The following is a 249,121-nucleotide window of genomic DNA, read 5'->3' as shown; positions in this document are numbered from 1 at the left end:
CTCTACCTTGCATCTACCTTGCATCATGATTATTACAACTTATTTGCATCTCAAAATTATGATGTAATATTAAAGGTTAAGGTTACCAGCATAATATTAAGAAGTTAAAAGTAGTGCCATGACCAGCTGCCATATTGGTGATGCTAAACCCATTAATTAATCCAAAATTATGATGAACATCATTCTGAAATTGGTAATTCTGGACAGAATTACACAGGCAAATTGAGTGACATAGCAATTTGTCATTTCGAAATTTGACTACTTACAGTACATCTTCCTTTTTGTTTTTTAAATGTTCTACTTGGCAAAGGTTAAGAGGTAAAAAATAGGGTCAGCCAGAAAGTTGTAATAAATTGTAAGCAGATGACTGCAAAGATATGTTTGAGGTAGTTTAAAAAAGATCTTTGGCTAGTTTGTTTACCTGAAAACAACCAGTTTTTGTACCACTCAGTATCACTGAATTAAATTATTGTAGTTTAGGTTAAAGTCCGTCGTTATTGTATGGTTTGGTCTCAATACTTAGAAAGTAATTTCCAGCAGCAACAGGCAGCCATTAGTTGACGTTAACGCGCATGCGCAGCACCAAACTGCTGACAAAGTTAGCGTTTGATGTTAGCTACTGTATCTGTTGACGAAAACGATATTTAGCTAGCTGAAGACTTTGCCATGGGTTTATTGGAGACTAATACGCTAACAGGAGTGTGAATATTGGACTTACATTCATCAGGAGACGAGAAATACGACGTCCCTGTCAAAGTACTGTTGGTCAAGTGACGTTAAACAACGATGCACTACCATGCTAGCATAACAACCTTCAAGGCAATATGGCAAGACTACCCCTAGTGGCCAGAAAATATTGATTAAGCTTTGGTTTATTTAAGCAGTAAGACTGTATGCAGTTTGGTATAAGTTACAATGCGAAAATAACTTCCACCAACTCCAAAATTGTCTTGTTAGCTAGCCAGCAAACAGCCCCAACTGAAGTGCCACTACAGTTGGGGCTGTTATGCTAGCTGGAAATACCTCTCATGGGTAAGTAACTAACTGCTACCTGCTAACTTTTTAATCTCTACACTTATGAAATTAAATTCACCATGCACGTGTAAAGTATAGCCGTTGGACTTTATGAAATTGTTAGCTGTCTCTTAAAGTTAGCTAACTGCTAAGCTAGGCAAAATATGTACCAGACCTAATGTATCAATGTCACATTTCATTCCTATGAATCGTCGTTCAACTGCAGGTAGCTGTGGTTGCATTGAAGTACATTGCCTCAAACCATTACAGTTGCCTCATTATTTTTATTTACAGCTTTACCCCCCCCAATATTTGTAACAATGTATAGGGTAAAGTTGGTGACATTTACCCGTCCTCAGCAGGTACAATATAACTTTTTTTAATTTATCATTTTGCAGCCACAGTTTTTAGACAATTTGTTCTTCTGTTTTGCTTTTCTGATTACCTAACGTGCTGACAGAGTTGTGATCGGGCCTGTCTACCTGTACCAGAGGAATCTAAAGTGTGTCCTACTCTTTAAGACACACTTTATGTTGTCCCACTCTTTTGCTGTGTTTACGGTCATGGAAATACAGAATTTATATCTCATTTTGTGAAGGTATGACCATTGCTTCTTTTATGACTAGTACTCTTTGCTGAGCTGAACTAGTTCCCTCATCCAGTACATTTAATTGTATCGCTGGCCCTGAAAACGGAAATGAACTTCTAGTAATCTACACTAGGAGAAAGCTCTAGAATGAGAGATGTCGGCTATTTTTAAAAGATGTAAAACCAAGCTAACTTTGTGCCATCTTCATTCGTAACCCCACTTGTTTCTCCAGTATCTGCTCAGTCCCCTGACTGTCTAAGCCTCCCTTAACAATACTTATTTTCTCAGCATTCCCTCTGTTGTCCTCTTAAGTAGGCAGGTTGTTCATCTTACACCTGCGTTAAAGGAAAGCACATTTTATCCAACCTTGTTTTTTGCACTGTCTTTGATCAAGCCCAATACCCCACCATCATCTTGGTCATGCAGAGACTTATCAATCAATCATGCTGTATTGAATAAGACTTGAAACTAACAATTGAGTCAATAAAATCTTTAGTAATATCTTTACCGAGGTAATAAGTCAAGTGAACGCTGAGTCATTTTTTCACCAGGATTTGTACAATCCAACTTTTATTTTGCAACCAGTGCAGTCTCCCCCTGCTGGCCATTAGAAATAATAAAGGTACTTTGGCACTGGCTTCACTTCCCGAAACAAAGAGGCTACATCCACTTCTCACATGCAAACTATGGTTATGTGTAAAACTGGACTTACACTTCTGAGAAAGATGTAAACAGTCTCTTGGGGTGTAAAGCTTACTGCATATAGACTATTATCTGGTTTTGGAAGTTATGCTTTTCTGCTGTAACCTCTTACAATTTGTAACACTTTCACACGTTCAATGGAGCCTTACTACCTGTCACATAATGTAGGCATACCATATTTGATTTAGTTTAGACACTGACAATAAATCAGTGGATATTTCTTAGAAACCAGACCCTGTAGTGAACATGGTTCAATTCCTAAAATTCGAACTGTGTTAAACGATTCTGATTTAAACTTTCTGTATCTAGATTTTTAATATGCATCAATGTTATAATGTTATATATTGGCCTCACACGGTTAAAAACTCTACTCTGTAAAGCTGACTTTGCCCTCCTCTACATCACTGTGTTTTTTTTTTCTTCTGGGAGCATGCTAGAGATCACAGCTGGTGGTTTGACCGGCCGGGCTCTCCGCAGACACGGCTTCACCTCTAGAGGGAGCGCCGAGTTACTAAAAGTGGGAATGAGAGAGCGGTGTGAGCAACGGCGCGCCTGGGCTGAAGAGAGCTGCGTCAAACCACCCAAAGTTAAACACCATTACACCGGAACTGAGTGGAATTCGATTTCAAAATAAAAAGGAGATTTTGATGAACAGCTTTACAGGCATTGAATTGAAACAAGGGGGATAAAAAAGTGTTGTATTAAATACAACGATGTATCCCTATAATGCTTTTGAATGATATGAATTTGTAGAGTATACCTATGCACTCACTTTAGTCTCATATCTGTGAATTAACATTAAAGACAGATCATCTTTTAAGTAGAATAAACAAATAAATGAATAATTTCAAGAAAACAAAATTGTACAGCTATAAAAGCAGTCTAGTCTAAAATGTATTGTAAATAAACTGGCATGTATGACACCTGTCAAAGGATACCCAAAGTGTTCAAATGAAATTAATAGTACAAAAATAAGTAGAAAAAACAAAAACATGGCTCATTATTTTCAAATGTTTTTTTATCCAGCTTGATTTTTCTAATTGTATCAGGTCATTTATATGGAATTCAAGCACTTTTTATTCCAAAAGTCCCTTTTCCAAAGACTATCCATACCTTATCAAAAAAAGCCGGAAATTTTGTTTTTTACATCTGTTTCAAGTAAACAAAAAATCACAATCTATTTCAGCTTTACACTGTTTTTTGGCTGCCTGTCTTCCCATGATTCAAGACTGTGTGCAAAGCTAAGCTGAGAAATGGTTACCTTATATTTGACCGACAGACATAAAAGTATTAAAGTAGCCCAACACATAGCTTTCTTTCATTTTAGTTTTCATGCTTTGGTTTTGACTAGCTGTCCTTCTCAGTGTTCAGTCTTTGTACGAAGCTAAGGTAATCGGCTGCTGGCTCTAGCCTTGTATTTATCAGCAGATATGAATGTATTGAAATACCCTGATGCATAGTCTCCCATATAACAGTAAATGTCCTGTTTTCACTCTTAAGATTTTGGCCAGCTTTTTCCACCTGTTGCAAGTCTTTGTGCTAAGCAAAGCTAACTAACTGGAGGCGGTAGCGATAACCAAAATATAATGTACTTTCAAAAATTTCTGTAGGTAGCATTTTCAATGCAGAACTTTTCATCAAGTATTTTATAATGCATGGTAATACTTCTACTGCTGGTTGCAATGGCTTTAATTTGAAAACGAGTACCGGAAGTGCAGTTTTCGTATATCCCCCGGCTTGACAGTGGTGCTTGGAGCCGAGAGGGTCAGGGGGAGGAGAGGAAAGGGAGTGGAGCGAGAAGACGACAGGAGGAGATCCACCACAGGGTGACCAATTTAACCGGACCATCCTTAGACAGCTGGGCTACTAATGGTCCTCCACCCTGGCCGCTCCGAGCGACCACCTCGCCGAATCGGATTGTCAGCTGCGGTCCTGTCGGGAAACAGAAACAGAAGATGATCACGGTGAGTCCGTCTCTCTGACCGTCACTGCTGCTGCACACTGCAGGCCGACATATATAATATATGTTCTCCTGTCACACAAACGTGTCAAACGCTGTTGCATTCAGCCGTGGACGCCTCTGCCACTTCTCTGTCAGTACACCATTTCTGCAGGAGTGAATGACATAGCTGGCGACAGTTGCTGTTCAGGCCTCCGCTTCACACTGGTGGTGTTAGTGGCAAAGGATACACGGTCAGTTCATGTTTCCATTGGCGGCCAATAACATATATGTGTGGGAAAAAGCAAAGGATGGGATGCATAACAGTGCGTTTATGTTTCTTATTACAGCCCACTGTCCTGAGGAGTGTTAATTGACTAGCCTACATTCAGAGTCTGCATCTGATGCTCATAATGATTGAAATCTGCCGCAAATCATTTCTGATAACATAACTTTGAATTTAAACACCAGCATGTATACGGTATTTTCCTTATAGGCACACATGGAGTATTTAAATAATGGTTTTGCAGTATTATTCGCCGCTATAGTCCTCCATCCACTGACTGATGCTGAGGAATGTGCAGCAGCAATAACGTGTTTATATCTGTTTATTTACCCAACACTCGTGTTTGTCAATACACTAATCCTGCGAGCTATTGCTTTGACTGCAGGCTGAATGACATTTGCATAGAAATCCCTGACAGAGGCGTGTTTGTGTCTTAACTTGGACAGTCGGACGCAACGGAATGGTTTTATGGTCCCCGCTATGGTTGTCACATAGGCCATGGTGTTATGTAACAAGAAGCCTACGCTGTTTGAATGCGGGCCCTCACACACGGCCTGCCTGCCCGTGCATGGCATTCATACACCGGATGGCTAACATATCCGCACATGATAGAAACAGGGCTGCAGAAAATGCAAAAATGCCCATTCAACCTCCTTATCTTTGATTTCTCCTGATTTCTTGGTGTATTTTTGCATGTGAATGACAACACTGACACACAGAGGAATAGAGGGAGAGACATGCATGCCAAGCTTCGTACTTGTCTAACTGGACCAAGCCCACAAATACATGACTCTATGCTCGCTGTTTGTGACTGTAACGCCAGTGTAGCGGCTGTCCGGTTGAAAATGTCCCCTAGGAATAGTCAGTCACCCCCGCCTTCCCTTCCCCGCTTCCCCTCCCCTCTTTCCCTCTTCCCCTCCCCTCTTCTAACGCTAGTGGGGGAAACCGGAGAGTACAGCCAAGCACCATGCAAACACACATACACACAAAGCGACTGGCAACACCGCGACGTTTGCAAATGGGTACAAGCTGGTCGACCTTGTGCAGGGGAGTGAGGGACGCAGCCGGGGAGGAGGAGGTGGTGGTGGAGGTGGGAGGAGAGGAGAGGGGAGGTGTGTGTGTGAGGGAGAGAGGGTGGGCTGGTTCTCCTTGAATCTTGTCGATTCGCTTGCCAGAGAGAGGAGGGATACGACTTGGACGGATACGTGCCAGAGAAGGCGCATGCAGGCAAGATATAGCGAGGAAATGCTATTTTTGCTTCAACAACACAGCGTGCCTCTGTGGTGAGAATGCCGGTCGAGGAGGCGGCGGCGGCGGCGGCCGCAGAAGCGGCTGCGTTGCGTTTGCGCGTCTCCCTGCACTGTGTAGGGCTCAGGGCGTCTGGAGGCCTGGTAAGATCAGCTTGTAGAGGCATATGTGGACGTTTTATAATTAAATCAGGACTGAAACTATGAATACACCACTATACTATTATTAAATTAACTACAATTATCACATTTCACAGGGTTATAATAGTAACATTGGAGACAGAGATAGCCCACTATAAAATGTGACCAGGTTACAACAAACCTACAATTAGATATCAAAGAAAAGCCCAGTTTCAGTTTCTAGAAACCACAAGGGGAGTATCTATGATCTATCTAATCAGGATATAAACCACAATGTAGCCTCGTAAAAGGGATGCACAGATCTGACTGTTCTGTCCAGAGCTCAACTCAGGTCATCTGGTAAATAATTCAACTTCTTTACTAAAGTAAGAGTTACCTGGTTCAGAAATGTACACACAGTAAAGATGTGCTAACTGAACCTCAAGTCATATTTGGGAAATGACTGAGCTTAAATCATTTAATCTAACTATCAAATAAATATCAAACTAAGAATACTGAATGTTAACTTTTCCCATGTGTGCAAGTCAGTTGGATGGGGGATGTTGCTCCTCCGAATTTGCTCTGACATCGTCAGCAATGTCAGCTGGTTCACTTTCACCCATGTTGCTGCAAGTTCTTCATGATGGTCTAAGACATCACGTTCACTAGATATCCCTCAAGTAAAGCTAAAGTAAGAGCCTGTTTTGAACATGTAGGGAGAAGAATGTACATATAGTAAAAAGTTGTCCGAAAAATGAATACTTAAGTAAAGTACAGACACGTAAAAACTCTTCCTTAGTAGAGTAGCAAAGTAGTTTCACTTGGTTATTTTCCATCTTTGCTTGTTTTCCAGAATTTAAAATCTTTACACCACACTTATTTTGTAACATACCATTGTGGCAGCCATTGCTATGGCCCAACATGACTGAATAAATATAACTGATAACAGAAGTATAGACTCCAAGGTGCGTGAATGAATGTCATAAACCGAGACGTGCCCAGTCTACATGTGCCTTTAAGAGTATACTTAGATTACACATTAGGTAAACAGAGGCAAGAGATGACAAGCACACGTCTCAAACACAGCGTATCGGATATATAATGAACAAATTGAACACACGACACTTTCAGACAATGATTGTGCGCCTTAGTCACTTTCTGTCCTACTCTGGCACTAACACACGTCTTTCATTACATGCATGTCTGTAAAATACAGTATATGGTAACGCCAACAGGAAAGAAGCTTGATTTTCTAGTAATTTCTAAACAACTTTTGATCCAGTGCCTCAGGACTCACAGATCCTGTCATGCTATGTCTCTCGTTTCTGTCTTTATATTTGTCTTGACAGTGTCCTGTTGTCCACTGGCATTTATCTGTATTTATTACTCATCTTTATCTTTGATTGGCATAATAAACAGAGCCCTGAGGAGTTGTTCTGTTTCCTCAGCCCAGCTGACTCCAAAATGCTGCTGTGTGTTTATACCAGAGGATGTGTTTTTGCACTGGGGTCAAAGGGAGCAAGTTCTGGTTCACCTTAAAAAACCGAGCCTTCGAGCTATTTTGGGTCATTTTGTCCCTCCTCCTCCTCCTCCTCCTCCTCCTCCTCCCCTCACAGTTTTGGAAGCAGCTTCTTCCTCTCCTATGAATCTCTATGTTTTAGACATGAGATGAAATCTCAAGTGTTTCTGGTTATCCAGGAAATGAGGTTCATGTGCTTCACGTGGACGATGGTGAATTTTATTTCCTGTCACATTCAAGGTGAAGAATATCTTTTTCAAAATAGCATTTTGAGAGCTAAATTTAAGCCGGGCTGTTCTTCAAAGCTCATTATCTTTTTCAATGTATGCCCTGACACCATCACAGATAAGATTGTTAACTGTTTATGTGTTTATATTGTGTTTATGTTTTTTTCCCCCCTTAGACCCAGCAGAAGCCGTGGAGATAGTCCTCACAGCAAAGACTGGTCTTCTCAATAACCTTGGTGTCTGATCACTGGTTCTGGCACAATCATCTGGAGATTTGCGAAGCGACTGGTGACACCATCCAGTCGACCCCATCCGGTGGCCCTGCAGCGCGGCCTTTACAAACCCCTCCGCACTTCTTCAAAATTTTGTCCACGGGGATAAATGAGTGAACCGGCTGCAAGAAAAAGGGCTGGGACATGTACCAGAACCCCAACAGGTAAATATGGAAGGAAGATTTGTTTCCTTCTCATGATATCTTTCCTTTAGTTTGTATTGTCTTTATACTTTACGTTCCTCTCTCTGCTCACTCAGAATGTCCTGGTTCAGTGGTTTCCTAGTCGCTAGAGTGGACGACCGCAAGACTGCGTGGGGGGAGCGCAATGGCAAGAAGTCCAAACGGAAGGGAGGCTCATCTCTCTGCAACCCGCGTTACATGAGCTGTCTGCGGGACCCAGATGCTATGGAGCCCCCCTCTGGAGCCCCCCTCCATCAGCACCACCGCGGAGGGGTGGCTGGGGCTGTGGGAGGCGGGGGACAGTTTGGCGTCCGTTGCGGATGGCAGGAGGACCACTACGGAAAAAGGGGAGGGGAAGGCGTGGGGCTGAAATCGGTCGACTTGGGCTTTGAGGACGGCGAGTTGAAAGGGAGGAAAGGGGGATGTAACGGAGGAAGCGGGGACATTGGCGATGAGGGTCCCAACGGCGCAGCAGGGGTGGTGACAGCTGCGGACTGCTGGCTCAGGGTGGTGCGGGTGTTCCAGTCGAAAAAATTCCAGTCCCGCAAACTGGAGCGCCTTTACCAGCGTTACTTCTTTAGGCTGAACCAGAGCTCCTTGACCATGCTCATGGGGGTACTTGTGATCGTGTGCGGCATCATGCTGACCTTCCACTGTGTCCACGCCCCCCCTCAAGTGGCCTATTCGTCGGCCCTGTCGGTGGCAATGGCGCTATTCATGGCTCTTATGGTAGTGTGCAACCGCAATGGCTTCCACCAGGACTACATGTGGATGGTCAGTTACCTGGTGATCGGAGTCTTAGTGTCGGTGCAGGTGTTCGGGGTGCTCATGGTGGCACCCAGGAGCGCTTCAGAAGGCATCTGGTGGTCCGTGTTCTTCATCTACATCATCTACACTCTGCTGCCTGTAAGGATGAGAGCGGCGGTGCTGAGTGGAGCCGTGTTGTCTATCATACATGTGGTCACCACCTGGCAGATCAACCAGGAAGACAAGTTCCTCTGGAAACAGGTAAGTGAGGCCTGACGTGTGCCGGTTCGACTCTTTGCTTTGTAATGCTTGACATGAAGAGAAACTGAAAACAATTTTAAATGTTTAACATTCATTCTTTCCGTTAGTTATTTCTCAGACCAAACATTTTATTCTGCAGTTCATGATTGAATAATTATACTGTAAACATGTTATATTTTTCACTTCCTTTAACTCTTTGCCCTTTGCTGGGTCCGTTGACAAAAGATGCTGAAAGAGGCTAAACCATCCTCTCAGCTGAGAGGACCTTAGGTCACATGATAAATCTGTGAGTGCATTACTGTAAGCGATACCTTACATGTTGTCCTTTAATCCCAATGATAATTTTAAATTATTGAGTAGTGCTCCTTTAAAGGCATAATCAGTAGAATCCTACAAAACAATGAACACTCATCCCTCTTAATCATCCATTATCACCAAATAGAGGAGTGTGATAGTGTCTTTATCTGTGGAAACATGCGCCTGTATTTTGTCATGTTGCTATGTTAAGGCAATATTGGGCCTAACACGGTAGTGGGTCTAAGGAAGGGGCTGTATATTTGCCAGATCGTAAGCATGCATCCAAGAGGAAGATACAGGTGTCAGTGAGCCAGGGAGGAGTGGCCAACATTGAATGTTGTGTTTACAAAATGCAGCTTACAAATCCAACTCATTCTGATTTTAAATTCCTACCAAACAAAATGTCGACATTTTCTCAGATACTAATATTATAGAAAATTCTACACAGACGACACTTTCGGTGGAAAACCTTTAACAAAAGGCATCTTGAATATTTGAGTTTGGTGCGTTGTAGTCTCTAGACTAACAGATGCAATACATCAAGTTTTAAATTGTGTTATAGTTACAATGGGGTTGCAACAGTTTGGAGCTGAAATTTTTATTCAATTAATAAATAGTCCATAGAACAGACATTTAATTTAATAGATTTGCTGCTGGGTCAGACAAAACAAGACACTTGAAGATGATATTTTGGGCTCTAGAAAATTGTAACTGGCTTTTTCACTATTGAGCCGCTTTCCCACTGGTCAAAAACCCGCTAACACCTGGCTTTTTTGCTTAAAGGGGAAAGGTTACTATCGGCATTCAGACCTGGGTCACATGACTCTGCAGTAGACCCGGGTAATTATCGCCTCCGATTGGCATTGATGGGAACACAAAACCCGTGTTGACACACTAATCTCCGGCCCCCCTTTCCGGCGCGATGCTATGCTCCATCGGTAACTTCTGCGACTCCTCGTCATCTCAGCTACAAATTCCACCCGTCTCCGTCCGAGCAGCGCTCGAACATCGTTCCCAATCTGTCGTGCTGAGTTTGATACATAGACCGAATGAGTAATAGTTACAATAAAGACCTAACCACCGTAACATCTTCACTGTTTACTAACCCTGTTTCTGGTGCGTTTGTGACGTCAGACAGTGACGCAGCAGAAGAGAGACCGACAGGAGTGTACTGTACTTCAATGGCAATGGGAACAGAGACAATCGGCATCTATAAGCGGGTCTTCCCGGGTCTAAAAAACCCATGTCAACACGCTAAATTTAGGTGGGAAAGGGGTGCATGTCTCAAAGTGAAGTGTTCATCTAAGTAGTGGATAACTGATTAAATACATCAGACAACTGCTAAAAGCTGTGATCTATAGCGATGAGTTACGTGTGTAATTTCACTGAATTGACAGACTGTTACGTTGCTGCATGTTTGGCTGCTTTTAAAATGTCTCCTCTGTTATGATGTTTATGATGGGGCGGTGTTATTGCTGTGTGAACTCGCAGCAAAGCCGCTGTAGAGAATTAGTAAATGTACTTTGGCGCTCGTGGGTGCTCGTGGGTCTCGCTGTACAGTGTGTTGTTTGTGTGTCATGTGCGGAGCACCGAGGGGGCTCGCTGAAGGTCAGTGGGCTGAGTGAACCGCCCGGGCTGGACGGCGCTATGTGTGCGTGTGACAGATGGGAGAATACCATGATATAAAGCAGTATCACTCAGGTCTCTGTGCTCTCACACAAGGGACGCTTTGTACTTTTCTCCAAGGGTGGGGTGACAGGGGTGAGGACGAAGAAGGGGGGGGGGGACACACACACTCACACAGTATGGTGGCTGCTTGCTTTCTGTATGGCCATAGCTGTTTCACAACTGTCTCCTCCTTGGGGAGAAGTTATGGAATACACAGGGAAGGTCATTACATGAACACAATAGGGGGATGTATGACTTAATTATGACTCACTGATTATGTGTCATGACTTTAAGGTATGCATTCACTAACTTTTCCTTTCACACGTAAAGAAATCACAGTATATAGAAGAAACGACAACCTACAAAGTCTCATAAACACAGATCAGTTTGTTGTGATATCCGTGGGAACTAAAGTGCTCTGTACTCTGTAACATCATGCGTGATATACCATAGCACAATCCATCACAGGCTCCAACATTGTTTGCCGTCGTTAAGTGAGTGGATGTCATGAGATCGCTTCGGCCCGGCATCGCTGTTTATCCCTGAGCTCGTCTTGTGTACTATGTGACACGGTGAAACGGCTTCATCAATCACTGCTTCGCGCTTGTGTGCGAGTATTTCCTCTTTCTCCAATAACTCATTAACCTCTCCGGGGTTTTTCTGCTGGTGTTAATGGGTGCAGAGAGTGATAAAGTTGTGTATGTTGATTGCTGCAGATCCTCTTTTTTTGTGCTGCTGATTTAAAGGGATGTGAGAAGGAATCAGTGCAAATGAGCTGATTGTGACTGTAAGATTCTGGGTGTTTGTTTTCTCTTGGGCGCCTCCTCTATGAGAGCGCAGATAGTGTGTTGATATCTGAAAAAATATAAGCTCTATCTATGAAGTGAATGATGTTCTTGTATGTTTCATGACTTCTATGAGTTATATTAGTGATCAGCTATGCCCTTTCACAAAAATCTTGGAGTTTCCCATGTATTTAAAACTCACAGATCATAAACGGTGTGTGTTTAATGGAGATATTGGGATCAAAGTCTTTATAAACAGCAGGTGCATAAACATCTATGCAAATATGTGGACAGTTTGTACTGAAAGCATGGACAGGGCCTCAAGCTGCTAAACTTTCGAGGCTGTAGCCTCTTAACTTTGGACTTAAGATCTGTGTATATTCTACTTTTCCATCCATCCTTCATCTATACCGCTTATCCTGTTCAGGGTCGCGGGGGGCTGGAGCCTATCCCAGCTGTCATTGGGCGAAGGGCGGGGTACACCCTGGACTGGTCGCCAGTCAATCACAGGGCTGACACAAAGAGACAGACAACCTTTCACACTCACACCCACACCTATGGGCAATTTAGAGTCACAAGCATGTCTTTGGGCTATAGGAGGAAGCCGGAGATCCCGGAGGGGACCCACACATGCACGAGGAGAACATCCAAACTCCACACAGAAAGGCCCACCTTGCACAAACCGGGGTTTGAACCGGTGACCTTCTAGCTGTGAGGCAACAGCGCTAACCACTGCACCACCGTGCAGCCTATTCTACTTTTATTAATTAATATTTAAATTTATAATGATTTTATAAGTTAAGTGTTTTATTTATAAGTCTTTATAAGTCCAAGTTTGTAATTTACCTAAAACATCTGACAGTATCCCCCAGATATGATGTTCAGGCTGTGCGTAACATTGTCTTACTTTTAATAGAATACCTCATAAATGCTTTTGAACCTGTTGAAAGATTGAAAAATGTTTCTCACCACACGCTGCCATCATCACTTCCATCCTTTTTCTTGGATGAAGCTCTCCTGGTGGATTTGAGCTCAAACAGGAGCATCTCGGTCCGCAGAGTCCCCTTTCCACCTTTAAGAAGAAGCTAAAGACCTCATGAACACATCTGCACTTAATGATACTGATGCCATTGATGATGATGACATTGAGGATGTTGATTAGGATATTCATGATGATGATGACTATATTGACCTTGTTGATGCTGCTGCGGATTATTATGAAAAAAAAAAGGAAAGAAGAAGAAAAACGCTCTGTGCTCTTCCTGTCCGGTCGCACTTGAAGCCGTTTGTTGGCACTTACTGACTTTGTTCCCTCGTGTCTTGATCATTGCTTGTGTTGTATTAACTCTCAGATGTACGTAACTTTGGACAAAAGCTAAATGAAAGTGTAACATTGTAAAAAAAAATGCTGTCAAAATTGTATTTTATAATTGCCAAGGCAGACTCCATGAAAACAAAATGACGACCTCAAATCACAGAGATGCTGGTTCAAGTGGGACAAATAATAGAAAAATAATCTCTGTTTTGTGGAATATAGTTGGACATTTGCACTGGAACATTTACTTATATGGCTGATCAAAGATGACCTCAGCAATTATTTCAAATTACTAGAGGTCCCCAGGTAATAGAAGTTCCCTGGAAATAACACTTTACTTCTTAAACCTGAAATACCTTCATCAGCAACATGTAGCAAAGGGTCAGGGGTCAATGTCTCAGTTGTCTACGATCGTCATCAGCACATCTGGTTCAGCAGCTCTGTTAGATAACCTCAAACACCACTGAGGAGCTGCTTTTTAAGAGTCTCTGACCCTGAAAACAAAGTTACAAAATGATGGCTATTAACATGAAAGATTTTCTGTGTATCTTTTAGTTTTGAGCTCTTTGAAACGGTTTAACACGTGCTCTCTTGGAAAAAGATGATGTCCCTTCATACATCCATGCTGCGTACAGTTTGGCAACATATGTGATGACAGTCGGCCTTTGTAGCCAGACCACGCTCGCACTGTGTTCTGATGTTCATTTATTACTTTAATTTTAATTGCTGTTGATGTAGTCATAAAAAATGATTTATTACAAAGTTGACCGGGCTTTAAAAATGACTGGCGTCCACATTATGTAGTTACTTTTGAATGAAATCTGTTCAATTCTGTTTAAAATAGGATAACTTGCTTGAGGTTATAGTCACACACAGTCATTAAGCAAATTTAGATTATCTCATCTACATGAACGGACATTTTCACTGTAAAATATGCTTATATATATATATGATACTAGGATGCACGATATTATCGGCACGTTATCGGTATCGGCCGATACTGGCTTAAAAATGAACTGTCGGATATCGGCCAACACGCCGATATACGCCGATATAATTAACCGATAAAATAATGGGCTGCTGCATACTTGATTAAATGCCCGACCTCGGCGCAATGTCCCCGGCGCGAAGAAGACCTGTGTGGCGCAGCGTGATGACGTCACGTGTGTCTACCTGCAGCATGAGAGAGAAAGAAGCCAAAATGTCCGCTGTGTGGAAGTTTTTCAAAGTGTCCCAAATAGATAGCAAAACTGCTATTTGCAATGACTGCTCAGCTTCGGTGATGCGAGGAGGAGCCAAGGCAAAGTCTTTCAACACTACAAACTTGATTAACCATCTCAAGACCCGTCACCCCGACCGTTGTAACAAATGTGATAAGAGTATCACCATTATACTGTACGCTAATTCCAATACAGAAGAGAGTTGAGAGTTGCGGGAAAAAAATATCGGTAATCGGCTTAATGAGTTGTAAAAAATCGGCATATCGGATATCGGCAAAAAATCCAATATCGTGCATCCCTAAAAGATACTAAAGATCTCCACAGAATAACTTTACATCATTTAGGAGCTTATTCAAAACACTACAGAGGAGACAAAAATATAGGCTGAAAACAGTAAAATATTTACATTTATCATCTTCACAAAAATATGTCTTAATATAACCTCAATTTGTAATTTGATTACTGTATTTTGTACATAAAAGTCAGTATTAGTATATGTAATATAAATCCTTTCAGTTTCTTTCTCTTGTTGCTAACAGGATCTGTCACCGGGCCAGAGTAAAAGGAGGCTCTTGCTGACATCTCGATGAAGTATGTCATGATTGACTCTTGAAATTCATGGCCCTTAATCGCTTCGAACCTTTCACAACACATGCGATCCATCTGCTTGTGTCTTACACTTTATTGCTCTTGGCGTTGGTCTGCATGTGTGTTTTAACAGCTGCGTACAGTAAACTTGACTGTCTGTTCTCGAGCTTCACTTTGAGTGTCTTATTGCACTGATCCCACCATAAACAGTCTAAAGCAGCTTAACCCGCATTGTTACACGCAGGACTGCTTTCAAAGCAAACACCAACCTGTCGAAGCGTTGACATGCAAAGGTGCTCGTCGTGGAGACGTCCTGTTACATGTGAGCTCCGCTTTTGCTCTTGCATCTCTTGCCTTTTTTTCTTGGCGCCACGTCTGTGAGCCTCAGACTTCTCGGCAGAAATCAATGAGCCGTAGCGGTACAGCACATACACATGCGCGTGTCCCACCCAGGCACACATCAACACACACACACACACACACACCATCCCATGCTTTGTTAAGGCTGTCACCTTCCCTTCTAGTCTCTATTGAATGTTTGTCAGAATTGCTGCTGTTTGTTTTTCTTTGGGAGGAAACATCCCAAAAGTATTGTGCTGGTGTTTGTGTGGGTGTCTGTATGAGTGTGAATACTGACATGTGCTGTTGTGCAGGACTTAATACAAAGAAGAAGCACCCGTAGAGCCAGAGCACGTTTATACACGCCGCTCTGCTCCATGCTTTTTGATTAAATTGTGTCATAAAACTTGTAACACTTGAACATTATTAACCCCATGGCTGTTTGCGTTTCGCCCCTCCTGACAATGTAGCATTGTTGTGTGTGAATGTTATTGACAGTGCTGTGGGAGGTCAAAGACTGGTTCCTAAAAATACCCAGCCCTTGGTGTTTCTGCTAACTGTTGCGTCACATGGAACAGTCTTATCAGACCCTGCGTCAGAGCAACAGGCAGGTCACTCTAACCCCATTTTCTCTGCATACACACGGGGCTGCGATTTCATACCCTGAAACACTACACTGGTGTTGAGGCTAATACTGTATAATCACAGATACTGTTGCAGTTTATTCATCTTTGTTTGTTGTTAATGAAGCGTGATGCATTTTTGGGATGGATGTTTGATCTCTGACCACAGCAGAGATAATGGGTTAAGCCCCTAAAAGCCCATTAATTCAACACAGAGGGCAAATCAGGCCTCTCCGTGTACTCTGGACCGATGCGTTTCGCTGCTTCAACCATGTCTTTCTGTGTATTTTACTCAGCAGATTAAATAAGAGACAGGACTTTAAATATGTCAACTGTTCTCTCACATCAAACTTTCTAAATGGCTGTTGCTCAATTTCAAATTGTCCAGGATGTTTTACAACGAATAAATGCATCTTAATCAGTGTTAATCTCACGCTGTATCAAGTGCATCAGCTGTTCACAGTTTCACAGCAGCTTCCCGGTGCTGGAATAACCTTGTGTGTGCATCACGCATCGAGACGGGAGACTTGGATCCCAGTGGAGGAAGTGTCAACCTGTGACGATCACCTGTGCGAGGCTGCAGCTATAGAATAAGACACCCTGTATGAGGAGGAGGAGGAGGAGGAGGAGGCGGCAGGCGTGATCGGAGGGATAATCCGATATTCTCCCCACGCAGTCCTTCCACAGCCTCCTTGATAAATAATTTGTGTGTTTAACGCGGCAGCAGCATTTTAACTAGGATACCTGTCACATGTACACGTTGCTCACGACCTGAATGAGTGCTGACTTATGCGATCCCCCACACACACACACACACACACACACACACACACACGCAGAAAACACCTCAGCTTTACTCAAAGGATCCATGTAGGTTGCAGTGTGTGAAAATTGAAGCATTGTTACACCTTAGTGATGTGATCATTGCGTAAATTCTTCTATGTGTTAATACAGTTCCCTGGTTTGTAACTGTCTGTTTGTGCTCGTGTGAGGATAACATGGATGCAGACACACATAAATACTCACACACACACACATGCCACCACCGCCAATCAGCCAATCTGTGCACCAATAAGAGCGCTGGGGGAAATGAGTTATCAGTTTAGCATCACTTCTGAGAATGATGGGGAATAAACAGCATCGCTAAGTGTCTCCCCTCAGTGCTTGTGTTCAAGTCGGTCCAGCGGTTGCCATGGAAACAACTACGACTCAAGCTAGCGAGACCCAGTTCAGCCTGCTGGTGTGTGTGCGTGTGTGTGTGTGTGTACAGTTTGGTAACCGTTGCTTCAAGTGAAGAGAGGAGAGAAAAAATCAGGTCAGAATTGATTTCTGCTGTTCACTTCTCCTTCTGAGAATGTGAAAGCTCAGGAGGTGGGGGGGGCAGATGTTTGAGGGGTCCGAGCTTTCTAGAAACGCTGCTGTTTGGCCTGCGAGGATGGATTTTGTGCTTTGTTTTCGTCCCCCCTGCTGTCGAAATGAGACGGTCCATAATTAAACACGGCGGTGACAGAGGAGAGGTCATGCGAGTGGAGGTGGTGGGGAGTCGAGAGGGAGGGATGCACACAGGATGTTGTTTGCCAGTTGTCTGGTTCAGGGAAGCTTATCTGCGGTCGGCTCGCTGTGACTGTGCATGTTTGTGGCCCCTGTCATCTGGAGATACTGCAGGGTGGGTTTTAAGGCCCTTGAAGATGTCTCATTCTTTAATAACTGCCCTTTAGTAAGTTATGTGGGCACAGATGATTGCTTTATAAGTCCTTTACATTCCTCTAATGTTGACGTAGCTCATCCGACAGGCTTTTACTTAATCACAGCAGTAATCCTTGAACCTGTTGTCCGTCCTTGCAGGGGTCCCGTGCCTTCCAGGAAAAATCGCGGAAGTTTATTCCTGAAAATCCCTTCTTTTCACGCAGATTTTGTTGTTCTTGACATAAGAAACACTTTTCTCCAATGCCAGAATACTTTAATAGTCACACTCTCCACAGTAGTCACACCCGCATGGTTGGCAAGAAATGTGTGTGCTGTGTCGTTTTTCAATGTTAGGGCCCCCAGCATGTCACTGTCCGTGTTTACAGAAACAAGACGGAGGGAAAAGAAGTTTGAACGTGTTCGGTGTGAATCAGGATAACTGGCTTTGCATTACAAGTCAGGACAAGGCTGTGCATTATTTATGGGATGTGTATGGTCTTGTGTTTCAGTGCACAGCCTCAACGATGCCTAAAAAGAAGCTGAAGCCAACAAAGAATTATTTATAGAAATCTCTGTGTCACCAGTTATGTCGATAGATAACAAAAGTTAGTGACAGGAGACGAGAGTTGGAGAGTATTGAGGGAGCTTCATTTTGAAAAATACATTTGTTGTTATAAAATATTTTCTGACTGGCTTTCTGAATAAATTACACTTTCGGAAACTAAAACAAATTGTCACACATTTCCTGTTTTGAATGATATAATATCGGCTTCCCACACTCTGTTCTTTTGTGATTTATCTAATGCATAACAAGACTCATATTTTCTACCTCGAACCACAAAAAAATACATCACTTCCTGTGCAAAATGCTACAGTCCAGCTGCTGATGTATTCCAAAGTAAACTACATTTAGATTTTTTATTATCAACTAATGGGGCAAATCTCCTGTATAAATTATTTCTGCATTTACTATAAGAGTCGGACTAAAGCTATGTGTACAAAATCACTCTCTATTTCCTGTTAACTATATTTACTGTCTGTGTGAGCGTGATGTTTGTGTTACATATAGTTTCTTTAACAATTCACATGATTGAATTAAAAATGACGCACTCACCTTCTGTGCAAATGAAGCATTTTGCGTAAGCGAGTAGAAGTAACTGGTTCTGGTAAAAGAAAGACAAAACTCTTAATGTAAATATCCATGATGGGACTCCACAGACTGTCTCCATTCACAGTTTAATAGTAAATAAAATCCTAATCGAAAGGCTTTAAACGGCTTTGAGAATGAGAAAATTTGTGATTTATATAAAAAAAACTTTAACTATAAAATTCAAATGTGTTTGAGCTATATTATTAAACTGTATGCCCTTACATCACAATAATTGGTTTTGTTTAAATGATGCTGCTTCATGTGAGAAGCTCTTTTGATAGATTTAAAGATTTCATTTTGGGAAAACAGTTTATGTAACAAACAAAAAGATCAAGAGTAAAGCATTTTTATTTATTTATTTATTTTACTTTGAGAACTTTGAATATTCAGGGCGGCTGTGGCTCGGTGGTAGCGCTGGTCGTCTTCTAATTGGAAGGTTGGCGCTACAAATTCCGGCACCTGCAGTCTACATGTCTAATACCCCTTTCCCACCCAAATTTAGCGTGTTGACGCAGGTTTTTCAGACCCAGGAAGACCTGCTTATAGTTGCAGATTGTCTCTGTTCCCATTGCCAGTGAAGTATCCTCCTTTCGGTCTCTTTTCTGCTGCGTCACAGTCTTACGTCACAAACGCACCCGGAGCAGGGTTAGTACACAGTGAAGATGTTACGGTGATTCGACGAACTATGTCCAAGCGCTGCTTGGACGGAGACAGGCGGAATTTGTAGCTGAGATGACAAGGAGTTGACAAGTTAGCGACGGAGCATAGCATCAAGCCGAAAAGCGGGCGGAGATTAGCGGTTGACACAGGTTTTGTGTTCCCATCAATGCTGGTCGGAGCCGAGGTGATAATTACCCGGGTCTACTGCAGAGTCATTTCACCCGGGTCAGAATGCCAATTGTAGCCTTTCCCATTAAGCAAAAAAGCCGGGTGTTAGCGTGTTTTTTGACCAGCGGGAAAGCGGCTTAAGCGTCCTCTGGCTAGCCGCCTCTGCCATAACTGTATGAATGCGTGTTAAAGGGTGAACGCTGACATGTAGTGTAAAGTGCCTTGAGTGGTTGGCAGACTAGAAAAGCGCTTTAAAAGTAGGAAGTAACCAGCACATAGTTAGAGCTTTTTTTACAAGCGTGTATCAAAATACAGTTCTCGAGGATGCCCTGCCAGAAATCCCCTAAAAATAATTGGGTAAAAAGAAAGGACAGATGACTGTTAAACTTTGCTTTTATTGCTCTGTGTAACTCGGCTCAGAAAGGTCTGATCTCTGGAGAAACTAAGAATACCTTTTAACAGTTTGATTGATGTTGTCCTGGAAATGTCCTGTAAAATCATTTCCTGAGAAAGGACACAACTCTGCCCTGCTGTTCATCACAAATTACAGAAATGACAAGACTGTGCAGGTGATTGTGCGCCAAAATACTTTTTTTCGCTCCGGCTTAAAATATTAATTTAGTGAAGTGTTTTTCCACTGTAAGACTCAAAGGTCTTCGAGTAGTGTGTCTCAGTTAGCTACAGAGTGTGGACCACCGGGGTCGAGTGAGCAGGCGGGGCTTTGACTCTTTATCTGTTGATGTGGTTCTGGTCATTTCAGATAAGGGCAGTGTGAGCTGTGTGTAGACATGAGGCTCAGGCTGAGTACACAAACCCAGCAGCTGCCTGGCACCGCACACACACACACACACAGACTCTTTCACAAAGGCTCAAAGTGACAGCGAGCACGAGTCGGAGCGGGGGGAGGCCGAAGACAAATAAATGAAAGAAAGAAAATACATAAGTGACGCTCTTTAGGAAAGATTAGGGACAACCTACGGCGGAGACTCTCATGTGTAAAGCACTAAGTCATTGTGTTTGGGGTGTTAGAGAGTGTTTTACAGAGCCTGATCTAAAACAGATGCTCTAAAGAGTTCCAGATGTTTCTCAAAGGCCGATGAGCTCTGACTTGCACTCTCTCTGGCTCCGGTTCAACAACAATATCCCATCAGTCATTGCTCCCTCTGGGAAAAGGTCTTATAAATTCAGCGTCTTGTTCTCCAGTTTTCTGTGGCTGTTCTGTCGGCCTACATGTTTATTTCCATGTTCGCATAAGATATTGTTCTTCAGTGACTTCAGTAGTCAGAGACAGCCCTAAAACATTTCCAGTGGTGAAGCTCAACAGTTTGCTGAAACCCTCCCTGACACGGCGATTGTCCAATCATAGCTTAGCAACGGTAAGCCTGGGAAGCCTGAAAAGTTTTTGATTTCTCTACTTGTGGTTTGACTCAGGAGGTCATGTTTTCAGTCCCATTTGTCTAGAATCTGACAAAAAAAACGAGCAATAATATCTCAAAGGTCATTTTTTTGGCTTTTGCCTTTAATGGATAGGACAGCTGATGAGAGACAGGAAATGTGGAGAGGAGAGAACGGGGGGATGACATGCACCAAATGATCGGCAGACTGGGAGTCAAACCTGCAATCATTGCGTCGAGGACTGTAGCCTCTATATATGGGACGCCTGCTTAGACTTAGACTTAGACTTAGACTCAACTTTATTGATCCCTTTGGGATGACTCCCTCTGGGAAATTCTACCAACTGAGCTAAACCAGCGCCCCAGAATGAGCAATAATATTGACTACATTGTTAGTTACGTTTGCCCTATCAACCAGTTTATTCTCATCCTTAAATGCTTTTCTCTTATATGTTTTCTTTTCATACATACAGTACCAGAACTCAAAACTAGCTGCTAGCTGCAACACAAGAACAATGGTTGCACTTTTGGCAAAACAATCTTACAGCACCATCGTATCATAAAGCCATAAAAGGCAGCTTTACATGCCCTCTCTCGTAGTACTTTTCAAGTTTGGTGGAAACATTTAAAAGTCAGCTAGATTGTATTTTCGTCTAACTCTAGAAGCTAATGCTTAAAAAGCTAGCTAGCTACAGCTAATCGAATCTGTCATTTCAGTCAGCCAAATGTATTTAACAGCTAGAAAATATACGTTTTATTTTCTGTCTGAGATAAAAGACTTGTTGTGTCAAAAATATATCTATATCGGCCATCATTTTATTTGTAAACTGTAACTTTGTAAATGTTTTATGCAAGAGTGCAACTTTTGACAGGCTTAGCAACAGTAGCAACAGCTTAGTAAATTGATTGGTTTGCATTTGGGCTCTGTTAACCTCAACATTTTATACTTCCGGCTATTAATTGATTAAGTAAATAAATAGATTTATTGATAGAGAAAGCAAGAAGTTAATGAGGGGAACTGACTGTAATATGTTAATGAGCTTGTAACACAAAGTCATCTGCCCACCCCTTACGCCCACTCCTTGTCAGCTGGTCCCCATGCTGCACCCTCCCTGAACCTGGGTGGGGGACTGCTGCAGGTCTTATGGAGGGAGGCTGAGGAATGTGGGTGATAGTTGCTAAGTGAAAGCTGTGCTGCCATCTCTGATAATTCACAGTCTCCGTGGGTGTGAGTCTCGGGCCAACACTAAGCAGAACCTTTCACAAGACTGAGAAAGAGAGAGAGAGACTCTTCAGCAACACCGAGTTATATATATATATATATATATATATATATAAAAACACCACGATCATCACGGCTCCATCTTCCACGCATAAGAGGTGTATAATGACTGCTGGCTTCAAAATGAGCTCTTTAACAGCAATATAAAGTCAGGAGAGTGAACATCATACCTGCAGAAGCATCATAGCAAAACTTGTTTTTGCAACAACTTTTCAACTGACTGATTGGACTGAAGAGACAAATCAGATCGACTCCAGCTAAACTAAGGATCTATCTAATCAGTGTTGAGTTGAGTTTTGGTAGAGAGCATGATGGGGGATCAGAAAAGGGATCTGGTCACCTACTTATCTGCACTAAGGAAAAAGAAGAACGAGAGATGTTGGGTCTGACATTTGCAAGAAAGACTAGAAAATCTCAGACTGTTTGGTTCAAATAGAAATTGGCTTAAAGTGCTGACTTCTTGCAACACCCTGCTCTCTCTTTTGTGGAGGATTGTTTAGTTTCTTTTGCTTCCTACAAGCTCAATTTTCTGTTGATCAGATTTCCTTTATGTGACACATTACCATGTTTTTGGATGTATTTTGTGTTAGTTGAAAAGTAGCTTATTCAGATGTCCTCAACAGAGCGATATAAGCATTTGTAGTCATTTAGCTATTTGGCGAATGTAAGTCCAATATTCACTCTTGTTGGTCTGTTTTTACTCTCTACCAACTGCAGGGGGCACTTCTTATCTATATTTATTTTTTATTTTGTCTTTTTACAATTGTAGATAGACATATCCACCCGTCCGTGTTTTTTTTGTTTGTTTTTTGTACATTTGGCTTTTTAAAACACATAAAGTGCAAAGAGAGGCGTGAAGTCGTGGGCAAACTAATAAGTTCTATAAAGCTCTGAAGGGCTGAAGAGTCAAGTGGATCATTACAACATCTCTTATATACAGGGAGCTATGTGATCCATTTTAATATACAAATATTAATGAAAGCTGCCTTAAATAATTTCCCCTGGTACATTACATTTGTACCCTTATCGTAGAATGCTGGTTATTGTCCCATTTTGCTCCCATATTGCTCTCATTCTAAAACAACTCTTCCCCAGTCTGAAATGAGGCCTCATGGCCTTAAAAGTCAATGTTTATAGACTCACTGTCAGGACCACAGACGTCCCGCTGAAGTAAATGGCTCCTGTGGTAAATCCATCATAAAGGAGGAGACAAATATAAATAAAGTTCCATTAGTATTATAAGTCAAGTTCCATTCGCCCCCATTTCATTCTCGCCTGCTAGGCCAACCTGCAGACAGTAACATCAGAGGGGTTTCATCAGGTGTGGAGTGGTGATGGGTGTGTAGATGTGGAGGGAGGGTGTGGTGTTGCTGCTGCGGCATTTCGCATAATAAAAGAGTAATGGCGCAGAATCAAAAAGGGGCTTATAAATATTCACTGTCTTACTGTTCTGTATAAAATGCACAAAGACTGAATTGGATGCACTGTTGTTTTGGCATTAATCAAGCATTAAAGGTAGTATCAGAGTCAACTCAACATCTGTGTGAATTAAATTTGCCCAGTTCTTTAAATTATGACCCACACCTGCAAAGCTATTGCACACACAGTTAAAGGTATGATAAGTGTGTGTGTCAACAACACATTCAAACTGGGCCCCTCCTCCTGGGCTCCTCACCAGAAGCTCACTCTCTCATGTGAGAACACGCCCACCCCACTGAGCTAATACCGACAGCATCATGGTAACCTTTGCGCTAGAATGCTAACCGTTGGCTACTGTTGCGCTAGCATGCTATCCGCCGGTTAGCTTGTCCAACCCGGTTTGAGGCGCCTACCTGTCCAACAGAAAGAAGGCCAGCTCTGCATCGCTCTTTTGCCATGTTCGCCGGTCTGAATGGGGCCCAGTTGCTAATTTGAACCACTCCCACACTCACCTATACGCTGTGATTGGCTCAGGGAACCACAACAGCGCCCCTCCTGAAAACGTAATAATCATAACGACGACATTCTTCATTTTTGAAATACCAAACCTCTTTAGATTACTGTGAGTTTTTGGGGGTTTATTTTGGAAAAGACTTTAAAATAAATCTTAGGTTTCCTTGTGGAGATTTTGCACCTACATAACAGAGAGGTGAAAGCTGTTCTTAAACAGAGGTCATCATTTATGCAGCAATGCTTCCATACAGCCATGTTGATCATTTATTGATTAAGCCTGCATATCCTCCCTAAGCTGTGGGGGGCTTTTTGTGGCAAAATACATTTTAATCTATGTTGGGCTGAATAGCCAGTATTAGTGCTGTTGTGCCCGTCCTGTCTAGATCAGAGCAGCTCTTACATAATGCCATTTTGATATCCAGGGATTAGGCCGAGGTCCTCTTCACAGACTGGCTGGCTGCGTCCATCGTGTCACCCCGGGGGAAATGATGACTGATTTTATGGCTAAACAAAAGTGATTTTCAAGTGACGTGATGTTCAATTACTGTTGTTTTTGTCATTGCAAACTGCATGTAACCCTTTTATAGCAGGGCATAATCGTATTGGTAACTCAAACAAGACAAAGAGTAAGTAATGAATATTATAATACATAGTAGTATGATTATAAAGCATCAAAGAACAGCGGCACAGAACAGAACAGGCTGTCAGGAAAGGTAATGAGTGGTGACTTTAGATAAATGAGTGTGTTGTTGAGCACTGAGGACATGAGCAGGTGCAGCGGCCTCGCACTGGGAGCGTGTCAGTGAGTGCAGGACAGGTAGCAGGTAAAGAGCTCCTACAGAGGTGGAGAACTGTTGCGTAAACACGGGACCTTACTGTGTACTGTGTAAACCCACTGGCCCTTGCCCTCTTGAGAAAAGCAAGCAATTAGTTTGAGGCTGCGAGCTCAGACACATGGAGTGTGAATCCAGACAGATGAATGCGCACGGTAGCCGAAGCTCATCGCATGTGGAGAGATAAAAGTCTTTGAATGCACACGGACAGACCGACAGGAAGCATCCACCTGCGAATCATGCTGCAGGTTTCACTTTTGTCTCGTGGCTGTTTTTTGCTTGATCAGTGAGAGTAATGTAAACAGAGCCGAGCGCTCTGAGCCATCTGCCTAATGTCACTGTGGCCCATATCTGTCTCTCTCTCTCTTCTCTGCAGATCTCACTCGCTCGCTCACTCGCGCCCTTACTCTTCCTGTCATCGTCACATTGTCTTTTTCCTTCCTCATCCCGCTCCTCACCACTCATTTCCTTCCTACCCTCAACATCTGTCAGTCTTCCATCTTATCAGTGTTGTCCATTATGCCGCTGTTCTATTTTTAACCCCACCCCTTGTTTGCTTTCTTGTAAAACTCATCCGTCCACTACCCATCTGTTTTCTATTGCTGTGTCTGATACTCCGTCAACTATGTCACCTTGGGTCACCTTTACCCTCCAATGCATCTCTCATTATTCTCTTCTAGCAACCATATATATTTATATATTATGTATTACATATAAAATACTATTAATATAGTACATAATTCATTCATGCTTTTCTGTTAACATGCATGTTCCTTTAAAATGTGTTTCTTTTGATTAATGTTAAGACAGCAGAAGGGCTCTTTTTTTTTAAAGTAAAAGCAAGTTTAAATGGTCAGTACTTCTTTAAATGTATCATCACTTTTCACTTTTGTTCTTCCATATACCCATAGACGGATTTTCATGACCACAGGCCCTGGACACAAACTCGCCACGGGCCCCTGCCTACACACGCAAACAGTGCGCGCGCAAAGGCGGTCTTCCCATTACGCACATAACAACACCGGGCAACACACAACCACACAAAATTACTGTCAATTTAGGTCTGTTTTGTTTGGAACCTGCCATGTACAGGACAATATACATATTATGGGAGAGACAGCAAGCTCAAATAGCCAGCCCTTGCAGTATTATAGAGTAAAACACACCTTAATTAAAATATAACCACCTAATACAAATCGTGAAAGTAATAAAGGCAACATGAATGAACATCAGTAAAGAGCCACAGGTACGACCACACAAAACCACAGTGGAACTACTCAACTTAACCACCTGCATGAGTACCATCATCATGCCTCACTTTTTCGGTGAAAAATGTTGAGATGGATGGAATTTGCTGCACCAAGGCGACATCTTTGGCTTCTTTTTCTTTCCTTTGTTTTCGTTTAGCTGATCCACTGAGCGCCCGCTTCTCCATTTTGAAAACGCGCTGTATGTTTGACCCCCAGCATAGGTACTTACCTCATTGTGTCACACATTACTGATTTAATCTTATAATTTCTAAAACATTCAAATGATTTTATTAGCATACTACATTTTCAAAACAACATTCATTCCATTTTTTTTTTAATTGTACCAAAAAAAACAACAACTCTGAAGGCCAAGGGCCCCTATTGGCTCTGGGGCCCTGAGCACACGCCCACTTTGCCCATGCGGTAATCCGTCTATGCCTATGGTCTATGCATATACCCTTTACAAACAGTTTAAGAGATGCGAATCAGAAGCGTTTGTGAACACAATTAATTTTAAGACATATAACATTATGACTGGATTTCCTGTGGATTCACTTTCGAGTGAAAAAAGAAACATTTTATGAAGTATTGTGAAGTATTAATAACAGTGACAATTTTTAATGGAAGAACAATGGAATGAAAAGGTCCTTAAAGACCCCCTCCAGTGAAAATCCAGCTCATTTTGTAGGCTGTAAAACGCAAGGCGCACTGCGCTTCCTTTTTTTGTTGAAGCCTACAGTTAAAAGAAGAGCATAAGCTGTCATTTAGCTAACCTTTATAATTGTAAACTGAGAGAAGTCCCGCCTCTCCTTTCATCCAATTGGAAAATGGGAAATAAACGGCAATGAAATCGGGCGCTTTTCTGCTTAGAGTCGAAGTTTTTTCAACTCGAGGGTCTCCGAGCCTGAATCACACAGCAGACTCTTATCTCACTGGTTGATGATAAATTAAAATAAACAGATAAATGTACATGATAAAAACAGCTGATCTGTGGTAACCTGTAGACAGAGTGCAGGAGAATGTTTGGGTTGCTTGGCAACAACAGTCCAGTTGTGGAGCTAGTTGAGTTGGTGGAGGAAAAAAATTATTATCTGTTGTAGATTAATACTTTTTACTACTGTTTGCAGCTTGTATAACTACGCTTGTATTATCTGCGGCCTCGTGCCTACGACCGAATCACAGCAGTGATGATATTCAGTAACATCACTCCCTCTCGTGTGATATTTCTTAAATGTCTTCTATATCCACCCAGATTACATAATTCTCTCCAGTCTGTTTGTCTCTATCATTTGGATTTGTAAGCAAGGCAGCTACAGTTCTCTCTGGTATTCATCATTATGATGTAAAAATATTGATTTGCCTCGATAAATAGGCATCAAGAAGCCCATCAAAAAGTATTTCAGATATAAAGATACTGTTATAATACGCTGTTGAAAAATTAAAGAATTACAAAAGCCCATGAAAGTATTGTGTTGCATTTCTGCAAGAAAATTATCCTTTAAAACAAATGGCAAAGAAACGATCATTTTTACAGCGAGGATTTTTGATGATTTTAGCCTTTGTCTCAAACAGCGGGCAAATATTTAATGAACTCTCAACATATTATATTTGCAAAGGAGGTAAAGATCTCTTTAGACTATTGAGAAATTAAGTTATAGGATTACTAGAATAAGATGACTTGTCCTTACTCCTCCTAAATGTATGTGCTTTTATGTAAGTGTTAGAGCGACTTAAACAGAACCTCTTGGCCTTTGTGTATTTCCATTTTTACCCAGGAGATGTCAGTATGTAAAATCTTCCGTCCACACAACCAAATACTGAAGTATTGATCATAATTACTCGAGAAAGAGCAAAAGGAGAAATATTCAAAAGAAGACTTTCTTTGAAAACTGACCACATCCAATAACTAAATAGTAAAATAGTAAAACACTGTTTAAAATGAAGGCCTCAAATTAGATCAGAACTGTTGATTAGATCAGATCCTTTGCTCCTGTTGGTGTTTGACATGGTGTATCGGAGGGTTGTAGACAGGGGTTGTAGCAGCAGTCACATTATGGTAACTTGGACATAGTGTCATGTAGGGCTGAACAATTAATCGAAATCGTATATGGCTGGCTACAATTTTCAAATCACAGGAGGCCCAATATTTATGAAAGGTGATGTGTGTTTACCACTGTTCTCACACAATTGTACACTTTTGTCTCAGAAAATGCAAAAAGTCCTCGCGTAAAGGCAGCACAAAGTAAAAAATAAGAATTCAAAAATCAGTTTTTCTCTGGTTCTACTATTTAAAATGTTGTGTTTGTGTAAAATAAACTCTTGGTTTATTGAATACAACATTTCTCGTTACTTGAAAATATAATTGTTTGCAGAAAATGTCAACTAGTTACGATAACAAAAAGGTATTTTTCAGACCTCGAATGATGCAAAGAAAACTAGTTCATATTCATTTTTAAACAACAGAACACGAATGTTTTAACTTAGGAAGAGTTCAGAAATCAATATTCGGTGGAATAACCTGGTTTTTGATTACAGCGATCATGCAGCTGTTGGGTGACGTGAATTCAAGCAGCTCTGCTTTGTTCGATGGCTTGTAAACATCCATCTTCCACTTGATCACATTCAGGAGGTTTTCAGTGGGGTTCAGATCTGGATTGAGCTGGCCGTGACATGTAGAGAGAGGTGCTGATTTAAGGAAAATGTCTCTTGAGAAAGAGAGGAAACATAAACGTTGAAAAAAAGAGGTAACGGGGGGATGGAATTCATACCAGTGTCATAACTTAACCCAGACAATAACTGCAGTAAACACCTGTTACCAGTAAATGCGTTTCTTTTTATGTAAGAATTTTCCGGAACAGTCATCCTCCTGAGATGTACTGTATGCTTATATCCATCTGTCTCCATCTCTGTCAGCGTCACTGTCACTTCAACCAGTAAACCAGACATTCAGTTCCAAATGTGTTCGTCTTACCCTGTATGATCATGTTTTTTTATTTGATTCATGAAGCTACTATCCCTGAAACAATACCAAAAACGCTGGCATAAGAGAAATGAATCATTGCTCTGCTGTGTGGTGAAAGCACTATCAGTGATCTTTTTCATACCTGCTTACATTTATGCTTCAATCATTCAGAGATTCTCCCACTGGTATCCTCTGGATCAGCAGTGTACTCCTTCCTCCCTTGTGTCTTTATGCTTAACGACCTCTTTATCCCCCCCCTTCTCTATTCCCTCCAGGTGAGCGCTAATGTCCTGATCTTCCTGTGCACTAACATCATTGGAATCTGTACCCACTACCCCGCTGAGGTTTCCCAGAGACAAGCCTTCCAGGAGACCAGAGGATACATCCAGGCCAGACTACATCTGCAGAGGGAGAATCAACAACAGGTTGGCCTGCACACAGACACATATATATACACGTCTGTAAGAATTTAAGACAGCTGCCTCATTTTCATAGCTTGTTCCTGGAAAGACCGTTCCTTTTTTTAGCAGACTAACATCCTTGAAGCATTTTCTCTTCTAAAAATGAAACTTCTTCCATTAAAGCTCAACATAAATCCCACATTTGTCCAAATATGTCTTCAAGTGCAGCTTATTCTTCACATCTGTTTTATACTCGCACAGACCGTCCTGTCAGGCTCCTTTTCTGGGCAGTTAGCTCTGTTTGAGCTCTTCATTGTGACATCCAGTGATAATTTTGGATATTGGACAGATACTTCAGTCCCTGGTCTGTTTCTGCAGTGCAGAAATCAGGAGATGCTTTCAAACTCTTCTTTAATTGTCAGGAAATAGTCCCCTTCCTGGCAGCAACACTTACAACACTTTACACAAGCCGTCCAAATTTCCAGAAGTTCAACAGGATTAAGACTCAAAAACACACTATAATTGGACTTGAATTAACTAGCTAGCCTAGCAACATTTTGGATTCAAACAACCCATAATGCAACACAGAAAATATCTGATGTTGTGAATAAATCAAATTCATATATCATTAGTCCCTCAAGCTTTTCCTGAACAAATTTTATATTCTTCCAAAAACTGTTCTCTCCTAAAACTCAGCATCATTCACTGACTTCTGATTCCAGGTGTCCCTTTTTTTCTCCACGTTTAATATCTCTTAACTTCACTGACCAGCACTTATGTGAACGTCTTTGCCACACACTGTTTTTCAGGAATAGAACAGGGAAGATCCTACAGATGTTGATGCAATTCGACGTGTTTGATTTACAATTTTGACAAGTGTGTATAAAAAACATTCTTTATGGGCGCTGGTTAAGCTCAGTTGGTAGAGCAGGCACCCCGTGTACAGAGGCTACAGCCCTCGTCACACTGATCGCAGGTTTGACTCCCGGTCTGCCGATCATTTGGTGCATGTCATCCCCCACTCTCTCCTCCCAACATTTCCTGTCTCTCTTCAGCTGTCCTATCAAGTAAAGGCAAAACCCCCCAAAAATAATCTTTAAATAAAAAAAAAAAAGGTTCTTTATTTAGAAATGTGTTTGATTATTTTTCTACCTTGCCTGAACCTTTGTGGCACCTTAATAAATTAATGCTGATCATCGGATGTTTCACCGCTTCATTCTTTCCCTGTAGTGGATCAATAGCTCAACCCAGTGGCCACATATTGCTAATTTAGACGTCTATACATACTTGATAGAATATCTCCTCACAGTCCGTTAGCTGCAGTGGCTCTGTCTCTGTCGTCCTCTAACATTATATCGATAAAAAATTGTTTCTTCTATTCAGGCTAACTTATCCTTTGGTAGTATCAGAAGTTTCCCCAAGTGCTTGTTACTAGTTAGTTGTAGGAGGCCTCCGTGAATTAGGGGGGCGGATCTTTTAAAGAAGCAGTGAAGGGGTGAATGTACTTGTTTGAGTGTTGAGTTAGAATAGCTACAAAATACTAGATTAAAATGTTTTTCAAAGTCAAAGTGCGATTCTTCCACAAAAGGGGGCTCGGCCTTGGCAATTTATGCACGATGAAGCGTTGCCATGTTAATGTATTGTAATGGGACGGATCAACTTAGAATTAACGACAGAACATTATCATCTTCAGCAGGGACATCAGCAAGTGCAACAGTTTGTCTCACTCAACAAGATACAGTAGATAAGGCTTCAGATGAAGAGACAATGGCTGTAAGAATCAATTCATTGTTGTGTTTTTGTCTTTTTTGAATGGGATTTGTCAGAATAAAGAAAAAATAAAACTAGTCCTAATTCTAAGCATAACACAAAGCCTCTTAAAGGAAAAAGAACTGGTACAAAATCAAGTCTAAACCCCCAAACTGATGTCACGTGACACTTGACACACTGCACATGAACAGCAACATTGTGAGTGACATGATCTGCATTTTGTTTCTTTTTTTTCTGTGTTTTCCAGGAGCGTCTGTTGCTTTCAGTGTTGCCAAGGCATGTTGCCATGGAGATGAAGGCTGACATCAATGCCAAGAAGGAAGACATGATGTTCCATAAGATCTACATCCAGAAACACGACAATGTCAGGTCAGTCGGGACTCTGGGCCTCAGTGCTTTATTTCATGTTCCGCCCATTAATACGAATATCACTCACCTTATCAACCTTGTTTTCTGTGGACACACACACACACACACACACACACACACATAAGTGCGCTCACAGAGTCAGAAAAGGGTAGAGTGGTTTGGCAGAGTGGAGGCTAATTAACACTAGTGAGGGAATACTTAATCACCAGCAGCCAAGATAAGATAATCCCCAAAGATGGAGAGCTTCGGCACACATTCAATTACAGCACTGAGCAAACACACCATGCACAGTCCCTCCGTCCCTCACACACACACAAACACACACACACACACATATTACGCAGATCTCCTTCAAAAGGCATTAAGGTCAAACTTCCTGCCTCCCTCAAGGTCAGCAGCTAGACTATAGCACTGCTGCTAATGCTAATGCTAAATCTTCAACAGGGAAATCTTAATGAGGATGTTTGATTGTTGAGGGTTAATATTTCTTTGTCTTTCTTCCTCTGGATTGCGTCCTCAGTATACTGTTCGCAGACATCGAGGGTTTCACCAGCCTGGCCTCTCAGTGCACGGCTCAGGAGCTCGTCATGACTCTCAACGAACTCTTCGCCCGCTTCGACAAGCTGGCATCGGTGAGGAACTGCGGTGTCCTTTCCCACTGTCTTATGTTTACTTAAATGAATGAATGAAAGCAAATATTTCCTTAAATGTTCCTGTTTTTTCTGTTCTGATAACTTAAAGACGCCTCCCTTCTCTTTTCCTCTCTTTACCAGGAGAATCACTGTCTACGTATTAAAATTTTGGGTGATTGTTACTACTGTGTATCCGGGCTGCCTGAACCCCGAGCTGACCACGCCCACTGCTGTGTGGAGATGGGTGTCGACATGATAGAGGCCATCTCGTGAGTACTTCAAGTGTTTGCATAAGTTGGAGTTGAAGTTTTTCCCCTCCTGAAGTGTGCAGCAAAAGACACTGATCCTCCGTCCTGTGTGTCTGCAGGCTGGTGCGAGAGGTCACAGGGGTCAACGTTAACATGCGAGTTGGCATTCACAGTGGGCGTGTGCACTGCGGCGTGCTGGGACTCAGGAAGTGGCAGTTTGATGTGTGGTCAAACGATGTCACACTGGCAAATCACATGGAGGCGGGAGGCAAAGCAGGGTGAGGGGATTTATTGTTTTAATTGGTGGTCAGCAGAATTACCGTTTGTTTTTAACAACATTTATCAGTGTATTTCCATCAGTTAATAAATGATTGTTTACTGTAGTTGAATAGCACAAAAACTGCTACTTTTCTATCCAAATCTTTTTTTTGTTTTTGCTGTTTTTCTTGCTTTTTTTAATTTAATATTTTATTATTGCTTTAAATATTTATTCTTTTGGTTTTTATTATCTATCTCGATAGTCTTTTATTCTGCTTTTATTATGATGTAATTCATGTCTTTGTCCCAGACCACCATCTATAGTAATTCTAGATCTGGCTTGTATGTTTACACATGTTTCAAGCATTCCCAAGTTTTTCAAATACCAATTAAGTATTAAAAAAAAATTACAGACACACATAATTGAGAAAGATTGCAGATTTGATCTAATGTTCCTTGTGCTTCTGCTTCCACAGGAGGATTCACATCACTAAAGCCACCTTGCAGTATCTTAATGGAGACTATGAGGTGGAGCCGGGTTTTGGGGGTGAGAGAAACGCATATCTGAAGGAGAACAGCATCGAGACCTTTCTAGTCCTCGGCTGCAGCCAGAAGCGGGTCAGTGCACGAAACACACACACACACACACGAACACACACAGCTAAATAGGGATACGTTTGTTATGCTGGTTAGAAAAAAAACTAAACTTTTTTTTAGGGATGCACGATATTGGATTTTTTGCCGATATCCGATATGCGTACCGATATTTTTTTCCCGCACACCTAATTGCAGAGATCATCAACTCTCTTCTGTATTGGATTGTATCTATTTCGGACACTTTCGGAAAAACTTCCACACCACGGACATTTTGGCTTCTAACTCTCTCATGCTGCAGGTAGACACACGTGACGTCATCGCGCTGCGCCGCGCAGGTCTTCTTCGCTCTGGGGACATTGCGCTGAGGACGGGCATTTAATCAAATGTGCAGCAGCCCATTATTTTATCTGTTAATTATATCGGCGGATATCGGCGTGTTGGCCGATAATATCGTGCAGCCCTACTTTTTTTGTTATCTTTTAAATGTTGTCCTTTTTAGTTCACTTTTCTTGTCCTTATATTTGCTCATTATTTAGATTTCTGTTTTTCCACATTAGCCTTTCAGCACATTCCCCACATTTTACAGCACATATATATGTGACAGATAAATCTTTGAATTAAAAAAAAGCCTGAGAATAAATATTGAAATGTGTTGGTATCAATCCACTGATGACACCAAAGTTGATGTAATGTAAAGCGTACCACACAGGTCATGTGGTATCCATAAACATAATCAGAAAATGCTCTCATTGAATGAACTTTTTCCACTAAAGCTGCTTAAAGCCGGTGAAGGTGACGTGCAGGTCAACAGTGAGAAGCAGAACTGTCACGTGAATAGCAGCAGAGGCATAATGATAACAGATGAGTGCGGACAGATTTGTGAATGAAGTTCCTGATCCTGAACTGACTGTACGCGTCCCTCGTGGGCGTAAGAAAGAAGCCAGAAGGAACAAAGACCTCTTCTAGTGTATTTAGACACTTATATTGTCTTTGACTGTGTTGTTTGAGAACAGTTGGTCAAGCTTTCATGTGCTTCCCTCTGAGCAGAAGGAGGAGAAGGCGATGATGGCTAAGATGCAGCGGACGAGAGCCAACTCTAACGAGGGGCTGATGCCACGCTGGGTCCCCGACAGAACCTTCTCCAGGACCAAAGACTCCAAAGTCTTCAGACAAATGGTGAGACTCCACATCAAACACTCAAGGTGACGGAGCACAGTGCACAAGCTTTTCTGTGAGAGTCATATTCTTTCTCTTCTTTCTCTTCTTCTTCAGGGGATTGATGAGACCTCCAGTAAAGACAAGTGAGTGCTGACTCTTGATGCACCCGTGAAAACTCCTGCACTGCTAAACTGGATTTATTTAACATCCTTAATCTTGATTGTTTTGCAGCCGTGGTGTTCAGGAGGCCATGAACCCTGAGGATGAGGTGGATGAGTTTCTGGGGCGAGCCATCGATGCTCGCAGTATCGATCAGCTAAGAAAAGACCACGTTAAGAAGTTTCTGCTCACCTTCCAGACCTCAAGCCTGGAGAAAAAGGTTCAAACTAAGATCCCTGATCATCATCTGTTCTTCTTAAAGATAATTCACATCTAGAGGAGAGAACCAGCTGCTTTTCATATACAATTTCTCTCTGCTTTTTCCTGCTATAGTATTCCAAAAAAGTGGACGATCGTTTTGGAGGCTATGTCGCCTGTACTCTGCTAGTATTCTGCTTCATATCGTTCATACAGATTGTTGTCTTTCCACAGTGAGTACCGTATACCTTTACATACTGTAGATTCTCCAATATGCACTGTCTAAGGTTGCTTTGACACCTGTAGTTTGGTTCATTTGATCGAGACTGAGTAAAAAGTAAAAGAGTAAAGTCCGTTTGTTTGATCCGAATCAAAGACCAAACTGTTACAATGTTGCGGCAGCTTTTACCAGCGGACCCAAAAAGTTTGATGCGCGAGGAAACTGCTTTCTGATTGGTCAGAACTTCCATGTGGGAAAACTGCCTGAAGTAAACAAAGAGAGAGAGACCACACTCCTTAATCACACTCAACACGATCGTGGACTTCAATGTTTTGTTGTCAGTTTTTTTTTTTTTACGGCATCGTTGCACAGTTCAATCAGTTCCAGTCTCCTTTAGTTTCTCCCTGCGCAGTTTGAATACCTCCCTATTCTTGTGTGTTTCCACAAGCATTTGTGAAATTGTTTTGTCAGCCCATATTTCTATTTCCTTGTCGCTCCATCTTGCTGCCTGTCTCTGCAAGTGTAAGCACCCGTTAACAACCCACAATGCACAGTTTTTTTGGTTTGCTTCCTATATTAGGTCCTACTTTCAGTCTGTTTATGTTGTCACTGCAATCGGACCACACTAGGGTTCGCTTATTTTGGTCCGCACCAGAATTACTGCTTTCGCAACTGCCCAACCAAACCACACCAGGGGCCGGTTACACAAAGATAGACTTTGACTCTGGTTTAGATATAAGAAATACTCAGACGTCAGATAGACCGTCAGAAATTCATCTGTTTCACAAAGCTGTTTAGTTCTTGACTAACTTAAGCAGGACTATGGTGCATTGAATTCTGGGTAAATTAAGACTTTATTCAAAACAAAAAATGGCCGACCGAGTAACCGCATCTAACTGCTGATTTACCCCAGCAGAAAATGTTTGTCTATTGGAGGAATTCAACAGTTTTAAGGGCATTTTACTTGGAAAATTCAGCGACGAGTGTAACAACAACAAAAAACCTGATATGGAAAAAAAATTGCAGCAACAGTAAACAGTGTTGATCTGCCTGTTGAAAGGACCATCAAAGACGTTAAAAATTTGGTGCTTCTGGTCAGCAGGTGTCACTGATTGTAACCATGGTAACATGGGGGTAAGGTGTCTAATTTTTTTGGCTTAAAATTAGTCAACAGTCAATCAGTTAACAATTAGTCTTTATTTTTGTGAAACGGTCAAATTTGGAATAGACTAATCTAGCTGATGAGTGAGGAAATGTGGGGAGTAGAGGGTGGGGGATGACATGCACCAAATGATCAGCAGACCGGAGTCGAACTTGCCATCAGTGCGTCGAGGACTGTAGCCTCTGCATCTGGGTCGCCTGCTCTAACAACTGAGCTAAACCAGCGCCCCTAGTGGTGATATTGTTACAAGAGTCTTTGATTGACAGCTTTTACAGCAGCCCAAATGAACCGAACCGAACAGGTTTGTCGTAAAAGCATCCTAAAGGTTCTCTATAACTGCACTTCTTTATTCTCTCTTACAGCACCCCGGTCATGCTGGGAATCTACATCAGTATCTTCATCATACTTGCCAACATCCTTTTCATCTGTGCCATTTATTCATGTATCAAGGTATCAGAGCTACACACAAACAGATATTTATGCACATACATCCATGCATTTACTGCATTTTAAATGTTTTAATCACTTTTATTTCCTCTTGAAGCTCTTTCCGGCTGCAATGCAGACTGTTTCAAAGAAGATTGTCCAGTCTCGCACCAACAGCACACTGGTTGGAGTATTTACCATCATTCTTGTTTTCATCTCTGCCTTTGTTAATATGGTGAGTGATGGCTTCCCCAAACAAAGAGGCAGTGTATCCACACAGTAAACCAACCATACATGTTGTAAATCATGCTTAACACACGCCCGTGTTTGTATGTGCAGTTTGCCTGTGACACCAAGAGCTTGGCGCAATGCGTTGCCGAGAAGCTGAACACGTCTGCAGGCCTGGTGACGCCCTGTCTGATCCGCAGCTTGAATGTGTCTGTTGAAGGGGGTCTAGAGATCTGTCCGAGCCAAGGCCCCTCCTGCCCCTTTCCTGAGGTGAGTTCATTGTTGTGTCACCACTTCACTGTTTGTGTTCCCTACGCATCTGGTCGAACCATTTCAAAGAGGAAATGTCACATTTGCATTTGTGTTTCTCTGAGATCTATTGTTGATAAATACCTCTTTGTGACACCGCTCTCCTGTTCGTGTCAGTATTTCAGCTACAGTGTGCTGCTGACGCTGCTGGCCTGCTCGGTGTTCCTGCAGATCAGCAGCATAGGGAAGCTGGCCCTCATGCTGCTCATCCAGCTCACCTTCCTGCTGCTGGTGGAGTGGCCACAAGTAGCACTATTCGACAACGCAGACCTCTTTGTCACCTCAAATGCCATGTAAGTGCCACAGGCTGGATGGGATGACACAGGATAATAGTGTATGTGTTACAGAACAAAATATATGTGCAGCTCTGTCTTTCAATTGGTTTGAAGGGAAACAAAAGTTTGCATTGATTGCTTGATCTTGTGTCATTTATATTTATTCTTCGATCAGATGTTTTCTAATCTCAAACCGGAAACTTTCAAACTTTAAACTGTATTTTATTCAGGCAGATTTTATCAGCTCAAATGCATTATACATTGGCATTTTTTTATATGAAAACAAAACATTCTTATATTCCCCCAAACAAAGGAGTGAAAACATAAAAATAATAATAAATGTATTTATAAAGCACATTTAAAAACAGTTACAGCTAACCAAAGTGCTGTACAAAGCCAAAAACCAAGCGCAGAAAAACATCAACACAGGGAATAAACAAAACATAGAAAACCCAAACAAGATAAAGCAGCCTATTCAGAACAGGAAGGCTCAAAAGCTAGTATGTAAAAGTGTGTTTTGAGCCGGGACTTGAAGGAGTCGACAGAGGGATGAGATCTGATTGAAAGGAGCAGGCTGTTCCACAGTCTGGGGGGTGTGACTGCGAAAGCGCGATCACCTCTCTGTTTAAGTCTGGAGCGAGGGACGGTCAGGAGGCCCATGTGGGACGATCTGAGGGGCCTGGAGATAGTATAAGGGCTTAAGAGGTCTGTGATATAGGAGGGGGCACGTCCATTCAGTGCAACTTAAAATCAATTCTGAGGCGTACTGGAAGCCAGAATAGAAGTAATATGTTCCCTCTTCCTGGGACCAGTCAGACGCCTGGCAGCAGCATTTTGTAGCAGCTGCAGGCGGGACAAGGACGACTGGCTGATCCCAGTATACAGGGAATTACAGTTATCGAGCCGGGAGGACTTTTTCTAGATCACAGAAAGACAGGAATGGTTTTATTTGGGAAATGGTCCGAAGCTTGAAGAAACTGGATTTTACTACTGCTTTTACCTGGTTGTTAAAAGTGAAAGCAGAGTCAAAGATCACGCCAAGGCTCTTTGCAAATGGCTTGAGGAAGGTGGACAGTTGACAGTTTACATGTGCCAGGAATTAAAACATAAAGACTTTAAAAGAGACGATTAATATTAGTATTTCTTTGTGTATTTCACTGTTTATTCTAACTGTATTTTTTCCCCTTTTCTAGTGATTTAAATGAAACTAGTGCTCAATGGTAAGAAGTTATTTGTATATAGATTTTTAAAAAACACCTTATACATCAATTTAACAATATTATTTGCTTCACTATTGATCAGAATCTTATTTTTATGTTTGCACTTTTAGGTCCAGTTCCAATGAAACTACAAACCAGTGGTAAGATTACATTCAGTGTAACCCACATTTGTCATCAATTTAAAGCTTCATCTGCCGTCCATTAATCTGACCATGTGTCACTTTGCAGCCCGTTTGTTGTGACCAAAGTGTCCCTGAGGGTCATGACTCCAGTGATCCTCACTGTCTTTGTCCTGGCACTCTACCTGCATGCCCAGCAGGTTGAATCTACCGCACGCCTCGACTTCCTGTGGAAATTACAGGTATAAACAGTGTCCACTAGAGGGCGCCATCTGATCAGTTACATACAGCACTGAATCTCTTCACATTTCTGCAAAAAGCCTCCGAAACCAAATGACTGATCTACTATGTTAAAATACAATATATGCAGTCTTGTCTTAACAATAGTCAGAATGTCAAAACAATCTCATTCATAAAAAAAAGCTGAATATATCTAACAAAGAGCCTCCACCCACAGGCCACAGAGGAGAAGGAGGAGATGGAGGAACTGCAAGCCTACAATCGTCGCCTCCTCCATAATATTCTGCCGAAGGACGTAGCTGCTCACTTCTTAGCGCGGGAGCGGCGTAACGACGAGTTGTACTACCAGTCCTGTGAGTGTGTGGCCGTCATGTTCGCCTCCATCAGCAACTTCTCTGAGTTCTACGTGGAGCTGGAGGCCAACAACGAGGGAGTGGAGTGTCTTCGGCTGCTCAATGAAATCATTGCTGACTTTGATGAGGTAAAGTTAGTTGCCGCGTGGTGGTAAAGCTCAGAGTGTCTGCACGCGTCTCTCTCTCTGTGTTCGCTTAGAATTAATTTTAAAGAGAAAGTTTGCAAATCGCACAAATGTCATTACCATCTGTTCTCAGATCATCAGTGAGGAGAAATATAGGCAGCTAGAGAAGATCAAGACCATTGGCTCCACCTACATGGCGGCCTCTGGTCTCAATGATTCCACCTACGACAGAGAGGGCCGTTCTCATATTACTGCCCTGGCTGACTACGCCATGAGACTGCGGGAGCAGATGAAATACATCAACGAGCATTCCTTCAACAACTTCCAGATGAAGATTGGTAAGCGAATGTTGAGTTATAGAAATTATTCGGCCTATGATTCTGTATTTTCTAATAAAGGTAGCAGGTAACAGGAGCCACTTTGTTGATCCACTGAAATATTTTTGTCTCCAATTCCAAGGTCTGAACATCGGACCAGTGGTAGCTGGGGTTATTGGTGCACGAAAACCGCAGTATGATATTTGGGGAAATACAGTCAATGTGGCCAGTCGTATGGACAGCACAGGGGTACCTGACTGCATACAGGTAGGTTTTATGCGACTACTATTGATATATCAAATCAGCCTAAACAACTTGTTTAAATTATATAATCTAGAAGATTTTGCTTTAAATGAAGTCTGCTAAGTCACTATCTATCACCGAATGAGCTAACAATGGTGACTGAGCCTATGGCCCACTGATGAAAGCCTTTGCATTTGCAGTATATAGTATTATTATGGAGTATCTGTGGCGAAACTCGCGGAAAAAAGTCACAAGCACCGCCCAGTTAGTGACGCATTTTCCATCAGCCAGCAGTGGTTGGTCTGCCAGAGAGGGTAGGTGGAGCTAAGCGGTGTTGCGAGTGCAGTAATCTACTATGGCTGAACAAACAAAGAAAAGATCGATGACTACAGATACAACTTCAAAAATAAGTGAAAATCCAAAGAAAAAGAAACAAATTCGACGCTCAGATGAAGGAAAACAGTCTGAAAAGGAAAGCATCAGTGAGAAACATCAAGATTTTCACGCTCAAGTTTTAAACAGTAGACTCCTATAAACTGCATTAACTTAAGTTTTAGTAAATTGGGGTCAGTGCACCAAACTGTAAACATAACACTGTCTTCTATCAACTGCAAGTCATAAGTAGGTGTGAACTAAAAGTATGAGCTGAAAGACATTTAAACACTGCTGAGCTGAGGAACACTGAACACTAAAATGAAAAGAGTTGCCTTAGGACACCTTGGTCATTGGTCCTGATTCCTCCCAATAACTGAAATGTTTTGATCAGATCTGGTTTAAATTGAGATTTTTATTATGAATTACTTATTTAAAGGGCCAGTTCGCCAATTTTCAACCTCATTCCCATCATGTTATTATGGGGATCTAATGGCATTATGGTAGAAAAAAATGCAGTTTCACTCTGTGCCTTTGGAGGACGCTATCTGCTTTTCCAATCCGCTAGACTACGTAAAACGCGTCATCTGGCGGAAGCCAGGGAGCTTGCTAAACTAAACTTCCTCAATCTAGGACACCCGCCTCCGGTGTTGCGTCACGTTCAAAATCGTCAGGTTTGAAATGTAGACTGCAGACCTGCAGAAGTTTTTTTTGACGATCCACCGGTATATTCTCATCGTATTTCGAATTCTGTACCGCTCTGAGCCATTGCCTGCAGTGAAATGGTAGTATTTCCCTCCTTCAGCGTGTCTCGCTGGGCCGTTCCTTTCAGAGGGAGGGGCGCAATGCATGCTGGGTGTTGTAGGAATGTAGAATGGGCAAAACCATGAGCTGTTTGTACGACTTTCTCCACAGCTGTGGCGCCAATTTCATATATTATTGCTTCTATCGATTACAGAGAACACCAGCTTTGACTTACAGTGGCTTTTTCTAGTGGAAAATTGCTCCTTTAAAAGCTTGGAATTAATGTTACTTTACTTCTGTAACCAATAGGAGAACCTATAGCGTCTTTAGACCTGATACGCATAACATCATGATTACAACTTGAAATGCACAATTATTTTGTCAGCTCAGTATTTGTACAGCTTCATATAAACCTGCATTTTCTGTTCTCCTTTCTGCTTACAGGTGACTACAGACCTCTACCAGGTGCTTGCAAGCAAAGGGTACGTGATGGAGTGTCGTGGGGTCGTAAAGGTCAAAGGTAAAGGGGAAATGACGACTTACTTCCTGAACGATGCACCGCCTAACAGTTAGCAGCCATGGCAGCAGCGGATGTCTGGGTGATCCCCACTGCAAGGACACAGCACCACTGAGCGAGGACTCACAGTGCGAGCGAATGGCTAAAAACTAGAGACGCCATCACTTGAATCCCAAGCAAAGAGGAAAAAACTTTAAAGACTTCAAAAGGAAAGTGTTCTTGATGAGAGGAAAATGTTCTCGTTCGACCGCCATTTTGGCCCACATACATGTTGAAGGACAAGTGTTTTTCTCACGTCTAGCCTCTCTCTCAGGCTTCTTGAAAGATGCAAAGTCTGTTTATTTAAAACAAACGCCTTTTAGCCTGTGTCAAAAGAAGATTAACGCTGTACATAAGGCTACTTTTTTATTTTACTTTGTGTTTTTGTTTTCGGTAATTTTTATTTCACATGAATTATGAACAGGTACTCATATTTTGTTTCTGGATTACTTATTTATTTTGATGTCAATGTTTTGTGCAAAAGGTCCTTTATGAAAAAGTGTGAATACATACGTGCACAAATATCCAGTTTATTACACGTTTATAAGTGTGTATGTACATGCATATTTGTGTGTGTATGAATATCTGTATAAACTGAGGAGGAATATATTGACCAAAGACTAAAGTATTTACTAAAAGCAAGGCAAGACATGTTTGATATGTTCTCGCTAAAGTCAGCAATGATCACCACGTCTGTTTTTTTCCACAGAAGGCCTGAACCCTGTCGTTTTGCCCAACTGCTGGCAGCAAAGGCTGCTTTATTGTTTTCATAGAATATGTAAGATTTATTTATTTTGTCTGTCATTCAGGCAGCAAGGGGCTGATTGCTTTTACTCCAAATATGGTATTGCCCTCAACCTCTAAACACAATTACTAAAGACGACTAAGGATGTTATTAGAAGATGATATCTGAAATCTATATTTTTATCTCTGAGGAGTAGAAGTAGCTCCAGCGGGGATCATCCTCATTTCAAGTCAGATTGGTTCCTTAGAGCTTGAGCAGCCAGTGGACAGTTGGTTTCAGCCGTAATAGTATCATCGAATGCTCCTTCCCTTTCACAGAAGTATTTTTTTGGTGCAAATGGAAATGAAGGAACTTAATATCAGCTAGTTGTTCCAGAGCCATCGGGGGGGAAACCTCGGATTTCAGCGCAGCGGTACCACGCAGCTTGATTCTTCTATGAAGAAGAAATAGATGAAGGAAAGAAAAGTATATTGATTTTGACTGAATACTGTGCTTTGTAATCCTGAAGGGGCATAACTATTTTCACTGTGAGGTTTTTATGAGACAACAAAAACTGCTTTCTTGCCAAACATAACCGCTTTGAAGCATGTCTGATTGTGGTATCTTGTTTTCATTTTTGTTTGTTTTAACGTAGGGTATTTTGTATCACTTCTGTATCCATCATTTGTATATTCTTAATGTTGTTATTATTATTATTATTATTATTATTATTATTATGAAGACTCTGATTAATTATTATGCTTATGATGATGATTCCATTCCAATGAAAAGGATCAAAGACCAGCACGCTTTCTTGTAAAATGCCAGTCGTAAAGCTCAAGCTCATTGGTACCAACTGATCAACTGCAGCCAATGAATCCTGCTGTTCAGTCCTAATGTACAATACAGTATTTTCCACTGGTGATAGGTGTGATCATGTATAGTAAGTAATAACCAATGGCTGCCTTTGCAGCAGAAACTGGGTGGTGTATGCTCACATAAGCATCGCAGTAAACACACACATATACAGAAGATTCACTGTGCTTTTTTTTGTTTTTATTTATGCCACTACTGCAGTATTGTAAATCTCAGTCAGACTTTAAAGGTGACCTCCTTTCCACACATTAACTTCTCAGCACTAACAAATGACATCCCTGGTATTGAAACGATGTGAAGAGGACAAGGCAGAATGAGCAAACATGCTTATATTTCTTGTATATCTTGTATCCTATTCCCCCACACTCAGTATTTCAGTGCTATAGCTGAGTTTGATTGCCTTAAGTTATTAAAAACAAATCATAATATAACACTGAACAGGAACTGTGCCTGCTTGCCCTGCCCGGACTTCTCATGTTTGGTCAGTGAAGGAAACGGATAAGGGCTTGTCGATAATAATCTTCAGTTAACATTCTCATCATTGCAGTTATCTCCAGCTTCAACTTTTATAATTGGGAGAAATCAGCACAGATTTTAGCTCTTCCGCCACACTCAACAATGGCAACCAACAGTTGATCATGTTTGTACCAAAGCCAGCTCACACAGCCTTGTGCTATTGGTCCCTCCTGTGCAATGATATTTGGCCTCGGGTGTGATGGGAGCTCCGAGGACAGTAATGTAATGGAGATCACCAACTATGAAGCGAGCTGTGACCAATGAAGAGTGATTCATATAAGCAGTTTATAGAATGGACTTGAGTTTATAAAATGTGCATTGTATGTATTCTATTTCTATTGGCTGTCCATAGACTTGTGTTGATTGTTAACTCTTGGGATGTTTTGGGGGGAACACGAGAGGGGAGGAAGGTTGTCCCCCATACTACTGAAACATTGTTTTGCTCAGGCCTGATGAAACCTTCCGTATTTGTTTTTGTTTTATTTGTATTATCCCTGAGTTGGATGAGTTGAAAGGGGAGTGTTCTGCAAAGTGGAAAGACAAGAAGAGTTGAGGACTACGACAAAGAGAAAAATACCATTTCCCCTTGAAGAAAAAATAAAAAAAAATTAATGGCTATTATGTGTGTTCATTTATTTACAGATGTTGTCAATTTATAAAATGGTTTAATATCTACAGTTTAATTCTTTGAAATTGAAAAGCTTTCATAAGTATTATTTGTGTACTATATGTGTGCACAAAGTTTCACTTATTTTACAAGAGCAGACCTTATAGCTCCCCTATAACATATTTTATGCAACACAAGCCTTCAAACAACGACATGTCAGTTATTGAAAGAACCAAAGTCACCAAAGCCAAATTTGTGTTGTGGTTATTGTTATTTCCTCCAGAGGGCAGTGCAGTCTCACTATTACTGTGGACCACAGCAACAAGGTCCCCTGAAAGGTGGCAACACGGCTTTGTATGATGTGTGTCGACATGACTTGTACAATATAAATGCATCATTTACTTCTAAAGAATACAGATAGACAAATATTACCTTTTAAAATCTATATATAATTTCAATAGACACCCTGAAGTGTCCTGTATATTTACAACTCCAGACTCCTATATAAAAGTTCTAAGCTATCAAAATAAAGAAGTATGGTTCTAAAAAATCGGGGTGAAAAACTGAAGTCAGAAATCGACGTGAAATCTGAATTTGAGAACCACCCCGGCACTGTCGTGAAAAATTGGGGTCCAAAGACTGAAGTCAGAAAAATTACCAAAAATCGACCTGAAATCTGTATTTGAGAACCACCCCGGCACTGTCGTGAAAAATTGGGGTCCAAAGACTGAAGTCAGAAAATTACCAAAAATCGACCTGCAATCTGAATTTGAGAAACCACCCCGGCCCTGTCGTGAAAAATCAGGGTCAAAACTGAAGTCAGAAAAATTACCAAAAATCAACCTGAAATCTGTATTTGAGAACCACTGTCGTGAAAAATCGGGGTGAAAAACTGAAGTCAGAAATCGACCTGAAATCTGAATTTGAGAAACCACCCCCCTGTCGTCAAAAAACAGGGTCAAAAACTGAAGTCAGAAATCGACCAAAAATCGACCTGAAATCTGTATTTGAGAACCACTGTCATGAATAATCGGGGTCAAAAACTGAAGTCAGAAAATTACCAAAAATCGACCTGAAATCTGTATTTGAGAACCACCCCGGCCCTGTCGTGAAAAATCGGGGTCAAAAACTGAAGTCAGAAATCGACCTGAAATCTGAATTTGAGAAACCACCCCCCCGTCGTCAAAAAACAGGGTCAAAAACTGAAGTCAGAAAATTACCAAAAATCAACCTGAAATCTGAATTTGAGAACCACCCCGGCCCTGTCGTGAAAAATCGAGGTCAAAAACTGAAGTCAGAAAAATTACCAAAAATCGACCTGCAATCTGTATTTGAGAACCACCCCGGCCCTGTCGTGAAAAATCGGGGTCAAAAACTGAAGTCAGAAATCGACCTGAAATCTGTATTTGAGAAACCCCCCGCCCTGTCGTCAAATAACAGGGTCAAAAACTGAAGTCAGAAAATTACCAAAAATCAACATGAAATCTGTATTTGATACGCACCCCGGCCCTGTCGTGAAAAATTGGGGTCCAAAGACTGAAGTCAGAAAATTACCAAAAATCGACCTGCAATCTGAATTTGAGAACCACTGTCATGAATAATCGGGGTCAAAAACTGAAGTCAGTAATCGACCTGAAATCTGAATTTGAGAAACCACCCCCCTGTTGTCAAAAAACAGGGTCAAAAACTGAAGTCAGAAAATTACCAAAAATCGACCTGCAATCTGTATTTGAGAACCACCCCGGCCCTGTCGTGAAAAATCGGGGTGAAAAACTGAAGTCAGAAAAATTACCAAAAATCGACCTGCAATCTGTATTTGAGAACCACCCCGGCCCTGTCGTGAAAAATCGGGGTCAAAAACTGAAGTCAGAAATCGACCTGAAATCTGAATTTGAGAAACCACCCCCCTGTTGTCAAAAAACAGGGTCAAAAACTGAAGTCAGAAAATTACCAAAAATTGACCTGCAATCTGTATTTGAGAACCACCCCGGCCCTGTCGTGAAAAATCGGGGTGAAAAACTGAAGTCAGAAAAATCACCAAAAATCGACCTGCAATCTGTATTTGAGAACCACCCCGGCCCTGTCGTGAAAAATCGGGGTCAAAAACTGAAGTCAGAAATCGACCTGAAATCTGTATTTGAGAAACCCCCCGCCCTGTCGTCAAATAACAGGGTCAAAAACTGAAGTCAGAAAATTACCAAAAAATCAACATGAAATCTGTATTTGATACGCACCCCGGCCCTGTCGTGAAAAATCAGGGTCAAAAACTGAAGTCAGTAATCGACCTGAAATCTGAATTTGAGAAACCACCCTCCCTGTCGTCAAAAAACAGGGTCAAAAACTGAAGTCAGAAAATTACCCAAAATCGACCTGAAATCTGTATTTGAGAACCACCCCGGCCCTGTCGTGAAAAATCAGGGTCAAAAACTGAAGTCAGAAAAATTACCAAAAATCGACCTGAAATCTTCATTTGAGAACCACCCCGGCACTGTCGTGAAAAATCGGGGTCCAAAGACTGAAGTCAGAAATCGACCTGAAATCTGAATTTGAGAAACCACCCCCCCTGTCGTGAAAAATCAGGGTCAAAAACTGAAGTCAGTCTGTATTTGAGAACCACCCCGGCCCTGTCATGAAAAATCGGGGTCAAAAACTGAAGTCAGAAAATTACCAAAAATCGACGTGCAATCTGTATATGAGAACCACCCCGGCCCTGTCATGAAAAATCGGGGTCAAAAACTGAAGTCAGAAAATTACCAAAAATCGACGTGCAATCTGTATATGAGAACCACCCCGGCCCTGTCGTGAAAAATCGGGGTCAAAAACTGAAGTCAGGAATCGACCTGAAATCTGAATTTGAGAAACCCCCCCCCCCTGTCATCAAAAAACAGGGTCAAAAACTGAAGTCAGAAAACTACCAAAAATCGACCTGCAATCTGTATTTGAGAACCACCCCGGCCCTGTTGTGAAAAATCGGGGTCAAAAACTGAAGTCAGAAAATTACCAAAAATCGACCTGAAATCTGTATTTGAGAACCACCCCGGCCCTGTCGTGAAACATCGGGGTCAAAAACTGAAGTCAGAAATCGACCTGAAATCTGAATTTGAGAAACCACCCCCCCGTCGTCAAAAAACAGGGTCAAAAACTGAAGTCAGAAAATTACCAAAAATCAACCTGAAATCTGAATTTGAGAAACCACCCCTCTGTCTTCAAAAAACAGGGTCAAAAACTGAAGTCAGAAATCAACCTGCAATCTGTATTTGAGAACCACCCCCCCGTCGTCAAAAATCGGGGTCAAAAACTGAAGTCAGAAATCGACCTGAAATCTGAATTTGAGAAACCACCCCCCCGTCGTCAAAAATCAGGGTCAAAAACTGAAGTCAGAAATCGACCTGAAATCTGAATTTGAGAAACCACCCCCCCTGTCGTCAAAAAACAGGGTCAAAAACTGAAGTCAGAAAATTGCTAAAAATCAACATGAAATCTGTATTTGAGAACCACCCCGGCCCTGTCGTGAAAAATCGGGGTCAAAAACTGAAGTCAGTAATCGACCTGAAATCTGAATTTGAGAAACCACCCCCCCTGTTGTCAAAAAACAGGGTCAAAAACTGAAGTCAGAAAATTACCAAAAATCAACATGAAATCTGTATTTGAGAACCACCCCGGCCCTGTCGTGAAAAATCGGGGTCAAAAACTGAAGTCAGTAATCGACCTGCAATCTGTATTTGAGAACCACCCCGGCCCTGTCGTGAAAAATCGGGGTGAAAAACTGAAGTCAGAAAAATTACCAAAAATCGACCTGCAATCTGTATTTGAGAACCACCCCCCCGTCGTCAAAAATCGGGGTCAAAAACTGAAGTCAGAAATCAACCTGCAATCTGTATTTGAGAACCACCCCCCCGTCGTCAAAAATCGGGGTCAAAAACTGAAGTCAGAAATCGACCTGAAATCTGAATTTGAGAAACCACCCCCCCTGTCGTCAAAAAACAGGGTCAAAAACTGAAGTCAGAAAATTGCTAAAAATCAACATGAAATCTGTATTTGAGAACCACCCCGGCCCTGTCGTGAAAAATCGGGGTCAAAAACTGAAGTCAGTAATCGACCTGAAATCTGAATTTGAGAAACCACCCCCCCTGTTGTCAAAAAACAGGGTCAAAAACTGAAGTCAGAAAATTACCAAAAATCGACCTGAAATCTGTATTTGAGAACCACCCCGGCCCTGTCGTGAAAAATCGGGGTGAAAAACTGAAGTCAGAAAAATTACCAAAAATCGACCTGCAATCTGTATTTGAGAACCACCCCGGCCCTGTCGTGAAAAATTGGGGTCAAAAACTGAAGTCAGAAAATTAGCAAAAATTGACCTGCAATCTGTATTTGAGAACCACCACGGCCCTGTTGTGAAAAATCGGGGTCAAAAACTGAAGTCAGAAATCGACCTGAAATCTGAATTTGAGAAACCACCCCCCCGTCGTCAAAAAACAGGGTCAAAAACTGAAGTCAGAAAATTACCAAAAATCGACCTGAAATCTTCATTTGAGAACCACCCCGGCACTGTCGTGAAAAATCGGGGTCCAAAGACTGAAGTCAGAAATCGACCTGAAATCTGAATTTGAGAAACCACCCCCCCTGTCGTGAAAAATCAGGGTCAAAAACTGAAGTCAGTCTGTATTTGAGAACCACCCCGGCCCTGTCATGAAAAATCGGGGTCAAAAACTGAAGTCAGAAAATTACCAAAAATCGACGTGCAATCTGTATATGAGAACCACCCCGGCCCTGTCGTGAAAAATCGGGGTCAAAAACTGAAGTCAGGAATCGACCTGAAATCTGAATTTGAGAAACCCCCCCCCCTGTCATCAAAAAACAGGGTCAAAAACTGAAGTCAGAAAACTACCAAAAATCGACCTGCAATCTGTATTTGAGAACCACCCCGGCCCTGTCGTGAAAAATCGGGGTGAAAAACTGAAGTCAGAAAAATTACCAAAAATCGACCTGCAATCTGTATTTGAGAACCACCCCGGCCCTGTCGTGAAAAATCGGGGTCCAAAGACTGAAGTCAGAAATCGACCTGAAATCTGAATTTGAGAAACCACCCTCCCTGTCGTCAAAAAACAGGGTCAAAAACTGAAGTCAGAAAATTACCCAAAATCGACCTGAAATCTGTATTTGAGAACCACCCCGGCCCTGTCGTGAAAAATCAGGGTCAAAAACTGAAGTCAGAAAAATTACCAAAAATCGACCTGAAATCTTCATTTGAGAACCACCCCGGCACTGTCGTGAAAAATCGGGGTCCAAAGACTGAAGTCAGAAATCGACCTGAAATCTGAATTTGAGAAACCACCCCCCCTGTCGTGAAAAATCAGGGTCAAAAACTGAAGTCAGTCTGTATTTGAGAACCACCCCGGCCCTGTCATGAAAAATCGGGGTCAAAAACTGAAGTCAGAAAATTACCAAAAATCGACGTGCAATCTGTATATGAGAACCACCCCGGCCCTGTCGTGAAAAATCGGGGTCAAAAACTGAAGTCAGGAATCGACCTGAAATCTGAATTTGAGAAACCCCCCCCCCCTGTCATCAAAAAACAGGGTCAAAAACTGAAGTCAGAAAACTACCAAAAATCGACCTGCAATCTGTATTTGAGAACCACCCCGGCCCTGTTGTGAAAAATCGGGGTCAAAAACTGAAGTCAGAAAATTACCAAAAATCGACCTGAAATCTGTATTTGAGAACCACCCCGGCCCTGTCGTGAAAAATCGGGGTGAAAAACTGAAGTCAGAAAAATTACCAAAAATCGACCTGCAATCTGTATTTGAGAACCACCCCCCCGTCGTCAAAAATCGGGGTCAAAAACTGAAGTCAGAAATCAACCTGCAATCTGTATTTGAGAACCACCCCCCCGTCGTCAAAAATCGGGGTCAAAAACTGAAGTCAGAAATCGACCTGAAATCTGAATTTGAGAAACCACCCCCCCTGTCGTCAAAAAACAGGGTCAAAAACTGAAGTCAGAAAATTGCTAAAAATCAACATGAAATCTGTATTTGAGAACCACCCCGGCCCTGTCGTGAAAAATCGGGGTCAAAAACTGAAGTCAGAAATCGACCTGAAATCTGAATTTGAGAAACCACCCCCCCTGTCGTGAAAAATCAGGGTCAAAAACTGAAGTCAGTCTGTATTTGAGAACCACCCCGGCCCTGTCATGAAAAATCGGGGTCAAAAACTGAAGTCAGAAAATTACCAAAAATCGACGTGCAATCTGTATATGAGAACCACCCCGGCCCTGTCATGAAAAATCGGGGTCAAAAACTGAAGTCAGAAATCGACCTGAAATCTGAATTTGAGAAACCACCCCCCCTGTCGTCAAAAAACAGGGTCAAAAACTGAAGTCAGAAAATTGCTAAAAATCAACATGAAATCTGTATTTGAGAACCACCCCGGCCCTGTCGTGAAAAATCGGGGTCAAAAACTGAAGTCAGGAATCGACCTGAAATCTGAATTTGAGAAACCCCCCCCCCCTGTCATTAAAAAACAGGGTCAAAAACTGAAGTCAGAAAATTACCAAAAATCGACCTGCAATCTGTATTTGAGAACCACCCCGGCCCTGTCGTGAAAAATCGGGGTCAAAAACTGAAGTCAGAAATCGACCTGAAATCTGAATTTGAGAAACCAACCCCCCCGTCGTGAAAAAACAGGGTCAAAAACTGAAGTCAGAAAATTACCAAAAATCAACCTGAAATCTGAATTTGAGAAACCACCCCTCTGTCTTCAAAAAACAGGGTCAAAAACTGAAGTCAGAAAATTACCAAAAATTGACCTGCAATCTGTATTTGAGAACCACCCCGGCCCTGTTGTGAAAAATCGGGGTCAAAAACTGAAGTCAGAAATCGACCTGCAATCTGTATTTGAGAACCACCCCCCCGTCGTCAAAAATCGGGGTCAAAAACTGAAGTCAGAAAATTACCAAAAATCGACCTGCAATCTGTATTTGAGAACCACCCCGGCCCTGTCGTGAAAAATCGGGGTGAAAAACTGAAGTCAGAAAAATTACCAAAAATCGACCTGCAATCTGTATTTGAGAACCACCCCGGCCCTGTCGTGAAAAATCGGGGTCAAAAACTGAAGTCAGGAATCGACCTGAAATCTGAATTTGAGAAACCCCCCCCCCCTGTCATCAAAAAACAGGGTCAAAAACTGAAGTCAGAAAACTACCAAAAATCGACCTGCAATCTGTATTTGAGAACCACCCCGGCCCTGTCGTGAAAAATCGGGGTGAAAAACTGAAGTCAGAAAATTACCAAAAATCGACCTGCAATCTGTATTTGAGAACCACCCCGGCCCTGTCGTGAAAAATCGGGGTCAAAAACTGAAGTCAGAAATCGACCTGAAATCTGTATTTGAGAAACCCCCCGCCCTGTCGTCAAATAACAGGGTCAAAAACTGAAGTCAGAAAATTACCAAAAATCAACATGAAATCTGTATTTGATACGCACCCCGGCCCTGTCGTGAAAAATCGGGGTCAAAAACTGAAGTCAGTAATCGACCTGCAATCTGTATTTGAGAACCACCCCCCCGTCGTCAAAAATCGGGGTCAAAAACTGAAGTCAGAAATCGACCTGAAATCTGAATTTGAGAAACCCCCCCCCCCGTCATCAAAAAACAGGGTCAAAAACTGAAGTCAGAAAACTACCAAAAATCGACCTGCAATCTGTATTTGAGAACCACCCCGGCCCTGTTGTGAAAAATCGGGGTCAAAAACTGAAGTCAGAAATCGACCTGAAATCTGAATTTGAGAAACCACCCCCCCTGTCGTCAAAAAACAGGGTCAAAAACTGAAGTCAGAAAATTACCAAAAAATCGACCTGCAATCTGTATTTGAGAACCACCCCGGCCCTGTCGTGAAAAATCGGGGTCAAAAACTGAAGTCAGAAATCGACCTGAAATCTGAATTTGAGAAACCACCCCCCCTGTCGTCAAAAAACAGGGTCAAAAACTGAAGTCAGAAAATTACCAAAAATCGACCTGAAATCTGTATTTGAGAACCACCCCGGCCCTGTTGTGAAAAATCGGGGTGAAAAACTGAAGTCAGAAATCGACCTGCAATCTGTATTTGAGAACCACCCCCCCGTCGTCAAAAATTGGGGTCAAAAACTGAAGTCTGAAATCGACCAAAAATCCACCTGAAATCTGAATTTGAGAAACCCCCCCCCCTGTCATGAAAAATCGGGGTCAAAAACTGAAGTCAGAAAATTACCAAAAATCGACCTGCAATCTGTACTTGAGAACCACCCCGGCCCTGTCGTGAAAAATCGGGGTGAAAAACTGAAGTCAGAAAAATTACCAAAAATCGACCTGCAATCTGTATTTGAGAACCACCCCGGCCCTGTCGTGAAAAATCGGGGTCAAAAACTGAAGTCAGAAATCGACCTGAAATCTGAATTTGAGAAACCACCCCCCTGTTGTCAAAAAACAGGGTCAAAAACTGAAGTCAGAAAATTACCAAAAATCGACCTGCAATCTGTATTTGAGAACCACCCCGGCCCTGTCGTGAAAAATCGGGGTCAAAAACTGAAGTCAGAAATCGACCTGAAATCTGTATTTGAGAAACCCCCCGCCCTGTCGTCAAATAACAGGGTCAAAAACTGAAGTCAGAAAATTACCAAAAATCAACATGAAATCTGTATTTGATACGCACCCCGGCCCTGTCGTGAAAAATCGGGGTGAAAAACTGAAGTCAGTAATCGACCTGAAATCTGAATTTGAGAAACCACCCTCCCTGTCGTCAAAAAACAGGGTCAAAAACTGAAGTCAGAAAAATTACCAAAAATCGACCTGAAATCTTCATTTGATACGCACCCCGGCCCTGTCGTGAAAAATCGGGGTGAAAAACTGAAGTCAGTAATCGACCTGAAATCTGAATTTGAGAAACCACCCCCCCTGTCGTGAAAAATCAGGGTCAAAAACTGAAGTCAGTCTGTATTTGAGAACCACCCCGGCCCTGTCATGAAAAATCGGGGTCAAAAACTGAAGTCAGAAAATTACCAAAAATCGACGTGCAATCTGTATATGAGAACCACCCCGGCCCTGTCGTGAAAAATCGGGGTCAAAAACTGAAGTCAGGAATCGACCTGAAATCTGAATTTGAGAAACCCCCCCCCCCGTCATCAAAAAACAGGGTCAAAAACTGAAGTCAGAAAATTACCAAAAATCGACCTGCAATCTGTATTTGAGAACCACCCCGGCCCTGTTGTGAAAAATCGGGGTCAAAAACTGAAGTCAGAAATCGACCTGAAATCTGAATTTGAGAAACCACCCCCCCCTGTCATCAAAAAACAGGGTCAAAAACTGAAGTCAGAAAATTACCAAAAATCGACCTGAAATCTGTATTTGAGAACCACCCCGGCCCTGTTGTGAAAAATCGGGGTCAAAAACTGAAGTCAGAAATCGACCTGCAATCTGTATTTGAGAACCACCCCCCCGTCGTCAAAAATCGGGGTCAAAAACTGAAGTCAGAAATCGACCTGAAATCTGAATTTGAGAAACCCCCCCCCCCGTCATCAAAAAACAGGGTCAAAAACTGAAGTCAGAAAATTACCAAAAAATCGACCTGCAATCTGTATTTGAGAACCACCCCGGCCCTGTTGTGAAAAATCGGGGTCAAAAACTGAAGTCAGAAATCGACCTGAAATCTGAATTTGAGAAACCACTCCCCCTGTCGTCAAAAAACAGGGTCAAAAACTGAAGTCAGAAAACTACCAAAAATCGACCTGCAATCTGTATTTGAGAACCACCCCGGCCCTGTTGTGAAAAATCGGGGTGAAAAACTGAAGTCAGAAATCGACCTGCAATCTGTATTTGAGAACCACCCCCCCGTCGTCAAAAATTGGGGTCAAAAACTGAAGTCTGAAATCGACCAAAAATCCACCTGAAATCTGAATTTGAGAAACCCCCCCCCCTGTCATGAAAAATCGGGGTCAAAAACTGAAGTCAGAAAATTACCAAAAATCGACCTGCAATCTGTACTTGAGAACCACCCCGGCCCTGTCGTGAAAAATCGGGGTCAAAAACTGAAGTCAGAAAATTACCAAAAATCGACCTGCAATCTGTACTTGAGAACCATCCCGGCCCTGTCGTGAAAAATCGGGGTCAAAAACTGAAGTCAGAAATCGACCTGAAATCTGAATTTGAGAACCACCCTGACCCTGTCGGGAAAACTGGGGTCAAAAACTGAAGTCAGAAATTTACCAAAAATCGACCTGAAATCTTCATTTGAGAACCACCAAAAATCGACCTGAAATCTCAATTTAAGAACCACCCGTCGTGAAAAATTGGGGTCAAAAACTGAAGTCAAAAATCGACCTCAAAATGTGACACCGAGAACCAACGACCCTTCTTGAAAAATCGACCTCAAAAATCGACCTCTAAATTTCATATCGAAAACCGATGAGAGGTCTGTAAATTTCACATGCAAATCTCACTGGTCATAGGCAGTTTCACTTTAGCTGTCACTTTTAGGCACTGGCTTACATCTGGCAGAAAAACCCTTCATAACTTCTCCTCTCAGCATTAAGAGACACAGACATTTTACATTTCATAATTAATTGTTTATTTATTTTATAATGTGTGGCTTCAGAGAAGCCAGCCTCAGAGACTGGAATGCTGATACAGAAGCTCAGTCTTAATACATTTGTTTCATAACTTCATCACTGTGAGGTAGAAATGTAGGGTTGTGACAAACTTGAGCAGAACATGAATGTTGTTTGAATGTTGTTCAATGTATGAAGAAACACATTGCACATGAGCAGAAAACAAAATACATTCACTTAGTATAAAACTTTAAACATGTGATACTAAATCCACAAAGCTGGAAAAAACGTCCTCTAATGTGGAAGCTGCTCATGGTAGATATTTTAAAGCCACAACATTGAAATTTTAAATTTTTCATACAGCATTTGATAGAATGCACTTAAGCAACTTCTTCATGCACTGCAATGCACTATAAAAATGATAACAATGCTCCTTTTAAAGACAGACAGCGACAAGTTTATAAAACGCTTAAAAACAACATGCACTCATTATTATGAAATTACATATACAAAGGCCATTTCACAACAGTGCCTTTACAAACAGTCTCTATGGGCTTCAAACCCAAATAATACAAGTGACTTTATTTCACAAGACAAAATCCTTGTTTACTTTTTTACTTCCCCTTATCATTCATGTTGCTGTGGATGCTCATTTTAAACCATTATACAAGTGGGTAAGCCTCTGCACATCTTCATACGGTCTTCAAGACATTGACGCCCCTGAGACCAGCTTCCAGGAAAAATCTCTTTTTTAAAATAGGGAAACCTGCCCAAAAGTACTTTAAGTACACTTAGTATGCAACAAGAAAATTTGTTCACAACAAATTAAAGTCATTAGAAAACCTACAAATAGTTTTAGTCAGCATGAACACAGTGAAACGCCACATAAGCTGATTGATGTGCACTTAGCAGAGTGCAAATACAAACACAGGTACAAAAACAGTAGCACAGCTACACATAAGTAACATTTCTGAAAGCAAAATCTTTTAGATTATCTAATTCCTTAAAGGAAATAAATGTCATTGATAACATGCAGATTGACAATAATGGGACAGAAGGAAATAACATAATTGATTGTCATAAAGGGAGAAGTGATGAGGTGATTGCACTGGTTATTTTACCAACATATTCATAATAACCTAGATATAAGCGTACCTAAATATAAAAAACTCCAAAACTTCAAAAACTCTGAGATGTCATTCAGTAAAAAATAAAACATATGGCCATCCTAACAGGCTGATTTGGCTGATATGACTTTGTGAATGAAATTCAAGGTTAAACTCAAAGAAAGGTTGAAACAAGGCGTTTGTTATGCTCCTATGAGCTAAGAAGTGGCTGTGTAGGAGCTCAATGCAAAAAAACAGGAAAATTATTTATACAAAGCTTAAATTCTTTGTCTGACAATCAAAAAAGCTACAGTTCTATCATTGAAATCTTTATACAATGTTCCAATTTCATTTAGCAGACGCCTTTGTCCAAAGCGACGTACATCTGAATATTATACTAAGACACTGTTCCCAATACCAACACAAACAAATACCTTAAAGTCTACTTTAAAAGTAAGCACTTTACTTTCATGATTTTTAAACAGTTCTACTTTCACGTGTAAGATTTCTGTTAGATTTCAGACCATGCTTGATAATAAAACTCATCTGATGTGCAATAAAAAAAAGCTAAATTCAATTTATGTATGTGATAAACATAAGAGCATGGGAAGACTAAAACGATTTGAAAGGCTTTGCTCGGAAGGTAAAGGTCGCGTGTAATTAGCTTGAAGTGCTTTAAAGACATTAAAGGAGATTAGATTCTTTTTTTAAATTCAGTTTAGAGTGACTGAGTTTAGGCCCAAAACTCAAGATAACCAAACTGCCTGAGGTCCACAAAACATTCAAAGTGTCATCCTGGCTTTCCAATACCAGATTTTTTTAAAATCTACTTAGGATTCCTGAATGACTTTGCACCATGCATCATTAGAAAACAAGGGGTCCCTGCAGGGTTTTGGACCTGGGTTCAACAGTAAACCCCATGAGAGACATACAGGGTACCTGAAGAGGAGACTCGCTAATCTTTAACATGACAGTCCAGGGTGCTGGAGTGCTGAAGTGATTGGGCGTCATTCTGTAGGGTCCGATTCCTGGCTGTTATACTCGGCCGTTTCCATCTTGAGGATGTAGGGAATGATGCTGTCAATAGATACGTTACCGATTAAGCCAGTGAAGAAGAGCTCCTCTGTGATGCTGGAGTTCATGAGGCGAAGGGCTGGGAGACGAGTCAGGATACGGGTCAGCCTGGGGACAGAAACACACTATTAATTCAAAGTCAACTTGATACCTGTGTTAGGGCTGGGCGATATGGCCAAAATCCTATATCACGATATAGGATTTTTCATATCTCGATAACGATATATATATCACCATATATCATGTTTTCTGGTAATTTAACAAATAACTAGCCTAAATGAAATAACCACATGGTGAAGCCTATTTTTGGATAATCCTGTGTAAATAAAATATTTGACAAATAAAAAGTACTAAATCCTTTTCTGGACTGGATTGCAAGGACGTAAAGAATTTCAAAGCAGTTCAGACGCTGGTTTTGTGACATCACGATAGAGACAATATAGAAAAACATACGATAGACATTTTCACATTGTTTTAACGATATATATTATCATATTGCCCAGACCTGCCTTGTGTTATTTAAAATAAGCTATCGTAAGCTCTTAAGCATTTCCCTTAGTGTACATAGCCCTTTTTACATTGCAAATCCGCTTCAGTGCCCTGACGAAGCTTAGCCATTATGCCGCCTTTGTCATTTTACACTGAACCACGCAAAATATGCGGAAGGTGTAAACAAACGTTATTTAAACGAACATATTCATCAATTTCGCTTTAATACTATCATTTGCCATTGACCTATTATACAGTACTTTAAGCTTTCATTTTTGACTAGTTGTTATTTTCAATCAAACTGAATTATTATTTGAGTTATTGGCGGTATATATGTGAAAAGGACATGCATTCAAGCATCAAACAGATTCATTATTAAAATGTGTACACTTTTCTTTTCATGATCTCAAATGCAGCACGTGATAGTACAACTGACTCTGTTGACAGGAGGCATGTCTTGCCTAATGTGATTAGGATCTTATGAGTTATAGTGGCGACTGACATACTAATGAACGACCTCAAACCAATTTTACAAGAGATTTTTTTAACATATTTGTTTTTTTTACAAACCAATTTCTCCACAATCTTTCAAGATTGCCCAGACATGCCCAGACCTGGGGCACATATGATACTCCATACTGTTAATTCTCCATACTTTATTCTGTACAGGAATAATGCTGACTTTGTATTACAAATACTGAATTGGCGAGCTCAATTTGACTGGTTTGACTGGAGGCATGAGTGTACCTGTAGGGGTCTTCTGGGTAGGTCTTCTGCACGTAGTCCTGCAGCTCCATCAAAGCCTTCTCCTGGAACTTCTCAATCTGCCCGCTGCCGTCAACGCCTGGGTGATCTGACAAGCCAAACACAGTCAAAGCTCCAAAACAGGTTGTTTATTGAAATCACCTTCACGAGTGCACTGATTTATTTTATGTTTTTTGTTATGACTATTATTAACTTGAGTGGGAATGCAGACTCACCAGGGCTGAACAACACGATAGCTTTCAGGTAGGCATATTCGTAGCTGTCTGTGTCCAAAGTCGTCATGCTGTTACAGAACTCCTGGAACTTCCAAATATGCTCCATCACCTGCTTCACCCTCTCCCCCGAAAGCTTGTCTGAGAGAGACGATAATGCCCGGTTTGATATATCAACATTTATCATTCACCTTTTTGTTGTTTATGCCTTATCTAACAAGGAATCCCTCTTCACAAAACAACAAACACATGTAATCCATCATTTTTCCAAGATTCATCACAATCTAATCAACAATGCCCACGATGCATCAGCTGCTTGACAAATGAATGAAGCAATAAGAGAAAGTGTTTCTTGACTCCTCCCAACAACTTAGTTTATATGTGTGTGTCCTACTGAGCAATGGTGGCGAGGTCTGTGGTCCATACCATCCTGGATGCTGCTTTGAAGATGGTTCACGATGGCAGTGAGGATAGTCGACAGGTTCATCACATGAGCGCACTGAGCGAGGCCCAGAGTGAACAGCTCATTCCAGCAGGCTCGCACCAAACTGGTGTGTGCCTCCTGACTGACAAATACAGAGACAAACACAGAGGTTTTTCCTTAAGGAATTTTGCATACTTTCCTTTGTTTTTTTTATTGAAGAGATGTTTCCTTTTATTTACATGTGTTTTTTTTAAGTCGCCATGTCTTCTTGTATCAAATTCATCCTCACCCAAGAGCTGAGAAGGCAGGGATGGAGCGAGCCCAGTGCATGGAGAGAAAGAGAAGTCTGGATGCTGACTCACAGATGTAGTGTACATTCAGATACTCGGGCATGGGGCTCGGCATGGTCAGCTAGACAGAGATGAAAAGGCATAAAAGAGGGAAATAGAAAAGTAAATTATCAACAAAATATTTGACAAATGACATCCAACAGACGAGGGTCACAAAAACAACAACAGATGTCTCAATTTCACGTAACATCAACAGTATAGGTATGTTTTGTTTTTTATTAACCCTCTAGATCCTATAGCGCCCCGCAGCACCCATTCTATATTTCAGTATAGCCCCCAAGAGCGGCTATCATTTTAAAGTTATTTTTAGTGTGGAAAAAATGGAAAATAAAGTCATGAGCTTTGCATTGTAGATCATTTTTAGTCACTGATTAACCGGAACCGGAAATACACGTCGTTACGTTAAAGTCTTTGTTTTTTTTCGCAGGTTTCCATCCGGTTTTTTACAGATCTATAAATGGCTCTGCCAACTAAGCGTCCCCGTATTTACAATATTATGGAAGCTGTAAGATTGTGTTGTGAGTCAGATCCTGAACCGTGCGTAATAGAAAGCGAGGAAAATTTGAGAAATCCCGTAGTCACCATCACGAAACAGTGGGACCTACCTGGCATTCCCTGCCATAGACGGACGCTGTTTTCTGGTGGGCAGTGCGCCCCGGTCGTAGGGAGGACTGACTTGGCCGCGGTGACTTTTCCTCAAATTCTCATACTCATGCCAAAGACACTACACATAACTGTTGTCTGTTCTTGTAACATTGCTGTGTAGGTCCTCACAGTGGGCTTATTAAATCTTTTGGGATTCTCTTCTCGTCTTTTTTACATCTGAGTCATATGTACCCTAAACATTGTTATATACATCTATTATTTTGGCTATTAGCTGTATGACTAAAACCACCTTAAAGCCGACATGTGTATCCGTGAGCAGTGGTCCTTCCACCTCAATGATGGGGGTCTCCTGGTCTCGACCAATCAGCTGAATGGTTGTTCCACCGACACACTGGGATTTGTTTGCCAGTCTCTGTCCGACACTCACTTCAGGTGGGCTGAAAACTTTGGCCAATGTGTCAAAGGCACTGTAAACAACACACACACACTTTTAATTAATTTCACAGAAAACCCATAACAATAGAATTGTAGAGGAGTATGGTAAATGTCAATATCTATAAAACTCCGACAAACTCAGTCCTATTAACATCGACCAAAAAGCAGGCAGATAAAAAGGGAACTCAATTCTTCTTTCTGGTCCACTCTCATTCTGATCCGGCCTCTTTCTCCTTTTTGTTCACAATATAGTTCCTTTTATTTTTAAGCCCCTCACTTTAAAATAGAATATGGGGATAACCCTACAGCTTCTTTAAGTTTAAGACAGTTACAGTTTGATGCTTTCTTGTTTATTGACAAGTAATTATTTCCTAGTCCACACAACTCTAGTTTTGCTAGCATTACTAGCAGATATGGCTCTGTGTAATTTTTTGGCTGACCGCCAGGGTCAGCCAGACGGATGGGTCTGTATGAGACTGATTGACTGACTGACTGATGGTACTTTCAGAGCCGGGCTGCTCCTCCGCTGCTCGTCTGCTGTCCTCACCTACGTCCCGCTGCGCGCACCTGCTTTCAAACATGTTGTCATCGGCCTCATAAGGACAGTCCTTGTAACACATTGCCCACAAAAGCGCACATTGACCTGATGCGGTCAGCCACATACTTGGTTTTGATCTAGTGTTTTTTTTTTTTTCAATCTCCAAGTGCAGTAGCACAGGATCTGTCCATGGCAAAACTTAGAGGGCTAAAATACAATCACAAAGGGATTAAACAAATCACTACACTCATTTAGTTTCAGAGGGGTCTGCAATCTTTAAGCGAGTTCACATATTGGCCAAACATTTTGACCTAGCGGTGTGTTTCAATTGAAGGGCTGAGCAGGAGAGGTGTGAGAACACCTTCATTTGACACATGGCGCCAAAACAGACCAAGAAAGGATGAAAACTCAAAGAGGGCTTTGGGATGTTGCAAATACCTCTCACAAACACACTCTCCTCATGTCTGCTGACTGACCGTGTTATCTCGCTGGCAGACTGCTCCTCCTGTTGGCTGTCAGAGGTATCACCATTGTTTAGGTTGTCTTTCAGGGAGTCGCTCAGGTTTGCCAATGATGTCACCACATTGGCTAGTGTCCCCAAGTCCCCCTGCCCAGAGTCCATCTGAAAAATAATTAAAATTAATTAAATCGACATTTCTTATCAAATATGCAGCTGGAATAACACAATCTGGTGGAGAAAAGTGAAGCAAAGCACAAGAATCTGTCATGTACAGCACAACTAATGACATCTCAAGATATATTAAAGGGCTAAATATAGATTTTTAAAAAGGCACATGTTGGTGGCCCCAAACTAAGTTAGAATAGAGTATGAATTCCTGGCAAATTGGTTGTTGTTTGACCTGCAGTTTGAGGTCACAACGTCTGATTAACTCTCTGGAAGATCAACAACATAACTCTCTGACGACCAGATGGATATCAGGCATTTTCATCAGATCCATGCTCTGATTTTCCTCATGGCTGCTGTCTAAAGATCTGTTATACATTGCTGTGAACTTGTTTTAATATAATGGATGTAGTATTTACATGCTTGTGTTTAAAACTTAGTCTTAACTCAGACTACTGTGATATATATACCTCTAATATCATACTATTTTTGACCTTTTCCAGCCACCTGAAGATCCATTTTTTCCTTATTTCTTCTCTTTTCCAGTCATAGTAGAACTACAAGTAAAGCTCCCTTGAAGGGGTTATGAAACAAACTGAAATTAATTCTGATTACTCTATATGACCTACAAACCAGACCATCAGCGACAAGATTAAATATTTCTTTATAGTTATTTTTAATGCCTGAAACTGCTGGCGAAGGGTAGGTGTCAGACGAAGCGATTTACTGCACTATGCGTTTGTTTAGATAGTATAAAGCAAACATTTTAAATGAGTGATGGATATGACTGTTAAAGAAAGCAGGATGAGATTTTGTGTTAAAAACCACCACTTAAGCATGTACAGGACAATATCAGCAAAGGGATAAGAGGTACAGCTTTGTCCACAGGGGGCGCCAAAATCAACACCAACCGAAATTTCCTCACAGCAGCTTTAAGTTCTGATGAGTGTCTGTGGTTTCCGCTAAATGATCATGTTTCTACAGCAGGGAGCAGAAGGAAACAGAGCAGGCAGATGTAATATCTACTGCAACTGCATTGACAGCTGTACCTTTGAGTCAGCAGCCAGCAGCAAAGTGCCATCACTATGGATGACCGGCTGCTGGATATTAACCAGCATCCCCTGGTCCAGTAGGCTGGATCTGCACGACACAGAGCACAATGAAAAAAACTCTTGGAAAAAGCTTGGAGATAGAATATCAAACAGAGCCCAAGCCCGATGTTTGTAGGTTGGATTCCCACTGACCTGGAGCCATCTGTCTCTGTATCAGAGATAAAGGTTGGCGTGGCGATGAGTGGACTGTTTAGATCCTTGCGAATGTAGATCTTTTGGGTGGAGGCAGCACAGTTGGCATGCTTCTCTCTGGGCAACACATCTATGGGCTTTCTCTCACTCTGGACAGCTGAAGATAAACAGCAAATGGAAAAAAACATGTCTTTACTTTACTAAAAAAATGGTGAGAGGCAAATGCAGACACTTCATAGTTGCTGCAGACATAAAGAGTTGTTACAATTTTTTTAATTATTAAGGTAATGCAATAGACCAAGGAGCTTGAACCTGTTTGGTTAGAGGAGTTTTGCAGTGTTCAAAGATTTAGTTTAAAAGTTTCTTTTACAGGCATAGTGTCAATAAATGATGGGAAACCAGTGGGGACAAAGAGGGCTGATGTCATCCTACAACCCCCCAAGTATTGTCTTTGCAATTAAAACACATTCAGGGAACTAAATGAAATCATTTTTATACGATAAAAACCAGTGAATACTCTGATAATACCTCGTTTGTTTCTGAGTGGCATTGTGGATGCAAACTCACACTCAGTCTTCATCCCCATCTTAAGGCATTTCTTCAACCGACAGAACTGGCAGCGATTGCGGTGGTGTTTGTTGATGACGCAGTCTTGTTTACTGCGGCAGCTGTACGTCAGGTTCTTCCTCACACTCCGCTTAAAGAAGCCTTTACATCCCTCACAACTGACCGCTCCGTAGTGACGACCTGAGCACAGAGAAAACTAGTCACAGTGTGTGCGTCGCTGTGTGTTGGTGCATGTTAGATTGCTGATCGTGTGCAGGAAATTATACTGTCAGATTTGATTTAAGGGTACACTAGTTCCCCATATCACATGGTAATGAACATTTTAATATAATTTTTACACAGATACCAGAATTAGAAATGCTGCTGATGCTGCATAAAATGTGTTATTGGTTATAAGAGAGCATGCAAGTTCTTGTGGTACCATAATTAATTATCCCCACATTAATTATTAATGTAACTTGGTTCCTCTTCTCCAAAACTACAGCAATAATATATATTAATTCTGCCAATAGCAGCTACTGTTTCACAGTGGCAAAACTGATTTCAGGTGGATTAACATGTTACGACAACAACAACAACAACAGTGCACTGCTGGCAGAGAGTGTGATGGTAGTCAAAGCTTGCAAAATGTCAGTATTCTGTATTTTTTTTTTAAATTGCACATGAAAGACAAGATATATTAAAATTTGAATGAAGGTAAATAAAACTGGGGGGAAAAAAACACTCTTCAGCTGCCACATGATGTTAGGAGAGGCTATAGCTGACGCTAACGTTAGCTTAGCTTGTTTCAAGTTGGTCATCTTATTTTTTTAGGTAAGGATTCCCTCCGTGTCTTGAGCCAGGCCACACAACAAAGATAGCAATCATATCACATCCATACAGAGTTATTATACTGTTTTGATAATTATTAACAAAATGTTTTTTTTTTTTATTAGATTGATATCTGATAGCTGCTCAATATCGGCCAATACTTAATCACAATCAGAAATACTTTATTTATCCCTTGGGGGAAATTCGGGCGTTACAGTGGCTCTGATATAGAGAGAAGCATGAGGAAATATAGGGCATAAAAATAAAAGTAAAAAATATGTACATTATATATACACAATACATAATAAATAAAGATACAGAATTAATGCTGAGTAGTGGATCTATGGTGATAAAATATGAGTGTTAGAATTAAATATATCAGCCAGAATAAAGTTAAAAACAAAATAAGAGTTGCGGTGCAAAAGAGTTATTTATATACAAATAAGACACTCCAGTCTAGGTAGCTCTTTCAGAAAGGAAATTAATAGTATTAAACCATCTCTGATAAACGTTCAGTACCTGAAGCCTTGTCCCCGCACACCAAACAGTACTCCACTGGCTGTGCTCGACCCAAGTCTCCTGCCTGCCCTAACAACCGCTCCATGGACACTGGATCTGTGACAATCTGAAAATCAAAGTCAAACACAGGCCATTTATCTTGTGTTTCACCTAAACACAATGTCAGAATCACATAATGTCACCAAGATATTACCAATACTGTTCCAGAGAGTGATATCATGGGGGAACTGTACCTGTATCCTTCCTGGCATCAGGCTGTCTGCAGCAGTGAAGATGAGCTGCTTAGCGTTGTGGCTGTCTGATGAGGTCAGGATCACCTTGCCTGCCCCTGAACTGTCAGCTGTAGTCAGAATAAACTGCTGTTTGGGAGCACTGGATGCCTTCATTGTTGTCACTATCTGGATCTTCTGACCTGTCTGCTGATCGGTTACAATCTGAGGGTGTTAGAGATGGAGGAGGGAGACGGGAAAAGGAGAGAGGTGTAACTGAACAGAAATTGGGTCAAAGTAAAAAAGGTTAACTGACACTGATGATAGAAGATCTAAGTCACATGTTGTAACATTGATTTGTTCATGGCTACTTCCACAGGCAGGAAGCAATGTCTCATTCTCAAAGACAACTAATATTCAGACTAAAGTGATTACCTGTATTCGCTGTGGTGTCGTGGTAGGCTCAGTGGAGATGACCTGAAAGCGCTGTGGTGACTCACTCATCATTGAGTCTGAAGGAGAGCACGACCCCTACAATTAGAAACACATTTCTATGACCTGAAACATGTACGAATTACAATCAATAAGTCTGTGTAAAGAATAATGGAACACTTCTAAATCTGTCCCTCCGTCTACAGGAGGTCTGTCTCTATGGAAACAAATAAAGGCAGCATCTGCTAACCACACATCCAAGGAGGGTAGCACTGCAGTATCTTTGATGAAAATAAAACCCCTCGATATGGGTTAAATAGAAGATCTCTGACAGCAAAACAGTAAACCATGGAAGTCTTCCTCTGCACACTCACCTCTGCCTCGTGCTCAGAGTCCACTTTCTGCTGTGATTGCAGATTCAGGTTGGTCGTCATGATGATGTAAGGTCATTAGTGAGGTCTGTTTGGAAAGATGCCACAGACATTAATAAACCACAAAGGTGCAAAGTGTCAGAGAAGAGCAGGCCGGCCCTGCCTGGGATGGTTTTATAAACATAATTTGAGGAGATGCATAATGAAACCAATTGAAGAATAGGTTTTAATGAAAATATTGAAAGTTATTTTTATGAGGTTTTTGTGGGGACTTTATGTCTGATTTCTTTGACTTAAAGCCATTTCTTACAAGCATTACAGCTTTTCTGCATGCATTCATTTTATGGTCATAAACATAAATAACAGGAAACACAAATAACCCAATATTTATAATTTATGTTCACTGCTCCATATCTTGCCTGACATTAACATCAGTAGTATGTTTCCATGACCTCATTTAAGAGTCAAATGGTTTGTACCCATGCATATTCAAACTTGAAGACTGAGCTGACACTGCCTAAAATAACATACAAAGATTCAAGATGGAGAAATTGGGAGAAGAAAACGTTGTGCTTTTGCATGATGCAAACTATCCTTTTTATGAGATCATTGTGTTACAAGGAAAAATGAACCGCAAACCATTAAAAGTTATGTTTAAATTTTTTTTTTTTGCATTTGAACACATTTGGAAGAAGTGCAACAAATCAGTGGAGCAACACAGTAATCAAGAACTCCCTTTTCAATCAAATTTAAATGCAATATACCAAATTATTTAATAGTCAAAATCAGGAGCATAGACATCTCCCCTACACAGCTTATTTCTGGCCATATTTATATTTGTATTAATAAGGCCAGAAATAATATTCTATATCATGTTGATATTTATAGAATGCATAATCATGTGCAATACTTCCGTCTATTTATTAGTACCATGTACAATAATTCATAATCTTGAGGGCTAGAAGTTTTTAGTAGGCTACATTATAACTATCAATACTACTGTCAATTTAACTGCCACCATTACTTCCTGCCTACTTTTGTAGATGATTATTGTAATACTGTTTTTCTTTTAGGCACCGTCTCTTTTGCATTAACCCATACACTTTATATGTTCTATTTTCACTGATATTTGAGGGGTTTTCTTTGTACTTCTCTTATTAGTACATTTTGTACATACACATTATATATTATATTTTCACTGATATTTGAGTTGTTTTTGTACTGTGTTTTTTTAAGCTATCTAGCACTATAATTTCCTTGGGGATTAATAAAAGTCTATCTTATCTTATCTTATTGTTTTTGAAAACCTATAAAGCTTAATATGAATTCTGAGTGAGCACACTTGCTCATTGCATTTGAGCATCTTCCTTGGCAGAAGTAAATGATAACACCTACTTCTAAAACCATTGCCACCTTGCACTTGACGACTTAATGTCTTGTCTTTGTTGTTTTAGGATAACAATAAAGAACACAACTTGACAGCACAAGTGTAACCTGATTTATGAGCCTGCAGTGTCTGCACACGCTCAATGACCAAAGGGAGGAGCATGCTGATTCATATCGTTGACCGATTGGTCTGACAGAATGCCCATCATTACAACCGTCCTTAAACGCATCACAACACAGAACAAAATGGAGAACCTGGCAGTCCGCCAGTAACACTAAAGACAAATCCTTGTGATAAATACATTAAAGTTCATTTATATCCATACAGGACAGTGCGCCACTGTTGATGAGCTGCAAGTAAATAAAATGTGGAAACGCAGCTTTTAACTGTCATAATAATTAGAACCAACTGCTGTCACCGGGATGGCAAAGGTAAAAGGGTCGAGTTCACCTGAAGCCACAATAACGTTAGCTTACTGATATTAGCTGTTTAAGCTAGCTTCATAATACATGTGAACACACAGAGGATGCAGCAAGAGCTGACTGTGCCCGTATCACTCATTTGGATTGGACACTTCAGCAAACAGGGGTTGGTTAGAGTCGACAGCAGTGTCACATAGTAATAGTAGGTTTAAATGTCTGTAAAGCACATCAGCGCCCAGCGTCTCACGTTCCCTGCCCGGATCCGCACAGCCAGAGTCGGGCAGGAAGAGAGCTCCGCATCAACTGGCTAACTAGCTAGCTTGGAGATTAGCTGCGCTGTTTTATCATCCGGTATCTCTTGCAGAGCTTTCTACGGTTTTCAATACGGTACTGAGACTTACCTCTGAGGAACGGTGGTCACAGATTTAGAGCTCTCGGTTATTTTATAAAATATTTGTTTTGGTTTTCTTCTGTTAAAGGTCATAGTTCGTGACCCCGCACCACCACTGCGTCGATGATGGTTGAGGGTTTTTTTTTTCTTCTTCCTCTTGCTCACTCACGTCCCCGCGCGCCTCCAATAACCCCCACCACCCCTGGCGCGAGCCAGACAGAACTGACGTCATCATGTCTGAGTGTCTAGGGATGCTGCTGTCACTTATTTTTTTTATAAAATTAAAACAATAACAGAAAGATGTAATGACAGAGAAAAACTCATCACCCTTGTTTCCCAATCATGGAAAAACTGGGAATATTTCTAGCCTACTATTTCCAGTGAAAAACAATATCATATAAGGTGCTAAATTAACCTATAAAATGTAGTTAAAAGATTTAAAATGTTCTGTATATTTGTTGATTCATTTAATCAGCTGATGATGTGTGTTCGTATAAAGGTACTATAATAAAAAGCCAGACAGCCTGACATACTAATTTGCTTACATTTTGTATGATCTAAACAAGGTTCCTCTCTCTGTCATAGTGGTGTGAATGTTATCCTGTAGATGTGTGGTACGCTTTTACTTTTATTAAACCATGAAAGGGCTACACATACAGACAATAGTAATGGATCACAAAACACAGATCAAATGAGTAAAGTTGAATATAGATTAAATGACAGTATCAATATAGCTCAACAAGTCACATAAAACAGATGTGAAGTTGACTTTAGCACTACTTGAGACTTTTTAAAAAACAAAATGCAGAGAAATATGTACACAGGTCATTGACCAATGAACTAGGCAGTGGCTGTCTCAAGTTTCAAAATCAGGCACCCTGTCGCTGCCATGACAGCAGTGTATTTGAACAGATATCTGCAACAGTTTTTTTTTTTACATTAGTCTACATGGAGGCATTATTTTTTTATTTAATGCCTTACTAGAGAACTAATGAAGATGTTTTTTTAGGCTCAGAGGCTGAGAGTTTATTCTTTCCTTAAACAGTTGAGAGCGGTCATCTTCAGAAGGAAATGTCACCTCACAACATTAATTGTAGGGTTGGATCACTTCATATTTGCATGAGCCATTTGCCTGCATTTACCTCCTCTCCCATTGAAAAGAAAACAGTATGAGCCTAAGGGTCCAGCCCTTTGACTGTTTATAGTCTATGTTCAACCTCAGCAAAAATCCGGTACCTTTAAATGGCCACTAGATGTCGCCCTGCACCAGCAGGAGCAAAAACAGTGGGCTTGCCCGAGGACAGTATGCGCACGGCAGAGCTTTACACCGATGCAAATGACCTTAATAATAAAATAATCCACGAGACGTGTCCTCGCTCTTCCTTTTTCTCTATTTCCACTTACATTAATTTCGTTTATTGACTCCGATTCCACAATAAGCCATCATCATTGATCATTATTCTGTTATTAGGCCACAACTCCATTCCTGTGGCCAATAGAGGTAGAGGCTTCGCCATAATTGGCCACATTACAGCTATGTCGGACTCTATCAGTAAATACAATGGAATATAATCGATCCAATTCAATTTTTCTACAGCCCAATTACGCAACATGGTCTATTATTGATACATGATTTAATGATGAATCAGTGACATTTGTCAAATATTAATATTTTCATAATCCATCTACACGATGAATACACAAAAACAACAAAATAAAAGCATTGTGCATTGGGTCAACTTGTCAGTATGGTATGAGGGCAAATGTGAATTTTGATCCTCTCTTAGATTTGTGTGTAGGCTAGCAGCTGCTTTGTCCACAGGACAGTCGTACGCACCCTGATCACCGGAAAACAAAGAAGCAGAGTGCATCACATCATTAGAGCGCCGGAACGCATTCTGCCACATAAAAGTGTAGAGCATTTGGCAAAATATGCATATTTCGCAATCGATGCTTAGAAGCAGCTCCATATTGTAATAACGACGAGTTGGGACAGACAAACAGCTCCGGGCTGCTGCTGAATCAACCGTCTTTTTTGCGCAGCTGCATATCCTACTTTTATGAAACTGACAGAGCTGCAGCATCAACACAAGAGCAGGATACCATCACCTTTACCGCATCCTCACCCACACTGGCATTCTCCCCCTGTGAGCAGAGGAGCAACGAGAAGATCAAGAGCGGGGTAAGCGCAATGACAGTACAGTGATTCTTATCGTGGAGGCAAGGGAGGAGGACCAGAGAGAAACAGCCGAGCTTACGGAGCTAAAGCGGTGTAAAGAGCTGCGTAGTGGTAGCGGGGCTTGGTCATGGTCGGACGGGGACTTTGGGTATGTAAGCCCCGGTTTGGAAAGCGAGGGAGCAGGCGTGGTGTTTTGCATGTTCTGTGCACAGCACTAGCGAGCCTAGCCCTGCTGTCTCTGCTCTTTATGGACTTCATCGAGTCATGGGTCACCTCCATGAGGATGAACAGGGTGGTGGAGCCGCATGCCGGCATCGTCCCTCAGCAAAACGTCCCCCCCACCAGACCCGAGGAGTTCCTGCTCATGCCCAGCCCGCTCGTGTGCCAGCGAGCCAAGCCTTACCTCATCACCATGGTTACCTCGGCTCCTGCCAATCAGAGGGCCCGCCAAGCTATTCGGGAAACCTGGGGAGGGGAGGTGGAGGTGAGGGGCCTGCGGGTCATGACCCTCTTCATGGTGGGTGTGGCCTCTGACCCTGGACTGGCCAAGCTGCTGATAGAGGAGGCCAGAGAGCGAGGAGACCTGATTCAGGGGCGTTTTGTGGACACCTACTCCAACCTCACCCTGAAGACCCTGTCCATGCTGGGCTGGGCCCGCCGGTTCTGCCCTCAGGCTCACTTCATGGCCAAAGTTGATGATGATGTCCTGTTTAATCCCAGTGCCCTCCTGCACTTCCTCAACAAGAGCCGAAACCCTTACGAACAAGGAGACTTGTACCTTGGCAGGGTGCACCTCCGTGTGGCCCCGGACCGGGACCCGGACAGCAAGCACTACCTCCCTGCAGGGGCCTACCCTGCCTCTGTCTTCCCAGACTATTGCAGCGGTACAGCTTATGTCCTGTCCCGCTCTGCATTGCTCAAAATCTCCCTGGCGGCCTCTGCATCACCTTTATCCACCCCTCTGCCCCCTGAGGATGTGTTTGTGGGTCTGTGTGCACGGGCCGCTGGGGTTCTGCCCTCACACTGCCCCCTCTTCTCTGGAGGTCCAGCAATGCCATATGGGCGCTGCTGCTATCAGGCCATGGTCGCCATCCACCACATCACACCCCGGGAGATGCTGCACTACTGGGCTGACGTCAATGCATCACAGCCCTGCTCCTGGCTGAGCATACGAGCTTCCCTGGGGATGTGCAAAGTCAGGTCGATGCTCGGGTCAGCTCTGGGGCTGGAGCAAGGATTGTGAGGGTTAATATAAGGAGGAAAACTGGACTCACTGGGGCTGTGCCTCGCTTTAATACTGTGAACAGCACAAGTGCTCTTCAGCTTGTGAACCTACACTATGTGTACGAGGAAAATGTCACCTTATTTTTTATAGCTTTATTTTTTTAAACCCTATAAGTAAGTGGCTTTTTTGCAGAGGAAATGATCAGCTGGTACTTATGAAGTCTTGAACCTTTCCTTAGACTGTTGCTGCTTTCTGCATTAGTACACTGACACATATTAAAGTAGAAGAAACCACATTGGCATGCTGATAGTAGAGATGTTCAGATACCATTATTTCCTTACAGAGTACGATACTTGAATCTGTGTATCAGTACCAATCAGATTCAAGTGCCATAAAAAATATACATAGTATTGATTAAAAGCTAAAGGCATGTACTGCTAACCCTGTATGGCAACAACAGAGCTTCCTCTTACAACTGAAGCCTTGCATACTCTTCACATCGCTGTTCCAGTGCAACATATGGCCAAATTGCTTCTATTTTGCTAAATCTGACTAACGCTACATTGTCTGCTAGTAACAAAAGTTGTTGTTTGCTGGTGTCACATGATAAATTACCTAAAGTCAGTTAATCTGACAGAACAAAAATGTGCTGAGAAGTGATCTCTGGTAAAACAGGTCATTTTTAAAAGTATTGAACGGTACACACACTGCGTACGCAACGATATGCCCTGCTTATTAGGTGGTCTCGCAGGCATTTGTGATACTGCTATGGGTATCAGAACAACTCTAGCTGATAGTTAAGCAGCCTCTTATGTGCTGAATGCACATTAGAATAAGTATTTCTATGAACACACTAAGTCTTACATATAAATGCTGCTACCTTCATATAGTTAACGCCTATGTAGTCTATCACCAGGTACTCCAAGTGTAGATGTTAGTCTATTAAGATGCCTAAATGCATGATGTTCCAAACTCGATAGATATCCAACCACAGCGTTCTTAAACCCAGTAGGAAGGAAGTAATAGGTACTAGCTAAAAGATGTGTTCGAAACAGACAAACAAAAGCATCACTCCAGGGTGTATCCAAGTATTGTGTTCTTTAGTAATAATAAATGATATATGTGCAAGCAGCCATTAATCGGATTGTTGTAATAAAGGCAGATGTTCTGGGAACAGGCTGCACAACTGACATTGTAAACAGTGTTTACCACCACTGAATTGAAGTATTAATTACCTGTAGGGGTGAGATTAAACATTTACTCGAGTATGAATGGCTCCGTGCAGGTGTGCCTGGACTGGGTTTGGTCTGAATGCATGTTTTTTTAAAGGGATTCTCTTAAGTGTTAAGATCAAGCCTCAGGCTGTGTTACTCCGCCCACAATGTAAATAAAGAGAAAGTCAGTGTGTTTACACTCAGGAAATATGTTTTAATCACCAATAAATCACTCTGTATCTTACATTAAGGTTGCCCTTTTTTCTTTAGTCAGATCTGCTTTGTTTTCACACTTGTGAAAACTCTGTCACAGAAGGTTCCTCTTTTCACGGAAAAATGGAAGTTACAAACACCAGACTGTAACAGACAATGTTTCACTGTCTCAAGAATGTGAGGGTACGTTTTTTTTTTTAGTTTCAAGAGCCATAAAGTCATCCAACTCTTTGCTTATCATTAACTTGCTTTATGACTGCTCCAACAGTCAAGGATGCCTGATAAAGTGCCAATCTTACACCCCGAGTCATCCTGCACAGAAGATGTTAACTGTCAACTGAGGGTGTGACAATCTAGAAACATTTGAGGAAGTGGTTGTCAGACTTAGTATGCGACACTCGCTTAGATATTGTCATTTTAACTGGTCAATAAGTTCTCAAAAATGAATGAATGTAGGTGAGATCTAGGCTGTTATAATAGTGACAGTTAAAGTGAGTCATTGTGTTTAGTGTTGACAGTGTGACAGTGATTTTCATATGATTTGCTATTGTTCTTTTTGGGGGGGGCAGGGCTTTTTGCCTTTATTATATAGGACAGCTGAAGAGAGACAGGAAGTGTGGGGAGGAGAGAGTGGGGGATGACATGCACCAAATTAAAGGCAGACTGGGGGTGGAGCTTGCGATCAGTACATTGAGGACTGTGACCTCTGTACATGAGACGCCTGCTACACACAATACTTCCTGCTACACCAATCAATTGCAATCAGTTTCGACCTCAGATAACCCTCAGAACGCAGAGGCTTAACAGTGTTTTTTATTTCTTTCTATGACATATTTATACAAAAAATTCAGAGTCAGTTTAGTCAACACAGCACTACATTTGAAGGGGTCAAAATTGAGTGAAAAATGTGCATCCATACCAGCCATGGCACCTCACATTACTCCTCTCCCATGTAGAGAGGAAGGGCTTCAGGCTATAGGCATTGAATAGAACTGTCCTAACTCTGCACTCAACATGGATTTCAAATGAACTGCCCCTCCTCCCCCTTTTCAGTTGGCTACATCCAGAAATTCTGCTGTTGGTTTTTTTTGTTCATGTTCAGTGGAGAAATGTGTCCAAAAGAATGTTTCCTTTATATAAAGTTCAAATGTCACTCCCACAGAATGTCACTGGGTTTTTTGGCTGCACAGAGGGACCTCCTTTTTTTACTTTTTGAATCTGTCCAAAGCAGATATCTGGTTAGATAACACAGCCGCTTTCTTCTCTTTTTCCCTTCTCTCTTTTTCCATCTTCATTTTGTCCTCCACAGTTTGCTTGATTATATCCTGAGGGGTAAACAAGTTAAAACCAATGAGTCAAACGTTGCAGATACAGCACAAAGATCACAATATGATTGCATCGATGTTTATCTGAAATTATAGGTTACTTACCCTCTGGTCTTCATGAGCCACTTGTTTCTTGCGTCTTTCAATACTGCCAGCTGAACTTCTACCTTTTTTCTTATACTTGGGGATAAATTTCTCTTTGGCAAGTGGATCAAAGCCCTGAAATGACAAAAAAAGGTGTATTTATATAAACAAAAAACCTAATATGATCAAGAGTCAATTTTAAAATGAACAGATCGATAGCTTGTCAAGACTCCTTGGTGGTGCCTCGAGGCCTACACCACCACTATAAATGCCTCTCTTTTTCCCATTAACAACACAGTCCAGGTTTTGACTTGTTTTAAAACTTGCAAAGCTGGTCATGTGACAGGACTCGTCTGCGATCAAAGTGACAGGTATATTAAGTGTTTGTGGTTCGGGTTGTGTTGTTGGCATCTTCTGTGACAATCGTAAATTAGTATGCGTTCATTTGGTGCTTGCATGTCCTATTTGTCTTTTTGTAAGAGTTGGTCCATTAAGCATTTTATACTTAAGGTTTAGTAACAATCAGGGCTGCAATCCCTTTTTTCTGCGATTTATTTTGCGATATAAAAAATATATGAAATTACACAACATATATCTTGTGTGTTATTAATTGTATCATTTGAAAACTTTAGGTCTATTTTCCTCAAACAAAACAAACCCCCACTTCTGCTTTTCACACACCGAGTTAACAGCCCTGAGATAGTAACTTCTTAGAACAAGGTCACCGCCTATTGCTTCCTGTGATTCACACTATATTACACCACGTGTGCTGCAGGAAACTGCTGTTGAGCGTAAGCAGTTAGATGTATGCTTGTAAACCTACACTGGGTGAGAATACAGTTTTTTGTGTTGGTTAACACTATGATACAGAAGCCAGGCTCCTGTTTGCTGGCTTCTACCCTGTTTGCATTGTTATATTCAGATTGTCTGAATGCTTATTTCCCTCTTAGTCATGCAATATAAACATATACTTTGGTTACAACTCAAGCTTGCTCTCCACTCCTTCGTCCAGACATGAGCCAGGTTGTGACAATCTTTAAATAAAATAAGCTGCTGTGTGCCAATAGGATGCTTCTAGACACTGACCAGAACTTGGACCCTGTCTTGGTGCCGTTGCTCAAATGTGGCATTGTCGACCTGTCCCAGCTCGTGGGGGTCGAGGCTGATGAGCTCTGGTTGGATCTTCTCCAGCAAGGCTTTAACCTCCCACTCCTGCCTCTGCTTTGCACTGCGGTATGGATTTGCATCCAGACCATCGAAGTTAGGCTCTCCGGCACCTGTGAGTGGAAATGGAGTTCAAATGCTCAGAAAAATGTAAACCGTGGATTATTTTTCATATAAAAGTTCAACTTGAATAGAGAGTTTAGTGATGGCAGCTCTTAAAGAGATCCGCTCTCTTAGACTGTCCTGCTCCTGCTTTCTGTTAGGACACAGTCATGTTTGACTGTTTTAACCCACTTCTTACCCAGTTTTTAAGAGGCATCTTGCAAAGTACTTTTAATTCTTGGTTGCTATTATTAAAATGTTTTAACAAAAGTAGTACACGTCTTCCTCTCTTACAGAGGTGATTCTACTCCAGTCACCATTGCCGATTGCTCCTTGACATAGCTTGGGACTTGATCATGAGAAACGTAAGAAAAAAAATTCCTCCAACTTTTTACTTTAAAGGTTTTAAGGTGGATAGCATCCTGGGAAAGATTCAGAGATTGTAGCTTTATTCTGCCATGAGGGTTTCCATATAAATGACCTACATTACCAGACAATATGTCTACTCAATGTGGTCCTCTCCCTGTCCTATATGTCTTTATTTCCTTATCTGGTAATTTCCAGTCACTGCCAGAAAGCCTCTCCCTCCCATACAAACCAAACTTCACTCCCCTTGTGGCTAGACAGGGTTCATTCTAATATTTAACTTCCAGTCTTGTCAAACATTTCTCACAAGGTGAGTCAGAGTTCTGGAAAAAGCACTCACAATGCTCTTCTGAAGGAACAACTTTTTAATGTCTTCTAATCCAGGTGATTGTTCTGTGTTGGTACTTCTTGACCTCCACTCTGTATTACACACAGTACACCACCATGTTCTGGTTAAGAGGCATAGCATTCAACCGGTATTCACCGTCTCTATTGGATATTATTGGTATATTTCTCCCCACTGTCTTGTGGTGTCCAACAGGGCTTAGGGCTTCTCAGGCTGCTGCTACTCTCTATATATTTGCTGTCCCTTGTTGTGGTTTATATCTAACTCCACGTTTTATTCAAACCCAGTGAAGCCTTTAGGATAACTAGGAGAATAGGTTGCAAAATGCATAATTTGGGGGTAACTTTAGATCTGTGTTTTTTGTTTAACAACTATGTTCCAAGTTAACCAGGTTTAGTCTGTCTCACTTTCAAAATATTCTGTAATATCTTACTAAGAACTGCTGAACTTGAAATTCCCGTACATACCTTTATCTTATCTTGCACTGACCACCTTGACACACTTATCATCTGCAGATGTCAAGAATGCTGCTGCAAGAGAACTCACTAGGTCCAACAGACGGTCTATCATTACCCTATACTTAGATCCCTTCAGTGGCTCTAAATTGCATACAAGATCCAGTTTATAATTCTGTCTCACTTATAGAGCATTGCACAGTTAGGCTCCTGCTTATGTGGCCCACTTAGGTCAAATATGCAAAAATTCTGCCTGTGCCATGCACCGCTATTATATCTGTGGTTATCGAGCTTTTAAGGCCATGGTGACTAAAAACAGACCTGTTAGACAGGCATTCCAGTAACCTATTTACACAAGGCCTGCTTTTTAGGGGTTGTGTACTTTAATGTGTTTTGTTTTTACTTATTTAATCAAGTGTTTTCTTTTTAATGTTTTAATTTTTTTTTAAGTAGGTAGGATGGGAAATCGAGCTGTACCTGGTACCAACATGCTGGTGAAACCGTCTCCATGTCCTACCCCAAGGACATCCTCAAAGGGGCAGAATTGCAGCCCCCAAGCTGTTCCCCGAACTCTGTGAGCCATGTAGGGTTTAGTTACTGGAGTGTTCCACACGTCCCTGTATACCTGCAGGAGGAGAGATTTCACAGACGGATTAAATGGGGGCAAAAACTGCCCCTATGTAAAGAGGCGTCTTCTTTATTGCCGCTTTTATTGATCAGTTAGAATGATAAAATAATAATTTATACATTTTTCAGGGATGAAATTTGAAACTGTTTTTAAACCGAACACAACTAACTGAAGATCAGTTTCAGAACTGTTTAACCTATAAATAGTATCCTACTCTACAGGAAACTTCATTACAAAATCATCATCATTACGAAATTGCAGACATGTTAATCACAGTGTCACCATCCAGCAAGGGACAAACAAAACTAGGTCAAAACTGTGCATGTGCTCTTTTGTGGGCAATGAATTACAAGGACTGTCCTTATGAGGCAGATGACAACGTGTTTGAAAGCAGGTGCGTGCAGCGGAGGAGCAGCCCCGCCTACTCCCCCAACAAAGTGTTCAGAGACGTATAGACAGAGAGTCATGTCAGCGGAGGTCCAATATGCTCCATGATCCGCCATTGCGATGCTGCAAATCTCTCCCTCTACAGCTTTGAGAGTACCGTCACTCACTCACTCAATCAGTCACATACAGACCCATGTGTAGGAGGTAAGATTATGAGGGAAACCTATTTCAATACCACAGTACAAGAAAAGAAGTCCGAGGCACCTTTAAAGTAGGGGTGGGAATTACCAGAGTCCCTGTGCTACGATATTATCAAGTTAATTTCGGCTGATACACTGAGTATTGCAATAAGACAAATATAACTATAATTTGGTTATCAAAATTAGTTTTTCTCACCGTAACGATATTTATTGCAGGCGGTGTGCCTTGCACAGCCATAAAAACCTGCCATAAATTCTGCATACACATGAGGGCACACTACAAAAGGTCAAATAGTAGAATTCAGCTGAATACTGACGACTGCTCTTATTACAGTTATAGACTCTCTTTCATTATTTTAAACATTTTTTTTCAGTCTAGAACCAGAAAGTTTAATTTGTATTTGACTACTACCTCTTGACTCATTACGTCCCTTCACTCACCACTGCTCTTGCTTGCGTCACAGCATTTGGTTGAATTGTAGAACAATTGTTTCAATAGCTTCGGTGTTTCTGATATAACAAGACATTGTGTCTTTCTAAACAGGCAAGTTTGGGTTTCAAAGTAGTAACAGTAGTGAAAGCCTCCATCTAACATCAATGCTGTGAGTTGCTCATGGTTGAGATCACACTCTGGTAGAGGAATGAAATGAATCACTTCCTGTGCGCTGGATCTTCTTTCAATGACAAATCGTTATTCATGCAGTGTGGAGGTGAAAATAACCTGAACAATATCTCCTGTGGCAGCAGACAGCAGCCCCCTCTGACTCAGGGACAGACAGGAAGCTCCAGCAGGCAGAAAGTAAGACTTGAAGGGCTTGAACGCTCTGATGTCGTAAACCTTCAACTTTTTATCCATTCCAGATGTGACCATGTATCTGCCAAGAGAAGAGACCAGAACAACAGATTGCTCTCTGGTGGACATTGGCGGAACTACAGTTTCTTGCTTAATGGAAAATGAAAGTAATTTAACCAGACTGTAAGCCTATTCATTTACAGATTTATCTGAAAACTTCACCACCAACAGGGGGCAATGGCAACATGTCAAATTAGCAAACTGTTACAATAGAAAGTGGCATTAACAGAAAACACCTGACACAACATATTGTCCATTATATTCTAGGATTTCATGGGTTGACTACACTCGAAGGAGGAAGTAAAATATTGAGAACGTTTTTCTGCAAATACATACACAACAATTATCCTTAGCTTCCTGCCACTAAAATCAAATACAATATCCGTGTTGCCACACATTAAAATGCAAGTTTTAAGGCGACTCACGTGCCCGTCTTGTCTACAGTGACAGAGCGAACGCCGCCCTGGTGACAGAGCATCTTGACGAGAGCTTCTTTCTGATTGGGCGACCAGAGGGTGACCGTGCCGTTGTGGTGTCCGAGGTGGATGATGGCGTTGTGAGGGTTCTGGCACATCACGTCAAGCCGGCCGGTCTTGGTGCAGATGGCCGCCACCTCCTTTCCCACGGACACATCCAGGTACTGCAGGAAACCTGTAGCACTCTAGAGACAACGGCGACAGGAAAATTGTCAGAGCTGATTACTGATGGTGAACAATTTAAGTCAGTGTTAAGAGTTCCAGAGAATAAACTGTGAGGCGCTGAGTGAGAGATTTAAGGCAAAGATACTACATGAGGTTAAAGAAGGTGCATACTAGATTTCTATAAATAACTAAGTTTATTTGTCTTTTGTTGAGACTATCAACACACCTATTACTGAGGCAATAAAGAGTTATTATGTCAATATAGTAACAATGTTTCAAAGTGTCCTCTTAAAAATGAGGTTTTAGACTTGGAAGTTTTTCCTGTTTAAACAAATTTGGTAAATTCAGCATTTAAGGGAATACAACTGTTTCCTATTGTTGTGATATAATTAAAATTAACATGCAATTTATCATGTGTGAAACTCATAAGCAAGGTTTTAATCGACCCACCGCTGTGGCTAGCAAAAAGTGGTAGGGGAGGAACTGCATACGAAGGACGTCGTTGAATTTGCGAATGCAGTGAAGCTCGATTCCGTTGGAGTCATAGATATACAGCCACTTCTTCTGAGCCACTGCGTACATGGTCTCACTATGAAGCCACCTAAAGGAAGGCAAAGTGTGATTTAAATGACAGAAAGACTGGAAAACTGGGAGGTGAAGCATGACTGTAATAAACAAAGTTGGACGGATGACTCACTTTACGTCATTGACAGACTCCATCACGTTGATCTCGCACATGAGCTCTTTGGACTGCCAGTCTATACAAGCAACATGGCCTCTCCTCCCACCGACCAGCAGATGTCTATAGTGAAGAAAACGCGCTGTTAACAACTTACACACAGCATAAACATTGAAATCAATATTTACAGAAAGGAGCTGGAAGATGGCCACCGCCTCTCTGACTACAACATCCAGATGGAGTCCGCCCTCCATCTTGTGCTGCGCCTGAGAGGAGGAAACTAAGCCGCCTCCCCCTAAAGCCAACAGCTCCTTCTGATGCAGCTGTCAGTCATTCCTTTTTTTACGTTTCAATAAAGGTTGAGCGTTCCTGTTACTTTTTTTTAATCATTTCAAACCTGTGTGTCGTAATAGATACACACACACCACATAAAAGCTATAACAAAGACTTTCGACCATTAAAAAAACATTCCCAAACTGAGGTGCTTCATGTCCCAATCCAACTCTGAACAACTAGTCCATGCATTCATCTCCAGCCAAGTAGATTACTGTAATGCCCTCTATGCCGGACTCACCTATAAGTCATTACACAGGCTTCAGCTGAGTGCTAACCGGGACCAAGAAAATAGAACACGTAACACCTGCACTGAAAAATCTTCATTAGCTTACATTCCAGTACAGAATTTACTTTGAAGTACTTCTTGTTTACAAAGCTCTAAATGGCATGACACCCCCGTATCTTTCTGACCTGCTCACTGGCTACAGCCCAATCACATCCCTCAGATCATCACATGAGCCTCCTCAATGTACCTTAAAACCAAAGCAGATGAAGGTGCATTTGATCACTATGGTGCCCTTCTCTGAAACTGCCTCCTGACCTGAGATCTGTGGAAACTTTATGTTCTTTTAAAAGCAGACTTAAAACTTAGCTTTTTCTCTCATGCCTTTGACTATTAGTTTGTTTTTGTTTGTGCGCGTGTTGCGTGATGTAAAACTGTGTGTGCTCTAATAGGGATAGGTCAGGGAGCATAAGACCTGTACTTTGAGTATATGTGTGTGTTGTATGGGTTAGTACAAGGTCATGTTCTTAATGGGTTTTGAATGTTATATTTCTGTTTCTGGATTCATTTGTTTATTTGTATTTTATTTATGTTTGTTTATTTAAGTACATTGAGTTTTGGTTGCTTTTATTGACAAATATTTGAGAAAACTCAGTTTATGCTACCTGCATCAAACATCAGACAAAGTTAACAACTATCTGATGAAAAGAGTGGCGCCTGGAGCGTGTAGCAACTACAATAATAACTACATAAACTGGACACCTTAAAATAACTCATAATGTTGACAAGTGTCTGCTCAATGTGTGAAAAATATCAGATCTGTCATAGAAGAAAGAGCCCAAGTGTAACTGATAACATTCATGATGGCTCTACTTGGTTCAAAAGCACTTCACATTCAGACACTCTGTGTTTATAGTTGGAGATGAAGTAATAAAGCTCTAAGGACTAATAATATTGATAATAGTTTAAATGATCCTGCCCTAATAGCTGTAACAAAACAGAAAAGCAAGGGAGATGTAAATTATGCCTCGTCTGTAGAGGCTAACACAGTGCAGAAGAGAGGTCTACTCAGGTAACAAAAATGAAAAGTCTTTGTGGCATTATTTGTTTACGTTTGTTTGGTGTTTAACTTCTTGCGCTGCCCCCCAGTGGCCAAGAAAATAACAAGTCATCATCTGAAGTATATTCTCTCTTAATGCTTAGATAACTGACTTATATAATTGGCTGTGGCCGTCTCTTTATTTTTTTTCATGTTACAAGAGGAAGAAGGAGCTACCGTCTATCACTAAACCAAGACATTTGGAGATATAAAGATGATCACATAACATGAAAGAAAGACAAATCTGCATACACTGTTTGTGTCTGCATGGAGACTGTAAAATACTGACCGTCCTGTCTTGCTGTAATCCAATCGATATGGTCCAAACTGAGACAGCTTCAGATTAAAATACTGAGGAAGTAGTGAGAGAGAGAGAAAAAATGAGTAAGTCTATCTGGGCAATAACATCAACTTGGGAGCATATTTGTATGACTGATTTATACAATTACAATGAAGTTAAATGTGCTTTTAATCTAATAAGTAAACTTAAATTTGAAGTTCTTCTTAGAAACAGCACAGGATGTGAATACATTTTAACTTTGCTACCAGCTTTATCGATTCATAAGTAAACAAGTTGGGAACAACTTGTACTTCGTAATGCCTTTGATGTTCCCCGGGTCTGTGTACTGTGACAAAAAGTCTATGAACCTTGTTTTCTTTATTCACTGAAGTTTAAAAAGGGTGGCAAAACTGCAGTGTCATAACTGCCCAGCGAAAAATGACACATACAATCCATCTAGACCAGAATTTGAGTGGTGACAAAATCGACTCTTATGCCAGAGAAAGTTGTTTATAGTAACTTTGGGAGCTTTTACAAGGTCCAACCAAGCTAAACTAAAACACACACCTGTTGCCAGCCAATATCTCACCTTTGCTCCAGATGTTATATCCACAGCATCTGCAATATCTTCCTGAGAGATCGTACATGTGTCCTCATCTTCATCACCTTCTAAAAATCTGACATGAGAGATAAACGTGTCACAATCAGGCTTTTCAGCAATCCCTGACGTGACATTTGATCATTATCATACAATGTGACACAAAGCAGCCAGCAACTACGTGAGAATTTACCCTGCATCCTCTGGGAGTAGGAGGTCGAACCGGGCAGCTTGTTTCTGGGCCATGTCTGAAGCTTCTTCTGAGCGTGCGATCATGTCCCTCAGCTTGTAATGCCGGCGCCCAGGCTACAACGAGTTGAATAAAAGGGATAAGAACATATTACTCATTTATTTACAAGAAACTGCAAATTAGAGAAGCTTGGTTGCCTACCTTTTTAGTTTTAGTTTTCCTCTTGAACTTCTGCACTCTGTCTTCTGGGATGGGAGCAGGCCCAGGGAAAGGGTCTGATTTCTGAGGGAGTATGAACATCAATCATTAGAAAAACACCGCATTCACTTTGCTACACACTTATTTAAGGTAAGTTAATGTAGAGCTTTGTGATAGATTCATATAAAACCAATACTCTAGGTACTGTTTTAAAGCTGTTGTGATATTGTGGTTTATTGTAATCAAGATCTTTGTCACATTTGTCATTTTTTGGTCATAATTTATATTTGTGTAATATTTGTTCCGTACACACATCTATTTCATGTCAATCCGTCAAGGGAGAAGGATCCCTCCTCTGTAGAAATAAGATTGACTTTAACGGAGTGACGTCTGTGAGCTAGTTCAGGCAGGCAACTCCAGCTGCATTTCACGCTCGACATGCGTCATTCTCCCAAATCACCTGAAAACTACTTCTTCCCAGTTGTGCGGTCGATTTGAGCTGAAAGATTTCCAGTCTCACCCTCTGCTCTGTCATTGCCACCACTGCCAGCAACCATTACTGCGCTCACACTTTAAGCCCCACCAACACCCCAGCATCCAGCTGGAGGCTCTGGCCAGGGGGGTTTAAGATCTCATCTCATCACTCCTCAAATTTCTGCATGCAAAACAAATCTGCGAGGAGTGATGAGGTCGGAGCCTGGACTCCAAACACAAGCTTTGTTCTGCTGCTGCAATAAACGTTTCAAACTCTTACAAACGTTAGTTGACTGAACTTGATTTCTTTTGGTCCCAGTGACTGTATATGGATACATAATATGTCAGATGTTTAATGTGAAAATTAAATCAACATAATTTCCAACTGATGTAAAGGGGCAGTCTTAAAATTGAGTCTCACTAAGTGTAAACATATTGCATCAAATGCTATTGACTACTGTTAATATAATACTATTAGACAGTATTCGATAAAATAACATATTTTTTACAATCTTAAGGCTACTTAAAAAAAAAAAGGGAAAAATGTTATAATCACAGATTATATTTATTTTAGCTAAGGAAACAGTTATCACCGGATTAGATATACTAATCATCAGGATCCTGTCCTGTTATTAGAAGCCAAAAATGTTGGTATTTTGTAAATCAGATAAAGGTCCCACCTCTCTCAATCACAGTATAAACTTGATGCTGTGTAAGCCAGACGCCAGTCTTACCCCTGATATGAATTTCTTTCCATCCTCTCGGTCCTCTTCTTGCTTCCTTTTCTTGGCATTCTGTGTCTTTTGCAGAGCCTGTTCAGTCTTAACTCCGTCTTCACCTTTCCCCTCCTGTTTCTCCTGCCAGTAACGAGCTGGAGGCTGTTAGAGAGGAGCAAACGACATTGACTTTAGGAGAGGACAGAGAGTTTAGTGGATTTATTTAACCCCAATATCTTTTTCGGCTCTTCTCGTACAGGCGCTACGCGTGTTAGCTGCATGGTGCTAGTAAATTATAAGCTAATGCTAGTAGTGTCTGTCAGGTTGATAAACTGCGATGTTAGTCTTTATTAGCTGATACTAACGTTTGACGCGGTTGCATTGACGCCCTCTTACTAATTAATTAAATGTTGTTACCTTCTTCTTTTTCTCCACGTGTGAAGTATTCACCGTTGCCTCGTCGGTGGACGCCATTTTTGTTGTGTACGTTTTTAACTTCCCGTGACGTCACTTCAAGAACGTCACTTCTATTTTTTCCCTTTTTTTTGTAGTAGGTTTTTTTGGTGTTTATAACGCTATTTTTTATTCCATAGTAACTGTTTAGTTAGTATATTGAAAATACTGTTAAAAAACAAACAAAATCAAGTCAGTGCTGGTTTATTTGCTATTTGAGGTGCTTTCAATGGCGTTCAGGAAATGTTTTTAGTCGACCCTAGCCTAAACAATAAATAATTTAAGGATCCATTTCAAATGTATCGACTGTGACAGAGTGACTTAGTGACACATTTTACTTTTGTAAATTTGTGTCACAGAAGTCTGATATAAGTTTCAAACCTGCATATCCCAAGTATCCAGGAGAAAACTGACTTAAAATGTGTTTGACTAGAATTTAAGTAGAATTAGCATTAGGCCTTTCAATATTTAAGTAAATACGTTCAGAACAACTTGTGCTTGTTTTTGTTTTGTTTTTTAGCTTTGAGCTCTCCCGAATATGTCAAATAGAAAGAAGAAGACTTTTATTCCGTTAGAATCTTTTGGGTTCAAACTGCCCTCATGGGATGGGTTTCTGAACCAGAGGACTTCCTGATTAGTTAATATGTGGTGGGCATTGTTTAAAAAAATAACTACAATCATTAAAGTAAAAGTACTCCATTACAACCTGAAGTCCTGCATTTAAAACTCTACTAAAGCAAATTTACTATCAGCAAAATGTGCATGAAGTATCAACTGTAAAAATATCTGCTTCACATGATTGACTGTTACATTATAAGCATACTGTATTATGAGACAGTACATTTTTATTCAATCTTTGTGAATCTTTCCTTTTAGTGAAAGACTGAAACCATTAATTAAATGAAACCATGTGAGGTTTGGCGTGAAAATCACCCTTTGGTGAAACTGCTAAAAATGCATAGTCTTCCAACACAACATGTGACATGGAGTCACAAGTAAGAACTGCTTTCTTGTCAGGGGTTTCGTGTCTAATCTCATAAGCCAATTAAGTTTTTTTTTCATCTAAAATCTCCATCTGGAAAGTTACTGTTTGATAAATGCAATGACTGCCGCTGGTTTTAGCTCAGCGCTGGAATCGGCGGCCATGTGCAGAGGTTATAGTCCTTGATGTGGCGGCCCATTGGTTCAACTCCCACCCTCGGCCCTTTTTCCGCGTGTCATTCCCCACTCTCTTCCCCTGTTTCCAACACTATCCACTGTCCTCTCAAAAAAGGCATGAAAGGCCAAAAAAAAAAGAAAAATGCAGTGACTGAGTTACAAGAATAGTACTTCCCATTGACAAGAAGTGGGTAAGTAAAGTTGCATTAAAAACAGACGGTTGTTTAAAGTAAAAACAAAACAACATGAAATTTGTATTCTAGTATAAATAAGTATAAGTAAATGTACTTAGTGATTAATAGTGTATCTTTATGAAAAGTGTTGGTGACTGGACATAGTTCAGCCAGTTTGTTTAAAGCATTACGATGTGTATAAGGCAGGCATGAAAGGTGACTGAGAGAGGATGAGTAAAGACTTTAATGTATTGTGGTTGTTATTTTCTTTCTGCTTATTGTGAAGATTCTCTGTTATTGAGACTTTAAGGTTATACAACAGTTGCAAAGAGCACAGACCTGTCTCATTCAAAATAACACACTTTACTTCAGCTGGGTAAAGAGCAGCCTTATTGGGGAAAGTAGTGACTCTATGCATCGTGCGGGGTTAAATGCTCCCTTTAAGAACACAACCGTCAGAAATGGCTGGCACGACATCGTGTACACTTATTCTGCTAATCTCCTCCATCAAGCTCCGATCAATGCTTCAGCTTGGGACATCCAGGTCTCACAAAGCTTCTTCATTTCAACTATGCAATTCTGATCGGCTAGCTTTCCATTTTGTGTGTGAAAGGAAAGGCAAACAAAGCGGTGAGGACTACATGATTCCAGCCGCATAGCAACAAGTAATGCCGTTACACAGCACATCAACCTCTGCCGGCGATTCTCTTCCATAAGAAACAGAGCTACACCATGGTAACACAGAGTGCTTCCCAAACTGATCCTGTCCTCAAGCAGCAGACCTTCACCATCAGCAGAGGTCAGTGAATAGAAAATGACTAAAATGACTTACCTGAACTAAACACTTATTACTTAACAATGATGTTTTTTTAAGTTGTGGCATTTAAAACAAATTCCTTGATATAAAGTGGTCCCATAACGGCTGCAACACATTCACAGCTGTGTCCTTTGCTATGTGCTTACAGAAGGAATGTTTCCTCCCTCAGACTCCTCCAATAAGGACGAGCATGTTGTATTTTGTCACATTAAAGGAGAAAGAATGCCAGATGTTTTTAGTTGAAACCACGCACGCTGCTAAACAATTCCCTAGTGGTGAGCAGTGTTTAAACATGAACGTGTTCGAGCCAAAAGATTCTGAAATAATCCAAAGTCCATTTTCACTTTGAAGTAGTTAAATCAAACAAATCAGGGTATGGAAGTAACAGCACCTTTTTTGATTATTACATGAGTGTGCTGACACTGATTGTTATCTTTACTTTTTCCTTGTTTAAATTCTTGGAACGAGCCCAAGCACGTCTGTGTAAACTCAGCCACAATTGAGGGGAAGGGGAGCTGAGGGCAACACTGAGCGGACAGGGAGGAGCTGGATTTTCATATCACATGTGCAATCCAGGCGACAGTAACAATGTAAACGGTGTTATGCAATGAGAAGAGAGAGAAAGGAAAATATCTCATAGGGGAAAGTGCAACCGAAGGTTCTAAAAGTACAGCAGAGGAATCAGGAATGATCCGACTTTCTGTTGATCCAGATAAGGTATGCCTCTTTTTTGTAAGAGCTGCAGTCCATGTTACATTGAAGGGGAGTTTAACGCTTAAAAAGCTGAGCAAAGAGATGGCTATAGTTTGATCAAAAGCTATGAAATCTCTTGATGATTTACAGAAGTTACTTTTTAAAACAACATTACGCCACTGTCTGACACTAAAAGGGAAAACTGCTGCTGCATGAATCTCTGCTGTTTGATTACCCTCACTCTCTGATCCCATCGGTTTGAAACCGGTTCTCTTTTTTTAATAGATGGATTTACGACCAGAGCTGTTTGATTTCCATGGAGTCTCAATGACCCACTATTTCACTGACAACTGGGAGAACGTTCAAAAGTTTCAGGCCAGGCCAGATGATATACTTATTGCAACTTACCCTAAAGCAGGTCGTTCGACCAAAACTAAGAATGAAACCTTTTACAGATCATAAGAAGTGTGTATGGATTTATATTCCTCTCTCCGTGTGGCTTTCAGGAACAACATGGGTCTCCTACATGCTTGACCTGCTGTATTTTGGTCAGACATCCCCAGAGCGTCAGACTTCCATCCCAATCTATGACAGAGTGCCTTTCCTGGAGATCATGCTCCCGTCTATGGCGACAGGTAGAACAAACAACCAAACATACTATCTATCAATTTTATCATTGTAAGATTCATATCCTTTTTATTAGTTTCATGCTTTTAACAAGACACAGAACTTATCCCACTGTGGGAGTCAAGAGACTTTTTAAGCAGCCTAAGGGATCAGGGTCTTTCATTTTCATTTTTACTTCTTCATGTAGGAAAAGACCAGGCCGACAACCTCCCCACCTCTCCTCGACTCATTAAAACTCATTTCCCAGTCCAGTTTGTGCCACAGTCCTTCTGGGAGCAAAACTGCAAGGTATACGACCCAGATAACCAGACATCCACGGTTGGCTCTGGTTGTAACGCTGACGCTTTCCTTTTTAGACTGTTTGCCTTCATCTGAGCGTCGAATTTGTTCCTTTTTCTTTGGATTTTCACTTATTTTTGAAGTTGTATCTGTAGTCATTGATCTTTTCCTTGTTTGTTCAGCCATAGTAGATTACTGTTTACTCGCAACACCGGAAAAGCAGCCGCTTAGCTCCGCCTACCCTCTCTGGCAGACCAACCACTGCTGGGTGATGGAAAGCGCGTCACTAACTTTTTCCGTGAATGTCAGTGACACACAGTCTGTAATCCTGCAAATGCAAAGGCTTTCATCAGTGGGCCATCAATCACCATTATGTTACTTAACAGACATTTATTTAAATTAAAATCTTCCAGATTATATCTTTAATGCAATTTTTAAAGAAACAGCAATGGTAAGCAAGGTTTTGGAAGTATGCAAATCTAGACATGTGAAGGCCGCTCTCCCAACAAATAAATGTGCTTTGCCTCTCTTATGGTACAGGACAAGTTCACAAGAGTGTTGGGGAGAGTAAAGCACATAGATGTAATCAAAAACCATATCCAATTACCTTCCTCTCCCATTGTTGTAGCTTGTGACCTTTGGCTTTTGGAAGCCTCCACTTATACGCAATTTGAGTGCACAGGGAGAGAGCGTGCAGGTAGGCAGGTAAGGTAGCACAAGTTACATTAAGAAATGTTACATTAAGGTGTCTAAAAGTGTATCTTGTCTTATGTATATTGAGCCTCAGATCATTTAAGTGTTTTATCTCCTGTAGATAATCTACGTGGCCCGCAACGCCAAAGACAACATGGTGTCATATTTTCACTTTGACCGCATGAACGATGTTCAACCACGGCCTGGAGACTGGATCAGCTACATCCACAGATTCAAGGAGGGAAAGAGTATGAAACACAGTCCCAACAGAGTTGTTTTTATTGGAACAGAGATGCACAGATTTGTAGTGAACAATGCTTAAATGTTTTCATGTACTGTTCTGTGGTCTCAGTGGCGTTTGGATCCTGGTACGACCATGTGGGCAACTGGTGGAAGAAGAAGAAGACTTATTCAAATCTTCACTACATGTTCTACGAAGATCTGACCGAGGTAATTCAATGATGTGTGGGTTCTTCCTTTTCAGGCTCCTTTTAAAGCTCTTATGTGGGTAATATACAAAGTTTATATCTGATCATCTTGCTTTCAGGACACTGGACGGGAAATAGACAAACTCTGCAGCTTTCTCGGTTTGTCTCCTTCAGTCGAGGAAAAGCAAAGAGTCATGGGTGGAGTTCAGTTTGATAACATGAAAAAGAACAGCATGGCCAACTACTCCACGCTCCCAGTTATGGATTTCAAAATTTCTCCTTTCATGAGAAAAGGTAACCAGACAAATAAATTACCTAATGTGAGTGACATGACTCAAAATCAGGTCTCCTTTCTTAACCAGAATTCTCTGTGGTTCTGCAGGAAAGGTTGGTGACTGGAAGGACCACTTCACTGTGGCCCAGAATGAAGAGTTCGACGAACACTACAGGAAAATGATGAAGGACCCCACACTCCAGTTCCGCACTGAAATTTGACCAGGACTGACAGACTGTCTCTGTGCGGAGATTTGTCCATGACGTGATGGACATGTGGCATTTATGTGATTAAAAAATCAAGTTGTAGTTGCTGCTAATATAAAGCATAGAGTCTTCTTGCTAATAGTATCATGATAATCATTGTATTCAAGTATCTCTTAGTCTGGCTGTGTGTGTAAGAGCAGCTGTATGAGCACCATTTATACTGATCATAAGATAGTGTAGCCAGAGGGTAAGAAACTGAGGATAAATAAACTCAAAGCAGGAAAAAACCTGTTGTCTATTCCTGACCTTCTCCCCTGTCTTCCCCCAGAGAACTGAATATATAGAGGCATACATCTCCAACTTTCCCACATCTAGCCCTGACCAACTTCCCTTCAGGGTTGGGCATCGAAATTGTCTTAAAACAGACAATAACACAGACACAGGAGCATTTCGATTCAGCATCTTCCCAGATAATAGGATCGTTCCTTGTTTACAGTCCAAGACCACCTAGGACCTTCACCACGTCTTTAGCTCGACAAAGAACAGCCTTATTGGTAAAAGTAGTGTATGTCTATGCCCAGTACACTGTTACTCGCTCCCTTCAAGGACAAAACCTTCAGAATTAGCTGGCACGACACAGTGCACACTTGTCCTGTTAATCTCAGTTCTCCTCGAACAAGCTCCAATCAACGCATCTGCTTGGGACATCCAGGTCTTACAAAACGTCTTCATTCTCGACTTAAAGATGGGGTATGAAAGTCTAATCCAATACAGTTTCTGAATAATTCAGCAGATGCTTTCTCGCGGTCGGCTAGCCTTTCTTTGTGGCTGTGAGCTGAAACTAAATCTTGTGTTAGTACAGGCCCCGACCAGCAATGCAAACAAAGTGGTGAGGACAGCCACACAACTTGATTCCAGCCAAATAGCAACAAGTAGTGTACGTGCACAGCACTTTAACCTCTGCTGCATTGTGGCTCATGAGAAATAGAGCTTCACCACGGGAACAAAAGCGATTGCTTTTCCAAACGGAGCCTAACCTATCCTCACACAGCAGACCTTCAGCAGTCACTTCCCTGCCAATGCTTGTCCATTAATTTGGTGGCAGAGTTTCTGTAGTGGCACTGTTGAGAGGGTTGTATTTGTTCAGCTGTTGAGTGTAAATGTAATCAAAACACGCATTTAAGCAGCTCCAAGTCAAATTTGCATCACAAGCAGGATTCCTTACCAATGACAGTAAGTATTTAGCTTCATCATTTCTATCATAAATAAAGAGAATGATCCTCACACGGCCTGCCTCAACTCCTTGTTTTCTTTCATGCTCTCAGCTCTGTAATTTGTGGCATTTAGAACATAAATCCCTCTCTCAAAATAAATTGATTATATAAAGGGCTGTCTTTAAGGTTGCAACATATTCACAGCTGCTTACTTGGTTACAGTTTTTCTGTTACATGTTACATAATGATTTCCCCGCCCCGACTTCTAAAGTACTATTTGAAAATGTGCCAAGAATCTTTATCTGCTCATGTTTGGAACCGTCTCGCTGACACTATTGACATAAGGTTTCTCAAATTCCAATAGAGCTTGAAAGCTGAGAAGAGAACTGCAAATAAATACAACCATGTAGTATTTTCCCAAAGACACATTAAAGGAGAAAGAAGGCCAGATGTTTAAAACATGCAGCGTTTAAACATGAATGTTGTAGGAGCCATTTTGAGCGTGTGTGTTATGGTTGTCTTATGTTGTAAATAGTTTGATGAATATGTTGTTATAATGATTTACTTTGACCACTAGGGTGTGTATTTGAGTTGGGTAATTGGTCACATGACTAGGTCATGTGTTTATAGGTAACAGGTGAATGGAAGTTAGTTGCTGTAGGTGAAGGGAACATACGGTTCTTACCGTAACACATAGACCAAACTACAGGATCACAGCATCATTGGAGCATTAAACATTCATCAACTGGTAATCACCACTCATCTGTACCACCATTGCAATAAACGGGAACATCACCCAAAGGCAATATCAATCTAGACATTTATTATTTGGATACGCGTCAAAACCTGTTTTCATACACCTACGCATGGTGACTAACTGAAGGTCTGGAACACTGGGTTAGAAAGTCACTACAAATGTGTTCAAGCCAAAAGATTCTGAAATAATCCAAAGTCCATTTTCACTTTGAACAAGTTAAAACAAACAAATCAGGGTAAGTAAGAGTTATATGGGGATGCTCACAACAATTGTTATCTATACATTTTATCTGTTTACATTTTTGGAACGAGCCCAAGCACATCAGTGTGAACTCGCCCCGAGCTGAAGGGAAGGTGAACTGAGGGTAACACTGAGCAGAAGGGGAGGAGCTGGATTTTAGACAATAGAGCTGACATTAAGAATGTACACAGTGTTATGCAACAAGAAGAGAGAGAAAGGAATATAGCTTTTAGGGAAGTGAAACAGAAGTGCCAAAGAGACACAAGAGTCTCCGAAATACAGCAGAGGAATCAGGACTGATCTGAAATTTCTCCTGATCCAGATGAGGTATGCCTCTAAAATAATCTGTCTTTAAGTGTATTTTGCTTTGAAGGGAAGTTTAATGCTTCAAAAGGTGAGCTAAGGAGATGGTTAAAGTTTGATCAAAAGAGCAAATCTCTGGATGATTTACAGAAGTTACTTTTTAAAACAACCTAAAGCCACTGTCTGACACTGAAAGTGAAAACTGCTGCTGCATGAATCTCTGCTGTTTTATTACCCTCACTCTCTGATCCCATCTTCCTCTTTTTAAAAAGATGGATTTACCTCGACCAGAGCTGTTTGATTTCCATGGAGTCTCATTGACCCACTATTTCACTGACAACTGGGAGAACGTTCAAAAGTTTCAGGCCAGGCCAGATGATATACTTATTGCAACTTACCCTAAAGCAGGTCGGTCCACCAAAACTAAGAATGAAACCTTTTACAGATCATAAGAAGTGTGTATGGATTTATATTCCTCTCTCCGTGTTGCTTTCAGGAACAACATGGGTCTCCCACATGCTTGACCTGCTGTATTTTGGTCAGACATCCCCAGAGCGTCAGACTTCCATCCCAATCTATGACAGAGTGCCTTTCCTGGACATCATGTTCCCGTCTATGGAGACAGGTAGAACAGACAATCAAGTATACTTGTATTACATACCGCCAGTTTACAATGTGGTGATCAACTGTATCATTGTATGTGTAAGAGTCATATCCCTTTTATTGGTGTCTTGTTTCTAACAAGACACAGTACTTAGAGACTTCTTAAGCAGCCTAAAGGATCAGGGTTTTTCTGCAGTAGGTAAGATGGAGCAGAGAGCGTACTTTGCTTCAAAATTTGAAAGATCACAACATCCAGGTCCCTCCCTCTCTCTCTCAGTCCTGTTTCCAAAGCCCTCCCCGCAGAGGAGGCCATCATGCGCGCACAGGCTAGTAACCACAGCAACTGAAGAAGCCAGATATACAATATGGCGAACACACCGGTAACAACGTGAAATGACAACAACTGCAGCCGTTGCATTACACCACCAACACTATCGAAGCAGATACACATCAAACCAGCGGCAAAACCACCAGTCTGCTAACAGAGACTGTGGAAGATGAAGTTGTGAACATTCAGCTGTGAGAGCACAGGCACACAGAACTGTCAGGAGAATGTCTTAAACTGTAACACTGCCTGGGCACTTCACAAAGATATTTTCAGCCACACCGCCATGAAAAGACGCCACACAGCAGCCGCACTGGGAACAAGCTAAGGTTAGCCCGACTGCAACACCAACTTAACACAAAGTCACAGTAACCGCACAGTAATCTTAGCAATTTGGAAACATTTTTTGAAAACAGTTACAGCACAAATAAAGCTGGGGTAATTACCTGTCAAGCAGAACTGTCTAATCCAGCATCGCTATTTAATTGTTTCAGGTCCGTAGCTCTCTCCACCTCTGAGATGCCGCTCCAATGTTTACTCTCGTTTCGTTCATGTCTCGGTCCAACTCTTTCTTTTTAGCTTGCTTTTCCTCATTTGTGTTCTTCGGTTTAAAGGTCTTTGCAGCGTAAGCCGTAGTTGGCAATGGAGGGTTTTTTAATTCTCAGGGGTTGTTTTTCAGCCTTTCTGCGCACAAACCGGCTGACGCTGTGCACACTGGAGACATGGAGCTTGACCGTGTGAGCATGCGCGGAGTAGTGGTGCTGCGCAGAGCGTGATTGACAGCAGCCTGAGAGACTGCTCTGATTGGTTGTTGCGTTTTGGGAGTGTTGGATTCTTGCAAATGCAATTAGGAACAGTAGGAGATTACAGATTATCTCTCTCATGTACTGCAAGTTTAAAGTGACAGTTTAAGCAAATATGACAAAAAGTTAGTTTAAACAATGTTACCTACTACAGCTTTAAAGGATCAGGGTTTTTCTTTTTCATTTTTACCTCTTCATGTAGGAAAAGACCAGGTCGACAACCTCCCCACCTCTCCTCGACTCATTAAAAGCCATTTTCCAGTCCACTTAATGCCACAGTCCTTTTGGGAGCAAAACTGCAAGGTCAGTAAAAGCATCATTAGCAAGGGTAAGCTGGATTTTTCAAGTCAGTCCATAGAGCAGGCGCCCCTTGACAGACGCAAAGTTCTCAACGCATAAGCCACTCTTCACTGTCCTATCAAACAAAGGCAAAAAAGGCAATTAAAAAACAAAGTCAGTCTGCCTCACTTATGATGCATGACTATTCCACGAGAGAGCTTTGGGGAGAGGAGTAAAGCACAATGTTTCCTCTCCCATTCTTGTGAGACTAGCTAGCTAGCTGGCTGGAGCACATGCAGGTAGGCAGATAACTAGTCAGACAGGCCGGTACCATAAGTTACTACAAGAAACGCTTTGGTGTAAAAAAAAACATTTTAAATATGTTTTCTAATGTAATGTTGAACCCTCTGATTATTTAATTGTTTTCTCCTTCTTTAGATAATCTATGTGGCACGCAACGCCAAAGACAACTTGGTCTCTTTTTTTCACTTTGACCGCATGAACAAAGCTCAGCCTGAACCTGGAGACTGGAGCAACTACATCCACAAATTCATGCAGGGAAAGTGTATGAAATACAGTCCTAACAGAGTTGTTTTTATTGGCACAGAGATGCACAGATTTCTACTGAATACTTCCAAAGAGCCTTTATGTATTTTTCTTGTTGTAGTGTTATATGGATCCTGGTACGACCATGTGAGCGGCTGGTGGAAGAAGAAGCAGACTTATTCAAAACTTCACTACATGTTCTACGAAGATCTGATTGAGGTAGTTACTTTTTTGTGGTTTCTCCCTTTTCAGGCTCCTTTTAAAGCTCATATCTTTTAAAGTTTATATCTGATCATCTTGCTTTCAGGATACTGGACGGGAAGTAGACAAACTCTGTGGCTTTCTCGGTTTGTCTCCTTCAGTCGAGGAAAAGCAAAGAGTAATGGGTGGAGTTCAGTTTGATAACATGAAAAAGAACAGCATGGCCAACTACTCCACACTCCCAGTTATGGATTTAAAAGTTTCTCCTTTCATGAGAAAAGGTAACCAGACAAATAAATGACCTAATGTGAGTGACATGACACAAAATCAGGTCTGCTGTCTTAGCCAGAATTCTCTGTGGTTCTGCAGGAAAGGTTGGTGACTGGAAGGACCACTTCACTGTGGCCCAGAATGAAGAGTTCGACGAACACTACAGGAAAATGATGAAGGACCCCACACTCCAGTTCCGCACTGAGATTTGAACAGGACTGACAGACTGTCTCTGTGTGAACATTTGTCCATGACTGGATGGACATGTGGCATTTATGTGATTAAAAGATTAAGTTATAGTTGCCTCTAACGTAAAGCAGAGAGTCTTCTTGCTGATAGTATCATGATAATCATTGAATCCAAGTATCTCTTAGTCTGGCTGTGTGTGTAAGAGCAGCTGTATGAGCGCCATTTATACTGATACTCTCAGATATGTGAAATAAAACAAAATAATCTGTTTCATATTGTTTGTATTTTTTCTCTGTGAGACATTAATATCAAAGCAGTCAGTTAGTTCAGTTAGTTAGGATCACAGGATCAAGTATTTTGAGACAGCAATTTAAGACGAACCATGTATTTTATTTGACCATTTGTGAAAGTTCTTCTCCAGACTTGTTCTCTTTTGTTGTTTTAAATTTGAGACAATCTCAGAACAATCAATTACATTTGCTTACATAGCTGTTTCCTTTCATTGTTATTTTCTCTACTGCCAGCCTTGTAACTTAACAACCAGAAAGATATCCAGCGTTATTGTTCGTTTATTTGCAGATGATTCAAAGGTTTAATCCAAAAGGCAACTGGAATTGGTTGAAGTTCCTGAAGACATTTAGCCTCTCAATCGACAGGCTCCTTCAGCTGGGGAAGCCTTAGGGGTTAGGGGTGAAATGTCTTCAACCAATTCCAGTTGCCTTTTGGATTAAACCTTTGAATTGCTCTGACCTGGATGACTGAGAACTTTCACAGACTTATTTGTTATCAAACTAATAACTAATGTGATATTAAAGGGAGCCTGCCCCCCTCAAAATACAGTCTTCCTGACTTGATTTTCCCTCGAGCTTTAGTTAAGCTTAGTTTGATGCCAGCCTAGTTTTCAGCTTCTTCAAGAAAGAGGGGTTAATGGAGTTTATCAAATTTACTTTACTGTCACATCCTGTCCAATGGAAGGTCACACTGAGTAATTTAGGGCCATAAATGAGTGGAACAAGCTCCCCATAGATTTGAAAACTTATACAAATTATGAAACTTTTTCCCGTGAAATGAAAAAACGGATTCTGAGAAACCAATGGTGTGTGCATTAATTTTGATTGATAATGTCTAGGTATCCATTTGTCAATGTCAAGATTTCATACTGTACACAGAAGACAATTATTTGGTGTGTGAGAGAGAGAGAGAGTGGGTGGGTGTGGTGATTGAACTTAGTCAAACCCTAGCGCTTGTGTGTTTTTAATGGCTCACCCAGTCACCTAATCATTGCCACACTGGATGTTATATCAAATACATATCTACCTCATGTCCAGGAAAGTTCAATCACCTTAGAGATTATTGTTATTTTAGTGTCAAAGCATCGCGCCGGAAAGGGGGCAGAGATTAACGTGTCGACCCGGGTTTTGTGTGATAATTACCTGGGTCTACTGCAGAGTGTTCGTTAAAAATTCACTGTACACATCAACGCAGTAGACAGCAACATCTAGTTTACCAGAGAAGATGTTAGAGGAAACAGCCTGGCCTCAACATTGTTGAGTTTTACAGGAAACCCACCCACACAGACCAGTAATTCTCACTACCCACTAGAACAAAAGCTTGGAGTTATTAGAACCCTACACCATAGGGCTCAAAATGTACCCACCAGGACAGAGGGGAAGAAGAAGGAACAGGGAGGCACTTCAGACGTGTGGCTACCCAAACTTGGCCTTCAGCAGGACCTCTAAAAAACAAGAAAGAAGAGAACAACAAATGGCACAGCGTTGTTATTCCCTACCTGTCTGGAGTATCTGAGAACTCCAGGGGGACTTTTAAGGAACACGAAATTCCGGTACACTTCAAACCATCGAACACACTCATACAGAAGCTTGTCCACCCAAAGGACAAAACACCCAGACATAAACAGAGAAATGTAGTGTATGCAGTACAATGCAATGAGGAATCCAGGGACCTGTACATCAGGGAAACAAAACAACCCTTCCACAAACGCATAGCCCAGCATAGGAGAGCCAGCTCCTCAGGTCAGGACTCAGCTGTCCACCTACATCTAAGGGACAAAGGACACTCCTTTGAAGACTGCAAGGTTCACATCCTGGCCAGAGAAGACCACTGGTTCGAAAGAGGTGTCAAGGAAGCCATCTATTTTTAGGCTGGAAAAACCGTCCCTTAAGAGGAACACTTACAATGCAGTGTTGAATTCTCTGCCCAAAGAGCTGAGATCACACTCACACTCAGGATCATGTGAGCCTGACGACCCATCACCATCAGAGGGTACTAATGACTCTCAATGATACTAGGCCACAGCTCAGGTTAATGACTCACCCTTGATTACATATCAATTAGCATACTAATGACCTTCAGAGGCTTATATTTCTAGCTCTGTCCACCAGTCAGTTAAAACTAAAGAAGCCTTTCAGATGAGAGGTGAAATGTCTTCAAGAACTTCAACTAAGTCCAGTTGCCTTTTGGATTAAATTTAGAAGTTGCTTAGGCTTGTAACTGGTTTCTCGGGATAGATGGTATTGCAATAATACCCACAAAGAAGCAAAACTTGTCCACCACCTTTCCCCTCTTCAACACCATGAACCTGGATTTGGCTGGTTTGAAGCTCTTTCTTGCCCAGGAGACAAGCTTTTCCAGTGCCTGTTGGCAGAATCACCTGCACTGATGCAGTGATGACAGTCGGGACATCCATAAAGACTCAGATGGGAGGCTGCCGGTTCAAAAATCCCCTATAAAGAGGCAAGAACGTGTGACAGCTACCTCGCTCGGATCAGGGGGACCGGGGTTACCCCCTGGAGCCAGACCTGAGGGAATGCTCCTTGGCGAGCGTCTGGTGGCCAGGCTTTTGTCCATGCGGCCCGGCCGGGCTCAGCCCAAACGAGTGAGGCTAAAATGGATTGTGAGATTGACAAGTGGATTGGTGCAGCATCAGCAGTAATGCAGGCGTTGTACCAGACCGTTGTGGTGAGGAGTGAGCTGAGCCTGAAGGCAAAGCTTTCAATTTTCCAGTCGATCTACGTTCCAACCCTTACCTATCGTCACAAGCTTTGGGTAGTTACTGAAAGAATGAGATACAAGCGACCAAAGTGAGTTTCCTTCGGAGGATGTCTGGGCTCAGCCTTAGAGATAGGGTAGGAGCTCAGAGATCCAGAGGGAGCTTGGAGTAGAGCCGCTTCTCCTTTGCATCGAAAGGAGCCAGTTGAGGTGGTTCGGGCATCTGGTTAGGATGCCTCCTGGGCGCCTCCCTTTGGAGGTTTTCCGGGCACGTCCAACTGGGAGGAGACCCCGGGGCAGACCCAGAGCTTGCAGGAGGGATCCCGTCTGGCCTGCGAACGCCTCTGAATCCCCAAGGAGGAACTGGAAAATGTTGCTGGAGAGAGGGACGCCTGGGTCACCTTGCTGAGCCTGCTGCCACCGCTACCCGGCCCCGGATAAGGAGAAGATAATGGATGGATAGATGGATGGATGGGAGGCTGCCCAAATGCCAGACTTGGACAGTAGGCCTCTGCGCTCAGTCTCAGCTGCCCCAGGGCGAAGAGAATAACTGAGATAGTACACCCAGATCCCTTTTTGAGCAAGTGCCAATCGTGCCAGATGTTGAGCTCCCAGAAGTCACTCCAAGCCGTCTTCCAGAGGATTCAGAGGAACTCTGGGCAGCACTTACAGGCTATTCCACTGGGTCCTGGAGCAGAACTGGCCAGGACTTCTAACACAAATTTGCTGCACAAACAGGATTCCTTAACAAATACAGTAAATGTCTTTATTAAGTTTTATCATTTCTATGGTTCCAAACATCATAAGTAAACTGTTTTCTGCAGAAAAAATAAATCAAAAAGTTAGTAAACTTACAAGTTACAAGAGTTACAGCTCCTTGTTTTCTTTCATGCTCTCAGCACTGGCATTAAAGTGATTATATAAAGTGCTGTCTCTAAGGTTGCAACATATTCATACTTGTTTACAGTTTCCTCTGTTACGTGCTTGCATAATGATTCTCCCCCCCCCCCCCCCCCCCCCCCGACTTCTATAGTACTATTTGAAAATGGGAAAACATTTTCCCTGTTTAGATTTTCAGAACGAGCCCAAGCACATCAGTGTGAACTCGCCCCGAGGTGAGGGGAAGGGGAACTGAGGGTAACACAGAGCAGACGGGGAGGAGCTGGATTTTAGATAATAGAGCCGACAGTAAGAATGTACACAGTGTTCAATGTACACAGTGTTCTGCAACAAGAAGAGAGAGAAAGGAATATAGCTTTTAGGGAAAATTAAAACAGAAGAGACAAAAGTGTCCGAAATACAGCAGAGGAATCAGGACTGATCTGAAATTTCTGCTGATCCAGATGAGGTATGCCTCTAAAATAATCTGTCTTTAAGTGTATTTTGCTTTGAAGGGAAGTTTAATGCTTCAAAAGGTGAGCCAAGTAGATGGTTAAAGTTTGATCAAAAGAGCAAATCTCTGAATGATTTACAGAAGTTACTTTTTGAAACAACCTAACGCCACTGTCTGACACTGAAAGGGAAAACTGCTGCTGCATGAATCTCTGCTGTTTGATTACCCTCAATCTCTGATCCCATCTTCTTTTTAAAAAGATGGATTTACCTCGACCAGAACTGTTTGATTTCCAAGGAGTCTCAATGACCCACTATTTCACAGACAACTGGGAGAACGTTCAAAAGTTTCAGGCCAGGCCAGATGATATACTTATTGCAACTTACCCTAAAGCAGGTCGGTCGACCAAAACTAATCAGTTTAAACCTTTTATAGATCATAAGATGTGTATGGATTTGTGAAGGGGGGTTGTAATATTAAATTCCTCTCTCCGTGTTGCTTTCAGGAACAACATGGGTCTCCTACATCCTTGACCTGCTGTATTTTGGTCAGACATCCCCAGAGCGTCAGACTTCCATCCCAATCTATGACAGAGTGCCTTTCCTGGAGATCAACATCCCGTCTATGGCGACAGGTAGAACAGACAATCAAAAATACTTGTATTATCTATCAACTTTATCATTGTATTGTAAGAGTCATATCCCTTTTATCAGTGTCATGTTCCCAACAACATGCAGTACTTTCTCCATTTTTACTTCTTCATGTAGGAAAAGACCAGGCCGACAACCTCCCCACCTCTCCTCGACTCATTAAAACTCATTTCCCAGTCCAGTTTGTGCCACAGTCCTTTTGGGAGCAAAACTGCAAGGTCAGTAAAAGCATCATCAGCAAGGGTAAGCTAGATTTTTGAAGTATCTGCTGAAGAAAGGTAAAAGCCACTCTGGCAGGACTGGTTTAGCTCAGTCCGTAGAGCAGGCGCCTAATGACAGAGGCATGAAGTCCTCTGATTATTTGTTTTCTCCTTCTTTAGATAATCTATGTGGCACGCAACGCCAAAGACAACTTGGTCTCTTTTTTTCACTTTGACCACATGAACTTAGCTCAGCCTGAACCTGGAGACTGGAGCAACTACATCCACAGATTCATGCAGGGAAAGAGTATGAAATACAGTCCTAATAGAGTTGTTTTTAAAGGAGATGCACAGATTTCTACTGAATACTTCCAAAGAGCCTTTATGTATTTTTCTTGTTGTAGTGTTGTATGGATCCTGGTACGAACATGTGAGCGGCTGGTGGAAGAAGAAGCAGACTTATTCAAAACTTCACTACATGTTCTACGAAGATCTGATTGAGGTAATTACTTTTGTGGTTTCTCCCTTTTCAGGCTCCTTTTAAAGCTCATATCTTATAATGTTTATATCTGATCATCTTGCTTCCAGGACACCGGACGGGAAATAGACAAACTCTGCGGCTTTCTCGGTTTGTCTCCTTCAGTCGAGGAAAAGCAAAGAGTAATGGGTGGAGTTCAGTTTGATAACATGAAAAAGAACAGCATGGCCAACTACTCCACGTTCCCAGTTATGGATTTAAATATTTCTCCTTTCATACGAAAAGGTAACCAGACAAATAAATGACCTAATGTGAGTGACATGACACAAAATCAGGTCTGCTGTCTTAACCAGAATTCTCTGTGGTTCTGCAGGAAAGGTTGGTGGCTGGAAGGACCACTTCACTGTGGCCCAGAATGAAGAGTTTGACGAACACTACAGGAAAATGATGAAGGACCCCACACTCCAGTTCCGCACTGAAATTTGAACAGGACTGACAGACTGTCTCTGTGCGGAGATTTGTCCATGACGTGATGGACATGTGGCATTTATGTGATTAAAAACAGAAGTTATAGTTGTCGCTAATATAAAGCATAGAGTCTTCTTGCTAATAGTATCATGATAATCATTGTATTCAAGTATCTCTTAGTCTGGCTGTGTGTGTAAGAGCAGCTGTATGAGCACCATTTATACTGATACTCTCAATTGTGTGAAATAAAACAAAATAAGCTGATTCATATTGTTTGTATTTTTTTCTCTGTGAGACATTCAATATCAAAGCATCCACAGCAGGATTTGCAGGATCAGCATTTACACAATGACACACAACTACTTGAGTCCGACATGCTTGAATTGCCCATAGGGCTGAATGTGGTTGCATGGTTGTCTGTCTGCGTATCAGCCCAGTGATTGTCTGTCCAGGTTGTACCCCGCCTCTCTCACAACGTCAGCTGGGATCTGCTCCAGCCCCCCACAACCCTCAACTGGATAAGCGGTATAGATAATGGAAATGATCTAGGGTATTGAAAGAGGTGAATGAAGAGGGATCTTATTTTGTTTTATGTGGCCATTTCTAATGATTCTGATTTAAGGATTTTTCATGTTAATTTAAGGAAGACATAGTTTGCCTGTTCCGTATGTTTTTTTTTTAAATGTGTCATCGATTTTTGGACTGGCACTGGTCTGGTCTTGGTCTTGACTGGGTCTTACCCTGCCATTGTCTTGGTCTTGGCTCAGTCCCATTCCCTAAAAGTCGCCTTGGTCACGATATAATGCGGTCTTGGTCATGACTTGGCCATGGTTTCGGTGGTCTTGACTGCAACATTAAGTAAAATACAATGAAACAAGATTTAAGATGGGTAAAACACAATAATTAAACTGTTTCAGCAGCTGGTTAAATTACCAGGACTGTTGGGCAGCTACTCAGGTTGTGCTCCATTGAACCTTCCCCGGAGCAGAGAGGACATGCTGGAGACTCACTCTCGGCTAGGTAGGAAGTCATACACAGCTTGGACCATAAACTTGATACGCTGTGTGTGTTCAGAAAAGGTTATCTTCCTCTCCAGCGCTCCCTCCCACCGTATCAATGCTCCTTGCTGCCGCATGCCCACCATCCTGCTGGTCCGCTTCTCCTCAACACCTGCCCGCACCTCCTCCAGGACTTGATGGCGTATGTCCTTTCACGGGCTTTGTTGTGTTAAGGCTGCAGGAGAGCTCCCAACCCTGCCTGCCCAATTGCTACTGTGTCCACTGAAGCCTTGAGTCTCCAGACCTGCTTGGGCTCTCCACTTGCCTCCTGCTTATCTGCACCATGATGCCTGCTGATGCCACCCTAGAGTCCTGATAGAGCGGTGCCTCTCTTGTGAAGGATTCTCTGAACTCCTCGTCAAGGGTGCTGTTGGGAAGCTGGAGTCAGCCTGTGCTGCTTTACTGGAGGCCACTTGATCCAATGCTGCTGAACTAATTTGCTAGGAGCTGGAAAACTAAGCAGTTGGAGGTTCTGGGCTCTGTGGGGTGTCTCCGGGCTGGGCTCCTCCTGCGTCTTATAGGCGTGAATCGTGTGTGCTACACTACACTCCCCTACCCTAAGCATTTCATCCGGGCTTGATGGATTTTCAGGCCACAGTCATTTTTGCAGACCTTGCAGCAGGTCTGCTCGTGGATAATCCATTAGCCAATGTCATCATCGTTTGGTCTGTCCTGGTGGAGAATTCATCCATTGATCTGTATCTCGATTGGGTTCTTCCTCACGGAAGATGCAGGTTGGGCTGCATTCCCATTCCTGCACATGTTGCCGTCTTTCCGTGCTATCCAAGTTCAAGTGTTCGTTCACCTCAGTCTGTCGAACTGCCACTTTGTGCTTTAGTCTTTGTTGCCTCCCTGGCAGAGCACCAGCAAGCCCAGGGTGCTTACTCTGTGTATAGATCAGGTTACAATCATAATGTTGTAGCTTCATCATTGTGTCTTTTGGACAGGTCAAAGAATGTTAGAACTCACATCTGTCGTGCAGTAGCTGTGCACTCTTTTTGTCCAAGATGAAGCCAGTAAAAATAGTCAAAGCACTTTTATCACACCCTTTTTATCTAACATTCTTGGCATCTCCAGTATTTTTCTTCTTTCATCTTCCTTTATCTTGTCTGGCTTCACACCTGCATAAGACATGCAGTTTGCGCTGCCAAAGGCCCGAAGGATGCATTCAGCTTGCACGGGCCATTTCAATTATTTCATCTCTAGATGTTATCTGGTAATTTTTTGTCTTTAAGTTTGCTTCCAGGTCTTTCCGATCTATGGTGTTGGCTTCTTCATTTTCATGACTCATGCTTCCTAATCATACGATGAGTTCTTGCTTCAGCTTTTCATGTAGCGGTGCTTAAACCCGCCTGGGAGTATGGACAGGTGGTTGTGCAGAATTTTCAAATTGTATCTTGTAATTCACCAAATTGGCCTTATCTTCAGCTGAGTTTACAACAGCTACGTTTAAATGCACTCGTCTGTTCTGTCGTCTGATCTTCTGTTCGTACAGTTCACTATCCAATCTGGGGGCCGACAAGTGAGGCATGAAACACCGCTTTAACAGCTGCCGCTTACAGTCACCTTTTCTAGTGCAATTCCCAGCCTCACACTTTTAGACAGTTAGGAACGCTAATCATTACTGATCTCTGCTGGTGGGCGCTGTTGATAATTTCCTTCACTACAAGAGCCATTTGAGTGCGAGGGCAGGGTTTTGAGGAAATCAGAAAAGAAATCAATTAGTTGTAAAGATGGAAAACAACTCCATTGTGTTGTGTTCACAAGAGAACTCAAAATGTAAAATAACTGGGACCATCAGGTAGTCACACGTCTCTTCATTGCCTTACCCACCTTGGTTGAGTACAGACACAACGCCCACACTTTGTAACCCTCTGGTATTGCTGAGGTACAAAGTAAATCACAGGGATAAACCATTTACCAAAGTGCCAATCTGAATTTCATTGTCAGTACCCTGTGTTCTCTAAGCAATAACAATGAAGTTTAATATTTGGAATGAAATGGGAGGGGGAAGGATACAGATCTGCTGTTAATCATCTGATAAACAAAATAGCTGGAAAAGATAAAAACTGAAAAACAACAATCAGAGGACATATTGAGGTCTCACTTATCTCGGCAAGGTATGTCTCCACAATATCAGTTTTTCTAAATGTTTTTGGACCTCTTTCTTTATAAAATGATGTTTCACTTTGCTACGGGTCAAAGACTCGTTTAACATCAATGTAGCCATTAGATCAAATTTGTTTGTCTCCTTCGGTTAAAATTACTTTTACTTGCAAGCTGCTGATATTACAATAACTTATTGAATATATCTGGGTGATGCATTAAAATGTTTTACATTTACAAATAGACGTTTACACTACTTACAAATCCGACTATTTGAATTCAACACCATATTACGAAAGTAGAAAATGAATGTTGAAATGAAAGTGAAGACCCTATATGAAAAAGTGACTAGAATAAATTAATCTTCTTTTTTGTTTTTATGTGCATATCCGTGTTCATTCTGAGAAAGCTGTATAATTGGAGTTAACATGTATATGTTTCTCCGCTCACTTGTGCATGGTTTGTTTCCAAAAAACTAAAGTGACGATCTCAGAGTTAACGATGGTTTGCATTTACTGTCAAAGCTGATTTATTTTCATGTTTTTTTCTATTGAGCCAGCTTTGTCCCTTAACATGAACAATCTTTATTTCTGCCAATTTGTTACCACAACACTTTGATCATGTGATTTTTATGGGGTGGGGGGGTTTGTTGTCTTTTTTGTAGGTGGGCTCACTTCCTCGACCTGTTTGATCTGAGCTAAGGAGATGGTTAAAGTTTGATCAAAAGAGCATATCTCTGGTTGATTTACCGAAGCTACTTTTTGAAACAACCTAACGCCGCTGTCTGACACTGAAAGGGAAAACTGCTGCTACGTGAATCTCTGCTGTTTGATTACCCTCACTCTCTGATCCCATCTTCGGAATGTTTGAATTGTGTTCTCTTTTTTTAAAAAGATGGATTTACCTCGACCAGAACTGTTTGATTTCCATGGAATCTCACTGACCCACTATTTCACAGACAACTGGGAGAACGTTCAAAACTTCCAGGCCAGGCCAGATGATGTAGTTATTGCATCTTACCCCAAAGCCGGTGAGTTAAAAAACACGATGCGCTTTGTTACACAAATCTTAAATTGGTGCATGTGAGTGAAGACTTGTCCACCATCTCCCTTTTAGGAAACACCTGGCTCTCCCATATTCTTGACCTGCTTTTTTTTGGTCAGATGTCTCCAGATCGTCAGACATCCATCCCACTCTACTTTAGAGTGCCTGACCTGGAGATCACATTCCCTGATTTTCAACCAGGTTGAATTTAAAATCATATTTTATCTTCCACAAACATGCCAAAAGGTTGTTTTGTTTTGCCTTAACTTACTATGGTCAGGAGTTTCTTGAATACATCAACTACAGTTTATCTGTTGGTTTTATACGCCCTATTTTAGGATTTTGTCTTATTCAGACAGAGCACTGTAGCATTCACTGACATGTACACTCTTTCCATAATGTACAGGATCCAAGTCTCCAACTATTTATATAGGAACAGACATGTTGAACAACGTCCTCACTTCTCCTCGACTGATTAAGACTCATCTTCCAGTCAAGTATCTGCCAAAGTCCTTTTGGGATCAAAACTGCAGGGTATGGTTAACAATATTACACCATTAGGGCTAATCTTGCTGAAATAATCTAAGCATTGTTTGTATGGGTTTTTTTTGTATAGATCATTTATGTGAGCCGTAACGCCAAAGACAGCGTGTCGTCTTATTTCCACTTTGAACGCATGACCGCAATGCATCCAGAGCCTGGAGACTGGAGCAGCTACCTCCACAGGTTCATGGAGGGAAAGAGTGAGTATGATGTTTGCAGTGTTGCAGAGGTGCACAGATTTCTAATGAACACCACGGAGGTGCCTTCATGTATTATTCTTTGGTCTCAGTGGTGTTTGGATCCTGGTACGACCATGTGAGCAGCTGGTGGGAGAAGAAGCAGACTTATTCAAAACTTCACTACATGTTCTACGAAGATCTGACTAAGGTATTTGTCTGCATTGTGTGTGTGTGTGTGTGTGTGTGTGTGCTAGTAATCTGCTGTAAGTAGTAATAGTGTGACGTTTCATATTTGACCACATTCCAGGATACCGGACAGGAAATAGACAAACTCTGCACATTTCTTGGTTTGTCTCCTTCAGCTGAGGAGAAGAAAAACATACTCAGCAGAGTCCACTTCACTGAAATGAAAACAAACAAAATGGTCAATCATTCATTATTCAATGGAATGGATTTCAAAATTTCACCCTTCATGAGAAAAGGTACAGTGACTCATATACGCAAAACCAGATCTTTGGTTAATATCCCTGACAGATTCTCTGTGGTTCTGCAGGGAAGATTGGTGACTGGAAGAACCATTTCACTGTGGCCCAGAACCAAGAGTTCGATGAACACTACAAGAACAAGATGAAGGACACAACACTCCAGTTCTGCACTGACGTTTGAACGGGACTGTGCAGGCTGTGGCTGTGAGAGAGTGGTCCATGACTGACTAGATATGTGGTAATTCAGTGAAGAACCAAGTTATATGTAGTTGCCTATAATGTGATTGCAGAGTTAAAGTGTGTTCTTTCTATTTTAATCTATATGGAGATTGTGATTGTCTGCATATTATGAAGCACAACAGAAATCAAAGACCAGTCATGTCTGAGGGGGAATATTTCTGTAATAACAACATACTGTATATTTGTAAAGCAAATTAATTAACCAATTATTAGGTGCGTAATTTAAAAGAAGCTATAATACTAGTCCATTAACACTGATAATGTCGAATAAAGTCTCATACATACCCATAATTTGAAATGTAAGAGATACGTCACATTGTTTTGAGTACGAAACATTTACAAAATAAAATAACCAGACAATAAAAAGTATTAAAAATGAATAAAATTGATGTCTCTTTTTCACTTGATTTGACCCCCCTCGTTAGGACACATGGAGATCGGTGCCCTATTGGCAACTTTCAGAGTTGCATGTTAATATACGATTACAATTAAGTATTCTTAGTTTTATATTTCCTCCTCTCTAGTTCTATTTGCAATGTAATTTCTTTCCCTTGGTTTACCACGTTCTGACTGCTGCTCTTTGGCTTTTCCTAACCTTTATGACATCTTATTCTTACTATTAACTATTAGCTGGTGAGCAGGAAGTTGCCCCCTCAGTTAAAAAAAAATACAATGTTGGCCAATAGACTCAAAAGTATTGTGGGATACATTGTTGGTATTGGTCTTTTATAGGATTAGTTGACAATTAGAAAAGCAAAGAACAGAAAACTTTAGGTAACATAAATGACACAAGTGTTCTATTAAAGCTCCTGTGAGAAACTTTTGGTTTGTGTTGATTTTAGCGCCCCCTGTGGATACAGTGGTACCTTTTATCTCTTTGTTGATACTGTACATGTCTGAGTGGTGGTTTTTTTAACAAAAAATCTCATTCTGCTTTCTTTAATAGTCATATACTCACTTTACATTTCTGCCCTGGAAAATGTAAACAAAGGCAGTGTGCAGTTAACCGGTTCGTCTGACACCTACCCCCCGGCCGGCAGTTTGAGGCATTAAAAATAACCATAAAGAAATACTCAATCTTGTCGCTGATGATCTGGTTTGCTTTTGTAGGTCATATAGAGTCATCAGAATTAATTTCAGTCTGTTTCATGACCAGCAAAAAACTCCTCACAGGAGCTTTAAACTGTCGGTGACACGAACATGATTAGCTAGGAGCTAGTGTTATTAGTGAGACCACCAAAGGTTATATAAATACCTTCCCTTTGAGAATCGTGAAAATTGTTCTTATTGGCTTTGCCATTGGTTTACTCTATTAGTGCTTCTTCCCTACAACCCGAGACAGATGTTTGACGACCCAAACAGGAGGTACCAACATCATTCATTTTTCAGTAACTCCAGACTTTTGTTTCTCATCCAATTTATTTTTCTTCCACAAAAACCCCAAAACAATCAAAAAAGGGTCAAGGGTCAACTTAAATCTTGTTAACTTTCAAGTAATTTGTAATGACTCGATGAAAGACGCTGCCAAGAGGTTTCTATATTCTATGATTTGCAGTTATGAAAAATGTCATTTTAATCCTTTTAGATCACATCCTCGGTTATATTGTGCATCTATTTGACAATATAGGCCAAAAAAAAAGACAGAAAATCCATTTCTTTGTATTCTTATATCCAAATCCAAAAATATATCCCGTGTGCTTACGTGAGCTAGAACCAACCAATTTCAACCAATCAATCTGCAACATTTAGTCGCAGAGCACCAAGAACGCTCGGTCAGTTAGCTAGCTACTGCGCTGTGGAGAACGTCTGTCTACGCCCACTTCTCAGCGATCAAATCAAATCCCTCTAATGATATGTCCCGCAGGCACGTCCTGTTTCACTCGGAAATACGTCACGATACGGAAGCTAGATACTCTCGAAATGCCGTTTCAGCTCGGCTTTAAAGCCCCAGCTGGGGGTTTCATATGCCAAATAGCCTTTTTGGCTAATTCTAGCTTTGTTTTAACGATGTTGATTCGTTAATTTGCACTTCTCAAATAAACTAAAACAGACCATTGCCTCAGTGTTGCTTTGGTTGTCATGTCAAAATGAAATCCAGACTTGTGGTTATTTCAGGATAATCTCTTCATTAGTGAACATAAAAGTCACCAATCATTTTTAAAATGTTGAAACAAACCTTGACATTGTTTCCAAGAGATCGTTACTGGCTGCAGATGTATGTATAACATAATTGTACGTACAGTTAGTATATATCTATCTAAACAACTTCCATGTATCAGTAGCAGAATGCAGATTTCCAAACAGTTAAATGAGATTGAACATCGCTAAAATGCCTTATTGTTTGCTTGCTTTTAGCCATGTTTGATGATTCAATGACGATCAAAGACATCAACACAGTAATCAAACGAATCAAAGTTTAGGACTCTTCCTTGTGCACAGCAAGGCCTGGCCAGGTCTCTACACTTGAGTACGAAACTGCAGTGCAGGGTTCTTCATTTTCTGCTTGTAGATCTCATTGAACACTTCATCCTGGGCCACAGTGAAGTGGTTCTTCCAGTCCCCAACTTTTCCTTGAGAAGCAGACAGGATCATTTAGGTTATTCAACAAAACCAATGATAAAATGTTTGAGCAGAAAACATCTTAACAACCGTACCTTTCCTCATGAAAGGAGACACCTTATGATTCATTAATGGGACGGTGGTATAGTTGGCCATTTTGTTTTCTTTCATTTTGTCAAACTTCACTCCAGTTACGACTCTTTGCATCTCCTCAGCTGGAGGAGACAAACCAAGGAAGGAGCAGAGTCGGTCTATCTCTCGTCCAGAGTCCTGAGGAAAATAAAACACTCTCTGCGTCAGCCTAGTCAAACATACATTAGTCAATATCTTTCCGATCAACATCAAGTCTTAAAAAGGCTGCTTATTCTTATTTATACATCTATATACTACACTGATTTATGTCACATTTCTATGTAACGTTGTAATGGTCTGTGTCAAATGGTACAATAACACTTTCATCACTTGTTTTATAAAAATGAGTCGGGAGACATTTAGCTAAGCTTAGCATAAAGACTGGAACAAGTCCAAATGTAGACATACTATTCATACAGCACCACAAAACTTCACAAATGACATGATATATTTTCTGTTTGATCTATAAAAATGTTTGGACAATGTCACTTGCACAACGGCTGCTGAAGTTTCAGCCTTTTCTTCAGCCTGCCTGACATGCTAACTTCCCTTTGGCCCCTGTCATTCATGGAACTTTGCATCCTTCAGTTTACAGCCACTCCAGCAGATGTCCTCATACTTCCCCATTTTTCTTTCACCTGCTTTTCTGCTGCAAACACACCTTATCCCACATTTTTCCAAACACACCTAGTAATTTGCTAAATTGCTGCGATGTGCATTTAGGCCTAGCTTAACTCTAAAATGAACCTGCCTGTACCATTTTCTTGCCCGATTCCTATTCCTTTGGCCTTTACTATTTTGTCTGCATTTGAATCCTCCATCCTATAATCAATACTTGAGTCCTGTTACGACTTTACAAGCGAGTATATGCAAGACTATTTGTTGGCTGAGTGCAGCGACTGCACTGTGGATTCCCAGCTGCTGTGAACTCCAGGACGGAGCACCATGGCTTTCTATTTCCCTCTGTTTCCTGTCTTTATGCTAAGCTAAGCTAACCATCTTCAGCTAAGCTAAGTTAACCATTGTCTTACTTACTGCATAGTTACTAGGAATGGGCGTTTGAAGAAATTCCCTAACTCGACCACCGATAACGTTAACAATCAATTACCCGATTAATCGTTAACTTTGTGTTTTATTTTTTAATCAAATATTTATTTTCATGTTTTCACAGCCTCAACTTTTTAAACACAAAGAGAATAAAAAAATTGCAGCAAACAATATGTCACCCTATTTACAGAACCGTATATCATAATCATTATATATATATTATATATCATTATAACTGTGCTTCATTCCTCTCCAACATATGTTAGTGTTTGTTCACAAAACTACTTAAATCTGCTCACCTTGCTTTTCTTCGGGTATTTTCCCTCGCTCACCTCCACCTGCTGTAACTGCACACAGCAGCTCTTTCTGTTTCTCTCTCCCTCTGTGTGTCTGATCTGCTGACCTTCTTCGTGAGCTGCACGTTTTACAAAGTCGCCCCAAAAAACACAACTAGCGTTATGAGTTTTTCATCCGCGATGTCGGGTGAGCCGCACGTAAAGGAGGCTCGTCGTTAAAGTGACAACCTCGAAGATTTTTAATTTAAATAAATGTCTATCTATCACCGAATGAGGTAACACAATGGTGATTGAGCCGATGGCCCACTGATGAAAGCCTTTGCATTTGCAGTATTATGGACTGGGTGTCGGTGGTGACCAAGTGGCGCCCAGTTAGTGACGCGCTTTCCATCAGCCAGCAGTGGTTGGTCTGCCAGAGAGGGTAGGCTGAGCTAAACGGCTGCTTTTCCGGTCTCTGCAAGTGTTGATGACTACAGATACAACTTCGTCAATAACTATCTTTTTGACAGATCAAAAAAGAAACATGGTACAATTAGTCGCCAAATTGACTTGCCCCCCCTCCCTCGTCCAACAGGGAAAGTCTTCCACTGTGAGGGACATGTGTGAAAGGACAACTGTTTGGATTTTGATACCAACGTCAGATCGATAAAATTCAACATGATCATCCAAATTCTTATCGACCACTAATCAATTATCGATTAACCATTACCCATCCACTGTACAGAAAAGAAAAGTAAGAGGTAAACATCCTCATTCTTCTTCTAAACATTGATAAAACACAGAGTATAAGATATTACTACAAATCAGTTTTATTGAGAAACGATTGATAACTTAGCACACTGAAGACAATTTTCAAGATCACCAGCTATGTTGGAAACAACTCACCTCGATCATATCTTCGTAGAACATGTAGAAAAGTTTGGAGTGAGTCTGTTTCTTCTCCCACCAGCTGTTCACATGGTCAAACCACGATCCAAACACCACTGAGGACAAAACATACGTATGAGAGGACTTTTAGGTTATGAGAGGACAGTGTGCCTCCTTTACACTAAACATACACTGAACTCACCCTTTCCTTCCATGTAATTCTGAAGAAAGGTGCTCCAGTCCCCGGGATCTGGCTGGATAGTGTTCATGCGGCCAAAGTGGAAATAGGACACTGCGATGTCCTTTGCATTACGAGCCATGTAGACAATCTACAGAAAGAGAAAACACTGACTTATCTATCTGCATCATAATTAGGTGGGGTTTATTATTCACATATTTAAATAATGCATATGAATGGATTTTACCCGGCAGTTCTGTTCCCAGAAGGACTTGGGTACGAACTGGACCGGAAGATGAGTTTTAATGAGGCGAGGAGTGGTGGGAAGCTGGTCTGCCTGGTCTTTACCTGGAGATTACTCATAGGTTAATAGCATAGTCACCAGAGAACAACACGACAGTTTCACTTCTGTCATTATGTTGATTTTGACTGCAGAAAACAGCTATGATCAGTAAAACAGCTCCAAAAAGTTCTGCACTACCTGCTTAGCACCAAAGTTAGCCGTTACTGTCTCTCTCCCTCATCAACAGTCACATTCACACTTCCCAAAGTCTCTTGCCATTCCTAACCTCTCCACCAGATGCCCTCCTCTTTCCTTCCTGTCACCATCAACACACCTGTTCCCAGTTATAAGGCTCGGTCGAGATGACTGCCGGCTCGCCTCGGCAACAGGCGAGAGTAGCCGATTGTAGTCGGGGGAGGAGTCAAAAAGAAACTTCTTTGTTGACATGTTTGCTGCTCGCCTCGTCAAGCATTTGTAATGCTAACACCTCACTGTAAAGTGATGTGAATAAAGTCTTCATTCAAGTTCTCATTATATTTAATTCAGGGGTTTTGATAGTTATTTTGGTATAAACACCATTGCAGATATGTTTACTAACACAGCGTTCATGAGCAATGAGTAAAGCATTACATTGTGAATGCCAGTATTTTGATAAAACCGTGTCTGTCTCGCATTTCATGATGTTCATCGGGGAATAATGATGAATAAGACAGAAGTGTCATCACTCCCTTGTGAGTGGTGTGAGCTTTTTTCAGCCAGTAGGCGCTTCGCTCAAATCAGAGCAAGTCATTTCCCATCATGCATGGTGTTGTGCAGTCGGTGGAGAGCAACTGCGGCGCCTGGCCCTGAAAACTGCGACAACATCCGTCATGCACTGTGCTTGGCAAGGCGGCGATCGATTCCACGCAGGCCGAGCTCATCTCGAACGAGCCTCTTATCAGCCATGAAATCACCTCACATTATCCACTCCACCTGCTCACCTGTCGCCAGTTAACTGATCAGTCTCATGATGTAACGCGCCATTTACTTTGTTTACTTCCTTTTGTGCCATTCCACCTGCGTGTTCCCACAGTCATCCTTCTTTATCCTGCCTGCACTCCAAGTAGCAACTAACTGGTTAACTAAGAGGTACAATTATATGCTGAGGAGCAATATTTCCTCAGGAACTAAGAGATGGAAAACAGAGCTAAAAGAGAGTGAATATTAGACCTGTATTAATACAAAAATCGGTGGTTGAATACAGTAAGGATTAACAACATGCACCACTCCTCTCTCAAAACACTCTCTCGTTGACTTTTCCTGCACCATAAGTGAGGCAGTGCACATTCATGTGGTCTGACGGTGCGGCTTTGTATTCAAAGTAGTGAAGTTGCTATAAAAACACCTGTTAATGAACAGTTGCCTACTTATACATGCAGCAGCCAATTCATCATATCACTTGCATGGCTGAGTGCATGTATGCCAGCAGAACTGATCTATAAATGGGTACAGAGTCCTGTTTCAGGACTTTGTACATTGTTTGTAAAATAAAACTCACTCAGTGTTGTAATATGCAATGATTATAAGAAAAAGAATGAAGGCAAAGTGCACGAATCAAGGGAAATGTGAAACACTCAACAGATATGGTCCAGTGTCTCATGACTGAAACCTAAAGATCCAAGACATTTTCTTTGCATACAAGGTTTTTTGTTTGAACCCATGTTCAATGTGCTGTTCTACTTTGCCACAATAATCCATTCACCTATCGAGATGCTGATAAAAGAGCATGATTATTACATGTGTGTGCCTTTGGCTTTTTTAGACTTCTATCTTTTAATCAATTAATGATTCAACCTGTGAATAGAGACGGTATGATGATCTCCAGAAATGGCACTCTCTCTTGAATAGGAATGGACTCCTGACGCTCCGGACATGTCAGCCCAAAATAAAGAAGATCCAGAATGTAAGAAACCCACGTGGTGCCTGAGAATAAATAAATAAATGCATTCTGTTCAGTGGACTTCACTTAAATATATGTATAAATCCAGGGCATTCATTAAGATAAAATTACACACAGAGCCCCACCTGCTTTAGGGTAAGTAGCGATCAGGATATCATCTGGTCTTGCTTGGAAGTTCTGTATGTTTTCCCAGTTGTCAGTGAAGTATTTGGTCATGGGGACTCCATGGAAGTCAAACAGTGTTGGTCGAGGTTGCTGATCCATCTGCAACAATAACACATTTAAATTTAAAATATGAAATATGATCTTACATTTGACCATGCTGCCAGGACAGACAATCGTACAACAAGAAACTTACCCTTCTGCGTAGTTATTTCCCCCAAAAAGTGGTTGTGTCTGGATCGTCCTCACTAAAGAAGTCACTTTGTTGTGAAAGATTCACTGTGACATCTTACATAACTTCCTGAAATGATTGTAGGCGTGTAAAAGTCGTTGCCATCTGTGATTTAAACCAGCGTGACCAGAGAGGTGTACTCCGAAATACGTTCGGCACATCCAGGCTTCCACCAGCTGAGAGATTACCGTTTATCAACTTTCTGTGCGCGTTCGCATGAAAGGGGCGTTTGACGCGTCATTTAACACTTCTTCCGCACAAAAGGGAGCGAAAAAACAAAGAATTTAAAAAGTTTTATGGCCAAAAAAACATGAAATCTGCTGGTAATAATGGGTCAAATTTCCTTGCAGGGTTTTAAGCTCAATGTAAAAAAGAAAAAGGTTTGAAGTTTGCTTTGAAATAGAGCATAAGTTATCAGAGGTACTGGGGGTTCAAATTAATTTCAATCCATCTATTTGTATTTTTCATGCAACTTCACAGGATGGTGTGCGGTATCCACAGAGCTGGGTTATTCTTTTTTCCAATTATATTTAAGAAACTACATCTTCACCTTTATTTAAACACTGGAGTAAATAAATGGTTTTGAACTGTAGCGTAAATCGGTCGATTAATTATTTAATAATTATAATAATTAGACTCGTCATAGAATGCCTGCACTCTATATTGACGAGAAGTTAACTTTAAAGTTAATTAAAAGACTTAACCTATCATAGGTATTTAACGGGGCACCACCCTATTTTGACAAAACAGGGAAAACATATAATTAGTTACCCAATTATTTTAATTCAGTCTCATAATCTGAAGGTTGCTACACTTTAGGATTGAGTTCGTTTCGCGGTGTACAGAGGCTTAGTACTTGATGAAAGATGGATTGAAACCTGTTCAAAAGGAGTGAAGTGTAGCAGCTGAGATATTAGGAGGTATATCGCCCAAAACCTTATCCTAACCTTCCTAACAAATCTGTTGCGTCCGGGCAACGGTGCAAGTTTGAGCACTCCTCATATCCGAGACTTGCTCTACTGATTAAACTATTTATTTCTACCCCAAAGTAGTTATTCTTATCCATATAACCTCCCCACATGCAATACCTCTGGATTCTCAGCTGCACATAGTGTCAGGGTTTTGATTTAAACAAAAAGGTTGAGGACCCAGATGCAGACTTAGATAATGGATTTAATAAACAAAAGGCAAAAATGCAAAAACCAAATCTAAACTCCAACAGAAGGCAAAAAGGAAAATCAAAAGGCACAGCAATAAACTCAAACAAAACCAGGAACAGGTAATCCAAGAGACACGAGGAAATCACGGCACGAAGACAATCCAGAGTAAGGTCATGGACATAGACTAACACACGATGGAAGACATAGACTCACGTATGATGGATGACAATGAACAGGCCACAAGACAGGGGAGCACAAAGACTAAATAAACTTAGGAGGTGAGGCTAATCAGACACAGGTGAGACAATCAAGGGGCAGGTGAAAACAATCAGGGCAGGGCACAGAATCAAACAGGCGGGAAAACACACAAAGGCAGGAAGTGGACCAACACGAGAGACAAGGTGACAAAGTAAAACAGGAAATGATCTAACCAAAGAGACACAAGTGAAATACTTAACTAAACAAGACTAAACACCGACAAGAACACAGAATAAACTAAATACAAAACTAAACGATGAAAACTCATGACAAGGGACAAAGTGACAAGGTAAATCAAGAAATAATAACTGAACACCGAAATACAAGACAAAAACATAACTAAACTAGAATGACTCATGACACATAGACTCCAAACACTACTGGATGAAAATACACAGAATGAGGTTACATGGCAGATTCCTGAGGATGAAAGTACAAATTAATGATGAATGTCCAGATCAACACATAGCAACCTTCCACACTCTTTATGCATTTCTATGTGAATGTGATACCTGGATCTATATATATATAGATATATATTTATCTATATATATATATATTTGTAGGTCAGATATGTATTCATAGACACACAACCTTGCTAAATTACATTAAACAGATGTCCTGACTGAATCAACATTAACCTTACTCTAAACTCTTAGTTTATAAAAATAGGTCTACATCAGCCTGTTTTTCCTTTTTGTGTGTGTGTGTTTTGTATTTCCTTTCCTGTACTTCTTTTGGTTTCTAAGATGGATAGACAGTTTCAAGGGATTTCAATAGAAGATGCATGAACTGGATGATATAGGCCTGCTATATATATTTTTTGTTCTTTCTTTTGATGGGAGATTTCATTTCAGTTTGGGATTGTAATAAGTGATTTGTTATTTAACCCTTCAGTTGACATATTTTATTTAAGTAGAATAGATGAAAAACTGAGGTTGAGCTTGCGTGTGTGGTGTCGGTTATATGTGAATTTTATTAATTTTATTTTTTTTGTGTGCGTGGGTTGAAGACTTTGGATTTGTTCATTTAATCAGTTTGATCTTTGCACACAGAGAATGAAATAATAAACAGGGGGAATGATTTAGATGACTGAGTTTTATATTATTTTGTTGCACGCATAAAAAATAGTTTGTTGTAAACCTGGTGTCTAAACCCTGGTGTCATAATAATAAAAAAAAAACGAGCCCTGTACCTTTAGCTGGAAGTACAAATGAACCTTGCTGTTGTTTAGAAGCTCAAAAGTTTAATAATGCAGTCATGCAACATTAATAAAATACTTATTCAAGGAATAATTTAAAATTTTAATAAAAGGGCTACAGCCAGGAGCGCTAGCCTCGCTCAGTCCAGTGCTAACAAAAGGGATAGGGATTACATTTTTGTTTAACCCACACAAAAACAGAGGTGTATAAAGAACAATCTGCTTAGGTTTAGTTTTTGTGTGGAGTATACAAAAAACATTCAGTATAACTTTGACAACTGGTAAGTTTTAGAGGTTTTGTCAGGGCGGATTATGTTGACAAGAAACAGGCTAGCTACTTCCAGTCGTTGTGCTACGCTTACTAGCTGCTGGCTGTAAGCTTTGGCATTGACACGACATGAGAGTGTTTTCCCATTTCACATCTACTTCTACGCCCTAAAATAAAACCTGATTTCCCAACATGCGATATACACATCCAACCTCTTATTTTAGCAGAAGTTAGACAGGACTACTTCAGACATGAGTAGTCACTTGATCAGCTTTGCAATTTATCGCATGTAGCCTACTCAGATAACATTAGCAATCAGTTATGAACATGTCTCAGTGTCCTTATCAAAGGCAGTAATTTAAGGGTAACAACAGTGTCCATGGTGTAGTCTATATGATCATTTGGTTTTTTATTTGATGGGATTTTCTGTTATGCTAGTTTTGAACATTAACATACCAATAACAGCACCATCCTCATTCTCACTAAAACCAGTTTTAAGTCTAACTTATAGCCATATTAGACTTTTAAAAACTATTTTATCTTATTCTTTTCTGATTCAGATATCCAGCGCTACTGTGTGCCTTTAAAGGCAGATATTTATCTTCAAATTATCTAGGCCTACTTGTCTGCAGTGACATACTGGACCTCACTTAATTAAGTTTTGATAACACAGAAAGCTGGTTAATGACCCTGCTTGACATACACCAGCTTAATTAAGTTTGATTTTTATATAATTCTTTTTACTTCATTAAATCATAAAATAAATTAACAGAAATAATAATGAGGGTGTTTTCTTGTTTTTATTGAAATCAAGACATGAAATTCAGCCAGAAATACAAGAACAAAAATCCAATGAGCATAATAAACATATGAATCTAACACTGTACTTTTGCACTGTGACTACAAACGGGAGGGGGCACAATATTGTAATTTCTATGGCACGTACTGCGTTGTGAAGGGGACAACACTACGGGCGTTGGAGGTAACACCCTGGTCAAAAAGGAGAGGTAACGGCGAGTACCATATAATGAAATATTATAGGTTCATTGGAATGTAGACCACAACATAAGGCCATTGTACTTGAAATACTAAACAAGTCAAGCATCTCACATCACTGGGAGGTACTGGTCACCTTAGACTGGAAAGTAAGTAATGGAACTGCTTTCATCAGGGACAGAGGCCTACATTTAGTTTTATCCTGAAATAATGTTTTAGAAAAAAGTCACTTCTTGGAATGTATCATTATGTATTTGCTACACTCACCAAAAATAACATTCTATAATAACTTATATGAGAGGCCATTAAAAAAAATTAGATCTCATGTTGGAACAAAACGTTTCAAATGTAAAAGTGAGAAAAGAACCACCAGGCTATTTTAAGGATCTCCACACAGGTTCAAAGTTAATCAATGGACTAAATATGATTCCATGTTTTGTCTTTGTATTTCCAATCATTTATCATTATTTAATAAAAAATAAAGAATCCAAAAGTCTTGCTGATCCTCACCACAAATTTTTCATTTTGCATAACATCATAGAAATCCTTATAATAGCCCAGGAAGTCCTTGACATACCCATTGCAGTCAAGTATTAAATCTCACAGCTCTGCATTTCCTAAACAGGCCACAGTTTGTCTGCACAGCTCAGACACATAAGCAAAACCTCTTTAGATTGTCTTTCACAGTAAGAACTACACCTATGTTTGAAATACACCTTTATTTATGAACATCAAAAATAACATTATTTACATTGTTGCTTATACATCATATAATTGAAATATATTTTCCTCTTAAGTAGTAAAATACTTCAGTCTAGTGCTCAGGCTTAACAGTTAAGTGCTCTGTTATTGTGTAAGGTCAGTTATATCTGAGGTTCATGCCAAGCCAGTCCTGTGAGGTGCAGCCCTGCAAAGCTGTGCAACTTTTTAATAGTTAACACATTAAAAAAGTCCAATTTTTTTTCAATGCAATGATAGGATCATGATTATGTTTGATATGCGTGGTCAAATTCTATAGAAATGCAGTCAGAGGCTTAAATGGTGCATAAATATTGTTTGCAGAAGCTTTGTCCTACTTTAAATCTCGTAGATGAATGCTTGAAGCTCAATTTGAAGTCAATTTCAACTACAGCTAAAAGCCGCAGCAACACTTCACGTGTTTCTATTTGTCTGCGTGTCTGCCTGTTGTTTACTACCTGTCTATTTATGTAACCAGCTTAACATCAGCATACAATGCAGACTGGACACAAATAAGAGAACAGCATGTTAGGAGCTTAGAAGGAGTAATCCTTATCTGAGTCACTATGATACTGGTAAGACACTAAAGAGGGTTCATCCCAACAAACAGGTTTATAGAATCATAAAAATAGCACAGAACCAACCAAATCTTATATGGCACATCTTTACATCACAAACCAAATTGAAAAGTATGGAAGACAGCAAATAAACACTTTGATAGCCATGAAAATCACACTTGTTGCGATGCAGACATTCTTTCACAGAAACAACAGAAAGGGGACCTACCGACCTGTAGAGCCATGTTGAATAAAAGTACGATCCTTGTATATTTGAAGTCATACTGATGTTGTGCATTTGTATCGTGTTTGAGAGAAAGACAGGACAAGAAATGCAGGAAGATAATGTGTGAAAAGAGATGGGAAGAGATCTGAGTGTTTTTGTTTATCTGTGCTATATCACCCAGCTTTACTCCCAGAGTAAAAGGTGTACCATATCTGTTTCACAAACACAGCTGTTAAACCCTTTAACAAGGTAAAAGACAAGTGGAGACTCTTTAGTATTTCCCTCTTCTAAAAATAATTCATTTTTAGACAGTTCAGTGGGGGAAAAAATCCCAATATTTGTTGAAGAAAGTCTTTGTCAGGATTTGTTAAATTGGTGTGTTTGATGTGCAGTCATTGGTCCTCTTGTCCCTGGTTTGGTTCATAGATCAATAATTTCACTGCTGACACTGGCAGAGTCTTCATGTCGGCTAACCTCCAGGTAACTACGTGAACCAACAGGTCTCCCGGCCCTGCCCCGCACCCTCTCTGAGTCTGGGGTGATGAATGGCCGAGTGTCATCAACTCCATCGTCCCCCAGATTACCTGTTGATGTTCTTGAGGGACGAAGAGACACAGGGCAGGACACTGATGAAGGGACACTTCCTACACCATTCCCAGCCCACCTGTGACCCTGGTGAGAGGGTGTTGGGGGAGCAGTCACCTGCCTGCTAGGCACACTGCTAAGAACGCTGCCCCCTAATGGCATGGAAGACTCTGTAGGGGCATCGCTGCTCTCGGATAGCAGCTGTGGATCACTGTTCCTGCGGAGCCAAGGCCCCTGGCTGATCCCTGAGCCCGGGGAGGGGGATTGTGAGGTATGGTTCAAAGGATGGAACAAGCTCCCTCCTTCGATTAGGTGCTCCCTGTGCAGAGCCTCATCAATGCTGCGGGTCAGGTCAATGGGAGATGGGGGCCTCAAATCAAACTCATAAAGGGACAGGGAAGTGTCCCTTTCCTGATCCAGACTGCCACTCACCGAGCGCTGCGGGGGCCCTCCAAATGCCTGCAGTCTGAGCAGAGACCCCGTGGAGGCATCCGATATGCCTCGCTCTGCAGAGTGTCCCCTATGGTTGCGTCCCCTGTTGCTGTCTTTGACGCAGCGTGGCTGGGCAGTGGCCTGCTCATGGTTCTGATTCCTGATGAGACTCTTGCTGATGTCAGCTCCTGGGCGCTCCTGGCCAGCCCAGTTGTTAGGCACCTCCCCGGGTCCTCCTCCTCCTCCTCCTCCAACCCCATTGCTTTCTGATTTTCTACAGGGCTTCCCCCTCAGACTCTGGACTATCTTGGACCAGCAAGTATGTCTTTGAGGAGAGCCAGCAGATTGACCTGGGGATGGCAGGTCTCCAGCTACTCTTCCATCTGGTCCAGAATCCTCTCTTCCCCGGCATCCATGAGGCCTCCAGAACACCCAGGAACCCAGGACAAGGAGAGAAAACCCCCAGGCCAGCTCAAGGAGACGAGCCCAGAAGTGAACCAGCCACCATCCCCAGTTGAAGCTTGTCCAGTTCCCTAGAAGTCCATAGAGCCACAAAGTGGCATAAACATGCAGCCCACAGCACAGAGCCCCTAGAACTGCACACACCGCAAGCACTCTTCCCAGGCTCACCCCCATCCTCCTTCTCCCTGTCCAAGCCTTCCTCCCGGCTTCTTCAGGGGCACCAGGGTAGGGATTAGGAGGGCAGCGTAAGCGTGGAAAGACATAGCAGAGGAAGCCCAGACAGATAGCCAGACCCCAGCATATTGACAGGACCTGAAGGGTGACCGGCACCAAGGGGGACAGGGCTGGGGAAAGCAGATCCGCTGCTAGGAGCAGGGTACACTGCAACACAGCCAACACAGCCACCAGAGGGGGACGCTCCATAGTCGAAGGTAACACACTCACTCCTTTCGCCCTCATTGCGAGCAGTGCGAGGGCAGCCTGTGTCCACACAAGCAGGTGTAGAGGCAAGTTGTAGAGGGCTGCAACTGCGGGGCGAGGGAGGAATTTCCTTGTGCCATAAGGGTCAATTAGAAACAGAGCTGCCCTAAGGCCGCCAACTAGAAACAATAGAGCATTGGCAAGTGCAAGAGCTCCCCGATGAGGACAGTTTGCACCAGGTGACAGGGTGAGGCCGAGAGCAGCTCCAGCAAACAGGAGGAGGAAGAGGCTCGCTGAGCCATAGACATGCAGCTCCCAGGCAAAAGCCAGAGTTCGACTCAGGTCACCCCAGTACAGAAGTGTGGCATTAGGGGAGGGATTGGTGCCAGGAGAGGGGGCTGGATTTGAAGTAGAGTGGGGAGCTTGATGAGGATGTCCTAAGAGTATGGAGCGGTTCCTCTGAACAATCCCAGTCTGATACGTAGGGCTTAATCTTGTTCGGGCAACAGGTACGATTCCGGTGGCAAGGAAGGAAGAGGTCCCTAAAAAAGAGAAACAGAGTTTAGGTTTTCAGTTTTGAATATGAAACTCAAATGTTGTTGGTCAACTTCTTCCTTAATGTCTTCATTTGAATAGCATGGCAATAGTATGAAAGTACATGAAATACTATTTTAGAGCCACTAGAGGGCTGTGGCTCACCGTCAGAATCAGGGCTAGAATCATCTAGGCCTCTCAGTTCATGATTGTAACCTAATCAGTTCCGCACAGACACATTGTTCCAGGTCTATTTATAACAAGCATAAAGACAATGTCTCATCCGATGAGCCAACTTGAAGAATCTCATGAAATTGTATTTTTAAATTCATATGAAATCTCTCTCCTCTTATGCCTGGTTAGTTTAGGTTAGGTTTGTGCAGCTACCCGTGAGCTGCAACATTATATCCCAAAACATGGCTTATTATGGAAATAATGGATCTAAACTGCAGACAGTGCCCCTTTGTCAAACAGAAATCATATATATGTACTCAAAAAGGCACATAAGCCTGCACATGTAAAACAAAAAAACAAGGCACAATATATCAGCTTATAACAGCACACATGCTGTGGACAATGGGCAATGTTATAGTACATATTCAAGCCAAAGTCTAATAAGGTGTTGTTTTGATTTCCATCAAAGTATTGTAAAAGGAATATCTAGAAAAGGGTATTCACTCATAAAAAACAATTGAATAACAATCTTAGTATGACAAAATCCAGCCACCACATCTTCATAAAAAAAAACACAATATGCTGGACAAAACTAATTTAAGCAACTGAGTGGTGATTATGTTTCCTAATTATATTATGTAATTTAAAAAAACATCTAAATGACGTAACACCAAACGGTGTCACGATGCATCCATGAACAAGGAAACTCTCAATCACTTCAGATTCTCATCATACAATATCTAACTACCCAATAAAAAACACATTGGATTTAATGGCATCTTTCATGGCGCTAAAGGTCAAGTTACATCATGTAAGATCAGTAATTAAACATACAATAAAGGACATGGGTCATGGGAAAAGACACCTTGACAATGTGGCATCTCTTGTCTCTCTGTTTGCCTCTTTCTTATTTTCTCATAATCACACACACTTCTGTTTGTTCAAGGCACTCCACCTTATCCTCCTGCAACACCCTGGGAACACCCAACACCATTATAATCACGGTGCCATTCATCACCATTAGCTTTGTGAACTTACAGTCAGGATAACACAGCTCAACATAACATAACACACAGGGACTGAATGAGCACCGCGACTTCACGTGAATCATTTTGCTACATATTTTATTGAAAGACAAGAAGCACAAAAAGAAACTGAGTCATGAGGTACTCAGAAAAAGTGATTGTAAGAAGGTATTTATGTCGAATTATTTCCAAGGAATCCACGTGTTGACTTGATGGATGGTGAAACAACATAATCAGTGGTAAAACTCTCAAGTCATCAGCTTTTAAAGGACTTAAAGCCCATCCTCACCCCGCAGAAGACATCCATAAAGCTGACACACTGACTAATGACTCACTCCAACATGTGTTTCGCTTCCTGGCCCCCCTCCCTCGCTCCGACCCTCGTATCACACACACGCGCACACACACCGTTTAACTTGCAGACTGCATGCAGATCAGAGACACACTTCTTTATTTACATAAAGGTATGTTTTACTTCCTTCCCTCAAACTTTTTTTTCTTACAGGAGCAAGATCCAGACACATTCCAGATGTGCTGATCAGATTTCACAGCTGGATACATTTAAACCTGCCCCTACCCTTGAGTCGCACTGCTTACGCTGCCTTATATGTCCACATGTTGCGAAGAACTACTAAAATAAATATCCTGTTCCATCTCAAAGGACACACATTCATTTATGACCCATATCCAAATGTGGACACATATACTGTATGCATACAGTACAAACTAGTACTGACATGGATGCAGGCCAAGAAACCTACTTGAACACTTTAAATGTGCTCATGGAACAACAGAGCCTGAATGACATTAAGATGTTTTTCTCATGGTTTCTTAGTGACTGCCTCATTTACCCCATGTGTCATGCTTTTCCTTTTTCCTCTACTTTTCCCCTCCCTTCATCTCTTTCTCTGTGCATCTGGATTTCATTACCATCCCCACTCCCTGCATTTCTACGCTTGTACCTTTCCTGCACCACACTTTCACCCACCCCATCCACTCTCTCATCTGTATTCCCGACAGTCTCTTTTTCAGACCCGACTCTCCTCCTTGTCTATCTCTCTTTGCCTGGCTTCGATTCTATCCGCCCCCTTTTGAACCCTCCCTTTCACCTCCTGCTCATACTCTCTTCCCTCCCTGTGTCTACCCCACACATCTACCACCCCACTTTCCATGGAAAAGTTTCTCTGTTTCTTCCCCCCCTTTGAAGCCGTTTCCAGATTCTTCCAGTCAAGACGTCCCAGCTGCACAAACATTTCCATTTCAAATTATCAAAGGATGAAGGCCATTCTAGTCAACTAGCAAAACACAGAGCACAGGGCGCTTATTTCTTACCTGTCCTTGGCGACTGTATGGTTGTGCTCGATGTATTTCTTCCAAGTTCTGTTGTTTTGTTGGGTTGATTTGCTGTTTTGAAGGAAGTTTTTACAGCCCCTTGTGTAGTAAGAGAACTAGTTGTCGCTGTGGTTGTCACTTGCTGTGTCGTGGTTTTTACATTTGAACTGCTTTTGGGCGTAACTGGTTGTCCTGCAGTCTGTGCCGGTTTATCCATTGAGCCATTGTTGTTAGTCGTCGGTTGGGGTGATGTCACATCAGTAGAGTCCTGCCTTGGAATAACTCTGACTGTGGAAGGCGTGTTTGCTGTCAGCTCACCTAGAAAAATGGTGGAAAAGACACGTGTGACATCATGTTAAGATTTTGACACCAACCAAAGGTGCTTTTCGACCAAAAGTACCAGGAACTTTTAGCTTCAGGAACTTCTCTTCAAGGAACTAAATGGTTCCTGTGGCCCATTGCTGTCTGCGTTTCCACGGCGGCCTAAAGTCCCGGGAAGACGATGCAAATCAGCCCAATGACGATGGAGAAGCATTGAAAGTAACTGCACTACACCGCTAGTCCAGAAGGTGGTGGTAATGTACCTTTAAGCTGGTTTGCCAACTGCCATTAAAACTCAAAGAAGAAGAAGGTATCATCATTTGTGCAACATTACAGTTAGCCCGTTAGCATGGAGGAGATTCAACGTGTGTTGTTTTTGATCGTGCTTTATTGCTTTGCAAATGGATTCATTGAGCACGAAAGCTCGCGTCTCCTACTTCCTGTTGGCGCACACAACCTCACGCTGTGCCTGTGCTGCCGGTGTAACTGCTAAAAGTTAACACTCCGTGGCACGTCCGCTTCGTGAACTGTCCGTTTCTGTTTCGTGCAACAGCGGCACCTCGTCCCGGTGCCGGTTAATGCTTTGGCTACATAAACGGATAAGGGTATCAGTCTGAATCAAGAGTGAAGAAAGTAAAATGGGGGGGTTATGTTAGAGGGAAATAAACTTAAAAGTCCCAAATAATAAGAAATATGATTGTTAATTGTTCATATGGACATGAAAACACACTGCATTCACCTGGTATTATTTCCTGTATGTATTAATATCGCAATAAATATTGCAGAACTAACATAAAGATAATGCTATGTATGTTTTTTTTCCAATAGCATGCAGCCCGAGTGGGCGAATAAAACCGTGAGTACTCGACCAATCAGAAACGATCAGCACTGCAGGCCCTGCCCCAAAAGGTCCTGAAAGTACTACCCCCTGAGCAGGGACTTATCAGAGGGTAAGTCAATTACCCTGGAACTAAATTTAGACCTAAATTTAGTTCCTGCTGTCGAATCGCACAGAGTTCCTGAAAAGGTTCCTAGTTCCTGGGTAAAGTTCCTGCTGTCGAAAAGCACCTCAAATCTTACCGTCATGGAGCATTCACTCTAGTGTATTGGGTTTCTCACCTGATAACACTGCTGTCCGAGGTGTCGTCTGCGTTACCACAGGAGATAGTGTGGCTCTGGTCTCAGTCTGTGGCGTCGTAGAGATTTTACTGTCTGTTGTCAGCAGTTGAGGGTTTGCAGTCTGACTGTCTGGTGTTGGTGTTTTCACATCAGAAACTTTAGATGTTGCAGTCTGTGCTTGTGGCCGATACTGTGCCATTTCATCACCAAGTGTTGGCGGAGGAACAGGTGATTCCTCCTTCACAGTGGGACTGCTACCTGATCCCAACCCCTGTGGATCATCATCATCATCCTCTGTATCTTTGACAGATTCCCTCTCTGGATTTTCTGCTGTCACAGGCGTAACCACTGCAGACTCAAGGACAGCAGAGGGAAAAGTGGGCAAAGGGGGAGTTGAGCCTTTTGTAGTAGCATCTCCTTTTGCACTCGCTGCCATCATTGCTAGGCTAGCTGTATCAGTCCTAGGCCTGGAGGCAGTTGGTTGAGTTAAAAGTGGCCCGCTGAGGTTCTTTTTAGAGAGGGCAGATATAAAAGAAGAAGTGGATTGTGCAGTAGGACGGGATATCCTTTGCTGCTGTGTCACTGTGTCCGTAGTTGTCACTCTATCCGGGGCTGTAGCTCTGACAGGCACATCACTGCGCCCTCTGGGAGGATAAGAAGGCCAGAATCTAGGACTCTGCCTGGTTGGCTGAGGTGTAGCATTAATAGGGAGGTTTAAAACAGAGGAGGAGGAGGAAGAGCCAATAATGGTCTGGGCATGTGAAGGATAAAGGAGGGAGAGAAGGAAGCCAAGGAAAAGGACAGACGTGGCCATGGTCTGCCTCTGAGTGGTCAGCAGTGACTGGTCCCTCTAGCTGTCCGTCTGTGTCACACCATCCTTCTACTGTGCTTCTGTTGGCAGAGAAAAAAAAAGGAGAAACATTTCATGAAGTAAAACAAACCTCATACAAACACAATAAGCACTGAAAGTATGCAAAGCATGTACAGAAATACAGCTAACAGCCTCGTTAAGCTCAGACGCTAATTAGCAGGTTAATTCATGAAATACTGACATTTTTAAGAATGTACAATGATGTCTAATTTTAGGAGCGCTGTAGCCTTGCTCTGCTGATTCAGAGGGCAGGTCAGTGAAACTCCCACAAGGTTTCAGCAGCACGACACCAGCGGACACACAGGGTGTGGTGAGGTGTATGGTTTCAGAATACATGGCACATATGACGAGACACACTGACGCACACAAAGACAAGAGTCCAGCATCTTAGTTATATAACAAGAAGCACCAACAAAATCATCAAGACAAAAAAATGATCTGCAGATGGTTTCCCTCTGTAACAGATGGGCACATTAACTTTTTTTTCCTCGCTATCTCTGCCATAAAATGTTCTTTGGATGATTAGCAGTTTTTTTTTCTCCTCCAGAGACGTACGTTTTTTTGTTCCTCTTGTTCCCCTTTCAGTTGTGTTTGAGTCATGGATGCCAGGGGCCGGCAGCTGTAACACTGAGCGAGGCGAAGCTCCGAGCGCCCACTGACACGGAGAGAACCCCCAGGCCCTTGAGGATTACGCAATCCTGCGAGTCATGTAGCTAAACAGCTGCCGGTCGCATCCCCTCCTCAACATGCCCTTCTTATCAAAAAAACACCCCTTTTATTTTACTATCTGACTAACATGAACCTCCCTTGTTCACACTAGTTTCTATGTATGACTCACAGCGGGAGATAACCTTGAGACCTTGAAACTTCAGCTGAAACAGGAGGAGGGAATGCACAGGAAACAGAAATCAGTGGCTATGGGAGAATTCACTCTGCTGCTTATGACTCACCTGCGGTCCATTCACAGCCGCTAGCTCCCTGAGAACTTACTGCAGCTGCACACTATGGCTGGCATGTGCATTTCGTGCTCATGAACACATGTAAGATGTGAGAAATCTGCGCGAGTGAATGGAAAGAATATGTTTAAGTACGTGTGAGCGCAAGAGGTCAGTCGCCACAGGAAGTCACAGATCATACTGAAGGTATTTGAGGAAATAAGAGCACAAAAACACAAATCTTTGGAGCTCGTCTTGTATTCACCAGTGTTTTGTTTTCCTTTTAACTGTGTTTATATTGTTACACAAGAGCAGCTGCAGAGAAAAAGTGTCCATGAGTACAGTAATAGAGGCGGTAGTCTATCTCAATCCCCACCTACTCACAGAAGCTGCAGTGTTTATTTTCTTTCCTGTCCAAGCCACCTCTTCTACTCCCGGTCTAGTCGGCTGTTCGCCAAACCAACATCTGATTAATCCCTGTTCTTTCCCCTTTTTCTTTCTACTCCTCTTGTTCCCATCTTGTTCATTTAACTGGAGTTATTACAACACCGTCCCGACAGCATGCTCCTAGGCGAGGGTTGAAAGAGAGCCCATGAAGATAAGGTGGATAGGAGAATGCGGAGATAACGCAGAAAAGCAGGCAAGAGGGGAAAGACAGAGATGGAAGGGTGGAGGAGGAATGATGATGGTAATGAAGCTGACAACGGAGGGAGGGAGGACAAGCTGAGGCAATCTGTGACAGACATTAAGACTGAGAGAAGCGTTGGAGGCTGTAAATTTGGAGGATGTGGGGACGGCTAGTTAATAGAAACTGACAGAAGAAGAAGCAGAATATTTTGAGACAAAGACGGAGAGTCACGAGGAAACTGTATTTCAGGATAAGCAGGCTTTTGTTGTGGTCCAAGCGGAGACACGGTGGTCTGTCCAGGAAGGCATGCGGAGAAACAGAGCCCCGCTTCACCTTTCCTCTGAGCTTAGGAGGCAGGTGCGAAGTCTCTGGCAGCCACGGATAAACAACCTGAAATAGCATGTAGTAAACATTCCACTATCTTAACCCACAGTGATACAATATGACTCAGTCTATGTATTTGTATTAAGAAGAGATTATTGTGACGAAAGAGGCCGAATAAGATTTAGTGAGGGGATAGAAACACGCCGCTGCTGTTTTGGAAACGCTGTCATCATTAATCTCATCTCTCCACACGGGCCAAAGCACACACACGCAGGCACACACGCGGTGGCAGCTGTCCAATATTTGGCTGGATTTATAAAATATGACCTTAATTTTCTATCAAGCTAATACAAATGGAGTAAAATTAAGCTGATTGGCAGCTCCTCTAAGCAGTCTGAATCACAAGCCAGGAACAGGCAACTACAAATACTAGATCTGAAATCAGTTCGCCTTGAATAGAAGCCTGCACGCTTGAAGCCCACTACATGCTACGTCTCTTGCAACAGTGAGTAAAATACAGACGCTCATGCTCAGTATTAAGACAGCACGTCCCTCTGTGATGGTCCCAGAGGGAGAAGGCAGATGGGTGCGGGGTCAGTGCGAGTATTTTTATCATGTTCCGCTCCTCGGGGCGGAGAGACACATCACTCTATGTTATATTTGCAGTGGGGAGTGCATGTTGTGTAGATGTCGTCACTCTCTCTCTCTCGCACAATACGTTCTTTATCCAGAGCAGGAAATGCCAACGGATAATAACTAATATTGCAGCTGCAAGCAGCAATCTGAAGATTACTATAAACTCCTTGCCCACAGTATAGATCGACTGCTTATACAATAACATGACTCAGTACATTAGCTGCTACTAATCTGTTTATCTTTATAATCGTGATGTCATGTTGACACGCACGTGTCAACATGACCAGCAAATGTCCGTACTTCACAAAAGGAGCCAGGCCGAGGGAGTTTGTTTGGACACTTGAGAATCTCCCCTTTTTTTTCAAATGTTCTCCCTCTTCTCTGCCAGATTGTAAAAAGTCTGGCGGTGAAATTTTTCCATCAATTTATGTGAATGTTTCCAAGGGCAGACACGAGTCTGTTTGTGGACAGGAGGACCTGTGTCTTTCCAACAGAGGCTGGTGTAATGTACACTTGTCTCCATAAGGACTGGATGTGAGGCCTCACTGACCAAAATGTGTCTTAAGCAGAGTATGGAAACATGTTCAGATACTGAAAGATAGCATTTTAGTGTCTTGTCACATCTGTAATCTTCAGTTTAGGCAACAACCTCAAGAAATATGGCTTTATTTTCAAAATGAAAAAGGCTTTGGAGAAAAAAATGCTCATATCCTCCGAGTAAGATATCAAAATAAGGACTGTTTTGGTTTTGATACCAAATATAATACAAGCATTTTTGCCGGGGTCAGCCCTACACATGGGTCTGTATATGACTGACTGACCTTGGGCTGGGAAAAGTAGCGTCGGGCTGGCAGGTGAATTTTTGGCTGCTTCTGTCAACATTTGGCGGGTTTTTGAACACCAAACAATTTTGTTGTTTCCACTCATCATTGTTTACCCATATGATTGACATGAGTTGTATTCAATCCTATGAATAAGGGAAGGACCTATTCACTTTGACATCATTATCATTGACAATGTGACATAAATCTTCTTTTTACATTTCTTAAATGAGAAATTTCAATTTAAGTCACATTTGATAATGTTTTGGTCCATTTAATGGCATATCCATTTATTCATATTTTTTGTATATTTATGTTTGATTTTGGCAGTCCTCAGCAATCCTATAGTTTTCTGTTTCATGGCAGTATTTGATCACTTTATTGTGGTTTCACCGCGATGCCAGGGTTGCATTTCGCATCTTGTGTACTTGGTTGCCTAACTGCACTCGATTTGTGTTGCGATAGCATATTTATCTAACATTTTACCTTTGGTTATTTGATGCAGATATGAAGCTTTGTAAGCTTATGATCTGTTTTCTATTGCGTATGTGATTGTTTTATGGTTTTACACAGGTTTCTGGCAAGGTTATGATTTGGGCTGGTTTTGAGTTGTAATTGGGCTAGAAGCTCTAGCAACACTGCTCTCCAAGCCTGTGACTTTAACGACAGAAAGAGATGTTAATATTGCTGTCGGACATCAATAGGACCCATCACAAATCATTTTCACTGTGTATTTTGACTGAGAGCCGCGCGGCGAGCCTCCTATACACTACATTTTCGGCGCACGTGTCACGCCAGCATCGTGACGGCACAGCTGTTTTCATGCATCAAATGAAAATGAACACATCCCGCAGCCGCCCCGCAAACACCACGCTTCCAGTGTTGCCCACAAAAGCGCACATTGACCTGATGCAGTCAGCCACATATTAGGTTTTGACCTAGTCTTGTTCAAGAATTGAAAACATATTAAAACATGACAAAATTCAACTCATGCTAGCAGCTCTGTCAGGCTGTACCTGGACACGGGGGTGATCTGAGCTAAATGCTAGAGTTGGTATGCTAACAAGCTAATAATCTGTACTATGTTCACTATTTTTGTTGAGAGTGTCGGCATGCCAACATTCACTAGTAGCACTTGTGCTAATACAGCTAAGGCTAATAGAAATGTTACTATTTAGACATAATATTTGTACCTGATCATGGTGATAAATAAAAAGACAGGAACATGAATGTGTGTACCTTATCTCAAGACAATCCAATAAAAGTTGGTAGAACATTAGCTCATACACTTAAATGCCAACCCTAATAGTTTGTAAAAAGTTTCAAGGCAATTAAACCAATCGTTGTTAAGAAAGATGAACCAAAGTGGTGGCTAGCTTAGCTAAAAATGCTACATCCCTAGTCTCCATCAGTATACGTGACTATGTGTGTTCACATGCTTGTGTTTCGTGTCAGTGCACGAGATTATGAGTCTTTGACCAAGTAACCAAGACCTGAGTTGACACGTTGTATCCAATGTCAAGGTGGCTCCCTAATGAGCAGGATTTAACTGTCAGAGTCACTCATGACCAGAGGGGCTCTCGGCTGAGAAGAAAAGCTTGTTAATGGACGAAAAGGAAGAACATGAGAGGAGCAGGAGAAAGTAAAAGAAGAAAATGACAAGAAATAGACAGTAAGAATCAGATTACAAGGTGACAAAGACGAAGCAGTATTTCTGCAGTGACAGCACGAATGGACAGACACAGGGAGCAAAGATAAGGGAATAGTAAAGATTGGCAGAGAGGAGAAGAAGAGGGAAAGACAGAGAGAGACTGGAATAAACCAGCAGAGAGCTGTGTGTCTCTGTGGTCCGCTGCACTGCAACGGTCCCTCAGCCCGACAGAGCAGTTAATATTCCTCGGCATGCAGATGTGTAACTTGTTTGTACTGCGCTATGTAGGGGGAGAGGTGAGACTGTGGAGCCGTGTATGTATGTGAATTTGTGAGTACGTGAGACACATAGAGAAACTGAGAGAGGGGAGAAATGGGAGTATGTGTGGTTAACTTGGTATGCGGGGTAGTGGGGGAGGTCGCCGGTTTGACCGTTACAAATTCCACACCTTGAAATAACATATGGATTGAAAACAGCTCTCATAATATTCTCTTACTCATTTCAATCATAGCTACCGTATTTAAATAATCAAATAAGACAGACACTAAGCTATGACGTTGATTTATATATCAGGAGATGTATGAGCTTATAGATTCTCAAGGAAGTTTTCCATGTGATGTAACCCAACTTCTACACCTCTACCTCAGCTATCCATTTAGCTCTTAAGACAAACCAAACAGGGTTAAAGATGCCTCTCTCTCGTCGCGAGCCACTGCCTGGGGGGTGTCAAAACTCCAGCGGGGGCAGCCGACCACACAGCGAGGTCACGCTATAAGAAGAGAGGAGGCTCCAGAACCAATCGTAGAGCCTTTTGATCCCCTGTTGAAGAGGATGTCCAGCTTAAAAGTGCTGAGCCGCAAAACATCTTTGACTGATGTTCCGCCTTTATGCGATCCACAGATCAAAGGCTGAAGGTCAGCCTGAAAGGGTGAGGCATTTCAACGGCACTGTGGCTCCACCACAAACACACATTCTTGACAGCCCTCCGCATTCAGGCTACGCATATTTACATATGATAGGTGACCATGGTAAGAACGTTCACCAGATAGCTTGTATTATCCACACAGACTCGCTGGATAGCCGTTAATCGATCAATCACACAGTCCCAGAAACAGCCTGAGAGATAGTAAGTCTGGGGAGTGATTGAGACAGCTGCTAAACCACGTCAAGCCACAAAAACACTTTCCGTAAAACAGATTACAGGCATCCCAAGTCATGACTGTTCAGGGAGTAAACCACAGCTCAACTTCAAGACCCAAGACTCACACTGTTACAGCTGGATGCAATAAAAGGCCTGCTGTGTTAAGTGGTGTGTTGTCTGGCAATCACTAAATTAGCTAAACAGATTGTATGTACATAAAAAAATACAGTTTTGTAGGCTGCTGTGAATATAACATTATATCACACCACAGCCAGAAAGGTCCAGTGCCATAAAAGAGCTTAAGGACAGATCATGTCTAGTGCTTAGTGGGTTTATGCTTCATGTGATTTATGCTTTATTTTCCATTCTGTCGAAGCTATTCTGTTCAGGACGGTCTGTTCTGGGAAGTGTGTTATGTCTGTGTTAACTGGAAGGTATCCTAATATTTAACTGTGCTGCCAGACTGAAAGTATCTGGCCAAATATATTGATGATTGATAACTCATTTTACAAGATTTAAACATATCTAAAAGGCACTAAATACTAAGGTGTGGAGTTGATCGTCACCTGTCCTGTTACACCTTAGGCTATATCTTAAAAAACAAATTTCTCGGTCAGTCAGTAAATCTCTCTTGAGCTGCTTTACACATGGGTACGCCCTTTTCTCACTGTCAATGATTTAGGGTGTGCTGTTTTTCTTTTGAATCATAGTCAGCCGGCGGGGCGCTGCGTTACATCTAGTAGCACTTGAGAGCAGATCTTTCTCTTTAGTGAGAGGCGCATTGGAGCTGCCCCCCCTCCTCCCCTTTTGCACCCTTTCACTGCTGGATGCGTTCAAGTCCTGTTGAGGAAACAGGTGAATCCATATTTTCCATGTGCCGCAGCTACGTGTTTAGGTGACTGCCGTCGTAAATATACTGTAAACACACTTTGACACACCCACAGACACCCAACACGAGGTGCACATACCAGCAGTTGTCAAATGGTTAAATAGTTACCTAGCCTACTTGTTGCTGTTTAAACAAAGTAAATTCAGTTACCGGTATTTCTGCTCCTGAGACTGTCAATCCCCTTCAGTTTCCTGGGATATTTGGACATTTGCAATGCAAATGAAACCCGAGAAGCTGCATGGTTGAATCGCATGGTTAACACTGAAGTGGGCTTTTAAGTGTAGTTAACACAAACTAGGACCATTTTCAAGCTATTACTAGTGAGGGGGTTGTAACAGAACAAAATAAAAGGGCCTAATTGTAAAATTCGTAATACATTTATAATTAACCTTATTTGTCCTGCAACTTTAGTGCAATCATCATATGGCCAACTTTTTTTTCGGTATTGTTTAAGAAGCTAACTAGCTTTAACATATAACCTAGTAACTTATGTTTACTTTTAAATTCATGTTAGCAACAAACGTTGCCTTTAACGTGACCCTTTAAACTCTGCTACCTTATTGCTCTAGAGTTGTTTATGTATTAAAGAAGAGTCCCACTTTAATAAAGGTGACTGTTTAACGTATTATTTATGTATTTACAGTCATAGAATTACGTTATTCACCGTGTGTCACGAAGAGCAGTGAGACGTTATTGTGTAATGTAAGGCTATGTTACTATCCTAACGGCAGAAGGATGCCGTGAAGGCGTCATCTGACGGTGTGTTCTGCTTTCCTCACGACAAGTTAAGGTTCATGGTTGCCTACCACTCAGGAAACAAAGTACAGGTAAACATGCGAAGGTACGTTAAAGAAGTAAAGTTAACAGCTAATTGCTTGTAAACCTAAACTGACGGCTGGTAACATTACCGTTGCTGCACAGGTAGATGCAACGTCACTGCGCAAAGTATCGCCGCATAGCAGCCACTCCACTACTGTTATCTCAAGACCATCCGTTCTTATTAAACATACCTGCAGGTCTGTGCAGCTCCTCTCCGATGGCGTCTTCTGCGGCAAGATGTGAGGATTAGGAAAAGCCGAATTAGCCAAGGGAGAAGTGTAACGTTAGTCCAGGTTCAGAGCTCTTTCTCCGCTGTATAACATGAACAAAATCCCCGGTGTAGGTGAAGACGTTTCTCCTAAATACAGAGAGGTTGCGTTCAGCAGGCTTGTACCGCTGCCAGCCTTCCAGCCATGAGCGACTACAGAGATGTACGCCCCCTCCGACTGCTCCATCTCTCTCCACATCGCTCCCTCCCTCTCATTTTTTTCCCTCTCAGGCGGATAAACACGATTGCCTTCCTACCTACCGACTACAGATCTACCGCCTGGCACGTCTGTTGCGCAAGAGCTCAGTCCGGCACGCACTTTCGGATTGAACACCCTCTCACCTTATATACCTTCACAAAGCAGCTTGCTCAGACAGAGCCCGGTGGTAATATGACGACACTGGCATTGACATCATCAACCAGCGTGCAGTGCCACTATCCACGTTCTGGGGCTTTTTCCTCTCAGATCATTGTGGTAGATAAGACGCAATGCTCTGAGCTGGGTAGTTAAATTGGTGTGAAGAAAGAGTCATTGAGACAGGTGAGGAAGCACCTGACATTTCTGGCACAGTGGTGCAGCAGCAGCATCAGCGAGGACAATTAGCTGGGAACAGAGCTGTGCATGAAACTCTAGCTGCCTGCCCTCTAACCAGGGTTTGTAGAGAGGAGCGAGCCAGCCTGAGCCAAGATGATACAGTTTCCTCATGCTGCACCTTGGCTCAGTGCCTCCCCCTCATCCCCCCCTGTCTGATTGTCTCCCTGTCTTACACAAGCACAACACTCTAGTTTGGACATGCTGTTGAGGCCGCAGATTTCCCCTGATGAAGACACAAGATTACAAAAAAATTAACTTTACAGAAGCCACTCAACTTGGCTTAAGCAGCAGTCATGTTTCTCGTTGTCTATTAGTCAGATTGATAGTATCGTTTGCACTGTACACCTGAGTCTTAAAATAACCTGTGCGGCTCAGAGGATTGTCTTAATGCCATTACATTACGATTGAGCCAGCACAGACACTGAAGGATTGAAGGGGAGGAGCGGGAACAGTTCAAGATGGTAATCACGTTATGGCACGTGGATAATGACTAATATACTAGAGGTAGGGGATATGTGATCACAGCAAGGACTGTATCACAGCCACATATTTAAACACTCCCATTAAATAGAGGCAACTAGGCGATGGCTGTAAATGTCAAGTTTTTGCAAGAGATAACAGGTTTAGATTATTTCTGTATGTGTGTGTACATGCAATGTTTATCAAATGAATTGATCGTTATCCAGTTATGTCACTACTGTAATACGATTATTGTAATCTGGTGTATCAGAGCAGGATTTGATTCATGTGACATCCCAAAATAATATCATAAAGGCTGCGATGAGTCTTTCCTATCGCACAGGTGACCTTTACTCCCGTCTGAATAAAAAACCTGGCAGTTTTTCAACTGGCTTGGGGGGGTTGGACGTGATATATTAGGTGATAGATTTGAAGTTTGTGTTGCGTCACTGGATAAAATGAGAGCTTTCTTCCACACGTAAAGCCCTGATATGAGGCCACTTCATCCTCCTGTCCCAGTTTTAAACAGCTTTCCAAATTAATCTAAAGGCAAGTGTTCAAACTCCCAGTTTTGTCAACAGATGGTGACATTATGACACGCCTCACTCGGCGTAGCTGACCTCAAGTGTAAGCCTACATTTTTCATCTGGTTTTTCATCGCATTGGTCGTCTCTGTCCTGAATTATTATATGCTTTAAAAAACGTGTCCAAATGATCATTAAATAATTAGAGTTAAATAACCCAAACAAGTGCAGACGTCCTGCTTATATTCAAAGAGGACGACCTAGACTTACATATACATACATACATCCTTGGAGTGACAGCGCTTGATTCATATGGGGCATTTTTAGCGGGCTTTAAATAATTTAAAGGGGGAGCAGTATTTATAGCCTGCTAAATGAACAAATTCTTAAAAAGGAGGTAGCCATCCACCAAAAGCTCTCCCGCTCTCCCATCCCCATACGTACTGTGGATAGTGTTTCTATACCATCTTTGTCCAGGAATGTGGTTTATACATTCCACTTAGTCATTTGAATTGATCCTCGTACGGGCTGTGAAACTTAACTCCGCAGCAGACTGAACTGTTTCATTCTCTTAATCTATACAGCATTGAACCTTAATCACCGCCAGCCAAGTGGGGGATCCTTTCAGATGGTAGAAAGTATTCATTTTCACCACAAAATAAGCCTCTTTCTTTAAGTACAGCCAAGACTTTCATATGCTAACGTCCATCCTTATCACACACGAGTCGGAAAAGCTAAAGATCTAAAATACCCCTGCCAGCGCTGTGCTGTCGGTCTTTCTCTTTGTGGCTTCCCCCTCACCCTAAATTTGTCTAGACTCCACAGAATAATCTCCCCAACTGCGGGCCCCAAAGACAGACTTCCATGTGGGGACCGACCGCCCCCCTCGTCCCTCAGGCTCCCCCACGACTGACTCCAGCAGCATTTGGTTTCACCACATCTAAGGTATATCAACACAGCTCTCTTTAAATTTGTACCCATCTTAGGAATTGTACCAGATTCCTTTATATAATACATGTGTTATTATTCAAGAATAATATCATCCATCATTTTAAGTTGAAGACAGAGTGTGGATGTGTATGGAGACAGTTTGGGGGCATGTGAAGGACAGAAACATACACAGAACTTTTAATGTAGTTTATGTTTTTGACTCATACTTTAAAGGACTATCCAATGTCTTAGTTTACTGTTTGTTACATTCATTTCTATATACCTTTTCATTAGGGATAGACTGAATATCGGCCTTTTTTAAAAACGACGGCCGATAAGAGATCAATTTAAAACTGGGTTATTTTGGCTCTGATGCATATGCTTAAAGGCATTTAAACAAAGTTAAGTGTTGGAGTTTGTATTATTCAAAATTTTGACGCCAATATTTTACACTTTTACTGCAAATGAATATCGGCTTCAAATATCGGTTATTGGCCTCCTTTACTGCAAATGAATATCGGCTTCAAATATCGGTTATCGGCCCCCTTTACTGCAAATGAATATCGGCTTCAAATATCGGTTATCGACCTCCTTGACTACTAATAATCGGTATCAGTATCGGCCCTAAAAAACCATATCGGTCTATCTCTACTTTTAATATGTGTTTGTAGATATACACTCTGTCACCACTTTATAAGAGGCACCTGTCTTGTATTATAAAGCCCATAAGGATCTTGTTTTCCTTCCTCTTTTTCTGTTAATTGCACAATGTTTTAGTATTGATGTCTATGGTTGGGATGCGCTGGACTGCATGTCTTTATTAGAAGAATTATTAATTAGAAGAAACATTTATCCTATGACTATCTGAAGATGCACAATACCATATAGAGTGGATGATTTGCATACGACAATACATAACAGAATCTAAGGGCGCTTGATTTTTAGAGCACACTTGTGCTCCCACTTAACTCAGCAACACATCATCTCAGATCACTTCACTATGAGACAAACTAAATCAATCTTGCTGCACATCTGGAAATAGACAGCAGCCTTTTCCTTTTTGCTGGCGTTCCAAAAATGCTGCCCCCTGGTGCCTACAGGAAATACTCAAGCCCTCTTAAGGGAGAGTAGACTCGACGAGAGATGTCCTTTCAAACGAACAATTCCCTAGGCTATCACACAAGCTGAGACCCATCTCTTACATAATATGCAGGCCACTGTTGTGCTGTTTTGGCCTTTGTGTTTCAGAAAGCGTGCGTGCATTGCCTTTTCTTTAAAATTCATGTCCCCACCTCCAGCACACTCTCACCTCTCCCTGTCCTTTTAAAACAGTGTATGCCTGTTCTCTCAGCCCTATTTTCTCTCTGTTTTACATCTTCACCACGACTCTGCCCTGAAGCTGGGCCTCAGCTTCTGTCCAGCTCAACTGGAGTGGCGATGAAAGCTGACTCACATATTCGTTAAGACGCATGGCTGCACACAGTTCCACAAATAAACAAGGTCTCTGGATGTAAGACATGCACATATAAACCCACACAGATGGAATTAATACATGCATGACGCACCTGCTCAATCATGCAAATTTAGGGCAAGAAAGAGGAATGAGAGACATTACGCATTTAAGGTCATTTCTGTCCATATATTTCAAAGCAAATAAAAAAAATATTGCCCTGTCACTGTTGTGAAGGGACAGTGCTAGTTCAACCCCCCAAGAGACATGTCCAAGTTGTCACCAGAGACAGTCACGCCTGCCCCAAGAAGTGACAGCAGATAACTGCAATCCCTGCTATAAAAAGAACAGCTGACACAGTCAACTAATGCCTATAGATAAACATACAGACACCATGGCATTTTAGTGCCACCCAGCCAAACAGCTTTTTATGATTCAGCACACACACACTGAAAAGGAGAAACCACACCATTAGGGTTTCCTATGACCTTTTCAGACATGCATGTAGATGAGATGGTGTAACAGTGGCCAGGGGGGTGTGACAGAAAGTGTCCACCCAGGAAAATAATGATATTTATTCTTAAATTAAAAAAAGGCTGGCCACAGGAAAAGGCCCAATATGTCATATTATTCTGCAGAGCAGTAACTTCTGATGCATACTGCCACCTAGAGGCCTCTTCTGGCAACATTTAGTCTGCGTAAGGCAATATGACAGCTATGTTTTAGTAGGCTTGATGGAAAAATACTCACAATACAAAACAAGCTGGAAAAACTATTTTACCTTTATTTTAAAAAAAAAACACAATTTAACTGCATTTACACTGTAATAGTGAACTCACAGAACAGTGGACTTGAAAGAGGTCACAATTCGCAACAAACACAATATTGAAACCCTGAGAATCTTTTTACAGTATTTGTATTTTCATACCATGTTACTTTTCTTACACATATTTCATTCAATTTTTTTTTTTTATGAAGTTGGCCAAAGTATTTGAAAGATGTTTGTGGTCGTTATCTGTAAGAAGAGTGTTTACCTCACTACTCTCTCAGTTAGAGAGACGTCTTTGCTTTCTTGCATGCTGACTTGGTTTTCGTCGTCTTCACAGCTCCACTTTTCTCTGACTTGATTTTTGTTTTCTTGCCTGCCGCTCTCGTTTCTTCTTCACAGTTTCCCTCTTTTTTCAAGTGTTCTTCTTTCAGCTTTTGGAACTTCTTGAGATCAGCACAAAACAAGACCTAAAGCAGGCAAAGACAGTCTGAGGTTAGAACAGACGGACTGTAAGAGGCATGGCAATAACTCACTTATAGGTACTAAATGATAACACTCACAGTCTGTGCCCAACCAGCATAAGGACCCCACAGTTTTCTGAAAAAATCACCTGTGTAGAAATTTTACATTAAAAATTGTAAAAAAAACATTTCGATCAGCCTGTGAACATGCTTCTATTGGCTGCAAGAAAACTAACCAATATCTCGGTGAAGTTTATCTGTGATGCTCTTTTGTCCATTTCCAGAAGCATAGTTGTAGTCACGTTTAGCAATCTGCCACACATGTGTGTCTATGGGCACAGCCTCTGCCTTATCCAGTGACATCAGGCATACACAGTCAGCAACCTACAGAGAGACAAATATTTGCAATTACAGGTTGCAGTTACAAGTTTTCTTAATTCAGAAAAATAGAGGCTAGTGGGTTCTTTTCATACTCTACCTTTGTGCCCACACCAGGGAGAGTACGCAGAGCATCCCGCGCCTGCAAATACGGGACACCGCGTAAACCATCAAGCCACTGGAGACCATGGTTGTCCAAAATCTGCTTTGCACTCTGCTGTAGAAATCGAGCCCTATATCCGAACCCGAGATCCCTGAGACACGCCTCCACGCTGTTATCTGCCAGAAGCAATGTATACAACAACATAATTACGATGCCAAAATGTAGGCCGGTTGTGCTTTAAAATTCAGTAAATTTCTATTAACTAATCATTGTAATGGCCAGCGAACACGACTGTCAATTTGGCTTCTTCACTCTGTGATCAAAGTTTTTTTCTAAATTGGTAAATTTCATTATTTCTCTCATAGGAGTAGGCATGAGGCTGCAAAAATATCAAGTTGGAGGAAGACATAAACACAGGAGACATATGACAACGTGTCAAAGAATCTAAAGCAAGCACACTTATCTTACAATTATAAGTATACATTATACAGAATTTATCATTGAACAAAAAGCAAACCTGCGAGTGCAGAGAGTGAAGGGAAGTTATAATAAGAAGTTTCATCCAGTTGGCACAATGGGGTGCCCAGAGCCTGACACAGCCTCTCTACCATACCCTGGATACGAGAAATGTGGTTGTTGGAGGTGCAAATGAAGGAAAACAGGCATTCCGTGGGGTCCTGGCGCAGCATCCGCACACCTGAGGAAAGACCAAACAATATATATTTTTAAAAATTATTGTTTCAATCATTTCTTACTGTGTGATAGTAAGATATAACATCCAAAAACGTACCTGTGAAGATGTCCGCAATGCGTTTGAAGTGGGGGTCTGCTGCCCCCCATTCCTTGTACAGGTCCCTCAGCTTAACATTCAGCTGGAAGTAATCTCTCAGCATCTCTTCCTCCTCAATGTTAGGCACTAAAGTCACTGGCACTGGCTCTTCCTCTTCCTTCTTCAAAGCTCCTTTGAATCTCTTCCCAGACTCGTTTTCTATCTGCAGACAGACACCAGCTTTTCTCTTCCTGTCACCTTTCTCTCCGTGTCTGTCTTGGCTATTGTAAACATGATACCAAATAGTGTCATCTGTTTGAGTCAGGGTCCAAACTCGCCCTCCCATCGCTCCGGTCCAGTGGCCTTCTGCAGTTTCCCTCCAGCTGTGGGTTGTAATGTGTTAATAGAATGACACACATGTTGATCAGGATGCTTACAGACTAGTTGCACCCAAGTCTAACAAACCTACCGGAAAGATTGTCCACAGGCAAGAGTAAGATCCAGACGAAGTTCTGACTTTGCGCAGGCCAGAGATCGCCATATTTTCGCCCCAGATGAAAACACTGCATGTTTGGCCATAACAAACGTGATGCTACCAGCCAACTTGCTGACTATTAAAGGGTTAAAACAAGAGTATACTGACCTAACTGTGACCCGGTTTTATAAAACTCATCGTTTTGCGATCCAGTTAAATAAACATTACACATTTATGTAAAGAGACATTCATGCTCACAGCACCCATTGTAAATTACTTTCTCGGAGTTGTTTATGCTAGCTCGCGTCGATAATGTTGGACAACAAAAACCTTACACAACGTTGTTAAGCGGCACTTATTTAAGACGAAAAGTTTTCAAACAGTGCTCAGTTTAATAATTTAAAACTCATAATGTTAACTTATATAAAAATACGAAGTAGCTGTGGTCCTAACTTCATGTTAATGCTTATCCTTAATAACTCAAGTGTCAATCTGATGCAACATTACTCAGATTCCGGTAGGCCCTCTGCCATGTCAACACAACTGATGATTGGCTCTCTCGCTCGTAGTAGGCGGTAACCTCCATCAAACTCATCTACGATTGGTCAATTCCATTCTTACCCGCGATGTCCTATTGGCTATTTTTTATTTCTTTGAGGTGTACAGGAAGTCGTCCCTCGCTTCTTCCCCGAGAACCGAAATCGTGTGCGGTGGTGGTGTGTCTGGGTGGCTCTGAGTTTGCCGGTAAATACGGTGGAAAATGGCGGATACGTTGGCACTTTTCACTTCCATTGGGCTCAGTGAGCAGAAAGCGAAAGAAACGCTGAAAAATGAATCGCTGAGTTCTGCACTGAAGGACGCAATTGTTCAGGTACGAGCCAGCGTATATAGGAAACTCAACTGTCAGGAGGGGCAGCTGTGAAGTATGACTGACATTCACTTTCTCTTTTTAGCTCACTTGTTGAATCCACGATCAGTTGTTCTGTCTTTTAAATTGGTTCTAATAAAGGGGGATTGTCTTGATATGTTTCACTGAACTTTAGTAGTTGTTATGGCACGGTTACTAAACTTTAGATTTTCCCTGTCATTCCTTGCTGAAACGAAGTCCAATGGCGCATGACCTATGCACATTTTAAAGGGGGAAAAATCTGCTCTCCTCACTGCTTTCAATAGGCTCAAAACGTCCGTGGCGCATCAGGAGTGGACAAAACCATGGGTACATTGCTGTACAGTATGGCTTCTCGCCTTAAAGACACCAAACGCCTGGCATTCCTTTCAGGCAGTATAGCCCAGTGCAAAATCTGTACAGAGCTACAGCTGGCAGGTAATTTGAACGAATTTTTAGCATGTCCAACCTGACTGATCACAGCAATTAGTAACCCACAAGGAACGATCATGGAAAATATGTAAGATCCTTAACACAAGAAAGCAATATTTACAGATTCAATGCAATATATTCACTCACCCACCTCACACATAATAGAGTTTGTTTGAACAAAGTCTGAGATGATCTTTCACTACAGTAGTTTGACTATTGCTGAGGAAAAAAGCACAACTAATGGGTATAGCACCTGTTTAAATGAATGAGATTGGTTTGTGGACATGAAAGATGTCCTCCCTCTTTTCTGCAGCTGCCCTGGACTTTGTGAAGAGCCATCCTCAGGACCCCATCAACCAGAAGGAGTTTGAAGAAGCATGTGGAGTTGGTGTGGTCATTACACCTGAGCAGATTGATGATGCAGTAAGTGCATGAGCTTGCATCTCCATGAATGATCTTTTTTTACAAGCTTTACTGGGCGTGGTATGTTCAGTGACATGGAATGTTGTTCAGGTGGAGAAGGTGATCAAGAAGCACAAGGAACAGCTGTTAAAGGAGAGGTACCACTTTAACATGGGACTTCTAATGGGTATGATCTCATACTTTTAATTAGTTGAGCATTGTTAACAGACAGACAGAATGTTTCCCTGAGCTTTTTTGTCTCTTACAGGAGAGGCACGTGCTGCCCTAAAATGGGCTGATGGAAAGGTGATCAAAAATGAGGTGGACATGCAGGTGTGTTTTAAAACAGAGAATTTTAACAGCAGGTCATTGTGATTTGATATGTGCATCTGTTATTTTTTAAGGTCTGTACTACAGCCTACTGTAACTAATCTCTCTCTCTGTTCTTTAAAGGTCTTGCATCTCTTAGGACCCAAGACAGAGGCAGACCTTGAGAAGAAACCTAAGGTAACACACTTCACGTTTATTAAAGGAATACTTTCAGGAAACGCACTCAATCGCGTTCTTCCTGCATCAAGTCAAAAAATAGTATACCCACTGGGGGAAAAAATCCTCGCTTGTTGTTTATGCACTTTTTTGTGGATTAAACAAATAATATATACAAGTGTTCTTAAGAAAACTGTAAAGCTATGTTTACGCTAAGCTAAGCTAACAAACTACTATTTATAGCTTCATACTTAGAATACAGACATGAGAGTTGTAACTCTGTGCAATCCAATTTTTTTTTATAATTTAACTGCTGTGCGCTTAATGTGTGGACTTCACCTGTGGTTAATCTCTAACTATTTTGCAGCCCCAGAAAGCTAAAGTCGTAGAGACTGAGACAAAGGTGAAGAAAGAGGAGGCTGCAGTGAACTGTAAGCAGCAGACAGAAACTCATTTCTTTGTTTATGTTTGTGTGTAGTGGTGGTACGCTTATTTTGTAACTGTGATTTTTGTTTTGTTTAGGTGACGCTATGACGGGGGAGGGAAAGTCACTGATGGCGCAGCTCCGAGGAGATGCGCTGAAGTTCCATAAACCAGGTGAGAAGAAACCACCTGTACAATGATGCAGCTGCGGCTCTGCTTGTTTCATACTCTATAAAGCAATTTAAAGGATCTACTCACTAAGTACCTTTCAACTTGCCTTCGTTCATATAGGAGAGAACTATAAAACGGAGGGCTATGTGGTCACGCCGAACACAATGACCTTGCTTAAAAAGCACATGGAGATCACTGGTGGACAGGTGCAAACTTTATTTGTGTTACTCTTAACTTTTGTTGAAGAAACGTGAAGTTGAAAATGATTTTATATGTTGATTCTTCTCTTTTAAATTGCCTTTAGATTCGTACTCGTTTTCCTCCAGAGCCCAACGGTATCCTTCACATTGGACACGCTAAAGCTATCAACTTCAATTTTGGCTATGCAAAGGTACATTACATTCTGTCCTCCATCACTCTCATCTTTGTGCCGCTGTTTATTTTAAACTTTGCTTCTTTCTGCAGGCAAACAATGGAATTTGTTTCTTGAGGTATGATGACACAAATCCTGAGAAAGAGGAGGAAAAATACTTCACAGCTATCAAGGACATGGTGGAGTGGCTTGGTAAGTTTGACTCTGATGATCCATCATCCTTTGATCGAAAGAAAGCTTACATTCCTGAAAATAAGATCTCATCAATATTTCTTTCATACACAGGCTACGAACCTTACGCTGTCACGCATGCATCAGACAACTTTCAGCAGCTCTATGATCTTGCTGTGGATCTTATTCGCAGGTGAGTGTGGGAACTACAGTAAGTGTATGCCTTGATTTGTCTGCATAAGCTGGTAGATTATTTTTGATGCTATCCTTTGTCTTTCTCCAGGGATCATGCGTATGTGTGCCATCAGAAAGGGGAGGAACTGAAGGGCTACAACGCGCCTCCATCACCCTGGAGAGACAGACCCATCGAAGAGTCCCTGGTGTTGTTTGAGAGGATGAAGAAGGGCCTGTTTGCTGAGGGAGAGGCTACGCTCAGGATGAAGATGGTCATGGAGGACGGGAAGACGGACCCTGTGGCGTACCGTATCAAATACACGCCGCATCATCGGACGAGAGATGAATGGTATGAAAATATGAACTGTTTTGCTTTTTCTCACCCTGGTACATTTTTCTCACAACAAGCTGAGTTCTTTTTATGTCTCTCTGCAGGTGCATCTACCCCACATATGACTACACCCACTGTCTGTGTGACTCCATTGAAAATATCACACACTCACTCTGTACCAAAGAGTTCCAGGCCAGGTATACACGGATCCTTTTACAATGATCTATCGTTTCTTGTAGGCATAAGAACTCTTGTAATATTCACCTTCTTTCTTTGGGTTCTTTTATTTTCATTGCAGGCGTTCATCATATTTCTGGCTGTGTAACGCTCTGGATGTGTACTGCCCTGTTCAGTGGGAGTATGGCCGCTTGAACCTCACCTACACTGTTGTGTCCAAGAGGAAAATCATCAAACTGGTAGAAACTGGTGTTGTCAGGTAAATTAGAGTTTTTTCCAACGTGTTAGTTATTTATAAAGATTAACAGTCAGTTTAGTAATGTACAGAAGCCCTTAGCGGACATGCATCCACACATTTTATTTACTCCGTTATGATAATGAGTCATTGCTGGTCGTTTTCTCGAGATCTCGCCTCATTTTTGCCGTTATCTCAGGGTAACAGAGCTGGTTTTCTCATGATAACGGGACAAATTTTCAGCGCTCTATAAAACAAAACAACAGGCTGGTCACTGTGATATTACAGACCACCACATGCCATGCTGCCATTGCCGACAGTAACAGGGTAAATTAAGCCTCTTTCTATGTTCATTTTGTGACTTTGCAGCTCCGGGGATGCAAGTTATGGTCATCTGACGTGACAGTGGTGATAACGTCGTAACGTCGTGATAACATGATAGATAAGTCGAGATCTCGAGAAACGACCAGAAATTACGCGTTATTACGGGAAAGCGGAGTAAATAACATGTATGGATGCATGTCTGCTAAGGGCTTCCATAGTAATAAATATCATAGATGGGCCATAAAATACCTAGTAGTCTGAAGCAGTTATTCACCACACACAGAAATAGTTTTTTGTGGTTTGGAGCAACAGTTGAATTATGATTTTTGTGAATTTGAAAATCTGCTATAAGTTGCACACATACATGGTGGCTACTGACTGAAGTTTTTTGTAATATGTAATAGTTAACCTATGTTGACAAAAGAACAGCACTTTAAGCGCTTGAGGAACGTGAGAAATGTTACGAATCCTATGAATGTAAAGGGTTAAAGTCCTCAATCAAAAGCTTAAACTACTCTTAGTAATAACAAATAGAATCTGTCAGGTTACAGTAAAGGAATTCTAATTACAGAGATTGGGACGATCCCCGACTCTTCACTCTGACTGCGCTGAGGAGAAGAGGTTTCCCAGCCGAATCCATCAACAACTTCTGTGCTCGGGTATGCAGAAAGGATGGGTGGATGGAGGGATGAATGAGTTGATGGAGAAACCAGTAATTACATGTAAGAGGAAGGTGGTTTTGTGTGATGATATGTTCTATATAATCTGGCAGGTTGGAGTCACAGTTTCCCAGACAACAACAGAGCCTCACCTTCTGGAGTCGTGTGTGAGGGACGTGCTGAACGACACAGCACCCAGAGTCATGGCCGTGCTGGAGCCGCTGAAAGTCACCATAACTAACGTTTCTGAGAACTCAAAGGTTGGACAACATTTATAAATCCACAGACATTCAACCTGTATTATCCTGTATAATGTGTCTTCTACATGATATTAAACATAATTGGTGCTGAGTCTTCCTTCTGTCTTCCTCTTTCGTCACAGTCAGATGTGCGAGTACCAGATTTTCCGGCCAACGAGGCGAAAGGCAGCCACACGGTTCCATTCACACGAACAATCTTCATTGAAGAGAGTGACTTCAGAGAGGTAAAACAAATGGATATATGCCCTAACGGTAATATCTTGTTTGTTCAGCTTTTTGATTTTGTACAGATGATGATGGGCTGATTTTACAGGTGATGGAGAAGGGCTACAAGCGTCTGACCCCGGATCAGCCTGTAGGTCTGAGGCATGCTGGATACGTCATCTCTGTCCAGAAGGTCATCAAGGTAAGACTCCAAATGTTTCAAGGTGTGGTCAAACCAGATTTAATGCCTGGCCCAAACTAAAAGCCCACATGACCATATATAATCATAGATTTAATGCTTTTGCTCCTTTGTGTGTGGAGAGCAATGATTGCACCAAAACAGCACACCACACACTAACAGATTCAGTCACCAACAACCTGACTCGTCCTGACTCTCAAAACTGGAAATCTTGCAAAACTCTCGCGGTCAAATGAGTCTTTAGAGTAAACAAACATTGCGGACGACAGGCAGGAATAATTGCAGATGATAGTTTTTTGACTTTTTGCTGAAAATTCAGGAAGCAAAAAGAACAAACTGGATGAAGTGGTGGAGACGGCGTGAACATGGGCTGTACGTGTTTACTTTATGCCCCCTGTTTACTTTTGTCGCCATGGCTGCGGTTGTTGTGCTTCCTTCTTCAATCAGCTTGCTCCCCCATTGGCTATTGTTTCGTTCCATGTGACACTCCACAGACAGCATGCTCGGCTGTCATCGGGGTTCCCCCCACGCAACAGGAGAACGGATTGTAAATATTGAACATATTTAATATTTATGATTTTAAATCGGTGTGGCCATGACGGCCATCCGAGCAGATCGGGGGAAGTAAAATCACTCTTAACATACCTCACACCACAGAAACATCTGGCAAGATAATCTTCAAAACCTTCAAAAAATCTGGACTTTGCTTACGATTGTCGGAAGGCAGGAATCGGGCCAAAAATCGTCCCAATTATCTTGTCGTGTGTACCCCGCTTTAGTGTGTCAAATAGCAGTTCACACCACTCTGTCGTGCAGTAAATTTATTAGCAGTCCCAAGTAGAGTTTTCCAGGTTCCTTGGGGCTTATAAGAGTATTATTTTACATACTCTCTAGTCCATGTCCTCATTACATGTCATGTTGTCTTCCCTTTTGTCTCTCAGGACACTCGGGGTAAAGTGGTGGAACTGGAGGTGACCTGTTGCAGCTCTGAGACTGCAGAGAAACCAAAGGCCTTCATCCACTGGGTCAGCAAGCCGTTGGTGTGTGAAGTGCGTCTTTATGAAAGACTGTAAGTCACAAAAATCAATCAACTCTCATTCAAAAACATCACGTGTGTAGAAAAGCCAATTAAAAACTTCTCACTGTTTGTGTAGATTCTTGCACAAAAATCCAGAGGATACATCTGAAGTGCCCAACGGCTTCCTGAGCGACATAAACCCTGTGAGTACCTCTGTGCTGCTGTGACAGGACTGGTTAAGTGAGATGGAATGGTTTTGGTGATTGTTTTGTCTTGTTTTTTGTCATTTAGAATTCCCTGCATACGATCAGCAGTGCCTTAGTGGATACCTCAGTCAAAGGAGCAAAAGTTTTTGACAAATTCCAGTTTGAGAGGGTTGGCTACTTCTCGCTGGACCCCGACAGCACGTCAGACAAGGTACAGCAAGACTTAACTTTTATACTAGTATTATTAATATTATTTTATGTTCATCTTAGAGGCTATTTAAGAAGCGACTCTCGTTAAAAAACATCTCAGAATCTAGGCAGTATGAGCGTGAAGTGTAACTGTAATCTTTTTTTCCTCCTCAGCTCGTCTTCAACAGAACGGTCACCCTCAAAGAAGACCCTGGGAAGATCTGATAAACTGAGATCAAGCTGCACTTCCTGCTTCCCATGAGCCCACAGATACATGTCCAAATTGTTTGCATCACATTATGTGTAATATCAGCCAGCACACAGACTGCTTATTGTGAGAATGACTCAAATCAGATACGATATAATTACATTTTACATTGATTGGTCTAATTGAAATTGCAATATATATTTATATTTCTTGATTGTGGGCAGAATTTCTGCTGTAGCACTTCACTCAGTCTCAGGATAGGTCAGTCAGTGTCAGTCCTCTTGATTCATTTCTGATGTCAATCATTGTATTCACTCAGTGTTTCTTTGTTAAATGTATGCAACTCTGGACTGTTCAACAAGGATCTCCTGAATGTTGAATAAATATTGACTCTTTATGCTGATGTTACACAGAAGAGATGCTCTCAAATGCCATACATGACTTTCTTACAAAGGTGGTGAGTCACTGCCAAACCATCACGTTTTTTAAGACTCAGAGGGAATAAACTTATATCCTTTTGACAGGAAATGAAAATAAATACTATCAAAAAAACAGCAATGTCTCTGTGTTCATACCGTAAGTTATATTTTCTCCTACCAGTGATATTTTAGAGACCATTATATATTTCCATCACTATCAGAAGCCTATTGCCTAAAAGTAATGTTACCTCTAAGACAAACAACCAAAGCTAATGAGTATCTTATATGTTAAGGGAAAGTAAATATATGGAAATTCTGCCGAGAGTGTGACTTTTATCGTGTACAACAATTACTGTGAGGCGGATTTATGAAATTAAATTGCTAGATTAAAGGCTCCCACTCAGAGATAAAGATAACAGGGCTACACATTAATAATGCAGCAATTTAGATAAAGAAATACAATCTGAATTTAATGATGTGTCCTCTCATCCATTTTCCAAAAAGGTAAAATAAAGTTAAGGCAAATGCTCAAGCAGATATTCGGTCAAAACAAAAAGCAGTGTGGGAAATGCAGACCACGCTTAAGTATTGTGCGTGGGAATTAACCCTCAACTGCCCAGACCCTCCGGAGCACCACCCAAACATTCAGGGCATCTCTTTGGGACTACCTTAAAAGATTCAGAAGCCAGTGAACCACTAGGAGCGTCTGCCTGGCATAACTGGGTTTTAAGGAGGACTGACATCTACCCAATCTTGTTGGCTATTTTGCCTGTGCGTGTCGCCTTTAAAGGACCATCCTACATGCGCCTGTTATCGCGATATAATGCTATGGAAATACCGCGAGACCACGGCAGAGTTACAAATCGCTTGCTTATTGGTCTGGGGATGGTGTTGTAAGATGGCGCCCAACGAAATATGAGTGGTTAAGAAAAAGAAAAACTACTAGCTAGCCATCTGACGAAAACCACGGAAAATAAAGAATAAACCAGCTTCTTAGACAGGTCAGTAGCAATTCGCTTCCGTGCTCGTTTGAGGAGGGGCTACGTTTCGAGGGTGTAAAACCGCTCTTGGGCGGCTCCAGCCCCGGCCCGGTTGGTGAAGAGAGTTAGCTCACGCGCCTGCTAATGCTAGCCTTCTAGCTTTGGAGATAACAGTATTTTTAACGTCACTGACAGAAGAGAGCGTTACCCCTAGTAACAGTGTTTTCTGTTTGTGTACAAATCGTTCCTAGATATTGTGTTTTCTGCACACGATCCCGCTGTTGCACTTCTGCAAAACTAAACGGTGTCTTGGTATTATTTGCAAACAACACGCGGCTAGTTAGCTGTGTACCTGGCTATCCTAGCTTGTTGTGTAATCAGCTGTTAGATTAGCTGTTATAGAGCCATTGCACCAGGCACATTATCTTAACTTAGCAGTTGTGTACAACCTGCATGTTTTCATTATGCAGCAGTTCCCATCGCAGCTTTGAATACTGCATCGGATTTGGAAAGTGGCCGCGCTTTTGTCCCTGCTTGAAACACTGCTAGAATTAACCCTTTCCTATAATCAGCTCTCTGTGCTGCCACTGTACAGTGATCAGCGGTCCAGTTTGTAAATACCTAAATATTTAACTGATGTCAGTGCAGCTTTGTGTGTTTTTGTCGTGAGATCAGATATGTCTTCTATCGTCTTTGTTATTGTTATTGTTTGTTATTTGTTATTGTTTCAGATATAGACTGTTACTTAAGTTAGCATGCATTTAAATTTATTTATTTTAACTTTGAAATCCCACTTTCCCTCAGATCCCCCTTAATATAGAGAAGACACTGTTGGCAGCAATGAATAACTCCCTGGATGGTACAGGCTCCTACGAGGAGCTTGTGAGGCAGAAAGCTCGGAGCATCCCTCAGCATCGCATGAAAGAGTTCCTTGAATCCTTGGCCAGCAAGGGTCCAGATGCCCTGCAGGAGTTCAGCCAGCAAAGCGGAGACACTGCAACCACTACCACCACTATGGTCTACCAACAAGAGGCTAACTGCATCTACACAGACAGCACAGAGGTGGCGGGGTCGCTGTTGGAACTTGCTTGTCCGGTAAGGCTGTGAACTAAATGGTCACAAAGCTATCTGTGAGAGAGGGCTATCCTCTGACAGACACTGTGTTCTGGTGCAGGTTCAGGTGCAGGTGCAGCCGCAACAGCAACAGATACAGATACAGGAGTCGACGTCTCAACAGCAGCAACAGACTACAGAGCAACAGATAGTGCAGGTTTGCACCTTTTTTAGCACATTTTTACATTTTTATCATTAAAACGGTGTTCCACTTAATTTGGCCTACATTATTCCAATTGCTACTATGCGCTACCATGTTGTGTCTTTCACTCTGGCAAAGGTTAAGGCTGTCAATTCATGATGACAGTCAAGGGCTTCTCTTTTGAGGTGCTAGTGTGGCAGTAAAATAAAACTTTAAATAATATTGTCAGGTGCAGATCCAGGGTCAGCAGCAAGGTCAAATGCTGGGTCAAGTTCTCCAAGTGCCCTCTGGCTCCCATCAACAGCTTCAAGGTGTGACCACTGCACAGCTGATTCAGCCAGGGGAACTCACAGAGGAACAGCACCAACAGGTACCAATGTGTGCAGCATCAGTGTGTGGCAGAATTGCAAATTTTGTGGAGTTTGAATTTTACTTATAAGTTATCATCTGCTTCCCATGTGTTGTAGCTGCAAGCCCAGTTGGTGGCAGCTGTTGCAGGAGGACAACAGATCCAAATCCAGACGGTGGGTGCCCTCTCTCCCACCCAGCAGCAGGACAACACAGAGAGGAGGGTACTGGGAACTACTGTTGCCACATCACAGGGAGCAGGCGTCCTCCAGCCAGCCAAAAAGCGGAAGGTTGACATGCCCATCACTGTGTCCTATGCCCTGCCTGGGCAGCAAGTGGCCACAGTCCTGGCTATCCCTCAGGGACAGGGTCAGCAGCAAAGTTACGTGTCCCTGCGGCCAGACCTCCTAACTGTGGACAGCTCCCACCTTTATAGTGCTACAGGCACTATCACAAGCCCCACAGGGGAGACCTGGACAATCCCTGTCTATTCTGCTCCTGCTGGCTCCGGAGGCCGCGAGCAGGTCACACACATCGCCATCCCCCAGGAGGCCTACGGAACAGTGCAGGTCGCAGGGGCAAACACTACAACAATGACCACAATGCCAACACAAGTTACTATTGAAAACGACAAGCTTAAAGTCCCGGCCAGCCAGAGTCAGACAGCGCAGGCCGTTTCCAGCATAACAAGCTCTGGAGTAATGGGTGGCCAGGAGGAGGTGGTGCACACACTGGCAGCAAACACACTGTTCCCTGCCCAGCTGATGAACGGAAACATCCACATCCCCGTGGCAGTGCAGGGCTACTCCAACGCCACACAGTCTCTTATCTGGGATCCACAGCAGCAGGTGCTACACACGCAGGGGCTGACAGGCCAGGAACAGCTGCAGGTAATAACACAGTTGTTGTCATTCATTTTAGCTAGATATACATATAGAGTGTACATACTTGTTTGCATGAGGTAACATTGTGTTTGTGTGTTTGCAGGGTCAGACAGTGGTAGCAGAGGTAGATGGACAAGTCCAGCAGCACGTCCAGGTACAGGAGCTGCTGCTGCCTGCCACTCTGAAGCCAGAGGAGGGGCTGGACGTGTGGCGGCTTTGGGCTCAGCGGAAAAATGCAGAGCTGGACAAATCAGACACAACTAAACTAGCACCAATCGGCCGTAAGTGTACAACATGATTATTATAGTTCTAAAACAATACTTTATCCTTGCTACCCTGTTTTTATCTGTCTAATCACTGATATGTGTTTGTGGATCTTAGGACGTCAGGCACTGCGTTTCCAGGAAGACTTGGTGTCGTGTGCGGTAGCCGAGCTCTGCATGGGTCTCTCTTTGATGACAACGGAGGCTCGAGGGCTGGAAGCGGAGTCATATGAGTCTGATGTTCTTTACTATGTATTTCTGTGCATACAAAAGGTGAGCTCACCATTCACACACACTCTGCGCTCATCATCCATTCCAGCTCTGTTGGTACTTGGTTCAGATGAAGGAACAATTTTTGACTTCATGTTTCTTTCTCCATTTTTCCTGCAGTATCTGTTTGATAACGGTCGTGTGGATGACGTTTTCTCGGATCAGTACTACACGCGCTTCGCTCACAGTCTGCATCAGATCTTGGATCCTTGGAGACCATCTATTCATCCGCTAGGTGAGGACAAAAGTTGTAGGGTGCATAAAACCTGGGAGAAGTAGATTGTTGTTGCATTATTGTTTTTATTTAATAAACTCTTCTCTTTACCAGGTTACGTTATCCCCAGCCATGTGACCGAGGAGATGCTGTGGGAATGTAAACAGCTGGGAGCCCACTCTCCCTCAACGCTGCTAACAACTTTAATGTTCTTCAACACCAAGTGAGTTTCAACATTTCCCGTCATGCAGTGTTTACTTCAGTATCACAAATGAATGTTGTACTTCTTGTTGTTTTATACCCCCTAAAAGACGCCCATATCTTCATCTAGATGGCAGATACTTCCCAACCCACATGTTAACATACATATCTAAAGAAGACACTCTTTATCTCCCCTTTGCCTCCATATGGCTAACAATCAGCCATCAGACTAAATCAGTGAATGTATGTTATGTGTCAACAGGTATTTCCAGCTGAAGACAGTGGATCAGCATCTAAAAGTGGCCTTTTCTAAGGTGCTGAGACACACCAGGAAGAGCCCCAACAACCCCAAAGACAAGAGCACCAGCATCCGATACCTAAAGTCAACAGAGAGGTTCATAGGACAGAAAGGTGAGAGTGCACATACATTAGATTTGTGCTGATTTGTCTGAAAGGAAAAACCCCATTTAAGGGACTTTTTTTTTTTAATACTAATTTGGTGTCTTTTATTACGTTCAGTTACAGATGACATGTACTCAGAGCAGCTGGAGGACCCAGAGAACCCGCTGCGATGCCCCATCAAACTCTACGATTTCTACCTCTTCAAATGGTAAATATGAAGCCATCGTGTTTTTGTCTTGAAATACTAATCTTAAATCTTTTTTTAAACGCGAGTCAAGAGTTTCCCCTTTGAGGTGCTGCTGCCACCTTTTATAAATAAAACTCTTGTGTTCATGTTATTGACATGGGGTGTGGAGTACAGGCTGCCCTCAGTGTTCAAGTGGTTAAACTTGACAGAACATTGTTGCTAGGCAACTAAAGAAACATGAGTTCTGTATAAAAACTCTTCCCTTTTCTCCTCTCAAAAACGCTGAATGATTTTTATGTCTTCAACAATATGACGAGAAATAAAGGCAACTGACTCTTTTGCCCTTTGCTGTCTATAAAATATGTCAGTGTCCTTCACAGCTTGTGAATACGGAGAAAAGACTTCAGAAAAATCAGTGTTAATATATTGTAACTGTTTCAGTTCAAAATGCCACAGATTCACTATTTCTCAGTTTTCCAATGTGAGGATTTTTTGGTTTCTAAGTTAAACATTGTTTTTGACTGTTGTCAGTCGAAACGTCCTGGATTCTGACGCATTGTAATCTGCAGATTTTCCAGGTTTCTAACATTCTGTTTGGAAATTTAACTAAACTAAAAACTAAAATTAAATTTGTATTTTATTTGGTAGGGATGATCCAGTTTCACATTGTTAATACTGACCTTGAAACTCATGTGCTGCAATTAGAGTTAGTAGCTTTTTACATGTACAGTGAATTTAAATATACAGCTGTCAGTATCGTAGAACTACAATGCACTACAGAAGCAGAAATACAATGAAAGCATATACCCCATTGGACATGCAGCAATACACCTTGGTAATGTTGAGTACAACTAGCTTAAAATTAAAATAGTAGCGTAAAATCCGCAATATAAGACGCAGTATGTTCCCCAGAGCGAAAAAGTTTTCTATAGCTTTTTATTAGTAAAACATGTATACAAGTTATTAACACTATTTCAATTTATTTTATGTTGAAACACCTTCAAAAAGCACACAAATCACAGCCTACCATCTGTTTTCGCCATGTTGAGTTTGCAATCCTGCTAGCTACCGGTGCTGTAGTTCAGCCCAGCCTACTGTAACGTTGATTATTGTGAGGATGGCAGCTGCACTGGCGATCATGACAGCACATGTCTAAGGTGAAGCTTTAGCTCGATTATAGCGCCACCGTCTGGGTAAAATACCCCAACGCAATAAAATACTTTTCTCTGCATTTCATACTGGTATATTGGTCGCACTGGTGTGCGGTGTATTGGCCAGGTCTCCCTTGACAATGAGCTAATTCATACTTACCTGGTAAAATAAGGGTTAAATAAAATAAAATGGAATGCACTTTTTAGAAGACATTGTTTTCTTCACTTTGTTGTGTATCTGGATTCAGTTAGATTTCTGTTGGTAATTCTTTCCAGATTGTAAAAACTTTTCCTGAGCAGACACAGGCATCCACTCTGGCATTAAACCTTCCCACTAATCCCCACCCACCGCTGCAGAGAACATTTTTTAATAAAACTTTATTGTATGCGGTGATGACGCAAAGCTGTAACGTTGACATCTGGTAAATAAGTGGATCCTGAAATCGGCTCACACTGTGTCCTCTGTTCCCCTCTCAGTCCGCAGAGTGCTAAAGGTCGAAATGACACCTTCTACCTGACTCCTGAGCCCGTGGTGGCTCCAAACAGCCCCATCTGGTACTCGACTCAACCCATCCCAAAAGAACAGCTGGAACAGATGCTCGCCCGCATCCTCGTCGTCCGTGAAATCCAGGAAGCCATTAACATGTCGGAGAGTGTGCACTAGTTGGACTAGAGGAGAACAATACATGGACTAGACTCTTCCTCTTACTCGTCACCCAGCCTTTGATTGCTCATTATCAGTAGTTTTCTATTCTCTGACACCCCCTTGTGGTCTTTAAGGGTGGCATGTATATGTTTATATTCATTATGTGTCAGCATATCTTACACATGGACTGTACATACACAACCAATACAGATATTAGTTTGTCTTATTAAGGCAATCTGTTAACCGTTAAGTTTTTCTTCTTCTGTTCTTTTGGCCAAAGGATGTAGTGTCTAATCTTTTTTATTGGACCTGAACTCTAATTTAAATGTTGTTTTAACTGTTGGTTCCCCTCACCAATAGTCAGGAACACTTGTTTCTTTTCTGTCCTGTTTTGTTTTAATCTGTAATATATTTCATATATATTTTCACTGGGGTTGGCCTGCGCTATGCTGCTTTTCCTAGACACTGCTCTACTTTCCCTCATCTGCCTTTTGTCACTGTTAAGTCTCAGAATACCTCGGTGGTATTAAGACTCCTTTTATGTAGCCAAAAATAGGCTATCGTGTGAATTCTCCCTTATTCTTTGTACTTCACTCTCGTCGGCGTTGAGCAGAAACCGCACACAACGAACTCTGGAGATGACTTTGCTTGTTAGTAAATGCTACTTGGGCTGTAGCGCCCCCTGTTGGACTAGCTCAGCGGCATAAAACCACATCAGGACACGGACTTTATTGCAATACAGTGACATGCAGCCACAAGCACTTGCCACATGGTGGAGACGTGGCAGAGGGAGGACAGAGGATGCCGAACTGCTGCTTGATCCTCCTCTCTCTCTTTCCGACCATCACTGACCCCAAAAACACTCCGGACGAGGGATCTATTGTATCATACATGTTTATTACCAGACAGATGAAAGACTCTAAAAAGTGGGTTAGCCCTTAATGTTCTATAATGTATTATACTCATAGCTCCTTCATGTACTGTAATAGGTTTCAGTCATCAAAGGAGAATGGCAGTGCCTGTGTGTTTTTGAAACATGACCTTTTTTGTACAGCCACTATACCATGTGTCTGCCTTTGTAGCAGGTCTGCTATCAATTCTGCACATGCATCTTTACGTACTGATAGCCTGCGTTGTGTGATATAAAATGGTGCACAATGAGTTTTTCAGAAAACCTGAATAAAAGTCATCTCAAATAATCACTTCATCACCAGTTGAGGCAAACAAAGACACAAAAACATGCATTATACAAACAAATTGATCCACCTGTACACAGGAGGCATGTAGAGTGTTTTTCTGTTCTAAGGGACCCGTCGGCATGCTTGTGTGATTCCTCAGAATTTAACTTTATGCACAGACGGCAGCCTCGTCACTGTTCCCATGAATCTCAAGGTAAGTGATTCATAGTAGAGGAACAGGATTGACCGGACTCGCAGGTTTTTTCCTTTATCTTTCGCGCTGTAACAAAGGGAAGTGCTGCGTCTGTGCTTTTTCCAGCGTGTATTTGCATGCTGATAGGCCAGTCTTCTACCTGCAGGGCCTGTCCTCACAGCACACAGAGCATTATTGCTGCACCTTTAGTCCTTCCTGTTCGGGTACAGATATGAGGGCATTTTTAGTGTTTATTTAACCCAGTTTCATGCTTCTATTGTTTATATAGCTTCAGGAGTTGTGTGAGCCAGTCTTAAACACTGATGATGAAGGCAGTAGCCTCCTCAGTAGGTTCCCAGGGTGTAAAATCTGCTGCATTGTAATCTGTGGCTGGTCTGACGGGGGTATCTGTCGATGATGGTGATGTCTCCTCCTCCCCTCTCGTCCTCCGCGTCCAGAGGAGCTTTGGGATCGTTCTCCTTGAGTTTGTGGGCTGCCGGGAAGGACAAGACACCTAATTAAAATCAAGTCTAATAATACGCGCTGCCAATGCTGAAAGTGAATCTGCTGTGTGTTGCTGCTCACTGGGAGCGTATTTCTGTTATTCTCACCTTGCTGAGGTTCCTCCATTGAGCCAGCGTAGCAGACACTGGTAAACAAATATGTACTGCTCCTGTGTACACACAATGGGATGAGCATGTAATGAGGACGCTGCCTATTATTCATACAATATGCTAGAGCACACAGTTTTAACGAGCGTGGAGATGATGGATTCATGAGTAAGTAAGCAATACAATTTGTGTCCGCCAATTTCAGGTATGCATCCAAATACATCTGAAACAACAACCTAAGCAAGAATGCAGTCAATTGAACTACATATGAAGTATCTTTTATTTTTTTACGCATAGTTATAAGACCAGGTAGGCTGGGATATACACTTAGTATTATGCTATGGTGGTATGGCGCTTTACTGCCAACTCAATATGTCTAAAAAGTAAGATATGATGCTATAGTAAGCTAAGCTATCCATGGAAACAGAAAGAGCTGTTTCTCTCTGTGTCTAATGCTAATGATAGGCTAAGCTAGCTTTAGCTTTATACTTAGCACACAGATTTCAAACTCTCTAGAAGAAAGAGAATATGCTGAAAATGTCAAACTATTCTGTATAATGGATACTAGAATTTTACATGTAAAAAAGGTTTCACCCAGGACTTTCTATTTTTACCTAAAGCAGCTGAAGGAACTTATATTTTGTGTCCATTTTGGCACCCCTGTGGATAAAGCAGCTTTACTTTTCTTATCATCTGTCCCATTTGTGTGAAGTATTTTTTTTTAGGGTTAAAATGTCCTCGTGCTTTAACATCCCAACTTCTCACTGAACCTTTGCCAAGGAATTGTACACAGAGGCTCTGTCAGTCTGCACGTTGTGACTTAACTTGTTGGAATCTGACCTGGTGAGAGCGCTGACAGGCATTAAAGTTATCACATGGCTGTTGATCTGGTTTGCTTATTTAGGTCATACAATTTCATCAGTTTCAAATTCCTTAAAGTATATTGAAGTTAAGATTTCAAACTTCCTCTACCACAGCAACTCATTCTCTACTCTGGACTGACCAGATTCTGGACCATCCACGTTCGATGTAACCGTAGGTCCTCCACAGCGGCCCTGATATCAGGCTGGATGCCCCTTGCACACAGCTGCATCAGCCATAACAGAGTCACAAATGTCCCCGAACGCCCAACGCCTGCACTGAAACACATACAGATGCAACATGTGATTGGTTAACCTCTAAAAACTCTGCAGGATGAATACTGAAAGGGGCACTTTTTTATAAGCAGGTAATGTGAATTCCTGAAGGAGAGGGTAAAGTTCAGAGGTCAAACCTGCAGTGCACCACAGCCGGCCCCAAGCGTGGAATGGCTTGCAAATGCTGCCGCACATGCTCAGTAAAGTCACAGAGGGAGGATGAGTCTTTAGGGACGCCCCGGTCCGGCCAGGCAGGGTAATAGTAGTGTGTGATTATCCTGTCTGTCGGGCAGTCTCTCTGAAACACAAACCCTTTCCTTTAATCCAACCACAACAACTTCTTTGATTGTTTGGCGGTCTGGCAGTGCACACAGAACAGCAGTAGCTGAATAAAGAAACCAAAGGGAATGACAGATGTGGGTTTGGCTCACCTGTCTGAGGTTGATGCTGGTGACAAAATAACCTGGACCTTTTTTACGGGTCACAGTTGTCACTTGGATCAGTCCATGATAAACCGTCCCTTGTTCCAGAGGCCAATACTTATCACACCACACCTGCACACACAGAAATAAACACATTATTATTAAAAAGACTGCAGTTCTTTCCTGCTTAAAGTTTGAGAAGATTGATACTTCTCTGTGTAAGGTAAATATCAGGTTGCCACCATGAACTGGCTAGCTTAGCTTAGCATAAAGAGTGGAAATTGGGGCAGACCAGTAGCTCTGTGGAAACACAACAATAACCTCATCATACCACCCTTTAAGCTCACTAATTAACACAATATATTGTGTTTGTTTATACCTGACAAAGACTTAAAGTTGTGGACTACTTTTTGTCTGCCTACAGTCTGGCATTGAACCCACTATGAAGCCATCACTTAATGGCAAAACAGTACAACAAAAAAACACGTGTTTTCTTAACAGATGCCCGTGGACAATATTGCTTGTCAATGCCATCTTATATCTAGATATAATCTCGGAGATTTCAGTTTTGTTGTCTTTGGTGGCACCTAATGGTGATAAACATCATTGCGGGAGGACACTTCCCAATTTAACCAGACGTCCACGGTTGGCTCCGGTTGTAACTCTAAATTTTCCTCGTTGACGGTCGCTTTCCTTTTCAGACAGTTTGCCTTCATCTGAGCGTCGAGTTTGTTTCTTTTTCTTTGGATTTTCACTTATTGTTGAAGTTGTATCTGTAGTCATCGTTCTTTTCTTTGTTTGTTCAGCCATAGTAGATTACTGTTTACTCGCAACACTTGCAGAGACCGGAAAAGCAGCCGCTTAGCTCCGCCTACTCTCTCTGGCAGAGCAACCACTGCTGGGTGATGGAAAAAAATGTCATGTGATTTTTTCAGACACTGGCTATAGCGACATATCGAACTCTTGACAGGAAAAAAATTTGCCCAAAAATGTGAATGAAATATTTTTCATTGGAACATTCAGAGGTAAAGACATAACATAGCACCAACCAACCAACACTGACACACACATAATTGAACGTGTCTTTCTTACTGTGTCCTTGTTTTTCAGAGCGGTCACCATGACGATTATCTGGACATTTTGCTCCCACACCATCCTCCAGAAGTCAGCCATGGTGTTGCGCAAAGGACCCTGAGTGCAGATGAAGTCTCTTTCTGATCCTCCCCCCTGAATGCAGACACACATCATTAACATATGCAGTTGACGGGTAGTGCAGCAGGAAGACATGACAAATTTGTATGAGGAAGTGAATGAGTTCTTACTGGCACAAAGCTTGCGTTGATGTAGTCGCTGTGTGGTAAGGAGTTTTGAACGGACAGCCTGACTCGACAGTGGTCATCTGCAACCAGACGTGGTCAGAAAATGGAAAACAGACGTATAAAAAGTCTCATGCATTGCCACACATTTATGCTGCAATCTTTTCTAGTATGATGTTTTGCGCTCACATGGCAGTATGTAGGGGTATCTGTTCTTCTCTCTGTTGGCCTCCAGGTCCCCCGCTCTGGTGGGGAGGTCTTTCCCAACATCATTTAACTCCTTAACAAAGGCGAAGCACACATGAGAGACGATTCTAGCATCACAAATCGCTATCCATGTTCAATTATCAAACGTTATAGTTACCTCGAACTCCTGTTTAAAGCCTTGGTTGTCATTGGCTGCAAGAGTCTGGCATCGAAATTGAAACTCCTGTAGAATTTGCGCCCTTGAGTAAGTTTGCACCCTGTGAGACATGACTGCATAACGTTAAACCACGTTCCTATGTTTGACACACTCAGGCATTAAGGATGTTCCTGGTTGTATTGTATATTTCTTTTAATGTTATGAATAAAAAGACCAAAACCAACAATTCATTGCTTCTTAAAAGTATTAACTTTGTAGTCAAACCTTGACATAGCTAATTTATTTGTGCCATAAAACTTTATCCAAAAGTATTCAAACACACTGAAGTTAGAATCAGAATCAGAATCAGCTGCAGCACACCTAATTTAAAGGTAAAAATAGACCTTCATGTGTGTGAAATGTCACAGAAACACCTTTCTGTTGCAACACAGTTGAACTGCAGCACTGTTACGTTCCCCGAATGTGTTTAGGGGATGAGGGGATTAACAACAATACATTAATACTGCAATCTTTGCATCAACTGGCCGTACCTGTCCATGACCAACCTGTTTCCCTGGGTAAGTGACGGTCGCGTTACCAAACTCACACTTGGCATCGTTGACCCTTAACCTTGCCAAGTGTGAGTTTGGTAAAGCTGCAGTCACGCGTAACAAGCACAAACTACAGAATCAGAAACCGTATAACCCTCATAAAGGAGGGATTCATTGTCGGGCAATTGTACTAGACTGCATTAGGTTTACCTACATGTACCTAATAAACCAGCAACTGAGAAAAGATGAAAATATTCAGTGCTGAGAGTAGCTTTAGTAGTAAAACATTGAGAGACTAACTAACACATCATCAGTTTGGGTCTTTTCATGGAATAGGTTGACAGTAGATTTAGATTGCCAAAGGAAATCCAACAGGATGAAAAATTCATTCATACACAAGCCATTACACAACTAAATTATTTTGCATTTATTTCTCAACAATGTAATGATGGTACGGCCTTCAGTTGTCCTTATCCATTTCAGTGTTGTATCTAAATTTGATTGATTGTGCTTTCTATGTTTTATGTTTTTTACCTGCCTGCAAAGCAAATTTCCCTCAGGGGACAATAAAGTTAAAGTTGAAGTTGAAGTTGAAGTAGTAAAAATAAAGAGTACAATCAGGATGCTAAAAGCAATTCTGTGCTTACCTCATGTCTTTTTAGTTGTTAACCTTGTTCTTGTAACGGGTGTTGAATGATGCCAGGATGTTCAGTGTTGATGGTCTGAAAAAATCAAAACAAATCCTATTTATTAAAGAAAACAATAATCAATTTAAATCAATCAATTGAAAAGCGATACACTTAAACTAAAACTCTGTTCACATTGTGTCTGCCTCTTGTCTTCCACTCCCTCAGTTGTAAAAAAGAAACAGAGGTGCATGACCACACACAACAGTGCAATGCAAGCGTAACGCATGTAATAGAGTTAAATGCTTTCACTAGTTTGTTTGCATTTGTTTATGCCCTGAGGTAGCCGAGTTATGCTTTTTAACTCAATCAAAGCAGATGACACATTCAAATATATCTCCACCCTAGCCGCCCTTTAAAGTAGAAAGGCCTACCAAACAAGAACAGACCAACACTCACACAGCATAATTATTAGCTCTGACACAACAAGTACTCAAACCTGCCCCAACAGGTTCTCACCTCCAAACAAGAGAGCAGAGCAGAGTCCCAGCAGGTTTAGTATCTCATGTCCGATTCAGGATTACCTTTCCAAAATGTGCTCTGTTGGTTAAAGTCTACAGAGAGCTGAAGAGAAAAAGTCCATGGCTGAACTGCTCCAAGTCATCTAAAAGTTGTCTGGTTATAATTAAGCGCTCTCTTCTGTTCTTTCCACAGAGGAGGAGGTGATATGGGTGGAGACAGTGGGCGGAGGGAGGCAAGCTAAACCTCTGGGAGGGGTGTCAGGATTTGATGGCCTCTCTTTTTTCTCTGCACAGTGTCAGTCTGCACAATGGGAGAACAAGATTACTTCTGTGAGGAACTCTGGATCATCTTATCACTAGATGTGTTTGTTTGGCTTTTTATTGTGATATCTAATCCATGTGAGTCTAAAGAGTTAGCTTAACCCACAATAGATAGTTGTATTAAGTTTGTATATAAATGTTTTCTATGTCACATTGTAATGTAGTATAGGAAGTGTAGTGTATGTAGGAAGATAATTTCTTGTTTAGAAAAAGTCACCACTCTTTATTTAATTGTTTAATGTACTTTTTATGTTGGCTTGAAATATAATATTTTGGAGCACACGCATCCTGATTTTTTTAGACCTCAAATTTGTTACTGTGGATAATTGAATTAAAACATTTAAGTGTACTAAGTCAGAAAGTCCCCAACTTTTGGTGTGGGTTTTGGGTGCAAGCATTTAGTCCTAGGATGTCCGTTTAAGTCAGAACATTTTGTATCTAGTAGGACTAACTAACTTAATCTTCAGTCTAAATTATATTAAAATAGAAAAATAAAAAATATATATAGATATAAAAATAGATCTGAAAATATCCCGATACCAAGTCTCATCTCTACGCCAAACTGTGAATGAACTGCGCCTCCATTTGGTCGAATAACACACTAGCATACAACCAATCCATAAAGCAGTTTCCCAAAGGTGTAAACAGGTGGCAGAATAGATAGTGAACTGCGCCTGCGCGTTTACAGGAGGCCAGCCTGTTTCTGTTTTCGTTTTGATAAGTTTTTATGACAACAGTCTGATCTGATTGGGCAACTGCAGTAAAAGGAAGTAAAACTCTGTTGCGTTATTTTCCTGCGTGAATCAGCGAGAACGAAAGTTGTCTTTCGACAACGTTAGATATTCTTCGAGGTAAAACTCGCAAACTTTTCAACACGGTGCACTCTGAGTAAAGAAACTGCGAGAGAGAGAGAGAAATGCAAATATTTCTCTCTCCAGATGCACCGACGAGAGTAATTTAAGGTCGCACGCGCTTCCTGATCTGCTGGACTCGAGGCAGACTCAAAGTCCGCGTGCGATTTCAACTGATCAAACGACGCTGCAGACAGACAGAAATGGATCATGCATCATCGCAGGACGCGCATCAAAGCAAGGTAAAAACTATTTTCCTTGGATATATAAGAGCTGCCACAACACTGACAGTTGTCTCAGAGGCTCTGTGTGCGCAAAGATTGACAGTCACGTGACCCGCCTTCCTCCTCTGACCAAAGACTTTTTTATTTCAGCCGAATCATTAACAAAGAGCCACGGAGAGGAACAAGATCTGTAGTTATCTCATCATAAATATCAAAGATCACAGAGTATATTAAAGTTACACAAGCTTAACAACACAATTAAAACACACGCACACACACACACACACACACACACACACACACACACTCATAACAACGTAATAGTATTAGGTGCATCATACTTAGAACTCAAATAATATAATAGAGTATAATATGATGATCTAATAGGTATTGTGTCCAATCCACCAAAAGATTATCGTTTTTGGGGAATATTTATCATTATTGCTTAAAAAAATACTAAAAAATGACCAAGATACTTTCCAATTATTTTTTTTAACGAAATAATTGAGTCACCTCTAATAATTTCATATACTTGTTTTATAACACAATAATAACTGAGAGTAACACGCTGCTTCTCTCCTCAGGGCCCCATGCTGCGGCACAGGGAACTCGGTGAAGAGGCTATCGACATCAGGCCAACTGACACCTCTGTGTCTCCCTCTCAGGTACCACCTTGGTTTTTTTTAGAAGGCACCACTGCCAACCTTACTTTACAAAGTGTGTCGGTTAAATGAAATGGTTTTCTTGATTCAGGATGAGAAGAGGCTGATCAGAAGAGTACGAAGTCCATCCAGACCGAGGGCATGGCTGTCCTCTTCTCAAAAACCAAAGTTTGGAGGGCGATTCCACAAACCTCGGTAAGACTGACAGAAAAGAGGAACTTGCGTTTTGTTTCCCTTAAATGTGTGTTTTCTCTCCACAATATGCAACAATGAACTTTTATAATGACTCATTAATCTAAAAAATATTCAAGATGAGATTGAGAGTGATTCTGGTTCCTCTTAAACCCTTTTCTCTCTTTAATCAAAAAAAAAAGCAGTTTTCCAAGGGATGAACACTCATTCTACAAACCGGGCTTCAGCAACCAGAAGTACCACCACTTCAGTCCGCGAGGTTACTTCCACAGGAAAGATCATTACCATCATAAACTTCACCACTCTGCACCGAGGGAACGGGAGCGAGAGAGGGAGCAGGAGCATTATGAGCAAAGAGAGAGCACTGATGGGAGCTCACCTCCAAAACAAAGCAGTGGTAAGTTTATGTCAGCAGCAACAGACTGTGAAATCATCCCAGTGGAACATTAATGAAGAGATCAGGTGCTTGTGTGTTTCTCGACACTGCATCATACAGAATGGATTTAGACAATGTTGTGGTTAAGGTACCTATATTACAAAGTAAGGTCCAAAAAAAATGTTTCCAAAGAGCATGTGAAAGATCTGCACAGAGCCCTGACCTTTGACCCCATCAAATATTATTTGCAAAAGATATGATGGCCTCAGCTGTTCTTTGCACTCACTGTGTGCACACATCATCACCGATGCTCTTGTTTAGTAGCAGTGGACAGTAATGAAGAACCCAGGTGCAGGATTTTTTAGATGCCTTATTCGCCCCAAGTCACATGTGCAGTCAAAGCAAAACAAATACACACTTGTGCACTCAGTATAGGGACAGCTGTGGTTTTACAGTCCAGGCTTAAAGGGCAGAATTTTTATGCACAGTGGCTGAACATTTGGTGAATTCATAAGAAGTGCTGTATTACTTTTAATAATTGGACAGTGTAAAACACATAAACCGAGATGATTTGTTCCTGTGGTTTGCAAAGATTATATAAATGAGGAAAGTTAAGACCAAGTTTTCACACCCTTCTAATGAAGTAAATTCAAGACTGTTAATAACCAAAATTTAATTTAGTCCTAAATTGTGAATTTGGGAAACACCATAGACAATGACATAAAAACTTTTTGAACATTTAAAAAGTAAAAAACATGTCAGAATAGGAACAAACAGGTGTAAATAATGGAATTAATGATGGTAAGCTACATTGTTAAGTAACGCCTGTGCCTGCACTGCTGCCTGGGAAATGCTTATTGCTAGAAAAATCTTATTTTTATATTTCTCCATACCTTTGTTTCAGGACTATCAAAGGTAGTATCATATTTTACATAACCCTACTTAACGACAAAATAGTCCTTACCTACAGGATCATCCACGTGCACTGATTAAAAGTAAGTGAGTAGGGATTGAGTGAGTAATTATAGAGATATTACTTGATAGCTATGTAACCACCAGAGACCAGAAGCTACAACACCAACCAAAGAAGTAGTCTGACACGTATACTTGTTTATTTTTCACGTAGGTTTTTGCATGGTCTAGAAAAGAAACATATACCTTGGTAATTAGCTAGCTTTAACACTAGAACCGCCAGGGGTCACAGTATTCCTAAACCCACCAACGTGTAAAATGTACCTGCTATTAGAATGTATTGATTTTCATGGCACAGGGTTCATTTATTTATCATTTTACAACACAAAGTTGTATAATGAAATGCTAGATGTGGGGTCTTTATGCAGCTTACAAAATGACAGCATGACAACAAAATATATATACAACAATAAACTTTATTTGTGAAGCACTTTCAGAACAAGGTGCTTCGACCAAAGAACAGCGTGTAGTCCAGAGACCTCCTCACCATCAGACTCACCTTCACTCAAGGCATTGAGTAAATCTAATAGGCATTAACATTCATGCATCTCGTCCTCTTATCCATGTTGAATTGGAGTTTCTGACTTGATGAGCAACTTGATGACACACCGTAGTAGAAAAAAAAGGCGTTGCCATAGCAACATACAATGTATCAGTCTAGATGCGCAAAATGAATAGTGCGCAAAATGACGGCGTTCTGTATATGGGTAAATTTGACCTGCTGGTGTTTATAGGTATAAATGGCCATTTTTTAAATCTGGCTTCATGTTGACATTTTTTAACAATAGGGGGCGCTACCGAACACACATTTAGGAAAAGTCAAAGACTAGGAGGCTTGAATATTTCCATACAATCAAAAGACAGCTGCGGGTAAATTTTCCCCTGGCGGTTCTAGTGTAGTAGTTCTAGTAGTGGTTTGGCAATTTTCTTTCTTTTTCACAGAACCAGACTATTTTGTCCCCTCTGTTTACAGTCTTAATGCTAAAATGCTGCTGGCTATATCTCCTTATATGAAGTAAAGACATGATAGTGGTATCAATCTTCTTATCTAAATCTCTAATGTTGAACTGTTACTATTCTTATTTTTTATACTCTATTTACTTTCTATTTTGTCTTTGTACTGCTGCAACACCCGTATTTCCCCGCTGGGGATCAATAAAGGATTATTTTATCTTATCTTATCTTAGCTTATAATGTCATGCAGGTGTTAAGATTCAGGTGTAAATAAAACTACGGCCATATAGTGTAGGAATGTCAATCATCAATAAAGTCTCAACTACAATCGAGCATTTTAAACCAGATTATATTGTATTATGAATGCGTATACAGTACATATAAAAGATGCCCAGTACTTTATAAGCTAAACAGTATCTTGTTGCACTTCATTAAATGAACATAAGGTGGCAGTATAAGCAAGCAGAGGCACACGCATGCACTTTTCCCTGCACACTTTGCATTACAAATATATTTTGAGGGCATTTGCTCATCGCTGTATCTGCTGGTTGATAGGTAGTCACAATCTGGTAGCAACAAACCAGTGTTACATAATGATGATCACTAAGAAGCTTTTCCGGGACTCAATAGATGGATTATGTCAACACTCTTACCAGAGGATTGATAGTAGCTCAGGCTTTATACACAGCATCATGTACACTGTAATTTAGTAACACTAAGATAAATTAGACACTTGAGAATTACCTCATCGTTTGTGAGGATGAGAGTAAACAAAAGGGATTAGAAATTATTACAACCCTGTTTCCATGCTTTCAAACTAACTGTGAAGTCCTTGTTTTTGTTGTTCTTTTCCTGGTTCTAAAGTGGCGTGTTGTGTTGTTGTTTTTAACGACTGAGCTGTTGGTACTGTATGTTTTTATCTTCTCTTGCACTCAGGCACTGTATGTGTGCGCACACTGCAGCACTGTGGAGGTGTGTGTTTGTGTATGTGTGAGTGTGGAACAGGTTTTTTGTGTGCCTGAGTGATGGTGCGATGATGGTGACTCATCGCTGATTTGTGTGTATAAGAGAGTGAGAGAAAGCAAGGCAGAGAAAAAAAAAGATGGGAGAGACTAGCCAACAGTATATAATGAGCCATAACAACACTATGGCTTCACATACGATACTGCAGTACAACATAGCAATGCTATTATCAGCAGATCCTGCTCACTGATTTTAGAGCATGGTACTTGCAAAAAACAGGAGGCTGAAGAGAGAGAGAGAGAAATTAGGAGGTTTAAAACATCAATGGTGTCCTAAAGATACACCTATAGATACTGTAGGTATCTATAGGCATGGTTTATCCAAAAAGGAGGGCCTCTAACATGTATACATTGAATTAGATAGCCCACTGTAATTCTGTTGTTGTGTTGTGTTGACTTTGTGGTTTGTCTGTTTTCCAGCTCCGAGACCTTTCTTACCAAGGACCGCTTCCAGCAGAGACAAGGACGCGCAGTTCAATGTAAGTTCACCAGCAAAAAAAACCTGCTCTGCCTTCCCTTCTCTGGTTTTCCTTTTCCTGTTTTTTTGCCATGAAATGAGAAAATATACAGCAGGTTGGACTCTTTTTTCCTGATGAGCAAATAAAACATTTAAAGATGACAGTGACAAGAGTCATGTAAACAACACAACCTGATAAGACATAAGGGTTAAAACCATAGACTATATAAAAAGATGGACGACATGACAGCTCCCTAAAAGTGAAGCCAAAACATCTATATCGCCTCCTGCTGACTGGCTGCGGTATAGGTCATAAACCCCGCCTCCTCCATGTTAACAGATGGGACATGAGTCAAACTATAAAATCAAAATTCACTCCAAATAATTGTTTCTCAAACACGGTTTCTGTCATTCTAGTTAGTTCTTATCACGCTGATTTACGTCCAAGTGTTCATTTTTCTGTTAAATTTAATTAGTTATTAGATGCTGTAAAAAGGATGACAAACTTGGCTCCTGCAGCCGATCTGTTCCGGATTAGCAGAGTAGAGGAGGAACGGCGAGAGGAGACGTAACTAAAACAATCACTACAGTCACATATCTGTAAACGTCTGCTTCAGACCAACACAAGAAGCTGTTCTGCTGCATTTTTTTCCGGTTATTTAAGTGTGTTTTGGTTAGCGGAAGTAGCTAAAGCCGCTCCACCCGCCGGCTATTTTGGCTTCAAATCCGTACGATGAGAGCCGATGGAGATGCGTCGTCCATCTTTATATACAGTCACTGGCTGCAACTAACTACAATTTAATTATCGATTAATCTGCGGCTTCATTTATTTGTTTGTATATTATAAAAACAGTTTGTTCATTAGACGTGGGCTCATAGCAGAGGCAGACTCAGCTTTAATGCAAACAGTCCAGGTGCTGCAGAAAAGCTGAGATCAGATGATCGCACACATTTCTTGGCTGACCTGAACACAGAGCAGAGCAGCACATGATGAATCACAGCTGGTCGCTGCTGCAGTGAAGTTACAGTGAAGAGAGGAAGAGGAGTTCAAGAATGATTTCCTCATATCAGAATTTCAGTATTCAGTGTTCTTATCAGTGTTGTGTTGCGCCAGTTAAAGGTCTAATCCTGAAGATTTTAATTTAAATAAATGTCTGCTAAGTCACTATCTATCGCCGAATGAGGTCACACCATGGGGATCGAGCCTATGGCCCACTGATGAAAGCCTTTGCATTTGCAGTATTACAGACTGGGTGTCTGTGGCGACTTTCACAAGCGGCGCCCAGTTAGTGACGCGTTTTCCATCAGCCAGCAGTGGTTGGTCTGCCAGAGAGGGTAGGCGGAGCTAAGCGGCTGCTTTTCCGGTCTCTGCAAGTGTTGCGAGTAAACAGTAATCTACTATGGCTGAACAGACAAAGAAAAGATGGATGACTACAGATACAACTTCAAAAAGAAGTGAAAATCCAAAGAAAAAGAAACAAACGCTCAGATGAAGGCAAACAGTCTAAAAAGGAAAGTGATCATCAGCGAGGAAAATCAAGAGTTACAACCGGAGCCAACCGGAGACGTTTGGAAGTGTCCTCCCGCAATTGCAGTTTATCGCCATAAGGTGCCGCCAAGGAGAACGAAGCTGAGATCTTCGAGTTTATATCTTTAATGTTTCCTGATGCCGCACATCAAATATGTCTGTCGATACAGCAGCGTCAACTTACAGGGTTAAACTTTTCAGTATGATTTATCGCTTTAAATATTACCGTTCAAGAGTTTTAATGTGTTTTAAATCATCCAGATTCATTGAAATACTTCCACCATTAAGATTATGCAAATCACCCAAAACATAATCAGGTTAAGTCATTTTAATGTCTCGCAATAAAATGTTACTGTGATATTTTCCAATAAGTTTCTTTATGTATGCTTTCAAGATTAAACACTGCCTTCTTAGCTAGCACTACATTTCATTTCATTCCTGGCTTTTTTTAATGATTGACTGACATGTACAACTGCAGGCTTTACCAACGTGACCACAACAGTTGCCTATTTACACATCGAACACACACAGAGCGACACAAGCATTAATTTGGAGTTGTGTTGTTGGCCGTCCGACTAATTTAACTCCACATTCGCTCTCTTTTTGTCTCTTATTCTCTTCAAATTCCTGAGGGAAATATCTGGGGCGCCTGCTGCTAATTGCTACACTATGTCACCAGCTAGTAGCTAACTGTGTCTGTCTGCGCTAGGAGGGCAGCGTACAGTCGTTTTTAAGAGCTTTGTTGCTGAAAGGAGCTGTTGAATCTGAGAACAACACAGATTAAAGAGTGAACCAAAACAGTAAAGTAAAAATAATATACAGAAAAATAATAATAAGCTCTGCAGCTACAAAATCCAAAACCTATGTGCAATATTTCCTATTAGGAAGTGCTAATAATATTACTTTTGTTGCACCGTGTAGTTTACATGTTTTGCAATTGAACACATTTGCAGTCAGAACAAATTCTGCATTTATATTCCCTCGCCTCAGTGTTACAAGTTGACATGTGGAGCTTCACTTTAGTCATTAGCAGCTCAGTCATCATCAGCGTTTGCACCCATGTTTTTGGCCAACTGTCTGATTAATGCATTCCAACTCTCTTGTCTCATTTTCTTCTCTAGGCTTTCCACGGCAACAGGAACCAAAGCGGGGAGCGAGATCACAGGGGGAGCAAGAGCAAAGAGAGAGAACGAAGCAGAGACGGGGATCTCCCTTCCGCCGCGAGCCAGACGGTGGCACGGGACAGAGCCATCCAGCAGAAGAGGAGGGAAATAGATGAGGTAGAGGAGTGTCTTTATACAGACACGCTTGTATCTTGGGAGAGGGGTTGGTAATGAACAAACAGAGGAAGAGATAAAAGAGCTTAAGATTAGAGAAAGAGTGACAGAGGACAGATCTTGGAAAGCGCTGGGAGACGTGAGACAAGAAAAAAAGATGCATTTTCTGTCGACTAAACAATAATGTTGTTATGCTGAGCTTGAGGCAACTTGAGTGTCATTATTGTCTTCACTTTGTAGTGCCTGACAAAGAAGGTCATATTCATAGTTTGACATGATTGATGGTGTCATCTTTTTAGTCTTATAACTGAGCAAACATGCAAAGTGAGGCTGTTTATCCTGGCTCACCTGGAACACAAGAGAGGCACCAACACGTGCTTTAATGCCGTCTTCAATGTGACAGACATCGCATGAGGCTCTGCTCATCGCCCGTGTGTTTGTGCGAGAGAGTGTACTGTATGTTTGTGTGTGTCGATGTGTATTTCCACCCACTAGACAGAAAAGATGGCCTCTTACTTTTCATATCTCCATGGTTTCAGGATTATAGAGGCATTCTGGGAAAGGCAGTCTGGCAACAGGTAGCTGCTGTAAAAGATGGCCACAAAGCTCTGCATTACAGGCACACAAAACACTGCATCTGAGCATCAGTGATAACTGGAAACTTGTGCCCTCCTCCCACATTCTCCCCTTGTTGTCTTTTTTTCCCCCCCCGCACCATCTCACTCTTCACTCTTGGAGCACTTAAAACCACGGATATGTGTGTCTTACAGGTGTACTATCAGGAATGTGAAATGTTCGGCCTCGTGGCAAAGATGCTGATAGCCAAGGATCAGTCCCTGGAGCGTCCCATCCAGTCCTCGCTGCAGGAGAATCTAAGGGACATCGGCAAGCGCTGTGTGGAAGCCATGGAAAAATTTATAGAGGACTATGACTCCAGGGAGCCGTCTCACTAATCAGACTCACACTCATGCCGTATTTCTGTCTTTGATTGATCCTGCTGGTAAAAGTGTTTTATTTGAAGTGATTGGACGCTGCTTTTGTGTTTTCCAGTAGGCCTAATAAGCGTGTACTTTCTTAGCTGCTGCTTTGATAAAGTCCCCCTCTGTGCTCACTTTATATTTTCGTGAACACTGAGCAACACTTGTGAAAAATGAAGCTTTGTTTGTGATTCTTGTTTCTCATTTTTAAATGTGATGATAAATAAGTACACTGGTTATAATGTTTTTCTTTCTCTTTGAAGAAGTCAAAAATGTATGTACATCAAACTGACTGATTTATTTGTGAACAGCTTATTAAACATTGTACGGTTTAAAATGTTTGCAGTGAATTTATCAAGGATAGAGGGACAAGACAAAACCAGGTCATTGCAGGAAATACAGTCGTGGTTCAGTAGGTGACAGTAGGTGACAGGCCACACATTGTTGTTTAGGGTTTAAGTTTGTGTACTTATATTGCTTTATCAAATCATTATCAACATCAGCATAAATGTCCACTCATAAAGTAGCAAAAAGCTGCATACAGAAATGCCAAAGATGTTCAAGGTTATTGAGGTCACACCTGACAAACAAGTTTATTATTTCAAGCTATGTCACGTCCTGTTACTCCATGGATTTCACAAATTAAGTCTGGTATACTCATCAGGAGGAGTCATACACAAAAACCCTAATCAGAATGTTGTCATAGTAAAGTCATCAAGAGGATTTGTTTCGGGCTTAAAGAACACTAAAAACTACATACGGACAAGTGTTGAACAGGCTTGGAGTGTATAATGAAAGAGGTGTTGCAAAAGGGGAATATTAGGACCAAGTATCTTAATGTAAATGAGCTTCTCACAGAAAAATACCTGTGGTCATATAATAAACAAACACATACCAGATGATATTTTGTTAACACGTTTTTATAGATTAGCAGTTTTATACATTAAGGTCAACATCCATACAATCCCACTATTATTAGATGTAAGTAATATGTTTTTATTAATATATTTCATTTGCCAAATGTTGTTAATGTCAATCTAACATGGGTCACAAACAACACTAGACATATGAGAATTTTGCTTGTCATGTCTGTGAAACAAAATTAGATGTCTGTTGAAACCTCTCTTAAAAACTTTACATCATGTAGAATACAGGTAAATCTTTGTGGTAGGGTTATTTAATGTCAGGAAAGGGGGGTTGGGACGCAGGTGCAGACCCAGGGGTGTCTCAAAGTTATCCCAGAGGGATAACCACAAAATCGCAGTAGCGATAGATTGGAAAGGGGAGGAAAAAGTGATGATTAACTAAATCATCGCTGCCAAGCAGCTGACTCAAAACCAAAATTGTCCAGGAGACCCAGACAACTCGAAGCTAAAGGCAAAGGCTGCTCGGGAGGCCTTTGATAACCCTTAAGGCTGGAGTCACACAAACTCTCCAGCACCCCAAATTAATCCCTGGGAAACAGGCAATTGACCACAAATACACACAAAGTTCTGAGTTGGTGTTTGCAGATACGCCGATAACTAGAGAAGCCACATGGAGAACCTCTCACTACCTCTGAAGGTGAGATAATGAGTCAGGGCAGTGCACTGGAGACTCAGGGTATATGAAGACTCCCCACACCTGGGCTTAATCAAAGCCAATCAGTGCCACACACACCTGATTGCAGTGAGTTGATTCTTCCACCACTCTCACAGGGCCGAAAGGTTGAGTGCCCTCACATTTCATTGAAAAAAGAGACAGATGTCAAGCAATTGTTGGGCTTTGACATCAACCTGATTTTTATATCCAACATTCAATAACTGTCCAATGTTGGTCCAGCCTTATTTTTAAATCCAACCCAAAATTCGATGTTTGTAAAATGTGAGCGAGATGGAGATGTCTGGTTTTGATGTCTACCTACTGTCCATAGTGGATTCATTTGGAGTTTTGAAGTAATGTCAGTTATATTCAGTGCAAAATTGTTTTTTTCAATGACTGTGGAGGAATTGGAAATGTTGGTAGAGGTCGCCTGGAGAGGTCGCCTGGATCGCCTTGGAGTTGCCAGTTTAGGATGTTTCGCGCATGACCTGCAACTTATCATGAACGAGGGACTGCTATCACAGCATGGTGTCGGTGATGCACTGGCTGTCGGCAGACAAAATTGCGCTCGTCACTTGCCTATTCATGCTTGGAGGACATTCAGGTGGAGATAAATATGCCACCCAAGCATCTGCAGCAAGATGTTTAAACGAGGTGGAACAGTACGCATTACATGATCGAGAACCTCATTGCACAGAAACACGCCCTGTGTGCATATACAGCGGGATACAACCTGCCAGCCACACTGACAACAAACCAGTGGGGAGTACTGGAAAAAGCTGTCGCAGTTTTAGCCCCTTTTGAGGAGTTGACAAGGGAGGTAAGCTCTGATGTCATCTGATTGTCAGTGTCCTCAAACGCGTTCTCACTCAAAAAAGACAAGGCCGACGAGGGAATGAAGAACATGAAAGACACCCTCCATGAGGCTGTGAACAGACGTTTCAGAGACGTAGAATCTGAGCCTTTATACTCGTTTGCAACTCTACTGGATCCTGGGTTAGCTAATGTCAAAGGCTACATATCTGTGTTTTTATTGTTCCATGTACCTCTCCAGGATGCTTTAATGGCAGATGGATGTGTTGAGGAAGACCTCATCTGAATCAGCAGCCTCAGAGTCAGCAAAGAAGACTCCTCGGGTGGAGGCTGCAAGACATGAAATCCTGGAGGAGAGCACTGTAGGTCCTGAGTGAGCCAACACAACTGCACACATTGAAGTGCAGACCTACCTTTGTGAGCCAACTATCCTGCGTTCGGACAATCCACTGTCATGCTGGAAAGTCACCCAGCCTAGACTGCCCTCCCTGGCAGTCACAGATTTCTCTGTGCACCTTCAACAAGTGTGGAGAGTGAGAGGTTCTTCAGCACGGCCTCCATTATTATTGATGAAAGGAGGAGCAGGCTGACAGCTGAGAAGGCTGAAATGCTAATCTTTCTCAAGAAGAATTTGCCACTTATGTTAAAGTGAACAAACTTAAGTCACATAAGGACTGTAAAAAAAAAAAAGATGAGCCAGTTGTTGACAGTTTTAAAGGCCAGGCAGCCACTGTTCGGTCTCATCACTGTGGAAGGAGATTGATGTATAGTTAAATTGGGTTCTGACATCAATGTGATTTTCTTCTCCAAACATACCTGAACGTCGAATGATTGTTACTGTTGTCAAAGTTGGGTTTTGATTTCGAGCCATATTTTTTATATCCAACCTAATTTAACATATTTCTAATGTTGGAGGTTGATGCCTAATCAATGTCTGGTTTTGACATCAACTCAAACCAAAATTCAATGTCTATCTAATTTTTGAAGTTGATGTCCAGTCCATGTTTCTGTTGTCAACTAAATTTTCATATGATTAGTGTCGGATCTTGACTTTTAACTAACAGCTTGTTTCAAACCAATTTTCAACATCTGTCCGATGATAAAGGTTGATGTATAGTTAATGTTGGTTTAACGTCAACTGAACGTTTGGTTTTGATGTCAGCCCAACTTCAGGGTGATGCCTTGTCAATGTTTGGTTTTGACGTCAACCTGATGTTAAACTCCAAAGAAAATTCAACGTCTGTCCAATGTTTCATTTTGATGTCATGTCAGTGTTTGGTCTTGACGTGAACCTTATTTACATATCCAACCAAAACTCAATGTTGATGATGTCCACCTCATTTTTATATACACCCTAAATTCAATATCTGTACAACGCTGATGTTCTCCAACTAGTCATTGTTGGGTTTTGACATCAGCATGATATTCTTATCTAGTAAAAATGTAACACTCAATGTTGGAGGATGATGTCCAGTCAACCTGCGGTTATACATCAACCTGATTTTCATATCCAACAAAAATCAATGTCTTCCCAATGTTGGAGGTTTATGTGTAGTCAACGTTGGGTTTTGACAAGAACCTTCAGCACGTCGATCTTCATATCTTACAGAACCTCATCCTCTGTCCAGTGCTGGAAGTTAATGTCTGCCTCACATTTGGGTTTGACCGCAACCTGATTTTCATCTATCCTAAATTCAACATCTATCCAGTGTTGGAAGTTAAAGTCGTGGTTGGGTTTTGATATCAACTAAAATTCCATTTCCAACCAGTATTCTGACATTGCATTGATGTCCAGTGCCAGCTGAGATGGTTCCTAGAGGTTCTATCCTCATAACTTTGGCTATTTCTGTTCCCTTTTGTTGAGCTTTAATATAAGCTGAATTCAACTCTGACTAAACATCAGCACAATTAATGAAATTCCAAATCAGACTCAGATGTACTTTGTGGTTAGGGATTATTGCAGCTGTGGGCAGCTCCCCCTTTAATCCCTGAGCAGTGAATTGTAGGACAACAGACCTCTTTCATAGCTGACAGATTTGGAATGTCATGGCAGGAAAACTCCAGATGTAAGTGACAAAAGTAAGGGTGCCAGTTCCACCATAGTGTCCTCATACTGTGCAGGCTCACTGGCATAGCTTACTGGGACAATTAATGGCAGTGATAGTGACCTTCTCTTCACCCCTGCCTCCCTGCTGTGACGACTCTTGCAAAGGGAAGTTACAACAGCTTATAAAAAGACAACTTGCTGGTTGTTCATTGAAGTACACTTTATTTTCAGTATGAGACAACAACAACAAATGAACATGCAAGTCTCCCTATCTCTACATCATGTTATACAAATAATGATTCTTTAGTTACAAAATATATAAATATTTAAGACCATATGTACAGAACATTTACATTACTACAACCATTACTTTATTAAGTGTATTATTATATATACATTTAACAGGTATTATTCTTTAATACTATTATAATTATTATTTGCATTTTTATTATTATTGTTAGCATTATAAATTCATTATTCTTATTCATCTATAGGTAACTCTAAAAATACAAAGCATGTTGCAGAAGAGAAAACGGGACCATACCTGACGTTACTGTGCCTGAATGGTCAAGAAGCAGAGGCCGTCCAGCTCTCTGTCCTTGGTTAAGCATGGAGAGCTGGCTATGTAGAGCACAAAGTTCAACAGACTATTTGTACAAGGTGATAACAGGGCTAGCGAGCCAACACTATATTCCAGCAGCATTTGGATTCCACTGAGGTAAACAACATAGCTTGGAATCTAGCACGTAACTTTCACTATCCCAACACAATTTCTGGTTTGTCCACATAGAATAAGTTTCGCTGCCCAGGGCACTGAGCTGCGACATGAACAGTCTGATCGCTGTGGTTGGATCAGTTTTACGTCCCTCACTCCCGAGCTGTAAAGGAATTGTCCAATCTCTCTGTGACATGAATACACGCAACGACACGCACGGACATCTTATTTTCCTTGACCACGGCACATTTAGTAGTCAGATTCATCAGTGCTTCCTTCAGGGACCGTCAGAGGAGTTAATCTGTATCATTGTAAACATTTCTGTTGTGTAAGCCAGCTGAGCTTCCTCTTATGATTAGATCATTCTGTGTAGGTGTGCACAAACACTACTCGGTGTAGAGTTGTGTAAGCTTTCAAGCACATAAAATAGACCTTTTCTCTCTTTAACCCCAACACACACACACACACACACACACACACACACACACACACACACAAACACTGTCTCTTTTCACTCTCACTGTCAACTGCCTCACTCTCACCTTCCCACTCTCTCGGTTGCACCTCTCTGTTGCTTTAACTGTCTCCTTACCTCTCTATCTCATCTCTTTCACTCTCCTGCTCATCCCTAACCCTCACTTTGCTCTAAATCTAGGAAATAATGCAGTTTTTGCTCTTCCTCCTCTGGCGGTTGTGCATCTGGCCATGAATAGGTCCGTGCAGAGGTCCGTGATGGCCAGCTATCCCAGAGGGGGTGTAGCGGTGGCGCAGCTCCTCGTTGTTAATGTAGCAAAGCTGCACAGGCCGAGGGATTGGCTCACCCAGGAAATAACCCTCATCTCCCTCTGACTCGGAGGAAGAGGAGCAGCTGGAGCACCAGGGGTCAGCAGCCTCCATGTACCCATCGCCCCAGCATGGCCCACCCAGCCCTACAGGTTGCCAGCCAGCGTTCTGCAGGGTGAGATCAGAAGTGGTGCGGGGGCAGGGCCGGTGAGGCGGCTGTCTGTACCCGCCTGGCTCCAGACCAAACAACTCCCGAGCAGCATTACCGGCGGGGAAGCGATCATAATCCTCCTGGACGCGGCGGTAGGGCAGCTCTACCATTTGAGCAGGCCGGTCCGCCACAAGGTGCAAGGCATTGTCAGAGCGGGAACGACGAGAGCGTTTGTGGTGGCGGCCACTGCGGTGCTGCCCGTTACCGTGGTTTCCACGGTGGTGTTTGCGCCGTCTGGGTTGTGGCTGCTGTTGCTGTGAGGCGGGTTCCTGACCGCTGATACGTCGGCGGGGCATTCTGTCGCTCATGGGAGCCATCCGCAGGTTTCCACTGCTGCCCATCACTCCAACGCGACCTTTGCCATCAAAGCCCAGTGGCTGCGGGCCATCCCAGTACTGCAGCGGGTAGCCAACTCTCAGTGGAGTGTACATGTTGTTGTTGTAGGGCCGAGAGGAGGACAGCGACTCTGTACTGTGAAACTGGACTGAGGAGCTGAGGGTGCCCATGTTGCTCTTTTCAGACACATTCACACCTGAGTCTTTACTCAGGTCGGGCATGGAGAACCGAGACAAATGCTCCTGCCGCTTACTGACCCCGTCCAGTGAGTTACCTGTTTAAACAGTAAATCACATGTCAGTTTTTTACATTACTCGGCATTATATCATATTTTAAAATACTTTGTCATTAGCAGAACTTTACCTGTAGCATTGGACATGGTGAGGGAGTCCATGGATCCACGAGGGGTCTGTTCTAGTGGAGTCAGAGGCTCGTTGAAGCTCATGGCATTGATGGGATTCCTCCTGGTCAGCGGGGGTCTGCCATCTCTCTGGAATCCATGCAGGCTGATGCTCCTCTTGTCAGAGATGCCCTGGTTCTGGCTAGACATCTCATTGAAGCTCATCTGGGTGCGTAGCTTATTGGGCCTGAACTCATCCTGGCTGTGGTGGGTCCAGTTTTCATTGAAGGAGTGGCCCCTCAGAGCGGCCATAGGGGTCCTCTTGGTGTTGCCTTGTTCCTTTCCCCAGGAATCTGGCCTCTTCACTGGGTTGGCAGGACTCTGAGCTGGAGGATGAGCGTTTGCGTTGGGATTGTAGCCCTGCCTGAGGTTACACTGACCCAGCAGATGTATGGGTGCTGGTGTGGGGGAGGTTGCCAGCTGGGGGCCCTCGTAGGCAGCGGGGACGTAGGGGTCATCCCGGCTCATCCACACCTGGTTAAGGCTCGGTGCTCGGCTCGGAGTGCGGCTGGGTGTGCGATTAGGTGTCCTGCTCGGGGTCTGGCTAGAAGAGAGGCTTAAACGGTCCATCTGTCCGGAAAGGGGATCACTTTCAGCCGACAGACGGTCAGGCATGGGTGGAGGAGCTGACTGGCGAACCTCCACGCTCCGCCGCTCCTGCTCCGCATTTCTGCGCTCCTTTTTCCCAATCTTGGTGCTGTGGCGGGATTCACGGGAACGGGCGCTTTGGAAGGCAGAGTCTGAGGAGTCGGACTCATCTGGATCCTGAATGGTAAAATAAAACAGATCAGCCCACTGACTTAATTCCTTACATGTTAACATTCTGTTTAATGTAAGTATGAGTGTCCCTTAAAGAAAAATATATAATTCAATAACGTAGTTTTTTTATTACCCACCTGCCCGGCGCTGCAGGATCGTGAGCAGAAGATCTGCCCCTGCTTTGGCAGGAAGGGGCGGCCCAGCAGGGAGCGCTTGCAACGGGCACAGCAAAAACATTCCTCAGTTGCGTGCCAGTGCTGACCATCGTACGTCATTTGGCCTTGGTCAATGCCTGAGGACAGAAGGGAAAAACAGAAATTTAATTTAAAAATTAAAAAAATAAAGTCTCGCTTTAACTGCTTAAAAAAGATAGCTATCTCTAACACTACTTTAAAATGTTATTTTACTTCATCTGTGCAGCTAATGAACCCAACACACACTCTCATTTTGGCCATCAGCCAGTAGGTTAAGCTCATTTCTGTCAGAAACGCCCCTAACGCTGAAATGATAAATGCATTAATAGAGCCTTTTTTCTCCTGGAGGAGAACTTGTGTAATTGTAAGATTGTGCATGATCACTTGATTTGCAAGATAGTCTGAATATATTTCACCAAGCCTGCTCCCCAGCTAGAGGAAGTAATCATCTTTCACAGCCCCCATCTGGATACAACATGGAAGCATCCTCCGAAACACACATTTTCACTGTTACTGGAGCTTGGGATGATAATAACCATCCACATCTCACTGCACTGACTCCGCCTCCCCGCAGCTGTGGCACACAAGGCTCACAGAGCTGATAACACCCACACTCACAATAAATAGCTCTTAGTGTTAGAAAAACATGTCAATGTGTTTTGGTAACAGTTAAAGGACTTACTGCAGCAACAATAAACCTGCAGGAAAGAAGTGATGTACCTATGTGTTCTCCACATGCGTCACAGTACTCTGCATAAAGGGACTCGAAGCAGTTGCAGCAGTGTGGCCGTCCGTCCTTCATGATGTAGCGCTGGCCTCCGAGGGTGGTCGCACACTCGTAGCAACAGAAGTGCTTCATGTGCCAGTGCCTGCCCTCTGCCTCGGTGCATTCATCAGCAAAGATTATCTGCGTGACCCAGACATTACATTAATCAGCAGGGGTACTCAGAGATTCAATGAAGTTGAATTGAGGTCATGAGTTAATGTAAAATGAGTGACAATGTTTAAGAAGTCTCACCGAATAATCCTTGGATCATGATTATTTCATAATATTTTTATGTTTGCCTGGGACAGTGGTTCTTTCTACTTTAACTGATGACTGTAAATATAGATGGAGGACGCGTCTCCATCTGCTCCCATTGTACAAAAGTGATACCAAAATAGCCCCCGTGACAGACGCTGCCATCTTGCAATGGGGACGTCATATGGAGCCAGAGACTGTGCAGTAGAGTTTACTGGGTGAAGTGGCCGTAGCTACTTCTGCTAACCAAAACACACGCTTAACCTACTGAAAAAACAGCAAGGATCCCGCATGGCGGCGTGTTTAACAGCAGAACAGCTTCTTGTGTTGGTCTGTGGTTAACGTTCACAGGTATGGAAACTTTAATGACTGTAGTGATTGTTTTAGTTAAGTCTCCTCTCGCTGTTTGTCCTCCACTTCACTAATCAGGAACAGATGCAGGAGCAGTATTTGTCAACAGAGCTGTCAATCATCCTTTCTACAGCATCAAATAACTAATTAAAAAAAAACTGAGAAACATTTATTTGGCGTGTATTTCAATTTTGTAGTTTGACTCATGTCCCATCTGTTAACATGGAGGAGGCGGGCTTTATGACCTATACTGCAGCCAGTCAGCAGGGGGCACCCGAAATGTTTTGGCTTCACTTTTAGGGAGCTGTCATGTCGTCCATCTTTTTATACAGTCTATGGTTTTAACCAAAGTCCCCTCATAATTGAGCAACGTCTTTATGATTACGTGACATTACATGTTTAGTGTGTTGTTGACAATTAAACCACAAAGGATTTTCCCCTCTCAGATTTTTTAAGGAAGTTATTCTTGGCGTCTCGGCCATCATATACAGAGGCTTTAATCCTCGATGCAGCGGCCCCGGGCTCAACTCCGACCCTCGGCACTTTGCCGCGTCTCATCCCCACTCTCTCTTCCCCCATTTCTGCCACTATCCGCTGTCCTCTCTCTAAAATAAAAGGTATAAAAAGCCCCCAAAAATAATCTTTAAAAAAACGGAAGTTATTCTTAGTGATTAAATAAGAAAATAAAAAAAATATTTTGTAGAGAACTACTTTTTAGTTTTTTCCCTTACAATCAATCTCTCAAAATCTTTCATGTCAATTAAGCATGTGATATCAGCTGTACAGAACTCCTTCTGGGTTAAGGAAATCTAACAATTTGTACCAATAACAGCACGTCTCAGATGAATAAACATGGATACCCGTGCTCCTGCAAACCTTACCAGACTTCATTTTTGCCCACAGCACTGTGGCCAGAGTTATTGTTATTGTTATCTCAGGCCTGCTTGCCACACATTATGGTTAGATAACAAGCAGACTTTCTGAGACATGGCATGAAAACTGAGACATATTTTCTCTCCAGACCAGTTTAAACCAAATCCAAGTCTCTGAGCTATGAACCATTCAGCCATTTCCAACCCTGAAGGGCTCCAGGCCCAGACAGGCGCACCTCATCACAGGCACAGCAGCGGGGCTTCAGCCTCTCGGCATGGTGCCGGCCACAGAAGACCTTGCCATCCTGGTAGAAGTAGATGAGATCCACCAATAGTTCCTCACACATGCCGCAGACAAAGCAATGAGGGTGCCAGCATTGTCCATGACCTGCCCTCGCAGCAAAAACCACAATGTCCCCTCCGTTTATTTGACCACCACACTGTACGAGAGGAGAGGCAGGAGAGGAGAAGAGGGGAAAGGTAAGGGAAGGCAAGAGAGGATAGGATAGGAGAGGGAAGGTAAAGTGATGAGATACGATGAGAGGAGAAAAAAGGAAAGGACAGGTAAGGACAGGGATCATGTAAGAGGAGAAGAGGCAGAGAAAAATAAGAATACACACCGTCAGAAGTAAAGAGAGAGTCAGAAGATGGTACTTGAAATTACCATTATCTTTCCAAGATTGAAATGTTTTCTTATTTATCTCCGTTTCATTTATCTGATGAAACATCAAAGAGGAGCCCATGCAAGCAGGACCGAGAATATCATAAGAAAGGGGGCTGAATCACACTGATGGAATAGAAAATGAAAAAGCCTTAAAAGTTATTGGGAAAGCTTATTTGATATCTTGAGTGAAATGGAGGATAAAAGGGAATAAAGAGGATAGAAGGATAGTTGTTGATTTTACCTTGTCACAAATGGCTCCATTAATGGTGAGAGGGAACGGACGCACATTGCCTCTTCCCAAGTTGTCCTTTTTCCGTTGGTTGCTGAAGAGCTTCAGCTCTCGTTTCTCCTCCTCATCCAATGCGTTGCAGTAGCGTACCTGCGTAACATAATTCATCATCAGGTATCATCATGCAAAGCTGGAGTGTTTCCTGACTGCAGGATTTGATCACAACAACAGAAAAAGTGTGAGCATTAAAGAAGAAAATGTAGCGCTGCTTTACCTCGTTGTCATGTGGTGGCAACTGGTGAAGCAGTTGCTTGATGCGGTATTTCTCTCCAGGGCTGTTTATGTAGGGGACCTTCTCTTCTGGTAAGGAGTTATAATACTGATGCACCTGAAACATACGGTACAAACATACAGTTCTGATACTGCATAACTATAAGTATTCAAGTGTTTAATCCTCAAATGAAGTGTTGGCGTGTTAGGGAACAGTTCCCTGTTTCCTCATCCAGCAGAAATGAAACAACATAAGCATTCCTTTCAGTGTTTCTGGTCACCTGATGAAGGCAAGATACATTTTCATCCTCCTTTAACCACGAGGTTCATCCTCTGTGCTAGTCGCTTTGCTGTTTGGTGCAGAGCATGTAGTTTACAGTTGGTACACTCACACAGTTCTTTCATTAAAAAATGGCTGCCTGCTGCAGCCAAAAACAATTCTGATCAGCAGCTTAGTGGACCTGACAGAACAACACAGTGTCACAGCAGCTCCTACAACTGTCACAAAATGTGTCAATAAGATTTGTTTACATGGACTCAAGTACAAGAGCAAAACCTGTTTGTAATGTGCATTTTCTTGGACTTAAATACATGACATGTTAGTTATTACAGTTATGTGCCAGCACTAAGAGAGTCAATGCAAAGTGCATGTGGAAGAAGTAGAAGAAAGCTCTTCTAGGATGCAGTTAACGTTGTGAAATGTTGTAAGATTAAAGGTATAATAAGTAGGATTTTCCTAGAAAAATAAAATACAGATTTTCACAAATATAATATAATATAAATCATCACTTATTGGCCTCTGTGTTAGTGAGTGTGTGTGCAGACCCCTGTGAGACCCTTCCCTCTGCATCTATTGTGTTGTTTCACTTTGCACGGGACGTTTTCAGGAGGGGCGCTTTTGTGGTTCCCTGAGCCAATCACAGCGTATAGGTGAGTGTGGGAGTGGTTCAAATTAGCAACTGGGCCCCATTTAGACAGGCGAACCTGGCGAACATTGCTAGCGCAAAGTTGACCGGCAGTTAGCATTCTAGCGCAACAGTAACCGTGGGTTAGCATGCTAGCGCTAAGGGAACTGTGATGCTGTCGATGCTGATGAAGAGCCCAGGAGGAGGGGCCCAGTTTGAATGTGTTGAAAACAAAATGTAAGGAAAAATCCGACTTATTATAGCGTTCAGGCACCAGCCTGTTTGAATCGACCTATACTGTTGTATCAATCGGAGGACTTCCTGGCAGGTTTAATCTACTGTACTTCATTAATTCAAAGTGAAAGACCCACCTAAATTAATCTGAAATTACTTTCAAATTAATTTATCGCGGTCTTCATGCAAATAGAATTTGTTTTTGCTGTACCCTCCAATATCGCTGCCCTTGGAAATTAGTGTCTGGGATTTACAATGAGTGCTGTGCTGCTGCTGCTGCTGCTGCTGCTGCAGACACATCCTTGAACAGCATCAGCTTCTTTAAAAATTCAACAGCTAATATTCGCAGTGCTTAGAGGAAATCTCAGTTATCCATACTGGTATTGACATTACAATTCATGATGTAGAAGCACGTCGTAGCCATGGCCTGAACCCCTCTTTTGTATTTGCATGTTAACAGTTGAAAAGGAGAAAACCTTGGTTGGTAAACACTTAAACAACGCAGAGCAATGTCGTCAATTGTGTCTGATTTTCAGCGAAACAGCCTTTGACACAAAGTGGTCTCGTCTTCGGTGCAGAGTAAAGATCTATTCTGTTGAAGTTATGATAATCAGAGGGGTGGAGTGAGAGGCAGAGGACGTGTGTCTCTGTAAGTGCTGCCCCTTAGATTTCCTTTGATCCACCCACTTCTACGCTTCGGAGGGTGACACTGAGCCTTGTGCCAGTTCTCCCAGTCAGGGTCATTTGAGGTGACAAAACTTCAGTCCACGATAAAATTAAAGAAGGACAGCTCGGAGGGACGGGGACAGGCGAGTCCGTGTTCTCTCTCATGCTGCGTATTTTCTTTGCTGTCTGTCAGGTTGCAAAAACAATGAAACCGTAATACCTGCCTTGATAGCTATTGTATCACAAGTATCAATTCATTGTGTCTGGCTTGGTGAAAAAATGCTTGTTACCATTCCCAGAGTCCGTTTTCCCATATCGACCAACAGCCAAAACCCAGAGCTCATCACTTATTTTTTATTTTATAAAAGACTTAAGGAAGCTGATAACTAACTGAAGATGACTTAAAATTGTTGCAGCTTAATAAATCTCGATCTGCTAATAGATTCACTGATTTGTTCAAACTAAGTTCCAACTTCTGTTCTCGTTCTCACTAAATTCTGTATTTTCTAGCACCTAATCGAATTGGAATAGAGAAAGCATAGTGGTGGATGGTTTTGACAATAAAGGTGGGTAAAAGGGAGAAACATGCTTTTACATGATGTGTTGTAACCACTATTAGAGTATCTTGTATGAATACAGTGAGTATCTGTGGTCAGCAGTAGGAACATTTTGTCGAACAATTTGGAAATGATGAAGTCAATTCTAACAAAAGTGAAACTCATTAGCACAAAAACTGTCGTTCAAAAATGGGATTTTTCTTATCTGGCAGCTCCATTTACTGTACTACATGAAAAGTTGATTTGTCTTTTTAAAACGCGAGTCACATTAAATGACACTGTGTGAAAAGAAACCCATAGTGGCAGGCTTAAAAATTATCACATTCAAGTGTATTAAAAAAAGCAACAGGCAGCTACAATTGCCTCCACCCCCCGTTGGATTAGAGAGACCGCAGCCTCTTTCAGCATCCTGTCAAGATGGCTGACTGGAGAAAATGACTGTTATCAGCCCGGGCTGTCATCTGTTAAGAGAACCCTAGGAGGCCCGTTGTATTAGAGGGCTGCCCTTCCACAAGACACTTCCTTTGTTCATCCACAATATAGTTGAACAGTACCGTGTTAATCTTATGGAAGAGCTGCAGGAAAACAGCCACAAAATACAAAAAAAAGCGATGGAGGAAATATCTTCCTCTGGATGTGCACAATTGATTACATTAGCCTGGTCATGCATGCAATTAAAAGGCATTAAAACTGCAAATGAGTCCTGACAGGGAATTGTGAAACCTGGACGCAAAAACACATTTCCAATTAGATTCCTCCAAACATTCACAGCCTCTAATTACTTTAATTCCTGCGGGTCTAAATCTGCAGAACGCAGAAGAAAGTGAAGCTCAGGCCTCCAAAAGCATCATAAAATGAAACATTACTGTATTGTAACACTTCTACAATCTCATCTCTTTTTAGGGAAATGTTATAATCGTCTTCTGCTGATGGAGGAAATTGCTTTTTATGTGAGATGGGCCTCCAGTTTGATAAACACTGTAGATTTCAGTGTAAGAAAGCTGATCTGTGATTCAGACGACGCTTCCTTCACTCACTGTAATCAGCTAATCAGTCGGTGGTTCCTTTACAAGATCTTAGTTCTGGTTGTCGTTCAGTCCGACTGTGTTCTTACACAGTGTCAGCTTTAACACTGACAGATGAAAAATGTCTTTACAATTAATCCTCCATGAAATGCCTGACAGCTAAGTCTCAATGATTTACAAGTCATCACTGCTTTTCCCTCCTCCCCCCTCCAGCCCAAAGACACAAAAAAAAAAACATGGAGGAGATTTAAAATGCCACAGATACTTTATCGTCGAAATGATTTAAATCTTCTGACCAATGTGGTTCAAACAAACAAAGCATTAGCTGATGAAGCAATGAGTAGGGATGGGGGAGTTAAATGTAACTGCAAGGTTGTGGAGCTTCTGTTTACCTGCTCGGGACTGAGGCCGGGGGGCACCCAGACGTACTCCTCCAGCGCGCATCCAGAGTCATCATCAGAGGTTGAGTTCCTCTGGAAGTCGTACATCAGCTTGGTGATGGTCTTCTCCATCTCCAGAGACATGGCTGTCACAACATGCTCCGCTACACAAACCGCTTCAGTGGACACAGGTATCCCTGTGTGAAGGAAACAGACAAGATAGTGAGAAAGGAGGCAAAGTCTGTGTGTCCTTACTTCAGGCTTCAGGTGAAACGTGCAGGTAGATTCTGCTGCAATAACCATGGAGTGAAACAGGCATGTAGAAAAAATGAGTTAAATTATACTGTCTTACTTTATAAATTCACAGGTTAATAAACATCAGCGCTCCAGATTTGTGAACTGCATTTAAGGTGTATCAATAAGACCCGGAAAGACCCGCTTATAGATGCCGATTGTCTCTTTTCCCATTGCCAGTGAAGTATACTCCTGTTGGTCTCTTTTCTGCTGCGTCACCGTCTGATGCGCTGGAAACAGGGTTAGTAAACAGTGAAGATGTTACGGTGGTTAGGTCTTTATTGTATCTATTACTCATTCAGTCTGTTTATCAAACTCGGCGACAACAAATTTGTTCGATGTTCGAGCGCTGCTCGGACGGAGACGGGCGGAACTTGTAGCTGAGATGACGAGGAGTCGCAGAAGTTACCGACGGAGCAGAGCATCGCGCCAGAAAAGGGGCGGAGATTAGCGTGTTGACACGGGTTTTGTGTTCCCATCAATGCCTACCTGGGTCTACTGCAGAGTCACATGACCCGGGTCTGAATGTTGATTGTAGCCTTTCCCATTAAGCAAAAAAGCCAGGTGTTAGCGGGTGTTAATGTGTTTTTTGACCTGTGGGAAAAGGGCTTAAGGTAACTGGATTAATCCTTTGGGTGCCATGAATGTATGTTCAGAATTACATGGCAATCCATCCAATAGTTGATGTGACATACACATAGAAACATAACTGTACATCTCATAGTTGCTTTAGAAAGAAAAGTCATTAGGTCACCAAAGTCAGTAAGATTCATCCTTTGGGGATCATGAATGACTGCAATTCATGGCAATCCATCCAGTAGTAGTTAAAATATTTCAATCTGGACCAAAGTGGTGGATCAACATTGCCGTCCCTCGAGCCACAAAAATATTAGTGTTAGTGTATGTACACTATATCTCCCAAACAATGCAGTCCCAACCCATGAGTATCTGCAGTCATCGCTGTATCTGCATTCATGGCTTTACTTGAATGTCTGGAGCAGAGATCAATTCCGGCTTCTCCTCCCTCTCGCTGTTTGAGAGGGGAACAGCTGCACACATTACTGACACATGAATAATTAACAGGACTAGGTATCGCCTCCACCACCTAAGTATGAAAATGAAATGCTTTTCAGGCAACCATGATATCTACTGAGCCGGCAACAAGCAGGAAGGAGTTTACATCTCACGGCTTGTTATTTAGAAAGCTGATGAGTGGAGAGATATTGGAGTCAATTAGTGTAAAGCGGAAGAAAACAAACTTGGTTCCAAACAATGTCACAAGCTGATATAAGTTGAACAGTGATTAATGACATTGTAATGTAATCACAGAGAACAATCTGATCCACTTGGAGTGGAAATGCCAGCACAGGGAACCGAGACGTCAGACGGGATGTTTCTCTCTGTATCTGGAGGTCATTTATCAAGGTCACTGCAGTCCACTGACAAAAACAACACCGCGTGATGTTCGGTGAGAAAGTGCGAACAGGCCTTGACATTTCTGACTCGAAATGAATTCTCCTCAAACCACGAGACAGGTCTTTTCGGGCATTTTCAGACAGCAACACCATTTCCACAGCAGATTAGAAACCAGAAAAACAGAGCTTAAGCAGTGGCCAAGGAACAGCAGACATTTCCACAGACTGAGCCAGTGAGTCAGCCTCCATCCAGCAGAGCTGAGCACTGTTTATCTCTCTAAGATGGGTGCTGCTGATTTCTTTCAGAGGATGGATCACAGGTATGTAACCTTGAGCCTCCAGCCTGGCCTGAGGCTGTTCTTCATTAGTGTATGGAGGCTGACTGAGAGGAGGCCTGCTGGGAAGCCTGCAGCCTGTTGCACCAGTTCGCCATCAGTTCAAAAGTGACATTTATTTGTGATGAGAAATCCGATCAGGTGCTAAAGAACCCTGACAGGGAAGTTATTTGTTTTATTTCTGGGAGTTACAAGGAAATAGGGATTATTGATATTCAAGGTAGAAATTAGTCTTCTTGCTAAGAGGTTACGATATTTATTTAAGCATAAATCTTTGTGACTGGGTAGGTACACGTGTGCTAGATGCATGTGTATGTGTACTTGTGTTTGAAAGTTGGAGCTTACACGTTCCTATATGTATACTGCTTTATTATTATCATAAACACTACTACCTCATTCTCTTAATTAACTATGTCTTGTATGTTTGATTTTACACTGTTCGCAAAACTGCCATAAATAAAATGAAACAGAAAAGAAGAGGTAAAATGAGAAGATTGATACTACTCGTATTTGTACGTTAAATATGAAGCAGGAAGTGGTTAGCTTAGCTTAGCTTAGCATAATGTTTTGAACGTAGGGAACAGCTAGAATGGTTCTGTACTAAACCAAAATCTGCCTACAAACAACTCTAAAGCTAACCAGTTAACACATCATGTGACCATGTGGGTCATGTGGCCTCCAAACAGTCCAACACGCAACTGTCAAGAAAGCAAATAAGCCTGGTTCCCTTTTAATAACTATTTCCTCAAAGTCTCTTACTCAATAAGTAATTACATTTTTAGCTAAGCTAAGCTGAACTGTCAATATCACCGTTCATAATGCACAGTTATGTATTAATAGAAGCAGCAGTTAGATCACATTTTTGTAATGTTATGAAGCTTCGTCTGAACATCTTTCAGTGGGAAGTTCAGCCTGTTCCTGTTGACTCTCACAGCTCAGTCCATACAAAACTAGATCCAAATAGTATCTCAGAAGGTAACTATCTGCAACACACTTCTTTCTGTGACCTTTGTGTTTTGTTTTGTTTTTGTTCTCGGCTTTAAACCACACATTAAACAGCTGTAATGAAAACTGTCAGAAACCAGCCAGGAGACTGTCAAGCACATCTGATTTAGTGTAGTCAGTTCAGCTAAAGGATTTGGTGTTAAAGATTCATTTGTACAAGTACTCACCACGTCCAACTGAGCACTCACAAGAGAGATTGGTTGAATGTAGCCTAGCTTAGCAGAAAGACTCAAAGGAAGGCTAAACTAGGTTAGCTTTCATCAAAATGTGTACTAGCAAGCTAGCAACAGTTAAAGATTAGGAACTGTGTCCTGATATGGGATAGTGTGTAAAGTTGGGAGTTCACAATAAAAGGACTTTAAAGTGGCATGCTGAATTTGTTTTCAAGTGTTGGAAGGCAATTTTGTTGTAGCTAAGAACTTTCATGGCTTGTGCTAAGCTAGGCTAAACATGTCACAGTGCTATTTCTGATTGCAGAGATTATATCATTCTCCAGCTCCAGGTAAGAAACACCAACGACAGAGGGTGCATTTAAAGAAGGTGAAACGAGGGTACGCTTAAGCCCTTTTCCAGGGAAGACTGGAAGGAGCCTTTAAATGTAGCGGCACCATGATTCATTTTTGTGTTTTACCTGCTCTGACGACTCAAAATGTCTGCTGTGAAAAGGTCAGCACACTAGTGCTTGTAGTGAGCAGGAGTCCACTACCATCTTTTTAAGTATCTACAAATTGTAACAGTTCTGTGGTCTATTGTTTTTGTTTTTTTAAACAAGTGAGACTAATGTTACTTTTCTCAGCATTAAAACGACCAGAAGAACGACTGTGAAGCATGTGACATTCAATTTGCTCACACATTGTTAGACGGAGGGAATGACAGCGTCGCTGTGTGCACCAGTGCTTCGATTAATGGTCCCTTCACACCCTGCTTGTTAAGACGTACAGTAAGTCTCTACTGTGCATTGTTAAACAAAGACACAGCTTTGGTGTCAAACTGTTCCAATGTAATGAGTAGTCTTTACAGCCAAACTCCTGACTGAATGCACATTCAGCTGGTGCAGAAGGCTGCTGATGAGTGTGTGACTTTTTGACGTAATACACACTTGCCAGGCCGACGTGGTTAGTCATAACACACTCCTCTGTTCTTCCCCAGCAACACAAGCAGAGAGGACAAGTTGTGAACTTCTGTTTCCTGGAGGAGGCATACTTTTGGGTCATTCTTACATCAGAAAGATTTATTTGAGGATCTTTCACTGGTCTCCATTTTGTATTTTCTTTATTTTTGTAATGTGGTTGCCGTCCTTGAAGGAAACACTTGAATATTTCAGCCACATTAACACTGCTACATCTTAACAGAGCTCTACAACCGACGACTGACGGTCGAAATTATAGGGACAATCAGTTCTTTCTCTTAAATACCTGATTTAAATACATCCCAAACTAAATGTATTCTTTATATTCTGGGTTTCGGTGTTTTTGAGCACATTTGTAGAAGGCCCATGCTCTTATTATAAACACTGTGTAAAAGTCTAGAACAGATATGTTCAATCTTGGGCCTTACAGGACCAAGAGATAGCTCCTACTCTTTCAGACCAATCAATACACTTGCGAGCAGATAGGAGGAACTAATCAGTGAAATCACCTGCAGGAGGGAGCTGCTGCTGGAATAAAAAAGCCGCCGACTCCGTGCCCTCCGCTGAACATCTCGTCTGCAATCATTACAAACATCTGTCTTACTTTTTATTCATTATTTGACCTTTAAAGCCCAATGACGTCCTAATTAGCACCAATGATGTCACGGTCACTGTGCGGGTGCCACTTTAGGGCTCAAACGTCGATGGACAACGTCAAAAAGGTTTCATGTGTGTCAGGAAATGAAGCGAGCTGAGGGGTCGTTACTGTTGAATATTAATACTGTCTAAAAAGGTTGGCTGCAATGTGGTCCGCCTTCACTTAACGCACTTATTTTAAGTAATTATTATATAAGTTTTATCGTATAAACACTCTGAGTCAAAGTGTTTTTGGACACTGATTAACAAAGAAAGGTGAGAGAGAATGTCTTACAGTTTAAAAAAAAGCAACATTTAACTTTATTAACTTTAAAGGGGAATTAGTCCTTTTTATAGTCCCTGTATTTAAAATGTGTGCATGGATCCTTGCATGGATTAGTATAAAGAAAAAGAAAACTCATCCACGCTGTACCTCGGTGAGGCAGCAGTCAGCCAACTCTAGGTCAGTTCGAGAAACTCTGCAAGTTGCCGTGGCAACCGATTGGTGTGCAAAGTCTCGAACAACACCCATTTACTAGTGTGGTGAGAAATGTATGATTTTATTGATGTAACAATAAAGTACAAGCAGAGAGAGACCTGTTATTTTATCCATCCGACGTCGTCTAAGGAAGCTTACATCCTCCTTCAGCTTCTTTTTGTCACACGCTGTAACAGCGTTATATAACGGATAATGTACATGCTTCAGGCGTATCATGTTTTACAGATCAAAAACCATCACTGAATGTGAATCGAGTTTTTCTAGAATCTGCTCCTCCTTCGGTTAGATCCAATTAGCAGTGTCTTAATTCACACATAAATGAGCTGAGATTAATCAACATCTCCGTGCCCGAGGAGAGAAGATCTCTGGTAATTGGGTAATTTTCAGAACAAAGAGAAGATGCTCTGCGAATAAATTCACAACAGCTCCGCTTTTAGTGAGAGGAAAATACTCTTCAATACATACGGTAACTGGAAACAGACGGGGAAAGAGGAAAAAAATACGGAGCAACAATAGATGGAGGGCTGTAGATGCAGTGTTAAGAGCAACGCTTTTCCTTTTTCACGTGTCATGCTTCACCCACCTCCCTCCTTCCTCCTCCCATCCTCATGTGCCTCTGACAGGCTCTGTGTGGGTGTGCATGAGAGAAAGAGAAGGAGAGGCAGTGATGGAGAGAAAAAGCTCTTATTTATGTAAAAGCTGACATGAGAGGAGGTGCTCTGCTGAAGCGCAGAGCCTGACCAAGGCTCCATTAACTCATGGCGAGAGCAAGGCCGATCCAAATCAGCTACAGGCCCCGCCGTGACGGCAAAACATCCTTATCTCTCAGCACTGTACAGGCAACACAACTGGAATTAAAATGTCTTTTGGTTGACGGATTTTTCCTGAACATCACATCCGAAAAAAGCATTCACTCCTGTGTTCGCTCTAATACACAAACAAAGAGAATACTAATCGTCTCTACAGGTTCTTGGTTGTCAGCTAATCTCGGTGTTGTCTGTAGGCAATTATTTCATAGTAAACAAACACTGTGTGAAATTATTATTCCAACACGCAGTCATTAATCATCCTTTGCCTGTTGTGGACTCTGTAGCTGCAGTAATGTAGCAAACAACTGTTCAGGATTTATGAATGCTGTTAAACTCTTTACTATGTGCGTGAAACAACTGGAATCGGATGTAACTCCAAATTATGCGTCTCTGTGTTCTCTGCGGGGTAATGGCTGCACTCGACCACTTTCAGCAGCAGCACATGCTCACATACTCAGCACATCCGATGAAATATTAAAGCCTAGAGTACTGCGGAAGTGTTTGAGGATTTTTACCTCGTCTATGCGTGTATCTACCTGTGTGTAGTGGTTAAACGTAGGCTCCTGATGTTGAATTAGTTGTAGTGGTAAATCTGCCTGCGGGCCCCGTCTACAAAACTCCAAAGCACCAAACAGTTAAACAATATGTCCCCTGCAGACCAGGAGACTCGTGGCAGACAAATACATGATGCGACAAAATACATAAAAGGTCTATCATTGAAAATTTGAAATGCTGATTTTTTTTAGTGAGCCTCAGGGCTCAGTTTCACTCAGGAGAATAAAAACACCATCCCATAAATTGATGTTTTTGACTTACTGTAATGATTGTCCAGTATATCCTTTCCTTAAAAAGCAGCTCCAGTCATGTTTTAAGACGTATAAAAGGCTCTGCTTGAAATAATAAATTGTGTCTGATATTTTTTTCCTGCAAAAAAGGTTTAATTACCTTGTAAAAATCCTCCCAAAGCATCTCCTCCTTCTCCTGAATCTGCATAGTCCCCGCCCACTATGTGCTACGTTGCTCCTCCATCGTTTAGTCGCAAGTTGTTGAAACTTAGCTAGCTAGAAATGTAGTAATTAGTAGTAGTAACCTTAAAGTAATAATCTTAAAGATTTTCATTTAAATAAATGTCTGTTAAGTCTCTATCTATTTGAGGTAACACAATGCCCACTGATGAAAGCCTTTGCATTTGCAGTATATAGTAGTATTATGGACTGGGTGTCTGCAGCGACGTTCGTGGAAAAAATCACAAGCGGCACCCAGTTAGTGACGCGTTTTCCATCACCCAGCAGTGGTTGGTCTGCCAGAGAGGGTAGGCGGAGCTAAGCAGCTGCTTTTCCGGTCTCTGCAAGCGTTGCGAGTAAACAGTAATCTACTATGGCTGAACAAACAAAGAAAAGATCGATGACTACAGATACAACTTCAAAAATAAGTGAAAATCCAAAGAAACAGAAACAAATTGGACGCTCAGATGAAGGCAAACAGTCTGAAAAGGAAAGCGACCATCAGCAAAGAAAATCAAGAGTTACAGCGGTAACAAAGGGAGCCAACCGTAGACGTCTGGTTAAATTGGGAAGTGTCCTCCCATAATTAACGTATATCGCCATTGGGGGGCGCCCAAGAGAACCAAACTGAAATCTACCAGCAGTTTAATGTTAACAGTCAGTAGTGAGATTGCAAAAATTACGATGATGGTTACAGCTGGCTCGCGCATCGCTGAAGTGCTTGCCATAGGTTGCACATAATGATATGCGTAGCGTCAACACGTCCATTAACGGGATTGGCTCCTTAGATTTGTGACATCACAAACCTGCCAATCTGAAAACGTGTTGTTCAGCCTGTCCTTGGTACACTGCAGTTTAAAAGCAGACAGGCCCAGCCGTGGAGATGACTGCTGATGTTGTCCCTGATATGTCTTGTAGCACATGAGAAACACCACATGAAGATGTTTACATGGTAAAACACTTGGTTTCACTGGAGGGGGTCTTTAACAGGTGGACTACTGCTAAGACAATCGAACTATCAGGAATCACCAATAGATAAATACAAATATAAAATAAAAAGTACAAAAAAGAATAGTTTAGCGTTCAGTAATATTTGTTTCAATGTTGGCTTAAATTTCCAGTTCCATTTTTCTCTGCTTTTCCAACATCAGCGATGAAGAAAACAATCAAAGATGGCTCCTTTTTGTGTCATTAATATTCTCCCTATTATTCTTAGAGCACTTCTGATGGTAATTATCCGCCTAAGTGCTTTTCGCGTCTACAAAAACCCTCGAGGTGTTTTGAAGAGGAACAAGAGGATTTGGAAATTTATCAGATTAGTTGTGTTTTTACAAAACAAAAAGAGTGATGTGCTTTGATATCCACTCATTTTTACTGGTTCCATCCAGTGATATTGGGATCCTGCTACACTATGGCACTAATTTGTTGGCTCATCTCTGCACTCGCTTACATAATCGACTGATATAATCAATTTTACAGGACAGCAGATGGATGAAATGCGGCTTCATCCTCTTCACCTCGACCGGTTCCCTTCTGCAAATGGCTTCAAACGGCTCACCGGGTTCAGTTTGGATCGACACTCTCAGCTGAGCGTGTTCGATAACACTCAGAAACAGAAACATTGTGTGCTGAATCTTGAGGTTATAAAAAAATGGATGAAATTGCTGCCACATTGTGATGTCCCTGCAAACATTTAAATGTGTTTTCACACATTCACAGTGAAACAACAAAGCATTGTGGGAAGGATTGAAACAGTAACCTACATCTTCACTAACTGCTGTGTGAGCCTCCCTACTGGACGTACGACAGCCCCAAATGTCAACCCTTGGCCTCTTCCCCCTCCCCAGCTGACCTTATCTCTGATTAATAATAAAGGGTTACACACAAACACACACACACAAACGACTGCCCACGCACACACCTTCCTATCCTTAGACTTCCTGCCTCTCTTGCCTCTCCCCCGACGTCAGGAGAATTATCTCACGCAGCAGGAGGCGGGTGCGCCGGAGCAAAGTAACCTTCCATACAGGATAATGGCACGGGCTCCGGTCTCCATGGATTCCGGCTGCTCGAGTAAATACATCAACCCTGGCCCAACACTCTTATATGCCCGTGAAATGAAAGGGGAAAAACTCAATAACAGCATCGCGACTGAGCAAGAGGCTCGACAGGAAATATGTTATTCGTTTATCTAAATGTTGGAAGACAGAAGCGGGAGATGAAAAAGAAGTTGTGTGTGTCGGTGTTGATTTGAGTAGGATGGAAGATGACTGCAGTTCTCTATATGCAAAAGAAATAGAGGCAATTTCGGCGTCCTTCATTCCTCCATCTTGTTTCTTTTTCTTAATGCACACAGAAGAGGAGGTGTGTGTGTGTGTGAGTTTTTGTGTTCATCAGCTCTCTGATTCTGCACAGAAAATCATTATCAAAGACGCTCATAAAAATACGCTCTGCTAGAAGCTGGAAAACCATCCTCACTTCTGCGCAAAAAAAAAAAGCAGCAGCGCTCACGAACCGATCGGCTCGGATTGGCTGTCAATACACCATCAAATCCGGAATTATGTAACCCTTAATTCCAGCGACAAACGGCTTCTCTTGCAGCGCCAATCAGCTCATAATCCATTTATGGGGATTAAATTCTTACCGCAGCTTATTTGGATCAGGACTAACAAGAAATTAATTGAAAGGGGGTTTGACCCTATAGGAATAAAGCGGCGCCGGTTCAGCTGGCAGAACAGGCCGAGAAAAGCTCCGAGTGGGTGACGATGCTGGTGATATAATTGGGAACATAACACGCGCTCAAATTGTCTGCATTACTCATTCTGTGTTGTCATCAATAGCTGGAAGGACATCATTTTCATGTGATGGAGCTGCGGATCCCATAAGTACAGGCGGATAAACCGAAATGCTTTAATTTCAGCACACACACACACACACACACGGATCTGTTCATGCCCCTGATGTTCTAATTGCTGGAGGTGTGTTCCTGAAATCCAAAGTAGGACTCTCTTACCTACAGATGCACAAAATTTCACAAGGACCTGAAAAGCTGTAATTAAAGGGTGACACATTTCTGCTCCTCTCTCTCCCACTGTGTGTGGGATGGCCTGAAATAGAATTGCAGGGTTTCAACAGGCGAATCGCTCTCCACACACACACACACACTGCTGCACAGGCTCCATCCTGCGTCTCAGCCAGGGAAACGGATACTGTGTGTGTGTGTGTGTGTGCATTCTCTCTCCGTTATTTCATGAAAATTATCTGACGGACAGGCGTGATCGGGTATGATGACACGCGGGTCAGAGGAGCAACAAGCCGTCTCTGGGTCGGAAATGGCGCACACACACGAACACACACAAACACACACACACTGAAACACAGTGGTTTAAGTTTTCAGACCTGTGTGATTCACATACTGAAGCTGCTTCCTCTTGTATGATGCCTTTTACATCATCAGCCTGAGGGTGTAATCTTTAATATGGGGCCATTATGATTCCACAGAGCCTTGTATGTTTCATTTGTGCTATATCCGTGCAGGCGTGTATTTATTTGTCCGTGTGTTTGTGTTAATGTGCCTGTGAGAGGAAGAGAGAGAGAGAGAGAGAGAAAAAGAGTCTGTTGCTATGCATTTTTACACGTCCTCCCACTGCTCTCTTCACATCATGGCAGAGAGGAGCTGAACACAAGCTACCTGAGCCATTTTCCCTGTGATGCAACAACACTTTAGTAGTAAAAGCACTAAAAAGCCTGGGCGCAGCGTTCGAGGTCGGACGTTACCCTGAGCCGTCTTGATGCTGTGAGGGAAAAGGGCTTGAACCCCCTCAAATTGCTTGTTGTTTCACCAGATTGCTCCATTACTTAGGTGGATTCCAGGGTTACAGCGACGGGGATGTGCACTGGGTTTTTATACGGTTGGATCAAAGCACTGTTTTATTTTGCAGTTTAACCTGTGGTGAAGAGCCCTGCTATACGGGTCATTATGTAACTTGGTTATGTAACGCCTCAAGGTGCATGTTTGACTGAACGACTTCCTCCTTTCTCCCACTTATTGTAAAAAAAGTAACGTGCGGGGTTTCCAAAAAGGAACCGCGAAACAATGTCACATCTCAGGTGATCAAGTAGCCGACAAATTACACAACAAAATGCTCCAGTGGTCCACGAACTTCAGAACAAAACATAGCAGCATTTTTGGCACATTTCACAATCTGCTCTAAATCACTGTGAAAACAATCTGAAAATAAGCCTGTAGTGAACATTTTGTTACATTTAGGCACAAAACAACTTAATAAAGTTTTTGTTTTAAAGGGGGGGTATTATGCTAATTTCAAGGTTCATATTTCCCTCTGTGATACCTGTGGAGTAGCTAATTTTCCTCACACTGGTGCTCTGTGCAGGCCCTCATACAGCCTCTGCCTGAAACCACTCATACCCCTTTCCCACCTAAATTTAGCGCGTTGACGCAGGTTTTTTAGACCCAGGAAGACCTGCTCATAGATGCCGATTGTCTCTGTTCCCATTACCAGTGGAGTATACGCCTGTCGGTCTCTTTTCTGCTGCGTCACCATCTGACATCACAAATGCGCCGGAGACAGGGTTAGTAAACAACGAAGATGTTACAGTGGTTAGGTCTTTATTGTATCTATTACTCATTCAGTCTGTGTATCAAAGTCGGCGCTGACAAATTTGGTGATGTTCGAGCGCTGCTCGGACGGAGCCGGGCAAAATTGGTAGCTGAGATGACGAGGAGTCGCAGAAGTTACCGACTGAGCATAGCATCGCGCCGGAAAGGGGGCGGAGATTAGCATGTCAACACGGGGTTTTGTGTTCCCATCATTGCTGATTGGAGCCAAGGCAATAATTACCCGGGTCTACTGCAGAGTCATTTGACCCGGGTCTGAATGCCGATTGTAACTTTTTCCATTAAACAGATAAGCCCGGTGTTTGTGACATCACAAAGTGCAGCGTGTAGAAAAAACGGTGTGAAACCTGGCGTTCACAGCAGCCTGCAGACTGAGCTGAGGAGCCTGGGGATTACTCCAACATACTTTTACCTACAGATTTGAAACTCCAGTAACATTATGTCTTTAAATTAAGCACTGTGTTAAACACTCAGTATGTAATTTCTGCTACTATGCCACCAAAACAATAACAAAATATGTAGTTTTTCACATCATTAAGTATCGTGGGACCTGGGAATTGTAGTATTTGATACACAACTACCATTGCAGATAAAAATCTATCTCAGGTAAAAGTCATGTTCGTGGTCAAGGTAATACATTGAATTTTTATTCATGTAACTTTTAATAATGTAAACATTTCGCCAACTTCCTTATCACATCGTATCTTTTGGTGATCACAGGCGACAAAATGAAACACATCATTCCCTTGAATAAATTACGGATTACTCTACTTTCGGGCATTATTGGAAACATTTGGGATAATGTAAGAAAACAAAATTGAATTTAATGCAGAAAAGTTACCTACAAAGCTGTTATAGTGAGGGATCTTCATGGATTAGGAAGTGAAGAAACCAATGTTGAATGTCAAAAGGAAACAAAAAATGAATCGCAGTCTCTTGCATTTAAGTCCATCGTCCTTTGTTGATTACTGCTCCATAACTAAATGAAACCGAGAATAACTTGGTGTTACATAAAAAGATGATTAATTCCCAAAAAACTTGCATTAAGTTCCCTCAGTTGTTGCCAAGTATAATTACATCAGTGTAACTGTGGAACCTACAGCTTCCCTCATGGGCGACGTCCTGCTCTGAGAATGACACGCATATAAAACAGCAGCATCCACACACAGCCAGTGTGATGAATTATAAAAGAAGTAATTCATATAAAGCTATATTTTTTCTTTTCTGACGTCTATGACTGAAACCCACGGGGCTTCGATGTGACAGCACTGTGTGAATTTCACAATCTCAGCACTCTCTCCAGGAGCAATGCTATAAATCTCAATATATTTCCATAATCTCTCTTTTACTGGCGGGAAACCGGCCACAAACTTACCAAAAAAACATCTCAGAAGGGATGACAAATGGTTTCACGCTGCCATATAGGAAGTATTTACAGCATGTGTAGAGAGTTGTGCAAATGAAGATGCCTTTTGGTGTTCAGGACCGTCGAGACGAGGTAGGCTGATTAAGTACGAGTGCTACATCGGAGAGCGGAGTGTATTCTTGTTAGGAATTCACTGTATTTTCTAACAAACAGCAGATGGACCCAAGAGGAGAGAGTGTTGTTTTAAATATTGCTTCAGTATCACAAGGTCATGCGTCATTGTGCCGTAAACAAAGAGATAGCTCAATGTGAGCTGGAAACACGGTGTACTCTCGAGTGGACAAACCACCACCACCAACAACAGTTTGCTTCGGCTTTAAAGAAAAGGAATCGGATACTGACTGTGCAGAGTGGGGTGCCATCCTTAATTCAAAGGAGTGGGGAGAGTAGCCACTGACGGCATGATTCATTTGACACCCTCTGTTATTGTTGTAGCCTTTTTTTGGAAAACCAGTGCTTTTGTGCGGCGACAAAATCAACAATGCACAAGTAATGACTCACGCCGGAGTCGTTCTTAAAGCGAACAAAGCAATATAAATTGGCTTTGACAGTACAAAAGAAACAGACAATGTGATGGCACAAATCGATCAGATCTCAATGGATCAAGTCAAATCCCGACTACTTTTCTGAAAGGAACAAATCTGAACCCGTATGTGACGGCCCGGCGCTGCTGCAGGTGTTCCCTCTGGACTTGTTAATCTTTGAATCACTTACACGTCCATGACAGGACAACAGGCGGGGTATGCTGAGAGGAAAATTATATTGAGTGACTACCAGTAAGAGCATGATTACATATAGACCAGTGGGCGCTGCCATTATCTCTGGCTTTTTCACTGGCCTCTGACCTGAACCAGACTGCATCAGGAGGCTGCAGAAAAGTTTAATGGAGTTTAAACAGCAGCTTCTCTGCACGGTTGAATGAAGAACACAGGCAGACGTATTAGACAGCCATGACGATGCAACAAGTGCGCAAAAAGGCCAATTTCGCTGTGTGTACAGAGGTGATCAGCTACCATGAGCCTAAAAGCTATTCAGCTAACAGCTCAAAGATGTGGACTTTATCACAAAACATAATTAACTAATGAGAGAAACCTGGTGGCCATTAGCCGAGAGTGTGTGCGGCTGAAGGGCAACGACAAGATGTCGCACCTAAATGGGTTACAGCTCAGCAACAGGGACGGCGAATGTGTGTCTGTGTGTGTGTGTGTGTGTGTGTGTGTGGGCTGAGCCGAGGTGGGATAAAAGGAGCAATTATGATACCCACTCATTTTGTGATAAGAGCTGCTTCCAAGCTCGAGAAAGGGAAATAAATATATTAAGTATCTTAATAGAGGGTAGATACCGGAGTAAGATTCTGTGTGAGGAAAAAAACAAAAAAAACAGAAAGAGAGATGGAGATTATGTGGAGCAACATAAAAAAGGATAAAAGGATGACAAAGGAGGTGAAGAGACAAGGGGTCCGAGGGGAGAAGTCTCTGTTCCTGACTGAACTACAAATGGAAACCAATCAGCCTTGAAGAAGCCAGGTTCAAATTTAACCGCAGCTTCAAAGTTGTCAATCTGTCTGGGGCGAAAGAGCGCAGAAGGTCTAACAAACTTACACTCCTTTTTTTAACCATGTGTTTTCTTCATAGACTGTATAAAAAGAAAGACGACATGACAGCTCCCTAAAAGTGAAGCCAAAACATTTCGGTCGCCCCCTGCTGACTGGCTGCAGTATAGGTCATAAAGCCCGCCTCCTCCATGTTAACAGATGGGACATGAGTCAAACTATAAAATCAAAATACACGCCCAATAAATTTTTATCAAACATGGTTTCTGTCATTATAGTCAGTTCTTATCATGCTGATTTACATCCAAGTGTTCATTTTTCTGACAAGTTTATTTCTAATTAGTTATTTGATGCTGTCAAAATGATGATTGACAGCTCTGTTGACAAATTCGGCTCCTGCAGCCGATTAGTTTCGGGTGAGTAGAGCGGAGGACAATCCGCGAGTGGAAACGTAACTAAAACAATCACTACAGTCATTGAAGTGTCCATACCTGTGAACCTCAGACCAACACAGAGACGCTGTTCTGCTGTTAAACACGCCGGCGTGCGGGATCCTTGCTGTTTGTGGTTACTCGCCGATCTCTACTGCGCAGACTCTGGCTCTATATGACGTCACCATCACAAGATGGCAGCGCCTATCACAGGGGCTATTTTGGCATCAATTTCGTACAATGGGAGCAGATGGAGACGCGCTATATATACAGTCATTAGTTTTCTTTGATGTTAAAGCTAATTATAAAAGTTACAGTATAACCCGAGGCTGACATTTTAGGGGAAAGACAAATTAAAACGGGGGAGATCAAACATACAACTAACTGCTCTGGTCACAGGGAACTCCACACTTCAGACTCAACAGGTTCCTATAAGAACACCGATGTAGAAATCAATAGATTAGTTGCACAGTAAATAAATTCACTTCACAGTTAAAGACAAAATAAGCTAAATAAGACAGCTAATGGGCTCACATGTGAGGGTATAATACAGTATTCTGAGCTCATTTACATTTATTAGCCCCTAATTGGTTTCTAACAATGACGCTCTTGTCCAAAGGCAATGAATCTGCTTCAGCATCTGTTCAGTGAAGCCTATAAGGCTACACACAAGATAGCAAATCTCTTTATATGTATGGACTAACAAGTGCTGTTAAATCACACCTGTTAAAGGAGTGAGAGGCACTTAGCTTCTCCAAAGCCATTATTGGATGATTTAAGGCCTGCCTGTGCGACACACCGCGCCATGCATGACACTGCAGACCCGGGAGAAGGAGGGGGAAACAGCGCCCTGTTGGAAAAATCATTAGCTGAAACCTCAAATTCAATTACCTCCTCGGTACTGGATCTCCCCTGATGGTCCTCTGCAAGACTTTTGCGGCCAAAATAACTCCCATAACTCCCCCACTTGTGCTATACGCCAGATGAGAGGGCAGGCATCAGGGGCCGCCATCAACAGAACAACACAATCAGAAATGCTCAGAGGGGAAAACATTTAGGGAGCTAGCAGGGAGCGGTGAGGGGAAACAAATATGAATCAACCCCCGAAAAGAAGGGGCGGCAGGATTCGTTGTGCTACAGTACTGAGTGACCCAAAGCGGGAGAGGACGCACACACAGATATGTTACAAGTTTTCACACAATCTCTCTTCTCAAATGGAGGCATGTCCAGGCCAGAAAGAAGATCATCTACATGAGTAAAAGTACCTTAAACCGTAAATACCCAATAACAAGTAAAAGTCGAGCTTTTAAAACCTTATTACAGTAAAGATATAATCAGGAAATGTTACTTAAAGCTATAATAAGCAGGATTTTTCCTTTCATTTTGTCAACAACACATTGAAACTGGGCCCCTCCTCCTGGACTCTTTGTCACCAGAAGCTCACTCTCACTCTCTAGTGCAAGAACGCGCCCACCCCGCTGAGCTAATACTGACAGCATCACGGTTACCTTTGCACTAGCATGCTAATCGCCTGTTAGCTTGTCCTACCCGGTTTGAGGCACCTACCTGTCCAACAGAAAGAAGGCCACCTCTGCATCGCTCTTTCGCCATGTTTGCCGGTCTGAATGGGGCCCAGTTGCTACCACATTCACCTATACGCTGTGAGTGGCTCAGGGAACCACAACAGCGCCCCTCCTGAAAACGTCCCGTGCAAAGTGAAACAACAGAATAGATGCTGAGGGAAGAGTCTCACAGGGGTCTGCACACACACTCACTAACACACATGTATAGAGGCCCATAAATGATGATTTATATTATATTATATTCGTAAAAGTTTATATTTTATTTTTCTAGGAAAATCCTACTTATTATACCTTGAAAACTGAAAGAGTTGGTTTTGAACAAAAACTCTGTAACCTCTGTAACTAAGATATAAAGATGTATAACATTATCATAATGTGAATATGCACTATGCACTGATGCAACAGTGTGTAAGCAGCATTTTACTGGTGAAGCTGGTCAACGGGGTGGCTGTTTGAAGTTTTAACAGTTCAGAATCAGAATCAGAATCGGGGTTTATTTCCAAGTAGATTTACGCATACAAGGAATTTGTCTTATTAGTGAAATATAATAAATGATAGGAGACATTGAACGGCAGTGCTCCTACTGTCAAGAAACATAAATAGGATACAATAAAAAATATAAATATAAAAGATTACTATGTAAAACGTGTTTAATTATGTGTAAAATATATGTCTTTGGTGTTTGAAAAGAGTTGTAAAGTTTGTGCAGGAATGTCCAGTGGTTTCCAATCCTCCATAGGATTAGCATACAAATAGTAGTGATGTAGTGAGGTATGATTTATGTTCGTTTTTTGTTTATTGCCTATCTCTAATTTCTGTTTTTTTGTTGACTACAATTTGACCTCTTTGGCTCTCAAACGGTTGGTTTGGGGAACATCTCTTTGGTAGAACTGGTTGGGAATTGCTGTTTTATTCTAACATTGTATATATTTTATAGCTTATCATATAGTTTTGATGTTAAATCTAAAACATAGCTATAAAATAAAGTAGCCAGATAAATGTATTGCAATAAAAAGTAGAATACCTCTGTCTGACTGTGACATAAAAGACATTGCTCAATAAGGTACAAGTCCCTTAAATCGTACTGAAGAACAGTACCTGAGAAATTGTACTTTATCACTCTTCACTACTTTGCATCACCTGAGTGTGCCTCGCAATATAACGAGCAAAGAGCACAGTGCATGTGTTTATAAAAGAGAAAAAAAAAACTAGTGAGAGAGGGAGAGTTATAAAGGCAGTGTGTAGGCTGTGAGCACCTTTTTATACTCTTGGCTTCCAGGAGGCCCAGAGGGAGCAGCTGAGCCCTGCAGAGGGAGCTCTGTATGTACGCCACGGGCTGAGACAAGTGGATTAACAGGGATCTTATTCTGCCTGATGAGGGGGTTGAAGAGAGGCAGGTGGTGCGGCAGAGGAGAGGATCTGGTGAAGTACTCGAGTGTGTGTGTGTGTGTGTGTGTGGTTTTCACAAAGGAGGTGTAATAGTTAACAGCTTTGCCCGCGTCACGTTCTCGTCTCGTCAAAGCCTTGTAGAGTGACGCAGAGCTCGTAAGAGGAAACTAAGATTTGTATGATTGAATTTCCCTGAAGCCTCGAGGGAACGGAAGATTTGTTGGATCAAGCAAGCATTGTTGATTTTATCGACATCATCTCTGGGGTTTTGTGGTGATCTTACATTTACATCTGTGACATAAATTGCCTTGTTAGAAAGTTTGAAACTCAATCAACTTTGATTCTGAACAGCAAGCCTCCAACTCGTTCTATAAAAGGGACGATTATTTGGGGTTGGTTATACTTAGTTTTTAGCAATGCTGTGGGGATGGCAGCTTTGGTCTGACAGTTGTTGGCCCACTTTGGTCAGGATTGAAATATCTCCACATGTACTGGATGTATTGCCACGAGACACACAGTCGTCGATCTGAGCTAAAGATCTCAACCAAGACTGGATGGACTTTACCAGAAGGATGACCTGTTGTAACTTTGTTGATCCTTTAACTTTTGAAAGGTTAATTCTTTATTTCAGTTTGATCCATCTGAAAAACGAATGACCTTCCAATCCACCTTCTGCTCTACTTGTGTTTTGTGCAACTTAGCAAATATGTTTATGCTAAAACTAGGATGGTGAACGAAGCTTAATCCATGACCTGGATTACTGAGATGGTGGTGGACGTGGTTAAAATGATACCGGACATATACCAGAATGTAATCAATGTCATTCTGAGCATAACATGGTGACTTTAGCATTTAGTTCAAAACGCTGCTAACCAAAGAACAGTTTACCACCGCCACCAGCATGGCTGCAGACTCTTTGTCTTGTTCTTCAAATTCCCCCTGAGTGGAACAAACGAACAGATGCCTTTCTTGGCTCATAATTTATTTTGAAAGAATGTTGAACAGTGTAAGCTCTGAGTATTATTTTTTATTATAGCAATAATGTCGACATCAAACAGCTGCCTGAAGCCGTCAATTGTAATCAAACGTCTGGTGAAACGCTTCCTCGTTCCTGCTGTGGAACCTTCTTTGCTTTGTTTTCCTTTCTGTCTGAATGAGAATTAATCTCATTATCCCCCTTCCACCTCAAAGATGTTTTTTATTGGCCACATAAACTGTTTTTGACAAGATGAAATATCTTTTCCAAAAGAGGAAAATTGACTTCACAGGCACGTAGTCATCCTAAACTGTGATAGAGTTGAAGAGAAGTCACTGGTTTGAAGCTGATTCGAGAAGACTGATGGAAGTTTGAATACAATGTACAATGCTCATATGTGCGTGTAAGTCAAAGTAATATGTCACTAAAAGAAAATCAAAAACCTTAAGTTTTTAAATATTAAGTTGTTTCGCTTAAACAATAGTTGGATTTGACGAGCAAATGTAAAAATGAGAGCGACTCAGGGAGATGAAAGAAACAGCAGAGGCCGCAGGTGGATTTGGATCCAGGTATCGCGTTGATGTGGGATTCCTTCCAACTGCTTATTTATACATCCTTGGGCTTTCATTTCTCTGTGACCTGGAAATCGATTGAGGTCGGCCATCTTTAAAAATGTTCCAAATGGTAAAACGCTTTTTGGATTTGGCAAACAGGAAGAAGCCTTCCAGAAGAGCTTTGAGCAAGAAGTAAAGGGCATCTTTTGCACTTTAACCTTTATTTTTTCCCCTTTAATAAATTATTTTTTCCTTATGTTTTTGCATAACCATAGTCACTTGGTATATTAGGTAAAGAAATGCTTTAAAAACACCAATTAATTGAAAGCTAGCAATCATTTGTCAACAATTATACATGTTCCTGCAGGGACATATTTCAGCTCAGTGTTGACGGTACTTGCTGCAGGTCTGATGATGCCAACTGAAAACCCACACAGAGGATTGAACTGCCTACTGCATGCACATATTTTTTTCCCTAACGTTACTGTGTATTGCAAGAAAGAAAGAAATACTTGTGAATATTAAAGATTGAATATTAGACTTTTTAATACCTTCTAAGGCTTTTAAGACCTGCAGATAGTCGTGTTACCGTTGGAAGCTCATGTCCATTTATAGCCTGTTTAGATCACATGATCCAAGTTATATTCTGTCACACCGTGCACGCTTGATTAATCAGTCGAAGGCATCAGCTGGCCGACGGGCAACACATCTTATTTAGCAGTTGGAAACTACAGCTGATCCCATTGGACAATAACGCCAACAAAGATGGTGATTTAAATGTGCTTGGAATGCATTTATAAAGTCTGTGTTTCATTCTTGTAATGGTTACTCACACAGTCCTTATATTTGCATAAACTATGTAACAACGCATCTCATTGTCACATCTGCCGTGTTGTAAGTTGGAAGAAATTCATAAAAAAGGATAAAAGAATACAACCCTACATTTGAGTTATATACGGAGACGGGGATGTGACGCAGCTCTAAAGCAGTTATTAAATAATGTTGCTTCAAACTGACCCTGTTTGGAAGGATGTCCTATTTGGCAGGTACATGTTGTGCTAGTTCCTGCATCCTTTCATGTCATCCCACTTATCTAGATAAATGTAGGGTGAGGATCTCTCAGCGAGACAAGTGTGGAAATTGTGGTTTATACTTTAGAACTTCCGGCAGTTTTGCAGAAAAGTACTTTTTACTCTGTGCAGAATCACATGTAAATGTCAGTGTAAGATGATAAGATCTTTTTTAAGTATTAGCCATCATAATAAATGCGTGCATTTATAAATTGTCAAACATGTTTTCCTCGGCTTTTTTGCATGTGAATGGGTTATGCGCTCCCCGTGTGTGTGTGTGCATACACATTGTGGAGGAGGAAAATGATATTTCAGAAGCCCAGTAATGATGCCATTAGTATGAGGATGGAGTGAGTGCTAAACCTCAGGGCACAGCAGCACCACAGATGATTCCCCCTGAGTTAACATTCCTCGTATCCATCAGCCAGCGAGGCCAAACTAGAGCCGCAATCGACACCAACAGCACCGGCAGCCGCATTAACATTACGCTGTCACTCCGGCCTGGAAGTAATCCATACACCTGCATCATGATGGCAGCCTCTGTTTGTCCCTCTCTCCCTGCTCCTCTGTGGATTTCACTTTTAATTTAAGGGAAACAGTGTTCTGACTAAGCACAAACTGCATATTGTTCTGTTAGTGATCCCTATCGTAAGACAGTCAGCACTTTCTAGGATACACAGAGATGGGGTGGAAACTGCTGAGACACAGAAGTTGCACGGCGCTAGAGAAACACACTGTGGTGAATCAGGTTTAAGCCCTTTATGAATCCATGTGTCTCTTAGCCTCCTCCTCTATTTGTCCACTTTACCTCCTTTCTTCTTTTCCTTCAAAAAACATTCGAGGGTGCCATTTTGAACCGGAGGCCTCACAGCTGTGGAAAGGGACAGGCCGATAAGAAAGCCGAGGAGCAGATGGCAGGCAGAGCGGGTCCAGATGGGAATTAATTTTTGGCCAGAACAGCGAGGTTAGCGCAGAAATACCCTGACACTAAGTGCAAAGGAATCTTCAAAGAAGCCAAAGTGAGTCAGGACGTTGGTGTTGATGAGTCCTGAGTGATGTTGCAGACAGGAACCACGATGCGGCTTTGGGAACGATTACAGAAGTTTGGTATGATCACGTCGCAGCGGCCTCGGCACCACAATAAGCTTTAATGAGCAAGTTAATGATTGGGTTATTCTAGCCAATTAAGGGGCTTTAATACGGCGCTGGGGAGAACATTAGTCATCAGACAGCAGCCAGCCGCAGGGAATCATCCAGGATCCACTTTAAGAGGTGCCTGATTGTGGTGAAACCGCTTGGAGGTTAAATATTCACTTCTCACTCCACATGGAAATCAAATCAACTGTCTGCACCTCAAATATTTCACAGAGCAATATTCCCTGGAATGTCTCTCAGTGTATTTTGGACCGAGTGTTCTCCTTTAAGCTCGTCAAAATCAAAGATATTATCTTCATTAATTACTCATGGAAGCCTTTCTGTTATCATTACCCAATCCTTCACCAGGAATAGTTCAGTTAAAAGACAGGGCCAACTTATTAGAGAGATCAATCTTGGTGGCTGCTGAGCGAAGGAGTAGAGTCAATAAAGGAAGAAAGACTCAATAGTCATTAATCTGCTGTCCAAAGAAACGGAGAACGGTCTCTCTGCGGGAGATCCACTTCGAATATTTAAAATGTGTTGCCCCCTCGTGTCTCATGACCGAACTCTCAAACATCTAATACTACTATATACATGAGAGGTATGCTCGTTGTTTTTCAGAGCTGAACGAAAAGGTGAGTTTCTGTGTGAATTCATTGATGCCAAAACCTGTTTTAAGAAATATACAAGCTACAGGGTTTAATTGAATTTTAAGTGTTTAAACAGCTTTATTCCCAAACCGTACATGTGAGATTGCTGTTTCCTTAAGATCCCGGTGGTTTCTAATTGTGTATTTTAGAGGAAAAGACGCTGCCTTTTTGCATTTATCAAAGACTAAAAGACCACAAACAATGTGTTATGTTGGTCTGTCTCTGTCTGCTCAAGAGCTGTAGTTCCAGATGAAGAAACAAAACTAGGTCTTCATATAGATTTTAAAAAAAAACAAAGTGGGGAGACGATTTCCTGAAACAGCTGGCCACAGTCGTTTTTAACGAACCTTACAGTGATCCAACAGGAGTAAACAGTGCGTTAGTTTGAGACTATTTTCAGCTGCAAATTTGACGCTCTAGTGAGCATATACAGCAGCAGGTCGGCGTACGTGGGATTGACTGGGGGGGAAAAAAACTACACTCCCCATGGTCAGGGTAATGCAGGAGCACATCAATGGTGTGCAATGATGTGGCTCATTGATGTGGTTTTTGGACAATAATGGAGGTTTGGCACAGAGGAATAAGCTGCAACAGGCTTTTTGGCTCAACAGGAAATCGATGCGAGAAGACTCGATGACGCTATAAGAATTAAAGACGTTCACTTTATTTCTTTAAGACTTTTAATGCCAGCTGTTTAAGTAGGAGCAGATGTTTGGGCCACAGATTTTGCAGGAGATTCATTTAAGTCGCAGGTAGACTTCTTTTTTTACCTTTATTATCCCTTTTTATTATCATATTAAATCAGGTTGATGGTGGCCAACGGTCTGTGATATTGCAGGGTACCTGTCGCTGTTACAGAAGATCTTTCTCAGACGGTTGTCGCAGTTGACTAATGTGTTCTATCGCTTCCATGCTGTAGCTCTTGTTGGTTTATACGGCTGTGTCACACTCTCGGTAGACAAACCAGCTTCTTAAACCTCCTTCTTTATCTTGTGTGACAGGTGGGCAGGAAGCTTCTCCCCTCTCAGGGGTGTAGTAGTGAGGTGAATGAGAATGGCCCCTTAAACCTGTAATCTGTTTTTTATCTGTAATTTATATGTAAATTGTAACCCTACTTATAAATTGGACAGCCTTGGAGTCTTCGCAGCCTCTTCTCTTGTATAAGCCTTATAAACATTTATACAAGTTGAAATATGATCAGTGTGCTTTGGTGTTTTGCTCCTTTTTACTTTTATGTTAACAAGCTGATGCAAGTAAACATTTAGGACCTTTACACCTTTCAGTTTTAGAGAGAAAATTGGTATGAATACTGTTTTAGTTTAACCCGGGGTGGATTTGTGCACTAAAAACTCTTTTAATGCTGCAGGGAGTCTTTGCAGTTTCACTTGCATGAGTGTTGTCTGGTTTTATAGCATTGCATTTAATGAATAATGTCATTGATTTGCAATAATAATTAGCTGCAACAGCAAACATCAATATGTTCTTTCGCTGGGGTCTGCAAAACTGAAAGTCTACATTTTCCTTTTCACCATTTTGAAATTTTGGTCGATAAACATGTTGACAGTTTTTACCGTGATGGAAAGTATTTGATTCTTCTCGTATCAACTTACCTTTGTGGTTTAGTTTTGGGTTTGTTGAGCCATCTTGTAAGGCGGCCATGACACTTACATCATCAAAGTGCCTGATGTTGTTTGTCATCATCTGAGACCTCCTCCTCACACACTCACAGCCCCACACGACCACATGAAAGAGTGAATATGAACAGGTAAACACATGGATACCAAAGTAATCTCGCAGCGTTCCAGCTGAGGCGTTCGGCGCCACACCGGTACCTGAGACCGTGTCCTTAAAAAGTACCAGGGCGAGCCACTCAAGAGTCTCAGCACACGGCGTCACAATCTCCCAAACTCCTCTCCTGTGATGTTTTGTGAAAAAGCTGCTTCTGTGTTTTCATCCATGTTGAGATTTTTCTCTTAGATGACAGTGTGTGCTCTTTGTTCTGGCTGAGTCTTGTGACTGGTCTGCAGTGTGCTGTGTGAGTCTCGGGCTGCGTCACCGCTGACTGTAATGGCTGAACACTGCAGGGTGGAAAAAAACCCTGCAGCCTGTTTACTGTTATAGATTTTTAATTCTCAAAAATCCGACGCGGAAAAATCATTATTGAATCTATCATCAGATGAAACACGAACGCTTCATTGCTGTTTAAACAAATGATACGAGGAACTTTTGCAACAGCTAATTTTAAAGAGGCATCATCCTGCAGGAAGACTCGGATTCTGTGATCAATAAAGTGTTTGTACAAAGACCACAAAACCACCGAAAGCACAACACTTCATTACCTCCTCAGCGAATACAAATTCCCATTTTAATTTAATCAGGCACAGCAGGACGAGCTCACGGGGTCCTGCGGTGCAACACAGGTTTCATTTCCTGTTCAGACGCCTCTCTTAAAGGCGCTGTTTTAAGCTACTGTACAAACTGTCATCATGGCAACCAGAGCTGTTTCTAAAAAACGCCACAAAACGGGAAAAAAAAACACAAAAACAAAAAGCCAGTTCTGATAAATTCATCTGCAATTACAGAAGCGAATCTTTTAATCTGGCGCTCTCTGTTTTCTGAGTGGGCGGTCGACTAAAATACATGTTTAAGAAGGAGGTTATTTATTTATCCATTCAATTCAATCACTTCCATTCTGCTTCATCCAACCTTATGTAAGAGAAAGGTCACAGCATATCTATTATTAAATGACTTGGTCATGGTATATTACATTATTAATCACCTCAGTGTGGTCTCTAAACACACGCAGAGTGACTCCGACCCGGGTGTCATATATGTTTTACGTAAAAATAGACCCGCAGTCTCTCAGGATCAACCTGATCTTTAATTAGCAGCCAGTCAAGAGGCAGACATCTGCGTCAGAAACATAAATAATGTCGGCACCAAAACAGCAAAGAGTTATTGTGTTTTGGAAAAGACAAACTGAACATGAATGATAATGTAACTCTAAATAACGAGCGCGTCCTTTGAGGGAACAAAACAGCCTTTGTGAAGTTGACACGATTGTATAACATCTGACTGAGCCACCTGAACTGTCAGCATATCAGGGCCATAAACGCAGCACAGAAGCAGAAATGTACTGTGAAAGCGCCGCATGGGGCAGAGCAGCGAGAGCTCTGAGACACCCGCCCACCCTTCCTGAATCAGCCGTTTCTGTGGCGACCAGAGCGGAGGGAGGGGGGGATGGAGGAGGGAGGGAAGGAGGGAGGGAGGGTGGTGCATGGTGAAAGTGAAGAGACAAACATTTGAAGCCCGGTGGGGAGAAACATGAAGGGAAGGATGGATGGATGGATGAAGGGATGGATGAATATATTGATAGAGGGATGTGGCAGGGTCAGTGGGGAGCTGGGGCTGATTCCTCTACATCACACTCTGTGACAGATTGACAGTCGGAGGCAAACAAACAGCAGCATCCACAGCCAGAAAAAAAGACAAACGTTGAGGGGATTTTTTTCCCCTTCTCAATGGCAGCTGAGATCACGGTCATGGCTCAGGGGTTTAAAGCATCGAGACACTGACAACGTCTCCCTGTGAAATCTCATTCGGCCATATGGTGCTATTCAAAGCCCCGTATTTCTCTGTCCTCTCTGTACGCAAATCACACAGGCTTGGAGTAAGCCGTGGCAGATTTAGAGTCGCTTCACAGACAGAACTTCAAAAAGAAACAAAGTGGATTCAACAAGTGGTGCACTAGAGGAAATATTTCAGGAGCAACCTGCTGCTGTTTGGCTGCAGTAAACACTAATGGGCTGCCATTACACACAAATTACATGTGTACAGTACAGGCGACAAGTGGTACATACTAACATGGAGGAGCAGGTGCTAAATTCTGATGTTTAGTTTAATCATGGACAAAGCGGTTAGATGATAAATGTGGAATGAACCAAATATGTGACATGATTTAAGACATGAAGTGGACAAATGTGCTTTAAAATCTCCAATTATATAGTCAAACGTCCTGCCCTTCGTTAATAATATATCATACAAAAGGCCAATGCATAATCTTGCTCATTAGATGGATCAATGATCCGATGTCAGCTCTACTTTTGAAATCCTCTCAGTATGTTGGAAACCTCATTATGTAACAGATTAGACTTTGAACTGCGATGTTTGTGACAACCTTACACAACAGTGATCGCATCCCGTCAGTGCCACAACAACCGAGGATGGATGCAGTAGTTCTCTTGCGCAGTTGAGACAAAAGGCTCACGCTGAGCTCAAGAAAAGCAGTGTAAATCTGAAATGTAAACACCTGCAGATTTCCCCGACAAATTCCTTCCCAAACAAATCTGCATTCCTTCAAACACCGTAGTCCGCCTAAATCGCAGCATCGCAGACGGCTTCATCGCGTGTTTTTTTTTTTTTTCCTTCCCTTTCTGTTTCTAAACAAGACTGAGAGAACAGAAGCAGCGCTGAAACGGTTCCCACTCCACCCACTTTCTCCCTCACTGACACATGGATCTACACATGGGGGTGGGGGGGGGAACGGGGGTGAAATCAGACGGATTCGCTCGCAGTTTTCCCCGAGTCCCAGTGGTCTTTTTCACCTGTCAGTCAGGAGGTAAACAAGCCTTCACGCAAAGGACACACATGTAAAAAAAAACAACACAAACCCATCCGTCAATCCACACGCACACACAACTAATGATGGAAACTTTCAGGAATAAATCAATACATCCTTATTGTAAACAAACATAATTAGCGTATCAAAGCGACAGGTTGAATAACACTACTGTGGGTGCTTGTTGAGGATATTGAGACTCACCTGTCTGGTGTCAGAGTCCGGTTGGTGCGAGGATGCTCAGACAGCGGCGGAGGTGCGCAGGGTTCTGGACCGAGTCTCTCACTCACACTGGACACATACCAGAGGACCGGCTGGCTCTGCTCTTCACCGCACGGCTCGCAGCGTTCTTCCCCTCCGAGTGTCAGAGACAAACACCAGCTCTGCCTCTGCCGCCTCTCTCTCCCTCTCTCTCTGCTTTCCACACGTACTGTAGCAGCAACAGAGGGAAGGCTGGGGGCTGCAGATCAGCACTCTCTCTCTCTTTTTCTCTCCCTCTCTCTCTCTCTTCCTCTCTCCCTCCTCCAGGCTCTGTGTCTCTCCTTAAGTCTGACTACAGGCAACCATAGCTGAAAACACAGTGAGAAAAGTGCATATAGATTAAGTTGACTCCCTTTCCAAGTGTTTATTGTGTGTGTGTTGGTGTGTGACAAAACAGCAAGCGCACACAAGCCTACACGCGGTGGGAGAAAGCCTTACTAACGCCTCCTGCTCCCCCTTTTCACCACCACCTACCCACCTGCCCACATCACCCACCCACCCTCTTCTTGCCAAGCCTCACACCAGCCTGTTCAAATGAGTCATGAGCCACCAGCCAATCATATGGCGGCACACAGCCTCCGATTAGAATAACAGGAGTATTTATGCACGGCTGTTTGGAGGAGAGGGGAATGAAAATGGAGAACTGCCTGAGAGGACTTGACATACTTTGCTCTGGATGGGGAAGATAACGTGATGTTTGCAGGGAATGGCAACGAGATTTATTCAAAAGAAGCAAAAGAAAATTCTCTAATTCCTCCTTAATTTTTTTGGCTTACTATTTCATACAATTTCCAGAGAGCGAGGAGGATTGGTTTTGGTCTAACAACTCATTTACATGCCTGTAAGCATACGGCATGATGATGATATACTGTTATAAATGTACAGTGTTCACTCCATCTCTTGTGAGCTGTGACTCACTCAACATTATGATTCATTCTATCAAGGCTGGAGCCACATTTGAGTACAATAAAGTCTGACCCCGCTAACTTTCCTGGGAAAACGAAGGTACAATACTAAAATAGAGCACAACTACTACCGCACTGCGCGCTCGGTAACTACGCACTGATCTGCTCGCTATGACAAGTGCTCTTCTGTGTAGTGAGGTGGGAGGAGTTATTCTGGGTGATTTTGTTCCAGGAGTTAAATTCCTGTTCATTTTCGTTAAAGACAGTGTTTGGTGGCTGGCAGTCGGAGCAGGACTTGGACGGACATGAAGCTCTTCTTGTTGAATCATCACTACAAACAACGAGCAAGTGTGCTGAAAAGAACAAAAAAACAGGTTCACTGGTGAAACATCAAACAAGTACAAGAGTATGACTTCTTTACTCATGTTTATGTACAACTGCACCTCCCAAGGAGCATTACGGTTATGAACTGAATCCTCTAAAGAAAAGACTGCACTCAGACTGTTTAGGAGCAAAGGCAGAAGAAGAAGGGTCTGTACATTGATCCGAAGTGGAGACTTCTGTTTCCGTTCCACAGTCGCTCCCTGACCTTAAAGGTACCCTGTGGAATTTCTTTAGGCCAAAACATGCAGCAATGCACCAAATAGAATAACAATGTTATGAACGTAGAACGGCTCCATAGTCAAGCAGGCATCAGTGTTGCAAGACAGCATCAACCTGCCCATCCCAATACATTTAATATTTTAAATAAATTCTTTTTTTTTTTTTTTGGTTCAGCTTTTAGTACTAATACAGTAGGGTTGGGAATCGTAGGATAACTCACGATACAATATGCGGCTCACGATATCGATAATATCCCGATACAGCGATTCTGCGCTAATTTTTTCAAAACAATCATATAATGACACATCATGATTAGTGCTGAACGATTCTGAAAAAATATCTAATTGCGATTATTTTGACTTATATTGCAATTTCGATATGATTTGTGATATTAAATTGAATGATATTAAAACATATTAAAATGATTATGGTGCGTTTGCAGGGACCCGTACCACACACAGATATTTGATACTTTCGTCTGTGTATGATGTGTATGTGTGTGAGTGTGTGTGTGTGCAGAACATCTCTGCAATATTTAAATTTAAAATTGTATTTTAGCAACATTTCACCTTTAATACAAATTTTAAAATTGCAGCAGGCCATGTTGTGATTTCGATTAAATCTCGATTAATTGTTCAGCCCTAAACACGATGTCATCATCCCGCTGTCTTCTTCTTCTTCTTTTACTTTGCTGTCAACTTCTTCTGCCAACTGATTTCCACTTACATTATTCATGTCACAGCGCCACCACGAGGAGTCATGAAGTAGTGACACTGTGAGTCAAAATCGCAGGCAAATCTGTTTCGATCACCAGATATATGTAAATTAAAATATTGATGTTTGGCGATATCGATAATTGGATTGCACAAGTCAGGACGATGATATATTGCTGTATTGATGTTTTGCCCCACTCCTACAATACAGTGTTATCAATTAGTCTGGTGCTATCTGTATACATAATACACCATCTCTATTCAATTATGTCAAGCCATGTGTCGGGTCGGATCCCATTTTTCACGAGCCAAGTCACTGTGCTGTTCTTTGTGATGGATCCATGTTGGGTTTGGGTAATGTCGTCAGAGCTCTCACACTAATGTTCAGACTGATGCACACACAGTTTGCTGTTTATTAAGCCGTAAACACAATTAATTCAAAATTGAACGGCCTGCATGATAACTGTACTTTTTCAATTGTAGTTGAACACAAATTTAGTTTAAATGTGTTGATTTCAGCTGTGACAAAATCTTATTGATGTCTAGATAGAATCTAATGTCCAACAAACAATGATTTTTAATTAGTAGCTTAGTCACAACGTTCCTTCTTCTCAGAAGTGACTTGCTCGTGCCTGTAGAGCCAAAACAAACAGTTTCAGATAGCAGTACAAACTTTGTACTCAAATTCTACAACCAGTAAAATGTGTCACATTTCTTTCTTTCTTTACTGTGTATGAACTACATGTTTTAAGCACTATGATGAAGAATGACAATTATATTCAAGCTCAGCATTGCTCACTACAGAAAGGGAGGAAATAAATAAGCTGACACTCACAAGAGGGAAGGACATGTGTTGGAAGTCGAAGGCCGTTTTGTGGCTCTGGTGTCTCCTAGAAAGTAACAGTATAGTGACACTGTTTGATCTGTCTGCTCTGGGCTCCAGAATTTGGACATGAATTGAAACAAATTGTAGTAGCTCGCATTTATGAGAGTTTCTGCATCAGGAAAATAGCGTACGCACTGAAGCTCTTTTTGTACATTAGTGCCCACATTTTGAGTTGATGCAAAGAGATGTCAGAGTGTTGAGTCTGCCACGGAACAGCACCCCGAGCAGTTATGGGGTCATGTTGGGTGCCTCTGCAGTGCCCCAGAGGTGAAATGGCACCTCTCCATTCTGGACTTCATCAGGCCAACCTCTGATCCCCAGGCCAAATGGACAGAATTACTGTGGCCCAATTTGTGGGAGTATAACAAGCATATGACAACCTTCAAATACCATGACGGCTGGAAGTCAGCACTTATAACACCATTTGGAGTCGAGAAACACAACAATGATCTGACTTAACCTAACTTTAAAGTTCAGATCAATATAGTACACAAAATGTGTCTAATTCTGAGAGCACAGACACTCTAACTTTAAAGCATACTCAACTGATTTACTATCGCGCTCATTGCACAATAAAATATATTCAAACCGAGGCAGCAGAACCGGCCTTAATTAGGGATGCACGATATTGGATTTTTTGCTGATATCTGATATGCCGATATTTTACAACTCATTTAGCTGATTACCGATACCGATATTTTTTTCCCGCACACCTAATTGCAGAGATCATCAACTCTCTTCTGTATTGGAATTAGCGTACAGTATAATGGTGATACTCTTATCACATTTGTTACAACGGTCGGGGTGACGGGTCTTGAGATGGTTAATCAAGTTTGTAGAGTTGAAAGACTTTGCCTTGGCTCCTCCTCGCATCACCGAAGCTGAGCAGTCGTTGCAAATAGCAGTTTTGCTATCTATTTCAGACACTTTGAAAAACTTCCACACCACGGACATTTTGGCTTCTTTCTCTCTCATGCTCATCACGTCATCATGCTGCGCTGCGCAGGTCTTCTTCGCGCCGGGGACATTGCGCCGAGGTCGGGCATTTAATGAAGTATGCAGCAGCCCATTATTTTATCGTTTAATTATATCAGCGGATATCGGCGTGTTGGCCGATATCCGATAACGTGAAAATAATATCGTGCATCCCTAGCCTTAATGTCATTATTAATCCACAAATTATCTGAACCTGAGGACTACATTACCCACTATGCAACTGTGTGATGGAGAATTCTGTCATAGTTCTGGATGTTTTATCCCAGTAGTGAGTAACGTATCCTCGAGCTGCTCGCCTCAAGCAGAAAAAGGAAGCAGGATTCAGAAGTCTGCTTATCTTACTTCTTTTAAACTACGCTCCCAGATTTTGTATATTTTCAAACCTCTCAAAACTTGCTCCAACAACATGCCAAACGTGGCACGGCTTCCTCTTTATAAAACTGGTGTAAAAGTCAGTTTAAAGACTCCTCAAAACCCGATACCGTCCCCTTTTTTTAAACGTCATATGTTGAAAACTGGAACATGAAGTATACATATATATAGTATAATTACTTTGAGCTGTTGTAACAAGTGAATTTCCCCCAGTGGGGGATCAATAAAGTCTATCTTATCTTATCACCATGACATCCATGAGTCCAAGGAAACTAAACCCTGTGACCTCAAACTGTTCATCGCCCCCTCTGCTGAACAGGCTGTATTACTTTATGTCATCATTTCTCCTTCAAGACACCCTCCAAGCCTTTGTAAAGAACTGAATAATATTGACGGATATTTAACGTGAAATGTTCAAATGTTGTGATTAATCTTGATCGACACCCCACTTGCTGAATTAATGGGTTCTTTTCAAGGATTTCACTGAAAATCAATTGTGAGCAGCACTTATGTCCAAGACCAGATTTAATTTGGTTCCCCGACTTAAAGGGAAATCAGATAAGCTGTGGGACATCGGTGAAGTGTGGGGCACATAATCCAATAATCATAACTCAATAACTGTCACAAAAAGTGTTTTAACAACTGTACATCTAAAACTGTGGTGGTCCGCTGCCACGATCGCACATCCAAATGGATTTCTGTCACCTCCGGTCGGGCCGGAGAAATGATTCGAGCCAAACGGCGTGAAGGTGAGGAAATACAGACAAGGTAAGAGGAGGGACAGAGAGGTGAAGGAGATCAATAGCTGATTGTCGGAGAGGAGAAGAGCAGGAGAAGGAGAAGAGTGCGAGGAGAAGAAATAGATCCTGACATGACTCAAAGGAACGCTGCGGTGGAGCTGTTACAGTCATTTCCTCTCGATGAGATTTCTGTTGCAGGCTGAAAATAGACTTTTTCCATCAGATGAAAATAATAGAATATCCTCATGATTTTACAGCTGATTAGCATTGGGTTATTTTTCTACTCACATTCTAATTATCTCCAATAAAAGATACTGTGATGGAGGTCTATATTTGGGATAAGTTGATCAATTGGGGCCACTAACAGCTCTGTAAATAAAAGCATGCGAAAAGTTTTAAGTTCATCAGTGAAAGTATTTTACAGCTGCATCTCTTCATTCCGCTAAATATTGTAGAAGCGACGATAAAAGTGCTGAGGAATAATCTGCTTCATGGTCGGATACAAAGCAGGAAGCAGCTCCCTGCTTCTCCCTCACAGCGCTGGACCTTGTAAAAGCAGCTGTATCCAACCGAGAGTGATAGATGGCATGACAACCACAAAAGACTGTTTGACATTTACATCGGGGACTTGAAAATATCAAGCTTGATGTGAAGACATTACTCATCCCTCTGGACTGCCTAATATTCCTGGAGTAATTTTTTTCCGTAATTGATTTACTTTTGGAAAGCGTGTATTTTGGAGAGATTTTGTTACGAGCAGAAATAATAGGAGGCAAGATGGAGGCAAAGTTTGATATTTTTTTCTTCAGATCGCAGAATAGAAGCAGGCAGCCCGAGCCTTTTCTTCTTCACACCGTTATTCACAATCATGTATTCATTAGCGGCCATTGTGCACCCACAATAGCATAATCATATCATTTGGCCTGGCTACTATTTCCACCTCACTGTGGCCCTGACCTGATCTTTAAATACATGAAATCACCCTCTCTCTCTCCTTCTCCCGGGCCTTTCTGTCACGTTTCTGCGTGAGTAAGATGACCTTAAAAGGACTTCAGTGATTACTGTGTGTCAAAGGAAGATGATTCACCAGCTATGGAAAGGAAGGCAGAATGTCTTGGTGCGAGCAATAATGGATACAAAGTGAAAAAAGAAACAAAAAAAGAAAGGGTAAATCTGACCCACAAGGAACAAGTGTTACCAGTGTCTGTTTTTCAAGGCACACACATCCCCTTCTGGACTTCTCTCTCCCTGTCACAGTTTCTCCCTCCGTCTTGTTTTCACCCACAGCACACTTCCTCGACTCCCTCGAGGACCTCCACATCTGATACTAGCACACTGATGTTAAACGCCCTGAGCAGGTGGGAGCTCCGTCCTGCCATACTCCCTTTCAGTTACTGAAAATGTCTCTGGGGACTGCAACAAGGACACATGGGGGTTTAACTCCTTCATCACTGTGCGGCATCTGGGGATCACAAAGCTGTCAGGCCCTAACCCTGAAGGCCTTCCTTTTGAAGAGGTGTAACTGAGTGAGAGTTGAACATGTGTGTTCTGTGTGCGTATCATCTGCATTCAGTTCACTTGGATGTATCTACAGGTATGATTCAGATCCACACTGAGGAAATTATTTACACATTAATAGACTAATGACCCATTGTGCTGCATGCGCAGTGACACTCAGGTGATGAGGTCAATGGAGAAGGGAGATAATGAAGATGACACTGATGTGTTGCTTCTATTATATTCTGTGTCATCCTGCTTGCCCTTTCATTTGATCACACAACCAGCTCTAAAGTCTGATAAGCAGGACTCTCATCCCTCACTGTAACTGCGACAAGGAGGCCTGACACCCAGAATCTCTCCATAACAGGACGTATCACATAACACAACAGGAAGTGACTAAAATCTAACAAAAGATGGAGCTGTACCGGAGATAAAACAACTGTTTGCTCTGATAATGCCCTGCATTAAGCAGCGGTTAGAAGCTCTTCTCTCTCATTAGGCAGGACATGACGTAAAAAGCATGCTGCGGTCCCCGCAACTGGCAAACAATTTTGGCCTCACAGCTAGAAGCTCCCGAATCTCTTCATCTCTCCAATTTGCAGACAGCGTTTTATTGTCATCTTGTAAATCATCACCCTCTGATGTTTCTATTCATGCTTGCAGTGAATGGTCCTGACTATTACCTGCTGCGTTCACACACCGGCTCACCCCAGCGTCTTGCCGACATTTCACTAGGAGGCCTGGAAAGGCCTGCGTGAAGTCGGGGTGAAAAATGTGGCTGTTTGCATCCACGCTTGCAGCTCACCTGGATAATGTAGGGGAATTTTCAAGGGAATTTACAGCTGGTGAACACAGGAGTCAGATATGACCTGGAGGAGCGCTGGAGAACAACACAGAGCCAAAAGGTGTCATACAATTAAATACTATGCGTTACTAATTTACTTTATAAATGGTAAATGGACTACGCTTACATAGCGCCTTTTAGTTTTCCAACCACATGCCCAGTCAAGCCTGCATTCATGCACAATCTCACACGCATTAAAGGCCCAGCTTCAGGAGCAATTCGAGGTTCAGTGTTTTGCCAAAAGACCCGCCAATCTTTCGATGAGTGGATAACCCTCTCAATTAGCAGAATGCGATCCATTTGGTTCCATAAAAACAGCCGCATGATTTAGTTAATTTGTCCCTTTCATGTGCACAAGGATCAAACAGGAAGTAAGCCAGCTTGGCCAGCATCGTCTCAGCTGCACATGCTGAAGGAAGGAATTTTTTAGCGCATGTGCCCAAAAAGCATATTACGATTAGCCACTTTGAAAAGGGCCTCTAAGTTCTTCTTAACGCCATCGTGGTTCTAACCAATCAGAGCCTTTCTCATCTAAGCAGGAAGTATTCTATTGTAGATCCAGTGCAAATAAAATCTTCCTGTGAAACTGCAACTATTCCTGTGAGAGCAGATACAATTCACACGTGTTCAATAGGTGAATGAATGGCAACACTCTTCCAGAAATACATCAAAACATACGCAGAAACAAACAGCAACGATTCTTATTTCCTCCGGGTGAAAACACATTCGGCTGCAGAAGCATGACTTGAGACACCTGATGTGTTCGCTTGTGTCGGGCTTCGCTTTTTATAGATGACTTTCTCCATCCAAACAAAACATCACCACTTCCAGGTAGGGCTATTTTGTGCGCTGAAAGTGTGAATATTTACAAGTCATATCAGGATTGTGATGGAGTGATTATCTCCCAGTGTCCCTTTTCCAATTACCAGGCCTGCTTTCAGCTGACAAAGGTCTGTGTGTGTGCTTTCCTGGAAATATCAACCTCTTCACAGAGCTCTAATAAAAGTAGAACAACACTGTTTTATTATATATTATGCTATTTTAGATCATGTGGAATAAGACTACACATTGGATGAGGACTGGGCCAATGCAAAGCTACATGTTTAAGTTAAGAGTACATGCATTAGAAACTAATAAACCATTTTGTCTGCTGTTCAATTTAATGCTATTGAGGATCTTGTCTGCATGAAGGTGCCCAAGTGGTTATAACTACTCACTCATAGAACCACTAAGAGCTTTCAGGAGATTAGCCATTGATTCCCTGGTGGTTCAATGCACAAACGCACAGCGACAATACAGGAGGAGGAGGAGGAGAGTCGTGCGGTAAAGATAATCCCCTTTCATGGGCAAGAAAAAGCATTTGGTACACAACATACATCTTCAAAAGACCATTAAGGTAGAGAACCAGGGACGCACAGTGCATTAACACAATTACAAACTTTGCTAACATGCATAAGGGGTAAAAAAAAAAAAAGCCACACTGAAACATGCTTTCTTTTCTTTTCTCGATACATTAGCGTCCGTCTCCCTCCCTGCACATGTCCAATCCTTTCACATTATCTCCTCCACATATTCCCCTGTACACCTGTTCCCTTTAAAGCCCCTGACAGATAAACAGCGCCTCTCCAGAGGGACTCCGTGTTATAATGTTGCAGAGAAGAAGATGTCAACCAGCAGACATCTTTATACGTTATCTTTTCTTATCACAACTCCCTGGGTACTAAGCTGTCATTTTTTTTCCTGCTCAAAAGAAAAGACTCAACTGAAGGACAGTCACAACACAGACACGTGTGCACATCCACATACAAATGCACACAGCACTCTGCAGGAGAACCCCCCAGGTGAAAATACAGTTTCACAACAGCATACAGCTGCAGACGCAGAGCTGTGATGTTTTTATTATCTCTAGCTTTAAAATTGTGAGACTTTGGCTTTTTCATCGAAGAAGAAAAAAAGAAATCTTTCTGTGAAATTCTTTCATTCAAGGGAGATGAAATTAAAATGAAAAGCGCAGGAATGATAGGCAAGGTCTCTGACTGTTTTTCTTTCAGAAGCTATCCTTGTTTCATCCCGAGCTGCTTCAAAAAAAGACAGTCAAACTGCAGCTATTCCATCCTTTAACCTTCATTGAGAGTAAGACAAAAGCAAACGATCAAGACAGAACTGAATGTCCATCTGTGGTGTATGTATGCTAACAGAAATCAATAACTGTTATGTTGTGCCCTAATAAATACATGGTTAGAGTACAAGGGATGCACAATATTATCGGCACGTTATCGGTATCTGCAGATTATGGCTTGAAAATGACATATCGGCAGCGGCAGATGTGTCATTTTTCTGCTGATGTTTTCCGCCTATAAAACAACGCTTTAATTATGCCTGAATGCGCGATGATTCCCTCAAAAAGGTGGTCGTAATGCTACGACATTAACTCTGCGTGAGTGTGCGCACGCACTGCGTGCACCACGCCTCTTCCATCGAGCATGAAGATGCAAGGTGCAAGATCTGCCAGTGGGCCTTTACAATAACAGAAGGCATGATATCAATTCCACTACAAGGAAGACTTGATTTTCTCTGCAATAAGGTGGAAAAAAATATGGGCAAAAAATCCAATATCGTGCATCCCTATAGAGTGCATTATCCCCTTTGCATTAAGCACCAATACATTGTGTCAATAGTGTAAAGTCCAGAGGACGAGCCTTCTGTGTATGCCACATCCACTTTGGTTGGAAGTAATTAGATAAGACACTTAATGACAACACGTTGAGTAGATGAAGTGGGAACAACATGTCTGCAGTCTGCCCTTTAATCCCACCTATTTGCAACCGCTTTCACACAAGAAACACACGAGGGGCTGTTAAACGTTTGCCGGCCTCCGTCTCTTATCTCTGACAAGTGCAAAAAGCCTCAACTTTAATCTATAAAGGCACAAATTAGCACAAAAACTACTAATAACTATAAACCTCTCACTGATGCTGGGTAAATCCTCTGTGCAGCAAAGTACAGACGGAGAGAAAGTCACATCTGGGGATCAGATTGCTTATCTTATAACACAGCCATTTGCCTGCTTTGCGAGGGCAGTAAATCACCTCTAATTGGGTCTCATATGCAGCATGTGTTTAGAGACTGCAAATTCAACCCCTCCAAACCCCCACTGGGGCATCATATTGAATAAAAAGAGAAACACAAAACCTCCATACATCGGAGCACTCATTGAATGCTAAGGCCTTTATACAATGGAAGCTGCCTGTATATGTTCTGTGAATCATTTTTCAGCTATTAAATTAGATTTTAATTAAGCTTGCTGCACTGATGAAACCCACGAAAAACCAGTTTGGATGCGTTTTCTACACTACTCTTCATGAAAGGATGTGGCACATAAAGAGAATCAAAAGATCAAGAGAATGATTTCTATATGAGGAGTTATGAAACTGTCACCATTTGCATTTCTATTTCTGGACGCTCGCAGGCATGCCTCAATGACTGTCATGGATTAACAGCCTTGGTAGGATGTTACCTCATCACGCAGGAGGGGGGGCAGGTCACCCAAACATTGTTAGATCCAGGGTGGAGGGGTCATATTATAATACTGATCCCATTCCCTGCCAAATAGGCTGTTTCAATCCAACACCTCTCACAATTTGATTACCATTTCCTTTTTTGGGATGGCTAGAAGTATGCAATTTATGCAGGCAGGTTTAACAACATAGTCTCACAACATCTAATCCACAGATATGCAAAGAAATGTGAAAGCAGTCTTTTTTTCTCAGATCAACAGTAATCTTTTACTCATTAAACTCATTGAATTGAAAGATATGCATCTTTAATAATTAGAATTAGCAAGCAGACAAAAGAATTAAGAAAGAAAAAACAGCTAAAGAGGTCCATAATGTGTGAAATGAGTGAGACTGAGCAGTTACCTTGGCATGTGAAAGTGGCACCGCCCGGGGGAGACTTTAGGTGGCTCATATCAAACGCGCCCACAACAGACACACGAATCCTGCAGGTGCACGCAGTAAACTGTTTTCAAAACGCAGCCAAACTGTATAAATATAGGTGAAAATGGTTAATTGAAGTCCATATATGGCACATATCGGATTATTTTTCCAGCTTCGTCGTTGTTAGCGCGAGAAGAGGTTCTTCTTGCTAGCAACACGCCCACTGAGTGGTAAGTTAACCGTTAGAGCGTAATGTTAACCTGTCATGGCGTTTTAATGTGTATCAAGACGTTTGACAGCTCTTACTTTTGGTTTGAAGACATTCTTAAGACGCCTCGAAGAATCGTTTACTTAGCTGGAACAACAAATATTCAATGTGCGGCACAGTGAACATGACTTTCAATCAGTTTCAACTTATTTTATAAAGACGTCAGCGGAAGTGACGTATCTGAGTGTCCCAAAATCACCTAAACTTATTTTCTGGTTCATGTAGACACAAATATGTTCATCTACCATATTTAGATACAATTTTAAGAAAGTTTGTAAGTGTGACAAAACAAAAATGTTTTCAGTTCTTGTCTTGAAACAATCTTTGAGAAAAATAAATAATTGATATGAAAATGACTTTCATGAGAGTCACATACTCAGACTTTATTTGCATTTATGTAGTTTATGAATTGTCTCCTTTGGTGATGTTCTGTCATACTGTTGATTGTGGGTCTTTGGACACAAAGTTCTTTTTAACTGCTGTCATCAGCCAAAAATTATAATATTTCATAACATTTATTTATGAGTACATAATTACAAAATTGCCCATTGCCCATACTTTAAGTTAAGTTATATTTAGAAAGCTTTAGCATGCAAATAACTTGCAAAACTAAGACTATGAGCATGCTTATTACTGTATACCTTTTCCTTTTTAGCATTGGAATGTTAGCATAGTAAATGTGAATTTGTAGCTTAAAGTACAGCTGTACCTACAGCTTCACAGGGCTGCTAGAATAGCTGTAGACTCTTAGTCATGTTTTCTTCTCTTTTTTGAACCTATCTTCTAAAAAGAGTTGGATCAACTGATCTGGTTGCTTTACATTCAGCTACAATGTGTTGTTGACCTTATGCAAAATATGAAAATATATGATACTTTAGAGGCATTGAAAATTCCTGCATTATGTGAATAGATTTGTCAGCATTAACACTCAATTCAAGTGTAGAGAATATATTGAAACAGTGCTGGTTAATTTGACACATTATATAATGGATCAGAATTTTTTCAGCATCATAGGAAGATGAATGTTTTTGTGCTGTGTTGCATGTGGCACCCCCTCGATGTTTCAGGCCTTTTCATTTGTTGCAGGTCATATATTTCCGAAGCATGGTTATTGAATGGCAGCGTATACGACTGTTCAGGTATGTTCTATCCATTATACAAATGGTTGGGCAATGTGAAAAAATGTGTCATCTATCAGAGATGTGAATACTATTTGAACCTGTGTATCTCCCTGTGTTACCTGTATTGGGCCACTGTGGCATATAAAGTATAGCATTTTATGATTTATGTCATAACACGTAAAGCACATTGACTCCTTTGCTATTTAATTTACTAGATGAGCTGGTTATTAATCAACAGCTTCTCTATAACTATGAAATTAATTAACTATAATGGGGGACTTGGAGGAATTGATCCATATTATTCACCACCTTTTAATGGATACTTAGTTACATTTAGACACATCAATAAAAATGTAAATGGCAGGGTTTCTGTTGGATCGGCTGAATGAGTGAGTCATGTGATCTGCATGCGGACCCAGGTTGAAATTGTTCATCCACAGAGGTTTATTGTTGTATTTTGGTTCGAATTTAGTTCAAGGTTTCGTACCTATTGTGTAAAACATGTAATTGAGGTTCATAACATTATTTTTGGCAACTAGAGCTACAAATTCACTATGAGCATGTTCGGTTCAACCATTGCTGCAACCACTGCTTAGACTGAAATTGTTGCACTGTATCTCTTAAACTGAAATTCGGGTAAGCTTCATTTGCATGACAGATCAGACATCTATATATCCAAAGCGGTATGGGAAATGGATAACATTGGCAGATATAAATAAGTATATAAAACCTAAATATTAGGGATGCACGATATTATTGGCACGTTATCTGTATCGGCCGATATTGGCTTAAAAATGAACATCGGCCAACACACCGGTATCTGCCGATATAATTAAATGATAAAATAATGGGAAGAAGACCTGCGCGGCGCAGCGTGATGACGTCACGTGTGTCTACCTGCAGCATGAGAGAGAAAGAAGCCAAAATGTCCGTGGTGTGGAAGTTTTTCAAAGTGTCGGAAATAGAAAAAAAACTGCTATTTGCAATGACTGCTCAGCTTCGGTGATGCGAGGAGGAGCCAAGGCAAAGTCTTTCAACACTACAAACTTGATTAACCATCTCAAGACCCGTCACCCCGACCGTTGTAACAAATGTGATAAGAGTATCACCATTATACTGTACGCTAATTCCAATACAGAAAGGAGTTGATGATATCTGCAATTAGGTGTGCAGGACAAAAATATCGGTATCGGTAATCAGCTAAATGAGTTGTAAAATATTGGCATATCGGATATCGGCAAAAAATCCAATATCGTGCATCCCTACTAAATATAAAGCATTAATATGCAAATATCAACAATAGCATATCGTTTTTCCTTGCTGATATGCTCTGGCTTAACTTGAATAATACGTAGTACCTCTCCAACAACCATGCAATATGAAAATGTACATGTTGTCATAATTTTTCAACAGCTTTCAGTGATGTGATTGCAATCGTTGTTGTATGGCCTGAAGGAATCCTTAGCTAAAAACAAGCTGAGCTAACATTAGTGGCTAAAGCTGGGGGATAGATAATGGTATGTGAGCGGTGCACTCGCACATACCCTGTACTGTGTTTTAGGCTGTGCTGGAGGCATTTCTGATATGGTACTAATATGCAGTATAATGAAAGCATTAAAAGGCCATTGAAGTTAGCTAGTAGTCCCTTGTATACAAAGAAAAGGCGTCCATGTACGGTTGGAATGAGTCTGGCAGATAAACATGGGCAGCTGAAATACTTTGCCGATGCTATCCCTCAGAAACATTTACTACAGCAGGGCTTGTTTCTCTTGCTGCATGACTACAGTCAGCATATTTTGCAGCTAATACTGCACACGGAGACTTTTCTCCACCCACATAGAAAGGGCAGTTTCTGAGGAACAGGGAGATGGATAAACACACGGTACATTTATTATTTATTTTTCAGAGAAAACCTGTCTTAGACCTTATATTTCTCACAGTGTAGGATTCTAACGTTCCGTCTCAACTTCTCTCCCTCTCTTTTTTTCCTTTTTCTCGTGCGTATGAGTTTCTCTTAGCATTAGTACAGAGGGCTAAAAAACAAATTTCATTGCAGCTGAGTAAATGTTTTATTTCTTGCTAGTCGACATCAAAGGATTGTACTACCAGTGACGCCCAGGCTGCTGCAGCCGCCGCCGCGGGTAATGGCTTAAGTGGAGATAAATTCTTTCAGATAAATTTCTAAAACATGCCCGCTCCGGAGACGTCCCCGGCCGTACAGTCAGAAGAAACATAAACATTAATCACGGCAGAAATTGTCATTTGAAGTTACGTTTCTTGTACAGTTGCCTCTATTGCGGTTGAAGAGGTTTGCATGCCAAAATGAACATTGACGGTTGCTATCGAACCAAGTCCACGAGGAAACACAAGGATTGATCTCCTGTGTTTTATCTTCCCATGTCTCCTGATTTATCACAGGGCCTCCGCTGTGTTCCTCTGCCAAACATGTTTGAGCCACATGATCCACTCCTGATCAGATGTTGTTTCATATCTGGTGGAACAAACAAACAGGAAGACTTTGATTCATTCAACATTGTACACAAACCTGCTGTCGGCTTGTTGAAAAGCCAGGATAAGGCCGGGGCAAGGCATGACTCAAGGCTGTCTTACTGGCAGGAGCTCATATGTTGGGTGTCTGGAATATTAAACTGGGCAGACTGGTTCTCAGTAAGACCCTGAGCTCGGCAGACATGAGCACACTGTTTGGCCATGATCTGTAAGACTCTTGTCATTTTAGCAGACAGTGAGGAGCTGTGTCTCCTGGATGAGCACGAGGCTTAGAGGAGGTGTTGTGGCAGCAGCTTTCGAGACAAGCAACAAACAAATCTGAAAATCCAGACGTTAAACTGTGCAGCAGCAGAATCGCAAGATTCACGAGAGCAAGGGATGAAGGACAGCGGCACCTAACCGCTCTGAGCGCCAACACTTACGTAACTGAGTACTGCAGGATCATGTTAGCATCCGGGTTATTCAGTTCTATTCCCAGCCTTGCGGGGATTACTGGTGGGCCTATCATATTTTTGGCAACATAATTTAAGAGGAATTATCTTATATGGGCTGTTTTATTAAGAGAGCGAGAAGGATTAGAAGGAAGTGGCACCATTATGTGTGTGTACAGTTCATTATTTCATTCATGTTGCCTTAAATAGCAGCTTTAATTGTTGTACATTTGTGGTGTACAGCTTCCCTGTATGACCAGAGGAGTCTATTAGTTTACATGTATGCACAAAGGCACAGACACATGCACACACATGAACAATTAGACAAATCTGATTCAGCTTTGATCAGCCAGCCGCCACACGTAAACGCATTAGGCGTTCTGTAAAGCGCATTTGCATTTGAAGGCAGGCAGAGAGAAGTTAAAAATGAAACTACATCAAACCTAGTTAGAAATAATCAGCATCCCCAAAAGGTGGTGCAGGTATCAGGCATCAAAGGTATGTGCATCTGTGCATTTGTTGCTAATGCAGGATTAATCTCCCATTTTCTGCACATAGATTTTGTCCAAACAGCACACTAATTGGTAACATTGTTTCTAGATGTTTTCAGTCGTGATGTCTGAGTTGTGTCCGCTGTCAGCATGCAGGAGCAATTAATAATTTACAAGCACTTGCATCAAAAGGAGAAAGGACCATTTCTAGCTACAAATGGCTTTATATTTGTACATGATGGGATGCTTCACTCAGCATTCAAGCTGCAGAGAATGCACCGGATACCAGAGGAGAACTCAGCAGATATGTTTCGCTGAGCTATTGCATATACATAATGCACAAGGCAGGATATGCCAGGCGATGTATGATTAATAAGAAGGCAGAACAAGGGGCAGGAGGTTGGGATGTGGGAGGTGTAACCAGCAGCAGGTGTGTGGCAGGTAGATGTAGCAAACTGTATAAGCAGACACAGCAGCAGTTAAGTGTGAGACTGCCATGAGTTGACTTGAAAATGTAATCTTCGGGGTGTCTCAGGTATCATATACAGATTGGAAATGTAAACTACACTTTAGTGTTCCGACCACTTCAGGCACTTTTACACTGCATGTCACATTCAGCCTTTCATACACACATTAAGCACCAATTTAGTGCAAGGGTCTGATAATCTAAAATAATTTTGTTGAAGACACCGTAGCTAAGAGCAGCTACATCATTTTTTATTTCTTCTCTTAAGGTTGATTTTTGAGCAGGCCTACGGGAGTTACCTGATACTGCTCAGCTAAAGGCCTGCATGCCTTTAAGGTGGCTGCACACAGCCCAGGCAGACGCCGACCATCTCCAACCAACACTGTCGGGTCGGCGTGCGCCGTCAGTCTGTGTTTGTCAGATGGAGCTGTTCGAGTTTGACATTTGTCCGGTTGGGTTTGGTGGAGTCGTGTAAGGTCGGACCAATGTGCGCCTTTTCCAAACAAACAACAAACATTCTGAGAGTGCGTTCCCTTGACAACTAGCCTGTACTCGCATGTGGAACATCAGTACGCCCGGCCTTTGTCCATGCAAAACAAAGCAAAAACTAAATAAGAAAAAGTAGGCAACAAAAGTCTGTCCTGTCAGCTCAGGCCTGGGCAGTGTGGAGCTGGCAGCTGGTTTTAGGAACATTCTAAAGACTGAAACCAACAACTGCAAGCTGTAGAACGAGTTGGGCGTTGTCTGGGCAGTGAGCAGTCACCTTTAGACTTCTTCCGTGCCATAGGTGTGGCTCAAGGGACGACAAAATTGGTCTACTGACTGGGTGCATTGTAATACCTTTGGTGATTCAGCGCCACAATCAGGTCATGATTTCTATTTGTTATATATTTCAGTTTATGAGCTGCAAACTCACGACATTCCAATCAGGCTCAGATGTTCTTTTTGTTTTAAACTAATTTGCAATGTTAAATATGCTTAACATAGTAATAACATAATATCAGCATTGGACATTTGCGCATTGTATATTTAGAGTAAAGCAAATTACCACCTCACAGATTTGCCAGCATGCCTATTAGGGGTGGCACAAAATATCGATACGACAATATATCGTTGTCCTGACTTGTGCAAAACAATTATCGATAGGCTGCTGCCAAATATCGATACAGATTTCCCTGCAATTTTTGACTCACCACGTCACTACTTCATGACTCCCTGGGGTGGCGCTATGACATGAATGAGGCTAACATGAGCAGACATGAATTGAAGTTGACAGCAGGATAAAAGAAGAAGAAGACGGCGGGATGATGTCGGACAGTGGTGAAAAGAAATAAAGAGATGTGCCAACCACTTTGAAATCCAAAGTCCTAATTTGTTCTTGGATTGGATTGGAAAATCTTTATTGTCCCCAAGGGGCAATTTCAGAATCACAATCAGAAATACTTTACTAATCCCTGGGGGGAAATCCGGATGTTACCGGTGCTCTGGCACAGGAAAGCACAGAGAAATATACGGCATAATAGAAGTAAGAAAAATGTCAGATATGTGCGTTATATACATACAGTAAAATAAGAGATAAATGCAAAAAGGAGTTATTAACAAATGAACAGTGTATGCAGTATTATGTCAACGTATTGCACAGTAGAATTATTGCACAATCCAGCTTATGTTCATTACTACTGTTTGCAACAGTAGCACACACAAGGCTAGACACATCATAAAAGACATACATACAAGAACAGGAGACAGAAATACATACATGTAATGTAACACATACTCCCATGGATGTCATCATGATAGACACAAAGCCAACAGTCCTTGGTATATGTGCCATGGCAACAGTGCCTACAGCTTGTTTAAAAACCCAACTGCTGTAGAACAAATGACCTTAGATATCTGTTGGATTTGGCCCTCCGAGTGTGAGTGAACCTCCTCCCTGTTTTACAGTTGTTCTTAAGTTCTGTACATTTAATTTACAGACTAAAAAAACCCCACATATTTTGTATCATTATCGTTATCGCGGGCAATATATATTGCGTATCGTATCGTGACTTACACTGTGATTCCCATTCCTAATAGTTAGACTTTTAGGTGAAATCTTATTAAGCACTTAGCACCTACTGGAAAGTGAGCTGACTCCATCCTCCAGTTGAATATTTAGGAGTGCTCCTATAACTCCTATAAGACCAATTCAGTTGTTTTTTGTTCTTTTGCTAAAAAGTAACACCTTAAAATCCTATAAATTAAGCTGTTATGTCTAGCAGGTTGAAGGTGTTAGCAGCATATCTTCTTGAATTGATGCCCTTTCTCACCTGCCTTAGACATGTCGATAGAACTCACATGATTACGACTCGCTCATGGTCAATTTCACCAGCAGCCCAGTTGCTATGCCAATTATGAGACCCCCCATGTAATTCAATAGACAAAACCTGAGGCCTTCTGGTCCTGCTGCTTCTGCAGGGAACTCTGGCTAACTAGCAGACTTCAATCAGCTCTCAGGCTGCAGCCGAAGCTCCTTAAATGTAGCTGTCAGACTTTCCAGCCTTGAGAGAAACGCTGGAGTGTTTCATAACAGAGAGTTAGCAAAACACTAAAACCTCTTGACGCAGAAAGCGGGTTTGATCATTTCTAATGTCCGGTCTTTAGAACAATTAAACACTTTTAATTTGTACACACATACATATTATTATTTTAATGGCATGTCTTCTCTAGAGGAGTCAAATCAGGTTGCTTAGTTGGGGTGTAAAGCCTTCGCAGACTATTTCCAGTGCCACCCCTCAGGAGCACAATCCATCATGTGCTCATCTGTCTCAGCGCTGGTCCCTCCCTCTCATTAAGGAAATGAAAGCCTTAATTGGAAATTGTGTTAATTCTATTTGTGAAACTCTACCTCCCCTTAACTTCCTCTAAATTGGAGACACACTTGACAAATTTGGGGTGGCAGCTCCGCTGATGCATATCCTGCTTATAAATGTTTTTATCTTCGCCCACTTTCCACCGTTCACGCCACATTATCAACCAAATGATTAACGCCTAAAAACGTACAAGCGCGCTGGTCCACCAGAGCTAATCCGTGCTGGAAAATTGGAACGAGCAGTGCCGAGTTATTCGACAGTCATGCATGAATACGAATTTTGTTCTGAACTGAAGATAATCTTGTGAGTGACTCGTACAGTGGCTCTGTTCATGAAGGACACAAACACATATAATTAATATTAATGTAACTAGAGACGAGCATGGACCTGCTTCAAACACTCCTCTGTGTTTAAATATTATTCATGCCCCTCACTTGACAAAGCCTCCATTTCTTTTGACCTGTGATGAAACACAAAACGGCGTCATCATGCTTTGAGCTGTGATCCTCTTGTCGAGGCTACAGAGTGAATAGAAAGTGTGACAAGACAAGTCCACACTTGTGCCAGCAGAAGGCAAATAACAGCGACAAACACCCAATAAGAGATAAATCTAATGTGCTGAAGCATCTATACGGGCAAGCTGCACTTCACAGTGTCAGGATGAAACATTGTGCATGCATCGAAAGAGTTAAACAATAACAGGTCCAACTGTTTTTTGTGCATCGTGCATTTGGAGGGAGTGAGGTACCGGTGGCTGATGGCAGGGGTAGATGCATCTGTTGTAATATTAGACTCTAATTATAGCAAAACAGATGATACAAGGCCTGGTTAAAGAGCTGCACTGCCGTCATACAGTGGACCAAAGACAGGAGCCAAGTGAAATATTATTTTTAGATTTCTACCAGGGTTGCCCGTAGATCTAGACCCAAAAAGTGACTCAAATAAGAATATTGCAAATATGTTGAAACGTGTATGTATCTATCTATCAATAATCTATCTTTTCTATCAATAATAAAGAAATCTACAATATAAAAAAATACCAAAAAATCTCCCCAGATAGATGCAGTGTGTTATTCATGTATAGTTGAAGGTATAATAAGAAAAATAAAATGTAGACCCATTCAGACCGGCGAACATGGTGAAAGAGCGATGCAGAGCTGGCCTTCTGTTGGACAGGTAGGTGCCTCAAACCGGGAAGGACAAGCTAACTGCCAGTTAGCGCAAAGGTAACCGGCGGTTAGCATGCTAGCACAAAGGTAACCGGCAGTTAGCATGCTAGTGCAACGATAACCGGTGGTTAGCATGCTAGTGCAACGGTAACCAGCGGGTAGCATGCTAGTGCAACCGTAACCGGCTGTTAGCATGCTAGTGCAACCGTAACCGGCTGTTAGCATGCTAGTGCAAAGGTAACTGCGAGGCTGTTGGTGTTAGCTCGGCGGGGTGGGCGTGTTCTCGCAAGTGAGAGTGAGCTTCTGGTGTCGAAGAGCCCAGGAGGAGGGGCCCAGTTTGAATGTGTTGTTGACAAAATGCAAGGAAAAATTCTGCTTATTATACTGTTAATAAAATATTTATCATTTGGGTAGCCTCCGCCACATCCTACATGGTTCAGCTCCCGAATATCTGCTGTTATGTCGCCTTTGCCATTTGCCAAAGGCGCCCCAGTGTGTGTTTTTACATAGTGTTCAAGTTGCAGAAGCAAAACATCCGCATGTGTAAACAAAAAGCGCGTGCTTCACATACACACACGGCACTGTTCCGACCTGCCAGCTCAGTCAACACTGATGCTGTTTCACCTTTGATAGGTGTCTGTTACTACCGCCGATGTTGGTTCAAGAGGCGGAACGACTTCACCCCACCATTCTGCCTTTACATGAAAGGCGTAATATTCCCGCCTCGATCTGACAGTGTAAAAAGGGACTTGTGATACTAGCATGGACAAGCGGAATGAGTTCAGGTGGAGGTTGTTAACTGAACGCCTGCATCCAGGCTTCATTATCTGTGACAGGCAGCTGATACACAGCCAGTCTATTTGCTCAGGTAATTTCAAATGTAAAAAAAATGTAATTTGACTAATGCACATGTGCACATCAAGTTTAAATGTTGAAAAAAGAAATCGTGCAACCCTACCAGAGATACGTCATGCTTGAGGTATTTAAAAACCATGACAAATCAGAGAGTACTGACATGTTTTTCCATCAAGGGCATCATCTAACCATTATTGTCAATTATGATATTTGATAATATTTGTTTTCCTGATTAAATATTTGTCTATAACATGAGAAAAAAGGTGAAATATTGCCATCTAAAGGGAGCTTGGATAAGTATTTGTTAAAAAATGATAGGCTGATATATTCTCATCAGATTTTTAGAACTCTTAGAATAAAGTTGTATCTGCCTCAAAGATGGGACAAATTGTTGATGCTTTTGGTTTGGCAGTTGGAGACCAAATGCGAGTTGGACTGTCATATTTTTGGATATATATTTGGATATTTCAATGCCAGGTTTGGCGCAGGATTCGAGAATGATTTGGACCGACAATCAGCACCAGTTAGATGCTTTGGACGAGTTTTAGCTCAGATTATGGGGCGTTCATGACAAGTCTGGAACACTGGGTTAAATTACATTTTGGCTACCTGGCTACATGTGCGCCACATTAACTGGTTCATGTTTAAAATGGAAAAGGTGGCCCTTTAAAGAGCACCAAAAGTGAGGTGTCACAACATTTGTCCTTTAAGAATCTAACAGTTCAACAAAAGCCAACATGTGTTTACCTCACCAGCTGCCGCGTTCTGGTTTACCAGCCCAAGCTCTGTGTGGCTGTTTAGCATATGAATGATGAGATATGATAAAAGGAGTGTAGAGAGGGCTGATGAATATGTGTGGCTTTGAAGCGGTTGTTGTGTGATCGTGTGCAGATGAGAGCGTGGGAGGTGTCGTGTGTGGATGTGTGTGTGCGTCTCAAAGTGTTGTGATAAGGGCGACATTTGTGCGCGCGGAGAGAGAGAGAGAGAGGTGTAACCACCAGCATCTGGGGCGTCTTTCTCTGAACCCTAAAACATCGAGTCAGGAGAGGTTTAGTCCTACTTCTACCGCATTGTCAGTGTGTGTGTGTGTTAAAGTGAGGACACTGCTCTCCACACACTCCACAGGATTTCAGCATCCTGCACATTCACCGTGGATTCATCACCTTAGCAACCAGTCGATTGAAAGATGATGAATCATGCCAAAGACTGCTAATTTCTTTGCAGTTGTCAAACATGAACAATGGGCGGTAAGATGGAGTCACAGAAACGTCACCACAGACAGAATGTTGTGTGTGTGTTTGTGTGTGTGTGTGTGTACGAGCATGAAAGATTACCATAAAGATACAGACAGGAGGAGAGGTACAATCACGGCTAATCTGAGGATACTGATAGAAAGAAGAGAGACATATTGCTAGCTGTTCATACTTCTTACTGACCAGATGGAGGTACTGCAGCTTCTCAGCAGAGTGTAGTGTAAACAGTTGACTTAGAGGTAGTTATTTACTTGTACTGCATTAAAGAAGTCTGTAACATGCAGTGGCTCTACTGATTGTTGTCTTTGAATCCCTTAACTCTTTCTCTCGTGAAATGAAATAGAGGCTTCTCCGGTTAAAAAGCAATTGATCCAATTGGAGCCGCAAGGGACTCACGATCAGCCAATAAGAGCCAGGGGCGGGACTAATGCAGTCGTCAAGCTGTTCGCAGGAATCAAGGAGGAGTTACGGCAGCATTTGCGACAGCTATTGACAAGAGATGCTTATTTTACGACGTCTCTTCTTATTTAACCCATATAAACTTATAAATAACTTACATATAAATTTTCACTTATATTTGAGTAGCTATTTTGGTATTACTCTTATTTTGTACTTGAGTTTTGGAGCAATCTGGCTCTCTAACTTCCTTCAGCATCATTAAGATCAATCTTATCTTATCTTGAGTATTTGCAGATACAGAAAACCTGTCCAATAGTGTTGCGCAGGGCTGTCATGGTACTGAATTTTTCTAACCTCGATGAAACTCTGACGTCCCCTTGCGTTTCAGCGGTAAACCACTGCCCCAGCCTGCTGCCGGAGTATGTTGTATTTATTTAACTACAGCGCGTCCCCTAGACGAGAAAACATCATCGGCATGAGTGAACACAGCATGAGTGGTGGAAACGCGAGTTTATTAACCACTGTCACGGTTCAATGTTCCCAAAAAGGTGAGGACCCAGATGCAGATTTAAATGATTTAATAAAACAAAAATCCAACTGAAGAGTCAACAAAAACAGGCAAAACCACAAGGAGCCGGGTAATCCAAAATCCAAAATCCAAAAATCCAAAACGAGACAAAAGCAAACACAGGAAGACATGCGTAAGGTTATCACAGATAGAGACAAAGACAATGTACCAGCACAGAGACAGGGGAGCACAAAGACTAAATAAACTTAGGAGGTGAGGCTAATCAGACACAGGTGAGACAATCGAGGGCAGGTGAAAACAATCAGGGCAGGGCACACAATCAAACAAGCGGGAAACACAAAGGCAGGAAGTGGATCAACACGAGAGACAAGGTGACAAAGTAAAACAGGAAATGATCGAACTAAAGAGACACAAGTGAAATAATTAACTAAACAAGACTTAATACTGACAAGAACACAGAATAAACTAAATACAAAACTAAACGATAAAAACTCATGACAAGGCACAAAGTGACAAGGTAAAACAAGAAATAATAACTGAACACCGAAATACAAGACAAAAACATAACTAAACTAGAAACTCATGACAACCACTACTAAGTGCATATCCTTTATTGCTGAAATGAAACCCGTGGTAACGGGCTAGTTGTTGTTGTAGCGGCTAAACAAGCATGTGGCGAGACTGCACAGGGGCTCGTCCGAGCCAATTAGTTGTGCAGGGGGTTGAAACGGCAGTGCAAGGTGTCTTATGCTGATAACTGTGATTTTTAAAAGGACTTTGTTGTTCATAATGTCTCATTCTGTGTAGGAATGATGAGGTGCTTCCCTGGGACGCATGGATAGTGTGTTTGCTGTGAGACACAGAACGTGCACTTAGCAACATCAGTGGGTCTATGATATTAAAATAAATAGTGGTGATGACGTTCACTTATTCCAGCCCACGGTATTGCAGCCATGTGGTTACCATGACACAAAAATATTGCTACCTTTGACTTGTTACACTCACTGCTAGCACCACATTGTTGTTTATCGTCCCACGATAATTCACCCAAAACCATTTTTTTCGAGTCTAATTGGTGTCAGATACTTGCCAATACCCAGTACTGCATTTTAGGCAGTATCAGACGTTGATACTATTATTGATATCTGAACAACTCTCCTGCCCGTCTTTGCAAAAACATTGTGTTGGCATGGCTACGCATCTTCTTAGACTCAAATGACTTTAGATTCAAGACAACCTCGTGATTGGTGAGAGGGAAATTTGGATCCGCCACTCCAACAGAAATGGTTAGAGAGGAGGAAATGTCAGACTGAAGATGGAAATGGAGTGTAACGAGTTGACAATTTTCTCTGATTTTGTGCAAATGTGATTGCGCCCCAGAGATCAGTCGCTACACACAAGACGAAATCTGCTTCAGAAGCCTGAAAACTGGCCTCACAGATCCTCCATCCCCTGACGGCTTCAGATGAGAGTGGATGGTGTTGATCCGGTGTGACTTGATTTCCTGCAGGTCTCCGGTTAATGAAGCTGTGACAACACCTCTGACCTCATCTTCTCTGCACTTAAAGCGGCTGAACGGGCCCGGATGCTATTCCTGACAGATAACAGTCTTTGATAAGAGAGGACGGTCTGACATACATTACTGCCCTCTGAGAGAGCTGACAAATCCCCCTCCCACAGTAATAACAGTGATGGTGTGAAAAACATCGACTGAGTTAAAGAAACACGGTCATGCATCAAGAAGCGCTGCTGTTACAAACACTGTGAATAATGTATCAAAAAGAGGCACAATTGGCAGCATTAAACACTGCCAGCGTGAAATGGTGCGACTAATTCAGCAACAAGATGCAAATATTGCTTCAGTCGTTTGCTGTCGAATCAATAATAATGCAGAATGTGAACACAGTCATGTCGATCGAGTAGAGGGAAGGTTAACAGCTCCCACTGCTGGTTAACATCCTGAGAGCAGCAGCGATGGCTGCCTCTTTGTGATTCAGTTACTGTCCTGTGTTCAGCTATGAAGTGTGGGGAAAGTCTGATGTTGTCATAGCATGATATTTCTAATATTATTGTCTTTACAGTATATCCACTGGCCTGTTGATTTATGGGGTGTGTTATTATACTTAATCCATCAGCAGCAGCAGAGCATCTGATACTTACTGACAAGCAAATGAATGATGAAATGATCAGCCACAATAACTGCTGCTTGATCGAATGAAGCAGACATAATACTGACTTTTAAAGTCATTTTTTCTGTTCTGTATCTGTTCCAGGGGCCCTCTACTGCCTTAAATCAATCACACACACACACACACACACACACACACACATAATTACACACACATACGCCTGTATAGTTGCATTATTTCACCCCAACAACATTTCCTCGTTGCTACAGATTCCTTAAAACAATAAAATCATCTAAATTGTTGAATTTGAATAGAATTGTAAGCGACGCACCTTTTAGTTTTGTAGTAATGTCCAAATGTGTTTTTGTTATTTTATCTCAGACCCATAAAAAATATGATATTGATAAAAAGGGAATTTATCCAGCCACAACGCCAGAGCTGCTGGTTGCAGCGTTTTCACTGTGAGGCTTTTGCTGGTTTGATGTTGAATTAAAAAGATTTTTTTTTTCTGTATTGGGACAAAAAAAAAAAGGAAAACATCACCCTCGCTTTTGGAAATTGAAATTGGCTTTTTTTCCACTGTTCGCTGATTTTTATGGACTTTTTCTACTCGGGATTATTTCCATTGTGATATATTTTTATTATTATTTTTTATTTTTTTGTCAATAAAATATAATACTGAAAAGGCTCGTTGCAATTTCTTGAAAGGGTGGCGTCTTCACACGTCTCGGTTTTCCAACCAACAGTTCCAAATTCAAAGAATTTCTGTTCATTATTGTGTTAGACAAGTTAACCATTAAATCCTCAGATTAGACAAGGTAGCTGGAACAAGAAAAGGTGTGCCAGTTATACTTAAGAAAGTACAAAATCAATGATTTATGGAGGCCTACAACAGATTAGAATATTTCATGTTTCAGCCATAAAAGTCTCAAAGATTATTTCCGGCTCTGATCTTTGACTGTTTTCAAACTCTGACTGAATCTCGACATCCTGGACACCAGCTGATGTTATTTTTGCCCTGGCCTGATGATGTATAACCCTCCGTGTGAAATATATGTGGGAGCGGGTGGTGTGCGATGTCCCGGTCACAGTGTTCCCTCCTCTCTACCGGTCACTCAGCAAGAGAGTTCCTGTGGGCAGAGTGAGAGAGCATCACACTCGGCCCACTCGTTTGTCCTCTAAACCAAACTCATCTTCATATGCAAAAAAAAAAAAAAGATCAAGGCAGGAAGTGAAGTTGTGGAACATCTCATCACTCTCATCACTGTCCCTGAGCCTCATACTGGGACTATTCTTACATAGTGTTGATAGAATGTGAACAGTCCACGTCTGCTTTACACATTATACACCTGCAGGCGGTACATCTCCTGTGCTCTTCGCTTTGGAGAGAAAGTCATGCACTATTCATAAGAATGGGGCTGAATCCATGTGTATTATTCAGCGGAGAGGTCTTGTCTGAGGCATCTATAAAGTATATAGATACTTTTTAGACTCTGCACCTTCCATGTTTAATTTAGAATAGTTGAAAGTGAGTTCAGAGGAAATCAGACAGTTCAATTAATAACAGAACCACAGCTACAGTTTTGTTTTTACACAATTATGCAACATAACTTATCCGTGACGACCGCTCTGAAGTAGGTTCAATCTTTTTGCTCAGACATGGCACAAAAAATTCATCTACTTTCATCCAAGTATCAGAATATCTACTTTGCATATACTTTTTGGGAGGTTATTGTTTAGAGGTTCAAAGATGTTGAACATAATTAAGAAGAGGGGATTTTTTTTATTGAAGAGATATTGAGATCCTTATTACAGCAGTGTTAAAAAAGTCCTGCATTTATAGCTTAAATAAAACTATTACCACCTGAATGTACTTTAAGTTTCTGCATCAGAATGGCCTCTTGGGATAAACAGTATATGTTATGATATATGACATAACACTCTGTCCGACCTCCTCCATGTTCCCACTCCCTACTGCTCCCTCAGATCCTCTTCCTCCTTACACCTGTCTGTCCCCTCCGCCCGTCTCACCACTGTGGGGAGCAGAGCATTCAGCCGCTCTGCTCCTCGTCTCTGGAATTCATTACCACCACAACTCAGAAACATCGATTCATTCCCCGATTTTAAATCACAACTCAAAACACATCTGTTTAAATCCGCCTATTCCACATGACGCTAATTGCTTTGTCACTTTTATTGTTTTTTCTTTCTCTTTTATATATATATATATATATATATGTATATATATATATATAAATATCTATGTACGGTGTCCTTGAGTGCCGAGAAAGGTGCCTTCAAATAAAATGTATTATTATTATTATTATTATAACAGGATTGTTAATGCTGATGCAACATTTTGCAAGCAGAATATCACCTTTATAGAGGTACGAGGTGGAGCCAGGTCAATTTTTCTGAACCTCAGAAGGTAACATGATGAGATGCTGTTTTATAACTATTTTGAGTATTAGTTCTTTAAATCTATTAGTTATTCCTTTGAGTCCATGTGAGAAGTTTAGAGGAAGACATCTGACACCTGAAGGGGCCCCAACTAGCCGCTGTTTTTTTTTTTGGAGGTTCACAGCCACTTTAATAATCTGTATTTTATAAGCCTTGCTTATATTTTTTATGGAACATTCTGACTCGTAACGACAGCTGTTGAGTTGTGTCTAATATTCCTCCCTGAATTGTAGAGGAGTAAAAGCATAAAGTAGCAGAAAAAGGGTGGATGGTCGAATATAGAACATGGGCCTTATTCCATATTTATAGTATGTTTGTATTGATTCAGTTAATGTGGAAAACTTCCGTCTTCAATTTTATTTGTTAAAAGTCAATATAATATCAGTCTTTTTGTTGGTAGCAGTGTAAACATTCCCTTGGACTGAGCTGTAGGTGTACTTATTCAGTCTTCCTGAGGAGGGCAGCAAACACCTCCATATCAGCCTGAACAGAGATTTATAGCAGCTTAGCATCAGGTCTCTGCTGATCTCCTCCTGGATCTATAAATCCTTTACAGCATGTGGAGGAATATCTGCTGTACAGATTGTAGCTCTCAAGTCTGACCGACTTTCATCCGTCTTGTATTTAACTTATTTCTGGCTTTATTTTAGCTTACGTTGCACAGTAGTCAGGGTACTTAGTAACACTGGTTTGTGCACAGAATTATTTTATACACTTAGATTGTATTTAGGTATACAAGGAAAAACATTACTCTTACTTTGTCATTATAATCTCCTAACCTAAGTTTTCTTTACGACTTTAACTGTGTTAGAGTAGGGCCACCACTATAACACTTTTTTTATCAGTTAGTGATCAATCATTCAGTCCTTTAGTCTGAAATATTATAGAGGCTCAAACTGACGTCTTTAAATGCTCCTTTTGTCCACACAACAGTCCCCAAGGTGTTTGATGTACTTACATATATACCACATATATACCAGGGAAAGGCAGCTGACCTCACATTTAACTTAAACCGCTTGAAAAATGACAACTTATTAAGATTTCAGTTAATTCTTTTCAGCTGAATGAATCAACAAAGTGTTGTAGCTCAGTGTTCGACTTGAAACTGGATTCACTAGATGAAAGGTTTTTTGTCTGTCATCATGGGGGGATTATGTGCCTGTCGCTGAAAAACTCTGAGTCTCAATTCCAGCCTACAATTCTGTGGAGAGGGTCGAATACATCTTTCATTTTAATATTTAATATAAGTAATATTAAGTTATCTGAAACCTGAGAGTGTCCGCAGAGAGCAGAACAGCCGCCTACTGAAGATGCTTTAACGTGGCCACGTTTTAACATCTCTGACAATCTGGTGTTCGTGTAAAACGTTATGGGTGCTATTAAGAAACAATTTTGTTCCAGCTTACACCTACACTCAGACAATTGCATGATGGGAAATTTATAAAAAATGTAAACTAATGTCCTTTACGATGTAAGCTAATACTTCACAGCAGCACTGGTTCTACATTATGCTCTTTTTCTTCGCTGTTCGGAGTAGCTGTAAAAAGATGATGACTGAAACAGCTGGGATTCAGGAAAATTCCATTTACATAACTGGTCTTCTGCTTCTGTAAATTGGCTGTTATATTAGTCTCATAGTCAATGCAATTAACTCTCCAGCAGAGAGCAATGTTTACTCAGAAATCAAAATTTTCCTTTACTTTCTTTTAACACTTTTAACACTTTAACACGACCATTATTCTGAAATCTCAACCAAACACCAAAACCGGAAATGACGGGTCAATTGAACTTATGTCCTTTACAATCGATTATCCTTCCTTTGTTGCTATTTTGTGATGGCAAGAAAAAAAAAAAGATGAACCCTGTGGCAAGAATACGGTGGCCCTGAAGTGTAAAACAAAATTACAAAGTCTGAAACACTTTGACAAAAGCTTGAGACAAATTTACATTCTGGAAAACATTTTTACATTTTAGAAAACAAAATTACATAAGCAAAACACTTTGACCAAGGACAAAACAAATTTACATTTTAGAAAACAAATTTACAAGTGGCAGAACACTTTTACAAGTGGCAGAACACTTTTACAAAGTCTAAAACACTTTTACAAATACAGGTTTCTTACGGAAAGGGATGGTACCAAATACCGGAACCGAGATTGACCTCTCACGCAATCACTTCCGGTATTTGGTACAACCCCTTTCCGTAAGAAATCTGTATTTGTAAATTAGTTTTGTCTTTGGTAAAAGTGTTTTGCTAATGTAATTTTGTTTTCTAAAATGTAAAAATGTTTTCCAAAATGTAAATTTGTGTTTGAGACTTTGTTATTTTGTTGTGCACTTCAGGGCCATCGTACAAGAAGCATCCAGGTCCCCAAAACCTTGAACAGGATAATCAAGCACGATGTATGGATGGTTGATGTATATGATCCCACAATGTAGTTAAGTTTTGGGTGTGAGACGACTTCGGAGCAGGTGTATTATCAGCTTTCTCTCCTATTTCTGTTCTTCTCATTTTCTGTGTTCAAATATTTATTGAGGGTCTAACGTAGTAAAGAAATAAAAAGGTATCAGGAACACGGCCTCACATCTAGTGTTGCTCTTAGAAAAGAAGGCCGTTTAAGATGTGATTTTAGGCTGTAGGAAAACACAATTGGTGGCCATTGCTAACCACCAGAGAAAAACCAGTCCAATAAAACTTGTTTACAATTTTAAACAATTTTTTTGTCATACACAAGTTTTGGTGTTTTACTGCTGAAGCAATAAAACACCAAACAGACTGCCTTTAGGGGAACTAAGGCAGCGAGCGCCTGTGACTGCTCGAGTCAGTGTTTTATTACCTTACTAAAAAAAACGGCAAACACAAAGCAGCGACTGTTCCACAGAACTGTCTGCCAAATCCCTGCTGTAGTGTCCTGTCCAATTACTGTCCAGATCAAATAACACCATTTTACAAAGCATTTTAGATCACTCGATAATTAACAATTGGCTACTCATGTAAATATTAATGAAAACCACTGACACCATAATGGACGAGTTGCTTAAATACAAATGCTTTAACTAATTCATTGTTTGTCAAAGTTAATACAGTTGAATTACTCTGACATGCCACATATTTATGAACAGAAATTAGGATTCAAAAAAGAAGAAATGTAAGGTAACACATCTGAAGACAGCTACACGCTGCTGAGCGAGAGTGACCCTCTGCGACATTAAATCCATTACAGGCCTGTGAGAGTAACACATCCATAAGCCCCAAATCTCTTTAATACAACACCCATTAGGAAAGTGCTGAGCTCTTTACCAGCAGCTAAGATGGTCCACCACTCAGCAACATCACTGTCTCTGCTCTACATCCACTGTAGTACACACAATCTACCACTTAGCACTTTTTTTTCTAGGCATCTTTTACGAATAATCTTGAAAGGATTGTTAGCCTACTCCATGAGTTCTCCTTCTTTGGAATACGAATTATACTGTGACAAAAACTTGTCAGATTAGAAAGAGCTGCAATGACTAGTCGCAGTTCGTCGCTATGCAGAAAATATATTGTCTTCCTTTTTGATAATCCATGAATCATTTCAGTAATTTTGCAAGCAAAAGAGCCAAACATTTGATCGTGGTTGGAAGATGTGTTACCAGTGAAATTAATACCTTTAGGTTTTGGACTGTCCGTTGGAAGC

General features: G+C 41.7%; 16 protein-coding genes across 23 annotated transcripts; 9 read left to right on the top strand and 7 right to left on the bottom strand.

The window, feature by feature from the left end:
* Window positions 1–4,080: 4,080 nt before the first annotated feature.
* adcy6a (adenylate cyclase 6a) lies at window positions 4,081–44,684 on the top strand. The gene is made up of 24 exons (XM_069659580.1): window positions 4,081–4,269; window positions 7,820–8,079; window positions 8,175–9,105; window positions 29,533–29,682; window positions 31,676–31,797; window positions 32,318–32,429; window positions 32,571–32,698; window positions 32,797–32,955; window positions 33,412–33,553; window positions 34,580–34,708; window positions 34,805–34,833; window positions 34,922–35,069; window positions 35,183–35,280; window positions 36,792–36,879; window positions 36,974–37,090; window positions 37,195–37,353; window positions 37,510–37,685; window positions 38,861–38,887; window positions 38,998–39,027; window positions 39,116–39,248; window positions 39,464–39,727; window positions 39,858–40,062; window positions 40,184–40,308; window positions 41,845–44,684. Exons 2-24 carry the CDS (start codon window positions 8,060–8,062, stop codon window positions 41,971–41,973), a joined length of 3,621 nt encoding a protein of 1,206 aa, XP_069515681.1. The 5' UTR covers window positions 4,081–4,269; window positions 7,820–8,059; the 3' UTR covers window positions 41,974–44,684.
* A 10,611-nt stretch (window positions 44,685–55,295) lies between these two features.
* nr2c2 (nuclear receptor subfamily 2, group C, member 2) lies at window positions 55,296–68,398 on the bottom strand. Of its 2 annotated transcripts, none has more exons than XM_069659888.1 (15): window positions 68,240–68,398; window positions 66,033–66,117; window positions 65,662–65,757; window positions 65,251–65,451; window positions 65,018–65,123; window positions 63,650–63,868; window positions 63,122–63,278; window positions 62,927–63,017; window positions 61,729–61,874; window positions 60,569–60,746; window positions 59,613–59,734; window positions 59,326–59,465; window positions 58,903–59,040; window positions 58,670–58,775; window positions 55,296–57,541 (listed from the first exon to the last, which is right to left on the bottom strand). In XM_069659888.1, the coding sequence occupies exons 2-15, from the start codon at window positions 66,090–66,092 to the stop codon at window positions 57,367–57,369; spliced, it is 1,935 nt and encodes a 644-aa protein (XP_069515989.1). In that variant the 5' UTR covers window positions 66,093–66,117; window positions 68,240–68,398; the 3' UTR covers window positions 55,296–57,366. The 2 variants fall into 2 exon arrangements, with proteins under 2 accessions (XP_069515989.1, XP_069515990.1); XM_069659889.1 differs by having other exon boundaries at window positions 63,689–63,868.
* A 1,980-nt stretch (window positions 68,399–70,378) lies between these two features.
* Window positions 70,379–73,157, top strand: b3galt4 (UDP-Gal:betaGlcNAc beta 1,3-galactosyltransferase, polypeptide 4). The gene has a single exon (XM_069660625.1). The coding sequence runs from the start codon at window positions 70,536–70,538 to the stop codon at window positions 71,649–71,651; it is 1,116 nt and encodes a 371-aa protein (XP_069516726.1). The 5' UTR covers window positions 70,379–70,535; the 3' UTR covers window positions 71,652–73,157.
* Window positions 73,158–73,855: 698 nt separating this feature from the next.
* On the bottom strand, window positions 73,856–84,894 carry wdr46 (WD repeat domain 46). The gene is made up of 14 exons (XM_069660624.1): window positions 84,822–84,894; window positions 84,423–84,566; window positions 83,218–83,298; window positions 83,020–83,132; window positions 82,818–82,905; window positions 82,238–82,299; window positions 80,309–80,413; window positions 80,062–80,212; window positions 79,396–79,631; window positions 78,839–78,992; window positions 77,380–77,527; window positions 75,556–75,746; window positions 74,491–74,604; window positions 73,856–74,385 (listed from the first exon to the last, which is right to left on the bottom strand). Exons 1-14 carry the CDS (start codon window positions 84,876–84,878, stop codon window positions 74,266–74,268), a joined length of 1,764 nt encoding a protein of 587 aa, XP_069516725.1. The 5' UTR covers window positions 84,879–84,894; the 3' UTR covers window positions 73,856–74,265.
* A 2,700-nt stretch (window positions 84,895–87,594) lies between these two features.
* Window positions 87,595–90,600, top strand: LOC138589294 (cytosolic sulfotransferase 3-like). The gene is made up of 8 exons (XM_069659511.1): window positions 87,595–87,722; window positions 87,984–88,116; window positions 88,205–88,333; window positions 88,513–88,613; window positions 89,419–89,545; window positions 89,650–89,747; window positions 89,845–90,019; window positions 90,108–90,600. The coding sequence occupies exons 1-8, from the start codon at window positions 87,693–87,695 to the stop codon at window positions 90,218–90,220; spliced, it is 906 nt and encodes a 301-aa protein (XP_069515612.1). The 5' UTR covers window positions 87,595–87,692; the 3' UTR covers window positions 90,221–90,600.
* A 2,053-nt stretch (window positions 90,601–92,653) lies between these two features.
* LOC138589293 (cytosolic sulfotransferase 3-like) lies at window positions 92,654–96,177 on the top strand. 3 transcript variants are annotated; one of them, XM_069659509.1, is made up of 8 exons: window positions 92,654–92,743; window positions 92,992–93,127; window positions 93,216–93,344; window positions 94,653–94,753; window positions 95,168–95,294; window positions 95,397–95,494; window positions 95,583–95,757; window positions 95,846–96,177. In XM_069659509.1, the coding sequence occupies exons 2-8, from the start codon at window positions 92,992–92,994 to the stop codon at window positions 95,956–95,958; spliced, it is 879 nt and encodes a 292-aa protein (XP_069515610.1). In that variant the 5' UTR covers window positions 92,654–92,743; the 3' UTR covers window positions 95,959–96,177. The 3 variants fall into 3 exon arrangements, with proteins under 3 accessions (XP_069515610.1, XP_069515609.1, XP_069515611.1); XM_069659508.1 differs by having other exon boundaries at window positions 95,168–95,494; XM_069659510.1 differs by lacking the exons at window positions 92,654–92,743; window positions 94,653–94,753 and having other exon boundaries at window positions 92,999–93,127; window positions 95,168–95,494.
* Window positions 96,178–100,537: 4,360 nt separating this feature from the next.
* Window positions 100,538–102,091, top strand: LOC138589517 (cytosolic sulfotransferase 3-like). The gene is made up of 7 exons (XM_069659836.1): window positions 100,538–100,673; window positions 100,783–100,911; window positions 101,045–101,145; window positions 101,308–101,434; window positions 101,532–101,629; window positions 101,716–101,890; window positions 101,979–102,091. The coding sequence occupies exons 1-7, from the start codon at window positions 100,538–100,540 to the stop codon at window positions 102,089–102,091; spliced, it is 879 nt and encodes a 292-aa protein (XP_069515937.1).
* Window positions 102,092–106,104: 4,013 nt separating this feature from the next.
* LOC138589518 (cytosolic sulfotransferase 1-like) lies at window positions 106,105–107,669 on the top strand. The gene is made up of 7 exons (XM_069659838.1): window positions 106,105–106,267; window positions 106,354–106,482; window positions 106,715–106,815; window positions 106,898–107,024; window positions 107,114–107,211; window positions 107,311–107,485; window positions 107,557–107,669. Exons 1-7 carry the CDS (start codon window positions 106,132–106,134, stop codon window positions 107,667–107,669), a joined length of 879 nt encoding a protein of 292 aa, XP_069515939.1. The 5' UTR covers window positions 106,105–106,131.
* A 1,478-nt stretch (window positions 107,670–109,147) lies between these two features.
* LOC138589347 (cytosolic sulfotransferase 2-like) lies at window positions 109,148–116,826 on the bottom strand. 2 transcript variants are annotated; one of them, XM_069659608.1, is made up of 8 exons: window positions 116,797–116,826; window positions 115,155–115,293; window positions 114,924–115,052; window positions 113,055–113,155; window positions 112,832–112,958; window positions 112,648–112,745; window positions 110,383–110,557; window positions 109,148–110,298 (listed from the first exon to the last, which is right to left on the bottom strand). In XM_069659608.1, the coding sequence occupies exons 2-8, from the start codon at window positions 115,291–115,293 to the stop codon at window positions 110,186–110,188; spliced, it is 882 nt and encodes a 293-aa protein (XP_069515709.1). In that variant the 5' UTR covers window positions 116,797–116,826; the 3' UTR covers window positions 109,148–110,185. The 2 variants fall into 2 exon arrangements, with proteins under 2 accessions (XP_069515709.1, XP_069515708.1); XM_069659607.1 differs by lacking the exon at window positions 116,797–116,826 and adding an exon at window positions 115,388–115,527.
* A 2,264-nt stretch (window positions 116,827–119,090) lies between these two features.
* Window positions 119,091–136,547, bottom strand: LOC138590310 (proline-rich transmembrane protein 3). Its single transcript, XM_069660922.1, has 4 exons — window positions 136,138–136,547; window positions 127,232–128,122; window positions 125,792–126,109; window positions 119,091–123,268 (listed from the first exon to the last, which is right to left on the bottom strand). The coding sequence occupies exons 2-4, from the start codon at window positions 128,043–128,045 to the stop codon at window positions 121,248–121,250; spliced, it is 3,153 nt and encodes a 1,050-aa protein (XP_069517023.1). The 5' UTR covers window positions 128,046–128,122; window positions 136,138–136,547; the 3' UTR covers window positions 119,091–121,247.
* A 4,386-nt stretch (window positions 136,548–140,933) lies between these two features.
* On the bottom strand, window positions 140,934–143,560 carry ogg1 (8-oxoguanine DNA glycosylase). Its single transcript, XM_069660250.1, has 7 exons — window positions 143,122–143,560; window positions 142,674–143,035; window positions 142,401–142,580; window positions 141,881–142,059; window positions 141,639–141,786; window positions 141,502–141,551; window positions 140,934–141,408 (listed from the first exon to the last, which is right to left on the bottom strand). Exons 1-7 carry the CDS (start codon window positions 143,229–143,231, stop codon window positions 141,223–141,225), a joined length of 1,215 nt encoding a protein of 404 aa, XP_069516351.1. The 5' UTR covers window positions 143,232–143,560; the 3' UTR covers window positions 140,934–141,222.
* Window positions 143,561–143,822: 262 nt separating this feature from the next.
* qars1 (glutaminyl-tRNA synthetase 1) lies at window positions 143,823–151,202 on the top strand. The gene is made up of 23 exons (XM_069660007.1): window positions 143,823–143,998; window positions 144,301–144,451; window positions 144,759–144,868; window positions 144,959–145,034; window positions 145,116–145,180; window positions 145,301–145,354; window positions 145,701–145,764; window positions 145,856–145,930; window positions 146,048–146,133; window positions 146,232–146,318; window positions 146,393–146,492; window positions 146,586–146,664; window positions 146,755–146,994; window positions 147,081–147,173; window positions 147,275–147,412; window positions 148,284–148,371; window positions 148,485–148,631; window positions 148,754–148,855; window positions 148,945–149,037; window positions 149,976–150,103; window positions 150,189–150,255; window positions 150,344–150,469; window positions 150,622–151,202. Exons 1-23 carry the CDS (start codon window positions 143,888–143,890, stop codon window positions 150,670–150,672), a joined length of 2,331 nt encoding a protein of 776 aa, XP_069516108.1. The 5' UTR covers window positions 143,823–143,887; the 3' UTR covers window positions 150,673–151,202.
* A 770-nt stretch (window positions 151,203–151,972) lies between these two features.
* Window positions 151,973–158,884, top strand: LOC138590112 (transcriptional regulator QRICH1-like). Its single transcript, XM_069660669.1, has 12 exons — window positions 151,973–152,075; window positions 152,859–153,149; window positions 153,229–153,324; window positions 153,539–153,679; window positions 153,777–154,547; window positions 154,645–154,822; window positions 154,923–155,077; window positions 155,195–155,309; window positions 155,403–155,511; window positions 155,752–155,900; window positions 156,009–156,099; window positions 157,707–158,884. Exons 2-12 carry the CDS (start codon window positions 152,895–152,897, stop codon window positions 157,891–157,893), a joined length of 2,247 nt encoding a protein of 748 aa, XP_069516770.1. The 5' UTR covers window positions 151,973–152,075; window positions 152,859–152,894; the 3' UTR covers window positions 157,894–158,884.
* Window positions 158,764–164,935, bottom strand: LOC138590113 (receptor-type tyrosine-protein phosphatase V-like). 3 transcript variants are annotated; one of them, XM_069660670.1, is made up of 11 exons: window positions 164,771–164,935; window positions 164,273–164,347; window positions 163,096–163,208; window positions 162,921–163,011; window positions 162,738–162,814; window positions 162,508–162,642; window positions 161,425–161,547; window positions 161,131–161,291; window positions 160,861–160,996; window positions 159,858–159,919; window positions 158,764–159,739 (listed from the first exon to the last, which is right to left on the bottom strand). In XM_069660670.1, exons 3-11 carry the CDS (start codon window positions 163,204–163,206, stop codon window positions 159,538–159,540), a joined length of 1,098 nt encoding a protein of 365 aa, XP_069516771.1. In that variant the 5' UTR covers window positions 163,207–163,208; window positions 164,273–164,347; window positions 164,771–164,935; the 3' UTR covers window positions 158,764–159,537. The 3 variants fall into 3 exon arrangements, with proteins under 3 accessions (XP_069516771.1, XP_069516773.1, XP_069516772.1); XM_069660672.1 differs by having other exon boundaries at window positions 163,096–163,195; XM_069660671.1 differs by having other exon boundaries at window positions 164,836–164,935.
* A 908-nt stretch (window positions 164,936–165,843) lies between these two features.
* On the top strand, window positions 165,844–174,912 carry LOC138590019 (periphilin-1). Of its 2 annotated transcripts, none has more exons than XM_069660542.1 (7): window positions 165,844–166,186; window positions 166,753–166,833; window positions 166,922–167,025; window positions 167,208–167,419; window positions 170,767–170,825; window positions 173,453–173,611; window positions 174,379–174,912. In XM_069660542.1, the coding sequence occupies exons 1-7, from the start codon at window positions 166,148–166,150 to the stop codon at window positions 174,559–174,561; spliced, it is 837 nt and encodes a 278-aa protein (XP_069516643.1). In that variant the 5' UTR covers window positions 165,844–166,147; the 3' UTR covers window positions 174,562–174,912. The 2 variants fall into 2 exon arrangements, with proteins under 2 accessions (XP_069516643.1, XP_069516642.1); XM_069660541.1 differs by having other exon boundaries at window positions 167,205–167,419.
* Window positions 174,913–179,228: 4,316 nt separating this feature from the next.
* Window positions 179,229–217,353, bottom strand: LOC138589692 (prickle-like protein 2). Its single transcript, XM_069660096.1, has 9 exons — window positions 216,954–217,353; window positions 189,611–189,795; window positions 185,836–185,949; window positions 185,574–185,711; window positions 184,905–185,108; window positions 183,145–183,331; window positions 182,368–182,522; window positions 181,435–182,236; window positions 179,229–181,345 (listed from the first exon to the last, which is right to left on the bottom strand). Exons 2-9 carry the CDS (start codon window positions 189,740–189,742, stop codon window positions 180,393–180,395), a joined length of 2,685 nt encoding a protein of 894 aa, XP_069516197.1. The 5' UTR covers window positions 189,743–189,795; window positions 216,954–217,353; the 3' UTR covers window positions 179,229–180,392.
* Window positions 217,354–249,121: the final 31,768 nt, after the last annotated feature.

The sequence above is a fragment of the Semicossyphus pulcher genome, unplaced genomic scaffold (assembly GCF_022749685.1).
Source record: "Semicossyphus pulcher isolate SPU_LCO1_2020_fin unplaced genomic scaffold, fSemPul1.0.p SCAF_13, whole genome shotgun sequence".
Classification (NCBI taxonomy): Eukaryota; Metazoa; Chordata; class Actinopteri; order Labriformes; family Labridae; genus Semicossyphus; species Semicossyphus pulcher.
The sequence above is the reverse complement of the archived record's forward strand: the minus strand, read 5'-3'. Positions and strand labels throughout refer to the sequence as shown.

Coding starts and splice junctions, on each gene's coding strand:
- adcy6a (XM_069659580.1), top strand. CDS start 8,060: ATGTACCAGAACCCCAACAG. Junction 8,080..8,174: donor ATGTACCAGAACCCCAACAG/GTAAATATGGAA, acceptor CTGCTCACTCAG/AATGTCCTGGTTCAGTGGTT. Junction 39,249..39,463: donor ACTTCCTGTGGAAATTACAG/GTATAAACAGTG, acceptor CTCCACCCACAG/GCCACAGAGGAGAAGGAGGA.
- nr2c2 (XM_069659888.1), bottom strand. CDS start 66,092: ATGACGACCAACCTGAATCTGCAATCACAGCAGAAAGTGGACTCTGAG. Junction 59,041..59,325: donor TCAAAGCAGCATCCAGGATG/GTATGGACCACA, acceptor CGTCTCTCTCAG/ACAAGCTTTCGGGGGAGAGG. Junction 57,542..58,669: donor TACCCAGAAGACCCCTACAG/GTACACTCATGC, acceptor TTCTGTCCCCAG/GCTGACCCGTATCCTGACTC.
- b3galt4 (XM_069660625.1), top strand. CDS start 70,536: ATGGTCGGACGGGGACTTTGGGTATGTAAGCCCCGGTTTGGAAAGCGA.
- wdr46 (XM_069660624.1), bottom strand. CDS start 84,878: ATGGCGTCCACCGACGAGGCAACGGTGAATACTTCACACGTGGAGAAA. Junction 80,414..82,237: donor GATTACAGCAAGACAGGACG/GTCAGTATTTTA, acceptor TCTTCACTATAG/ACATCTGCTGGTCGGTGGGA. Junction 74,605..75,555: donor AAGACAGGGTCCAAGTTCTG/GTCAGTGTCTAG, acceptor TTGTCATTTCAG/GGCTTTGATCCACTTGCCAA.
- LOC138589294 (XM_069659511.1), top strand. CDS start 87,693: ATGATCCGACTTTCTGTTGATCCAGATAAG. Junction 88,117..88,204: donor TGCAACTTACCCTAAAGCAG/GTCGTTCGACCA, acceptor TGTGGCTTTCAG/GAACAACATGGGTCTCCTAC. Junction 88,614..89,418: donor TCTGGGAGCAAAACTGCAAG/GTATACGACCCA, acceptor TATCTCCTGTAG/ATAATCTACGTGGCCCGCAA.
- LOC138589293 (XM_069659508.1), top strand. CDS start 92,992: ATGGATTTACCTCGACCAGAGCTGTTTGATTTCCATGGAGTCTCATTG. Junction 93,345..94,652: donor GTTCCCGTCTATGGAGACAG/GTAGAACAGACA, acceptor CTCTTCATGTAG/GAAAAGACCAGGTCGACAAC. Junction 95,758..95,845: donor TTCTCCTTTCATGAGAAAAG/GTAACCAGACAA, acceptor GTGGTTCTGCAG/GAAAGGTTGGTGACTGGAAG.
- LOC138589517 (XM_069659836.1), top strand. CDS start 100,538: ATGGATTTACCTCGACCAGAACTGTTTGATTTCCAAGGAGTCTCAATG. Junction 101,146..101,307: donor TTTGGGAGCAAAACTGCAAG/GTCAGTAAAAGC, acceptor CTCCTTCTTTAG/ATAATCTATGTGGCACGCAA. Junction 101,891..101,978: donor TTCTCCTTTCATACGAAAAG/GTAACCAGACAA, acceptor GTGGTTCTGCAG/GAAAGGTTGGTGGCTGGAAG.
- LOC138589518 (XM_069659838.1), top strand. CDS start 106,132: ATGGATTTACCTCGACCAGAACTGTTTGATTTCCATGGAATCTCACTG. Junction 106,268..106,353: donor TGCATCTTACCCCAAAGCCG/GTGAGTTAAAAA, acceptor TCTCCCTTTTAG/GAAACACCTGGCTCTCCCAT. Junction 106,483..106,714: donor ATTCCCTGATTTTCAACCAG/GTTGAATTTAAA, acceptor CTATTTATATAG/GAACAGACATGTTGAACAAC.
- LOC138589347 (XM_069659608.1), bottom strand. CDS start 115,293: ATGGATCAGCAACCTCGACCAACACTGTTTGACTTCCATGGAGTCCCC. Junction 112,746..112,831: donor GAATTACATGGAAGGAAAGG/GTGAGTTCAGTG, acceptor TTTTGTCCTCAG/TGGTGTTTGGATCGTGGTTT. Junction 110,299..110,382: donor GTCTCCTTTCATGAGGAAAG/GTACGGTTGTTA, acceptor CTGCTTCTCAAG/GAAAAGTTGGGGACTGGAAG.
- LOC138590310 (XM_069660922.1), bottom strand. CDS start 128,045: ATGGCCACGTCTGTCCTTTTCCTTGGCTTCCTTCTCTCCCTCCTTTAT. Junction 126,110..127,231: donor TCGGACAGCAGTGTTATCAG/GTGAGAAACCCA, acceptor CCATTTTTCTAG/GTGAGCTGACAGCAAACACG. Junction 123,269..125,791: donor CATACAGTCGCCAAGGACAG/GTAAGAAATAAG, acceptor TCTCTTTTTTAG/GGACCTCTTCCTTCCTTGCC.
- ogg1 (XM_069660250.1), bottom strand. CDS start 143,231: ATGGCCAAACATGCAGTGTTTTCATCTGGGGCGAAAATATGGCGATCT. Junction 141,787..141,880: donor TCCCTGGTGTGGGCACAAAG/GTAGAGTATGAA, acceptor GTCTCTCTGTAG/GTTGCTGACTGTGTATGCCT. Junction 141,409..141,501: donor ATGCTGGTTGGGCACAGACT/GTGAGTGTTATC, acceptor TGCCTGCTTTAG/GTCTTGTTTTGTGCTGATCT.
- qars1 (XM_069660007.1), top strand. CDS start 143,888: ATGGCGGATACGTTGGCACTTTTCACTTCCATTGGGCTCAGTGAGCAG. Junction 143,999..144,300: donor TGAAGGACGCAATTGTTCAG/GTACGAGCCAGC, acceptor TGCTTTCAATAG/GCTCAAAACGTCCGTGGCGC. Junction 148,372..148,484: donor TCAACAACTTCTGTGCTCGG/GTATGCAGAAAG, acceptor ATAATCTGGCAG/GTTGGAGTCACAGTTTCCCA.
- LOC138590112 (XM_069660669.1), top strand. CDS start 152,895: ATGAATAACTCCCTGGATGGTACAGGCTCCTACGAGGAGCTTGTGAGG. Junction 153,680..153,776: donor CAGAGGAACAGCACCAACAG/GTACCAATGTGT, acceptor CATGTGTTGTAG/CTGCAAGCCCAGTTGGTGGC. Junction 155,078..155,194: donor TATTTCTGTGCATACAAAAG/GTGAGCTCACCA, acceptor TTTTTCCTGCAG/TATCTGTTTGATAACGGTCG.
- LOC138590113 (XM_069660670.1), bottom strand. CDS start 163,206: ATGTCTCACAGGGTGCAAACTTACTCAAGGGCGCAAATTCTACAGGAG. Junction 160,997..161,130: donor CCGGCTGTGGTGCACTGCAG/GTTTGACCTCTG, acceptor TATGTGTTTCAG/TGCAGGCGTTGGGCGTTCGG. Junction 159,920..160,860: donor CGTGGATGGTCCAGAATCTG/GTCAGTCCAGAG, acceptor GTGTGTACACAG/GAGCAGTACATATTTGTTTA.
- LOC138590019 (XM_069660541.1), top strand. CDS start 166,148: ATGGATCATGCATCATCGCAGGACGCGCATCAAAGCAAG. Junction 166,834..166,921: donor CCTCTGTGTCTCCCTCTCAG/GTACCACCTTGG, acceptor TTCTTGATTCAG/GATGAGAAGAGGCTGATCAG. Junction 167,026..167,204: donor GGGCGATTCCACAAACCTCG/GTAAGACTGACA, acceptor CAAAAAAAAAAG/CAGTTTTCCAAGGGATGAAC.
- LOC138589692 (XM_069660096.1), bottom strand. CDS start 189,742: ATGTCTCTGGAGATGGAGAAGACCATCACCAAGCTGATGTACGACTTC. Junction 185,712..185,835: donor TGCCACCACATGACAACGAG/GTAAAGCAGCGC, acceptor TATGTTACGCAG/GTACGCTACTGCAACGCATT. Junction 182,237..182,367: donor GATCCTGCAGCGCCGGGCAG/GTGGGTAATAAA, acceptor TTTACCATTCAG/GATCCAGATGAGTCCGACTC.